Source organism: Equus caballus, chromosome 23, assembly GCF_041296265.1.
Source record: "Equus caballus isolate H_3958 breed thoroughbred chromosome 23, TB-T2T, whole genome shotgun sequence".
Lineage (NCBI taxonomy): Eukaryota > Metazoa > Chordata > Mammalia > Perissodactyla > Equidae > Equus > Equus caballus.
Genome location: NC_091706.1, coordinates 34489011 through 34752313, shown reverse-complemented (window position 1 = coordinate 34752313; position 263303 = coordinate 34489011). Strand labels below are relative to the sequence as shown.

General features: G+C 43.8%; 2 protein-coding genes, 1 long non-coding RNA gene and 1 pseudogene across 29 annotated transcripts; 3 read left to right on the top strand and 1 right to left on the bottom strand.

Moving 5' to 3' along the window:
- Nucleotides 1-35924: 35924 nt before the first annotated feature.
- Nucleotides 35925-44760, bottom strand: LOC100056969 (A-kinase anchor protein 17A pseudogene; annotated as a pseudogene).
- A 1635-nt stretch (nt 44761-46395) lies between these two features.
- FXN (frataxin) lies at nt 46396-69482 on the top strand. Its single transcript, XM_023627252.2, has 5 exons — nt 46396-46730; nt 54086-54183; nt 58156-58276; nt 64594-64691; nt 67822-69482. The coding sequence occupies exons 1-5, from the start codon at nt 46563-46565 to the stop codon at nt 67970-67972; spliced, it is 636 nt and encodes a 211-aa protein (XP_023483020.1). The 5' UTR covers nt 46396-46562; the 3' UTR covers nt 67973-69482.
- A 24835-nt stretch (nt 69483-94317) lies between these two features.
- TJP2 (tight junction protein 2) lies at nt 94318-210079 on the top strand. Of its 27 annotated transcripts, none has more exons than XM_023627248.2 (25): nt 98059-98198; nt 123538-123658; nt 173298-173394; nt 174951-175004; nt 178353-178477; nt 179615-179717; nt 181109-181688; nt 186002-186105; nt 186735-186888; nt 188164-188272; nt 188377-188492; nt 190303-190369; nt 191213-191363; nt 195248-195356; nt 196493-196703; nt 197414-197601; nt 198062-198157; nt 199149-199228; nt 199645-199855; nt 202349-202449; nt 203658-203870; nt 205083-205193; nt 206292-206621; nt 207965-208050; nt 209091-210079. In XM_023627248.2, exons 4-25 carry the CDS (start codon nt 174960-174962, stop codon nt 209254-209256), a joined length of 3456 nt encoding a protein of 1151 aa, XP_023483016.1. In that variant the 5' UTR covers nt 98059-98198; nt 123538-123658; nt 173298-173394; nt 174951-174959; the 3' UTR covers nt 209257-210079. The 27 variants fall into 27 exon arrangements, with proteins under 27 accessions (XP_023483015.1, XP_070104763.1, XP_070104758.1 ...); XM_023627245.2 differs by lacking the exon at nt 173298-173394 and adding an exon at nt 102526-102683; XM_023627247.2 differs by lacking the exons at nt 98059-98198; nt 173298-173394 and adding an exon at nt 94318-94457.
- Nucleotides 210080-211493: 1414 nt separating this feature from the next.
- Nucleotides 211494-225099, top strand: LOC111770157 (uncharacterized). The gene is made up of 4 exons (XR_002803208.2): nt 211494-212047; nt 218188-218327; nt 218889-219035; nt 224849-225099. It is a non-coding gene; the product is annotated as an uncharacterized lncRNA (long non-coding RNA).
- Nucleotides 225100-263303: the final 38204 nt, after the last annotated feature.

Here is a 263303-nt window from a genome sequence, read left to right as displayed (position 1 = left end):
TATTATAGCTTGAAAAAGATATTTCCATTTGGGAAAAAAATAATATAAAACATATGACTAAATAAACTAGTCAGTAGTAAATTCAACATTTCTGTCAAAAAGAAAAAAACCTATAGTGAGCAGATGCCTATCAAGATGCTTACCAGAAAAAAAAATTCTTAAAAGAAGTACCTGTCTAAATGGATAAACAAACTGTAGCATGTCCATACAATGGAACACTACTTGGTTTAAAAAAAACTGATTCACACAAAAATAGGGATGAATCTCACAGATGTTATGCTGGGATAAAGACACAAAACATAGCCCAGCCCTGGTGGCCTAGTGGTTAAGTTTGCTGCAGTCCACTTCAGCAGCCCCGGTTCAGTTCTTGGGCACAGAATTACACTGTTCTGTTAGCAGCTATGCTGTGCTGGTGGCCCACATACTAAAAAATAGAGGAAGATTGGCACAGATGTTAGCTCAGGGCGAATATTCCTCAGAAAAAAAAAAAAAAGCCAAACACAAAAGAGCACATACTGTTTGATTTATATTTATATATTTGAAATTCTGAACAGGTAAATCTAATCCATAGTGACAGAAAGGAGAGTAGTTGTCACCTGGGGCTGAGTAGCTGAGGCTTACTTTTAGGGATGACAGAAATGTTCTTTATCTTGATTGTGGTAGTCATTACCTGGATACATGCATTTCTCAAAACTCATGGAAGTGTATACACTTCATAATAAATATACACTTAAAATGGATATATTTTATTGTGTGTGTAGGGGAGAAGAATAATTTTCCTCTCCCCTTCTGGATTCTTGGTTGAGACTCCCCTGTAATAAAAGACAGATTAACAGGAGAAAAACAAACAGAAGTTTCATAACACGTATACCTCCTGTATGTATACAAGATCCCCAGGAAAACTGAGTAACTCCCAGAAACTCCCAAGCCACCACCTTATACAGCATCTCCAGCTGAAGATGAGAGATGTTGATGGGATGGGGAGCCAGTTATGGGAGGTTACCAGGCAAAGCACAGTAAACATGATATGGCTGTTATGCAGATTTCAGTCCACGCCTTCCCCACTGATAACATTCTAGAGATGCAGTCATCCTGGTACCGAGAGGAAGACACCCTTACAAATGGAGATTTCCCTTGTAAATGTAAACGTCTCTTACAAAAATGTGACTTCTACTCGTTTTCAGAGCTTCTCTTGTGTTTGCTGTTTCTTAAAAATAACCAGCTCAGGATAATCCTTGTGCCAAGAGGTATATTTTGGGGTGGCATAGTCTGCTCCCCTTCATATGTAAACTATAACTCAATAAAATTGATTTTTTTAAACACCTGTTTAAAAAGACTAGGAAGCGTAAACAGAAAGGAGAGAGCATTTGTTGGGCATTTGTTGGGATGTGGACACACTAAGTTTGCAATAATGACTAGTTCTCAAGGAGCAGAGGATCTCTAGGGCTCTGGAAATATGCTTGGACTCCAGCATTTCCCATATAGAAGCCACCTGCAGAGGGATGGCTGGTGCGGCCATGACACTAACTGCGCTCTTTTGAGGGTGAGAATGCCCAGGAGAAGCTGGGGGAGATTTTACAATTTCGAGGCACTGGCGCAGCAAAGGAAGGGGAAAGGGTTGGAGGCAGTGGAGGAGAAACAAATGAACACTGAGTCCCGGACACCAGGGAACGTGGACTCACACGTGAAAGGAGACAGTATTCAAGTAGGCTCACAGAGCATTTTAAACTGAACACTAGACTTCTCATGCTAAATGAACTAGAACGTTCCAGATATGAAATTGTTTAATACTGACTTTCAAGTGGTGGTTGAAACATGGCAGAGGTGCCCTCTGGTGGTACTATCCAAAACCAAATGGGTAAACATAAAATAGTTGAGAAATGGGATGAAAATCAGCTCTAGCTTTGATATATATTAGATGTTAGAGGTAAATATAATTAATTTGTACCACAAGAAAATCCACTACATTTAGCCAGTATTATCTAAAATAAAGAGCTTGACAGACTTCCATTTTCAGTCAAAAGGGAGTAACTGGGATCAGATTTACCTTTCGTGAAAAACACGACAACAAGCCAAAATGGAATTGCTTATGTTAAGCCCCATGTCACCAATTATGGTTTCGGCTCTCCCAGAAATGGAATCTTAAACAGTCAATCAGGAATCGCCTGATTAGCACTAGTTAGGTCATCTGTCTGATAGACCCCTGCCATCACCTAAAGGAAGGTGACCTCATCCCCGTTTTGTCTAGTATAACTTCCCTGTTTCCTCTCCTTTCTGCCTATAAAAGTCTTTCATTTTGTCCAGCTCCTCAGAGCTCCTTTCTATCTGCTAGATTGGATCCTGCCCGATTCATGAATCATTGACTAAAGCCAATAAGATCTTTAAATTTTACTCCATTGAATTTTGTGCTTTAACACTTCTCCATCTGAAACAAATGAAAACTCATACAAAATGTGTTAAAATTATTTCTGAAATAATGGTTTTCAGAAATTAGACATCAGGCAGCACAGGGCAGTGATCTCTGAAAAATGGGAAGCAAATGAGGTGAGCCCCATGATTGCCCTGGAGAACATTTCCAGAACGTTCTCAGGGAGGGGCAACTCAGGCAGAGCTCAGCAGCCTTCCTGAGATACAGAACCAGAATGGGGGGTCAGCGAGGCCAACGTAGCTGGACTCTGCAGGGCGAAATACTAGAAAGGAGGGAACAACATGGGGAGAGAGCTCCAAAGACTGTAGAGGGAGCTCTTCAACCTTCAGCTGAGAATGGTGTTTATGAGGAAACTGCCTGAGGCCAGGAAAGAACCACCTGGAAGGAGCGAGGGAACAATGCCACAGTTCACGAAGAGCTGAGAACAGCGCCTGTTCCCACCAGCCTTGTAATTGGAGACACATCAGATGAAGCACACAGTAGTGGGCAAAACCATTCCTGGACCCAAGGTTGCTCTGGTCCGAATAGCAAAGCTCACAAGCACACCTCAAAAGGATCCAACTCTTCCAAGTCACTTACCTGGGTCCCAAAAAAGGTCAAGAATATTTATAGAAATAAAATATAAGCAGCACCGAACAAGGCAAAGTTCACAAAGTCTGGCATCCAATCAAAATTTCCCAGGCATGCAGAGAAGCTGGAAGATATGACCCATTATAAAGGGGGCGGGGGGGGGGGGGGGAGGGGATGACAATCAATAACAATAGATCTTTTAAAATGATGATAGGACATTAAAACATTAACATAAACATAAAACATAACTGCATTCCACATGCTCAAGAAGGTAGAAGAAAGACTGAGCATGTTAAGTAGCAATATGGACAATCTAAAATCCAGCTTCTAGAGATGAAAAATATACTGAAAGGAAAAAGTACATTCGCTGGGATTAACAGCAGACTAGAGAGGGAAGAATAAAAGATTAGTGTGCTTGAAGTTACAGCAATAGAAACTATAACAGTAATAGAAAATTAATCACAGAGAGAAAAGAGACCGAAAAAATGAACAAAGCAGTGGTCGGCTGTAGAACCACCTAGAAGGGGCACACTGTATGTATAATTGGAGTCTTTGCTCTCCTTTCTATTAAACACCCTATTTCCAAATTATTTTTCTAGTGTGTCCACTTCAACCATTTACTTCTCATCCCTCAAACTTCCACCCAGAAACTATTAAAACTGCTCTTAGAGTCTGCGATAACTCAACTCAGTGAAGACTTTGTATAACTCCATCCTTCTGTTAAATCCAATGGTTTTTATGATTTCTCAGCAACATATAACACTATTTGCTACCTAATCTTTGAATCCTAATCCTTGTTTGCTGCTCTTATTCTTTGAAGTGGATAAATCTCCTGCCTTCCTCAAAATTTGTCACTCATCTGACTCCTCCCTCCTCTGTCCCTGAATTTAAGGTGTCCCTAAGGTTTTGTCATAAAGTCACAAGATTTCAGGGTTGGCAGAGATCTCAGACAATATCCAGTCTGACCTACTCATTGATGAGGACTTGCTTTATGCTCACAGCATTGTTATCATATTGGTGACCAGCTTTTGTGCGAACACCATCCATGATGGGGACGCCTACCTCTATATTCCACCACCAGCAGCTCAAACCTGTAGACTCTTCTTTCTCATATTAAGCGGAAACAGGTCTCTGTAACTTCTGACAAGCGGTCTGGTCTGAGGCTCTTGGCTTTGTTTCCACTCTGGTCTAGACCTATTGACACCTCAAGCATGGACTACATCAAGTTTGACGACCTCCATTGTAATTCTTCTCTCTTTCAATTAACTTGATGTGTAACAATTCTTACCTGATTAATCTTAAAACATAGTTGTGATCCTGTTATGTTCTCTCTTGCTTAAGATCTTATAAGGGTTCCCCTAATTCTTGATTTCCCATCAAGAAATGTATTATTCTTCACTGTATTCTTTTCTTGAATGTCATTCAAAATCTGTGCAAATACAGACTTCAAAATATACAAAAGGGTATAGCCTCTATTCCTCCATGTTTCCTTTAGAGACAAGCACTGTGAAAGCTTTTTGGGAGTTGGTTTGTCTTTTTTCCCTCTTTCCAGAGATGTTCTGGACCTTTTATTAAAAGAACATGTATCCTTTGCTTGCCTCTGATGATAGCTTTCACCCGTCACCTTCACTCTTGAACTACACAGAGGCAATTCAGCAATACCTATCCAGCACATCTGTTCATTGCCTTGCTGTTTTTCACTTAACACATTTTGGAAACAACCCCTCATCAGTTTATAAAAAGCCTCTTTGTTTTTTTCAATGTGTGCACAGCAGACCCCACAGACTCGCCAGCAGAGCAAATATCAGAGTTCTTACCTCTGCCAATTTTCATAGGTAAAAACTGAAATCTGTGGTGTAACTTTCACACTTCTCTCATGTGTGAGGTTGCACATCTTTTCACAGAATAGTAACAACAGACATACGTCTCTACTCCTAGCAAGGCCAACTCCTCCACATGAGCACTTTATCCCCACCTTCCGTCTCAGCCGAGAACATCACCCAGCAGTTCTCTCTTCTGCAACATGAATTTTTATTCTCTCTACTGAATCTGTCTTAGCAGCATGCAAAAATGGTACTTCTCTCTTCTTTAAAAACCTTTTCTTGAGCACCTTCCTCCTGTAGCCACTGCCCTAATTCATTCATTCTCTCTCTCTCTTACAGCAAAGCTCAGGAAACTTTTTCTGGAAAGAGCCAGATAGTAAATTTTTTTTTTTTTTTTAGGACTTCATTTTTCCTTTTTCTCCCCAAAGCCCTTCGGTACATAGTTGCATATTTTTAGTTGTGGGTTCTTCTAGTTGTGGCATGTGGGATGCCACCTCAGCATGGCTTCATGAGCAGTGCCGTGTCCATGCCCAGAATCTGAACCAGCGAAACCCTGGGCCCCCGAAGTGGAGCACGCGAACTTAACCATCTGGCCACGGGGCCGAGTAAATATTTTCAGCCTTGTGGGCTTTATGGTCTCCATCACACTACTTACCTCTGCCCTTGAAGGGCGACATTAGCCACAGACCACACAGGAATGAACGGGCGTGGCTGTCGTTTGCCTTAGTTTCTGACCCTGCTGTACAGAAAGCGGCCCCGCAGCATCCCCTGGCACTGAGCCGGCAGGAAGGAGCTGCCGCTGGGCCTGCGCCCTGCACTCAGCAGGCTTCTGGCTGGGATCTCCAGACAGTGCAGGGGCTCCCAGGGTGCATGAGCCTCCGGGTGAGCACAGCTAAGGGAGTTTCTGGAAGAACCTGATTGTATGTGTCTGCTGTCTCCAGATTCTGTTAAACCCTCTCTAACACAGTGTCTACTCCCGTGGAAGTAAAGTTTCTTTTTTAAAGATTTTATTTTTCCTTTTTCTCCCCAAAGCCCCCCAGTACGTAGTTGTGTATTTTTTTAGTTATGGGTCCTTCTAGTTGTGGCATGTGGGATGCCGCCTCAGGGTGGCCTGATGAGCAGTGCCGTGTCCATGCACAGGATCCGAACTGGCAAAACACTGGGCCGCCGAAGCAGAGCGCAGGAACCTAACCACTCGGCCATGGGGCAGCCCCTTATTTGTCTTTTAAAGCAGTAAAATGAGTGGTTTTTGAATCTGTAAGTCTCATTTTTGTTGTATAACAGTTCTCTCTTCTTTTTAAGAGTAGACATTCTTCTTCAACATTTTTCTTGACTTTGGTTCTTTTTTCCTTTAAACAGTTGTCAGAGTCAGGGCCTTTTTTTTCATTTAGAATATCCTACAACTGTGCATTTAGAAAAGATTGCATTTGTCTCTACCATTCCATCCCTTCAATATATGAATAGTGATTAAGTGCATATCTGTATTGCATTTTGGAAGAAAAAACCCAAAACTTCATCTTTAGGGTCCCTCAAAGTTTAAATGAACACACAGCAGCTCATTTATATATACTAGCTTCTTAGAGAACACAAAATACTTTTCTTTCCCCAGGGAAACTATTTAAGAACCTAATAAACTAGGAAGTAGAAAGTTATTTATTTTTAATGTCATCATATGTTCCTGAGAAAATGTAAACTGTTGGATACACACAATGTAATTTAATGCTAAATAGTGCTTATAGCTCGGGGAAAAGGCATAAATAATAAAGTTTTAGTTAAACAATCTTCATACTATGGGTTTTTCCCTCCTCCTAACTACTAAGAAGTGATCTGTGGCTGCTTGAGACTTTTGTTTTTACTGGCAGAAAGTTGAAATCTTTGGACATTTAGGAAGTTAAGATTGCAGACTGTTTGGGCCCCTGAAACAAGACATTGCATTATTATTTACCTTTGCACCAGATTTGGTGCGGGGATGGGGGAAGAAATATATAGAAGGAAATTTTAACAGATAACTCATTATAAATCATTTTTCCCTAATCTGCATAAATGAAAGAGAGAATTGATTTTAACAAAAATATTTATAAAGTATTTAGAAAAATATCTACAGCTCATGTTGGACAGGGAAAGCATGGGTAAATTCTGGTGGATTGTGTTTTACTTTTTGGTGTATGAATTTATGGCAAACAATGTAGTGTGAGTCTTTTCCGTTTCTTCCTTATAAAAATCCTTAGAAAATGTAATTTAATGCTAGAAATCCTATACGTGAAAGAAGCCGCAATTGTCAGTGGCTCGATGAAGCAAAGTTAAAAACAAGCATGGGAAGTGCAGAAACAGATGTGTGTGTTTGAATAGCCTGCTGCTAATTGTGTCCTCATTAAGCGTGTGAAAGTTCTGTGATACTGTCACCTTACATTTTGTTACAGAGCCATCGCTTTTGAAAATTGTACAGTATGCGGTTTAGGAGTTAACAGTGTCTACATTTTTTGAAGTTTTATATTAAGTGTTTATACATTATAAGAAACTACAATAGTACCATTTTTGATTAGTCTGTTTTCAGGCCTTGAAATCAGTCTTGACTAAGCGATGTTTCCTCCATCCCTGGGTCAGCCGGCATCTTTGCCTTATCACATAAGATCCTAATTTGTTGGCTGATGCTTCCCTTCAGGTTAGAGGCCCGACTAGCAGGTCACGGGTGGCAGCTGCAGGGAGAACCTGGAATGCAGTGATGGGTCTGCAGCCAAGGGCCTTACCTAAGAGCCTCTGCTTTTTATGCCTGTGGCACAGTGACAGGACTATTTGGAGAGCATTCATAGGCAACAGGACTCTCAAAAGTCCACTCTCTGAGAGTGAGGGTCCCCACGCCATTTTGGAGTTAGAAGAGCCAGAGGAGTGTAAGTGGGTCTGAGTCAAGGCTCTGTAACCTTTGTGACTTGTACCCCGTGGCACAACCCCATGGCAGTGACCTGGCACTCTGGCCTGGCTCTGCTGTAAGCAGGAACGCACAGTTGCTCTTTCAACCCTCATCTCCAGTGCTCTCAGCCATGGAGGCATAAAAGCCTGCAGTCAGGGCTGGCATGTGACACGGTTCTGACCAGGGACATGGAAGCAAAATCCGCTTGGAATGTATGAGGACCGTTTCGCTTTCCTGGCGAAAGTGCCAGCCTGTTCCTATTCCCTCTTACCTGGAAAGTAGATGTGAGGCTTATAGAGGAGAACCAACCTGACCATCAGAGACTGAGCTGGGAAATAAACCCACCCTGTAAAGAGATGTGATCGTAAGCAAGGGTTAGAGAAACAAATTATAGAATAAGCCCAAGGAAGATGACATGTAGGGATTATCAGATACAGAATCTGAAATGACTGTTGCATATGTGTAAAGAAATGAAAGAGTGTCAAAAGTGGTAAAATAACAAGGTTCTATAAAAATTGGACAGGGGCCAGCCTGGTGGCACACCAGTTAAGTTCACACACTCCGCTTCAGCCACCTGGGGTTCACTGGTTCAGATCCCGGGTGTGGACATATACACTGCTCATTGGGCCATGCTATGGCAGGCGTCCCACACATAAAATAGAGGAAGATGGGCATAGATGTTAGCTCAGGGCCAATCTTCCTGAACAAAAAAGAGGATTGGAGGCGGGTGTTAGCTCAGGGTTAATCTTCCTCAAAAAAAAAAAATTGGTCAGATTGAAGAATTGTTGAAATAGAGTTTATAACGATGAAAAAGTAATTGAGGGGCCGGCCGGGTGCTTAAGTGCACACGTTCCGCTTCTTGGAGGCCCCGGGTTCACCAGTTTGGATCCCGGGTGTGGACATGGCACTGTTTGGCAGGCCATGCTATGGTAGGTGTCCCACATATAAAGTAGAGGAAGATGGGCATGGATGTTAGCTCAGGGCCAGGCTTCCTCAGCACAAAGAGGAGGACTGGCAGTAGTTAGCTCAGGGCTAATCTTCCTCAAAAAAAAAAAAAAGTAATTGAAACTGAAAACTCAAAGGACCAATTAAGTACGGTTCAGACACAGAACTGGTGAACTCTGAGATCTGACAAAGGCTAGGACTGTGCTGTCGTGTGCCTATTATCTGTCACTCCAGATTCACCTTCCGTACTCTGTGATGTGGCTGTGACTTGACATTTCTTTGACAGTTGACTTCCTTTTGGGTCAGGTCATACATGGAGTCTGAGCCCCAGCTTGTGTCCAGGCAGCTCAGTTCGTCCGTGGACCTCCTCTGTGCTAATTTCCCCTGTTCCTGAGTGTATTTAGAGTACACATACTTGACAACTGACTGAATCCCCACTTTAGTTCCCGAACCGTAACGAGGGCTAAGTAGAAGCCAGAACAGTAAACCAAATCAATGCGACATCTCAGGAAATTGCAGGGAGCCATCGTCAAGAATCCTGAAAGATTCAGGGTATAGGCTCCCCTCCTATGTGTTCAGACCAGACAGAAATTTGATGGATCTTGGAGAGTGACTGTATTATCATAAACTAATCAGGTAGTGACCTTTACTGCAGCTATTGTCCAGGATACAGAAAACATCTCAACAGATTTCCAAGGATTGGTATAAAGAATACATTGATCACAACACCATGGGGAAAAATCAGTACTTTACAAAAATATCCCAATGGAAAGCTACATTGAAATGAACGATAATATGCAACATGCAAAAAATGTATGAGATGCTGCTAATGCTTCCCTCAAAAGATTATAACTTTAAATACATTTATTAGACAAGAAAGATCAGTAATCTAAGCTTTGATCTCAAGCTAGAAAAAGAACAGCCAAAGAAACCAGACAAGAAAGAGTACATACTGCATGATTTTATATAAATTTTAAGAACAGGCAAAACTGTAGCAAAAAGGTCTGAGTGGTTCCTGAGGACAGAGATGACTTAGGAGGATCATGAAGGCTGTTGGGTGCTTCTGTCTTACTGTCCTGTTTCTAGAGCTGGGGGATGGCTGCATTGTGTGCTCACTTTCTGAAAATTCATCAAGCTTTGTACTTATGCACAGACAAATAAGACAAATACTGTTCTGTATAGCTCAGCTGCGAGTGTCATTTACATGGTCATAATTACAGCATTGAATTTTTATAAAATGAAATAGATCTATTGGAAGGATGAGGAGATGGGAAGTGTGCAGGGGCACCAATAGGAAGCATTTGGAAAAGAAATGCTCATCTTCCATTAGTGGGAAGTGAGTAAGTAGATACCCAACCTGAAAACATAAGCAGCAGCAGTGTGAGCATCTCCCTTAGAGACAGGGAGACACACATTACATTGTGGAAAGGGGGAGAGTGCTTCTAAGACGTGGGAGATGAGGTGATGGGGGCAAACAAATCAATATTTATTTTTTTTACTATGCCTTGTTGAATAATTTGATTCCTTAAACTATGTGCAGGTATTTCTTGATGAAAAAAATCAGCCTGGGGCCGGCCCCGTGGCCCAGTGGTTAAGTTTGTGTGCTCCACTGCAGGCGGCCCAGTGTTTCGTCGGTTCGAATCCTGGGCACGGACATGGCACCACTCATCGAGCCACACTGAGGCAGCGTCCCACATGCCACAATAGAAGGACCCACAACTAAGAATATACAACTATGTACCAGGGGGCGTTGGGGAGAAAAAGGAAAAAAATAAAGTCTTAAAAAGCAAAAAGAAAAAAAATCAGCATTTAAAAAGTTAATTATGCAATTAGAGTGTTCAAAAAGTTGGGAAACCTAGACAAACTTATTTTTAAAGAGTATATTATATTTTCTAATTACATCATCACTATGTTTTTGTTCAATTTCCAGACACCTTTTCAAGGAAAGTACCTCTAAATTTATTGAGTCCGACTAGTAATCAGAAAAAAAAAAAAAAGGCACACAGTATGAAGCAGCGCTGTTGTATAGATCTTTCTGCTATGAGGATAACGTTCCATTTCTTCACTCTCTAATAATTACCGTAACTAGCTACGTGTGCCTAGTGACTACTGTATTAGACAATTCAACTACAGAGGATCTAAAAAGCCTGGAAACACAGGGGAAGTGGTATGTCTACTGTACTTTTTTCAGATGAACAATTGGACCCATTGCTTTAATTTTGAGGTACTTTGAAAATGCATTGAGCATATTTCTTGAAAACAGAACTAACATACTAAGTTGATTTTTTCCCAACTTTTTGAAAGCTATTTTTTTTGACACTCTTTCCTCCTACTTAGTATACTATTCTTTTAATAATTGCTCATTGATTTTCAGCCATTATTTCTCACATGAGCATTTAAGTCTAAGAACACCGCCCCCCCCCCCGCGCCCCCCCCAGCCCCCGCCCCCGCCCCAACTACAGGTTGACCCGCTGGCGTGTGGAATCAGCCACTTGTAAAGGGAGTGAGCTGCCCGGCATTTGTGTCTCAGCCTGGCTTTCCTGATGGCATTCCTGTACACAGTCACCTTGTCTTAAAGGTCTCAGCGCATTGCATTAGTAAGTTAGGTTGAAAGGCATTTAACAGAAGGGAGACGGATATACTCGAGCGGCACTCATGAATACGTGAGTTCACGTACCAGCCCCACCGTAGTCTCTTCACAGCAGCCCCCCACAGGCTCCGGTGTCTCGCATTTTTATAATCGCCTTAGCTCTTTGACCCAGAGTGAACGCTTCTAGCAGCCCTAGACTGTATTTTCATTCTCCCAGCCCCTGTGTACAGAAAGTGCTCTGTATGCAATTGTATGTTAATTAGAAATAAATGTATCTCTGATATTGCGGCCTTAATACAGCAACAGAATTAGAGCGAGCTTCACTGGGAGCCCAGTTTGTGGGACAAATAATTTTTTTTTAATTAAGGTTATGATAGTTAACAACCTTGTGAAATTACAGTTGTGCATCATTATTAGGCATGTTGTAGGTACACCACCTCACCCCTAGTGCCATCCCCCCACCCCCCTTTCCCCTGGCAACAACCAATCAGTTTTCTTTGTCCATATGTTAACTACCACCTATGAGTGGAGTCATACAGAGTTTGTCTTTCTCTGTCTGGCTTATTTCACTCAACATAATACTCTCAAGGTCTATCCATGTTGTTGTGAATGGGACAACTTTGTCCTTTTTATGGCTGAGTAGTATTCCATTGTATACATCTACCATGTCTTCTTTATCCAATCATCAGTTGCTGGGCACTTAGGTTGGTTCCATGACTTGGCTATTGTGAATAATGCTGCAATGAAGATAGGGGTGCATGGAGCTTCTGAAATTGCTGATTTCAGGTTCTTAGGATATATACCCAGTAGTGGGATGGCTGGGTCATAAGGTATTTCTATTCTTAACTTTTTGAGGAATCTCCATACTGTTTTCCATAGTGGCTGCACCAGTTTGCATTCCCACCAACAGTGTATGAGGGTTCCCTTTTCTCCACAGCCTCTCCAACATTTGTCACTCTTGGTTTTGGATATTTTTGCCATTCTAACAGGTGTAAGGTGATATCTTAGTGTAGTTTTGATTTGTATTTCCCTGATGATTAGTGATGATGAGCACCTTTTCATGTGTCTATTGGCCATCCGTATATCTTCTTTGGAGAAATGTCTGTTCATGTCCCCTGCCCATTTTGTTATTGGGTTATTTGATTTTTTATTGTTGAGTTGTGTGAGTTCTTTGTATATTATGGAGATTAACCCTTTGTCAGATAAATAACTTGTGAATATTTTTTCCCACTTAGTGGGCTGTTTTTTTGTTTCAATCCTGTTTTCCCTTGCCTTGAAGAAGCTCTTTAGCCTCATGAAGTCCCATTTGTTTATTCTTTCTATTGTTTCCCTCATGTGAGGGGTTATGGTGTCCGAAAAGATTCTTTTGAAGCTGATGTCAAAGAGTGTACTGCCGATATTCTCTTCTAGAAGACTTATTGTTTCAGGCCTAATCTTTAGGTCTTTGATCCATTTTGAGTTTATTTTAGTAAATGGTGAAAAAGAATGGTTGATTTTCATTCTTTTACATGTGGCTGTCCAGTTTTCCCAGCACCATTTGTTGAAGAGACTTTCTTTCCTCCATTGTAGGCCCTCAGCTCCTTTGTCAAAGATTAGCTGTCCATAGATGTGTGGTTTTATTTCTGGGCTTTCAATTCTGTTCCATTGATCTGTGCACCTGCTTTTGTACCAGTACCATGCTGTTTTGATTACTGTGGCTTTGTAGTATGTTTTGAAGTCAGGGATTGTGATGCCTCCAGCTTTGTTCTTCTTTCTCAGGATTGCTTTAGCAATTCGGGGTCTTTTGTTGCCCCATATGAATTTTTGGATTCTTTGTTCAATTTCTGTAAAGAATGACATTGGAATTCTGATTGGGATAGCGTTGAATCTGTAGATTGCTTTAGGTAGTATGGACATTTTAACTATGTTTATTCTTCCAATCCATGTGCATGGAATGTCTTTCCATCTCTTTATGTCATCGTCGATTTCTTTCAAGAAGGTCTTGTAGTTTTCGTTGTATAGATCTTTCACTTCCTTGGTTAAATTTATCCCAAGGTATTTTATTCTTTTTGTTGCGATCGGGAATGAGATTGAGTTCTTGAGATCTTTTTCTGTTAGTTCATTGTTAGCATATAGAAATGCTACTGATTTATGTATGTTGATTTTATACCCTACAACTTTGCTGTAGTTGTTGATTGTTTCTAATAGTTTTTCTATGGATTCTTTGGGGTTTTCTATGTATAAGATCATGTCGTCTGCAAACAGCGAGAGTTTTACTTCTTCGTTGCCTATTTGGATTCCTTTTATTTCTTTTTCTTGCCGAATCACTCTGGCCAAAACCTCTAGTACTATGTTGAATAAGACTAGTGAAAGTGGGCACCCTTGTCTTGTTCCTGTTCTGAGAGGGATGGGTTTCAGTTTTTGTCCGTTGAGTATGATGTTGGCTGTGGGTTTGTCATATACGGCCTTTATTATGTTGAGGTACTTTCCTTCTATACCTATTTTATTGAGGGTTTTTATCATAAATGGATGTTGGATCTTGTCAAATGCTTTCCCTGCATCTATTGAGATGATCATGTGGTTTTTGTTTCTCATTTTGTTAACGTGTGAATCACATTGATTGACTTGCGGATGTTGAACCGTCCCTGTGTCCCTGGTATAAATCCCACTTGATCATGGTGTATAATCTTTTTGATGTATTGCTGTATTCGGTTTGCCAAAATTTTGTTGAGGAGGGACAAATAATTTTTAAACCTGGCTCTGCCTCCCCCGGCTCCAAAATCTGTGCTACGGATGAAACCTCTAGGGCTGAATTTTGTTATCTATTAAGGCCGAGTTAATGTCATTACGATGAGTATTAAATTATCTCTTGTATTTTTCTTATAGAAAATTTGTGACTAGAATTTTTTGTTATTTCTAATCTTTCATGAACTAATACTTTTAAAAACACAGTAAAAATTAATTACAAGAAAAACAGTCACAAACTTGGGTGTCATGACAATGTCAACATGCTGTAGAAGATTCGAAACACTTTCAATGTCCGTAACAGGCATTCATAGGCCAGGAGCAGTCGCAGACCACACTTCGGGTGGCCCTGGTCTAGGTGTCTTTGGCTTTCCCTGTGAGCTAAAAGCAGGGCTGACAAATCTTTTTGTAAATGGCTGGACAGTGAATTCTTTAGGTTTTGCCAAAGTGAAAAGCGACCATAGATGTCATGTAAATGAATGGGCGTGGCTACGTCAAACCTCCCTTTACTGAGGCAGCAGAAGGGTTGGGCTCACAGGCCCACCGTTTGCCACCTCCTGAGTGAGAAGGCTTTTTTCCAACCTTTATTAGGGCACAGAGAGAAAGTAAGCCTCTTTTTCCAATTACTATGTGGGTTTCATGTAATTCATGTGCACATTTAATTTTGAGGTAAAATTGGAGGAGGATAGGTATGGCTGTAAAGTGGTTCTGCCATCTTCAAATCTGAGTGTCCAGGTGGATTGAAAATGTTTACTGTTCTAGCTGGAGCTGTAGATGCGCACAGGACGCCAGCGCTGGAAGGGATCTGAAAGTGTACATCCTCCCCAGATTCATATGTTGAAATCCTAACCCCCACTGTGATGATATTAGGAGGCGGGGCCTTGGGGAGGAGATTAGGTCATGAGAGTGGGCCCCGTGAGTGGGATTAGTGCCCTTATAAAAGAGCCCCAGAAAGCTCTCTTTTCGGCAAATGAGGATACAATGAGAAGTTGGCATTGCAACCCAGAAGCTGACCATGCTGGCACCCTGATCTTGGGCTTCCAGCCTCCAGAACTGTGAGAAATAAACTTCTGTCATCTAAAAGTCACCCAGCCTCTGGCGTTTTGTTAGTAGCCTGAACAGACTAAGACTGGAACCTGGATGTGAGACTTCAGATAGACGACCTCTTCCCTCCCCTCCTCTGCCTTTCCCTCCCCTCCCCGCCCCGTCTCCTCCCTCTCTTCTCCTCTCTTCTCTCTAAACAGGTGTGAGCAGTTGAATTGGGAGTGAAGAAGATAGGAACAAAGGAGTCATCTATAAAATATTTTCTCTTGGGAACTGGATTTGAGATGTCAAATTGCCAGACTCCAGGATACTGGTCTTGATAGAGTGTCTTGAGATTAATGCTCTAAACCAGTTCTAGTTCCCTGGGTTACCCAGGACAGCAGGGAGGGCAGAGCTGCGGAGGGGTGTGCGGGGAAGTAGGGGTGCCAGTCCCTGCACAGTTAGGAGTCTTGAGGGCTCACTATTGCTGTCTATATGGAGCCTCATTTTAGGCGGGGGTTCATTGTAAAGTCAGCAAGCATGGCCAAAAGCAGATACAGAAGTCAAAACTACCCATGAAAACTTCTAACTTGTCTTTAAATTGCTAAAATCTGAGTCTTTCGAGGCTCAAACCTAAGGTTTAATTCTTTTGTGTCTCCTCACTTTGGCCAAGGCCTCCCCGTTCTGGGGCAGTACAGGCCTTGGTTGAGTTTGAACAGGCGAGGATAACTGAGCTAATAAAAGAATCTTACTTTCTTCTCTCAAGTTCTTGTCCAACAAGCCCGTATAGTTGAGTTCTCTTCATTTAATATGAGACTTACACAACTGCACTGGATTGTCTTTGTATTTCCCACAGCAGACCTAAGCCTCATGCGTTACCATTTTGGTTGGTAATCTAACTGGTTGCGAGTAACAGAAATGGATTCTTGCTGATTTAATCAGGAAAGGGATTTACTGGGAGAAGGATGAGTAGCTCAGAGAATGGGTGGGAAAGCTGAGAACTGGGTGAGAAAGGGGACCCCTGAACTAGGGTCAGAACCAGAGCCAAAGTCACCCCACACCCAGTTCATCAAGGACAGGCCCACTACTGCTGAGCCAGGATAGCACAGCTTCCCACCGGACCCCACCAGAACCGGTCTCGGCACCGCTGGCTGGCCCTGTTGCCTGGAGAACTAGTGTTTGCATGATTAGCATCTGATTGGCTGAGCTTGTCATGTGCCCAGGGGTCAGCTGCAAGGGGAGCTGAGAGATGGAGTTCCTGGCTGTTTCAGCTTCTATAGAGACACACTTTCAACCAAGGTTCATGCAGTGGGAAATAAATTTCCTAAAGATAAGGGCGAGGGCAAGGGCGAGGGCCAGGGCAGGGGCCGGCAGTAAAAGAAAAAAAGGACAAATATCTACTACTGTTATTTAACTCTGAAGGAAATGATGACCTGAGTACATGCCATCCATCCAGTCCTTCAGCCATTCCAAAAAGCATTCCTTATGTGGATTAGGTTAGAATGTTCCAGAAAGCCTGACAAAACCTTTTTTCTTTTATCTAAGAAATAAAAAAACCTAATCCATAGTGTTTCCCTTTTTATCCTGATTTGCAGGAAGCTCAGAGCTAATGTTCAATCACAGGCGCTATAATCACCTGGAACCCTGATTCTCAACATGTTCCCCAGAGAGCCGGAGGGCCTTGTGGAAGTGCCCACACGATGGGCAAGCCAGGGGCCTCTGCTCCTTCCCGGCCTGCTGGCTCGAAGGCAGGAATCCTGACTATCTACATCAGGGTTCTCCCGAGGACCACATCTGATTAAAGGGCCCTATGGCTCAGAAATGCTTACACTTCTGCTCCCATTGATGAGCCCACCGGCCTCCTCCTCCCTCAAGGTCCACATTCTCTACTTCCGTGTCAAGAATTTCACTTTGTACACGTGATAGACAGCACCACAAGCACTTTTCTGGAATTGGGTGGGTCTAAATCCTGGAGGAGTCGCTCCCTCTGGGGACTGAGAGGACTCCCTGGGGCGGGTTCTGCTGGGAGCCGTGTAAACAAGCACCCGCGCTGATTAAGTCCCTCCAGCAGGGCCAGGTCCACCCAGGGCCCTTCAGGCCTCTCTGCGCCTTCACGATATTTCCTGCGGCTGCCCAGGGAGTTCTTCCGCTTACAGATCTGCTGGTGTTTCTCATTTATTAAAGGCTGCCCATCCAGCACAGTGTTTCTGACAAATGACGTTTTTCGTTTTGTTTTCAAATCTATCTCCTGAACCCAACAAAGCCTAATACTAATATTCTGAGATTTCCACGATATTTCAAAACCAGGATTTTCCCCTGGCCCTTCGCCTGACCAGCTAGACCAGTTCTCTATTGTTTCCTGTAGATCTGGTTTGACTACTTTTTTTAAGTTTTAGAAGATGGAGAAAGTGTTATCTTGGATTCTCCGCCTTTTTTGAAAGTTTATTTTCTTCATCCCTTTGTAGTTGGTCTTGCAATGGGACGGATAGTATGAAATGTCTATTACTGCCTCGTTGAAGGTACCATGTCCTCTGTAAGAACACAGTTTTGAAAGTCAAACACAGATGACGAGGTGCACACTGACAATTCAGAAGCAGAGTCCATCCCGTGTTTCACTGCAGCGACTCAGGGTGTGAGTGAGGACATTCTCTCCCTTTCATCCACTGACCAGGGGTAAAAGTCAGCGGTTGCAGCAACAGGAGCTTCAAGGTGCTTTTATTGACATCACCTCATTGTTCCTCACAACAGGTCTGAAACGTCTAGCTAGATGTTATTGTTACCTCACTTCAGGTGAAGACGCTGAAAGTCAAAGATAAACTCACACCAACTCAGACTGTGGAAGTAGAAAATGTCAGAGCTGAGCATGGAACCCAGGTCTTCAACCTGTTTCAGGAGGGAAAAAATCTTAGACTCATGTGCAGCTGCCTGGCCCTGGAGGAGTCATGTACATGGGACCCTGGGAGCTATGGATGGTGGAGTAGTGAGCGAGAACTATCCCCAGGCCAGACAGCTAGCAGCTTTTGCAGGACATGGGGGCTCACCCTTTGCCTGGCTCTTGATTCTACTGCTAGAGTGTTTCAAGCGCAAGGATAGAGTTAGTAAAGCTGAGCTCAGACTTTTAGTTGAGGCAGCAAAAAGGCAGAAAGTTTGCAAACACAGAAGCCTTAATCAAACTGAGACGTTGTGGGCAAGAACCAGGTCTCTGAGTCTGGAGGAATACGGATGTGCCAAGGATCCAGGTCACAGACTGGAGCAGGACCGTCAACTAAAGTCAGGGAGAGCCCCTGGCAGGCTGGGCTGCCTGTTGTTATTCCACTGACCTCCATCCTTGTTCCCTGTAGAGTTCCATCATACACGACTCTCCACGGGAAGCTCATGTTCCCCAGTAATCCCCAAACTCGGATGGCTTATTCCAGACTCCAAGCCCTTGCTCATTCTCTTCCCATTCCCTCCACTTACCCAGAGCCCACCCATCGACGAAATGATGTGAATATAGAACTCTTCTTTCCTTTGTGCTTTTGGAAGAGTCTGCCAAGGGTAAAATCTTTGTAATAGGTGATGCTGAATCCCCCATATTCCAATACCAGGTCCCAGAAAATCCAGGTCGTGCTAAGAGAATGTGAAACCTGTCCTGCCCGTCACCCTTCTACCTAGAGAGGAGCAGAGTTGAGGAGGGGAGGAGGGAGAATTCCTTGGAAGATAAGTATCAGCATGCTCTGTATCCTCCCCAAGTGTATCAGTCAGAGAGCTGTGTCCCCTCCGTTGGGAGGTTGACGTAAGAATTGTGTGAGAAACTGTGGCTAGATTGGCCTGAGACCACAGAGCCAGAGGGAGAGAAGGCGGGACTTTCACCCTGGATGAAGGGGGAGGGGGCTAAGGTGTGTGCTGCCCAGGGACCAGATATGCAGAGATGACTGGAGCCGTATCTGACAGAGACTCCACCCCAGACGGCAGCCTGGAGCAGGGAAGGGACCCAGAAGAGGGCAGAGGAAGGACTTCCAGAAGCCCAGGGTCTGAAGGCCCTAAAGGGGGCTTTGGACGCACCACAGATACTGCAGTTGAATTGCCCGAGGAGGGAAAATTCAGAGAACCCACCCACTCTAGGTGCAGCGAGCTCAGGGTCAGCAGGCAGGGCTGGGCTCCTCCCCCAACCCAGGGTGCTTTAAGCCATGGGCTGTGAAATCAAATGAGTGGGATGTGATCGCTTCAAAAATGGTAATAATAATAAATTCAAATATGATGGAAAATATCATGCGATTTGGATAAGTATTGTTTCCTGAAACTTTTGCTTCAGGTTGATAAATAGATGTTGGTGAAAATTTTGTTTTTTTAATGGTGAATCGCAGTCCAGAAACGTTTGAAAGCCCCTGTTTTAATTTGCTCTCCTTGTGCCTTGTTGTTCTGGAGGAACTGGGCAGTGCAATCTGGGAGATTAGGAACAGGCCTCTGGAGCCAGTTTCTATGCAAACTGGGACCAGCGACTACCTCTCTGTGGCCTGGTGTCTTCTCCGTAAGACACGGGTAGCGATGGCGCCCACCTCACAGCGCTGTTATGACGGTTAAGAGGACTAAGCAAGTCGATCAATGCCAAGTGCTTCTAACAGAACCTGAAGAACAGTATGGACTTGATAAATGCTAATCACTGTGATAACAGGGGTTATTTCTTCCCCTGGCCAGAGATGACATTGTGACTTTAAGGACACAGCATATTCTTCCCTAGATTATGTGTAGAGAGCCCAGTTTTGTTCAGCTATAGACAATGATTTCTGTGAGCAAATAGGCATGCCACGAACATTTACAGAGCAGCTATTGTACGTTAGCACTCTGCTCTGCACCAGGGGTACAGAGTGGAATAAGAAAATGTCCCTGACTTTGAGGAGCACACAGTCTCTCAGAGAAATTCCAATTTATTTGACTTTATCTCGGTCACCCCCAGGTGGTGCCCGGTATATTTTAGGTCTCCAGGAGATATGTGTTGAACTCATTTCTGTGGAAGGAATCATGAACTCTCTTTACCTCTACCAGATGCAGTAAATAAGGGAGCATAACGTCCCCTCATTTTTTCCAGTACCTTCCAGATGTGGAGGAAAGGACAGCAGCACAGGGGACTTTTCTGCAAATGCCAAAGGTCTCCCAAAGCCTACATTTGAGGAAAGATGAATTTGCTCTTGTAGACATCCTCTGGTGTCTTTTGTATAGTGTTTATTGAAAAAAGTTTTCGAGAAGGAAATGAGAAAGGAAACAGATGGCGCCAAAAGACGGAGAAGAACCTTACAGATTTCTTCTCTCTTTGCTGCTTCGAGCAGCTGACAAGCCAGCAGGAAAAATGGAGCAGGGGATGAGGTGCAGCCTCCTGGACCATCCGTGTGGTCCCCACCTCCGTTCCAGCACTCCCAGCCCTTCAGCTACGTAAACAGAGCTCTGATGTCACAACCCGAGGGAGGTCAGGCTGGGTGAGGGTGGTCTCCCCCACCCTGCTCCATCCTTCAAAGCACGGCGGAGACCTCCAGGTAGATTACATATGACAGTAACAAACTGACAGGGCAGTTTGTTTATTGTTTTGGTTCTAGGCCACAGAGAGTAGAAACCTGGGGAAAAAAAAGACTGATTTGTAACAATCCCCACCTATTGCCTCGAGAGGAACAGAGAGCTACGGATAGGTGAGGCTCACTGTCAGAATGTGTATGAGCATATCTTGTCTTTTTAAATATGGCAACAGTGAAAGTTGACACTTCAATGTTGTACACTTTACAAGTTTACAATACACAAGGCACAGCCACATCTATTATCTCAAATGCCTTGGCCAGCGGCCCACAGAGCTGACATGAAAATGAAGAGATCCTGGACTGGAAAACCAGCTCTCTTTCAATTAAGCTTTTTATTCTGAAAAGAAATTCTTCCTCTTCCAGATCAAGCATCTTCCTCAGTGTTTTCCTTGTATCTATGTGTTTGTAGATCTTAAAGAGCTCTTCATCCCTTTCCCCCAAAGCTACCACCTTTGGTATGTAAATTCTTTGACCCACTTGGGGGTGGAGGTAGAGAAGTTTAATCATCATAGACCAATCTGTACTGGCCCTATTATATCAATAACAAAATGTCAAAGGGGTAACAAGCAAATCCTGCATGTCATGTAGGTGGAGCATGCTCAGAAGATGGAAACCTTGTGCTCAGATGAGCTCGAGCCTCTAGCAACCAAAAGTTCCCTAACTACAGAACTCAATGTGAAGAGAAAGTGGCGCAGGGAACCTAATAAGAAGTGAGGGGTCCCTTGATTTTTAGCACACGGGACTTATAAGCCTGTTACACTCCCACCCTCCAATCAGATTCCACCAAGCTAGTATTTTGCATAGCTATTTCCAATCCCAACTCCATCCCTGCCTCAGCTCAGGGAGACAGATTTCAGCCTTGCTTCCTGTCTGTTTGCTGGTCGATCTTGCTATGAAGCTTTCTTCTCTCAAAAGCCAATACCAAAGGATTGGCTTTTATGTGACTCAGGTAGTGAGCCCTTGCTTGGTAACAGCAGAGTCTGATGCATTTTGCAAGCCTCATGTTGCTCTGAATGTATTGATGTCACAGTCAGCTTCATGGGCATGCCACATGTCGCGCAGGGCCTGATGCTTAGAAAGGCCCCATGCTCAGTTTCAAAGCTCTGCTGCTGCCATCTTGAGATTCTTAATAATTTTTACACTGAGCCCCACAAATTATGTGGATGCCTCTGATTGGCCCAATTCATTTTCTGAGAAACCACATCCAGATGGTTGGCTTGAGAACATTGTCTGATTATCTCTCAGGTTCCACAGTATAATGGTTGCCTGCCCAGGATAGACGATAGGGAAATAATAACACTGGGGTAGCACCTTACAACTTACAGCAGACTTTCACATGCATGATCTCCTTTAATCCTCACAAGCAAATGTCAGGAGGTGAGCTGACTCAAGGTCATCAGAAATCCACCCACAGGGGGCAAAATTGATTCGGCAGGCAAACAGCAAACAGCTCTTTAAAAGTGAAAATCAACAGAAAAGCAGGACAGAGAAATTATCCAGATGTTATACAGCTGTGCTGCAAAGGAAGTTACAAAGGCAATAAAGGACTCAGCATGGAGTTTGGCTAAAGGTATCACAGCAAATAAGAATTCCAATCCCAGGCAGAGAGAGAGGGAGAGACATTGCTCCTGGAGCATCCTGGAGCATCAGCCACAAAGACCCTTCATGATCCCCCACAGCCCAGGGATGCGTCTCACAAAATCCAGCTGAAAACTCCTTTGTCAAAGACTCTATCTTTGCCCCGTCACTTCTTCGTTAGCAATTCGATTTGGTTTCTGTGTCCCTTTGTTCCAGGAACAGATCAATACTGAAAGCACTGCTCAAGTTACCTCTATGAGCTTGCTGGCCTGAGACCTGTAATCTGGAACTTAGATCCAGTACAAACTTTTGACAGTCCCGCAGCCCCCAGACTGTGGGTTTTCACTTGCCTCCACCCAGTTATCTGACTTTCCGACCTCCTTCCTCTGCCGGCCTCGTTTGCACAGCTCCAGTTCCACCCTGATGTCTGAAGTCCAGGCCACTGCTGCTTGCTGCCTGCTGTTGGCTGGCTGGATCCGAGCGGAGGAGCACGATGAACAGCAATGTGGTCCTCAACACCCAGCCATTTGGAGGCTGAAGGAGGCCGAGGAGGATGCCTTCCTGAGTTTTCACCTCCACACGTCAGACGGGTCCATTTCCCCGACTCTTGTCCTCAGGGCTCTTTCAAATCCTGTATCCCAAGGGTTTTTCTACAGGATTCAAAGTAAAAATGACCTAGAGAAAGACAGGATTGCTGTCCTCCTTCCTTCTCCAATGTTCTCAGCACATCACACCTAAGTTTATCTGTGGCTTCGTAGCCAAACTCCAACATTTGAGTTTTTCAAGGCTTGAGGAGAAAGGAGGGGTTTATTGTAGAGCATGGATTGTCTTAGACAATCAGGTATAAATAGGATTTCTATTGAGAAGCTATTCTGCTGGGGTAGAACTATGGCTGCTCTTTAGAGAGTGAAAAGCTGTGGGGAGATAAACAGATTTTGTTAGAGCTCAGGCGCTTAGCCAGTGTGTTTATTGAATTTCTGGCCCTTTAACCGAAACTTATGACTTCAGCAAAGAATGAATTTTATTTTCTCCTGGTTTTGGAACAAATCACTGTGGCGATTTCTGAAAAAACAATCTCCTGTCTCTCTATCTGCTGAGAAATCAAGCAAGAAAATCCAGTCAATGATCTGGTTACATAAACCAACTCATTCGCGTGCATTTGCTCAGCTGAGAAGAAGGCTCTGTTAGTAAGTGCTCAGTGACACGGTGTGTCTTTGCTTCCAGATTAAGTGTAGAGAACAAGTGAAGTCTACACTTCTCTCCCTCACGTGATCTTACTTCACAAATCCTTTCAAAATAGCAGGTTCATGGGAGAGAGACTAGCAATGAGCTTTCACTGCTACTAAAATGATATGGGAGCAAGCCAGGGGTGGGGGCGGGGGCGGGAATGTTAGCACTTATAGAACCCCTTCTGTATACCAGGCCCATTGCGCATATAATCTCATTCGTTCCTCACGGCAACCTTGGGAGGTCTGGAGTTCCAGTTTCCCACACGTAGCAGAGAACCAGAGAAATTCAGTAACTTGCCCAAGATTCCACGCAAGGAAGAGTCAGAACTGGAATTCCATGCCAGGAATCTTTAACCCTCAAACTCAGGAGATTGATGTTATGCCAAACCATCTTTATATGAATACGGGAATGGCGAATCTAATCAGGGCACCGCCTACCAAGGTTACAAAAAAAAAAAAAAACCAGAGCTTCATACTGAGCAATAGTCTGTGAATGGACGGAATGAAAGTTAATTACTGAAACTGAAGTGAGGGCACAGTTCTCAAGCTGGCGCTGAGCCAATGTCTTTTGACGTTTGTGGAACTTTTCCATCTCTCAGGGTCTCTGGTGCCTTGAGAAACAGGAGCACAGAAGGGGAAGTGACGTAGGCAGAGAAGCTAGGGCCCACCAAACACAATCTGCCTGCTACGCTTGTCTTGCTTCTAGGAGCTTCAAGGGCCCAGGCTGGCCCGAGGACTAATGTCTTTTATCACAGTTAGTGGAAATTGACCTGTGACTTCAAGTTCATATGAAAGGGGCTCGTCATTTTACAGACCACGGGAGAGTCGGGATAGAGACTCGCCGTCCACGCTCACTGAGCTCTGCGGATCCAGTTTCCTCCTAAACTCGGCCCTCAACTCTTCTCCCAAAAGAGTGTGTAGATACATCAGTTTGCTTTCTCTAACAGTCTCTGTGTTCCAACGGCTTTATTGTTTTTTTCTCTGAATGTTTGCACTGCTTGCATTCTCCCTCATTTTGTGGTTATTTGTACATATACCTGGTTTTCCACCTTAATATTAAGTTCTTTGGGGGCAGATCCCATCTTGTTGATCTTTGCTTTCTGTACTTCAGCTTGCATGATCCACGTAGGTTTTTAATTTTAGAAATACACTTGAAGTGGTAGTGTACATAAACATTTATATCTTGCTTATTATATTTAACTTTTATAGCATATTTTGTGTAGTCTTTATAAACTTTTAAAGTAGTTTTAAATGATAAACAAAAATGAACTTTTTTGTGAACACCTTGGTTCTGTTTATAATGTTTCCCAGCAAGGAATTGGTGAATTCAACTAGAACAAACATTGAAAGGCCTCGACATATTTTGCTAACTTGATTTCCAAAAGAGTTTCACTGGCTCTGGCAGGCAGAACCCTAAAATAGCCCTCCAGATCTCCACTCTGATCCCCAGGACTGTGAATGTGGTGAGACTTCATGCCTGTGATTCTGTCACAGTGCAGCCAAACGGAGATTCTCCGCATGGGCCTAATCAAATCACAGGAGCCTTTTAAAAGTGGAGTTTTCTCCAGCTGGTAGCAAGAGGGAGAGTCAGAAGTGTCAGAGCATGAGAAGGATGCAATGCATGGATGTTGATTTTGAAGGCAGGGGGTGAGGGGGCATCCACAAGACCAGAGAGTGGCCTGTAGGAGCTGAGAGTGACCCCTGGCAGACAGCCAGAGAGAAAGCAGGGACCTCAATCCTAGAGACACAGGAAGCTGAATTCTGCCAGCGGGTGAATACCCTGGGAAACAATTCTTCTCCAGAGCCTGCAGGTCCGAGCCGGCCTGGCTGACACCTTGATTTTGGCCTTGTGAGACCCTAAGCAGAGACCCCAGTCAAGCCCACCAGGACTTCTGACCTATAAAACTGTGTGATCGTAATCGGATGTTATTTAAGCTGCTAAACGTGTGGTAGTTTGTTATGAGGTAATAGAAAATGAATACACTGGCTTACTCTATGCCAAGTAATACATGAAATTGTCCATGTCACTACAGGTAGCAGGGGACAGAACTCTAGAATTGTGTGCTATAATTAAAACAGTCTTGCTAAGACACTATTATCGATTAAATTTGTTTCTCTTTGATTGCTGGTGGAAATGAGCAAAAACAATTTTGGTGCCTTCTGATAGCATTGGAGTAGGGGAACTAATGGAAAAAACCCCAGGAAATTCTAGACGAGATTTGATATTGAGAGAAAAAAACAATCACAGAGAAAAAGACTCGATCTAAAAAAGTGTGTTGGAGCTGGCTTGTCCCAGCATATGAAAGCCAGTTGTTAATTTTTCAGGAATCTTGCAAGTCCTTTGTTAGACACAGCTATTAGTAAAAATTAAGTTATGAAACTTTCCTTAAAGAAGTTATATTAAAAACATAGGTAACAAGTACCTAAAACTCATCACTTCCTAATTATTTTACATTTTACTATCAGCAACGCTCTCGAGGTTATTTACATCTAATGCATCTGTATGGTAGAAATACAATGTAATGCTTCACTTCTTTACATTTCTTCCCAACTCCACATTGTGACATCATTTTTGAAGCTTAAAATTGGCCATGATGGGAGTATTTACAGCATGGAAATTGGCATATGTCTTTTCTGAGCCAATGAAATACCACAGATGTTTTTCTGAAACTTGGACCAGAGGTAGGGCCTTTTTCTATTGGACATGGACCCAAGAGAATGTGAAGTCTGGCACCGCCAGCAACCATCCTGCCAGTGTGGGGGAGACCTCCAGTGAGGATGGAGCCAACACAGCAGAAGACAGAGGCGAGAGACAGAGATAAACTAGTACCCGATGCCATGGTGTGAGCCCCTTTTCCAGCAGTACAGACCCCACTCCCAGCCCTAGACTTTTCCATTAAGTGAACCAATAAACTCCTTTTGGATTTAAGCCAGTTTGGGTTGACTTTTCTATCATTTATAACTAAAAGCAGCCTAAAGGATGAAGCAGAATTTGTAACAGGTCCAGAATCACACTCCTAGTCACCATAGAGACTCCACTGATGACAATCGCTTAGTCAGAGAGGGGGTGATCCTCCTGACCTCAGCCTTATTCTGCCCTTGTGTTGGTTATAGTTCTCCATTTTACAAGCACAAGTTTGTGCCATGTAACAGTTGAATAAGCCTTATATTTCCCTCGCAGGCTGGGACCAGTTCTTATCAATGAACACTTTTGTCAGAGTGAGGGGTATTCTTATCAGACTATCTAACGGCTACCCTGCCCTACCTTCCTCTTCCTTGATAATGGAAAACTTTTATTCTGGCTGGCAAAGCCCCAGAAGATGAGTCATGGTTGTTCTAACCCCTCACAGTAATTTCATTACCCTTTACCAGATATTTGCTCTCAAGCCTTTCTTACAATACTGTGTGGCCTTGGAGCCTGGTTCTGGCTTCCACTCTTAGCTCAGAAGGTACACGTATGCAATGATTTTCATTCCTGTAATCACCCAACAGACCTTTCCCTTTGTACCATGTAGTGTGTTGGTCGCTAGGGCCACACAAGTAAACAAAACAGACTTCATCTTTCTTCTCTTTCTTCACCCATGTGAAATTAACAAGGGAAACTTCAAATAAATTGGAGCCAGGGAGGCCTGTAGGGGGAGCTCTCCCTCGATCATACAACGTCAATTACTCCAAACTGGAAGAGACTATGCTTGCATCTACAACAAGGAGGTGTTTTCTTTTTTTTTTTTTTTAGGATTTTATTTTTCCTTTTTTCTCCCCAAAGTCCCCGGTACATAGTTGTGTATTTTTAGTTGTGAGTCCTTCTAGTTGTGGGATGCAGGACGCCACCTCAGCATGACGTGATGAGCAGTGCCATGTCCACGTCCAGGATCCGAACTGGCAAAACCCTGGGCCTCCAAAGGGGAGCGTGGGAACTCAACCACTTGGCCACAGGCCGCCCCAGGGAGGTGTTTTCTACTTTACTACCCAGCAGGAGGAAGGATGATTTCTCTCCCCACCTGGCAACCACCCAACCAATGAGAGACTGTAGCAACCCAACCAATGGGAAGCCCCTACACTTTGGATGTCCAGTTTCCTCCAATGGATTTTTTTGTTTATTACAGCCCCTCCCAACTCCCCCTTTTCCTCTATAAAAGCAAGCCACTTCCTTTGTTTCTCCAGATTTGCCTGTGGTCCACCATAGCCTGCATGTCCTGAATTTGCAATTCTTTTGGTTGTCTCCAAATAAACTCATTTTGAGGGTAAAGCAACTGGCCAATTACTTTATAAGTTGACACCTTCATGACCTTTTTTTTTTTTTGCCTATGTCTGAGAGCAATGCAAGGTAGACATAGGTGGCTTTAAACGTGAAACTCTAAATACATCCTCAAATTTTGATTTTGCTCTCATTTATTCATTATCAGATGTTGTTGATGTGTGTTGATCAGCTAGATCCAAAGTCTGTGCCAAGCATGCATTGATGGAGTTCATTTATTTCTCTTTTGAAACACAATCTATTTACACTTCCTACGTTTCAGTGTTAAATGCGGACTACTATTTATCTCAGTTGATGGCATCTAAACTTGCGCCTTCAGCTGGGGAGTGCACTGAGCAGTGTCCTTTTTCATGAACGCTAAAGTAAACCTCCTTAACTCTGAACAGATGTTGAAAGGTCTGTTCCAACGTCAAACGTAGGTAACAAGAACCTAAAGTCTTCATCTTCAGCTTTTCTAAGTTGCAGTCTTTTATCCTCATTTGATGCCACTTCTGAATCCGTATTTGGAAATTCTTAATTCTTGAGCTTTTTTCTTCTTTATGGTAGAATCTCTCATGAATACATTTTGTTGTTGTTGTTTCTTTTTTTTTTTTTTTTTTGAGGAAGATTAGCCCTGAGCTAACATCTGCTGCCAATCCTCCTCTTTTTGTTGAGGAAGGCTGGCCCTGAGCTAACCTCCGTACCCATCTTCCTCTACTTTATATGTGGGACGCCTACCACAGCATGGCTTTTGCGAAGTGGTGCCATGTCCGTACCCGGGATCCAAACCAGTGAACCCCGGGCCGCCAAAGCAGGTGGTGCACACTTAACTGCTGCACCACCAGTCCGGCCCCCCTTTTTTTTTAAGGTTGGCACCTGAGCTAACAACTGTTGCCAGTCTTCTTTTTTTCTTTTTTTTTTTTTGCTTTTTCTCCCGAAATCCCCCCAGTACCTAGTTGTATATTTTTAGCTGTGGGTCCTTCTTGTTGTGGCATGTGGGACGCCACCTCAACATGGCCTGATGAGTGGTGCCAGGTCTGCACCCAGGATCCAAACCAGCGAAACCCTGGGCCACCTAAGCGGAGTTCTTGAACTTAACCACTCGGCCACGGGGCTGGCCCCTCATGAATACTTTTTCATGGGATGACTTATAGTTACATATAGTCACTGTTCACAATTACCTGAAATTACTTTTCATCGTTGACCCTCAGCTCTCTGGCTCCAGGTGAGATTATACACCTGAACTGCAGGTGCTGCAGGGGCTTCATTGGCGTCACCTCGTGCTTCATCGTTCTGGCAAATTCCATATGGCTAAAATCAACCCCCAAAGGAGGTCCGGGGATTACTGATAGTGGCTAGGTTCCTTCTTTGGCTAGAAGTAGAGTGGTTGGGCAGAAAGACTATGGACTAGAGAGTCCCAGATTCCAATCCCAGCTGGACCACTCACAGATACTCTGACCGACAGCACTTTGAGCATCCTCACTGAGCCTCCGTTTCCTCATTTGTAAAGAGGGATCATGTTACCTACTCCATAGCATCTGTGTTGTAGGGATTAAATGAGATCACATGAAAAGTGCCTCAGACTGTGTCTGGCACACAGAAGGCATCAAATATGGCAGTTGAGTTGTCCTTATTTTTTTTTTTTTTCTCCCCAACTAGATTGCAAGTTCCTTAAGGCCCAAGATCTGATTGGTTCCACTCACTGTTGTTTCCCCAGTATCTAGAACAGTTCCAGGACATGGTAAGTTCTTCATACAAACTTGGTGAATTAATATTATTACTATTTTTATCATAAAAGTCGGGTCAACTCCAGTGACTTCCTCAAGGAATACCGTCATCTCTTTTCTTTTTCAGATCACGTCCAAGCACAAATCTTTTTCCTATGAAACCACCCCCTACATGCTCTCATTTTCAGTTATCTCATACTTAACTGACACCGTCTCCTCCCCCTTCCCACTTACCATTCACACTCAGGACCAAACAGGAATGGACTGCATAATACAACATATGGTCTTTATCATTGTCTAATTGTCTCATATATGTGAGTCCTGTCTTCTTACAATTCAGTTCCACCAATAGTCCTTGAGTGTTCACCAAGTGCTGGGCACTGTGCTAGATTCTGGAAAGGAAATGGTAGCTGCCTCCAGGAGTACCCAGGCTTTTCATGGATATAGAAATATGATCAATCAATTCCAACACGATGTCATGTGAAAAACTACATGCACAGAGCTTCTAGGTAGCAGAGAGGTGACAAAGTGACTAACCTTCTCCAAGAAGATCAGGAAAGACTTCCCAAGAGAGGTTATAAAGGAACATGATTTTAACGGATGATCAGGGCCTGGCCCCATGGCCGAGGGGTTAAGTATGGCATGCTCTGCTTCAGCAGCCTGGGTTCGATTCCTGGGTGCAGACCTACACCACTCATCAGCAACCATGCTGCAGCAGCAACCCACATACAAAATAGAGAAAGGTTGGCACAGATGTTAGCTCAGCGCAAATCTTCCTCAGCAAAACAAGGAAGATTGGCAACAGGTGTTGGCTCAGGGTGAATCTTCCTCGGCAAAAAAAGTATAATAAAATGTGTCAATATTTAGAAAATCTTTTAAAAATAAAAAGGATGGTCAGAAATGTTCCAAATTGTCAATGTGGGGAAGAATATTCCAAGGAGAGTGAACAATGTGTGCATGAGGACATGAGATAAGAGGATGTTATCCTAGAGAACTTAGAAGCAATTCAGTCCTATTAGAGTATAAATGGGAGGCTGGGATGTGAGGAGGGGCCAGGAACTCGTGGTGATGAGATTGGGGACAGATGCAGTGGCCATATTGTGCAAAGTTTTGAATGTCATAATCATTGTGGGTGATGGGGAGTCTGCCATGTGATGATCTGACAGACCTTAGAAATGACCTTTGCTAGCAGGGTAGGGGATAAATTGGGAGAAACATAGACTGAAGTTCCGCAATAATTCAGGAGGAAGTAGGAAAGGTGCAGTGAGAGAGACTGAGGGCCTCACTGAGTCAGTGATGGTGGGGCTGAAAGACAAGTGGATTGATTTTTAGGAGGGAAAAGTCATAATTGATATGACTAGCTTAGTCATTGGAGGTAAAAAGCTAAAAAGGAGAAAAACAGAAAAAACAGCACACTTTTGGCATCTCTTACCTGGTAAAGCCTAACTTGTTGTGAGTGCTGTCAAGTCAATTCCGACTCCTAGTGCTGTATCGGACAATGCTCTGCTGCTATCCAGAGGGTTTTGCAGCCAATCATTTCAGAAGTGGGGGTCCAGGTCCTCAGAAGACTCCCCTGAAACCTGTCCACCATGGGTGACCCTGCTGGTGTTTGAAGGTGGCATTGCTTTCAGCATCATGCAGCCACCACAGTATGACTGACAGAGAGATGGTGTGGTTCCCTGACCAGGAAACAAACTGGGGCTATGGTAGTGAAAGCCCTGAATCTTAACCACTAAACCACCAGGGCTGGCTTTTCCCCTGGTTTACAGGTGAGGAAACAGAGGCACAGGAAGGTTGTGTAAATTACTCAGGGATGCAGAGCTAATAAAAGCTGAAGAACAAGGATTCCAAGCCAGGTGGTCCATCTCCAGAACCAATGCTTTGAGCCACTGTGCTGCCATGTCCCCCATCACAGGGAGCAAATTTACATGACGTTACAAGAGAGAAGCAGCAAACTGATGAAATGAATATGACGTACTGGAAAGGAAGACGGAGGAAAAGCAGTGGGAATTTATCCTCCCCTCTCACGTTAGGTGGTAAAAATGTTGTCTAAATGGATCTGTCATGGGGCCGACCCTGTGGCCACGTCGTTAAGTTCACGTGCTCCACTTCGGCGGCCCAGGGTTTCTCTGGTCCAGATCCTGGGTGCGGACATGGCACTGCTCATCAGGCCATGCTGAGGCAGCATCCCACATGCCACAACTGGAAGGACCCACAACTAAAAATATACAGCTATGTACGGGGGGCTTTGGGGAGAAAAAGGAAAAATAAAATGTTAAAAAATAAATAAATAAAATAAAATAAAATGGATCTGTCGTGATGCAGCAGGATCAGCATAGTGTTTAGGATGATGCGGTAACATCAAAGTAGCGAGAAACTATCTTTGGAGAGGGGAATGGGGGTAAGAAGTGTTGAATTTCAATCTCATTCGAGTTGCTATCGTGTTCATGTATTATTTTCATAAAAAATAAAAGAATATTTCCATTTATTTAGAAGCAGCTTCAACTGTGTAACTGCAGCAAAACATAAAATTTGAAAGCATCTTTACATCTCACACATTTGTTAAACATTTGCTTTATCAGGATCATTATTTTTGGCTTGAAGTCCTTTATTAAAAAAAAAAGTCAAGAAGCATGAATTTTTAAAATGTGCCGCTGGTAATATTGCAGGCTTGGCAGAGAGGGGGTGTGGGTATTAGAATTAAACTGGATTTCAGCCCCGGGTCTGAGAGGCGGCTCGACTTCACAAGGCAGGCGATGCTCTGAAGCCAGGGAGCAGGGGCTTTGATCTCTGGACTGTGATTCACAACTTAGAGTAGGCGACTGGGCGGCAGGGGCCGGGAGGGGTCCAGCGGCCTCTCTGATGATGCTCTTTGTTTTACAGGGCTGCTCTCATCAGTGTGGCACTGGGCTCAGTGCTGTGCATTTTTAGCCTCAGTTATCACATTTTTCCGATGAAAAATGGAAAGTCATAAAAGTGAGCACTTTTATGCTCCTTTTAAAATGAGGATCTTCTATTTGAATTGCCTAATGAAGACAATCGCACTATTGCTTCAGGAACTCATTAAGGACATATATATATATATATATATATATATATATATATATATATATGCTCTATCTCCATCTATCATCTGTGTAGCAATCATCTCTCTATCTAAACATCTATCTATCTCCCTCCCTCCCTACCTGTCTGTATTAGTCTGCTCAGGCTGCCATAACAAAATATCATAGACTGGGAGGCTTAAACAACAGACATTTATTTCTCACAGCTCTGAGACTGGGAAGTTCAAGATGAAGGCAGACAGTTCCTGGTGAGAGCCCTTTTCCTGGCTTGCGTATGGGCACCTTCCTGCTGTGTCCTCACCTGGCAGAGAGAGAGAGAGCTCTGGTGTCTCTTCCTCTCCTTTTAACAGCACTCATCTCATCACAGCAGCTCACCTCATGACCTCTTAAAAATTTAATTACCACCCAAAGACCCCACCTCCAATGCTATCACATTGGGGGTTAGAGCTTCAACACAGGAATTTTGAGGGGATGTAAAAATTTATTCCCTAACACTCAATCTATCTATCATCTATCTGTCTGTCTATCCATCTATCCTTATGTATAGAACAATAAGAACATGGCTTATAAGTCACTTCCCTATATTATTTTATTTTATCCTTCCAAAAGCCTTACAAAGTAAACAGACCTTAGATAGAGCACCAAGTTCACTGAGACACTTGAAGGTTGAGTCAACTGTTTCTGATCAAGCAACCAATAAATGATGGTGCAGGGAATTCAACCCACATCCTCTCTGTCCTCCTCTCCTCTGTCCCTCCCACTTGTGACTCTCTCCCAGCCACCCGAGTTTACTGACTCTCCCTGAGGACACCGGGTGTCCTTCCTCTGGGTCTTTGCAGTGATCAGTCCCATGATCTGGGATGCTTTTCCCTCAGTCATCTGACTAAGTCGCCTCCCTCTAGACTGTTCAAGTCCCATCTTCCCAGTGAGGCTCGTCCTGTCCACTGTTTAACTCAAAAGCCCTGCCTCTCTTCCCACAGTCTCAGTCCTCCATCTCTTGCCTCATTGTCCAGAGCATCTCTTCCTGGCTCACCTACCAGATCATATACATATGCTTGTTGTTTCTTTTCTCACCTCCAACCAGAATGTAGGCTCCACAGGGTCAGGAATTTTGCCTTTATTAAGGCTAGTGGAGACCTAGCAAAATTCTAGGGTCGTCTCTTTGTGTTGTACATTCTATGGGTTGGGACAAATGTATAATGACATATATCCATCTTTATAGTACCATACAGAATATTTTCACTGCCCTAAAAATCCTCCGTGCTAGTCATCTCTCCCCACCCCCCACCCCTGGCAACCATTCATCTTTTTATTGTCTCCATAATTTTGCCTTTTCCAGAATGTCATATAGTTGGAATCATACAGTATGCAACCTTTCTAGATTGGCTCCCTTCACTTAGTAATATGCGCTTAAGTCTCCTCCATGTCTTTTCATGGCTCGATAGCTCGGATCTCTTTAGCGCTGCATAGTATTCCATTGTCCGGGTGTTCTGATGAACTTTTGCAACTGGGAATGCTCAAAACCATGACCCTTAACCCACCTAGGAAATCTCAAACCCAATTAAAGAATTTATAGTTTTTCAAACTGTGCTCACAACATCACTAGTAACTTCTCCAATCCCCACAAATGTCTTAAAAAGCTAGTGTTGTCCTGGGGCTGGCCCTGTGGCCGAGTGGTTAAGTTTGCGTGCTCTGCTGCAGGCGGCCCAGTGTTTCGTTGGTTCGAATCCTGGGCGCGGACATGGCACTGCTCATCAGACCATGCTGAGGCAGCGTCCCACATGCCACAACTAGAAGGACCCACAACGAAGAATATACAACTATGTACCGGGGGGCTTTGGGGAGAAAAAGGAAAAAATAAAATCTTAAAAAAAAAAAATAGCTTTAAAAAAAAAAAAAAAAAAAAGCTAGTGTTGTCCTGTACTCATTGACTGATGTTAAGAGACACTAACTTACCTAATGATGGTTACCTGGTCTTGCTCAGAAACCAAGGGCCCCTCTCCCCCGCTAGCCCACTGCACTGCAGTAGGGGGTTGAGACTAGGGTTTTCATGTAGCAAATTGAAATACAGTATTTCATCTGGCAATCATAGTTGGAATAAAGGCCCCACACATCTAATAAGGGTGGTATCAGAGATACCTTCAACTTTTCAAGAAACCTAATAGAAAGTCAATATTTACCACAATATGGCCAATGACAATGCAGGCTTCCCACCATTCTCCCATGCCACCCTCAATTCAATGTATTCTCTCATCTATTTTACTCTGATTAGAAGTTTTGAGTGGCAATTATAGGTACCCCTGGAATGAATTAAAGAGGACACAAATTAATGATTACTTAAATGCAGTTGGTTTGAAAGGCTAAGTCTTTTAAAGATGAGAGTTAATAGCAGATGGGCAAAGAGTAGGACTCACTGTGCGCTAGAGTTTGCAAGCACTGCCTGGAAGTGGTGGGAGGGGCAAAGGAGGGAGCCTCAGATGGTGTTCCAAGATCCCTCCTCTGCTCCCACCTGAGCAACTCTGCCCTGATCCATTTACATAACAGGATTCAGCCTGAGACTGCACCTGAAGAAAATGGCCTCCCGCAAAGATACCATCTGGAACCATTGTTCTACATTAGCAATGTGCTGCCCAAGACAGTAGCCACCAGCCACAAGTGGCTATTGAGCACCTGAAATGTGGCTGGTCCAACCTGAGTTGTGCTGTAAACACAGGATAAACATCGGATTTCAAAGACTTAGTACAAAAAAAGGATCGATAATATCTCAGTAATTTTTATATTGATTACATGTTCAAATGATAATATTTTGGATATATTAGTTAAATAAATATATTATTAAAATTAATTTGACCTGTTAATTTAATTTTTTTTTTAATTTTTCCTTCTTCTCCCCAAAGGCCCCCAGTACACAGTTGTATACTGTAGTTATAGGTCCTTCTAGTTGTGCCATGTGAGATGCCGCCTCAGCATGGCCTGACAAACAGTGCCAGGTCCACGCCCAGGATGCAAACCAGCGAACCCAGGGCCGCTAAAGCAGAGCATGAAAATTTAACCACTTGGCCACAGGGTGGCCCCTAATTTCATTTTTCTAAATGTGACTACTAAAAAATTTAAGACTATATTACGGCTTGGATTATATTTCTGTTGGATAGTGCTGATACATCATGCCGTGAGGAACATAAGAGAAATTCTTGGACTGGCATGAACAGCACTCGCAAGTTAGTTTAGATCGTCCACTAGTCTGAGCACTTTCCAGCTAAGAGCAATTTCATGTTTACGTTACCAAGAGTCACTCTAAAACATTAAAAAATTGTTATTGTGCACTCTCTGCAAGTTGGTTTTTTTTCAGTGTATATTTTTTCTCAGTATGACGACATTTCTTTGATTTGGGTTGCATCCAGCTGAGGAAAGGCAGAGCCGTGATACAGGCTCCCATTTCCAGAGAAATGCATGGATCGCAGCCCAGAGCAGGAAGAGGCAGCTCTGTGCTGAGTATGAGACCAGCCCGGCCTGCCCAGCGGGGTCCTGGGCTCAGCCCAGCAGCTCCCCAGTCAGCCGGATGGCCCCCAGGTGCCTCTGTGCCAGCAGCAGCTTCCACTCTTCCAGTTTTACTTTTTTCTTGCAGCTTTTTCTGCTCCTCAGTTTGCAGCTTCTCGAGCTTTTTCTGATTCCGACGGAATTCACAGGCCTTCTAGTTTTGTTCCCTCTTGAGAAGCTTCTCTCTTTCTTTCTCTCTCCAATTCTTCTAGCTCTTTCTGTTTCCTTTCCTCTGCGCTCTGCTTCTCCTCTGCCTCTTTCTCCTAGAGGTTTTGTTCTTCTCGTCGCTGTCATTTCTTCATTGAGGCATCACTTAGGTGGTGTGGTTGAATCCAAAGAAACCTTGATGTGGGGGCTGTGGCCTTGCTGTCCTCACCCGTGTACATGAGCTTCACCCTGTGCAAGGCGCTCTGGGCTTGGATGAAGCCCACGTACCCGCGGGACTGGACATACGCCTTGATCTTCAAGTGCCCTGCAAGCTGAAGGTGTGGAAGTTCTGGCTCGCCATCTCCTCTCGGTAGGGGTCCATTGTGGGCATGTCTCTCTTCTGTATCTCCCTAAACTTCTCAAAAGCCTTGACCAGAACCTCCTCGCTGGGCTTCTCTGAACCTGACTCCTTCAGGGTGAGCCATGTGCAGGACAGCCCCTCCAGACGAATCGCATTCGGCTTCTCGGCCTGCAGCATTTAGTTCATATCCTTTGAGTCGCCAAGAATGAGTTGTGGCAGGTGGGAAAGTCAGTTTTGAACTTGATGGCACACACCTTGAGCATGTTGGAGAAGCCACTGAGCTGTGTGGTCTTGCGCTGGAGGGAGGCCAAGAAAGACTTCACCAGGCTCTTTTTTTTAAAAAAGATTTTATTTTTCCTTTATTTCCCCAAAGCCCCCCGGGGTACATAGTTGTGTATTTTTAGTTGTGGGTCCTCCTGGTTTTGCTATTTGGGATGCCGCCTCACCATGGCTTGATGAGCAGTGCCATGTCCGCACCCAGGATTCGAACCGGCGAAACCCTGGGCTGCCGAAGCGGAGTGCGCGAACTTAACCATTCTGCCACAAGGCCAGCCCCATCATTTTTTTTTTTTTTAGATTTTAGGTGTACATCATTATAGTCCAGTTTCTGTGTAGACTTCATCATGTTCACCACCCATAGGCTAATTACCATCTATCAACATACATACACGTGTCGTTTTACACCTTTCACCCTCCTCCCTCTCCCCTTCCCCTCTAGTAACCACCAATCTAATTTCTGGATCTATGTGTTTGTTGTTATTATTGTTGTTTTCTTCCACTTATGAGTGAAATCATGTGGTATTTGACTTTCTCTATCTGACATTTCATTTAGCATAATACCCTCAAGATCCATCCAGGTTGTCACAAATGACAAGATTTCATCCTTTTTTATGGCTGAATAGTATTCCATGGTGTATATATACTACATCTTCTTTAGCCATTCATCCATTGATGGGTACTTAGGTCATTTACACGTCTTGCCTATTGTGAATAATGACAAAATGAACATAGGGGTGCAAATATCTTTTTGCATTCATGTTTTCATGTTCTTTGGATAAATACCCAGCAGTGGAATAGCTGGATCAATATGGTAGTTCTATTCTCAATTTTTTGAGGAATCTCCATACTGTTTTCCATAGTGGCTGCACCAGTTTGCACTCTCACCAGCAGTGTATGAGGGTTCCGTTTCTCCACATCCTCTCCAACATTTGTAATTTCTTGTTTTGTTAATTACAGCCATTCTGACAGGCATCAGGTGATATCTCACTGTAGTTTTGATTTGCATTTCCCTAATAATTAGTGATGTTGAACATCTTTTCATGTGCCTGTTGGCCATCTGTATATCTTCTTTGGAAAAATGTCTGTTCAGATCCTTTATCCATTTTTTAATTGGGTTATAAGTCTGTTTGTTGTTCAGTTGTATGAATCCTTTATGTATTTTGGATATTAACCCCTTATCAAATATATGATTTACAAATTCTCCTCCCAATTGTTAGATTGTCATTTCATTTTGTTGATCCTTTGCTGTGCAGAAGTTTTTAGTTTGATATAACCCCATTTGTTTATGTTTTCTTTTGTTTCCTTTGCCAGGTGAGACATGGTGTTCAGAAAGATGCTGCTAAGACCAGTGTCAAAGAGTGCACTGCCTACGTTTTCTTCTAGAAGTTTTACGGCTTCAGGTCTTACATTCAAGTCTTTAATCCATTTCAGCTGATTTTTGTGCATGGTGTAAGGGAATGGTCTACTTTCATTCTTTTGCATGTGGCTGTCCAGTTTTCCCAACACCATTTATTGAAGAGACTTTCCTTTCTCCACTGTATGTTCTTGGCTGCCTTTTCAAAAATTAGCTCTCCATAAATGTGTAGGTTTATTTATGGGCTCTCAACTCTGCTCCACTGATTGGTGTATCTGTTTTTGTACTAGTACCATGATGTTTTGATTACTACAGTTTTATAGTATATTTTGAAATCAGGGAGTGTGAAAACCTCCAGCCTTGTTCTTTTTTCTCAAGATTCCTTTGGTTATTCAGGGTCTTTCATTGTTCCATATAAATTTTCGGTTCTTTGTTCTATTTCGTGAAAATGTTGTTGGAACTTTGATCGGGATTGCATTGAATCTGTAGATTGCTTTAGGAAGTACCGACATTTTAACTATATTAATTCTTCTAATCCATGAACATGAAATATCTTTCCATTTCTTTGTGTCTTCTTCAGTTTCTTTCAACAATGTTTTATAGTTTTCAGTGCACAGGTCTTTTACCTCTTGGGTTAAATTTTTCCTAGGTATTTTATTCTTTTTGTTAAACTTGTAGATGAGATTGCATTCTTAATTTCTCTTTCGGCTATTTTGTTGTTAGTGTATACAAATGCAACTGATTTTTGTATGTTGATTTTGTATCCTGCAACTTTACTGTATTTGTTAATAATTTCTAACAGTTTTTTGGTGGATTCTTTAGAGTTTTCTACATATAAAATCATGTCATCTGTAAATAGTGACAGTTTTACTTCTTCCTTTCCAATTTGGATCTTTTTTTTCTTCTATTTCTTGCCTGATTGCTCTGGCTATGACTTCCAATACTACGTTAAATAAGAGTGGTGACAGTGGGCATCCTTGCCTGGTTCCCGTTCCTAAAGGGATAGCTTTCAGTTATTCACTGTTGAGTACAATGTCAGCTGTGGGTTTGTCATATATGGCCTTTATTATTTTGAAGTACTTTCCTTCTATACCCATTTTATTCAGAATTGTTATCATAAATGGATGCTGTATCTTGAATGCTTTCTGTGCATCGATTGGAATGATCATGTGTTTTATCCTTCACTTTGTTAACGTGGTGTGCCAGACTCTTGTTCTCCACTTTGCTCTTGAAGCAGATGAGGTCCACGGTGCTCTTGGAAATCTACAGGGTAGAGAACTGGTCATTGTGCACCGTGCCCTTCGGCCTTTCCATCACCTCCCAGTTGGAGATGGACATCCCGGCTGCCTCAGCTGCAGGAAGGCTGGGCTGATGGTCGTCTTTGCAATGGGCTTGAGGTAGAGGCAGCACGGAGGCAGAGCTCCACCGCCTCAGACATGTTGTGGACCATGGTAGCTGCTGCCACAGCGGGGGCACTGGGCCTATGGAACGCTCCACCTGCGTCCCAGGCCGCTGCCACTCTGACCCAAGCTTGCCGCCATCCCTCCCGCCACGGCCCCAGCTGGTGCAGCCTCCCTGCCAGGCATCACCACTGTCAGCAGGAGGCTCCCCTGAAGCAACCCGTGCCTGTGCTGCCCGCCCTGTGACGGTGCTAAGTGCTGGAGATACAAAGGTGAGGAAGACACATTAATCTGTGCCTTCGAGGACCTCAGTCTAGAGAGAGAGACAAAGGATAAGTAAATGGTTACAAATATGCCCTCTGTTCTGCAGGGACCTTGACTGTCTTGTTCACAGTGCATCGACATTGTCTGGCCATCCTGCTGGATAAAGATTTGATGACTAAATAAATAGGTGAATGAATGCAGAATACTAAGGAAACACAGAATGGAGAGGGGTGGGAAGGCTTTCCAGAGGAAATGCTGATTCCAACAGATCAGAAAGAGGTAGCCAGGCAAAAGGGAATAATGCATTTACATTTCAAGTCTCAGTCGTCTGCTGAACATCCAATTAGAGATATTAACAGGAAACTGGATGTACAGGAAGCTCAGGAAAACTTTGGGAAAGAGAAGTAGATTTGGGGGCATCAAGACACAGGTGATCCTGGAAGCCACCTTGAATCTGGAGATGGCTATGTTCATACCTACTTGGGGAGCACTTGGGAAGAAGTTATTTTAAAATATTATCAAGATAGTGCTCAGGAAGGTCAGCTCAGTGGCTAGACAGCAAGGGTGGTTGATGGTCTTCTCCCAGAAGGAGGAAGGAGCTGATTTCTCATCTTGTCATCCTCACTCACTGACATTTTTATGTGGTCAACCTACTGCCCCAAGATGAATGATTTTGGAAGGGAAAGGACGCAAGATTAGTAGCAGGCTCTAACAGATTGGCCTTTGCTTGTTTCATCTAAAAGTCTTAAGTACCAAAAAACAAACCAAAACAAAAAACCCACTCTAAAATACTCACCCCCCCAACCCCCAGGCATTTGGATTAGCAGAATGAGGCTGGGCAAGAATTTAGGGCATGATGCTCTTTAAGAATCTGATTATCCATTGGTAACACGTACACCTCAAAAAATCACATGTAAGTTCAGGTTCTGACATGACCCCTTCACTCCAAACACACTGAAATGGTAGAATAAACATAAACAGAGAGAACCCAAAAAGGAGCTGGGTAGGCTCAAAAATAAGATGAAAGCTCTTCGGACCAGAAAGAGAACATAAATGCAAAATAGTAGTCAGATTCAAGCCACCCACTTCTTTTGTTCTGGGCCTAGATGTAAGCAGTGGTGGCTGTGAGTTCAATTTTCTACCATAATAGGAACTAAAAGTGTTTCATATGAGACCAGGACCAAAATCCAGGCTTAGCGTTTAAAACAGGAGTCAGGGTGGACTCTCTGCCCTCATTGACATCGCCTCTGACCAGGAACTCCCCTGAGCTGTGCATGGGATTGCTCATGGGATCTCTGTTGTCAATATCACCTCCGGGGATGCTGGAACCCAAAGGCTCCCACTCAAAATGAGCGTGGGACCAAAATTCCAAAGTATATGGATAAAATGAGTGCTAAGAAAAACAACAAACACAGTCAAGAATTAGAACATGAATTTACTTCAGATAATATTCATTTTATAGAAAAGTGTGACAAAGTTTTTAAAATTGACCTAAGTGCTCAAAAAATAAGTAAAGACATTAATATCCATAAAAAATAATAAATTATGAAACACAAACAGGAAGATATGAAACAAAAATGGAGATGAAAAAGAAACAATTAAAAATCTTAAAAATAGGTCATTTAAATAAATTAAAATAATATACGGGCTGAACTTTAGATTAAACATTCAGAGAACAAATTAGGGAAATGGAATAGAGTACTGAAGAATTAACCTAGTATAAACCATAGAGAATCAAAGAGATAAAAATATAAAAGAGGAGGTAGGAGAGACATAGAGATTAAGATCAAGATCACAGATCAACGGTGGTTACCAGGGAAAAGGGGGGGTGGGGGGAGGGCACAAAGGGTGAAGTGGTGTACCCACAACATTACTAACAATAATGTACAACTGAAATCTCACAAGGTTGTAATCTATCATAATCTTAATTTAAAAAAAAAATCACAGATCAAGAAACTCTAGGGCCAGCCCCGTGGCTGAGTGGTTAAGTTCATGCGCTGTGCTTCGGTGGCCCCGGGTTTCGCCAGTTCGAATCCCGGGCGTGGACATTATTGAACAAGATGATCTGGGTTGGTGGGGTAAGGGGAGGGAGGTAGCAAGACCAGAGTTGGAGTGAGGTACTGGCTACTTCGGAAAGTCTGCTAAGAGATGCTGAGATGGAAAATAAGGACTGTGAGGATGGAGAAAGAGATTGAGTGGAGAAACGTTTAGGAGAGAGAATCCACAGACCTGGAGTTTTCCTTTGTTGGAGGTAGGTGGGTTGGGCTGGAGGCAAGGGAAAGAGAAGCGATAAGGAGAACTTCAAGGCACCTAAGCTCAGTAATTGATTGGATGGTGTGCCATGAACAGAAAGAGTGACTATCAGAGGAAAACAAAGATTGTGGTGACTCTGGGGTACCTTGATTTAAGGATCTCTGGACAGACAAGCAGGCATCTGGAAAATAAGAACGGGGCTTGGCAGAGTTTGAGGCAGACGTCTTAAGTAGTTGCTGAAGTAATGAAGATAAATTTCGTTAGGCAGATTCCAAGTTCAACAGGCACAGAAGGAAGACAGAATATGTGGAAAACACTTCCTGGAGGAGATGATGCTGTATCTAGGCCTTCAAGGATGGGAGGATCTGAAGCGGCAGCAGTGAGCGGAGGAGAATCCAAGGTTAGAGAGCAGATCAAGAAGCTGAGAGAGAACCGAGGGAGCTGGAGAGAACCGGTTATGAGGTTGGCAAGTGAGAGGAAGCTCCAAAGATGGTGAAAAGGAGAGAAGGGCTAAGCAGTAAGGAAAACTTTCACTTTTCCATTCACACATGCAAAACGATAGAGATGCCCTCACCTTTGCATTTATTGCAAGTTGGATGGCACCTCTGACAGGTCTGTGTGCTTTGCTCTGCGTAGTAGTGCTGCAGGCAGGGGCGATGACACTCTCCCTTGGAGCAGAGCAGAAAGAAGAATGGATCCCAAGACAAGCAGTCTGTGGGCCGCGGGCCCCAGCAGGCTTTGCAGCTCCTGTTGCACCTCTCACACCGTCCAGTGGCATTTCCTGCATAGTATCCGCAACCAAGGCGGAAGCGAAGACTGAATACCAAGCTTGACTCCTAAGTTGAGTGTGGTGGGAAAAACAGAGTCAGGCAGGGCTCATTTACAGGCCAGGTGACTTTAGACTTTTCACTCATTAGATTCATTGCTAATTATACTAATAAATCTAATGATTCTCAGTTTTCTTATTTGTAATTTGAGCATGACAACCCCTCCCCTGCTGTTTGTGAGGATTAAGTTAGATGACATACGTGAAAGGATCTAGTCCTGACCTCACGTAGTAGCACCACGATAATCGCTCACTACCTTTGCCTTCTGTACACCCAAGTGCTTCTCCACTGTTACATGAGCTTTAAGTTGTGTGGAGCCGGGTCAGGGTATAGAGGACATTTTAAATGCACCTCTGACTGGTTCTTCTAATTTCTCAATTTAAAAAAGTCAAAATAGGAGGTGATGTGAGTGATGTTGACGTTTACATAATAGATGTAACCTCTTTTGAAAAGATTTTTGGAGGCTAAATATAACAATAATCACTCTTCATTAAGTTTCTACTATATACCTGATAGTCCCCTAGGGACTTCATACATATTATTTCACCTTATTGAACCTAAAAATGAGACACTAGAGCATGGCGGTTAGGAGCTTTCCCTCTGGAACAAGACTGCATGGGGTCAAAGCCCAGCCACATCACTGATGAGCTGTGTGATCTTGGGCAAGTCACATAGCATCTCTGTGTCTCAAGTCTGTGACATGGGGCTAATGTTACTAGCTAAAATTAAACAAGTTATTACTGAGGAAGTTGTTAGAATGGTGCCTGGTACATTATAAATAACTAATGTATATTAGTGATTATTACAAATTGTATGATTAATCCTAATGACAAACTTTATGATTTAGATATTATTATCATTATCCTAGAATGCAAAAACTGAGGCTTAGAGAATTTAGACAACTTGCTTAAGGTCAAACAGCTAGTGAAGTGGGGTGATAGGATCTGAACTTCTCTCTTAAATACCACTATAACAAAGCAGTGCATTATCTGGAGGTAGACAAAAATGTTTCAAGTAAGACAGAAAAGAGAAAAGGAATCCCTGTCAAAGATGACCTCCCAGCGGTCATCTGACCCACCTCGGCATCTCTGGACATCGCACACTAAAGCCGTCCTAGAAACCCGAAGGCTCACCCTTGCACTCTCTGGTGCAAAACTATCGGCCCCATTACATTTTTAAAAATTTTTTATTTTAGCTCCACTAACCTGTTGAAAACTAAAACCAGGGCTATGTAATACTGAGCCTGCTCCACCTGGCCACCTGTCAGTGGTCTGAGTGAGGACACTCGTGCCCCACTGGCCCAGCTTGCAGCAAGTCAAGCCTCGTCTCGCCTTCGGCAGTCAGGTGAGGAACAACGTCTACTCCAGGTCAGTCAGGAAGACTCGGAGGTGTGTGCGAGACGGGCTGAAAGGAGAACAAAAGCGTCAACGTGAACTGATCGTTGATAAAGATCACGTAAGACTCAAAAGGGAAAGCAAGAGGGAAAAGTGAAAACCGCACTTTCCACAGAGGGAACACACCAGACGGAAGTCAGAAGATCTGCTTTTTAGTCTTGGCTCCACCGTGTATTAGTAGCCACACATGGCAGCTTTGGGCAAGTCGCTTAACCTCTCTGAGCCTCAGTTTCCTCATCTGTAAAATGGAGAGAACGATATCACTCTCACAGGATCATGGTAGAGTCAAATCCTAATGTAATGATACACTGAGAGGGGAAACACTCTGTAAACTCCAAAGCAGCATAAACACTCTTTACTGAGGTTGTTGTCACAGACTGTTATTAAGATGAAAGGCGTCAATAGGAACCATCGGGAAGGAAGCTGATCAATATCGAATAGGCTCTAAAAGTTCTCAAAGCTAATACGCAAAGAAAGACAGTGGCGAGTTTAGCGGATTGGATCACAAGAAGAGTCCAACGCCACTGCTTACTCTGACGACTCTTGTGCATGACACGACTGTGAAATCTCTGAGCCTCATGGCCTTGAAGAGGACCTTGTGCATAAGGACAAACGGTACCTGGGGCCTTAAAGAACCTGCTCTGAAGTTACCCCAAAATAATTATGAGCATTGGGACAGGGTGCAGAGGATCACATCCCTGCCTTTCCAAGGCAAAGAGACTTAACATAGGAAGCTCTTGCTATGCGTGTGGAACGCTGATTCTGCAAAAGGAACTAGTTCAGTTAAATATCTCCACTTATACCTCGTTTATACCCCATTTATTCTCCATCAGAGATTTATGGTAACCACGCCTCTCCTCCCAGTGGGTAACTTCACACCCCATGGAACAAGTGTCTTAATTCCACGTCTGCAATCTATTGAGATCACAGGATTGTGCCCTTTTGTGTGCATGAGAGTATGTAATGACTTGATCTGAGGAAGATGGAGATTCTTTCTATGGGATCCAGGTCTTTTCAGGCACTTACTGGGAGGAGGATGAATGGCTAAGCTGCATAGCCCCATCCCCTCTCCTGTCTGGCATGGTCCTTTCTTCACTGACCTGTATGCCTGGCGTTTTTGAGGGCTGCTAATGTGTGTGGCTCTGTGCTGAGCGTTGTAGCACACACACCCCCTACCCCCGCCAAGTTGTGACAATCAAAAGTCTCTCCAGACACTTTACAGGAGTAAAATGGTTTCTCCATGCCTGGCATATACAGAACAGGTGCTCAACGGCTGCTTAGAACTAACTGAATGCAGGAGAGGGTCTCTCATCCAAAAGATAGCCCTGCCCTGGACTACCTCTCTGATAGCCATTCAGATCCCACCTCCTCTACCCTATTTCAGGGCCCTGTGCAAAGGCCACCTCCTCCATGAAGACTTCCTCGATTGCCCCAGTTGTATACACTCTCCCACTCAACACTGACATATGTTAGTTTGTGTTCCTCTTTAACGCTTGTCATCTGGTGTCCTAAGTATTTATACATGTGTCTTATCTCCACTATTCACAAAGTACCAAAGTGGCTTTGGAAGAATTTTAACACCTTCTATCTTCTCTGCCCACTCTCTCCCCATAAAAATGATACTCTCCAGTAAGCATATTTGACAATTTCTAAAGCATATATAAAATACGAAATTTTCACTCCTTTTTTTTTTTTTTGCAATATACAACCTAACTAAAATTTTCTTTTAAAATGTATTAACAACTTAATATTTATTGTGCACTTAATAGGGTCCAGGGCCTGTCGAAAAAAACTTTACATACATTAACTCATTTTATCCTTACAACAACCCTATGAAGTAGAAACTTTTATAAACCCCATTTTGCAGATGAGGCACAGAGAGGTTAATTAACTTGCCCACTGGTCACCCAGATAGGAAGTGGGCAGAGTTCGGATTTAAACCAGGCAGTCTGTCTCCTGTCTGCAGGCTCCTAACTGCTGTAACCTAGACTGGCGGCCAAGTAGCTTCAAGAACCTGCAGCCCCTCCGGTTCACAGCAAGACTGCAGCTCCCACTCCTGCCCGTGGAGAACTCCGCACCAGCGGGGCACTAGGCTGGTCGAGGACCTCGCTTACTCCTTCAATAGGGCGCGCAAGGGGTCAGCCCCGGGCTTTGCACGAAGCAGGCTCTCTAGTTTTGTTAAACGCAGAGACAGTGCAATGCTGGGAAGTTCTTCCTGAGCTCTAACCCGCGGCCGCTTCCCACAGCCGGCCGACGAGGGGACCCGAGCGCGGCGCCTGCGACCCCCGGCCACCAGGGGTCGCCGCGGCGTCCCCCGAGCGGGAGGGCGGAGCGGCGGCGGATCGCGAGCAGCATGTGGACGCTCAGGCGCCGCGCGGCCGCCGGCCTGCTGTCCCGCTCGGCGCTCCGGGGCCCGGCCCAGGCCCACGCCCGGGCCCAGCGGCCACCCGAGGACGCCCCGCTCCCCGGCCGCCGGGGCCTGCACGTCGGGACCGCCGCGGCCCGCAGGCCCGCCAGCGCCGTGAGTATCGGCGCCCGCGGCGCCAGGCCGCTCGCCCGGGACGCACCGCTGCAGCTCGGGCGGGCCGCGGCGCGGGGACGCGCTCTGCGGGGGCGGGGAGGGGGCGCGCTCTGCGGGGGCGGGGAGGGGCCACGCGCGCGCTGGTGCTGCTCCGGCGGGACCGCGGCACGGGGACGCGCTCTGCGGGGGCTGGGGAGTACGAGTGGGCCGGCTGCAGCTCCAACAGGGACGCCTTCTGCGGGGGGCGGGGACGCGCTCTCTGGCTGCAGCTCTGGAGGGGCCGCGGCACGGGGACGCGCTTTGCGGGGCAGGGGAGGGCACGCGCGCTCCCGCTGCAGCTCTGGCGGGGCTGGGGGAGCGGGTGGACGTGTGGCGGGAGCGCGCTGCCCCCTGCCTAGCGCGCGGCCGTGCCATCCCCTCTGTTTCTCGGCTTCTGCCTTCTCCGGGAAAGAGAGGGATTGTATCCCGCAGCGCATCTGCGGGGAAGGGCACGGGCAAGGGCAGGGAGGGTGGCCAGGTCAGGTCTGAGGGGTCAGGGGTTGTCTCCCAGCTTGTCCTTTCTCTTAGCTAGAACTTACATTTAAGTAATGATATATACATATGTATGTAAGTGTATGTAATATTATATAACGTTATAATATGTAAAGATATATACATATAATAAAATAGTATGTATCAGTATAATAGTATTTTATGTAAGTATATATACATGATATTGAGCCATGTTTTCATGCATAGGCTTTTATGAACGAAAGGCCTTCTTGGAGCGAGGTGGAAATGTCAGGGCTGCCGAGTACAGTAGCTTGAGCAGCAGGGTTTTGGAAAATGACGGGGCCTGGGTGCCAAATTCTGGCTCCGCGACTCAGCAGAGCTGTGTGACCTCGGGGGAGCCCCAGAACCTCTCTGAGGCGTGGCTGCTTTTTCTGTAAAGAGGAGATAAAGGGTAACACCCATTTTGCGAAGCTGGCCTGAGAATTAAATGGGATCAACATATAAGGTCTTCAGCGCTTAAAGTTAATTCCACTTTCTTCCCTTGGAGATGCAAAGAAATGTCTGGCCCAGTTACTCTGTGACTTGAAAGGAGGAAACCCAGAGAATGGAGTTGAGGAAGACCACACAGGAGTATGGCGGTGACTTTTAATCAGGGTCTTGAACATGGAGAGTGCGAAGGGCATTCCAGGAGAGAAGGGCCTGGGCAAAGGCTGGGAAGGCAGATGGGGCTCCGTTCCGAGTGGCTGGTACCCTGGATGTGCTGTGGGTGATGAAGGAGACAGGTGAAATCCAACCCAAATTGTGGTCGGAGCTCCGGAATTTGGACCTGAGGCTTAAACTTCCCAGTGACACGTGTTATTTGGCCCACAACATGCATGAAGAAACTTTGGGATTGGTTGCCAGCGCGCAAAATTGGGACCTAGACAATGGATTTCCCCGCTTCTCAGGGAAAATAGGCAGGTCCAGCCATGCTGGTCCCATGATCCTCCCCTGCAGAACATTTAGTGCTCTGCTCCTGTGCTGCTCCCACCTGGGGCGACCCCCACTTGCACTTCAACCCCTGCCTGTGAGGGCAGCATGGGTTGTCAGCAGTTTTTAATTAGAGGACTGACGAGATATGGTGTGGCCTTTTGGATGGTACCTTGTGGCTATTAAGGGCTGTTGGCTCGGAAGCACACCCAGCTCAGGGCTGGCCCCCCAGGAAGTGTCCACTGGGCACACACTGGGATTAGGGGTCATGGGAGGTTGCGGGTGGTTAGCACCCTAGGTGACCCTAGTGAATTAATCACGTTCATTTTACCTGTCTACTGCACAGTTCCCTTGCACATATCTGGTACTTGTGGAGTTGAGTGGATGACAGTGGCAAGTGGGTCCCCCATCCTGTTTAATTTTTTAAGGCCTTAACTGCCCTCAGGTTGATCCCCAAGGTCCCTTGTACTCCAAAATTCATCAGGACCTGAGTTGATCTGGGAACCTCTTCCTCGTCCTTATTTCTCATCCTCCTCGTTCCGCTTCTCCAGCAGCGTCCCACAGAAATAGAGTGGGGTTTCTAAATTTTCTAGTAGCTAAAAGGAACAGTAAAAGGAAAAAGGAACAGGTGAAATCAATTTCAACAGTACATTTGTGTAACCTTCTACATCCAAAATATTTTCCTTTCATACTGAAAAACCATTAATGCGGTATTTTTACATTCTTTTTTCGTACTCTTTTTGCATTCTTTTTTTGTGCTCATGCTTCCGAATCCAGTGTGTATTTCATACTTCCGGCACACGTCAATTTAGATTTTAGACAATTCACAATTGAAAAGGTAAATTCACACACTCGAGTTGTTCCAAACATACTTAAAATTTTCCAGTGACTTTATTGAGTATCATTTTTAGATTAAAATTAAGGACAGGGCTGGCCCCGTGGCCGAGTGGTTAAGTTCGCGCGCTCCGCTGCAGGCAGCCCAGTGTTTCGTTGGTTCGACTCCTGGGCGCGGACATGGCACTGCCCATCAAACCACGCTGAGGCAGCGTCCCACATGCCACAACTAGAAGGACCCACAACTAGGAATATACAACTATGTACTGGGGGGCTTTAGGGAGAAAAAGGAAAAAAAAATTAAAATTAAAATTAAATAAAATTAAGGACAGTTTAAAATCCAGTTCCTTGATCACACACGTGGCTGGTGGCTACCACATGACTGCTCTGGAGTAGAGCATATTTAGCTTCTGATCATTGTTTCTTGGCTCTAGCTGCTCATCAGAACCCAGAATCCACAGAAACGGCTTATAAAAGCGCAGCTCCCGGGGCCGGCTCGGTGGCGCAGCAGTTAGGTGCACGCGTTCCTGTTTGGCAGCACGGGGTTCAGTGGTCTGGATCCCCGGATCCCAGGTGCAGACATGGCACCGCTTGGCAAGCCATGCTGTGGTAGGCGTCCCACATATAAAGTAGAGGAAGATGGGCACGGGTGTTAGCTCAGGGCCAGTCTTCCTCAGCAAAAAGAGGAAGATTGGCGACAAATGTTAGCTCAGGGCTAATCTCCCTCAAAAAAAGAAAGTGCAGCTCCTCGGCCCTCCACTTCCACCTTCCTCACTCAGAGGCTCGGGGAGGACCTGGTTCTATCAGGCAGCCTCTGACCCCCCGGAGAGCGTGACAGTGGCTGGGGCTCTAACCTTCCCCTTTAATGCTGGAGGGTGCTCCAAGGAGGAGCTAACTTGATGTCACGGCCTCTGATATAACTTCATAGACTTCTTCTGCAGACCTCAGAAGACTTTTAGACGTCCGTTCATTTCCCCAGAGGGACGAGACCTATAACTTTTTGTCCGTGAGCCCAGCAAGCAGGCTATGCCCTAATTCACTTTAAATTCATTTTTATTGTCTTCCACAGACCATATCCATGAGTTTATACACACAAAAGTGTATATGAAACATCTGTATCATTTAAAGATTAATAGCAAATGCTCATGTTCCCACCGCCAGGCTAGGCAATGAACATTGCTTGTTCCTCAGAAGGCCCGAGTGCTCTCCCATGACAGCCGGGTCCTCCCGGAGAGGAGTCTGCCGTGCTGAAGTCTGTCAGTCATCCCTGCTTTTCTTAGGGTTTCGCCTCCTGTATGTGTCTCCCTAAACCCTGGGCTGTTTATATCAAGAACGTTTTGCTGTGTTGATTCTGCTGTGACTGGCGCCTTGTGTTCCGGGTTGTTCTGAGACTCGTGGACACTGATGCACCCGGTTGTCATTTATTTGTTTTCTCTGCTGAATGGCGTCCCGTTGGGTGAGTGTGTCACACTCTATCCTGCCTCCTCCTGGTGACCTCCGGTTGATTCCAGTGTGCTGCTGTTACCTGGGGCTGCTGTGGGCGTTCCTGTGCGTGGAGAGAAGCTCCTTTCGGGCGAATTTCTCAGAATGGCACTGCTGGGTGAGGGGCCAGCAAATACTCAGCTCCTTTGATGCCGAGAGTGGTGGTACCAGTTCATGCTTCCCGGCAACGGATGACAACTGATCGACTCTTCAAGCGTTGTGGTCTGACAGGGCCCAGGGTGACGAGGGGACCTCCGGGGTGAAGGCTGGCCTCCCTGCTGGCCACCCAGGCCCGGCCTCGCCAGCGGGGGGCCTTACTTGGGTCCTGTGGTTCCAAGCCTGACCTGGGACCGTGGCCTGGGGACTAGGACCTGGTTTTTCTTCACATGCCTCCCGTGAGCCGGCCCTTTGCTGAGCTCTCGGATTGACTGAACCCTGGAGACTCAAGCGAGGCACACCTCCCAGGGATGGGTAGTCCGAGGGCTCCAGGTGACCTGGAAGCAGGAGGGTGGCTGCTGGGTGGCTGGGGGGGAGCACCTGTCACACAGCCCTCACCCCGAGAATTCCATCCGCCTCCCCGAGCACGGCGGGGCAGCTCCTTCCTTGGGTGGGAGCCGAGTTTTGCCTCTGACCTCCTGCCTCTCCGTACTTTTGTTGACATGCTTCAAAACAGACATTTGCTGAACCCCCTCCGGCCCTGTGTTTGGGGTGTTCACGTCCTCTTGTTTGATCCTCAGAACCTGTCTGCACGGCAGGTGCCATGATCCCTGCCTTTAGAGAAACGGAGGCTCCGGAAGGTCCAGCAGTGCCCCAGGGCATGTAGATCGGGGAGCAGAGGGGAGCAGAGTGGGAAGACAAGGCCGGGAGTCCTTGCGACAGTTCCTTTATGTTGCAAAAGCTGAATAAAGACTTCTTCTGGCAGGAAATGAGTAACTTGCATTAGATCAAGCCTCCCACCAAGAACAACCATCAAAGATACAAAATGAAAAAACAAAAACAAAAGAGAAAAACAGCCCCATGAATGTCTCAGAGAGACCAAAACAGCGAAGACTGGAGGGGTCAGGATCATGGAAAAAAGGGACACTCCCTGAGCTGAACCCCGCGTTCTCAAACACTCCACGTCTGGAGCCTCCATGTCTGGAACCCATAGGTTTCTTACCTTTGTGGCCAGTACCCCGGGACCAGACAGCTTGGGTTCAAATCCCAGCTCCACCACTTTGTGTATCCATGTGACTTTGGGCAAGTTACCCTTGTGTGCCTCAGTTTCCTCATCTGGAAAATACAGATACAGTCAGTCCTCATTATTCGTGGATCCTGTACTTGTGATTTCACCTACTCACTAAAATTTATTTGTAACCCTAAAATTGATACTCAGGGTGGTTTCGTGGTCATTCTTGGACATGCACAGAGCGGCAAAAACTCGGAGTCACCCCTGCTCTGCTGTTCCCAGCTGAGGTCGAACAAGGCGGGACTCTACCTTTCTGCTCCAGCTCTCAGATTCTCATTTGTAAACAAGGGTCCTTTTCACGGGCTATTTAGTGGCGTGCTATTTCACATTTCTTTGGTGTTTGTTGGTGACTTACTGTTTAAAGTGACCCCCAGCCGTGGAGCTGCAGTGCTGTGCAGCGTGCCGAAGCATGAGAAGGCCGCGATGTGTGTCACGGAGAAAATACATGGGTTAGAGACGCTGCCTTCAGGCGGGGTTTACAGTGCTACTGGCCTTGACTTCAGTGTTAGTGAGGCGACAGGACGTGTTAAACAAGGTGTCTTTAATCAGAAACACACGTAAAACAAGGTTATGCACTGATCAATGGGTGAAAATGTGACCAGAGGCTCACGGAACCTCACGCCCCATTTCCCTCAGGAGCAATTCGTTAATTGAGTGTTTGTGGCAACTTTATAGAACATAACTGTCACGAATAACGACTGTAATAATGGACTTCCCTCACAGGATTGCAATGAGGACTAAAGGAGTCCATTTCTAGAAAGACTGAGAACAATACGCAGCGGACAGTGAACATTCTAGAATGTGCTGTAGTGGTAAACTGCCTCGGCTCTCTCACTTCAGCTTCAGGGCCAAGCTGGCTGTCCAGGCTCTGCACCCCCATTTCGTCCTTCTCTGCTCGCCTCTCAGCCCTGTGCCTTCGGCCTTCTCCTTTCTGAGTTTGCCAGGGGCACTGGTGGCTCAAAAGTAACCAGAGGGACCTTTGGAGAATGTAAATCTTACCACCAACCTCCTAAAGCCCTTTGGTGCTTCCCAGGATGAAGTCCGCTGTGTGCCTTCACAAGGCCGGGTGGCTGCCCACCTCTCTCCATCACTTCCCTTGCCCCCTCCACTCAGGCTGGACCACTTTTCTCCTTTTACAGGCTCCATCCCCTCCCGCACTGGGGTAGGTCCCTCTGCAGGAGCCCCTCTCTCCTTCTCCCCCGGTTATTTCATCCTTCCCTCCAGCTGGCCAGTAGGGCTGGTGGTCACCAGCTCAGACCCCACCTCAGAGCCGGGCACCTGGACACTCAGCAGTTAGGTATTGAAAGAAGTCAACAGGTCACGTTATCTCCTGCAGATCAAGTTAATAAGATGTCAGACAGCTGCCCGCAGTCAGAGCTTCTCCCCTGGACACCAGCAGACCCCTGCCTCTTGCTATTTGTTGTTGCTTGTTTTGGTCAAATCCTAGGAGCGTTGCTCATGCCTCCCCGCCTAGCCTGTGCATCGCATAACCTGAATAGCCTACAACAGCTCTGCCCCTAGCACTTCCTGTGATGACAGCCTCATTCTGTGTCTGTGTCATTAGCCACATGAGGGCACAGGACACTCAAAACACACCTGGTACAACTGAGGAACGGACTTCTTAAATTTTATTTCAATAAATTTCAGTTTAAATAGCTGCACGTGGCTTGTGGCTACCACATTGAACAGCACAGGCTTAGAGAGAGACTGGGGGAACTCACTGTAGTGCATTAAAAGAAGGTGAATGGGGCTGGCCCGGTGGGGTAGTGGTTAGGTTTGTGTACTCCAATTCAGCAGGCCAGGGTTCATGGGTTTGGATCCCAGGTCTACACATCACTCAACAAGCCATGTTGTGGTGGCATCCAACATACAAAATAGAGGAAGACAGACACAGATGTTAGCTCAGGGCCAATGGTCCTCAAGCAAAATGAGGAAGATTGGCAACAGATGTTAGCTCAGGGCCAATCTTCCTCACCAAAAACAAAGAAGGTGAAAAAAATTCCTAAGAAATACTCCTAGGGGCTGGCCCAGTAGCACAGCAGTTAAGTTCGCACGTTCCACTTCTTGGCGGTCCAGGGTTCACTGGTTCAGATCCCGGGTGCGGACATGGCACCACTTGGAAAAAAAAAAAGTCATGCTGTGGTAGGCGTCCCATGTATAAAGTAAAGGAAGATGGGCATGGATGTTAGCTCAGGTCCAGTCTTCCTCAAGAAAAACAAAGAAAAGAAATACTCCTAAAAATTTGAACTTAGTTACTTATGAATGTAGAAATGGCCATATTTAAACCATGCATTAATGGACTCTAAATATACTACAAAATGGTAATGTTTTTCTTAACTTTGGCTTTTAGAGTTCGAGCCTCCACTTCCTCAGCCAGATTCTGAATGTCAAAAAGCAGAGTGTCTGTGTGATGCATTTGAGGACAACGGGGACTTTGGGTGACCCGGGGTAAGATAAAACACCTTCTACATCAGAGATCTCTCCCTTCCTCTCTCTCTCTTTCTCTCCCTCTCTCACAATACACAACATACACACACATAAATATACTTCTCTCTATTTTCTTTTTTTTATTTTTTCCTTTTATCTTTTTTTTACCAAAAATAAAATCCATCCCATACAAAACCTGTTTTTTCCTTTAGCAGCAACACCCATAAGCATCTTTCCATATCACTAACTCTCCACCACGTTATTCTTAATGAAATAGTATTACATTTTATGGATGTACCATAATTTATTTAACCCATCCCCTCTTGTTGGACATTTAGGTTGTTTCCAGAGTTTTGTTATTATTTTCTTTGATATCTTGGTAGTTAGGGTAGGCCAAGTTTCTGTAACAAATAGACCCCAAACTGTAAGGGCTCAAACCAGGAGTGGTTTGTGTCCCCCTGCTCAGGACAGTCTGGGGGGGCCTGGCTCCTTCCACCTTCCTATCTCCTGTCAGTACCTTACTGTCCTCTGCATGGTCGAGGCCGGGTCACCCTGTCCAGGCTCCATTCCATAGAAGGGGACAAGAGCATGGAAGGCCTGGAAGTGGCACTTCTCCCTCACTGGCCTTTCAGTGGGAAGGACTTCGTCACAGGGCCCCAGCTGACTGCAGGGAGGCTGGGAAATGTCGCCTCCTGGGTGCCCTGGAAGGAGGAGGCGAGGGGTGCTGGTGGAGAGCTGCCAGCACTGCTGCCCTCTGCCCCTCTGCCACACACGCACCTTGACCCCCAGCCCAAGGCTGCGACCACAGGCCCACGTGGTCACTCATGCACCTAAAGGACCAAGATTTCCAGGTGACACGCAGTCGTCTGTCTCAGGTCTAGGAATGGCTTCTCTGACCTGCACACACATACGATGATGGACAGGGACGCCCGTGGCCCAGGGCAGCCATGGAGGCCTCCTGGGCAGCACTGGGACGAGCTCTGCCCTGGCAGAGGGCGACAGTCCTCCATGAAAGCCTGGCTGAGGCTCCTCCTTGTCCGCTATTCCCCTTGGCCACAGGAAGTGTGCCCTCCTTGGGGGCGGGCAGCCTTCGCAGCCCCCTCCCTGCTGATGCCAGTTCGGGCTTCCAAAGGCTATCTTAAGGCTCTGGTACGCTCTTGTAAGCCAGACTCGTTTTTCTTGGATAACAGGATTTTCTCAAAAACCTAGAAGGCTTCTGATCTCTCTACCCACAGTCAGTCCCAGTGCCGGTAACCACATCCCCATTTCTTGCCTGGATGGGAGCCTCAGACTGCCTTATCTTTTGCATCCTCGCCCCCATGCCCAAGCTCTCAGCCTAAGGGCAGGTTCTAGAAGTCTTATGAAAAGATAAGATTGGGGACCAGCAACGCCCTCAACCTGGTTTTTGCAGCAGGATTGGACCCTCTTTTTGGCTGAATGAGAGGCCTTTGTCCAAAGCCATAGCTTGTCCCGTTTGGTTTCTCCATCTCTGTACAGCCTTTCATCCCCCAACGCTCCATTTCCTTCCATTCCACTGCAGACGTGCCAGTTCTCTCCTGGCTCACCGTTCTCGTGTCCCATCTGCTGACAGCAGCGAGGAGCCACCCAGACGCAGGGACATTCTGAATGTCCCCAGAACTACCGGCTCGGTCAGCACGCTGTTGGCCGTCCAGTTTTTCACAGGCAGCAGGTTGACAGAGGGCCTTGCGAGCCCCCGGCCTGGGTGTCCGTGTCGTTGGCCCCCCACGCAGTCTCTGAGCCAGTGCTGCGTCTGCACGTGTTAGGTTTGGCTTTGGTGGCACCATGTCCAGCTCCTCTGCACGCAGACTCTGCTGCTGTCCCCTCGGCCCAGCAGGCAGTCCTCTGAGGTTGGGTGGGGCCCGTGCAGGATACCCCAAGTCCAACTCCCTTCTTTAGGGTCTACTTCTGGCCTCTGGGATGCACACCTTTGTCCCGCATGCATAGAAGGACAGCCCACTTCTGCCACGGCCCGGCTGGCTCCTGTCAGGGAGCACCAGCCGAGCTCAACTTTGGACTTTATACCTGAGTCAGGTGTGTCTTTATGTTCCCCACGCTCAAGACACATGTCAGCCTCTCCTCCAACATCCCCTCCGGCAGCTGTGACTGAGGAGAGAGAGGGAGAAATGGCCAGCACACCCAACCAGGCCCACCCCTCTCTTGAAAGAACAGCCTCTCACCCCACCACATTGTGCCCTGGAGGTAGGTGATGGGCGGTTGCGGGGTGGTCGCATGACAAATCCTGCATGAACTGTCCAGCAGCCCCTCATGTCTTACTTCAGGCCTCTGAGAAGCTCTCCAAGGACAGAGGTGTCTGGTATACATCTTGTAACCCACAGATACAGCCTCACAGCGGCACAAAACTTCAGACAAGGATGCTTACATAGCAAGATTTTTATTGTTATAATTCACCTACTGTAAAATTCAGCATTTAAAATGTACCATTCAGTGGTTTTCAGTGTATTCACAAGATTGTGCAACTTTCACCAGTGTCTCATTCCAGAACATTTTCGTCGCTCCAATAAGAAACCCCGTGCCCGCTCCACAGCCCTCCCTTCTCCGAACCCTTGGCAACCACTATCTACTTTCTGTCTCTATGGATTTTAGCAATTTTTAAAAATTGAAAAATAGTGTATATATACAGGAGTGTCTCCAAGTCATACATAGACAGCTTGATAAATTTTCAAAAAGTGAACCTACCATGTAACTCCAGAAATAGAATGCTACCAGCCCCCAAAAGCAAGCCTCCTGCTCATTCTAGTTATTAACCCCTCGCTGCCCCAGAGGAACCACCATCGTTCTGATTTCTAATAGCGTGGGGTCATTTTGCCTGTTTTTTCACTTTATATAAACTGTATCATGGAATATAAGTATGTTTGTGTGGCTTCTTTCAGTCCCCATTATGTTTGTGAGCATCTGGTTATATGGTTATATTTAAGGCAGCTCTATTTTGCTGTGTAGTGTTCCACTGTATGGATAAACCACAATTCATTTAGCTGTTGTGTTACCTGTGGGCACTTGGGCAGTTTCCAGTTTGGGGCTCTCCGGTACTTCTGCTATGAACATTCTAGGATGGTGCGTGTCTTTTGGTGAACCTGGGCCTGCGTTCCTGTTGGGAGCATACGCAATCGTGGAATTCAACTCTAATGGCATATAAATATATTCAACCACAGTAGCTACCACCCGACAGTTTTCCAGACTGATTGCCCCATCTCCTAGCCCATCAGCAAGATCTGGAAGCCCTGGTTGCCTCCCTTTGGGCAAACTCTTGATATTATCCGTCTTGTTCATTTTAACCATTCTGGTAGTATCTCATTGTGATTTTTTAATTTGTGTTTTCTTGAAGATTAAGAAAGTTGTGCACTTTGTCCTATGTTCATGGGTCATTTGGCTATCTTCCTTTTAATGAAATCTGTTGAAGTATTTTACCTAATTTTCTATTGGGTTTTCCTTTTCTTATTGATTTGTAGGAGCTCTTTATATATTCTGGAAATAAGTCCTTTTTCAGATATATGTAATGCAAATATTTTCTCCCACTTTGTGGCTTGCCCAACATAAATTTTCAGAACAGAAGCAATGGAAACAATCTCAGTGTCGAACCAGAGGAGATGGGTTGACTAAATAATGTAAAATAAAATACTGTGAAAATCCATATGTGCTAATATAGAACAATCTCCAAGACATATTAAATGAAAACTGTAAGGTGCTTCATTTGCATATTAAAAAGAACATAAAAATCTGGAAGGATACAGAAGGGGCTCTCCATCGACATTGACTCGGGGGATGGGAGCTGCCCGTTTGGAAAGAAAGGCTCACGTCTCTGTCAACCCTTGGATGCTGTTTAAATTTTACTCTGTACATGTTAGCTATTTTCCATTAATTTTTAACATTTCAATAAATGTGTTAATTTGATTGTTCATCAAGTGCAGCAGTTGGTCATGGGACGTGGTGGCTGTTTTTGTGTTTCCCCTGCAGTTCTCTGGATGAGACCACCTACGAAAGACTGGCAGAGGAGACGCTGGACTCCTTAGCAGAGTTTTTTGAAGACCTTGCAGATAAACCTTACACGTTTGAAGACTATGATGTCTCCTTTGGGGTACTTCTTTGCTTATTTTCCTTTTCTCTTTCCTCCATAAGAATTTTAGCTCACCAAAATAGAGAATTCCTCTCCTGTAGCGTTAAGCATCCAGCTGCATGTGGCTATGGATGGAACCAAAAGACTGAGGTTCATATCCCAACCCTGCTGTACCAGGCTTGTGACCTTGGGCAAGTCACTCAGCCTCTTTGGGCCCTTTTTTTTTTTTTTTTTTTTTTGGTGAGGAAGATTGGCCCTGAGCAAACATCAATCTTCCTCTGGTTTTTTCTTTTTTTAAGGTGGGATGCCACCACGGCATGGCTTGACAACCAGTGCTAGATCCATACCCGGGATTCGAACCAGCGAACCCCTGGCTGCCAAAGCAGAGCGCACGAACTCAACCACTACACTACCAGGCTGGCCCCCATCTATGAGTCTCATGTTTGCTTAAAAATAAAGATTCCAAAGCTTCTCTCAATACCCATGATGGTAAATCAGGGAGGGACCCAGGCCTGAGTTGGTCTATCAGGAGGCCTCTCATTACGCAGGCCTGGGGAACCCTGAAGTAGACTGCTAGCATTTCAGCAGGGTAAGATATCACCCAGGAGGCGTTCAGGCTCCACAGACGTGGCCCCACTCCTGGGAGATTTGGATGTGAAGGTCAGAGTGCATTCCCAGGAAGCGTGTTTTTGAAAAGCTCACTCGGGATTCTAATGTGCACCCTAGGTCCCACCCCTAGAGATTTGATTTCATTGGTCTGAGGTGCGGCCCAGGCAGGGCACTGGGGTTTTAAAAGTTCACTCCCAGGGTGATTCGAATATGCAGCTGGGGCCAGAACCTCTGGGCAGGATGAAACTGGAGCCCCACCCAGATCCTGGAAGCTGAGGGAGTGCTGTTCTTTATTGAATGGCCACCAGGTGGCAGTCGTGAGCAAGAGTCACCTTTGGATTTAGAATTCTGTATTGCCTGGGCCTTGGGGAGCAGCCCGTTTTTGCCAGGGGGAGAAAATCCCCCACAGAGGTTAATCCTCCCGACAGCAATTAATTAATACCATGAAATGTGCATTTCGGATTAAATCATGGCATCATTGAGGGCAACCAGCTGTCAGGCTAACGTGATAGAAATAGTGTTGGATGTTGCCATGGGAGCGCTAGATGGAGAAGGGGCTGCATCAGATGGAGCACGAGCAAAGTCTTGCAGGAGGTGTCAAGCCCGGTTATAAGGACAGTGAGGGACTTGGTGGTAAAAACAAAGGCAATAGGGCAAGAAAGGGTTGACTGCCTTCTGGGTGGATTCAGAGATTTCTGTCCACAGCAGAAATGCGCAGGCAGGGCTGTAGAAGGTCTCATGCAGATGGCCCTGGAGGCAGAGCCACTTGGGAACGTTACACACTGGGCTTGCCAACTTGTCCATTACTGGGATGATTAGAGCTGAGGAAGTCACAGCTCTCTGCCACAGTGGCTGTAACTGCTGTAGGGAGAGTACACCTCAAGCTAAACTCTGCCACATATGAAACATTTATAACCAGGCCACAGAAACAGTCTCACCTCTCATTCTTGTAGGATTAGTGAAGCCCCGGCTTGACTCATGTACTTTGCATGAATGTTTCATTAGAAGCCAGTGTGCCAGGATTCTGGCAGCTGGATTCTGTCTACCTCATTGAATCAGGCAGCAAAAGCTTCGGCTCAGTGGTGGGTCACAGGACCTTGCCCACATCCGACCCCAGAGTGTCTCTCTGAAGAGTGACTCAGCTGCTGGGCTGTCCAGATTCTGTAACCCATTCCTGCAAGGGAAGAGGCACCTGTGTTTTTCTAGCCAATCCATATACCTTGAGTATCATTCTACTCACCAGGAAAAAATTATTTCTAAGAAATCATTTGCTGATTAGGAAATTCTCTAGTACAGATGTAGAAATTAAAAGCATACAGTTGCTGCCTCTGTAGTTTGGATTTCTGATTAAGTAACTTGAAAAGCTATCTATCTGCCCTGGGGTGTGAATTCCTGATTAGAGTCCTTCAGGTGCTAACTAACATATATTTCACATATAAGATAAATCAATTGAAAGTACATTATAGACAGTAGAACACCTGTAACACTATTACTTGAGCTTTGTTGGAGTGCAATCTCTCCCCGCCCTCAGGGTCCAGTTGGATGTCACCCCCTCTGTGAAGCCCTCCTAGATGCTACAGGCAGACGCCACCCTTCCTTCCTTGCCCAGCGCCCTGGAGCACTTACCACTGTTGTACCTGTCTACATGCACATCACTCCCATGGCTAGACTGAGCTCCTTGGCAGCCGGGACACGGTCCCTTCTTGGTATCCCAATGCCTGGAACATTGCCAAGTACATAGAAGGGACTTAGATGTGGATTCACTATGTAAATGAATAGGGCCTGCATACTTTCCCAAAACATGCCTTCACTGATGCCCCTCAGCATCACAGATGTTTACCAGCTTGCTACTGGCCAAATAGACAGATGAAAGCAGTAATCCAGATATGCCCAAGAAGGATTTGTTCTATTTCCTCCCTGTGCAGTGGGAGAGAGGAGCAGCTTCTTGGCTGGTGTGTCCTCCAGTCAATCGGGGTGGGTAGTGTTGGATGTCAGTGTCTGGGTCCAAGCCTCACCCCTCACTGGCACTGGCCATTAGAGGGAAGTGTCCACGAGGACAGAAAGCACCTCCCGTCACTAGGCAACCACAGAGTCTGCTGCACTGAACACAGCAAAATCTGACGGGAGACTGAGAAGCGCCTGCTATCTGAAGGGTCACCTCCAGGCCACATCCCTTTTTTCCCAGGTGGAGCCCTGGCCTCTTAGACGTTTTAATGAGAATTTCGTTGCTGCCATGTTCTTTATTCACTAAGTTGTTGGCATATTACTGCCATAGAGCAGAGGTTTCTTAACCTTTTTTGGGCCAGGACCCCCTGTGAGAATCTGACTGCTCTGGATCCTCTCCGGAGAAAAACTTCCCCACACACCTGTGAGTGCAGCTTCAGCGTCAGGGCGGGGCCTCTTTGTAGACCCCTGAGGACCCCCTCTGGGGCCCAGGGGATGCACACTTGCTCAGAGGCAGCGTTTCACTGGATATGGAGACAAAGGATCTGGCTTAGCATCCTGGATTTGTGTTTTCTTTCCAAGAGTCCTTAAATGAATTGTCCAACTTCTGTGAGCAGCAGGGTCTTCAGCAGTGAAGTGGATGACATTCCGCTACTTCTATGAGTTTATATTAGGATTAAATTTTTTAAAGTGCTTCACATTCATTATTCCTTAAGGGGAAGTCGGTGTCTATTTTTGGAGCGTGAGGAGCCACATAAACGTGAAACCCCGGGACTCAACGTGCCCTCCCATATGGGTCTATTTCTACAAATGAGCTGGTGACAACAGACACTGCTCTCTCCGCTGCCATTTGTGCAGGGCTGATATTGACTGGCGAGGGTTAATAAGCCTCACCAGCTGTGGCAGGGTCTGTTCTGACTGGTGAGTGACCCGTCTCAGCAGCTGCTGGATATTTTGACTCTCTCCCCGCCCTGCCCCTCCCCTCTCCTGCACTTGAGTCTGCCCACGCGCCCAGAACAGTCTCGGCTTGCCCCTTAAGGAACAATACTGATGAACCCAAAGCCGTCTTTGTCTGGTCATACCTGCATTAGGAGATGCTGGTGAACAAGGAAGGCAGCTAATTTCCTTTCTCTTGCCGCTCTCCTGCGGAAACAGCTTCTGGCTCCATTGGGGGAAAAGTCTCATTACGCACGATGAACAGGAGGGGGCGTGGTTGAGTGCTGAGTCTGTCCAGCGTAACCTTTCCCTTAACTTTGGCGCATGTTATCACAGTGCCTACTCATTGTCCGCTTTGTTCATTCTGCCACAAACGTATTTTGTTGCACAAAGAATGGATGTGCTAGGCACTGAAGATGCTAGGGTGAGAAGACGAATCAGCTCTCAAGGCGCTTAAGGTAGTGGAGGGAAGGGGCCGGTGACCAGCGCACAGCCGGCAGCTCAGATGCAGTGAGGAAGGCACAGAGAGGCTGTGGGGACACGCACAGGCCCTGGTCCCAGCCGAGGGGCATCAGGGTAACCTTCCCAGAGGCACCCCAGCCGAGACCTGCCGTGGAAGGAGAGTGCGGGGAGGGCGTGGACCTCAGGGAAGGTGCCTGGTGGGGCAAACATGAGACCTGCGCGCGTCTAGGAGGATTCGCATGGTGGTTTTATTAACAGGCTCTTTGTGAACCAGTGGCCTTTTTCCTGAGTCTCTCAGAGGATTTGGGGGGGTTGGAAAGAGTTATTTTGGCTTTCAGGGATTGTATCCGGCGCCCCCGCTTTAGTGTCCTGTTCTAAAGCGTGATGGTGATCAGGCGCCCGTGGGGAACCGGTGAACACCCATCGGCCCCTCCATCCTTACTGACGAAGGCTGGAAGAGTGTTGTCCCAAGGGAACAGTTGAGCCTGAGACCCCGCCCGCCTGCTGCCTCTGCACAATGGGGCAGGTAAGGGCACGAATAGGTCAAGTCAGAAACAATTACGGCTTGATCTCCTGAGCCTGCTATCTCAGGGAACAATAAGCCCTGCAAGCCTGTATGCGGGCAGGAAGGAATGGGGCGTGACTGCTGTTGGGTGTGGGGTTTCTTTTCAAAAGGATGAAAACAGTGTAGATTAGATAGTGACAATGTTTGCACACTTTGAGAAATACTAAAAACTACTAAACTGTACAGTTTGAAGAAATTTTTATGTAAATGAAATGTAGTCCTACCAAAAGAGTAAAGGTGGGTTTCAGGAAGAAAAATTGTTTAAAAACAAACTTACGTGCACTGTGATCCCGGCCCTTGTAAGAAATGCACTTAAAAGCTGGCAGGCCATACCTGAGCGTAGGGAGCTCGCATCGCTGGTTAATGGGGTTGAGAGATGCTTCGGGTTATGGAAAGAACGGCGTGTTTTAGACCCAAACAGACCTGGGTCTAAGATCAGCTCTGCCGATTACTAAGTGTTCTTATTACTCTGTCCCTCTCTTGTCCTCATCTGTAAAATTGGGGTAATGATTCCCACTTACAATGGTTATGGTCACAGTGGAAACAATTTTACGCAAAATGCCAGACACAGTGCCTGGCACAGAGTAGGCACTGAATAATAGTAGTTAATGTTTTTATTTATAAAATAATCATTCATTTTATTTATACTATTTATTCTTTTATACTATCTGTATTCCCAACGTCTCTCTAATTTCTGTTTCTTTTTTAATGAGAAAAAAGTGTTATTAAAAAAATAACCCAATAGAGTCCTCCCCATCCCAGGCCTATATTATTATTGGTACTTTCTCCACCTTTTCAATAGCTCTTTGTGTTTGCAAACCAGACACAAGTGTTCTAAGAACCCCGCAGGACCCCCCACTAGACAGGGCTCTAGAAGGCATGGGGAAAGGCCGGTGCCTCTGCGGGTTGTACACGGGATGGGGAACAGTGAGAGGCCCCCCTGCTCACCAGCTCCAATAAAGGGGACTGAGCTGTGTGGCTGTTTCTTTCGAATCCTGCGCATTCTAAAGAGACCTCAGACCTGGGGAGTAAAGGGCTGCTTTGTTGAAAGGATGTTTTCAAATTTAAATGAGCATTTATTGGACAAGGATGGACCAATGGTCTTTTGAAGAATTCAAGACTCTTATAGAAAATAAATAGGAAAATAAAGCTGGAGAGGAGTGTCTGGGAAGCTTGTGAGCTGCGAGGGAAGGGTCTGGAAATCCGAGCCCCGGTCGGGAGTATCGGCCACTTCTCACAGAGCTGAGGCTGTTGCTCTTCTAAGACAAGCCAAGCAGGCGGTTTCTTACTTTCTTCTTCCTTGCTTTTTCCTTTTTTCGGGAATGAGCTTGTCCTGTCCGATGTTTGGGCTGACGAGGTTCTCCAGTGGAGTTGGTGTCTGCATTGGCGAACGTCCTCTAGGGTGTTCTGGCTGAGAGTTGAGGAACCGAGGCGGCAGTCAGGCTGTCGATGCGCCCATCTGCCAGCTGTAATGCCTCAGACGGGCCGCTCAACACCCCAGCTTCCGTTTACTCCCCTCGAAAGGGATACTGGTAATTCTGGCCTTGCCGACCTCAGAGAGAGAGGGAAGAAGGCACTGTGAGATACAAGTACTGTTGTGATGAATCTTAGTCTGACTCTGCGAGCAGTGTTCCTTCTGCATGAGCTCCTAATTCTAAACACTAAATTAAAGCCGTTTCTTTATGGCGTGTATCGTGTACTTGTTTAAATGGAGAGTGTTGAGATATAACAAAAAATGAAGCAATTATGACAAAGTGATAACTTTGCCTTGTTTTATTTTCCTCTTTCCTATTTATTTTCCTTTTTCTACCCGACCCACTAGAGTGGTGTTTTAACAATTAAAATGGGTGGAGATCTGGGAACCTACGTGATCAACAAGCAGACCCCAAACAAGCAAATCTGGTTATCTTCACCATCCAGGTACGTTCAGAAGTCAAAATCTCTCATCGTTCAGCTTGTTTGAAACATGACCTTGCGGACCATTTAAGAAGGGTCACCCTCCTGGGTTAGCATCTGTGTAAGCGGACCTTGCCTGATGTCTGACAGCGTGCCTCGTCCTCAGTAGGGAGGTTCGCTCTGGTTATATAACTTCTGTCTGGTGATGTGGCTACTGTAAGCAGATATTGGATACTAACCTGATCTGAAGTGAAAACTTTTCAGAACCCGGCCTAGACAGTTTTTCTCTATTAAATCACTGCCCTGCCTTTAAAAAAGCCACTTCTGGTATTGCAACATCTGAATAAGTTGCCCTTTGTCTTCAAAGCAAGTTAAAGTTTGACCTCTAATTTGTTTGGAGCATCTGAGCTAAAGGTCAGTTGAATTCCATTTGCCCCATTGGCTGTGTGCTCTGTGGAGGCGAAGAGCCAGTGGTTCAGCCCTCCAGGGCATTTAATCCCTCCTGCCTTTTCCATTGATGTGCTTTCCATCAGTGGAATAAAAGGTCGAGTTGGAGACCGCCAGCGCTGCATCTCGAGGCCTGAGAACGTGCCAGGAGAGAGGGTCCCTCATCTCTCTGGCTGCTGGTGAAGTGGTTCTAAGAAACTAAAAGAGAGACGCCCACAAAAAGCTCTCAGACCAACCTGCCCGGTCACTCATTAGCGCTTGCAAAGAGAGCATATTGACTGTGACTTGTGAAAGGCACAGAGAGAACCAGCGTGGAATTCTTTGAAAGCCCAGTGGTATTTGCATTAAAGAAAAACAGTAATTATAACTCTTTCCCTGCCCCAATGTTGACATCATTTTTAGGCAGTTTATGTATAATTATTTGTTCACAATAAATAAAGCATTATGCTCCCTTCACCCCAACCTCATCTAGGACGTACGTTACAATTCAACACAAACAATTCCAGAAATCACTGTCATTTCTAGTCAGGCCCTCATTCACGTATTGTACTGTGTCGCTTTTTAGATCCAGTTAATTTACTTGAAGTTGGGACGTTTTCCCTTCTGTCGCGCAGTTAGCCTATTCTCCTTGCCCTCAAACAGTCGTCCTAACCCTAACCCTGGCCGTGCACGAGGACCGTACATTCCTATCCTCCATCTCCAGAGGAACCAGTACGAGACATTGAGTGGGCCAGCACAAATCCAGCCATCAGCTTTGGGGATCGGTAGTTTTGTCCATACCGGGCAGGACCCCAGAACCAACTGGGATGGCTCCACTAGAAGAATTCTTTTTTTTTTTAAGGTTTTATTTTTCCTTTTTCTCCCCAAAGCCCCCCCCGTACATAGTTGTGTATTTTTAGTTGTGGGTCCATCTAGTTGTGGCATGTGGGACACCACCTCACCGTGGCCTGATGAGCAGTGCCATGTCCGGGCCCAGGATCCAAACCAGCGAAACACTGGGCCACTGAAGCGGAGCACACAAACGTACTTGGCCACAGGGTCGGCCCCAACACTACAAGAATTCTTTGTTGTGTCTGGAGACTGAAAAAGTCCCTGTCGTATTTGGACACACCTACCAGCAACGTGATCCTCCCCCAGGCATGTTTAGAAGCACATACTTCTGGATAATAATAAATCCCTGGAAATTTCAAGGTTTCCTTTTTTTATATGGTAATTCATGATGAGAATCTGGAAGGAAAATCTGCCGAGCAGCCATTTACTGTCATGGAGACTATGTTCCTCAAAAAAAAAATTTACTTTCCACTCAATTTTTCACATTGGCCCAAAATAATCTTTCCTGGGGCTACATTTCTGATCCTTGGGCGTTTTTTAGTGACAGCTTTTCAGGCCCTGTGGAAACAGGGGCCTTTCCTGGCCACCTTGCCCACCCCAAGGAGGTTGTAGGATAGAATTAAGGAGAGGTCTGGGTGGACACCTGGACCCCAGTGCCAGTGCTCAGAGCCCCTGGGACCGTGTGGAGGGGCCTGGAGGTTTCCCAGCCTCTGTCCGGCACCCGGGCAGCAAATCAGAGTACGAGGCTAAAGGAATGTTCTCCAGACGCGGTCCACATATTAGGCCTTTATCTGTTTGGCTGTTTGTGTGTATTGAACAAAGGCCCCAGTCCTTTTGGTTTGTCCCTTTTATCTCCATTATTGGGAAAGTATTCAAACCCCAACATGTGGTTGATGGTACAGAAATGTTTGATGTTTTTATAGCCCCAAGAGATGCTTCCCTTCTAAGCTTTCCTCCTCCCTGGCAAACTCCTCTTAGTCTTGGATTTTGGAAAAGCTCTCCTGAGTGCCCAGGTAGACTCAGGTGCCTCTTCTCACGGGGTCCCAGGTTACTCCGCTCCTACCTCCATCGAGGGGTCCTCACGTGCTATCGTCATCTGCTGGCATGTCTGCTCCCCTCCACTAGGCTGAGAGGAGGTGGCATTAGCAAGCACAAGTTGTGTACGTCTGGAATAACAAGTCGTGGCAAAACCCACTACACCTGGATCCACACCAATCCAGCATCCCCAGCATGAATTGCGTGTACTGTTGCTGTTCACTAGATGAGCTTGAGATGGATGAACTAACCCATCAAATTCAGTTTCATGGATTTAAAATTGAATTAAGAAAAATATTTTTTAAAATAATAGTATAGGTGGTTGCCAAGGGCCAGGGAAGGGAGGGTATGGGGAGTAACTGCTTAATGGGTATGGAGTTTCCTTTTGGGGTGAAAATGTTTTGGAACTAGATAGGGGCAGTGGTTGCACAGTGTTGTAAACGTACTAAAATGATAAATAATAATAATAGAGGTAGGGCACAAATCATGTCAGTGGCACACAAATGGCCATAATTTTAAAAACACTGCTCTGACGTAGCAGGTATCACAGTATACGAGTTAGGAAAAGCAAAAGATCAGAACGTGGTACATAGTGACTCATCAGTAGGGTTCACATGTTTTCAGGTCTTGAGAATCATTCTGTGAATTGTGCCAGAGGATAAATCGTGTAATTATTCTTACATAGAAAGACCCTAAGACAAGAAACCAAATATATGCCTTGTTGGGTATTACTTTCTAGAGCTTCACTTCATTCAGTTTCTTGGTGGCGGCGTTGGTGGAATTGTGATTCTTATAAAGGGCTGTCCTTGTGGACTGACTGTGTGTTTGTCATGTCTTCCAGTGGACCCAAGCGTTACGACTGGACGGGGAAAAACTGGGTGTACTCCCACGACGGCGTGTCTCTCCACGAACTACTGGCCGCGGAGCTGACTAAGGCCTTAAAAACCAAGTTGGACTTGTCTTCCCTGGCCTATTCTGGAAAAGGCACCTGACGCCCAGCCCAAAAGACATTAAAAGCTATAAAGCCAAGACTCCAGCTTCGTTCTGCAGCTGAGTGTCTGGTGTTTTCCATTCCTGCTTTCGAGGACAGTTGCATTGTGTGTAACAGCTCTGTGAAAAGAACGCGTTGCCTCCCACTCTACCCCCAAATTCGGATTTTTAATTTCTATAGTTTTTTTGGATTTATTGTCTGATTTCCTCCCTCACTGACATCCCTTCTCTTTTATGACGTCTGTATGCCTATACCCTTATAAATAACCTTACAACAAAGAAAATAAGGAAAAATTCTAGGAGGCGAAATGAATTGGTTTCACTATTCATTCTTTGAAGGACTTATTACAAATCTCCGTGAAGAGTGGATGGCCGACCTCACCATTCTGTCTCAAATGAGACTCGTTACAGGGTAGCCTATAAGTGCTCCCACGCCTCTTGAAAATGTGAACACTTCTAAGCCCTTCAGTATTGAAGTGTGGATGGCGACTCAGGAATTCTCAAATCGAAGACTCTTTCTGTGCTTTGTGTCTGCAGGGTGTGGCCTGCACCGGGTGACTCAGGGACGTGTGGTGCCACTTCTTCAGTATATGCACATATATGCACACACACGCACATTTACATGTATGTGTGCTTGTGTGTGTGTGTGTGTATATATATATATTTTTTAAGGGTTGATATAGAATTGGCTGCTGCAACACTGGTCTGAGAATGCAGACAGTCTCACAAAGACAAGAGGGGAGTAAAGCCATCTCCATAAGCTCGTGGGTGTAGTAGAATACGCGGGGTGTTGGAGCTGAGGAGGTGCTTTGTAAATTGGGAAGGGCCACATGAATGCAGAGGTGTTCATGTTGATGATAAGAACCCTGGTCCTATGCTGTGCTCAGCACAAAGTAGTTGTCAGTCTCTGGGCAAGTTTCATGCACTCCCCCGACCTGTTTTCCCGTGTGTGAAATGAGAGGGTTGGCTGGATAGAATGTCCTTGGTTCCCAGTTCAGACATGCGGGGCTTCCATCAGGCAGCGTGACAGGCTGGCTTTAATTCCCTCCGGTAGATGGGGGACAACAATGAACACTTTTTTAAGCTATAGAGGAAATATATGGTTATTGGTATTGCTCTACTTGAATTTCAGTTGAATTCACATTCAAATAACATCCTTTCTTGTGCCCTTACCGTGCTAAGCCTGTGCCGTAGACTGCACATTATGTTACTCATTACTTATGTTCCCCCCAAATTCCTGTGTTGAATCCTAACCCCCAAAGTCATGGTGTTAGGGGGTGTGGCCTTTGCGAGGTGATTAGGTCCTGAGGGCAGAGCCCTCATCGATGGGATTAGTGTTCTTATAAAAGAGGCCCCAGAGAGCTCCCTTGCCCCTTCCTCCACGCGAGGACACAAGGAGCCTGCCGTCTATGAACCAAGAAGCTGCCTTTACCAGACACTGAATCTGGGGGCCTTGATCTCGGACATCCCAGCCTCCAGAACTGCGAGAAATAAATTTCTGCTTTTAAGCCACCCAGCCTGTGGTGTTGTTACAGCAGCCTGAAGGAACCAAGACAGCCCGCTACACAGATGACCTCATTTTAATCTCTCGTGACCTGCCTTTTACACATGAAGAAAGCAGGGCTCAGGAACATTCAAACTCATCCACAGTTCTCCTCTGTCCAAACTTATCCTTCTGTTCTATTACTTTCTCACTAAAGAAAGATTTCTTTGGAGGGGGATTTTGGGGTTTTTTTTTTTTGGAGACGATTAGCCCTGAGCCAGCTACTGCCAATCCTCCTCTTTTTGCTGAAGAAGACTGGCCCTGAGCTAACATCCATGCCCATTTTCCTCCACTTTATATGTGGGACGCCTACCACAGCATGGCTTGCCAAGCGGGGCCATGTCCGCACCCGGAATCCAAACTGGCGAACCCCAGGCCACCGAAGCAGAATGTGCGCACTTAACTGCTGCGCCACCGGGCCAACCCCTAAAGGAAAGATTTATTAGTGATAAGTCTATGAAAATATATAGCAAAGACTTTTGCAGAGGGTGAACCAAAACCACATTCCATTATAGAAAAAGACTCAACAATGGGACAGTATAAACAAATGCTACATGGATATTTAAAACATTTCCTTTCTTCAGAAATAAAATTACTTTTTAGTCTGGTGGAAATTTATTAAGTGTAGTAGGGCAGCAATACCAATGAGAAATAAAGTAGGGTAGGGGTGTGTGTGTGTGTATGTATCTCTTGCTTCTAATGAAAGTTTCATTATACGTCACTCAGCGGGAACTCAGTTAAATGGTGCACTCACCTAGCTGGGACACAACATAAAACTTAAGAGGTATTTAATCAGGCTGCAGGAGCATAAAATGGAAGTTAGAGAGTCTGTGCTCTTACAGCTTTCCTTGTGGGCCAGCCTGTCAGGCCTGTTTACTTTTACTTTACATACAGTTCTAACTGATTTAATTATTTAGTTTCTAAGGCCCTGGGAAATTCTCACTTAAGGCAGCAAAAGGACTGCTGGGGCCGGCCCCATGGCCAAGTGTTAAGTTCGAGCGCTCCACTTTGGTGGCCCAGGGTTGGGCCACCAGTTGGGATCCAGGGTGCAGACATGGCACTGCTCATCAAGCCACGCTGAGGCAGCATCCCACATGCCACAGCTAGAAGGACCCACAGCTAAGAATACACAACTGTGTACCAGGGGGCTTTGGAGAAAAAGGAAAAATAAAATCTTTAAAAAAAAAAAAGAGACTGCAGGCACAAGACCAGCAGCGGGGGGAGTGCACTCTGACACCGCTCTGACACGCAAACAGGAAAAGCTCCACAATGTGGGGCCCGTAGCCCCCCACACCTCAGACCTCAGGACCATGATCACATTGATGGCATCAGCCATGTGAAGGATGCGTTTTCAGAAAGACATTGTAAACAGTCAGTGTAGCATGTTAAAGGAGCCAAGAAAACATGTAAGAGAATTTTAGAAAGCTTTCTACTTAGCTTCCTGAGTGCATAGACCCACAGCCAGAGAAAATAAAACTACGCAGAAGGACTTATTTACCGCTCTCTGAAGATAGAGAGCAGCACTGGGGTGTGTCAAAGAGAATCTGAGTTTTTTAATCAGAATTTTTAAAATTTAATCCAAACTCTGCCACTTACTCACTTGTTGACGCTAACCTCAGTTTTCTTACCTGTAAAATGGAGACATCAGACCTGTGGCACCTGGGCCCACGTGCAAAGCCCTCAATACATGATAAATATTGTGATCACGTGTGCAGCATCATTTCATATTCAAATTCGAGGTTTTCCCCCAAAATATTATTTGTGACATTCTCTACTCAAACTCGAACTTAATCAAAGTGCTCATTTTGGTTACCTTGGTGAAGGATTGTGTTTCCCTAGAAATTTTTTCTTGCCCCTAAAATGCTTATATTTTACTCCATCTTCTGCATAGCTTCTAAAAATAATTTGGCCAACTTTAAGTTTGATAGTTTGTATTAAATAATAGGTTTACAATGTATTTCTCGAGCCACACTTGCCCCCAAGTTCTAATTAACCCCTTTGCCACCTGATGAAGACGCTTGTTCATAAATGTGACGTTTGTGTGGCCTGGCTATGCAAGGTTGCCAAGGAGAGCTGGTTTCACGCCTCCCAGCTACACACTAAGATTAAAGTAATTTTAGGTTTTGTCCTGTTGAAATCTTGGCGTGGATTTATCTTTGGCAAATGAAAACAGCTACATACCAGAAAGGGGAAGGAGGGGCACAGGTATGAAATTTCATATGAATTTACCCTGCTGTTCAAAACTAGGACTTCATGACTGTCTGTCGGGGTTTAGTTACTGTTAGGATAAGAAATGCCTTCAAATCTTTGGTTTGACTTAATTAACCGTCACAGCCTAAGGATCCCAATTAATAGCCCCATTGGAATTTATAAAACTGAGCTCACTTATATCCTGATATCTACTATAGAAACAGTCTTGAGCTCACACAGTCCATCTTCTCTGGATGTATGATTTAAGAGATAGGATGTTTCATGGACCAACCTCAGTAGCCTAGTGGTTAAGTTGGGTGCACTCTGCTTCAGCGGCCTGGGTTCAGTTCACAGGTGTGGATCTACACCACTCATCTGTCAGTGGCCATGCTCTGGTGGAAGCTCACACACAAAAAGAGGAAGACTGGCAGCGGATGTTAGCTCAGGGTGAATCTTCCTCAGCAAAAAAAAAAAAAAGGATATGGACTGTTTCAACACTCAACAAACTGGGTATAGAGGGAACATACCTCAACATAATAAAGGCCATATATGACAAGCCCCCAGCTAACATCATTCTCAATGTGAAACGCTGAGAGCTTTTCCTCTAAGACTGGGAATAAGACAAGGCTGCTCACTCTCCACCTTTACTCAGCATAATATTAGAAATCCCAGTCAGGACAATCAGGCAAGAAAAAGAAAGAAAAGGCATCCAGATCAAAAAGGAAGAAGTAAAATTGTCTCTGTTTGCAGATTACATGGTATTATATATAGAAAACCCTACAGACTCCACCAGAAAACTATTCGAACTAATGAGAGATTTCAGTAAAATTGCAGGATACAAAATCCATATACAAAAATCAATTGAGTTTCTATACATCAACAGGGAACTATCAGAAAGACAAATTAAGAAAACAATCCCATTTACAATAGCATCAAAAACAGTAAAATGCTTCGGAATAAATTTAACCAAGGAGGTGAAAGATCTGTACACTGAAAACTATAAGACACTGATGAAAGAAAGTGAAGAAGATACAAACATGGTGGTCCCCCCTTAACCTCAGGGGACATACGTTCCAAGACCCCCAGTGGAGGCCTGAAACCATGGATAGTACCAAGCGTTATATATACTATGTTTTTTCCTCTACATACATTCCTATGATAAAGTGTGATTTATAGATTAGGCACTGTAAGAGATTAACAACAATTACTAATAATCAAATAGCACAATTCTAACAATATACTGTCATAAAAGTTACTGTAGATCTTAGCAACCTCAGCTCATGAATATTTTTCTTTCCTTATTGAGTTGAGAACTTTCTCCTTTTCACTTAAAGGAAGCCCTTTATGGCTTCTCTTTGGCATATCCGAAGTGCCAGCATCACTACTCTTGCACTTTGGGGCTGTTATTACGTAAAATAAGGGTGACTTGAACACAAGCACTGCAATACTGTGACAGTCCATCTGATAACCAAGACGGCTACTCAGTGACTAAGGGGCAGGTAGCATACATGATCTGGACAAAAGGATGGTTCATATACTGGGCAGGATGGAGCAGGCGGCCTGAGAGTCCATAAGGCTACTCAGAACAGTGTGGAATTTAAAACTTATGAAATGTTTATTTCTGGAATTTTCCATTTAATATTTTCAGACTGCAGGTAGCTGAAACCTCGGAAAGCAAAGCCACGGATAAGGAGGGACTACTATAAATGGAAAGGTATTCCATTCTGGATTGGAAGAATTAATATTGTTAAAACGTCCACACTACCCGAAGCGATCTACAGATTCAGTGCCATCTCTATCAAAATTCCAATAGCTTTGTGTGTGTGTGTGAAGAAGACTGGCCCTGAGCTAACGTCTGTTGCCAATATTCCTCTTTTTTTCCCCCCACCAAAGCCCCAGTACATAGTTGTATATCCTACTTGTAAGTCATTCTAGGTCTTCTATGTGGGATGCCACCAAAGCATGCCTTGATGAGCAGTGTGTGGGTCTGTGCCCAGGATCTAAACTGGTGAACCCTGGGCCGCCAAAGCAGAGCATGTGAACTTAACCACTCAGCCATGGCCTGGCCCCCTAGTAGCATTTTTCACAGAAATAGAACAATCCTAAAATTTGTATGGAGCCACCGAAGCCAAAGTTGTCTTGAGAAAGAACAGCAAAGCTGAAGGCATCACACTTCCTGATTTCAAACTATGCTACAAAGCAATAGTTATCAAAACAGGATGGTATAGTAAGTGAAATAAGCCAGACAGAGAAAGACAAATACTGCATGGTAGCACTTATCTGTGAAATCTAAAAAGAAAGAAAGAAAGAATTTTTTTTTAAAAAAAGTCAGACTCACAGAAACAGTAGAAAAGTGGTTGCCAGGGGCTGGAGGGTGTGGGGAAATAGGGAGAGGTTTCAGTAAAATGCTACAAACTTTCAGTGATAAAAAAAGAAATAGAGGGGCCAGCCCAGGGGCGCAGTGGTTAAGCACCCACATTCCACTTCAGCGGCCTGGGGTTCACCGGTTCAGATCTGGGGTGCAGACATGCCACCGCTTGTCAAGCCATGCTGTGATAGGCATCCCACATATAAAGTAGAGGAAGATGGGCATGGATGTTCGTTCAGGGCCAGTCTTCTTCAGCAAAAAAGAGGAGGATTGGCAGCAGATGTTAGCTCAGGGCTAATCTTCCTCAAAAAAAAAAAAAAAAGAAGAAATAAATAGAATATTTCCATTCTTACAGCGATAATAAACCAGAGCCAGAGAGTTTAAGCTAATAAATCAGAACAGATTTACTGAGCTGTTTCCTGAAGGTTTATTTAAATTGTTGAGAAAAACACGTGCACCCAGCAGCAAACTGGGCTCTCCAAGACTTTCTTCTATTTTAAAGAGACAAGTCAGGCCCCCTGAGGCCCCATCCGAGTATACATTCTAGTGCAAGAGGGGCCTCTACCGTCCACTTACTTTTCTGTGATCTGTGGGAGCATTGGTAATGCCACAGCTTGACCTCAAAGTTTTTAGCTCCCATTTCTGCCTTCTTCAGTGGAAAGGTAACTAAATTATACAGAAAAATAGGACAACGTCATTCTCCAATTACATTCATTTCCTACCCCTGCCCCTCAAATGCCAACTGAGATTTTCCCAAAAAGACAGTTTCTTAAATAAAACCACAAGAGAAAGAAAACTTTAAAATCTCCAAAGTTCAAAAGTAATAGAAGCAGATGAATTTAGAGTCAGGGTTGCTGTACAAGGCTGCCCAGGCTGTGCACTGCACAATTGAGGCGTCATTATTCACAGAGATTAGAGTAACCACCACACGATGTGAATGGTGCCACCTCGAGCTGCTCAAATTGCTCAGAGCATATCCACCTGATTCTGCTGGAATTCATCATGCCAGGCCATCAGCAAGTCTCCTCAAATGTGTCACCGGACACTCCTTAAATCTGTCCCCTCCTACTTACGTCCAAATCAGTTCCTCATCATTTCTCCCCTGTGTTATTGCAGAAGCTTTCTTGTTTCCACCGCCGTGTCTTTCTGTCAGTCTATCATCCATGCTGCCTCCAGAATGAGCTTTTACGAGTGCAAGTATGACCCTTACCTCTGTAAAACTTTAGCAGGACCAAGTCAGACAGGACCAAGTCCAAGTACGGTAGCAGGAAAAGTGAGCTTCTCTGACTAACTCTGTGCTGACTCTGCCGTACGATTACCCTTTTCTCCCCCCTCACACTGGACACTTCCAAATCCACATCTCCCTAAGTGCGATGTGCCCTTTCATGCAGCTCTGAGACTGGGCCAGCACTGAATCCATTGTTGTCTTTGTTTCTCACTTTTCTGCCCGGGGCAATTATTCTACCCATAAAATGTTCTTGGCGCAGCCTTGCTGATGCCTCCTCCACTCGCCCTCTTGGCCTGGACACCCTTGATGGTTCCCTGATCTCACAGCACCCCATGTCTCTCCTTGCCAGCACTAGTGGCCATGGCCACGAACTGGTCTACCGTTTGTCACCTCAGCTGGACTACCTGCTCCGGAGGACAGAACCATGTCTTCCCCATCTACTGTGGGAGCCCCAATATCTAGCACAGTTCCTTGCACACATTAAGAGTTCCACAAATATCAAGGGAATGTGTTGTAATGATGTGTCTACCAGTCTAGTCCAAATAAATTCAAAATAAACCCAGCTCCAAAACTGGTAACAAGAAAATCAATTTTATGGAAGGATGATTTGTGGTGGTGGTAGGGGGCTATCAATGGAGGGTGCAGGGGAGGGAAAAAAATTCTCTTTCTTCTACCCATCTTAGATTGTCCCGTTGGGGCGCTGTGAATTAGACTGGCAAAGGACAGATCAACGAGGGAAGAACAAACAGGAGTTTATTGACATGAGCATCTTGCATAGACACATGGAGCACCTGGTGGTGAGCAACCCAAAGAGGTGGTTGGGCATGGGCTTGTATACCATCTTAGGCTAAACAAAGGAAAACGGGTTTTGTGCTTGTGGGCAGGGAGGCAAGTTATGGGAAGGTGACCAGGAGAAGTGTAGTAAACAAGGGTTGTTTAGTGAAGTTTGTATGCACATTTAAGTTGCTGCCCTCTCCATTGTTGAGAGTTGTCAAGAGTTCTATCTGGTAAGTATCTATCTGCTAAGGAGGAAGGAAAGGTCTCTACAACTGGAAATTTCCTTGATAAATGCAAATTTCCTGTACAAAAGGAGAACACGCCCTGTTTTTATTTTTATTATTTTATTTTATTTTATTTTACTTTGAGGAAGATTGGCCCTGAGCTAACATCTGTGCCCATCTTCCTCTACTTTATATGTGGGACGCCTGCCACAGCATGGCTTGACAAGCAGTGTGTAGGCCAGCACCTGGGATCCGAACCAGCGAATCCCGGGCTGCCGAAGCGGCGTGGGCAAACTTAACCGCTGCACCACCGGGTGGCCCCCATGCCCTGTTTTTAGAGTTTTTCCTGAGTCTGGTGGTTCTCAGTGGCCTTTAGCTCAATATGATCCACATGCCAAAGAGACATATTTTGGAGTGGCATGTTCTGGTACCCTTCACTATTAAGCCGAACATTACAGATTTACAAAACTATAATGTCATTCTTCTCACTAAATGCTGTCTTTTTTGTTTTGAAAATATAGTTATTTATCATAAATTATGTCATTAATATTAACAGGTAATGGGTTCATTATTGTTATTTCTAAATTAATGAACTAATAAATATCTTGAAATTTTTCAGATTTAATTTTAAATATGGTAAAAATGGACAAACAAAAGCTCTTTGCAGCCCTTTATGACTTTTTTTAATAGACTTTATTTTTCAGAGCAGTTTTAGGTTCACAGCAAAATTGAGAGAAGGTACAGAGATTTCCCATATACACCCTGCCCGTACACATGCACAGTGTCCCCCATCACCAACATCCCCAACCAAAGTGGCACGTTTGTTACAGCTGATGAACCTATGCTGACACATCACTCTCACCCAAAGTCCATAGCCTACATTAGAGTTCACTCTTGATTGTAGTAAATAAATGACAAGCAATAGGATATATTAGAGTATATGAGGAAGCCATTTAGGTTAAAACTAGTTTGGCCTGACCTTGTTTTTCCAAAAGTTCATGCTGTGGCCTATTGAGCATGCATTGTATAACTGCTTTAAATGTTTACTATGTCCCAAAGACAAGAACAACACTCTTAAAGATAAGGATGTAACTTCCCCCTCATCAGCATTTCTTTAAGGATAGGCACCTCATTCTCTAAGGATTAGTTGCTGACCTGCTGTGCTCACCTTGTGACCACCTACCTTGTGACCACCAACCTGCTGTGTTCACCGAATTGCTGTGCCGGGAAAGCAATCTTGTGACTATTGTAAAAGGAGTATTCCTGTCATATGTGATGCATGCTCTTTGATGGTATATAACCACTCTGTACGCCCCACACCTTTGGAGGGCTCCCTTCCTTTGTGAAAGGACTCTCCCGGGCTATATGGTCCTCAGGGTTGGCTCATAAGAAACTCAGCCCAATTTTGATTTATAGATTGTTTATGGATTACTTGTGTCAACAGTTGTACATCCAATGTTTTAGACAAATGTATAATGAATGTACCTATTATTACAGTGAAGGAGTTGAAGACATGACAACTCAAAATATGCCACTTTGGCATATTGTCTATTCTGAAGGCACTTGAAAAACAGCAAATGCAGGGAGAGCCTTTTCTGAACTCTCCTTATCTGCCTCCTCTGGAGGCAAAAGAAACTCACTTGTCACAAATCCCCTCCCTGGGAGCTTCATCAACCAAGGAGGATTGACTTTTATCCCAGGCGAGACTAGAAGTCAACCCCAGACAAACTTTGTCACAAACTATCTTATCTCCCATCTAGTCTTCTAAGGGCCCGTTCATCTTTTCTAAAAATTACTTATTCTCCTCTAAGTGGCCTATAACCCTCATCTTCTTCCCCAGTGAAGATGTTATAGAAATTCTCAAATCTCATCATTTTGGGGGGTATTCACTTTTTTCCTGTGATGCCCTTATGCACAAGATATTAAAAATTAATTTAAAAAAATTAACAAATTTGTATACCTTTTCTCCTGTTCATCTGTTTGTTGTCAGTTTACTTCATAGATCCAGCTATGGAACCTAGGAGAGCAGAGGGAAAGTCTTCTCTTCCCTACGACAATATCATACAAAGGAGTTTCAGTGCTCTGAAAATCCTGTGTTCGGCCTCTGTAGCTTTAAGAGTGTAAGGAGTCCTGAGATTTTTTTCTTAAAGTTTGGGATCCACTGTACTATTCTATCCTACTAGGATCAAGGCTGCCCCAGGGAGAAAAGCCCAGGGCGCCCTGCCCTACATGCTTATCTGTATCATCCTCCGGGAAGCATAGCACATCCTACCTGATCTGACCTGATTCGTACCCAAAGTTATAAGACCACCCGATAACCAGACCCCACCTGCACTGATACGATCTTAAGGGTTTTTTTTCATGATCTTTCCTTTGTCTTGTAAAGAAATAACTCATATACCTATGCCTTATAAATTTAGCTCTAACTGTCAACACATTGCAGCTCTTTACTGCCCATGGGTCCATGTCTCCATGCTACTCCATGTTATCCTCTGAATAAAAGAGCACTACTGCCAGACCTTGAGAGTCCAAGAAATCTTTCTTTCAACTCCTTGGCTGGCTGAGCCCACATCAACCCCACAATCCACTCTGGTTTTCTGAATTTCTAGAATTGTTGTGAGCCTCCAATCCTCAAGTTCCCCTCACAGCATCCCCTAGCTGTCATTGAGGACTCTCTCTCCACGTGGGCTTCCTACTTTTTCTTCCCCTTTTAAGGGCCCTTTTGTCCTTTCCTCTAATTTTGTGAGTCACCGGCAGGGTACTGCTCCTTCCAAAGCTGGTAGACCCGTCTGTACGGAGCAGGGGATGGAGGAGGGGAGAGCCAAGAGCCCTCTCATCCATCTGCCCTCAGGGTGCACTATCCTCAAGATTATGGGACATTTCCAAGGACCTGACTCCTTCATCCTAACCAGGTGTGTGCCCAACCCTGGGAGGAGGGAGGAAGAACCAGGAAAATGAACGCTGCCCCCTGCTCTGGGCAGCTATGTACCCTGCTCTACCCCACTATGTACCCTGACACCGCTTCCAGTGAGGGCTGCCTGCTGTATGGACTCCAGGTCTGAAAAGCAAGATCAGCCCTAGGGAGTGAGGTCTTCCAGGAGTTTTAGAAAAGAACTAACAAGGGGAAAGTTAAAAAGATTGCAGGATGCCATAAAAACATCACAATAAATGCCTTTCCAGATGTTCACAGGAGCATAAATGAAGCTCAGCCCCCATCCTTCAAAGCTGACCTTGTCCTCAACTTTGCGGTGAGCTACTGCTATGTGACTCAGGATTTTTCACCAATGGTTAAGAGTTTTGCAGGGACCACCCTATGCTCAAGGTTAAAAGTGCAAGCTGTATAAAGAGAAAAAATCATCAGACTCCCAAGGAAAGTTCGTTCACCATGCAAACACCTGGACAAACTCTAGGGCAAAGGAGAAATCTGCATCTTTGACTAACTCCCCAGGGGGGTTCTCATGTAAACTAAAGTCGGGAAATCGAGGGCCTTAGAGATAATAAGAGGGGTTATTCAGAAAACCAAAGAATACAGTGGATTCCGAAAAGAAGGAGAATCCAGACCTTTCCTTTCTTCCTGCTCAGCAAGGGGCCTGATAAGGGCAATGACTTCCTGGAGCCCGTAGCCGCGTCTGGTGGAAGGAAGTGGACCTGGCAGGGAGGGGAGCGCGGGAGTTGGAACTAGGCAATATTAATATCCCCTGCCTCATCCCTTATCCCCTCCTTTCGTCCCCAGAGACTAGCACTGGGATCAGAGAGAGTGGAGAGGTGGGAGGCCAGGCAGGCGGACACTTCCATTGCCAGCTCTAGGGGTGTGTCAGTGACAAGGAGACCCGAGAGAAAAGGAATCCCGCAGGCAGCTTGAAAAGGAGGGGAGATTCCCAGGGGCTGTGGGAAGGCGAGAGAGTCCCAGTGGAAAGCACTCAGGGCTGCATTTGGCTGCAAACCTATAAATACATTCTTCTCTAAGATCAGATACAAGCGTTTAGAAGACGGGCCATTAAAAAAATAAACAGTATTAACGATGTTAGTAATCATGAGTGTCAGGGTGTTGAAATTTTTCTGGAACCCTTTCCTGAGTTGCTTAATGCCCAGAGAAGGAAAATAACAGTGTTTAGCAGACGTAAATTATAGGATCAGGGCACAAAGCTATTGAAATGATGAGCCAGGGCTTGTAAATTGGTTTTGTTTGGTCTAATTAGATGTTCGTTGTGTGTATGTGTGTACACGTGTGTTTAATTTCATGATTTTCTTTTTGCCTCTAGCTCTTTCTGATTAAAAACAAAATTTTAAAGGTTGGAAGTGACATACACCTTTGATGGATCTGTGTTTATGTTAAAAAATTGGCTTAGTAAGTTTAACTGAGACAAGGAAACTGTTAAAGGCAGTGCTTTTGCCTTTATTTAATGATTTATTCAACTGACTTTTACTGATTGCCTGTTGGATCCAAGCCATGCGCTAGGTTGCAACAGTGAACAAAGGCATTCCCTCCCCTCAAGGAGTCATGGTCTGGAAGAATTGGAAAAGTAAGAGAAGAAAATGCATGGTGAAAAGGGCGTGTACTCTGGGCATACAGAGACCGCCCTGTACTTATCCAAGCCTACCAAGATGCCTTTTTGAACTATAAAAGGCTGTAGTACACTGTACAACTGCTGGGCATCTTGGGTTTGTGTTTTAGGTTTGTTTTCTACTGTACAATATTCCCTGGGGATCATTTTACCTGGTGGTTGTGCTTTTCAAATAGATCCTTTGGCCCTGAGCACTGGGTAGTGGGAGGACCTGGGACAGTGCGGAGCGAACTGGGGCGCAGAGTCAGGAAGGGAGGGAGGTGCTGTTGCTGCATTTTCATGGCTGCGTGCCCGCGTGGGAGGGGGACGCCTTCAGCCTGGTGCTGGACCTAGTGGAGGCTCACTCACCCTCTTGCATTTCACTACAGCTTCTCTAGTGGAAGAGAAAACTGCAGTTCCTGCCAGGGCAAAACCTAGAAGCTATTTTAGTCATGCCGCAACTATGGCGAGCTAAGCGCTGGGTTAGTGTTCAATAATTATCGCGACAAATACAATTTACTGTAAGGCTTAAAATTTAGGTGTGTAAACATCTGTAACTCTGTTATGTAGCTCTTAGAAATAAATGTTAAGACTTTAAAAATTGTCACATCTAGGGCCAGCTTGGTGGCACAGCGGTTAAGTTCGCACATTGTGCTTCCGCAGCCCAGAGTTTGCTGGTTTGGAACCCAGGTGTGGATGTGGCACCACTTGGCAAGCCATGCTGTGGTAGGCGTCCCACATATAAAGTGGAGGAAGATGGGCATGGATGTTAGCTCAGGGCCAGTCTTCCTCAGCAAAAAGAGGAAGATTGGCAGCAGATGTTAGCTCAGGGCTACTCTTCCTTAAAACAAAAAAATTGTCACATCTAGCATAGGATAACCTGTGTTCAACTCTAAGGTTCAATTACATATCTATCGATTATTATATAATTCTATGTAACCATTTGGGAACAATTTTGATTTTGGTAGTGCAATAAATAAATAAAACAAAATTAAACGACTGATTTGGAAGAGAGCATAGAATTCGGGGAGAGCACATCTCCTCACCTTAAATTTTCAAGTGTTTTGTCAATGTGCTTCATAATGCTGGGTTGTTACTCTACTATTTGTCTAGCAAAGGCTTGCCTTTTCTAATTGAAAGGATAACTTATGACAAATAGAAATGGCAAGCAATAGGATATATTGCAGTATATGAGGAAGCCATTTGGTATAAACCTAATTCGGCCTGACCTTGTCTTTCCAAAAGGGCCTGACCGTGGCTGTTGAGCATGCATTGTATATCTGCTTTAGATATTCCCTATGGCAAGAACAAAGGCCCTTGAGATAAAGGTGCAACTTCCCTCCCCCTTCCAACGTTGGCATTTCCTTCAAGATTAAGCATCTTTCCTTAGGCTAGGAACTGATTGCTGTGCTCACCTGTGACCACCCAGCTCTAGAAAACAGACTTGCTTCCTGCTGCACCTGCTGAGGTAGCAGACCCGCCACCTGCTGTGTCCATCAAAGGCTGTGCCGACAGGGCAATCTTGTGACTATTATAAGAGGGACATTTCAATCATATGTGAAACATCCTCTTTGAGGGTATATAACCACCCTGTATACCCCTGCTTCTTTGGAGTGCTCCGTTCCTTTGTGGAAGGACTCTCCTGGGCCATGGTCCTCACATTTTAGCTCAGAATAAACTCTCCCAAATTTTCATTTATAGATTGGTTATGGATTTTGTCGACACTTCCCAGGTCCTTATCCCTGCCAGTATCTGCTGTGCAATCCCCTAAATTTGATGAAGAGCTGTAGGAATGACTTTAGGGAACCTAAGCTGGGTTCCCTGTGCAAATAAAATGTAGTGGTCCTGGGGAGCCAAACCTGGGCAGAGTGGTGTGCCGGGAAATACTTAACAAGCAGTTATCCGAAGGGGCAATGCCCTGATTTGTAGGCTTTGCCAATTCCATGGTATAAACACTTCTCCCAAGGATGATAGGGCAACCAATTTGTTCCAGTTTGCCTGGAACTTTCCCAGTTTTAGCCTTAAAGTCCTGAATTACAGGACACCCCTCATTTCCCAGGAAATAGGGTGGTTGGTCACCCGAATGGCCGGTTTCAAGCTGCCAACATAACATCGGTGACCATGGAGTGCACATGGCGCAAGCCTTGTGGGGAACAGCCTGCAGCACACCACTGCCTGGGTGTTCTTGGCCTGTTAGAGGGGTGCTAACATGGCTAGGTTGTTGTTCATGTCATCTCTCAATTTACCACCTGCCCTGTGTTAGTTTCCTAGAGCTTCCACAACAAAGTGCCACATACTGGCAGGCTTAAAACACAGAAATTTATCATCTCACAGTTCTGGAGGCCAGAAACCCACAATCAAGGTGTGGGCAAGTCCATGGTCTTGACGGTTCTACAGGAGAATCTGTTCCACGGCTTTCTCCCAGCTTCTGGTGTCATTCCTTGGCTTGCAGATGCATAGCTCCAATCTCTACCTCCATTGTCACCAGGGCATTCTTCCCTCTTTGTCTCTGTGCCTTCACATGGCCTTCACATGGTCTTCACATGGTCTTCTTATAAGGACATCAGTCATTGGATTAGGTGCCCACCCTACTACTCCAGTATGACCTCATCTTAATTTAACTAAGTTACTAAGTTGACTTAATTTAGTTACTAACTAAATTAATTTAATTTAAAGAATTAATCGATTTAATTAATTTAACCTCTGCAATGATCCCATTTCCAAATAAGTTCACATTCTGAGGTACTAGGGGTTAGGACTTCAACATATCTTTTTGGGGATGGGGACACAATTCAACCCATAACAACCCCTTCCACCAGTATCACAACAACCCTAATTACTAGGTCCTTTTTTGAAGAAGAAGAAGATTATCCCTGAGCTAACATCTACTGCCAATCCTCCTCTTTTTGCTGAGGAAGACTGGCCCTGAGCTAATATCTGTGCCCATCTTCCTCTACTTTATATGTGGGACCCCTACCACAGCATGGCTTGACAAGCAGTGTGTAGGTCCACACCTGGGATCCGAACCAGCGAACCCCAGGCTGCCAAAGAGGAATGTGCGAACTTAACCACTGCACCACTGAGCTGGCCTCCCTAATCACTAGGTCTTGAGTCAATGTGTTAGAAATATAGGAGTTCTAAAACTTAAATCTGTTTTAAATATTTTGCTACATACGTTTGTAATTGAAGCAGTAAATGAATGAATAAGATTTCACCAGTTATAGAATCATCTTAATTAAAAAACGCTTTGTTAGAACTATTTCTGTGTGATGAGAATTGGGGTAAATTTTCATTTTCTTTACTCGTCCTTTCCTGTATTTCTTGCTTTTTTCCAAATAGTCATATCACTTTTATATTTTGACAACTAATGACAGATCCAGAGTTTCAGAGAAATGAAGAGAATCAGGTTATTCCATTTGCACTAGGAAGATGATCCGTGGGAGCTGAGCCAATGGGACATGATGGGACACGATGGGACACAAAGTGGGCCACAGCCAGAGTAGCTGCAATGAGGACAGGCATGGAAAGGGGAAAATAAGCTCTGAAAGTAAGCAGAGAGATTGTCCACTCCAGCACCTTCCCAAGTGAGTCCACGGGTTCTGCAGGAATAAAAGAATTCTGTGGGCAAGGAAATCTGGGACGAGCAGCTCCCTCTCTCCCGCTTGAAAAGTTGCAGTGCACACATGCTGAAGTCCTGCAGCACAGAAGCCTGTCTAGCCCTGAATCCCAGACACCCGGATTCAGACCCCTGGTTGGGAGCACGATGACATCTATCAGAACTGGGGGTTTGCTCTGCTCTAGTCCAACTCCCTCATCTTATAGACAAGAAAATCGAGGCCCAGAGAGGTTAACTGAGATCAAGCAAGTAGTCAGAGGCAAAACTGGGACCAAGCAGTCAGGCCTCCTGATCATTGATTTCTCCCCATGCCTGCTGTTTCCTGCATTTCTTTCAGGTTTGGTGTGGTTCTGTTGGGAGTTTTGGGGAAGAGAAAGAGGAGTAGGACATCCCTGTAAGATTTAGGGAAGAAGGAAGGAGTGAAGCTGTCATTAAAGCAATAGAAGCCTACTTGTTTGGGACAGTTGTTGGGTTTTGTTTGGTTTTTGTTTTTCGCTGTGATAATTCTCAAGTAACTTAAATTTTTTAAAAAATGTTCTCTTGGTTGCTCCTTCATGAGCCAGAAATCAGCCAAGTTTTGCACACGAGAAATGGCAGCTTGCACAACAAGTCTCCACGTTCTCTCCATCTAGGCTTCCACTGGCCTTGGGAGGACTCGCCCATGGAAGACAGACGTCCGTGGTGAAGTGGACCAGTCAGTGGGGTTTCCTGTGGGCCAACACTGATTTCTCCCTCCACACTGACTAAAAGCCAAACATGGACAAAGCTCTGCCTTCCCCGGTTTCAAGTCCGCTCATCAGAAGCCGTCTTTCCTGTGATGACACACAGTAAACATCTGCCCTGCCGATTCCCTGCCCTGTAGACCTCGGGGCTCAATCAGGTGGACCAGACAGGGCTGTCTCTTCTCTCTGCCCGTGGGCAGTGGCCATGAAGTCACATGTGGCCCCATCCTGTTCTGGCACGGCACAGCCACTAACACCCCCATCTAAAGCTGAGAAACAATAGCCTTGACAGAGGGTCAGATGTGGAGTATAATGTCCTGGAGGCACATGTGACAAGAAGCCAACTCCGACAAACTTGCTTTGAGCACCTGTTGTGTCCACCACCACGCTCCCCTCAAAGCTTACAGTCTGGCTGGAAGGAGAGATAGAAGCACACAAATCTTTGATCCCAAACCCAAAATAGTGCTCTAAGAGAGGCTTGAAATAAAATACCATATGAACGCAAGGAAATTAACACTTGCATTCGATCTAGGAAGAGTGGAGGAGAAGGCCTTGAAGGATGAGTACAATTGTGGCAGGTGGAGAAGAGAGGAGGGTAAAGGCAGTCCATGAAAGGGGTCAGCTGGAAGAGGAAGGGGGCGCATTCTGGATAGGGGAGAGATTTGAGGAGATGTGAGGAAGGAATAAAGTGGACAAAGCGATAAAGTGAGCAGAAAAGTCTGCTGTTGGCGGAGAGTCGGGGGTAGTGGGGGGAGGGCCTCGATTCTCGAGGCCATGAATCTGTAGGCAAGGAGCTGGATTATGCTCCTGTGACCCTGCTCCATGCAGTGATTTGGAGGAAGGAGGGGACATGCTTATAAATTCCATGGCCACCTTAATTATCGTACTGGAACTGTTACAGTCAGAAATTAAGATGTCATGCCATCTATTACATTTGGACCTTCTACCGCCGTTAGTGAAAAAGCCACAGCTAGCTCAGGGAGTTTTTTGTTGTTGTTCATGGTGTTGGTTTGCTCAGGACCTAACATCTTTCTTAAGTCTTACGTGAGACTTTGGCATGCAGTGGAATCAGGAAGTTATTCCTCAGAATTGATCTATGTAACATTCTGTGGTTAGCACTTACTATTTCTTCTTCTCTTTTTTAAAAATAGATTTGTTTTTCTTCTAAACATGGAGGACTGGGGAGTATGGAAATAATATCAGATCTATGGTTCACAAAGATAACCCCAATAACTCTAGGGTCGGTGTTCAGGACGGACTGGATTAGAGGCGGCGAAACTAGAAGTGGGAGTGCTAGTTTTGGACCCAGTTTGCTTGCTCATTTTCATTCATTGCTCCAGAAAATCTTCAGGGTGTTGACAATGTGCCAGGCCCTGTTCTGGGCATCGCAAATATAGGAGTGAAGAGAACAGATGAGGCCCCTGCTCTCCTGGAGCTCCGTTTCATCTGGGGGAATACAGACAATAGACACGTGAATCAACAGTGCTGGGTATTGATAATTGCTAAGAAAAACAAAGCAGGCGAGGGGTCCGCCCGGTGGCACAGTTGTTAAGTGCACACATTCCCCTTCAGCGGCCCAGGGTTTGCCAGTTCGGATCCCGGGTGTGGACCTATGCACTGCTTGGCAAGCCATGCTATGGTAGGCATCCCACATATAAAGTAAAGGAAGATGGGCACGGATGTTAACTCAGGGCCAGTCTTCCTCAGCAAAAAAAGAGGAGGATTGGCAGCAGATGTTAGCTCAGGGCTGATCTTCCTCAAAAAAACAAAAAACAAAAAAAAGAGAGGGATGGAGAGTGCTGGGAGGGGCTCTTCTTTCTTTTTTTTTATTGTGGTAAAATGTGCATAATATAAAATTTACCACGTTAACCACTTTTCATTGTACAGTTCAGTGGCATTACATACATTCACATTGCTGTACAACCATCACCACCATGCATCTCCAGAACTTTTCTGGGTAGAGCTCTTTTTGATGGAATAGCTGAAGGCTTCTCCAACACAGGAGCCTCTAAGCAGAAGCCAGAATAAAGAGTGAGAACAGGCTTTGAGCTCAAGGAAGTATGTCCCAGGCCCTGGAAACAATAAGAATATTTCAATAGCCCAGGTGAGAGTTGATACAATAAGGGCTGGTGTAGCTGAAGCCCCACCCCCCCCAAAGCACAAAGGAGAACAGACTTGGCAGTCACTTTTCTCCAGGAAGTAACTCAGTTAGTGGAGAGGCCACCCCAGATCCACAGAGAGACAGACAATTCAGGGCTAAGCACAAGATCTTTAATCATGGAGAGGATTTTTATATCTGTCCCGGAATCCCGCATCAAAGAGCACGTGGAGTTTGTGGACGCCAGTTTATGAGGCTGAGAAGTCTACTGAGTTTCCTTTTTGAGTTATGACTTTCTTCCATCAGATAGGAGCAAGGAGTCATGAGTTTACTTTGGAATGTCCTTTAGCCTGTTGGTACATGTTTGCCTGCGACAGGAGCAATTAGTCATACATTACTGAGTACATTCCATTTTTCTGCCGACAACAAGGAAGTGCCTATATCGCCTCTCCTTGGTCAGCAGAAATATCTTTAGACCTTAATCCACTCATCCAACCTAATAATTTTGTCATCCATGAAATCTTCATGTGTTCTGAATTCTGTACCTGATTCCTGTTCATGGAAAGATCCAAATCATGATTTCTGACTTACCTGGATATTTGAAAGATTCGCTTGCTGTGGTAATGTTACCGAACCCAGGTTCGTTTTTGCCGGTTGCCAGGAAAGTCCAACACCGAGACAATGTCTGATGAGCAGAGAGAGGGTTTAATCACAAGGCAGCCAAGTGAGGAAGCGAGAGAATGAGTCTCAAATCGGCTTCCCTGAAAATAGGGACTCAGGGATATTTATGGGATGGGGGGCAAGGTGGTCTGAAATGTGGAGAGGGGTGATTGGAGGCGAAGAGAGGTGAGGTAATTGACGATCTGCCCAAGCGTAGTCAGCCTCCATGCCTCTTCATAGGACCCATGTTCACAAAATGGTGGCATTAGGATGATCTGAGGGTGGAGTTTTTAGCCTGTTGATGTCAAAAGGTCACTTATCAGACATCTGTGCAGGGCCCAGTTGATGAGCTGGTGGTCTCAACCAGACTGAAGTGGACAAGGAGTTCTAATTCCTGAAAAACAGCTTAAACACCCATTACCATGGTGACCCAGGATCCAGGGAGATGTTACCTATAGGAACCTAGTGGGAGTCAGATAGCATATTGCCTAAACAGCACAGTCAGCAATGGGCAGGTAAATAGCTAAAGGCTATAATCAGTAATTGCAAAAAGGAAAACAAAACTTTAGTTCCTACTACTTAATCATCAATGGCTAACTGTTTGCTGGTTTCAGTAATAATATACTGAAGTCACAAAACCAAACCCAACCCCACAGGCGTGAAAAGGAAATGAAGGGACACACAAAGAAACTGAACATGTTCTTCTTTCAGTTGCTCTTCTAGTTTGCTTTCTTTGGAAACTTGCAGAGAAACTTGAGTAGATTTGCCCTAGGTTGATAGCTCTGTTCTTATTGATATGAAAAGCAGTAAGAGGAACTACAGTAGTGTTGCCTGTAAGGAGGGGCAGCCCTTGTAAATATAGGCAGAGCCAGTGCAAATTTGTAGTGTAAGAATTTTGGGGTGTGTCTGATGAGTTTGCAAACTTTTCTACCAGGCTGATACAGCATGCAATAATTAGGGGTGGGTATAGTGTATGTTCGGTCAGGGAAAGCAGAGGCTCTACAGCTTATAAGGTGCTACAAGTGCAATTTGACATGCTGAATAACTCATCAATAACTGCTCATCTCCCTGAGGTTTAATTTTACAGGTTCACTATCTTTTACCTGAAACCCTTGGGCCATCTGTGTTGGAATTCAGAGTTCTTCAGAAATCTGGTGTATATCCTATATGGCATTATATAATACTTCCAGCCGAGTCTGGAGTGGCACCCCGTCATTAAACCCATGGATATATCCCCAGTGAAACTCATGATTATTAATAGGACATAGAATAAACAAAGATCATAAATAGACCCACATCATCAGTTCAGGGTATGGGAATACTAAGACCAGATCTCTGTTGTAAAAAGATAACCTGATAACTCTAGGGTCAGTGTTTAGGATGGATCGGATTTGAGGAGAGAAAGTAGAAGTGGGAATACTAGTTTAGATTTTGCTGCCAAATTAGTTTAAGCACCAAACTTTTGGTTTCAGAGACAAAACTCTGAAATTTCAGAATTGCAGCTAAGGGTTTATGGACCTATGTAGCCTTCTTGTGAGTAATTCCAAAAAGCAATTGCTTGAACCAATCTCCTGAGTGGCTACAATGCCATAAATCAAGAATGTTGGCCGGGCTGGCCGGTGGAGCAGCGGTTGAGTTCACACGTTCCAATTCTTGGCCGCCCGGGAATCGCCGGTTCGGATCCCGGGTGCGGACATGGCACTGCTTGGCAAAAGCCATGCAGTAGGCGTCCCACATATAAAGTAGAGGAAGATGGGCATAGCTCAGGGCCAGTCTTCCTCAGCAAAAAGAGGAGGATTGGCAGTCGTTAGCTCAGGGATAATCTTCCTCAAAAAAAAAAAAAAAGAATCTTGGCACAACCAGAAGGACCTACAAGTAGAATATACAACTATGTCCTGGGGGGCTTTGGGGAGGAGAAGAAGGGGAAAAAAAAAAAAAGGGAAAAAGAAGATTGGCAACAGATCTTAGCTCAGGTGCCAATCTTTAAAAAAAAAAGAATCTGGATCTGGGCAGGAACGAATTCCTCAACATCGCATCCTTCCACACACATTGCATACATCTGTAATGGAAGGTCCTTCATTGGGGGGTGTTTAGCGTCTATCAGTGGGACCTGAAAACATACAAGTAAGAACTAATATGCATTTGTGGGGTGTTTTTATCTGGTTCACCAGAAGGCAGAAACCCTATGAATCATAACCAGCGAAGCAGGTGCAGGCCACAGACAACTGATAGCTCCCAAGTGAGTTTGAAGGATCTTATTACCCAGGATCCTAAGGGGGTTGTTGCCCTGTTGCCTTGGGAACCATAGGTAAGGATAATTAACTCAGCTCCTTATTTTAGTGACTCGAGTTCTTGATACAATTTCTCGCAGACATGGCTGCCTAACAGTTGCCAGACCCACACTCGCGACACATTTCTTCTCCCGGAAGGTTAACGTGGCACCCTTGGCCGCTCCACCCAGGACAGGCACTGTGGATCATGCTCTCCCAACAGGCCACGTACTGGACTACTCCTGGTTTCCATCTCCCGGGTTTCAGATCAGCAAGTTTGAGGCAAAGCAACCTGGACAATGTGGTTCGTAGGATGGCTTGGGAGCCACGTAAGTAGCTTTTTGTTTTTTCCTCACTGAGGGTGTTTACTATAAAGGAACATATAGAACTTTCTTGACAGGCCGTTTAGTCCTATCAAGTCAAGAAATTAGTATTTCACTTTTGACTTACTGTTCACATAAGAAATCATACCTCGATGAGATAGTTCAATTTTTTAATTCAACACGTATTATTTATTGAGCACATTTATGGTCACTGAGTCAAATGTAAGCTCAATCTGCAGAATTTAGAGGCTGGGGTATGTGTGTGGGTATATGTGAGTGTGTAATCAGTAATAGACTTAGGACCCAACTTTGGCTAATATAACATAAGCAGAAAAGCATGTAGGAAAGCTTACAGGCAGACTCAGCTGGCACAGGCTTCTGCTGACACTGTGCACTAGATGCCTGAGGTGGAGGAACTGTCCTGGAACTATGAAGATGAAAACCACAGGCAAAGATGGGCTGACCCAGTGGCATCATGGTTAAGTTCCACATGCCCTGCTTCAGCAGCCGGGGGTTTGCGGCTAGATCTGGGGCGCACACCTACACAACTAGTTAAGCCACACTGTGGTGGTGTCCCATATAAAATAGAAGAAGATTGGCACAGATGTTAGTTCAGTTACAATCTTCCCCACCAAAAAAAAAAAAAAAACAAAAACCACCCATAGGCAAAGATGCCAGAACAGAAAGACTGGAAAAGCGGTCCCCTGTTTTAATCTTAGAGCTGCTGTACCAAAACTGGATTGTCTGCCTCCAGATATTTTGTGATGTGAAAAAAAATAAGGCTTATTTCTTTTTTGGCCACTGTGGTTGAGATTCTGTTATCTGTAGCTGATCATGATCCTGATACAAGATCCTTCTAGAGCTTTTTCTCTGCGTATATAGAGATATAATTTCTAAGACTAATAACAGTCTATGAGGCAAGGAATATTATTCTCATTTTTAAAAGGGAAACCAGGTCCAAGTAAGTCCAGTGAGCTTACTTCAGTCACACAAGTAGAAAGTGGTCACCCTGGGACGTACGCCCAGGTCTCTGGGACTCCAAAACCCATGTTTTCTCCTATGTGCCCCTCTCTAGAGTTCTTGCGCTGGCAGAGGAAGAGGTTCCTCCAAGTCTTTAAAAAGTACACATTGTTAGAAAACTTTGGTGGCATAGTGGTTAAGTTCGCCCGCTAGGCTTTGGCAGCCTGAGGTTTGCAGGTTCAAATCCTGGGCGCAGACATACACACGGCTCATCAAGCCGTGCTGTGCCGTCCCACAGACAAAGTAGAGGAGGATTGGCACAGATGTTAGCTTAGCGACACTCTTTCTCACCCCCACCAAAAAAAGACTTTGAACCAACAGTATTAACATGCATTTATTGAAAAAAAATAAAAGATCAGATCCTACCGCTTTTTCTAGTACTTTTCCTTTCTGCATAATTGTTTCAACTCTTGTTCATGTGCGTGCAGAGCTGCAGCTATTCTGTACATACTACTTTTTTCAGCTGATGTTTCTTTTTTTTTTTTTTAAGATCGGCTCCTGAGCTAACATCTGTTGCCATTTTTTTCTCTTTTTTTCTTCTTCTCCCCAAAGCCCCTCAGTACATAGTTGTATATTCTAGTTGTAGGTCCTTCTGACTCTGCTATGTGGGATGCCACGTGGGCATGGCTTCATGAGCGGTGCCATGTCCACACCCAGGATCCCAACCAGCAAAACCCTGGGCCGCTGAAGCGGAGCATGCGAACTTAACCACTCGGCCACAGGGCCGGCCCCTAATAGTGTTTCTTGATGTTTCTATATAGCTCACATTTTAAATTAAAAAAGTACTGAATGCAATCTGTAAGATGATGAAAAGGGGGAAATCATCTGGGCTATCACTACCCCAAAAAAACCAAAAACACAGTTTGCATTTTGGTTTATTTTGTTCCTACCCTTTCACCTACACATTTCATTTTTGCATCTTGGTAATCATAGCATGTGAATTTTGTGCTCTGTCATTTACACTGAATATTCCATGGTAAGTATTATCCACGAGCTCCATGAGGACAAAACCTCCATTTTTTGTTCATTATTGTACCACCTACGCTTAGCAGGATATAGTAAAGCTGACTCAATAAATATTTGTTGACTAGAATATTGCTACATACTCTTCATAGTTAACATATAAATGCCCGTATAATGTTCCTTTTAGTAGCTATGCCTTCATTTACTTAACTTTCCCCTAATTATTGGATATTTCTGTTTTCAATTTTTGCTTCACTTTTTTTCATAACAATGTATTATGAAAAGTTTTCTGCATATAATTTTCTCTGCATTTGTTCTATTTTCTTAAAAATAGGGCCCCCAGGGTAAAATTACAGGGTCAAATGATTTGGGCATTTTTTACAAGTCTTGATGCATTTTATGGAAATGCTTTTAAAACAAGGGAGCACTTTACAATGGCAATAGCAACAGGACAGTTTCTTCATACTCTCAGCTGCCCTGATTTTTGCTGTGTTTTTAAATCGTTGCTATTGATTTAAGTGGAAGAATCCCTTAATCAGTTAGCATGCTTATATAACCTCAGTTTAGTGTCACAGGCATACTAAGCCAAATAAATACTCATTAAAATGTGAGCCCATTATTTCAGTCACGTCCCTAATACCCCGACTATTAACCGATGCATAATAAGCACAGGTGCAATTCAACTGTATCTCAACTCTAATTTCCATGACTGGCCTATGTGAACACCAGTTGTAATTATCACAGAACTATTATCTTATGGTTTAGAGCTTTTCGAGCATCATAATGAGAAAGATGATTTTTACATTAGACACTATAAGTAATCATATCCTTTTTTCTACAAAGTCGTTCAATGAATTTATCTCTAGCCGTGTCTCTACATATTTCTATCTCCACCTTTCTCCCTGGAAATTTATAGGCAATCCCAGCTCCAGGGAAACTATGCTTTTCATGTGTGTTAAAAATTAAAATTCAGGAGCTGGCGCCGTGGCTGAGTGGTTAGGTTCACATGCTGTGCTTCTGCGGCCCAGGGTTTCACCGGTTCGAATCCTGGGTGGGGACATGGCACTGCTCATCAGGCCACGCTGAGGCGGCGTCCCACATACCACAACTAGAAGGATCCACAACTAAAAATACACAACTATGTACCAGGGGGCTTTGGGAAAAAAAGGAAAAATAAAATCTTAAAAAAAAAAATTAAAATTCACCAGAGGCTTAACTAAAACTATGGTGATCTTTGGACTGTTAACAAATGATTGACACAAAATATTATTTCTTTATGAGCTGTTTGTCAAAGTCCAAATAATTAACATTGTTGAATGTGATAAAGCAGGCAGTGTGCCACTTAATGAACTAATATTTTCTTAGAAAAACTTCCAAAGTTTTGGCCATAGAAACAATGAATCTCGAGGTAACCCCTAGCTCCAAACAGAGTTATAAATTGAAGGACTTAAGGTATCACACGGAAGTAGAATGGACTATAAAGTGTGTTCAAGGGGATCAGAATAATTAACCCAGTAATTGCTGAGCAAGGAGAAGGCATCATCTTTGCCTACTCTTCTTGCCTTTCTTTCCACTCCATGACGGGAAGCTACACGGGAGGTGTTTATCTGCCCCATTTCTGCCTCTGCTTGGAGAGAAGGTGGGGCTGCTGCCTGTGCGGCCCCATGGAGGAAGGTCCTGGGATTTCTCCAGGCCCAGGAGCAGCCTGCCCTCAGGCCAGACAGGTGTGACTGGGAATAAGGCCAAGGTGGGGAGCATTGAAAGAGCACTCAGCAGTCACATGACTCAGGCAGTCAGAGCCAGTTTGTTTCTGAGAGCTGCAGCTGGCTCCATTCAATCTTCAGGAAGCACCAGGGCGTCATGACCACAACCTCTCACGAAGTCCCCATCAGGACAGACGTCCTTCATCCCATTAGGCTCACTGCAAGTGTCAGCCAGAAGGTACGCGACAGATCTTCCAACCCACCCCACGCATTTATTTTACTTCTGCTTTTACTTAAATTCAAAATAGTACCCAAAAGTACAGGTCTGTCTTCACCACCGTCTCTACCCCTCTAAATCACAGCCTCTCCCACTCGCCTTTCCAGTTAACCACTGTTGTCAAGATGCTGAGCATCCTTGCGGCCCTTTTTCTATCCGTTTGCATATACATGTGCATGTATGTATTGCATAAAGAGGTTCATACCATACATATGGTTCTGTAACTTGCCTTTTTCCTTAGCAACAGGTCTTGGAGTCGTGTCTTTGCATGTTGGGTTCATATAGACTAGCTTACTGCTTTTAACTGATGGAGAGCACTCCTCAGAGTCAGTCAGGGGAAATACCTTAAAAAGTTGTGATCCCTCATCAAAGCCAAGACAGACATCCAGAATTCAATCCAATTCAATTGCCCTGCAATTTTTCTATCCGAAAAGTTCAAATATACAAAATAGTGGAAAGGCTGGTACAGTGCCACCCGTATACTCGCCACTATTTTCAACAATTGTCACCACTTTCGTTGGCTGTCACTTTAACTCTGCTAGAGTTAGATGGTTCTAAGATAATTATGAAAAGAAATAGGATTCATCAAATCCCAAGGTCTTGGGGCTGGCCCCGTGGCCGAGTGGTTAAGTTTGCGCGTTCTGCTGCAGGCGGCCCAGTGTTTCGTTGGTTCGAATCCTGGGCGAGGACATGGCACTGCTCATCAGCCATGTTGTGGAGGCATCCCACATACAAAGTAGGGGAAGACTGGCACAGATTTTAGCTCAGGGCTAATCTTCCTCAAGCAAAAAAAAAATTAAATTAAAAAAAATAAGGAAACCACCCAGAAAGTCACCAAAATACATTTAGCACATTCTGTGGATGTACCATTGTTTATTCAGCCATTCTTTTGCTGGCATTTCATTTTAATTTTTTGCTATTCCAGACACACAGGAATAAGCATTCTTGAATATATTTCTTTCAATACTTGTGTGACTTTGGGGGGCAAGGGAGATAGATACCTAGAAATGGAGTTGTCAGGTCAAAGGGTGAGGAGACTGAAGTTGAGGCCAGAAAAGTTAGATGCAAAACTCAGGATCACACAGGGCAGCAGGTAGCAAAGTGAAGGCTGGAAACAAGGCTCTTTCTGGGGCTCTGCGGTGCGCCCATCGCCAGGAAAGAAAACAGCTGTCTTATCAAGGGATGTGTCCCACTTTAGACTGTGGCGTCACCCTTTGCCCCTCCTGCCTGGCCAGCCTGCAGGTGAAGTACAGTATCGATTTCAGAACCTCAAGACACAGAACACAAGAGCTCCCTGTCACAAGAGGCAGCAGAATAGGGCTTTGTCTGGAAAGGCATGGTGGTTTCTATGGGACGGCCTTGGTGCCAGTGGCACAGAGGGAACCTCAGCTGAACTCCAGCTCAGAACCCTGAGTTCTCATCCCACTTTTCATAGCACTGCCTCTGTGGCCCATAGAGGCGTCTCTTTTTATTTCTCTGAGCAGATTTTGCAGTGTTTAGTCTTCAGAGTGGACATGGTTTTTAGTTACTGAAAATGCTGTTTTGCTGATTACAGGAAAGCACAGACAAAGGAATACATACAGCATGTACCCAGAATAAAAAGAGTGGGTGGGAAAAACGAAGATAATGTCAGTTACCAGCTTGGCCAGCCAGAGTCCCTTTCTTCCTACCTGAACACATTCAAAGAAAATCCAAAATCCAAGACTTGCTTGAAATGTTCATTTCATTTCAGATACAGAGAGAAATTAAACAGATGTTTTATTGTGTGTGCATACACATATATAGAAAATGAGTACGCCACCCAAACACATGTAGTAGCAACATCGACTCCATGTGTGTACTAGATTAAATCAGTGATGTATGATTAAAACTTTAAAAAATTTTTCCTAATTTAGGGAATATCAAATTTCCCCAAATATCTCATAATTTTTTTTAATGGTTGCTTGGTTTGAATCAGGACCCAAACAAGAATTATACATTGTATTTCATTGATACTACTTAAGTCTTTTAATCTGTAGGTTCCCCCCACCCCATCATTTTGAACACCTTGCTACTTGTTGAGGAAACTGGGTCATCTGTCTTTTTGAGTTTCTCATGTTCTGGATTTTGTTGATGGTACTCAAAGTAGTTGTTTAACACATTCCTTTATTCCAGCAGTTCCTATAAACTGGTAATTGGATCTAGAAGCTGGTTCAGACTCAGGTTTGCTCTTTCTGTGCTGGTGTGTATTTCCATCAGATGGCACATAATGTCTAGTGATCCTTTCTGTGATGTTGGTGGCCATTGATGACCACGGCCTTGATCCATTATTTCATTAGGGTTTTGGAAAATTCAAATGTTGTCATCCCTTATTTATTGACCAGAATAATTTCCTCGTCAACGACTTAAGTTATCCTGAGACGCAGTTTGGACATGTCTTAGCCTGGGTTTCTCAAGAAGCAGAGCCTTGAGACGTGGGCTGCATTGGGGAGCGTCGTCCTAGGGAAGAAGTGAGGCATGGGGGAAGCAGAGAGCCAATTCAGGGGAGCCTCCCCAGGAGTCTCCTGCTTCAAGCCAACACCGCTATCCATCTCCAGAACATTTCATCACCCCAAATTGAAACTCTGTACCCATTAAACAATAACTCCCCATGATCTTTCTAGGCTTTTTAAAAAGACTCAATGGAAGGAGCACCGGCTTGCCAGGTGCAGGCTTGGGCCCTTGCAAGAGGCTGCCCTCCCGGCTGAGCAGGGATTCCGTTGTGACTAAGCAGGCTCTCCGGTTAGCGCTCCCGCCCTCACCTATTGTCCCAGCGGGAAGAACCGGTATTTCCGGATTGGGGCCTCAGACTCTGATGCCGGCTAAGGGCGAAGGAAAAAGGAAGGGGGCAGGGGAACGGAAGCCGATCATAAAAAGTTAACTTTCCACCAAAATCACTAACCTGCTTCGCATCCCCCCCAACAAAAACAAAGACCCCAATACCATCGGATAGACACTCGCAATGGCCCACAACCATCCTCTCGTGGTCTTTTGAAGGTAGCAGAGCCGAGCCCTTCCTCGCCAGCACCCCTGGGGAGGATCGGAAAGCCGACCTGGGCAGGAATAAAGAAAGCAGCACAGAGAATTCCAGTCGCCCTGGGCGGGAAGAAAGCTCAGCAGCGGTTTTGCAGAGAAGGGAAGAGGCAAGGGAGTGGGCGCGCCGGCTCTGGGACGAGGCGGTCTCCGCGCCCCAACCCCTGCCCCACCACTGGGTGGCGTGTGTGACGCTCCCCTCCGTCCTTCCCGACACCCCAAAGTAGCGCTGCAAGAAGCTGCGTCCTTCCCCGAGGTGACACGTCTGGCACCCTCGGGATCTCCAGGACGCAGGTGACAGCCGCGGGCCACCCTCGTCCCCTCCGAATCGCCGCTCTCTGACTCGCCGCCGCCCACCTCCCCCTGCCCCCACCCTGCATATTCTTTTTCTTTCTTCTAAACCTCCAAACAGGAAATAGCTTGAGTCACAATAATACACAGGAGCAGCGGCCGAGGCCACTGGCTCCCGCCCATTCCCGGGGCAGCCTCCTGCACTCCGCCTCGGGCCAGGCGCCGCCAGCGACGCGCGCGGGGAGCGCAGGGGACACGGGCCCAGGAGCTGGCGCGGCGACGGAGCGCGCCCAGGCGCCGCCGAGAGCCGCCTTCGCCCGGCGCCCGACTCCGCTGACTGCGGCCGCCACCCGCCTCCAGGCGAGTACCCTCCCTCCTCCCTGTCCCTCCCCGGGCCCGAGAGCCGGCCGGGCGGCCGGAGGAGAGCCGCCCCAGGCGCAGCAGCCCGGGCTCGGGCGTCGCCGGGCTGCCTTCCTCCTGTCCCAACTTTGGCGAGGGAGGGATTCGCGGGATGTGGCGGGGCGCTTGCGCCGTGGATCTGTCGTGCGGGCGGAGGTGAGGGGCAGCACCAGTAAATGCGAGTGGATGCCCCCCTCCCCTCCCGATCTCTGGATTCGGGGTGTACTTCATTGAGCATTGATTTTTTTCCTCTCTGGGGATGCTTAACTGACTTTTGCCTCCTCGTACCCCCAGGGGACGACAGCGCGTCACGGGGTTTCTGTTGGGGAATCGCCCGGAAGTGGGTTCCAGCAGCTACAGGTGCCTGGGAGCCACCTTCTTTCTCCTACCTGGCCTAGAGCCTTCTACCCCAAGGGATGGGAACTGTTTCACTTTCTGCTGAGCTTCTCTTTAACCAGATTAAAAGGGCCTCTGAGTTTCTGTTGGCGCAGCCAGCGTTTGCAGTATCTAGAGAGGGCAGGAGCTGGTGCCTTGGGTTGAGGGAGGCGCTGGTTAGCTGAAAGCAGGTGAGGCTGCCGGGCGGCCAGCAGATCTCAGCTGCGGGGCTGGAAAACTGTGCACACTTGCGAGCCGCGCTGTACAGCCCCAGAGGTGCTCGCAGGCCTGCGCAGCCGGCAGAGCGGGGATCTGTGCCCCCGGCCCCGCAGGGCTTTCGAGCATCTTATGTGTGTGTGAGGTTTTGTTTTGTTTTTTTTTCTACTTTCTGACCCATTTGTAAGGGAGGGGCCGAGTTCATCAACATGCTGGGTGTTGTCAGTTTTCAAGGGCTGCATTGCAAGATTCTTCTATAGGAAACTCAATCAGAACTGAGTTGGAGACTTTTATGTTGGATAAAGGCCACTGAATTCCAGGCATTCTTCGAGCTTGAGAAGGGTATTTTCAAGCCCGTTTTGAAGTCTGCATGAGGGCTTTCTGCGAAACTGCCTCTCTGTCAACTATCCTTGTCCTTGGCTGCTTCCTAGTCCCGGATGGGGTGAGGGGTGGGGGGTGCTCTCTGGCGGCCCCTTCAGTCAGTCCTTCTGTCCAAATGTCTCAGCGTATTTTTACAAACGGTGGTTGGTAGGTAAGTTGAGTCCTTAACCAGGTTGCTTGAAAGATACGCTCGACCCTCTGCATTTCTTGGTGAGGCCAACGGTGTTCTAGATGCTCAGACCGATAGGGTGACAGCCTGTTTACTTTCCAGTGCTCTGGGGACTTGTTGCTTCAAGGAGGCCCATGGTCCAGGCGCAGGGGCATCACCTGGGGGCCTATTAAAAATACTGGATCTCAGGCCCCACCCAGACCTGCTGAGTCAAAAGTCCCAGGGGACTGTTTGCACATTAACGTTTTTTTTTTTTAAAGATTTTACTTTTTTTCCTTTTTCTCCCCAAAGCCCCCCAGTACATAGTTGTATATTCTTCATTGTGGGTCCTTCTAGTTGTGGCATGTGGTTCGCTGCCTCAGCGTGGCTTGATGAGCAGTGCCATGTCTGCGCCCAGGATTCGAACCAATGAAACACTGGGCCACCTGCAGCGGAGCGTGTGAACTTAACCACTCGGCCACGGGGCCAGGCCCTGCACATTAGCGTTTGAGAAGCACTGGCCTGTGGTGTTTAGGGAAGTTTTCTGCTCAGTGAAAAGAAGTGATTCACAATACATTTCCATCCAGTCCTCCATCTGAACCTTGATTTTTGCCAGGTGGGGACAAATGCACCACAGCCGAATGGGTCCCAGCCCCTCGACCCCAGGGTGACAGGCTCCTTAGCAAGATTTGGACAAGTGGTTGGCATACTAGCCTGTGATTTTTTTGTTTCTGGATGCTTTTATTTTATTGTTGTGTAAAATATACATAACATAAAATTTACCATTTTAACCATTTTGAAATGTACCATGTAGTGGCATTAGGTACATTCACGATGTTGTGCAACTATCACCACTGTCCATTTCAAGGACTTTTTCATTATCCCATTAGACTCTGTACCCATTCAACTATATGCCATTCTCCTCCTCTCCCCAGCCCCTGAGCCTCTGGATGCTGTTAATGATATTTTTTGTAGGGTATAGAAAAGGTGGAATAGGAATGTAAAGTAAAACTAAAATTGTGTTCACAAAACATGAACAAACATTTGGAGATTCCTGGGTTGCTGGCCTGGTGGATATGGCACTCTAGCTACAGGCTCTTAGAGACGACCGTAAACCTGATACCGAACCACGTTCCTTTTGCTCGCCGCGAGATTATACCAATCTCCGAGAGGACAAGCTTGCAAAGAGAAACGGTTAGTCGCAAGGCAGCCAAGTGAGGAGAAGGGAGAACCAATCTCAAATCTGCCTCCTGGAAAAATGGGGATTAGGGATATTTATGGGATAAAGGGGTAGAGTGGCCTGCAGTGTGGGAATAGACGATTGGAGGTAAGGAGAGGTGAGGTAATTGACGATCTGCGCAAGAGGAGTCAAGCTTCCTGGCTCTTCACGGGACGCATGTTCACAAAATGGCGGCCTTACCATGATCTGAGGGTGGAGTTTTTGGCTCCTTGGTGTCTATGAGTCCTCCAGGAAGGCCCAGTTGATGAGTTGGTGGTCTTAACCAGCCTGAACTGGACAAGAAAAAACACACAGGTTATGCAGTGACCTAAGCAGCCCTCAGAGATGTTATCTGTAGGGTGTGGCTTAGTAATGCATTACCTAACTGCTTTTGCAAACAACTAACTGAATTTAGTTAAAGCAAGTTGGCCCCCAGTTTCAAACCCATGAGGATTTCCTTTTTGGTTTGGCTTGAAAGGAATGGAGCTCGCCAGGGCTCAAACTACACTAATTAACTAAACGTGATGCTGGTAAAATCCATCTGTGTACTTCTTTTACCTGGCTTCATTTTAGGTGTCTTGTTTATATTGGGTTTAGGTTTTTTTAACACTGACTCAAACTCAGTTTTGAAAGTAGTTGAAATAAACCCGAAGGAAAAGCGCTGTTGTTTGGTAAATAGAGACGGTCACAGCAAGACTTCAGAATGAAGATTCGAAGTAATTTTCCAAAATACCCCAAACTATTTTGTTTCTGCTTTAATGTTAAATAAGTCCAATGACATTTTTCCTAGTTGTACAAATGTTTGTATACTTTAGAAAAGCCTTGTAATAGTGAGAATTATCTCCTTAAAATTGTCCAGCCTGTGGTTTGAGGACACGCTGTTCAGTGAGATCATAGATATGAACTGGTGATCTAATAAAAATGGTTTCATTTATGATCTAAGAAAGTTATTGTCATAGATCGAGAGTGTGGTTCAGAATACGTAGGTGATCAGAGATATTTGGAATATTTACTAAATAGCTGATTAGTGGGAGATCTTTCAGATTCTTTCCAGATTCTTTTTTTCTCTGAGACCCATGACTTTTCTTGCGTTATGATTCTCATCAGAATGAGGCTGTCAAGTTGTAGGAAGGAACTTCCAGCTTCCTTTGACTGAAAAGTCCCTCTGAAATGATGAATGAAAATAATTCAAATGGGCAAGATTTGGCAGAAAATTCTCCTTATTGAGGAGATTCTTATAGTCACAGGGTTTTAGAATGTTATTTCCTTCTAATTCTAGTAATGCAAAAGGGAAAAAGTTTCCCTCCTCCACTATATTCTCTTTTGAAATGGCAATATAGTTCAGTGTTTTATTTGGTGAACAAATGCTATTTTGTAGTCCACATGTAAGAAAAAACTGTCCAGTGAATGGTTTTACCAGTGATTCAGTGATGCCTGGGGAATCATGTGGGGAATTTAGTAAATATGGAAACTCTCCAGCTACTCCCCGACCTACTGAGTGAGAATCTTTGCATTGGAATCTGTTAACACCTTGGGTGATTCTGGTATATAATTAGGTTTGGGTTTCTCTAGAATAAACACACACATGCAAACTAAGATAATTGAAAAGTTAATCTGAAGGTAGAAGAGAGCACAATGTTATATTAAACATGAAATAAAATTAATAATGAATTTTTCCTTTAAATTAGGTAGTCATAGTTTCAGGTGTGGCAAATGTAATCAACACCTTTTGATGTTGATCATCATTCTTGAGATCTGAGATTTAGAATCCTGAACACCCAGAGGAACCCAGTGGTCTCCAGAGGAGAGATCAAGGTATTAGACTATTTGACTTAGCATCAGCCAACGTTTGTTGAGTGCCTATTGTGAATCCGGTATTTTCAGATATATTCTCATTAAATCTTTATAAAAACGTTGAGAGAGGTATTTCTTTTTTTCTCATTTTACAGACGAAAAAACTGAAGCCAACCTGGGTCTTCCTACTCTAGACCGTGGTAGTTTCCGTGGTCCCTCCATGTAGCATAATAAATCCCTGCCTACGACTCTGTTTCACCTTCAAGAAGCTATGGTTTCATTAATTCTTCATTCAGATCTCTTGGAACATCAGGTACTATGTGCACCAGGTCCTGAGGCAAATAAAAAGATGAGCCAAAACTGTAAAAAATTCCTAAAGAGCAAAGAGTTCTTTTCCGTGGTACCACAAGACCTCTGATGAGTGGTCAGTTAGATTATACTTGCTTGAGTGTAGCATTAGTGTAGCTAGTCCAGCTCCCAGAAAAATCAAGTCTTGGTCATTCTTATGGTTGAGATTGGTCAGCTAGGTCGTCTCTGGGCATTGGCCTCACAGTCTCTATGTTGGTGCCTCAAGATGTTACACATGTAGAAGAAAGGGCACAGAATTTAGGTAGAGAAAAACTGACATTTCCCTTGACCAGCTGCCTGAGCAGGAGGAAACCTCATAAACTCAGAGCCACTGCCTCCTGGACTGTAAAATTAGGGAGTAATTCTCCCCTCTAAGATCGTGGTAAGGACTTGAAGGGAACTTATTTGTAAAAGTGCTTGTAAACTGTCAGATGATGATAAAAAGCTATCTCCTGTCCTCATTTGGGAGAAGTTTACAGTGCAAAGGAGACAGAAAAAGCAACACATTTGAGGTAACTAACACTTTTTAGTTAACTGAGTCTGTTTGTAATTCTTTTCTAGCTTTAGGCCATTTTTTAAAAAACAATTTTATTGAGAAACAAAATTCACGGGCCATACAATTCACCTATTTCAAGTGTACAATTCGTTGGTTTTGAGTATATGAACAGAGTTGTATAACCGTCACTACAATAAATTTTAGGACATTTTTATTGCCCTAAAAAGAATACCCCCCAAGCCCCCATGAACCCCTTAGCTGGCACCTCCCGAGCCCCTCCCTCCCTCACCCTAAGCAACCACTAATCTACTCTCTGTCTATAGATTTGCCTATTTTGGACATTTCATATAAAATGGAATTACTCAATATAGGGTCCTGCATGTCTGGCTTCTTTCACTTAGCATAATGTTTACAAGATTTATCTGCCTTGTAGCATGTATCAATGCTTTATTCTTTTTATTGGCAAATAATATTCCATTGTACGTGTATACCACATTTTGTTTATCCATTCATCTGTTGATGGACATTTGCATTGTTTCTACTTTTTGGCTATTATGAATAATGCTGTTGTAAACATTCATGTACAAATTTTTTATGTGGATATATGTTTTCATTTCTTTTGGGTACATACCTAGAAGTGGAAAACATAACACTATTTTAACATTTTCAGAAACTGCCACACCGTTTTCCAAAGTGGCTGCACCCGTTACAATCCTACCAGCAATGTATGAGTGTTCCAATTTTTCCATATCCTCATCAACACTTATTGTATCTTTTTTTTTTTGAAAAAGGTTAGCACTGAGCTAACATTCATGGCCAATCCTCCTCTTTGTGCTGAGGAAGACTGGCCTTGAGCTAACATCTGTGCCCATCTTCCTCTACTTTATATGTGGGACATCTGCCACAGCGTGGCTTGATAAACGATGCATAGGTCCATGCCCAGGATCCGAAGCAGTGAACTCCAGGCCACCAAAGTGGAGTGCGTGAACTTAACCGCTGTGCCACCAGGCCGGCACCTTGTATGTCCTTTTTATTTTAGACATTCTTCTTGCTGTGAAGTGGTTTTGAATCACTCTGCTCTGATGGCTAATGATGTTGAACATCTTCTCAGGTGCTTATTTATTATGCCATTCTTTCTTGACTTTTTTTAGAAAATTCTTTTCTAAGGGAAAACTAGATAAAGAAAGAGGGAAATCAGTTTTGAACAGATTCTCAGTTTTGGTGGTTTAGAAGAATACTGAAAATGTAAATTGAGCCCATTGGTCTTTTGACATTTATTTCAGTTTGGGCTCATCTTTTTATTTGCTTTAGGTCCCAGTGCATGTAGGACCTGATGTTCCAAAGGACATGAGTGAAGAATTAAGGAATACGTAGCTTCTTGGAGGTGAAGGGGAGTAAGTAGGCAGGGACATATTATTCCATATGCTGATTTAATGCCCTCTAAAACATCATGCACCTCTCAAATGTCAATTCAATAACACACCAAAAAATGCATTGGTGCTAGTGGTAGACATTTTAAACACTTTAACTAAAATATCGTTTAATATTATTTTGGTTAACATCTGTCCATTCTACTTATTGAAATATACAATGATATACTTTAAAAATCGTATTAACAAATTGTTTACATATTTTGTTAGGATACTCTTTATTTTATTTTCAAGTACTCCCAAAAGGAGGTAGACTGGTGGACATTTTTGGGTTAGTATGTTTTTGTTCTTTCCCAAGCTGCCTAGCAGTGTTTTTTCTCTATTGCCATGTGGACAACTATCTTCATGCTCTACAGTCACAAATCAATTGTGAATTTTTAAAATACCTGTTGGCATTTTGGAGGCCTACTCTATTGAACTTGGTTTGTGCTGTTTTGATCTTGCATTACTGGTAATGTAGGTAGCATTAAGAGAAATAGGGACATCAGCTGGATTTAGAAAAAGAAAATGACTTCCATTTGAGAATTGTTTGAGACAGCCGTGGAGTAAGCAAGTGGCAGTGTGTGGTGCAGTGGTTTTCAAAAATGAGCCTGAGTCTGGTGGGGCGGAGGGTGGGGAGGGAGGAAGCTGAGAATCTGCATCTCTAACCGGTACTCAGGGGATGCTGATGCTTCTGGTTTGGGGACCACATTTTCAGAACCAGTGGTTTGGAGGTATTTGGAAGTGTAGGCCTGGAGCAAGACAGAGGGAAGGGACAAGGCTAGAGGTTGCCTTGGGCATCCTGTGCACACAGGAGCTTCGTGGAGCCAGGGGAGTGGGTACAATTGAGGAGCGACATGGACAAGTGCTGGGCCCTGAAACATAGGGATCTGGTGGGGAGCGTTAGCTGAAAGAAGAGAAGCCTCTGAGATGGGGAAAGCATGGGCAGAAGGTAATGAGGTGACCAAGGCCGGTGAGGGCCCCAATTGTTCCACGTAAACAGAGGAGCGAGGACACACCTGGGGTTGGTTGCAGAGGAAGGACTGGGCTGCTGTCCAGATGGTGGGTGTTGTAGCTGTGCAGGTCTTGCCTTTCCACCACTTTCAGGAAGGCCAGCATTACCGGGTAGTGGGATATGCTGCTTGGGGCCACAGGGTCAGGTGTGGACTTTCATGAGATGACAGAGCCCCTTTAGTCCTTCAGGCCACAGTCCTGGAGTCATGACTGACTCCTCTCCTTCTTGCCTGTCAGTGCTAACTGTAATCAACTTAGAACCACGGCGAGCTTTGTGAGCCAGAAGCAAGAGTCCTTAGTGCAAGTGGGGCTGTCAGTTTTCCGCCTTTCATGCGTTTGCCCGCTCAGCTTAATAGCTTTAAGATCTGTGCTACCGTGCGTCGAGTCTCCTTAGCGTAACTCAGTATAAGCCGATTCTGAGAGCGGGTGCTGACAATCCACATTATGAAGGTCAGAAGATTTGCTACAGAAAAGAAACCCAAGAAGGGCAGCAGCCCACTGCTGTTGGGTCCTCTGACGCTGAGCTGTGTGCCACCCTTCCTGCTGGTTTCACAGAGTCGAGACAAATGCCTCCTGATTTTATTTTATATTTTAATTTAAAGGAATCCTCATTATATTTGAGGACATAAAGCATTTCTCTTGGGTTTCGGAAGAAGGCCAAAGCCATCCTAAGGTGTTCTGTGTTATCCTTTGGGGACACTGAGCAGAGCGAGAGGGTTAATATCAGTGGTTGTAAGCTAACTGCCCAGCTCTGCCTGGGGCGGGCCGGGTGGTCAGGAGCTGAGTGGCAGCTACCTACTTTAGACTCACCTATTTGTCCCCAGGCCTACTTAGCTGGTTGCACACTTTTGCATTCCTGCCTAGCCCCTGCAGCTCTGGGTGTGTGATTCTTCTGGTTAATGGACAGGACTGCATAGGAAGTCTTTCACAATCCTGTTTGTGTGGAGAGACCGTGTCTTGAGACCCCCTAAGACCACCCCCAGTCTCAAAGATTCCTGGAGGCCTCCCAGAACTTCACATATAGCCATCCTCACCACTATGAATATTACAGTGAAAGAACACCAAAAAAGTCCCCCAGGGGAGAAAGTATATGGAGCGAAGACCGAGGAAACCAGACGCAAGCTTCCAAGTGTCTTCCCCCAGTGGGGTCACACAGGACATGCTTAATTCCATCAGCAACGAGCTGTGGCAGCCCACGAAATGTTGCCAACATTCCCCTGTTCATTAAAGACTCAGTGCCCAGCGTTTTACCTGGGGACTTGTTACATTGACATCCTCCGCACAGCGTGTACCAAAAAGTTCAGACTCCCAGAGAGAAAACAGGTGTCAGCCACTCTTATTAGTCCTGGGAAGGATGGGAACCTTCCTAAAATCCAAGTTCCCAGATGCCAGGCAAGGGCCTACCTTGTCCATAGTCCTTTCAAAAGATGGTAACTATTCTGTGTACTGATGGGGCTGAGGATGGGAAGTGAGGATGGTGATGCAAGCCCCTGCACTTGGGGAAGGGGTCTGTCCATGCAGCTTCAGAGTCTGGTGCTGCAGGAGCTTCTCTCCCTCTGATCAAAGCAGGGGAAGGCAGAAGTGACCTTGGGTTTTGCACTCAGGCCTTGGTTTCAGGATGATGACTGGGATTCCTTCACTACAGGGATCGAGAAGGGCACATTGGAAAAGAGTTCAAGCCTTGTTCATTCATGCATTCATTCATTCTTAACATGCGCTATTGATGCCTGTACTCTGCCAGGCATTGTGCCAGATGCTAGGGATATTGAGCAGAGCAAAGTCTCTGCCCTCATGAGACCCATATTCTGGAGGAAGACAAATAAGTAAAGAGGCAATTACATTCATCATGACGGGGATAGGACATACCTAGGGCCCTCGGGCACCTACCCAGGCTTAGTGGGTGTCAGAAGGCATGAATTTTGTAATCAGACCATCCTGGTAGGAATCACACCTCCACCACTTCTTACCTGTGTGGCCTCCGGCAAGTTGCTTAGTCACTTGGTGCCTGAATTTCTTCACCTGAAAACAGGAGGATTTTATATGCACCTTTCAAGGTCGTGAAAATTAAACAAGATAATGCATATAGAGTGCTTGTCTCAGTGGTTGGCACAGTGGACATGTTCACTAAATAGTGGTTTATCGACATCTAAGCAAGGGGAAGGTGTGTTAGCTGGAGGGTTTGGCATCTGCCATACCCTTGCTCTGTGCACAGCCTCATGTGAGAAGGCTACCCTGCCTCCCGCCAGCCCTGGGCTCATAGAGGCACTGCAGGCTGCGTTCCTGCCAGCGCGCTCTGCTTTCGGGTCCAAGAACACTCTTTGCTGTATCGCTTTTCTGGCTCTTGGGGATACTTTTCCCTCTGCTTAGGATGCTTCAGATCCTTTTGTCAGCCTAAGAAATATCTACTTATATTATTAAGACCTAACTCAAGGACCTTCTATGTGAAGACTTTGCCAAGCCAAGCCCCTGCGACAGGATTGCCCACTCTCTGCTTTGTCCCCTCCCTCTTCCGTGGCCACTCGCATCCCTGTTACTGCATACTAGGTTGCAGTTACTTGTCATCCCATTGCACTGGGTCATTCTCTTTTTTTTGAGGAAGATTAGCCCTGAGCTAACTGCTGCCATTCCTTCTCTTTTTGCTGAGGAAGACTGGCCCTGAGCTAACATTCATGCTCATCTTCCTCTACCTTCTATGTGGGATGGCTACCACAGCATGGCTTGCCAAGCGGTGCCATGTTCGCAACCGAGATCCGAACCGGCGAACCCCGGGCTGCCGAAGCAGAACATGCGCACTTAACTGCTGCGCCACCGGGCCGGCCCCCGACTGGGTCATTCTTGAGGACAGGGATGGTTTGGTGTTATTTGTATGTCCAGGGTCAATCAGTGTTTGATAGGGAGGGAGCGGCTCAATGGTTGTTCAGGGAATGAATGAATGAATGAGTGTGGGGTTGAACTAGAAAACCCAACAGGAAGTGGATACAATGTCAGCAGAATAGGTCTCTGCCCTCAGATCAGAGCTTGCAGTGTAGGGGGGAGGCAGAAAGAAACAGGAAAACACAAATATGTAATTAGAGACTGAGAGGTGACACAAGGAAAACAGAGTCTGGTCCAGCAGCAGATGCAAGGGGAGCTGGAACCGGCAGGAATGGGAGGTCCGAATGTTGATGCCCTGGGCAGTGTGCTGTTATTTTCTGCAGTGTGGGCGGTGCTGGAGGCTGGAAGGACTGGTCAGGCAGGGAGCCGCACCAGGAGAGCCAGGAGCCCTCCAGATGGAGATAGATATGCAGATCAAAGGTTATAAGCAACTCAACTGCCAAAGGACAGGCCCATGAGAAGATCTAAGTGGACACTGGGAAGCTTGAAGTGGTCCAGTCAGGGGCCGTGGAAAACTGGGGTCGAGGGCCCTAAGGGTGATTGAGGAAGTGGCACCCAGCGAGCTGAAAACCCGTCTGAGCTGGATCCAGGATAGTCAGCTCAGGCTTCCATAACCAAAGGCCATAGACAGGGCGGCTTAAACGACAAACTTTTATTCTCCACAGTTCCGGAGGCGGAAGTCTGAGATCAGGGTGCCAGTGTGATCAAGTTCTTGGTGAGGGCCCTCTTCCTGGCTTGCAGAAGGCTGCCTTCTTTCTGTGTGCTCACATAAGCTTTCTTAGGTACGTGTGTGCAGAGAGAAAGAGTGAGATCTCTCTCTTCCTGTTCTTATAAGGGCACTTTTCCCATCAGCAGGGTCCTGCTCTCCTCACCTAATCTAAGCCTAACTACCTCCCATAGGCACCTCCTCCAAGTACACTGGGGATTAGGGCTTGGGACATAAACATTCAGTCCATAGTCACCTGGGCCAATAAATATTTACTGAGGAAATAATAATTGTCGCTAGCACTTAGATAGCATTTCGTATGGTCTAGGCCCTAAGTGTTTTGCATTTTTCATTAAATTCGACTCTCACCCAACCTTCACAGGTAGGTGCTATTATTATCTCTTGTTTACAGATGAGGAAACTGAGACTCTGGGGAGGTTAAAAGACTTGCCCAGATCACACAGCTAATTAAGTATGAAGCTAGGAGTCAAATGCAGGCAATCTGGTTCTAGAATGCACTGTCTTAACCATTATACCCTGCTGCCTCTTAATTAGCAAGTGAACTCTGATATTCTTGAGTATCTATCATATGCTGGTTCCTGAGCAAGGAGAGACTCTGGAGATACAAGGATGAATATGACATCCGGCTACCTTCTAGGCCATCACAGAATGCTCATGGAGACAGACCAGCAAAAACATAATTTTTTGAAGTCAATTAAAATTTATTGAGACTAACGAGAAACTTTCTTTACCTTTTTCTCTTTTTTTTTTCTTTTGAGGAAGACTAGCCCTGAGCTAACATCCACTGCCAATCCTTCTCTTTTTGCTGAGGAAGATTGGCCCTGAACTTATATCTCTGCCCATCTTCCTCTATTTTTATGTGGAACACCTGCCACAGCATAGCTTGATGAGTGGTGGATAGGTCTGTGCCCGGGATCCGAACTGGTGAACCTCAGGCCTCCGAAGCAGAGTGCGCAAATTTAACCACTATGCCACCAGGCCTGCCCCTACCTCCTCTTTTAACTGTGATACATAGGACTATTGGCAGAGGGAAGTGTTTTGTCATTTCAAATGTGTCTGGCAGTTAAACTGCTTGAAAAAAATATACTGTTTAGGGAATAGTGGGCTGACTCATCAAATTAAAATTTACTATTTATTTTTAGTAGAGTGAATAATATAATGAGAATAATTAAGAGATGGTAATAGGTAACCTAAAATTTATAAGACTCTCAAGATGCAATTGAAAAAGTAGATGTATTGAAAAAGTAGAACCACTTCTGTGAAAGAATTTTTTCACTAAAAAAATATAGATAATTTCGAAATATTTTATAGGAAAGTTTAAAATGAGATGCCTTAAAAGCCTTGTGGTATTTGAGGATCTTGACTATTAGGGTCCTGTGGAAGCTCACTGAGCCCAGGAGGTAACTCACTTCCGGTTCTGGATGGGGGTGTCCAGGGAGAAACTCAGCCCATGAGGGGGAGGATGAGGAGGACAGTGCCCCCTTGGTGAGGAGCCAGTGTGGTGATGGCGGTGTTGGGGCTTACTGGAGAAGGAGAAGGAAGAGGATGTCTCCTTGCCACAACTCCACATTTGGATCCACTGAAACCGGCAGATTGGGCAAGAGGGGGAGGAGAGAGAAGAAAGTCTGCAGCTAGGAGGAGAGTCTGAGGGTTGGGGTGTGAGACCTCCTGTCTCAGAAGAAGCAGCACCCCCTACCCAGGGATCAGGGAGCAAATGCTCTGGCTGGCTCATCAGATGCATGAGGATCTACTTTTAGAAGGCACTAGAACAGAATAGTAAAGAGTCAGACCTGTGCTTGAATATTGGCTCTGCCACTTAGAAGCCACGTGATCTAGAGCAGGTTTCTTAACTCTGAGACTTATTTTCCTCCTTGTAAAAGGGAGTCAGTAATATTGCCTTCTCCCTGAGTTGGGGTGGCTCCAGTTTCATTGCTTTTTTGGTTATTCTTTGTCTCAGGTCTGCAACCTCCCATCTTGAAAGGGGAAGGTTTCGTTCAGCCTCCCACACTCTCAACCAATGATCATGAGCTCTTTTTTCAAGGGACAGAAGCTGGCTCTGAGAAGAAAGGATCTTTCCAGCTTTTTTCCAAGGTCTTTTTGTTTCTTTGGAGACCTCCTCATGTTCACAGCTCATCTTGTCGTTTGCTTCAGACCTTCGCTCCTCTGGCTCTGCCTTGACAGGTAGCATCCCAATAAGCTCCATTTCTTTCTCTTGACAAAGTCCCATCATTTCATTTCCTCTCTCCTGAAGGTTTTGAACGGTACTTTCAATCAAAACTTGCTCAATCTGACATTATTAAGATGACCTGTCGGGTCTGCTTTTCTGTCCTCTTCTTCTGCAGTGTTAGTCTAGATTGATTCTTCTCTCCATCTTGGATGTGAGATTCATGCTTGATTTTGGAACATCGGGCAGTTTCCTCCTGGATCTTCCTGCCTGGTCATCAATGTGGTCTCCATCCTCTGATTCCAACTTATCACCCCGTTCTCTTCTCCAAGAGAAGCTGCCAGTTCTTTGATCTTGAGTGAGCAGCATTCCACCAGACGCGGCTCTGACTCCCCACACAGGCCCTGGAGTGCTGTCCAGTCTTTCTTAGTTGCTCGTAATAGTTTTATGTGGCTTTGTCCTCTTATATTTTAATGGATTCAGCTTCTGCTTCCAGAGACTAGATCATTCTCACAGTATCAGACATTGGCTCATCTTGAGCATGGAGAATTTTTTTTCCTAGCTGTTGTGCTCTAAGGCATTTGCTGGACCAAATTACAGGCTGGACATGTCCAGGCCATCAGTTACGTCTGGGCTTTCATCTTTTTCCATCACAGGGCAAAACTTCAGGAGAGCTTTATATTGTTTTTTCACTTTAGGCAGCATTATAGGTTGAATTGTATCCCCTCCTCCTCCAAATTCAGATGTTGGCATCCCAACCCACAGTTCCTCAGAATGTGACCTTATTTGGAGACAGGGTCTTTACAGAGTAAATCAAGGTAAAATGAGGTCATGAGGGTGGACCCTAATCCAATATGACTGGTGTCCTTATAAGAAGAGGAAATTTGGACACAGACATGTACAGAGAAAAGATGATGTAGAGACACTGGAAGAAGATGGCCATCTCCAACCCTGTCAACACCATGGTTTTGGACTTCCAGCCTCCAGGACTGTGAGATAAAGAAATTACAAGATTTCTGTTGTTTAAGCCACGCAGTCTGTGGTACTTTGTTATGGCAGCCCTAGCAAACTAACACAGGCAGAAAAAGAAATTCTGCCTGAAACTGAGAACCATTAACACAGCGGCTATCACGGCACACTCCTCCACCTCCCACTGATACCCAGGGAGAGCAGGGCTGGGTCTCACATGATCAGGTTCTTCTGCCTTGAACTCCGCGGCGTCTCCTGGGTATACAGCTTTGGGACAGGATGAAGCTCCTCCCTGGGGCCCCACACTGGGGCTCTGCGGCCAGCTTGGCCACAACACTGTGATCACTGAGCAGATGTGCGCCTGGAACCAAACCTGTGTCTGACAACCAGGTGGACCCTGCTGGAGAGGGTTGGGGGCAGACCTCAATCTATGTGGAGCTCAAACGCTCTCAATGCTACCCAGGACTCCTTCTTTCCTTTAATTAATCTTCTCCATGGAAGGGCCTTCCATGGCCCAGAGGACCCACTGTATCCTCTGCACACATTTCAACACAACATAAATTCATCGTGGTTCCAGTTTTAATAGGTTAAGCAGAAAGTATTTGAGAGAAGAAGGAGCACCTAGCCCAGTCTGGGGTTCAACCAAAAGAGCTTTCTGGAAAAAATGAAGCCGCAACTAGTTAGCAAGGAAAAGAAAATAACACACACTTTCTGGCACATAGAATATGCTGGACATTACAGGTGCTAAGAGCTTTACATATAATAACTTAGTTTTTAAAACAACACCATGAGGTCAGTGCTCTTACTAGCCCCACTTTACAGATGAAGAAATGGAGGCAAAGAGACATTAAATGACTTGTCCAAGGTCACACAGCTAGTTAGTGGTGGAGCTGGACTTCAGTCCTAGGCAGTGTGGTGCCCCAGTTCATGCTAGTGAGTGGGAGGGGTGTGTCAGCAGCTGGAACTTCTCTCTCCAGGAGCCGGCAGCAGACTGCTGTATCCCAACCCTTCACCCCTGGCGTGGTCCCTGCCAAGTTCCAGAGACTCTCTCCCTTTCCTACAATTGCAGAGCAGAGGTGACTGATATCCCCCTAAGCCAACGAATGGCCAAGCCCCTCTTGAGCTAAGCCAGCTCCCATCAGTGTTCTAAATTCTGTGCAATGCCTCCTCACTCGTTGGCTCCTGGGCGAGAGACTGGACAGAATCCAAAACTCTAGGTTCTGAGTGGAAACGTAACATGAACACAATTTCTACCAACACTAGTAGGGAGATTTCTCTCACGTAAGGAGTTGAAAGTTTTTTATTTCTTAGGAATGAGGGTACTTGAAGAATCCATGAATTATTATGTAAGCAGGTTATTTGGGAGGGGCAGTCAATAAGGTGATTTTAATTTTGGCTTTTAATTATTCAGTAGCAGAGGTTAAAAATCTGGGAAATATCATAAGGAAGAACCTCCCCAGATAGTGGGTACCATCTGAGGTGGGCCCCAAGATCCTATGTTTACTCTTTTGAACTCACTCCAGCCCCTGGGTCCCTGTACCCTTCAGCCAGCCTGTTTTCCAGTCTCTGTTTTTCCCACAAAACCTCTCAGCCTTGGGGGTTTTGGTTCTTTGACTGTGTGTTGAAGGAAGTTGTAGCTGCAGGGAGAGTCAGAAGTTTATCAGTGTACCTTGTTCTTACCTGCAGAGAAATGAGGATTGAGGAAGGTTTCTTGAATAGGTATTGGGGATGGGAAAAGCAGAACAGATGGCAAAGGTGGCAGGAAGGCAGGGAGGAAAAGCTATCCATTGAATGCATATACATCATCTCATTGATTATTGAAACCACCCCTGTGTTGTGGTCTTATTCCAGTTGTACAGATGATCAAATAGGTTCAGAAGGATCAGGTAACTTGTTCAAGTTCACAAAGTCTTAAACAGCAGAGGTGGGATTTAAATCGAGTCTGATTTAACCACATTTAAGTATTAACCCATTTAACCACAGCTCTCTTTCCCTGTGTCGTGGGTTTATATGATTGGGCACCCACAAGGAATGGGTGAGGGTGGCTTCAGGGTTGTATGTCGGAGAACCAGGAGGAGGATGCAAGAAGCAAGAAAAGGCAAGAGGCAGCACTGCTGGGGGCTGGGCATTGGGTTCTTTCAGATATATATTGGGTTGGGTGGGAGAACAGGTTTGGAATGACAAATTTGGTGACATCCAGTTGAAGGTAATAGTTTCAACTCAGTAGCGAGTGCATTCTGAGAATGACTGTGAAGAGAGAAGGGTAGTTTGTGTTGAGGTGGGTGAATCAAGGAAAGCCACAACGAAGCCTCTTGAACTCTTTGTTAATTCTTTTACATCAGGTAGCCTGTTTTTCTTACAGTGTTCTGGTGGGTCACCTGAGTAGGAGATAGGTAAATAGATATTATATATGAAGATATTAAGGGGGAAAATGAAATGACATGCATTAAGCCATATGGTCTATTTGTAGTAGAGCTAAAAAAAAAAAAAAAAAGAAACGAAAAGAAAAATAGCTGTTCTCTACTCTTCTACTTTTAGTTAAGGCTTTTTCCAGCTCCCTGAAAAGCAGACCACACCCTGTAAAACAGCCTGTTTGAGGAATTAGTTCATTTCCATTTTTATACTTCCAAAGCACAGGAACAGTTAAAGGACCCAGTGAAGAAGGATGTCCACTGTTTTCCTCCAGCAGAAATAAAGTTGAAATAATTAGTTCAAAAGGAATGTCAGTCTGATCTGTGAATTTTTATGTTCAACCTTAATCATTCAAAAAGAGAACTTGAACATCCTGACATAAAAGCGATTTTTGGATCATGTATATTTAAAGACTTTTTTTTAAAATAGATAAGTGATTTTTAATCAGACACTTGTAAAGAATTTCTGGAACTCTAAGGGAGTTAACCAAATAAATGCGTATTTCTAAAGAATTTCTAGAATCATACAGAAAATGCCATATAAGCACATACCTGGATGGGGTATTTTGGCTAGATAGATTTTTATTCTGTGTTACTGTCCTTGTGTACTATTATGAGGGAGTTCACACAAAGATGACAATTTGTTTTAATGAGTAAATAAATTAGAAAACTGAACAATCTTGTTTGAGAAAGAAAAGCAAATTCTTTCTAAATTATTTGCTAAGGCAAAATTCTTTTCCTAATGAAAGATCCTATTTTAATTTTGTATGAGATCATCATAGATAAAGATCACTTTGTAAGAACCGTATGCTAAAGGCATCAAAAATTCTTACAGAAAATGAAACTTTAAAACGGGCCATTTATAAAGTATTATGTCACTTTTACTGTAGTAAAACAGCTTCTAAAGGGGAAAAGTTTAACGATGTTTTTATCATCGCAGGCTTCATTTCTTGTTTGAGAGGGTTGTATAGTAATTTTTATCATGCGTCCTCAGAAACGTACAAATTGTTAGAACAAAGGCTGTTGTGTAAGTATAATTACATCTTCCTGTATCATTAAATGAGAGCTGTATTGAAGCTTTTTTCAGGGGTGGCAGCTGTAGCCAGCCAAGTTCAGCCTGTAAAAGAATTCCTGTGACTAACTGGTACTAATTGTTTGCAGAGCAACCAGTGGGAGGAGTAGTCATGAATACTATGGAAATGAAATATCCCAAGTCCAAATGGTTTATCCCTTGTTTTCACCACTTTCTTGTGGTCAGGTTACGTTATTTGGATAATCAGGCGAAGTGAAGTGGGTGATCTTAGTCTTTTGTTGTTGCTGGAAGATAAGAGCATTCCTGTGTTCAGACCGCTCATCTGAGAAATGGGGAAACTGAGGCTTAGGGAGCAGTTGAGGGGCTATTTAAGTTACCGACCTTCAAACTTTTGGCTCACACACTCCTATCAGATTTTTAAGTGCTCCCTACAATATATATAAGTATATTAATTTATAAGTGATATACCTTAATGTAATTTGCTCTCTTAGTTCTCAAAGTAAATATGAATATTTAAAAACATAAACACTCAAACTAAATTTTTAATGGATGAGGGAAATGAAAGGAAATAGGTGGTTTAGTATTGTCTTCTCCACCCCAAAGATTGTTGGTGTGTGTACCCAACTTTGGAGACCACTGATTTAGGTCGTTTTGCTTTATTCAAAACAGCAAAAAGGAAAAGAAACTTGCTATTGAGGAAAGAGAGAGAATCTGCAGAAGAAGGTTCAAGATTTGGGGGGATGGGGAAGGGTTTGGGACATTTATTCACTGTGGATATCTAGGTTAATTAGAATTAGTACACAATCTTGTCCTTTTCTACTTTACTTCCCTTTTATATATGAGTTTGTTCAGACAAGAAGCAGCACAACTCCTATAGCACATTGAACAGAAAGAAAATAGCTTGAAGAAGTTCCTCAAGGAGGTGTATAAATCAGAACCACTTCAGAGTTCTGGAACTCTGAAGTACAGTGACAGAAACTCAACTAAAACTAAATTTCACAAAAGTTAATTTATTAGCTGTAATAAGAGTGTACTGGGGATCTCCTGGGATGACAGTGGCCTTAGGCATAGCTGGATCCAGAAGCTCAAATGATGTCATCCCATTTCTATTGGTACTGTTTTTCTCAGCTACTGATGGTGAGCCCTCTCCACGGGTGGGGAACATGACTGCCAACAGCCCTAATTTCTGTCAGCCCTGGTTAGCAGCTCCGTTGGAGAGAGGGTATTTCTCTCTGAAAGTCATATTTTCATCCCAGGGAAGACTGTGTACCGTGACCCATTAGGTGGGCCACGGTGATGGACGAACCACCTTTACCCCGTGGAAAGAGGGCAAGAAAGGTCCTCAAAGGTGAGGGGAAACATAAAAAAGGAGGAGGGAGTAGATTTGGATCATCTCCAAACAATATATTTTCATGCTAGCAGAGCTCACCCATGGGGTTCTAGAGGTATTTAAAAAGATATTTAAAAAAAAACAAAACCAAAGCCAGAATTATTCCTCAATTAATTAGTCTTTGCTTTGCTATTGACTCAAGCTAGGAATTTATAGCATTTAGAAATGTATTGCTATAAAATGACAACTGGCACTCCATCATTTGTCAAAGCACAGCCTTTTAGAGAGAGAGATCTATAGAACGAGCAAATCTGCTTCTGATTTTAATTCTTCCAGAGGCATGCTGGCTTTTTGGACCAATTATTACCAGACCTTGAGATAAATCACCTCCTGCGCCATTAGTGCTTGAAGGATTAGTGGCCTCAGATTTATGTGCGGATTAATTGGGTGGTGGACGTTAGATTGCTGTGTTTACAACCACGGTCATCCTGCAAATCATTTTCATTAGTGCTTTATTCAAAATTCTTTAGCTTATATAATACTGACGTTGCAGGGAAATCTGACCGAGCCTTTTCTTTCTTTATTTGTGGTTCGGCCTCAGCTTCGCAGCCACACTTACCCCCACCGTATTGTTTAACAGCTCTGGCTGGGGGTACACAGAGCATCTAAAAACACAGCAGCTTCTAGTAGTGTTGCAAAGATTACTTCAGTTGCTTCAGCTGAACAGTGACTGAAATTTGCATGCCCTTGAAGTGAGAGAGACAAGATGAGGTACAAGAAATACATGGCTATTCTGGAAGCAGCAGTTGGCATCACCCCACTGAATAAAAGAGAACTTCTACCTGAGAGCAGAAGACATGTGAACCTTTGGCAGCACCCCGGGTAAGCAGAGGAGACCAGAAGACGCCTTGTGGGGGTCTGGGGCCTGGATGGAGGAAAGGGTCATGGGTGTTGTAAGGGCGACAGATGTAGAGTTCTTCATGGAGAACTTTTTTCTTCCTGGTGGATATGGCCTTCCCAGACTGATTTTTTTAACAGTCAGTCATGAAATGCATGGTAATAATACTCTAAGAAAAATCCCTGGTCTAACAGCCAAGAAGATGAAGAAAACGAAGTCTACAGATGATTTTTACATCCAGATATTTTAATTTTCTAATTTTGAAATTTTTTTACATGATCTATCAATGTAGCAATCCTTAAAGATGAAGTCAATGTGCCTTATTCTTTTCTACAATGCAAGTGTTTTTCTGACTGAAGTGTATGTGAAGACTGTTTCAGGTAAATACTTTTCTTGAAACAGCAGTTTTTACTTCATATACTTTACTTTCTAGGGCTCAGTGATTCACTGTGTTGAGGAAGTGTTTCGACGTTCTTTTCTGAATGGTTAGAGGTCTCCATCCTGACTTCTCTGTAATCTCTCTCCTGTATCTTTTGCACAATGAGGAGAAGTTTAATTTATGGTGCTGGTGTGGTAAGACAGTATTTTTAGGGACTGCATTTAATTTTTAAACTGAATGAGCCACACCTTGGCGCTCACCCAAGGATCAACTCCAGGTATCTGTGTAGCTAATGATATTTCTTTTTAAAAAGTAGAAAGTTTATTTAAAGTCACCAGTTTATTTTTATTATGGAAACAATATATGTTCATTAGAGAAGATTTAGAAAATACAGAAGAATAAGGGGGAAAAGTCACCCATAGTCCCGTCTCCCTATGAGAACTAACACAATCATTTAGGTCCATAGTTCTCAGTGGGAGGTGGGGGGGATTTGCTCCCCAGGGGATATTTGGCAATGCCTGGGCTCATTTTTGGTTGTTATAACCTGGAGGTTACTACTGGTATCTAGTGGGTAGAGGTAGGGATGCTGCCCAACATCCTACAACAGACAGGACAGCCCCCCACAACAAAGAATTAGCCAGCCCAAAATGTCAAGACTGTCACTCTGGAGACCTTTGATTTAGGTAGATTTTCTTCCCATCTGTAAAAGGTTGTTTTTGTAAGAAATAAATTAGATATTTCTTTGGGGAATTTTTAGGATGCTTTGCAATGGAATCCTTAGGCAGCATTATTACCGTTACTATTACTACTATTATGATTTTACTATTCTCTTGAAAGTAAAAGGAAGTGTGTGTATGTGTGGAGGGGGCAAGGGGCATATGGTGACTCTATGAGAGTCCATGTGGGTTCATGTGTAGCGAGGGCTGCGGGAAACAGTGTAATGACCAAACTGAGATTCTTCAAGTAGCCGCTAGAGATTGGACATACTGTAGCCTGGACCTTTGTCCCAGAATGATGAGGGTTTAGAGCTGGGAGGGCCTTTTGTCAGGGATGGCGAACAGGTCTCATAGGGCACGTCAAAGTCAGTTGATGGGGGTGCTGCTTAGAGTGTCACGTTAGGGAGAACCCCGGGTCAAGTCTGGGCTTAGCAGAAAAGCAATAACGCAGTTGATGAGGGATGTTGGTTCTGGACATGTAATTGGAGACTTGGGGAGCTGCAACACGTGGTCTGTATATTTACTACTCCTTAATTCTAGTTCAGTCTTCGAATTTTATAAGTGTGAAACTCAGCCTCATTTGAGTCATCACGAGCTAGAGCTTGGCCCTCAGACAGCAACTGGATGTTCTTAGTTTCTGACTCAGGATCATTCATTAAGGGATTCACCCTAAACAAGCTCACATGATTTAGATGTGTAAATTGAGAGCCAAATTTTTCATTTCTTTTTGGAGATGACCTTTTCCAGAAATTGGAATAAGTAAGTACCCTAACTAGAACCATCTCTGCTTCTCCTCATTTCCCCAAGTCAATCCAAACAGAAGTCAAGTTATTTATTCCAACACGATCCTTAATGAGGGAAGTGGAATGTTCCTTTCTTTTTTAAGAGAACGTTTCCTGAAGCCTGATGAGGTAGCCCTGCCTGACCGGACAAGAGGACCTTCCTTATATCTGTAATACTTTGAGTTCTTTGAAAACACATGGACAAAACACGGTTTTGTGATGCCCATTTGTTTGTTTGCTGACTCCTGTGTCACCTGACACAGTCTTCCTTTGGACATACTAATATCCCTCACTAAGCTTGTAGTAAACTCTCCTTTCTGGGTCTGCTAGGACGGGGTATCTTCTAAATCTTTCAAAGGCGCCTTGATGTCTTATTTCTCAAACTTTAATATGCATATGAATCACTCTTAAAATGCAGATTCTAATTCTCTAGGTACGGTGGGGCCTGAGAATCTGCACAAGCCTCCAGGTGATGCTGTCAGTTGAGGTGATGCCCCATGGATGGTCCAGATGATGCTGATGGTTCAGTCCCTGAACCACACTTTAAGGAGCAGCATCTGGAGAAGCGCTTTCCATCACAGCATACTTGTTTCTCTTGACCTGGAGCTTTTCTATTTTATTATTTATTTATTTATTTATTTATTTAAGGAATATTAGCCCTGAGCTAACTACTGCCAATCCTCCTCTTTTTTGCTGAGGAAGCCTGGCCCTGAGCCAACATCCATGCCCCTCTTCCTCCACCTTACAAGTGGGACTCCTACCACAGCATGGCGTGCCAAGCGGAGCCCTGTCCACACCCAGGATCTGAAACAGCCAACCCCGGGCCACTGAAGTGGAACGTGTGCACTTAACCACTGCACCACCAGGCCGGCCCCTGACCTGAGATTTCTATGGGGGTTGTTGACTAAACAGTGAGGCTGATATTTCTTCCAAGAATTCTGTCTCTTTCATTCTTTTCAAGAAGTATTCTGATTAGTACTACATCCTTATACTATTGCATAGTTTTCAAGAGCAGCTGCTTTTGTGTTTTAAAACATAATTGGAAGTCAGGTTATGAAGCAGATTTCAAAACCTCAAGGAATTCATTCTCCACCAAGCCCCTCCTCCTGTTCGTACTTTTTCTTGCTGTCTGCAGACGAGGCTGTGCTTGGCCTTCTGCTTTGCAGACTGCACAGTCACTCGATAGGCCAAACCACCAGCTACAAAGCAATTGACTGAATGTTGCAAGTTCACTGAAGCACAGATTGGATGATTTATACATGTGCGTGTTTACCCCACTGTCCAGCACATGATAGGTACTCAGCAAATATTTGCCGGTGCTTACTCGGTTTCGGTATAGCCACAAATGAAGAAAAAAAAGTTTTAAAGGAGTTGGCATCCAAACATAAAATGACTGAGCCACCTACGGATTTTCCTTTTAAAAGTTTGTAAAGTTTTTCAATGCTAACTCATGTTACCTGACGATAATGTTACATATCTGTCAATACTATTGAAAACTAATAATATAATTTAGATCTTTCTGCCAAGCTTTTTCTAAATTTAAAGGTAGCCCTAGTCAATAATAGTATGTTTTAGAAACGGCTGATTGTTATTGATGGTTCCTATACGTGTCAAAAACCTTGGGAATGTTACAAAGAAAGTTAAAACCAAGATGTCTTAGGAATGCAGAAAAGTGAGTAAATTAACAGCAAGCTCTTTCAATAAAAGAAACACGCTCTCTTTGGAGCTGATACCTGTAGGAAAATTTCATATTAAGGCCAAAAGCATAACCAAGCCGACGTTGATTTGCTGGCCATTTATTTCTCTCTGGAAGTAATAATAGAAACCATGTGTAGGCTGGGCTCTCACCCTGTGGTTTGCTTTGTAGGATGTCCAGATGACCTTGCCTGAGCTAGGACTTACATTTCCTGCTGGTCCTTGGAGAAGGGAAATGTGTCCCCTGCCTGTACAAATAAAATTGATGCTATCTTTTAGTTTTCTTTCGTGGTGTAGGGAGTGTTTTGCACAGATGCCACAATATCACTTTGTCTAGCAAACAGAGGAGTATGTCCAGAACTGGTGAGAAGCCACATTCTTCCTCCCACTGCAAGTGTTCTCTGTGACCGCCCCGTGCGAAGCTGCCATGGCCCAGGCCCAGCCCAGAACTGAGCTTGTTTCCTTGTGCTGTTTGAAAAGCACATGCAGGATTATTAAAAATGTCCAGAGGGATATTCCTTGGATTTTCTTGGGATAAGGGGTAAAAAGTATTTGCCATCTGTTTTTTTAAAGATTATATTTTTCCCCTTTCTCCCAAAGCCCCGCCGTACACAGCTGTGCATTCTTTTAGTTGTGGGTCCTTCTAGTTGTGGCATGTGGGACGCTGCCTCATCATGGCTTGAGGAGTGGTGCCATGTCTGGGCCCAGGATCCGAACCGGTGAAACCCTGGGCCGCCGAAGCAGAGCACGCGAACCTAAACACTTGGCCACGGGGCTGGCCCCTGCCATCTTTTGTAATTATGGGCAACCCATGCATACGGAAGTAAAGCCAAGCCAGTATTATAAATGCTGTGAAAAACGAATTCCCTTTTAGTTTAAAACCTTTTCTCTACTGTATACTTTAAAACAGTAAATTTTGGGGCCGGCCCGGTGGCGCAGCGGTTAAGTTCGCACCTTCCGCTTCTCAGCGGCCTGGGGTTCACTGGTTCCGATTCCAGGTCTGGACATGGCACCACTTGGCAAAAGCCATGCTGTGGTAGGCGTCCCACGTATAAAATAGAGGAAGATGGGCAGTAGTTAGCTCAGGGCCGATCTTCCTCAAAAAAAATAAATAAAATGGTAAATTTTATGTTATGTATATTTTACCACAATTAAAAAAAAGTTTTCTCTAAATATTTTCTCACTTGCTGAGCATTTTTTAAACTGAAAAGTGAATTCTTATAAGATGTCTTCTTCAGGCTGACCCTCAGGTGGACTGATGATGCCAAACTTTACATAGTTACTCATTTTCTCCATTTTTTGAAGACTGAAAACATTAGGGGCAACAATTCCTCTCCTAGATATATATATATATCCATGAGAAATGAAAACTATGTCCACATAAACACTTGCACATGGGTTTTCATAATAGCCAAATAGTGGAAACAACCCAAGTGTCCATCAGCTGATGAGTGGATAAGTACAATATGGAGTGTCCATACAATGGAATAGTGATTGGCCATCAAAAGGAATGGAGTTCTGACATATGCTACAACATGGATGAAACTTGGAAACATTAGGCTAAGTGAAAGAAGCCTGTCACAAAAGCTCACGTATTGTGTGAGTTCATTCATATGAAATCTTTCAGGATAGGTAAATCTATAGAGACAAAAATTAGACTGGTGGTTGCCTAGGGCCAGGGTGAGGTGAGGGGAGGCAATTGGAGGAGTCGGGGGTGATGTCTAAGGGGCGTGGGATTTCTTTTTTGAAGCAATGAAAACATAAAATGGACTATGGTGATGGTTGCACAACTCTGTGAATAGGCTCACAGCCATATTGTAAATGGGGAAATCGTGCAGTATGGTGAACTCCAACGCATTTCCCAAGATGTTGCCATGCTGGGAATGACCACGTTGGATTTTTAACAACACTGTCTTTTTCAGGGTGCGGAGTACCACCTTATTATCCTCTCCCTGTGAGTGGGATTGGCACCCCAGCTCTACCTCCTGGCATAAGTACTCCACGAAACGCAGACGTGTGCCGGCTGACAGCCTGCCTTACCAGGTACTTGCGTTTTTGTCGCTCATCAACCTACTTACTGATGGAAATTATTTCCCATGCTAGAGTCAAGGCCACCATTTTTGATGTTGCTGATAGAGAAATTGTTTAATATCAAAGAAAATTTCTTTGTCATGTCCTGTTTACCAAAGAACAGAAACATCTTACCTGCATTTATGGTCTGAATTGATAGGTATAACTTTGGGTGAATGCTAATTGAGGGGCCTTCCTGGCTAAAGCGAGTAAGTCCAACTCCTTTGGTTCAGAATAAATGCCTAGCGAGGTATTTTGGTGTGTGGGGTTGTAGGTCATTCTGGTAGGTCACGTTTCTTCCATTATCTTTGAGGTAGCACAACTGTATAACAGTGGTAAGCACTTTGCTGAAAATATAAAAGACATCAGTCACATTGGCTTCTAAAGATTAATTATGTACATACAAGCTTTTAGTGGAAGAGCTAAGAGTGAGTATTATCTGTTTACTGATTCAATTTTAAGTACGAATTAAATGAGATTTACAAGGTATTAGATTTTATTTTGACAGATGCTGGGACGTATTTGTTCTTAGTTACACTTTAACCCCTGATTATAGGCCGGTCCGTGGCCGGCCGGAATGGGGTTGGAATTTTTTTCATGTGCCTGTTTCATAATTCCTGTCTGTGTAAGCTCGCATCCCCTGCTGGGTGGATTCCCGCTACGCGTCAGAGTTGGAGTTTAGTGGAGTGTGAATAGCACATTCTGGAATAGCAGATAGCTGTTCAAATCCCAGTGCTCCCGCCTTCCAATTGTGTGATCTTGGGCAAGTGTCCTAATGTCTCTGAGCCTCAGACCCTTCATCTGTAAAAAGGGAGCGTGAACATGAAGCTAAATGAGTTAGCGTACAGAAGCACTGGGCACAGGCCAAGGCCTTTCTTGGAGTTTAGTTATCCAAATGGGAGGCTTGAGTGGGGAAGACTCAGTTTCCACTGAACTGACAGGGTTGGAAGTGGCTTTGGTTTTTCAGAGATGTTCTCTATGGAGCTTTAAAGGTTCGAAACCTAGGAAGACAGATGCTTGCTCAGGCTCCAGAAGTGGTTTTTCTGAAACTAGATTTCTAGGTAGGATCTGCTGATTTAGTCAAATGAGTTGGTGGGACAGCATGGAGTATGGAAAGCGGGATCGGAACTGGCATTGTCTGTTGAAGAGAAGGCACTTTCCCACTCAGGCAAGCCCCTCCTGATAAATACCTCCCGGGTTCTGATTCCTGTGCCCCTCGACATCAGTTCGTTTCCCCAAGTCCATGCCTTACTCCAAGCTCTTTCGTGTATAGACACTTAAGCTGGGCTTTCTGAGATGAATTAGCCTCCGGAGAGCTTGGGGGGTGAGGATTTTTCCCAGAGCATCCCACATCACCCTCATTTCAGATCCAGTGAACGTCTATGAAGATCCTTTTATTTGCCAGGGACTGGGCAAGGAGCTTCCGCCCAGGTTGTTTATCCCCAGAAAACCCTGAGAGAAAGGGGTTACAAGACCCCTTCTGCAAATAAGGCAACTGAGAATCAACTATTTTAAAGATTTTTTATTTTTCCTTTTTCTCCCCATAGTCCCCTGGTACACAGTTGTGTATTTTTAGTTGTGGGTCCTTCTAGTTGTGGCATGCGGGATGCCACCTCAGCCTGGCCTGACAAGCGGCGCCGTGTCCGCGCCCAGGATCCGAACCAGCGAAACCTCAGGCCGCTGAAGTGGAGCGCACGAACTTAACCACTCGGCCATGGGGCCAGCCCCCAAGATTCAAGGATTTTAAATAATTTCCCTAAGATTGCACAGCCCCTGACTCCCAAGTTCAGTGAGATTCCTCTCATCACAGCTGGCTTCTAAACGAACTCTATGGAGCTTGAAGTCTTAACTTCTACCTTCGGATAGTAAACAGGCTCTTTTCAAGGGCCAGTTCTGATCGATTGATAGTGGCTGCCTGGAGTTAAGCATTCGTAGGTGCCATCCCAGTTTGTTTGAGCAAGGATGTTGTGATCCATTAGCAACGTCTGGCATGAGTGGAGGAGCGTGGCTGTAGGGCCTGCCCTTGACCTGAGGTTTCGGATCATCCGCTTCTACCAGTTCTGCCTCTGTTACGGTCTTGGAGTCTCTGGAGAGCACTATTTGCGTGACGCTTGTTTCTTGCTACTTTGAGGGGCTTCGATGATCACTTTTCTGATGTGGCAAAATCATCCTTGCCTCTTGCAGGAAGGCTGCTAAGAGTCTGGGCAGAGCCTCACTTCCTAGACGTGGATTCTCATTGCTGGGCAATTCAGAGTCCTTAGAGTTATCACTGACTCACCGCATAGTATGGGCTTAGAAAAGTGAGTTGAATGTGAAAACTTAAAACTTGTACTTCCAAGCTCCACAGAGCCCCTCCACAGTCCCCTCGCCCTTTGGGGCCCCTCAGTCTGTAGGAATACTAGGGGCTCTCACACCAGCAACCACGCCTCCTCATATTGAATTGGGTAGACGCAGAGGAGTCGTTCTCAAACGTTAGCCGCATCAGAATCACCTGGAGGGTTTGGAAAACACAGATTCCCGGGTCCCACCCCCAGAGTGTCTGCTTCAGCCAGTCTGGAGGGAGGCCCAGAAACTTGCATTTCTCACAAGTTCCCAGTCAGGCTGCTTTCCCTTACCACACTTGGAGAACCACTAAGCTGGAAAGCATTTTTGACAGCTGCTTTAGAGTTTGGGCTTGTGTGGCCAGTTTCTCTACCTGTGGTGAAGGGAGTCCTCCCTCAAACATTTGATGAGCGTCTCCCACAGCACTGCCTGAGGGACATTTAGAGGAAGGTAAAGGCTCCTCCCTGGGGGCCTTGGGAATTTGGAATCAGTGATCCCACTGCTGTATGCAAAGCACTGCTCTCACCCCTTACAGTGGGTGTGAGCAGAAGGCCTGAGGCAGTGACTGAGCGAGGGGAGGCCTCCTGGGGGAGGTGATGTTTGAGAGCAACCTGAGGAGGAAAATTTGTTGGCCGGGTGTGCGAAGGGGGAAAGGAAACCCAGGGAGCAGAGACTGTACCTCAAAGGGCCAGGAGATGCTGCACTAGGCTGCAGGAAAGCTTGTGGTGTTTGTGGTGAGAATTCCGTTGTAATTCCGACGTGAAGTGAAGCATCAACCTAGAGTAATAAGGGTGAAAGCCTTCTGTTTCTTTGGGTGCTTATTGTCGTGTAGTTGGTACTGTGCAAAACGCTTTAGCTGCATTGTCTTCATTTAATTCTCATACCCACCCGGTGAGGCGTGGGTCCAAGGATAATCCTGATTTGTATGCGTTTCCCAGGGCTGCAGTGACAAAGTACCACAAACTAGGTGGATTAAATGATAGAAGTTTATTGTCTCAGGGTTCTGGAGGCCACAAGTCTGACATCAAGGTGTCGGCAGGGTTGGCTCCTTCTGAGGGCTGTGAGGGAAGGCTCTGTTCCAGGCCCCCCTCCTTAACTTGTAGATGGCCACCTTCCTTCTATGTGTCTGTTTCCATGTCCAATTTCCCCTTTTTACAGACTCTAGTCATACTGGATTGGCGCCCACCCTAAAGACCTCACTTTAACTTGATTACCTCTGTAAAGACCCTAGCTCCAAATAAGGCCATATTCTTAGGTAATGAGGGTTAGGGCTTCAACATATGGATTCTGAGGGTACACAATACAACTCTGAGGGTACACAAATGACACCATTTTACAGTTGAAGAAACAGTAGCTTAGAGGACAAAGATAAGCTGCCCAAGTCACACGGCCATTAGGTCGAACTATGCAAACTTGTCATTTTTATAGGTCAGAAAGTTAAAGAGAGGCAATGTCGTAGGTTAGACCTAAAAAGTAGCAGAATTCGGGCTTGTTGAAACCCAGGTCTATCTGATTCATAATTGCGCTCTTTCACTCACTGCGTTACTGGCTTCTAGTGTTTTCTTTGTTTCCGCCATGTTTCCTGATGGCTCACTGGGAGAAGCAGTGGTGTGGATATCAGGGTACCAAACTCCTAGCCTGTTAGTTTCTGGATAAGATACTCTTGTATTTCAGTTTTCTGTCGTATCTGTTTAAGGAAACTGTTGGGAAGTTATTAGAATATATAAAACATTTTTTCATGAAAGAATCGGCTATATTTTTGAAGAAGATGTGCTTTTTTTTGCTATCAAAATGTTAAATATCTGTAAATACACAGGTTATCTGAATATAGATGTCCTTTCTTAATTTCCTTCTCAAACCAGTCTAAACATTTGTAAACACTGTGTTAGCCCTTACACTTGTATTATAAGTACATTTACTTGGAATTATTTCAGCATTCAGGGATTCACGTAACTTCATTGTCTAGCCATAAAGATTTCAGACAAATCAGTACCCATGCAATAATTCCATCTTTTCCTCTGTAAATATTTAAAATGAGAGCGCATTGCTCCAAATCCCGATCTACAAAGACTGTCATTTTAGCAATTCAAGCAAATTTTCATCATGAGAAATTGCTATACTATTTAAGTAGAAGAAAAAGAAAAATACAAGGGGTTTATGCTTGTTTTCAAATGTTTTAGTGATAGTCTAACGTGTTTTCCAAACAAAAATTAGAGTGTATGGTTTACTCAAGAAAAACAAGGCAGTGGTGGCTATCTGGCCTATCCCTGGAAATCTGAGGTGTCTGGACATTTTAAGTATAGCACAGAGATGGGTAATACTCAACCTTGGATCTGAAATATAAAGTTAATTATACTCTTTGCATGTTTAAGAGAATTCAGGAGCTAAGAATTAAAAGATGAGTAGGAGCTTGCAAATTCACAGCCCTCTCTCTCTCTCATACTTATTACGGCTTAATTTCTTAAAAGGATTCTCTGTGTTTATTATTCCTTTTCCTCACCACCACTTGCCCTTCTCTCCAACACTTTCTCCTCCACCTATTCTAGCCCATTATGGATCCAGTAACTGGTTGCAGGTTCCCTATGGGCTGGGCGCTGCACATGGATAAGGAAATTTACATGGATAGGGGCTCTCCCTGGCTGGGAGTTGCAGACTAATTTGCAATCAGCAGTTACGGTGCTCTGTGTGCTGCCTGTATTGGTCCCTGGTGCTGTGATTATGTGGGGAATCCTAGAGGCAGCTTACTTTATGATTCCCATTAACCTGATAAAATTGAGATAAAGAATTTGCAACTAGCTTCTGGTGGGAGGGGTGTCATCATTGGAGCCTGATTTTGGTACTTCATCACAATTTCATCAATTGAGTGGGTGGCGACAGCAGTTTTCAGTGCAGCCAAAATTTTGATTCATTTAAAGGTAATCTGGTTGTTTAGCGAGATTGGACGGGATATCTCCCACACAATTATAATTATATTGATATTTATATATATCAATTTTTATATATAATATATTATATATTTGATATATATAATTAATATATAAATATATATACTTATATTTATATAAGTATAATTATATTGAAAAAATATACACAGTTATTCATTATAATTATTAATATTTGATATTTATATTTGAAATAGTTATTGATATTCAAAAAATATATGTATAATTATTTTTAGTTAGGATCTTAAGTCTGGTTACTAGAGTAATTAGTTCTGTCAACACTTTGAAAGAGGCTTCGTGATAATGTTAAAGTTAAATCTGTCTCTTCTAATAGCTTTCGCTCAGCATAAAAAATATGACAAGAAAGGGGGATGCTTTCCGAAGACTTAGAAGAAGAATCAAAATACTTTCGTAACTGGAGGATGGTTCCAGCAGAGGCAGAACTCAATCAGGGAGAGAGAAGATGGGTAAAAAATAAAGTGTCATTGGGAATAATAGCTACAACTGCTCCTGAAAAAATAATAGAAAAACACTTTATTTGTGAATTTAGTGTACAGAATGTAAATCTCAGAGAGCTCTGAATCTCGGAAATAATCTTGATTGATTTGTTAAAAACTTAGGTAATAATTTTGGAGGTGGGAAAAGCTGAAAGCCACATGTATTCCTGAAATTGAATTAAAGATTTCACTCTTGTGCTAACCTCACCCTCTTGGCACAGAGTAGCAAAGAATTTGATGTAGCTTCTATAAACCTAATTTTAGTTATTATAGCTCCCCATGCTGCTTGGTTCTCTCCATTGCTCTAGGAGTGTTGGAAATTAGCTTGGTGCAGTCTTAGCCTCCGAGACGCTGCCAGGCAAGCTCCCCCAGAGATCATGAGACACAAAGCTCAAAGACCAAAATCAGGTGTTCCAGTCACACGATGTATTCGATTTATTCAACTTGAAAACACACAGCAAGAAGCAAGGGAAGGAGATTAGAACACGTTAAAATAATTAGATTAGGATACAAATAGGGTGAGAGGTCCACACTTCTGGGAGCCTGCACTTCCAATGTTTGTCCTGTCTCTCTGCCATGTCAGCAGATGTGTGGTCACAAAGACCAGAGTTGAGGTTGAACCAGGGGTCTCAGCAGATGGAAGCTGTCTGAAGCCAGCACATGCTTGCTCCATGGGAGGGATGCAGGGCAAGTAGCCTGGACAACAGCTGTAGCTTATCAGCCACCTGTGTGTATCTGTATTTCCCGGCAGAGTGTACATGGGGCCAGAACTAGACATAATGGGTGTCACCAGTGGGTGACCAATTTAGGGATGACCTAGCTGTCAATCTGGAAGTAACATGAGCTGGGCTTTATTATATATTATTAATATTTTATTAAATAGGAAATATTTATTACTGGTAATATAAATTGTAAGTTATAAAATATATCTAAATAAATACAATTATAAATTAGATATTTATTAAATTTATTAATATTTTATTAAATATTATTACTATTTAATATGTACTTTGTCTTTCCATCCCATTCTATTTATAACTAACACTCTCATTTGTTTCATTCTTTCCATCTAAATTTAACACACAAACACTCCCTTTATTCTGTTTATCTTTACCACATCTTACAGGTTACTAACTTACTGTCTACACTATACACATCTTATGAATTCTGCCTGAGTCTTACAAGCTACTTGATTTCTCGTTATCTGTGTGAAATATTGCTTAGACGTTTCATCCATCTGGTTTTTTTCCTTGTCCTCTCTACCAGTGTTTTTTTTTTTTTTTTTATGGAGGAAGATTAGCCCTGAGCTAACATCCTCTGCCAATCCTCCTCTTTTTTTTTTTCCCCTGAGGAAGAGTGGCCCTGGACTAACATCTGTGCCCACCTTCCTCTACTTTATATGAGGGATGCCTGCCACAGCATGGCTTGATAAGTGGTGTGCAGGTTCACACCCAAGGATCCGAACCAGCCAAACCCAGGCTGTGGAAGCAGAGCACAAAAACTTAACTATTATACCATCAGCTGGCCGCTATACCAGTTTTTAAAAGAACTGTAAATATGCAAATTATAGTATATTCATACAAATGGATTAGTATGCAACTAGAAAATGATGATAATCTGTGTTAACATGAAAAAATAGTCAAGCAATATTTTTATGTAGACTAACAGCTAGTGGAAGAGCATGTCTAGTGTAGCCCCAGGTGTATAAAGTCGTATACGATAGCTACACGCTTACCTGTGCATAGAGGTACCTGGAAGGGTGCTCATCCAGCTAATAAACAAGTATCGTTTACATAAAAATAATTGAAATCCAAATGCGTGTATATAAACATAACACAAGAATTATAGGACCAGACTCTTTCCTTTGTAAACCAAAGACAACATTTTGCAAATAGAGAATTATTTTCTGACCTTCCAAATGTTTTACATGCCTTCGCAATGGTAATCTTCCTGTCTTGTGTCAGAGAATTCTAACAGCATCCCTTTAGCAGAATTTCCTAAACCTCCCCAATGATGAGACTCACCTGGGAGTAGAGGCTAAAAATCCCAGTTCCTCAGGCCCCTTCTCAGCCCCACTGGATGCGAATCTCCAAACCTCCCAGGAGGGCCTCAGGTGATTCTTGCCATCAGGCAAGTTTAGGACGCCATCCTTATGGAAGCATAAATGTTACGAGCCACGTTTTCGGCTTTTATTGAACGCCTCCTGGAAGTGTCTTTTCCAGGCCCAGCTTCCTTTGTTTTATTTAAGAGGCCTGCCCTGGTGTACAGGGCTGCCCTGGAAAACTGTCTGGGCAGTTTACTAAGGTCCCTTTCAGGTCTGAGAATTCTTGGAAAATCTAGGAGACTTCAACAACTTCAGTCCGTGTTGATCAAGGATACTGAATTCTTAGGCCTAGAGGATTTGGGTGATGGCTTTTTTTTTTTTTTAAAGATTTTTTTAATTTTTTCCCTTTTTCTCCCCAAAGCCCCCCGGTACATAGTTGTATATTCTTTGTTGTGGGTCCTTCTAGTTGTGGCATGTGGGACGCTGCCTCAGCGTGGTCTGATGAGCAGTGCCATGTCCGCGCCCAGGATTCGAACCAACGAAACACTGGGCCGCCTGCAGCGGAGCGCGCGAACTTAACCACTCGGCCACGGGGCCAGCCCCTGGGTGATGGCTTTTTTTAAGTTATTCAGTTGTTGCCAGAGGCCCCTCTGGTTTCCCTGGAGGACTCGTGTATCTCATGCCGACAGTCCCCTGGGCCTCTCAGACCTCAGATTCCCTCCCTTGCCCATGAGATGAGGGCCTTTTTACTTAGTGCAATGTTTTAGCTTATTAAAGTGGGGGGTTATTTTTGCTGGTTAACTAATTTTATGGTGGTCATAATTTTGCATATATACACATCAAATCATGTTGCACACCTTAAAATTACACAATGTTAGATGTCAATTATATCTCAATAAAGGAGCAAAAATATTTTTTCAATGATTTTATTGAGATCACAATGGTTTATAACCCTTTGGATGTACATTATTATTTATCAGTTTCTGAATAGACTTCAATGTGTTCACCACCAATAGTTTAATTTTTGTCTGTCACCATACATATGTGCCCCTTTAACCCTTTTGCCCACCCCCAGCCCCCTTCCCCTTTGGTAACTACTAATCTGTTCTCTTTTTTTTCATTTTTTTTTAAAGATTTTATTTAACTCTTTTTCTTTTTTTTCTGAGGAAGATTAGCCCTGAGCTAACATCTGCTGCCAATCCTCCTCTCTTTGCTAAGGAAGACTGGCCCTGAGCTAACATCCGTGCCCATCTTCCTCTACTTTATATGTGGGACGCCTACCACAGCATGGCTTGACAAGTGGTGCCATGTCTGCACCCTGCATCTGAACCGGCAAACCCCAGGCTGCCGAAGCGGAACATGCGAACTTAGCTGCTGCGCCACCAGGCCGGCCCCTCTTTTTTTTCTTAAGATTGGCACCTGAGCTAACCATCTGTTGCCAATCTTCTTTTTTTCCTTCATCTTCTCTCCAAAGCCCCCCAGTACATAGGTGTATATTGTAGTTGTGAGTGCCTCTGGTTGTGGCATGTGGGATGCTGCCTCAGCATGGTCTGGTGAACGGTGCCATGTCTGCGCCCAGGATCCCAACGGGTGAAACCCCGGGCCACTGAAGCGAAGCATGTGAACTTAACCACTCGCCCATGGGGCCGGCCCTGTATGGTATTTCTATTTTTAATATTTTGAGAAATCTCCATACTTTTTTCCACAGTGGCTGCACCAGTTTGCATTCCCACCAGCAGTGCATGAGGGTTCCCTTTTCGCCACATCCTTTCCAACGTTGGTTTTTTTGTCTTGGTAATAATAACCATTCTGACCAACATAAGGTGATACCTCATTGTAGTTTTGATTTGCATTTCCCTAATAAATAGTGATGTTGAACATCTTTTCATGAGTCTGTTGGCCATCTGCATATCTTCTTTGGAAAAATATCTGTTCCTACCTTCTCCCCATTTTTCGATCGGGTTGTTTGCTTTGTTTTTGCTGAGCTGTAAAGTGGTTTTCTTAAAGCACTCATTTAGGGAGAGGGAGCTCTGACAATCAGACTCCAGAATCACATTTGCATCAAGGACGCTAAGTAACTAACCCACCGACTGGAGTCAGGTGGCATTTATTTGTGGCAGCTTTCCCTCCTTAAATCGAAGTTTCCTCACCTCTAAAGCAGGGCAATAATACCAAATATGCAGGGGCGCTGTGAGGCTTCACATTAAGTGAGTTAAAATAGTGTTTGAAAGATTTTTGGCACATAATATGCATTAAATCAATGACTGTTTAGTTATTGTTTTTTAATGGAGGGTTAAGAAGTGGCATCTTTCCCTGAGAGGAGAGTGTGGATTGTCTAGACCAGACTGTGCTCCAAAAGGTGCTTCCAGGATCTCCAGGCCTCGGGCTGGAGTATGCTCTGCCTCAGCCCCGTGTTGACCAGGCTGAGTACACCTCGACCTTGCCTGCCTGCCTGAATACACCCAGACCAGCCCATAAGTCTCCCAGGGGCCTGCACCCAAGCAGCCTGGCACCATGAGTTCAGCCCAGACCACAGCTGCCTCTTTCCAACCAGAACTCCCCCTCCAGGGCTTCAGACTCATAATCCAGCCAGCCCACAGCTGACTCTGATTTGCACAGCTAATTCTTTTGTCAACTCTGTGGCCAGCTAAACTAGTTATGCCCAGAAACATTGCTGGTCCCTTACATCAGGGGGAGGATACTGGGGTTTGGGATTTGTGCCATCCCCAGGGAGAGGGGGGCAAATAGACAGGCAACATCCACTGAGAACTGAGAACTTTCTCTCCCCGTCAGTCTGAGTACTGATGTTCTCATCACCTTTGCACTTCCTCTGACATCTTTTCATTGTAGTGATAACAACATCCTGCCAACATATTACCAATAGTAATGATAATAATAATAAGGTTAAAAAGAGAGAGGCATGGATAACAGGCGCCTTTGCTTTCTTAGGCTACTCTCCCTTCCTGCCTTTGTTCCTCCATAGGCTTCCCTAACCCTGACCAGACCACTGACTGCCGCCACCTTTCCATACCCCTGCACTGTGCTCTCCGAAACACGCAGCTGGACTCCGGCTCTTTGCTTTAACTTAAACTTGGCCCTCTCCTGAGGTCCTCGCTTCCTGGTAGCCACCTCAACGGATGCTTCCTACTTTAGATAGAAAGTGAGAGCTGAGCAGGAGCTGGCTCTGTGGTCCAAGCAGAGAAGCTTGAACAAAGGCTCTGGGGCAGAAATGAGCTTGGCAGAGTCTCAAGAGGAACTGAGAGAGGCTGGTGTGGCTCCAGGAAGTGAGCTGGGGAGAGTGCAGGATGAGCTGAGCCTGGAGAAGGCAGCAGTGTCAGCTCATGTGGGACTTGGGGGCTGCCTTAGTCAGCTCAGCTGCTACAACGGGATAGCACAGACTGGGGCCTTAAACCACAGGTGCTTATTTCTCCTCATTCTGGAGGCTAACAAGTCCAAGGTCAAGGTGCTGAGAGATCTGGTTCTTGGTGAGGGCCCTCTTCTTGGCTGTGGACAGCTGCCTGCTCCCTGGGTCCTCACGTGGCCTTTCCTAGGAGCATGAGCATGGAGAGAGCTCTGTCTCTCCCTCTTATATGGCCACAGATCCCATTATGAGGGTCCCACCCTCATGACCTAATTAAACTCTAACTCCGGAAGGCCCCACCTCCAAATACGACCACATTGGGGGTTAGGGCTTCAACCTTCTTAGGGCGCAGAGTGGGACACAAACATTCAGCCCATAGCAGAGGCCATGGCAACGAGTTTGGACTGGTGACCTTTTGAGGGTTTAAACGCACAGGAGTGACAAGATCTGATTTGCTTTGTGAAAAGATCACTCTGTCTGCTGGGGAGAACGGATTCGGGGCAGGGGGTGGGCCAGGCTGGATCGGGGAGGGGAGATGGCGAAGAGGCAGGTCCTGGGGAGAAAAGAAACTTTCTGAAATCAAAACATATAATTTTTTCTAAATTAAAAAATGACTCAATGTTTTTCATAATAGGTTTTTCGTTTTTTTTTTTTTGAGGAAGATTAGCCCTGAGCTAACTATTGCCAGTCCTCCTGTTTTTGCTAAGGAAGACTGGCCCTGAGCTAACATCCGTGTCCATCTTCCTCTACTTTATACGTGGGACGCCTGCCACAGCATGGTGTGCCAGGTGGCACCATGTCCGCACCTGGGATCTGAACCAGCGAACCCTGGGCCACCCAGAAGCAGAAAGTGTGCACTTAACTGCTGCGCCACTGGGCTGGCCCCCCATAATAGGTTTTTCTTAAGAAGTGTCTTTGGGAACTCACTATTGAAGATTTTTGAGGGGAAATTAATCTTTCTTTCCTCTTCAGATGATCTTTTGGGGCCTAATATATTGAAGAAATATTTATCTTATGTTCATGAATTTTTTAATGTTTCATTCGAGTTTCTTTTTTTCTGTCAATAGCAAAGAATTTGATTCACTACTTTCAAATTAAAATAGCACTGTAGTAGGGTCTCATTTTTGTTAAAATGATTCTGTCTCTGGAGTAGTCATCATCTAGCCTTCTATCTGTATCTATGTATATGTCTGGAATGTTCACCTAATGTCGAAGATGGTTGTTACGATTTTAGTTGATTTTTAAATTTCTTTGTGCTTTTCTGCACTGCTTTGCATGCTTTATAATGAGCATCTTATTTTTGCAAAACTTGCTGGTCTAAAAAATTAACAAACCTGAAAATAGTTTGTGTTAACTATGGAACAATGTAAGTAGCGTTACCTTAAGTCACCTACTTTACTGAATCGAAGAATGGCTATGTGAAAGTTGGCACTGCGCTTTGAGACACTAAAATGTAGATATCTGGACATATTTGAAAAGCGTCAAATTAGAGGAATAATAGTTTGCCTTTCCACATAATATTAAACTATGGAAACAATTCTGAAGACTGGCGGTCTGCAAATTGCTTATCAGTGAACTAGAGACATAGCATGTTCAAAGGTAAAGCAAGAATCTTTAGTTGCCCAAAAGATGGAAGTGGACCTGAGAGTTTTTCTAGCGGTTTATAATGCATTCATCTTTTAGTCTGTGTGATTCTAAGTGCTAAAGGATAGTTTGAAAATAATTCTCTGGCTCTGCAATCTTTATAAATCTTTGACTATTATACTTAAAGTCAACTTTGCTCCATTGTAGTATCGTATTTATAGAACCATTGCAGCTTTGAATGAGGAGTGTCTCAATCAGAAGTCTATTTCTCTATGGGGCTTGGGGGTCCTGTGGGAATATGTGGTGTTAGAAGCAGTTCCATATACAAGTTAGGCAGTCCTTTAACTTAGAAACAGGATTGGGAAGCTAGGTAGCTAGTCATGCCCCCTCACACCCTCCCCACCACAAGAATACTTTGACAGACTTTCACAGTGAGCAAGAGTAATGTTAAATAACTAAACGTGAAGGCGTGAGGGGCAGAGCAGAACTTTCGAGGCCTCTCTCCTGCATGTTATTTTAGGACCTTGTGGGGGCTGCTTGGGGAAGGAGTCCTTTAAGTGAACACGCGTGGTTATTGATATGGTGTTTGAACCAAGAGGGGTGGGAGAGGCCAGGAGAGAAGAGGCGGCTACTGGGAAGGGGAGGGAATGCCAGGCCTTTCTCCGGAAAAGTGCCCCTCCCTCGGGCCGCTTTAACTGCTGCCTGAGCACCTAAGGCATACCTGAACCTGAACAGTTCTCGTGCCTTGTTATTATTTGTTTATGTGCCTTTGTCTTCATCACACTGTGAGCAAGGCCCCCATTACATACTGCCTTCAACTTCTCTGTACCTGCCCCAGGGTACGTGGTAGGCATTCAAGAAATATTTGTTGAAGGAGTGTCTTTATGATTGCAGTCCGCCATTCAGTGTCAAGTTAACCCGTAAACTTTTCAATGTCAAATTCTGTTGCTCCCATTTAGCAACACTTCATAACCATATTGCAAATATATATGTATATATACACAATTGTGTGTATGTATATGTGTATATATGTGTATACGTATATGTGTGTGTGTATATATATATACATGTCCCCTAATCTTAACATTCTTAAGGAAATCTGATTATAAGTGTTTAGTTTATCATATTTCTTTGAGGTCTTCTGACCAACTTGTTTCAAAGACCTTATACATTGTCATATATACTGAAAAGTGTTGAAAAACTGTCCATTGCACAAACAATAACTACAATTAAAAAAAAATACACACAATCCTATCCTTTCATCAAATCATGTGCCCATATGCTTTCCAATTCTTTCATATATTTTTCATAATTTCTTCATTGTCATCATAATAGGTAAGATTTGTGTACTTTTTCGTTGGTCATATTATTCTCCTTGTTGCTATATAGACTTCCTTATTATAATTTTAAGTGATGCCTTGCTGTGCCCATTCAGTTGATTTAACCGCTGTAATTTAATAGCCCTCCCTCATTGCACATTGACGGTTTCTATCTTGCGTTATTATAAAGAGGCATGCAACAAAGTGCTGCCTCGCCTCCGGGTCACCCACTGTAATCTAACCTCTGTCCCATCTTTCTGTTGCGACAGCTCTGGCCAAGATAAGCAGCGGTGTTCTTCTCGAAGAGCATTTTCCCTTCTCACCGTAATTGGCCTCCACGCTGCGTGTTATTGGCTTCTCTCCCCTTCTTGAAATTCATTCTTCCCTTCACTTTTTGGACGCTCTTCTCCAGAGGGTTTTTTCTTCCTTCTGGCAGTTCCTCTGTTGTCTCTGATGTGGGCTCTCAAGCTTGCCCCCTCTATACTGGCATTCCCAGGGATGGGTCCTATCCCTAATCCTCTCTTGCCTCAGTCTGCTTTGTGTCTGTACCGTCTCATCCTCTCCCATGACTTCAACTTTCTTGAGACATTGATGATTCCCGCATCTCTTCCTCCATCCTCCATCGCTCAGCCCAAATACTCCTCAATGCCTAGCACAGAGTAGACATAGGGACATCTCCATCTGGACTTCACAGAGTCCTTAAACCCAATCAGTCCGTAACTAAATTCACCATCCTCCCCCAAACCCCTCCCAAGATGTGCTCCCACGCCTGTGTTCTCTGTTTTGGTAACCAGCACTGTCAGCTACTTAGTTAAGTAAGCCAGAAACCTAGAGTCACCTTAGACTCACTTCCCTCTTCCTTTCCTCTACCTAATCGAGCAGTCATCCAGCCTGCTGGTTACACTTCCTTAATTTCTTTTGAATTGTCTCTTTTTTTCTGACACTGCCTGACTTCATAGCCACATCATCTCTCACCAGCATGCCTACAAAAATGCATCTTTTGCTGGTCTTGTCATTCTTACGGACACTCCTCCCCCCAACCTCCACCCGCCAAATCTGTCTTCCAAGAGGCCAACGGAGTGATCTAAGGCCAATCTAATCCCACCTCCACTGTGTTCACAGCCGAGCACAGCCCCTGCTTGCCTGGGCAGCCTCACCTCCTGGCACCTCAACAGCAAGCCTACTGTCCCTTTATTCCTTGTTTTGCCACTTGCTATTTATTCTCTTCACCTGGAAAGCTTTTCCACCTCTTTCTGTCTCACAAACTCCTTCCTGCCTGTCCTTTAGAATGCGTAAGCAACCCTATCTCTAGAAAGCCTTCTCTGAACCCCAATCCCCTAGTGTGGGTGAGAAACCCCTCCTGAAAGCCCTAGACTACCCTGAGCCTGCCAGCAGTCTCAGCACTTACACAGTTTCTTATTATTTCCTGATTGTCTACAGCAATAGACTGAGCTCCCTGAGGGGAGAGCCTAAGCCTTTTATCAGAGGGTTCTGGCTTGACAGAAGGTGTTCAGTAATTACTTGTTGGATGGAAGTTCTTTGGAGAAACAAATTCTAGGGGTGGGTCCCAATGTGCAACCCCTCTTGTGAAAAAGATGTACTATAAATTGCTTCTCCAAAGAGTTGTATTGATTTATACTGCCACCAGCAATGCTAGTGTATCACGTTTTTCAACAACTATTTATTGAGTGTTACTATATGTCAGGCATTGTGCTAGAAGGATAGGATTTCTACTATGTAAGTATTTCCTCATTTGGAGCAGTGTAGTCCAACAGAACTTTCTGCGATGATGGAAATATAGCAACGCTGTCCAAAAGGTAGCTATTATCCACATGTAGCTACTGACCGAGCACTAGAAATGGGACTGAATTTTTCTCTTCCTTTAATTTTGATTTAAATTTAAATGTATTAAGTACCTGCATGTAGCAAGTGGTTATCATGTTGGACAGCGGAAACTCTAGAGAGAAAAAGGAGATCACTTAGCATTGCTACATTCTGGGTTCCTTCCTTTTTAAATGCTTACTGGGCGAAGCTCAGTTCACAGATGCTGTCATTGTTATTATTAGGCAACACCACCTAACCTGGGAAACAAAATCAGTGCTTACGTCAGGCGAGTAACACCTTGCACCAGGAATACAACCGAAACACCTAAGTCTGGAGACTTGAGGGAAGTGGGAAATGTTAGGCACAGCCCTTTTTATTCAGAGGCGTGCACTTAGCTACTGCAAAGGAGACCAGAAGCCTAACACTTTCAGAGAGGCATCTGCTGGACTTGTTTTTCCACATAAACTGCCAAACTTGTTTTGATTAGGCAGGAAGTGAAGCAACTTTTCAGGCAGAGAGCCCGGCATCTGTATCTTGTCAGCGGCTCGGACCAGACCTCTTCACCTTTTCCCTTCAACTTGTGAGCCTAGGCCGTTTTGCTTTTCCAGTTAAGGGAAGAGCAGGGTGCACCGCACTTGTCTCTTACAACGCGGTTTCCTTACATTTCACACCCAACGTTATATTTTCAATCAGTGTACTTGTTTTGATTCTCCAAATAATTTACATGCTCTAAAATAAGGAAGCTTTTCTTTATCTGGCACAGAGAAATGTGGGGTACAGTGCCGTGTACGTGTTGGCTGGCCGGGCAGGCTTCCAGGCAGGGCAGAAAACTTTGAGGTTTCCCCTTTGCAGACAAGAGGCTCTGCAAATCTCTCCAAAAAGTGCTGGTACAAAAAGTGTTCGCATCCTCCCATTGGATGCGCACGCGACCTCACGGGAAGAAGCCGCGGACCCGCAGGCTCGCGTCCGCACTTGCAACTCGTGGCGCTGTCCCGGGCGCGCGCTCGGAGCCGGACCTGCTGGCCCCAGCGCGCGTCGCGGAGCGAACCATTGGGCCGGCCGGGGGGGGGGCGGGCTCAGGCGTGGAGGCCGCGGGATGCTGGGGCCTCGGGGTCCCTCTGCAGCCGCCGCGCCCCCGCCGCCCCTGGCCGGAAGTCGCGCGGGACCCGGGGGCGGCGGGGGCGCGGCGCTGGCGGGCCCTCCTCCCGGGCGGCGCGGGGGTGGTAGCGGCCCATTTGAGAGTTTCCCGGGCCGCGGCCCGCGGAGAGGCGCTGTGGCCGGCGGGGGGCGGGCCCACGCCGGCGCCGCGGGAGGAGGGACAAAGGGGTGGGTCCCCGCGGGCCGGCGCTCCCGCAGACCTGGCGGCAGGTCCGAGGACTGACCAGCCTCGCGGAGGAGGAGGAAGGAAGAGGAGCAGGGCGCCGGACCCGCGCGCCCACACCGGACCCGCGCCCGAGATGCCGGTGGGAGGAGATCGCGGGTTTCCACCCCGGCGGGAGCTGTCAGGTTGGCTCCGAGTAAGTTCCCTCTTGAGTCCGCTCCTTTGGGAGCAGGGTCGCGAGGAGTGAGGGTGGGAGCGCATGGTGGCCTTCCCTGAGGTGCTCTGGGTAGCTGGGATTCTACCCGGAGGTGGGGCTGAGGGCAGGGGGTAGGTTTCACCGGAGGGGGATGGTGGCTCGTGGCCTCCAGGGCTCCTGGATCCTTTTCTCTGCTCCCTAGAGTCACTTGGGTTTCAGGTTAAGCCGCGAGTAGGGAGAACTGTCTTGAACCCTGTTCGGAATCTCTGCTACGCTGGAGGCATCTCGTTGTGCCTCTGTGTCGCCTGCTGTATGCCTTTGTGTTTTCTTTCTCTGCTTAATGCAGAGTTACGGACGTGTGTGCTTGAGACAGACTGACAACTTGAGACAACTTGAGACAGACTGACACCAGATTCTCGTTTTCCCTTTGAATCAGCTGCCTCTGCAATAGTATAAGTAAAAGTTATTTTCAGTAGGGAATGGAGACGGGGTTGGGGAAGAAGTTAGGAAAAAGCAGTGATGAATGCTTTCTCCTCTGGTGTTATCTTACCTGTCGCGGGTGCCTTTTACGTTTTCATTTGTCAAGTTTCCGCTTTTACACAGCGGTGTAAGTTACAAATATTCAGGGTTTGGACTAAAGGGTTTTAGCATTCTTGAAATGTGGACGGCTTGGGAGTGAATACTCCGGGGCTTAGTAATGGAATACAGCCTCCCACCTCTATTTTAGCGTCAGTTCTTAGGCGGCGCTGCTTTCCTGGCAGCTGTTTGGCCTGAGTGATGGTTGTGGTTTCGCAGGAGCTCCCAGCGGAGACTCAGCCAGTCATAGAAACTGCCCTGCGATTGCAGCCCCTCTGTCCGCTTGGGGAATCCTAGCAGAGAAGGAGAGAGGCCCTTTTCTTCAGATCTTAAGGTGTGGTGACAGTTACTTTGGGAGAACAGGTCCATCTTTGTCAGGGTCGTTCCTGGGAGAGACACCAGTGAATAATGTCTACACGCTCCGCTCACCTGGGAGGAGAGGTTTAAAGTGAGGAGTTAGTAGGAGTAATTGCGTTTGTAGTGAAGTGCCATTTAATGTCCTGTCCAAGAGAATGAAATTTGATTATTCAATAAGTTTTCGTGAACAGTTTCACTTCCGTGTGGGAAATACAAATGGTTAGAGCGTGCCTCTGCCGCACAGTCTTATTGGGGAAGCCTGCAAATAATTAAGACCGATGAGTTCCAATTAGACATATGGACAGGATGCTGTAGCTTCCCCTCTCTGGGGAGGTGAGAGAAGAAGATGCTTTACTAAGGCAACAGAGGCTTTTTAGGTGTTTCTTGAGCGTTTTCAGACCGGTTGCCAGAGATTGATGAAGGGATGTTTTTTTCCCCCTGAAATGCTGTTGGCACCCTTTTCAGGACCCTGCAGCTAATAGCTTAACCAGCAGCCACTTGTGCCGGTCACTGTGCGGAGACACGAGATGAGGGAGACTCATTTCTGCCTTTAGGAGTCTGTTAGGTCTGAACATTTTAGACTGTGTTTTGGAGACTCTGCAGACTCTCTGCAGGGATTCTTGGGGCTGAGGGAGGGAGTGTGCAATACAGAAACACAGCAAAGGGTGGGGTTGTCCTGGAAGCACTCCCTTCAGGGGCTCTTGCTGGGAAGAAAGTGTAAGCCGGTATGGAAGATGGGGCTCATAGCGCGTCCACCTCAGGGGGTTGAGCGAGGACTGAAAGAAGTGACGTGCGATGCTTGGCATGTAGTGGGTGCTAAGTAAACAGTAACTAATAACATGAAGCAAAACTGGTGCTGAAAACTAAGCGCTGGGTCCTGGGGTTGGTAAGGGACGTGGGATCTAGAAGTACAGGCAGGAGGTGCCAGGTAGATGTCAAGGCAGGAGCTAAGGGAAAGAGAAAGAGTTGCTCACACTCTCTGGAAAGACTTCGAATGCCAGTAAGAGAAGCTTAAAACAGAAAGTTATAGAAATCTCTAATGTATTAATCACTTGACTTTTCCTACAAAGACGTGAGCCTGTTTCCCAGTAAACACTCCCCTCCACCCCCTGCACAGGGAATATGACTATTTTTGAGGCCCTCATATGCTAAGACCAATTAATTTTTACGTCACCCCCTGGGGAATTCCATTTGCAAGGACTTCTGCCTACTTTTGTTTAACTTTTGATCTGGTTTCTTGTACACTGATAAAAGGTCGCAGCCAACCATTTATTTTCTGCAGAAGAGCCTGAGAATGCAGGGAGCCCATAAAATTCTTACAGGGACTTTTGAGTTAAGCAAGGTTTTCTTTCCTGAAGAAGGTTTTCTTTTGAGCAGGCAGATAAGTTCTTGAAACTAGGCGGGGCCCCTTCAGTCCTGTGTACTGTAGTTTTAAAAAGTCACCGGGAGTGGCATGAGGTGTGGGAGTGGTGGGGGTGGGGTGAAGAATTAGGAAGGCTTAGTAATCACTGCTGAAACTGTCAACAGACTTCTACCAAGAATATGAGCCATCAGGGAATTCCTTGCTTAATCCCTAAAATAAATCCCACAAAGGAGTGTGATCACAGATTCATTTATCCAGGTCGAGAGCTGACTCCCTATAAAATGCCTCATTGATTAGACTGCAGGAATAATTAGGAGGCCAGCAGTTGCTGGCCAGAATGGACCAGCCAGCCTTGGTGTTGAGGGGCATTTTCCATGGAAAGTTGGGTGAGCGGGCAGACTGATTATCTTAGATATTTCACTGAGTTAGTTTCTTGATCCTAAACCCAAGGGTCAGGGTCAGAAACAGACTCAGAGGTCAGATTTCCACCTAAATCAATGTTTATGTGAACTTTTTTAAGGTTAAAAAAGAAATCTTCCCTAAAACTCTTTAGGGCCTACTTCACCCCCACAGGAATTTTTGTGATGACCTTTGTTAGTAGAAGCCCATATAGCTAGCAAATTTTTGAGGGCCTGAAGTGGTGTTCCCATTCAAATGTCAATGGAGAAAAGTTACGGGTCCCAACATGGGTATTGGCAATAACTAGTTCCGGTTTTGAAGGTCCCCTAGGAAAGCCGTCGATGAAGCTTGCGGGCCACCCACATCATCGAGTGACAGGCAGAATTCTGAGTCACAAAGTGCCTGCTCCCGCTTTCTCAACTTGATTAGGAAACGCTCTTCTTAGAACGTGGCGACTGCCTGGCAGAGCCGAGGAAAGCCTGCACGGGCCTTCCCATGAAGGTGACGGTTTCATTTTGGTATTTAAAGGACTAGTGCTGCCACCATCCAGCCGGCCATGGCCCCCAAAGCTTCATCAGCCTCAGTAATCTCTGAGCTCAGAAGAGAGACTAAGGGCTGTCCTGTTGAAAAGATACCTAATAAGTTAGCTAAACATTTTCTCTGCCTTTTTTGCTGTCCCCAAGGAGTGCTGTACAGGTAGATAACAGGTGGCACACGGAGGGCTATATACTATTTTTCGATTACTGTGCATGAATGTTGTTCCTTAGGAATGAAAAACATAAAGGCAGCCACCAAACTTCATTTATTTCATGGATGGATGGCTTAGAATGAGGCAAAAATAAGTATCAAGTAAAACAGTGAGTTTAAGAAAAATAGTAAATTATTGGGATGAGCAGTATGAAAATAAGGCAGAAATTGTGAATGTAGCTCTTGAAATCTGAGATTTAGGAAATACTACTTAAATGATGAGTGTGACATTTATTATGGAAAGCTAGCCATGCCTTGACCACACCTTCAGGAAAGTCGGACACAGAATGGCCCAGAAAAGGCAAGAACGTCGGATTTGATGGACTTTGTGCCTTAACATGTGCATCTTGCTCTTGTCCACCCCGCTTTCTTATCTCTTATTGCAAACAGTGTTTGTGAAGCTATTTCATGTGTGGCCCAATTCTCATTCCTTTCTCTGCTTCTCACAAGCCATTCTGCAATTTTTTTTTTTTTTGAGGAAGATTAGCCCTGAGCTAATATCTGCTGCCAATCCTCCTCCTTTTCCTGAGGAAGACTGGCCCTGAGCTAACATCCATGCCCATCTTCCTCTACCTTATATGTGGGACACCTACCACAGCATGGTGTGCCAAGCGGTGCCATGTCCACACCCGGGATCGGAACCGGCGAACCCTGGGCCACTGAAGCAGAACGTGTGCACTTAACCACTGCGCCACCAGGCGGGTCCCCATTCTGCAATTTTTAAGGTCTGTTGGTATGATATTTGTGATGTGATAGAGTGAAGAGGGAGGGAATATTTCGGCACTACTGAGGGACATCGCTTGTCATCGAGTACATTTCGCTCATGGTCCATTGGTGCTCCAGAATGGAGAGAGCCAAGTGGCCTTACACGTGAATGCATTTAGCTTTTTAAAAAGTGTTTCAAAAGGGGGCCAATTAGAAAATTTTTTTTTTTCATGTAGCTTATACTGGGCTGTAAATAGGCTTTAACCAGGATTCTCATAGGAACTGGAAGTCTTGAGGTAGAAAAAAAAGTAACCCTCTCTTGACCTAGAAAAATGAGCAATTGACGTTCACGTTGATGGTAGGTAAATAAAAGCAGAATAGAAAACACTTTCAGAGAGCAAAATCACTAATTGTGTGTCTGTGCACACCGTTTATGAGAAATCCTAAGCCTTCAATTAGTAACTTGTACTTTAGTCACTTTAAATCAGTACAGATATTTGTTTAGTGCCTCTGCCAGATGGTTAAAGTTAAATCAGGTCTTTAACCTTAAAACATAATGCAGGGGTCTGACCCTGCGGCCGAGTGGGTAAAGTTCCCCGAGGTCTGCTTTGGTGGCCCGAGTTCGCCGATTCGGATCCCAGTGCACACCTACTCCTCTCATCAGCCATGCTGTGGAGGCGTCCCACTTACAAAGTGGAGGAAGATTGGCACAAAGGTTAGCTCAGGGTGAATCTTCCTCACCAAAAAAAAGAAAAGAAAAAACCCCATAATGCAGCTTTCCTTAGTCACTTATACACTATTGTACATTGCAGACCATAGCAATATACATTTTTGTAATAATGTTTAATTTTCAGACTAATATTTAGCCTAGTTAGAATACTCATGGGTTATAGTTTCTATTTATATTTCTCTTCTCCCGACACGGTATGTGTGTAGGGGGAGGTTTAGGGGCTGGCGGAATGATAGTGGAGGTGAATGCATACTTTTGATAGATCCTTCGTGGATATAATATTTGTCTGTGTTTTAAGAAACTGGACTCACCAGGAAACTTCAAATTATAATGTTAATTATGGCAGAGATCTCATGTCACATCCTTGAATACAAATGTTTACTAAATTTTACCTATATGCATATGTAAACACGAACTTAAGAATTCAGAATTAATATGGTAATTATTATTTCTATTGTAGGCTTTAATCAGCCATATGAAATATATGCATTATATTCACAAGAAAAATGGGATCATCTTTCGAAACTTTAATTATAGTTTGCCTCATCTGATAGGCACCCTGCATAAACATGGGGCTAAATATATTGTTATATATTTATAGTTAGTGACAAGTCAGAGGTGTTTGGAGGGAATATATATAATACATTGTGGGAGAGAATTATTGGGATAGTTAATCTTGCTGGTAGGTAACCGTTAATAGGCTGTACTTGATACATAATGATTAAAATCCAATTATATCTTTGCCGTTGTATTAGAGAAAGCTTTGATAGAGAAGAGAGAACACTGCAGATCCTCTAGATTTTGTCACTTGAGTTGAAGGTGAACCGGGGAAATAATGCTTTCTAGTCATCAGTGGGAATTTACTGAAGTCTCCTAGAACCTTTGTTTTTCCCAGGAGGAAATAATCTTCCGAATGTAGCTGCTTGTTTCTGTTGGTTGAGAGGCATTTATCATCAGAGTTTTAAAGGAAGTGTTTCCAGTTCTAGGTTGTGGGGTTTCTTTTATGCCCTATGTAGCAGCGCGCATCTGAGACCCCCCCCCCCCCGGGTGGGTGGAACTCTCGGATGGGGAGGGAGTGTAATGTATGCTGTGAGAGGTGACTGGCCCATTCTCAATCCGTGGAAGACTGTTCCCAAGTATATCTGGCAAAGCAGAATGACATTATTTGAGGAAACTAATTTAGCAAAACTAACCATTTCTCTTTTTGAAAAGAATGAAGGAACTTCCTGGTGAGCTCATTTTTAGAAGCCGAGTTCCTCCCTTACCCTTCTACACTCAGGCTGAATCAATTGCCCTCTTGGCTGTGATTGGTCACTGTGCTCATGCCAGTATTTATTGGAGCCCTTATCACGTCTGCCACATGCCAGTCACTTCCCCTCAGTCACTTCCCATCAGCCGTGAGCCCCTCCCTGGTCTGAGTCATCTTGGTCACCCCAAAACTGACAGGGCACCAAACATGTCCACTAAGTATTTACCATATAGAGCCAACTTGATTTGGGGAAGGCCTGTTGCATAAACTAGTAAGAATTGAAGACCCATTGAGAATTTGGAAGACTGGATTCCTGACATTTATATAGTGAGTGGATGATAGCTTTGTAAGAAAAAAATTGTAGAATTACGTACAGACTATTTCTGTAGCAGCGTATAAGCTGTACTGCTAATCACCTGGGTGACTTTAGCTAAAGCATGGAATTCTGGTTCTCAGTTTCTTTGTAGGAAAGTGAGTAGTTACACTGATGGTCTCTGAAGTCTTCTGCAGTGCTTAAGATTCTAAGTGTTGGGGTATAAAGACTAGAGAACATTCTGAATAATTTCCGTTCATTCTTTTCTTGAATTGCTTCCATGCTCTTTAAACAGCTTTTGTGTTTTTTCTTTCTGTTTTTTTCTTTTAAAAAGAGATCCAGTGGATTCTCTCTGAGAGGCATTTTTCTAAGACAAACTGAGAGCCCAAGAGTGGCTACAGTTGTTTAGTTCATGAAGTGATGGAAAGATCTGTTACTCAGTGCAGCTTAAATAATGTACCAGCACAATGTGTGCTGGATTCTCTTCCTTACTCTGCAGCCCAAGCCAGCAACCGAAACCCTTTGCAGAGCTCCGTGGGAATCACTTTCTCTTTCCTCTTCCTCTCCACCCTTCCCAGTAAAAGCTGCATACTGGGAGCCTCCAACACCCCCTTCTTTTCCCATGGACTTCTCTCCCGGGGACTGCCTTGCCTGTAGCAGCAGCATGGAAGGTAAGGCAGGCCTGTGGTTGGGAGCCCTTTCTGGTTTGTTCTTCGTAAATGCGCTGAAGATGAGCCTCCAGTTACTCTTGCAAGACCTCTTGCTCACTGACTAATGTGAAATCACTCACTGTCATCCGAATTCAGCGTCCCTTCAGGCACATCTGAGGTTTTCCGCGGAACTGCAGGCTGAGTACTTTGCCTCCCTTGGGATGGTCTGTTTAGTGTCTGGGTGAGTTTTAAGAGGGGAGAGAGATTTGTGGCATCCTAGACACCCATTGAAATTTTCCAGAAATGGAACTGGAGACATTTGTGCTTTTCCCTCTGGTGTTACTGTTAGTCTAAAAACAGGCAAGTGGTGGCACGTTGAAATGAAGAGGCACTGAGTTCATTTTGAGATCTGTGGCCTTCTTTCTAGCAGACCCTAAATTCGAATTTTAATCAAAGGTCAGGGAAAAATATTGGGTCTACTTACGCTGCTTAAGCATACAGTTTTTAGATGTCTTTACTGAAGAGTCAGGAAGAGGCAGGAAAGGTAGACTCAATTTACCAAAGAACTGAGGTTAAAAAATTTGCCTGAAACTGAGAAAATTTTTTCCCATAGAAACAGTGTCTGTCCTCCTAAACCTGCTTACTCATAACGATGCTTTTTCTAGGTTATTATTTTTGTGGTGTTTTTACGGAAATACAAAGTATAATTTACATACAATAAAATGCACAGATCTCAAGTGGAGAGCTTGGTAAAGTTTTTTTATTTTGCTAAAACACATATAACAGAAGAGCCACCATTTTAACCATTTTAAAGTGTAGAGTTCAGTGGCATTTCACACATTCACAATGTTGTGCAACCACCACCACTGTCTAGTTCCAGAGCTAATGGACTTTTACAGGAATGCATTCACCTGTGTGATTACCACCTAGGTCAAAAAACAGAACTTTCCATCATTCTAGAAGGTTCTCTCTTGCCACTTCTTCCGACTGTTACCACCCCACCCACAAGGCCGCCTTTCTTCTGACTTCTCTCACCAGGGAATAGTTTTGCTTGACCTTGAGATGATCCATATAAATGAAATAAACATTTTGTGTCTGGCTTCTTTCACTCAACGTTACCTCTGTGAGATTCATCTGTGTCATTATGTGATTCAGTAGTTCTTTCTTTCTTCTTTTTTGGGGAGGAAGATTGGCCCTGAGCTAACATCTGTTGCCAGTCTTCCTCTTTTTTTCTTGAGGAAGATTGTCCTCGAGGTAATGTCTATGCCAGTCTTCCTCTACTTTATGTGGGATGCCACCACAGCGTGACTTGATGAGTGGTGCTAGGTCTGCACCTGGGATCCAAACCTGCGAACCTGGAGCTGCCAAAGCTGAGTGTGCGAACTCGACCACTATGCCCTCAGGCCTGCCCCCAGTAGTTCTTTTTTGTTGCTGAATAGTATTCCATTTATATGAATTTACCGCAGTTTGTTTATCCATTGCATTGATGGATATTTGGCTTCTTGTCAGTTTTGTTTTTGTTTTGTTATTATGAATAAAGCTGCTGTGAAAATCATCTGCACTTTGTTTTATGAACTTATGAACCCATTTTTCTTGTGGAATTTCCTAGAAGTAGAATTGTTGGATTAGGGATATGTTTAACTCTCATTCTGTAACTGTGAAGTCAGATACACCTGGATTCGAATTATTCTGTCCTGCCCCTTCCGTGCTTGACCTTAGCCAATTTACTTTTCCATGTTCACTTTCTTTAGCCGTAAATGGGCATTATATACCCTATCAGTCGGGGTTCAGTGAAGAAAACAGAAGAGCGTCTAGCATTTCAAGGAGAAGGGGATTTAGCGGAGAGAATGAGGTGCCCACAGAGCAGTGGAAAGGCTGGAGAAGTGAAAACCAAAGGCCCACCCCTCCCTTTGAGATTTGCCCCCCAGAAAGCTGGACAGCCGCTGCTCCCGGAGCCAGGACCTACAGAAAGCCCTTCCCTGCACCGCCCCGCACCCCTCCAACCTCTGTCTCCTCAGGGTGGCTGATCTGGTAGGGAACCTGGAGATAGCTGCAAAGCTTAGTCTGGGAAACCCACTTTTTTGCCCAAGGCTGCTGCTATAGGAAAAAGGAAGACAAATGGCATCTGTTTTCCTTCTTTCTTCCAGATCTTAAACACGTGTACCCCATTGGCGCCCTGTTGGCAAGGGAGTCTGGGCTTCCTGGACTCTGGGAGTGAGGGAAGCTGAGTGCCAGCCAACAAGAAATGGCATAGACGCCTCCTGCGGTTGCAGTGGCAACCTAAATGGCCATGGTTATAATTTATCGTCATTGTTGTGATTACTAGGAACACAGTGCTGCTGCAGTCCTCAGACTGATTTCTGTATCACGTGTTCAGAATCGGTCCTGGGACGTGATTGTCCCCTGCTGGACTGTGGATGCTGCCGTGGGACCTGCCTGTCGCGTAGGCATCGTCTCTCTGAAGGGCCTCCATTTCTTCGTCTCCTCCTGTGATTCTAGCTACTTTTCTGTATGCGTGAGCTTGAGAAATGATCATTTTCAAGCCTACAGTTCCAGGTGCCTGAATTCTAAGAGCTGCTGCTTTGATGGATAGCTTTATGAAACTTCCTGAGTGTTTTCTTCTTAAAGTCATTCTAATTTGTTAGTCTTTAATGAAGTAAAAGGTGATTCGTAAATCTGGTTTACGGTGGGCTAAAGAGGACGCTCCTTTTTATCTCCCTCCCTCTTTAACTTCCTTTATCTTTTGACAAATGAAATGGAAAGAGATTAGATTTATATCCTATCTTGTGCCTCACATCTCATGCTGATAGCACGTTCTAGTCCACCAAAACATTTGGCAGTAGTGTCTGTCCTGTTTCTAGCTTATTTTATGAAATATGAGCTGTAATGTATTGCTCTTGAGACGTTTAAAAATCTTGAATCAATTTTGGTAAACTCCTCCCTATAATGATGTTACATGTGGGAAGAACTGTGTATTTCTCACTTTAGACTATCTGTGCATCTTCTCTCATTCAAATAATGTTCCCTATGACCCTGCCCGATTTGACTTCCGAGGGACCTTACTGTTGCTGCTTTGGGGTGGTTCCTAGAAACAGGCCGGCTGAGTGATTTATTGATTAAGGTATTTTAGGCTTAGATCCATAGTGCTGCTTCTCAAAGCTCCTTGCAGACACATTTGAAGCGATAAGGAAAGCAAATATTCCAAGTGCCAAGATAAGCATGACCTGGTAACTTCATTTCAGCCACTGGTTTAGCAGTAAGAGTGAGCTGGCTCTTTGCAGAGCTTGCTTGGAAATACATTGACAGAATCCCCTGTTTTATCTCTTTTTCCCCAGACTTAGCCAGGCGGCCAGGGCTAAGAATGGATGTCCAAACAATTTACAGTGGCTAACACAATGGACAAAGGGTTTCACTGTTCGGAGAGTAGAAAATAGAGCCGATGGGGAGCTTCTTAAGGGCATTGACCTAGTTCACTCCTTTGACAAAAATTATTCGTTTTAAATATTTATGTATTTCTGATCCAGGTGTCTGTAAATATTTCAGCTAGTAGTGTTACAGCCTGAGGAAGGGACGTGTGCTGCTGCTTTGTGTGTATTTTTATAAGGTACAGCCGCTATTTTTATTTGACAATATCCTTTAAAATTAAAAAGAAAGAGTTTTGCCGTGAACTGATATTCCACGAGAGTTAGAGATTAAGAAAGGCAGCTGAAATCGGATCGTCACCCCCCAAGTCCTGAAACCACCTCACATTTGGGAATTGCTTAGTCATCCACGTTTTAAAGATAAAATTCCCCGTGGATCTTTCCTTTACAAGATGTGGGGAAACAGAACTGGGTTAAAAATAAAATTAGTTCAGGCACTGCTAAATTTCCAAGTATCGTGTTTGTGATTTACTTTGTCCAGGAAACATAAATTGGCAGTGTTTCTGCTGTTTGTTACCGCAGAATATTTGCTGTTGGAATGCGCTGCCTCAAAGAATAGCTCTGCCTATTAATAGAACGGGAGCGCAGGGGAGCGCACGTGTCACCCTGGGGGGAAAGCTCCTCTGGCTTAGTAGTAAGCTCCAAGTAACAATTGCATTGTTGTTCTGAGTTGTCTTTGAGTGTGATTGGATGATTAAATATAAATGCTGACCTGATTGGATTACATCCCAGCGATGAACCTTCCTGAGAAAACAGCAGCACTGTATCACTCCCGACGTTTCCCAGACTACTTCTTTTGGCTTTCTATTTGGGATAATGATTTAGGCAGTGCAGTGTCATAGAAACTGGGGTGCTGTCGTGTCTGTCTGTCTTGTCTTCCGTTGGTGTCGTCTTGGATGTACTGGCTCTATTTGTGTAGTCCGCTACATGGAGAGGCCATTATCTTCATGGGAAGCGGCGTAAGCTTTTTGATGGGGATGAGCTGAATCAGAACGAATGCCTGGAAGCAGTGAACTGCAGAAATGTCCTCATCTGATATAACCTCCAGTGCATGTGTTTATCCTTTCAGAAGAGCCGCGTGTTTTCAGGGAGGCCTGGATTCTCCCTAGTGTTGGGAGGGGGGTCGGCTTTAATGTTGGGGGTGGGTGGCAGTTCTCAAGGGCAGCTCTGGTTCTTGCATTCCTAGGCCAGGCGGGGAGTAGTTGCTCAGTAAATGAGGGAAGGTGAAAGGAAGACAATGGAAAAGAGAAATTCCAAAGGACTGCAGTGTGCTCAGCAGGGGTGTGTATTCTCTTCCCTTTCTTACCAGATTCCCCCTTGCCCCCCTCAAAAAAGCACTTTGCGGATGGTTTAGAGACAGTTTGAGCCCGCATCTTTGCAAATTTGGACCAACCCATTTAAAATATGCATCAGTGGCGCTTGTGAAACAGCTCTGAGGCCGTGTCCTGGGTTTCTACAAATACGGGCGTGTTGGGGGCAGGCTCACTCAGCCTCGTTCCCAAGTGTTCAGTAGGTCTCCTGATGTTTGTGTGAAATGCCTGATCACGAGGGAGCCCAGACACAAAGTAAGAGGCGGTCGTTTTTGCTCTGTGGTAAGACTTCTCTTTTCTCCACAGAACCCAGCGAAGAAAGCCCCGTGGTTGACGAGGCGTTAGACCCTTGGTACAGATCTCACCGAGTGCTCCCAACCAGGTGGAGTGAGGTGTTAAAACCCGATTTTATAGGCAGGGAAATTGAGACTCAGAGACGTTAAGTAACTTGCCCAGTGTCACCTAGCTTGTGTGACAGGGAGGGAATTTGAGCCAAGGTCCATTTGACTAATTCAAAACCTCTAGGTTCTTTCAAGTCCACCAGCCTCTGCTTTTCAGAGTCAGATGGCCAGAGAAATAGGGAGAGAAGCTAAAGGCCCTCTGTTGATTTTTAGGAGTTTAAACATTATCATTGGAAGTATACAGAAATTTTCCACTCCGGGGAATCATGAGCAACAATAATATATCAATGTTTTTAAGAGATGTTTTTATTCTTCAGTGACCTATATGTGTCCTTTACTGTGTGAGGCCCCGAAGATTCTAAGATGAGTAAGACACAGCCTTATGGGGAAGTAGATTACATAGACAACCAACTAAAATCTCAATTTTATTATAGAAATATTAAGAGACCATGTCTTGTCAAATGAGAGTCTGCTGTCTTCAAGTCTACAGCCTCTGGTTAAAAATGATGTGTTATCCCCCCCACCCCCACCCTCTACTCCCCAAAACTGGTTGTTAGTGTCAAGAAAAACTTGTGGTTACAAAGCACTCTATTAATAGAGTACTTTTGTCTCTTCTTCACTGCCTCACCGTGTGGCTTTCTTCCCCCAGGACCCGGAATCTCTTCCATAAGGCTGACACCATTTGAAATGTCAATGCTTGGTTCTGAGCTCAGCTGTGACAGTGCTGGGTCTATAATTCTGACCATATTCTAAGTTGAACTTCACGGTGGGCAATGGAGACTTCCAGTGTTTACACCCCTCTTTAAAAAATTTCTTCTAAAGCCTTGGGTTGTGGGTGCTACATCCTTGTCATCTTTTTGTGAGCATCCCAACTTGAGACCAGGAACCAAGGTTTCCACTCCTCTGCGTCCAACACGTTTCTTCACACAGTGTCTTGTGTGAAGACCGACACATGTAGTTAATTATCTGCTTTGAGTATTATCGGAAGCAAGATTTTGTTCCCAGGCCAGCTTGCCCTGTACTATGTGATTGGAAATTGTGAACAAGGTCAGATTTTAGTTTAGGTAAAATATAACCAGAGAACTTGCGTTGCTACCAAAACCAAGCGGAGTTCACTTCGAATTGACCTAACTTTTGGATTATGTACCCAATAAGAACATACCCCTGTCAATTAAAAAAAAGAAGAGAAAAGAAGGAGACAAGCAAACAAAACAGGATTATCCCCAAACAGTGCCTGGATGCTAAGACAGCCCTAAGGCTTGTTGAGGATAGAAGTGAAAAATGAGATGAAGGAAAGCAAGAGTCAAGGAGCCTGTGCACGTCCCTCGGTCCTGGGGCGAGCACCCCGCAGGTAAAGACTATGTCTTGGTAAACAGACACCTGCTTGTCAGGCAGGGTCGGCAAACTACTACCAACAGCCTGTTTGTTTTTCTCCCTACCAGCTAAGACTTGTTCTTACCTTTTTAAATGGTTACATTTTAAATGATTCTATAAGTATCTATAGAATATCCTCACCCACAAGGTCTAAAATACGTCCTCCATGGCCATATGAGACCATGCTCGCTCCCCCTGGTTTAGAACACCTAGAGGCAGTGTGCTTGGTTTCTGGCCTGTTCTGCCTTCTGGGAATAGATATGTCAGGATGTTGACTTGTGAAAGATTCTGGCTTCATGAGGATGCTCTTGTCCAAGATCCCTTGGCTGTAGGAAAGCAAAAGAGAGAAGGGGTTGGTCCTGAGCCCCAAAGGGCTGGTTTGCCTCTGGCTTTGGTCGAGGAAGGTGACTGATAACAGGGCCAGTTGTGGAGTTAGGAGTATAGACTTCCTCCAGGGTGAGCAGTAACATGGGTACAAGAAGATGTGGGAAAGTATGCTTCAAAGCGCACGTTTTGTTTTTAGGGTGTAGAAAGGCCATAAAACTGACATGTCTCTCTATGATAAAACGTTTCTGTCTGGATTGTAGATACTCTTATTTCCTTGCATTTCCAGTTTGGGGATGGGTACTGTTTGCTGTGTTTATAAGTTGTTGACCGTTTCAGTTCCAAACAATGCATTCTGTCCTGTCAGGGAAAACTTCAGAGCTCGAATAAAACCGCCTTCATGGGTTCAAAGCCTTGAGGAGATGTAGCGAGGAAGAGGAATTAATGAGGAAGAGGAATTAATGACGTTCCTCTGGCTCTGGGGGTTTGGAAAGGCTTTGGCTAATCGACATATCAGTGACTGATGCCCCAGCTCAAAACGCATACTATCTCAGGCCTTTCTGCATCCCCAAAACAAGCCTCCTTTGAGGGTAGGGCCTGGGTTCTATGTGATGGACCTTTGTTTTCAAAGCCTGATGCAGAGTGGATACTTAACTGTTGAATGACTGAATGCAATCTATTTTTAAAATCTTTCCTTAAACTTAGACCACATTACCCTCTTTTAGAGTGGGGCTTTTCTTTTTTTTTTTTTTTTTTTGAGGAAGATGAGCCCTGAGCTAATGTCTGCTGCCAATCCTCCTCTTTTTGCTGAGGAAGACTGGCCCTGAGCTAACATCCGTGCCCACTTTCCTGTATTTTGTATGTGGGATCGGCTTGATGAGCAGTGCGTAGGTCTGCGCCCGGGATCCGAACTGGTGAACCCTGGGCCACCGAAGCTGAGTGCACGATCTTAACTGCTACCCCACTGGGCCGGCCCCTAGAGTGAGGCTTATTTAATATGAGAAACATCCTTCCTTTGTGTGGTACTTTACAGTTTGTAAAAACTTCCACATAAAATTCTCGCTTCATCTCCCAAGAACCCTGTGCGCTGGGTATTATCACCCGAGATGTTCAGAGAACTTAGAGTTTATACAGCTAGTTAGTGATAAATCAGGGACTTGAGCCACTGACAAACTGGGAAGGTTGGAGAGAGAGTGTTGTGTTCTTGTCTGGCTCCCACCCTCAACCCCCGAGGGGAAACCCAAGCCCGAGTCATCGGCAAATGCAGGGGAGGTCCTTACCTGAATTTTCTTCGGTGGACAGGTTTGGGGGCTTGTTGCTCTCCTTCAGATGAACACTCTTGACGGTGCCCAGTGGCTTCCCTGGGTCCTTTGACGTTTCCTAGTGTGTGCGTCCGTTTCTCAGAAAGCCTAGGACACATTTCTGAGGCGTGTCCTGATACCAGTTCCTTACCCGCTCCTCAGTAGCAGACTGCAGAGGTGTCTTTGGAACCTGCCTTAGAAACGATACTTTACTTTGGTCTTTCCTCACAGGCGAAGGGGATCTTGACGGGTGCCTAAACCCTTGGCCTCAGCTGCCCTGAGGAAACCATTACTGCAGGCGGACTTCAGGGCCCGGCCTCCCTTTCTTCCTTCTTCCCGCCTCCTGTATGCAACAACTTGCTGGGGCTGCCGACCTAGGCTTGCATTTCTCCCCTGCTTCTCAGTAAAGTGAGGAATTTAGACTCAGATAAAAATACACGCCCACTTGTGCCATCGACCTGCCTCAGACTTCTTCTTATTTTCCTCATAGGTGGGGACCAAGATCCTTCCTGAGACCAGGGTCCCCCATCTGCCTCCTCTCTGTGCCCCAGCTGTGGGGGTCTCCTGCCTGTCCTTCCTCAGGGGGCCGCATACCCTGCTTCCGCAGGGTCACTAAGAGGGAGAGCCTTCCCTCGTCTGCCTGGAGAGGCCAGTCCTCCTCTAGACCTTGCTGTGCTTTCCCTCGTGGCGCACGTCACAGTTTTCATTCTGCAGTTGCTGACTGACCCTTGATTTAGGGCCGACCGCGTTAGCCGTGAGCTCCAGGAGGGCAGGACCGTGTTTAGTAGCCTCACCATTTAATCTCTAGTGCTCAGTACAGAGCCTGGCACGAAAGAGGTGCTTAATAAATGTTTATTGAAGGAAGCAACGATGGAGCCCACCTTCTGCGTGAAACTTCAACTCCTGTAGCTCTTTCTCCTTGAAATTCTATTCCTCCATACCAGTTAGGGAGCGATGAACAGTAGAAAGTGCTGTCTTCTCCTTTCCGGATGGCTTAAATTCCTTCGGCGATCCCGTGGCACCCAGAGCAGGGTCGGAAACTGTGGGTGTTGATTGATTGTAATAACACTTTTGTGTTTTTTTAATGTTAATGAGCAACAACTAAAGGTGCAATTTTCCACTTTTGGTTTCCCCCCTGCTATTTGCACATTTACCTGGCCTCTTACAAAAGCCATAATGGCAGGCTTTTATTGTCATTATTAAAGTCCATTTCTAATTTCCTCTAAATTACGTTTTGAAATTTTAAATTTAAAGGGAAACTGGTGTCTCTCCCTTTTTATTTCTGCGTCATTGCGCCACCTAGTGGATTATAGGTGTGTTACTATGCCGTGGCCTTTGCTGGTTTCCTGATAATCAGCATAGTCCACAAAAGGAACATGATGGGTACCTTTTTATGCTTTAAGATCACACACAGTTTCTGCCAAAAATTTACGTTACTAGGCAAAAATGGATTTTTTTTGAGAGAAGCTCAACGTTATTTAATTCAGAATTAAAAAAAAAATGTTGACCCATATCTGAAATTTCCCATTTCACCAATAAAGGAAAACAATGTGTGTGTGGAGGGGAGAGTGTCCTACACATTTTTTTATGGACTGTCAGTTTAACTCAGTTTATTTAATAATGGCACACAAGATACTAGATCAAAGAATGAAGTCTTTTTTTAAGTTTGGAAATAAGCTGGTTTCGAACATCTGAACTTTTTCTTTCTTTCAATTTTGTCAGGAGAAAAAAAATTAGGAGAAGCCTAACTCTTTTGGTATAACTTGCTTCAATTTCATCTACTTCTCTGTTTTATTATTAAGTCGAAGTCATTAGTAAGGCTCCTTGATTTGCATTTTTCTTATTTTTAACGGCCTGGCTCGGGTTCCCACATTTCATACGTTTCATCGGTGTGGGAGGTAGATGCAGGAGACCTCACCTTTCCCCTTCTTGTCTCTGGTCTTTGCCGCCCCCTCCCCTTAATGGAGTGTGTTCTAGTAGGACCGAGCCACTGTGCAGACCGAGGAGTTCTTTGTTTTTCTCCGTTGATTCCCTGAGACGCAGTGGACACTTGTGCTAAATGCACCATACAAGTACACCTTCTATTATCAAGTTGATATTTTAAATACGTATAAATATATAACAACAAATGCTTATGCAGTACAAGCCCTAAATTGTAAGTTTTTTAATCGCATCCATACATTAATGGTTTAATTTAAAGTTTTTGTGTCTCTTACTGAGAGCTGGTTAAATTAGTGTTTTCAAAGTGTCATTTGCTAAGCGTTATTGACGTGTCTACAAAAGGCGTTCAGTCTTTTCTTTTTCCCCCACAATCTTTTTTTCTTGCAGGGAAGTTTTTAAAAGATTACCAAAAGGATGCTTAAAAGTATGAAAACAAGTACTGTTTTTGTAAATAAATAGTATTTTGTAAATAAATGGTATTTTTTTCTCCTCAAAATGGCGTTTGAAAAATATGGCATTTGACTCATGTTGCTGCAGCACTGTAGATGGCTAGAACTTCTTTTCAAAGAAGAGTCAGTACACATGAAGAGGCTTAGAGATGTTGATGCTCTTTAATTCAGAAATACTACAGAATATGGGGGGAGTGCTTCAGATACAACTACATTTGCCATAGTATTAGTTACGGTAGCCAGAAATTGCAAACAGCTTAAATGACTGCTATGAATATAGTTAATAAATTGTCTACTAAATGTGGCTATTTACAAATTTAATTTAATTAAAATTATGTAAATATTCAGTTCCTTTGTTGCAGTAGCCACATTTCAAGTGCTCAGTAGCCGCATGTGGCTAAGGGGCTACCATACTGGACAGCGCAGCCACAGGACATTGTCATCGTGGCGCAAAGTTCTGTTGGAGAGCTCTGCTGGTCCAGCGCCTCTCCGTGTCAATGTGCCTACCAGTCACGTGCGGGCTCTTGTTAAAATGCATGTTCTCATCCACAGGTCCAGAGGAGGGCTTGAAATTCTGCGTTTCTGACAGGCTCCCAGGTGGTGACAATACGGTACCTAAAGATGAGATTCTTCAAGGTCCTGCGTTTCTTCCCTGGTTATGATAGGAAAGGCGTGGCTTTGAGACTTAGGACTCTGTGTGTAGGCTCACTGGCTTTCTGGGGATTAGCCAGGAAGATCGATATGTGGCGGAAGCATCGTGTCACTCTTTCCCGTGTGAGCCATCCTCTGATGGTGCCCTGGGTCTTCGAGGCATCGTTTACCTTGTGTGTTCCATCACGGCCAACCCTGCTGGCAGGATTTAGCTGAGCACTCTAATAATTGGTTTTCTAACCTGCCTTTTGATAAAGCAGTTTATAATTTTATTTATCTTGGTACCTATCGTGGGGTGGTAGTTTGTTGGTATGTTTGTTTTTATAAAGTGAAGCTGTGTCTGATTGTTATGGGCTTAGTCAGATTTAAAATCATAGGGTAGACAGGGTTGTGTCTGTTTTGCCAAATTAGCACCTTTCTGTTCAGCTTATTAATGGCTTCTTTGTAATTGCAAATAAGAATGGTCTGTTTAAATGATAATTATACTTTATAGCTTAGTGTACCAGAACTATGAACATTGAAGTCTTAAATGTAATTATCTGCTGATGTGTTTTTTTTTGCCTCATATTTTATTAAAATTGGAATCATGCAGATCTGGATTCAGAACATGACCAGCCACCTACTAGCTGGGGGGCTGTGTGCAACTTCCTTAATATCTCAGGTCATATATGTATATATTTTTTTAAGACTAATTTTTTCAGAGCAGTTTAAGGTTCACAGCAAAATTGAGGGGAAGGTGCAGAGATTTTCCATATATTCCTTGTGCCCACAGGTGCACAGCCTCCTCCATTATCAACATCACCTCCCAGAGCAGCACATTTGTTGCAGTTGATAAATCTACACTGACACATCATCATCACCCAAAGTTCGTAGTTCACCTTAGGGTTCACTCTGTGTTGTACATTCCAGGGGTTTGGACAAATGGATAATGACATATCTCCATCTTTATAGTATCATACAGAATATTTTCACTGCCCAAAAAATCCTCTGTGCTCTGCCTCTTGGTCCCTTCCTCCCTCTTCCCCTGGCAACCACTGATCTTTTTCTTGTCTCCCCAGTTTTGTCTTTTCCAGAATGTCGTATAGTTAGAATCATACGCTATGTAGCCTTTTCAGATTGGCTTCATTTACTTAGTGGTATTGCATTTAACTTTCCTCCCTGTCTTTTCCTGGTCTGATGGCTCATTTCTTTCTAGTGCTAAATAACATTCCATGATCTGTATGCACTACAGTTTATCCATTCACCTACTGAAGGACGTTTTCGTTATGTCCAAATTTTGGCATTTATGAATAAAGCTGCCATACGCATTTGTGTGCAGATTTTTGTGTGGACCCAAGTTTCCACCTACTTTGGGTAGATTCCAAAGAACGCGATTGCTGGATTGTGTGCTAAGAGTACGTTTAGTTTTTTTGAGAACCCACCACACTGTCTTCCAAATCAGCTGTACCATTTTGCACTCTCACCAGCAAGGGAAAGTTCTCCACATCCTTGCCCACATTTAGTGGTGTCCTTGTCGCAGATTTTGGCTGATCTAATAGGTCTGTAGTGGTGTCTCATTGTTATTTTAATTTGCATTTAGCTGATGAGATGTGATGTGGAGCATCTTTTCGTATGCTTATTTCCCATCTATATGCCTTTTTTGGTGAGGTGTCTGTTAGGGTCTTTGGCCTGGTTTTTTTATTCAGTAGTTTTCTTATTGTTGATTTTTAAGAGTTCTTTCTGTATTTTGAATAACAGTCCTTTATCAAAAGATGTGTCTTTTGCAAATACTCTCTCCCAGTCTGTGGTTTGTCTTCTCATTCTCTTGACTTTGTCTTTCATACAGCCGAAGTTTGTCATTTTAGTCAAGTCTGGTTTATTAGTTCTTTGTTTCGTGGATCATCAGGCCTTAGGTTTTCGTATGTAAAAAAGGGAGGAATTGGATAGGGTTTTTGGGAGGAATAATGGTCACAGCACTTAGCCTGGTGTCTGGCATGTTGTGATGTTCAGTCAGTGATGGTGTATTTCAGGCCCCCTGGTTTGCACATGTGTTCATGAAGGCGCAGCCATTAGGGAGCTTAAACCTAACTGGCTACTGAAAGAGCCAGAAATAAAATCTGACCCAATTCCCTTCCTCCACCCTCTTCTTACCAGTCCTTGCAGAAGAGTCACTGAGTCAGGTCAACTGAACCCAGGCCAACTACTTGAAAATGACCATCATGCTTATTAAGATGCTCTGAGTTGTCTGAGTGATTGCATCCATTGCTAGTCTGGGGCCCAAGTACCGACAGCTGTGGAATTTTTTTGGTTTGAAGGCCAGGGACCAGTCCCAGGTAGCTTTTGAAAGCCGCGATGGGTGCACTGTGGGAGAGGCAGTGTTCTTCAATGCAAAGGATATAGACTTTGTAGCCACACTGACCTGGGTTAGAGTCTGTCCTCTGCCACCTTTTACTTGTATGACCTCGAGCAAGTTACTCTACTTTTCTGACTTCAGTCGTCTTTTCTGTCAAATGAGTCTAACAATTTTGGTATATTGATAATAGCTGAAAATGCCGGAGCATTTCCTCTGTGTCAGGCACTACCCTGAGTTCTGTATGTGTGTTGTCTGATTAAATTCTCACAACTCTGGAGAGGTGGGTCTTGTTACTGCCCCAGCTTTATGGATGGGGGAAACTGAGGCAAGGAGCAGTTAAGTAACTTGCCTAAGGTAAGTGACGGAGCAAGGATTGTAATCCCTGCTTTCTCACTACAGACGCGTTCTTTTTTTTTTCTCAAACAGCTTTGCTGAGATATAATTCACATACCATACAATAAAAGTGTACAATTCTGTGGTTTTTAGTTTATGCAGAGTTGTATGTACAGCCATCACCCTATCTATTTTAGAATGTCATCATCACCCTGAAAGGAAACCCCAAACCCATCAGCAGTCCCTCCCCGTTTACCCCTAAACTCCCCTATCCCCAGGCAACCACTCATCTGCTTTGGGTCTCTGTGGATTTGGCTCATCCGGACATTTTACAAAAATTAAATCATACAATATTTGTCCTTTTACATCTGGCTTCTTTTAGTTAAAATGTTTTCAAGATTCATCCATGTCGTAGCATGTATTAGTACTTCATTCCTCTTTATGGCTGAATAATAAATAGTCCACTGTATGGACATACCACATTTTGTTTACCCAATTATCAACTGATGGACATTTGGGTTGTTTCCACTGTTTTGCTCTTGTAGATAATGCTGCTGTGAACATTTGTGTACAAGTTTTTGTTTGGGCGTATATTTTTCATTCTCTTGGGTTCCATGATGCATTTTTAATTACTATACTTACTCTGCTCTTCTGGGAGAAGGAAAACAGGCAGTTCTTACTTGGGAGAGGTCACTTTACTTTGCTGCTAATTAATTTACCAGCATTGCCTCATTCATTTCTCTCAGCAATTATAATGGGCTGGGGATTGTGAGTCCCATTTTACAGATGAGGCAACTGAGCCTCACCAAGTGAACTGCTCTAAGTCACAGAGCTCGGAGCATGTGTAGGGAGCTGAGCTTGGACCCAGGTGTGTGTGATGGGCTACAGAGCTCTTACCTTCATGTTGTATGGCCTCCATTCTCAGGGTATTTATGGCCACCTCACCTCCCACTTGAAGGTTTACTGGCCTGGATTTCAGAGAATGCTTTCGCGGGACTTTCCCTTCTTTCACCCTGTGAAATAGATGATCATATCCTTGTTTGTACCAAGTGGCACTGGAATTGCTTGGGTGCCCAAGGTCATGGGTAAGTTGGAGAGTCAGAGTCTTGGCTGGAAGTGTCTTCTTGGAGTCTGGGCTCATTGCTCCTTATATTTCAGCACAACTGCTTTCAAAACAACAGAGCGTGCCTCCAGGCTTACTGTCATCCTCCGCCAGTTCCTCATTGCTTACTTAAATGTTCACTGAAAATTTTCCCTTAGGTAAATAAAAGGCGATGTGGTTAAAAACTCAGTAACTCTGGTACCCTTCAGCGGTAGGTCTGGAATCTAATCATATGAATTCCGATGACCTATCAGAAACCCATCTTTAAACTTCTATATTTAGGTTTTTTTCTTACCTCTGGTCAGACGCTGGCTGTGTTTGTTGTGAGGTGTGTGCTGTGAGCACACTGTGCCCACGGGTCTAATTGTTGCCTGTCAGCACTCGCCTCCCTGAGTTGTGAAGGGAGGGTCAGGAGCTGGGGATAGCATTGTGATTGTATTGGAAAGTGAAATACTGTGGAGTAAACTATGAAAGACTTTTATTGGTAAACCAGAAATTACATAAGGGGTTGTTTAATTCTCTGCTGACTAGTTTACTGCTACCAGGAAGGATTTACCTTTGAAGAGACCACAGGCAAGGCCTCAAAGCCAAGGAACTTAGTTTATAAATTTAAAAATTACTCATTTTAGGAAGAGGGAGAGTGGAGCTCATTTTCTGTCTTCTCTGGGAAAAAGCAGTTCCTGTTTATTTATTTGATGGGTGTCTCAGAATTATGTCCAGTGAGCAGAATTTTGACTAAATCCTTCACAACCATTAAAATAAGACCGATTTCATGGGGGGAGAGGAGGAGACCACAGAAGCCCCATTCTCGGCTCAAACCATAGCCTGCCCATCCTAAGGTTGGCTGGCTATTTATACTCTCTCTTTCCAAGGATTTGAGATGCCTTCTAGAATGACATAGTGGACACACCATAAAAATATCAGAGGAATTCTGATGCAGAAAACCATTGACCCATTATAGTGGGGTGATGTTCTCCTAAGGTTTGTCAGCTTAAAAGCAAATTCACCTGTTATTTTACCCCCAAAATGAGTTTATTCAGGAATAGCCTAAAGAATTTCAGTTGGGGATGTGCGTGCTATAGCGAACCACAGGCAAATCTGGAAAACAAGGGAGGGGAGCTGCTTTTGTAGAGGAAACGGGGGAGTGGGAGGGGCTGTCCTAAAGGAAAGTCCATTGGGAGAAAGTAACAGCTCGGGGTGGAAATGGCTTCTCATTGGCTGAGCTGTGGTGTTTCTCATTGGCTGAGCTGTTGCCAGGTGGAGAGAGAAATCTTCCTTCAGTCGTAAAGTAGTTTTACTTCCTGTGGAAGATGAAGATGCAGGCGTCCCTCTCTTCCTGTTTGGTGTGATTGACGATGAATGACAGGGCATGAGAGCTCTCCCTGCAGATCTTGCCCACTCCAATTTAGTTAAGGTTTCTTTTATTAATGTCCACAGGTTTCACATCTGCAGTTTGGAGCCTCTTGGAAACTTTGATGATTTCTATTTGGACTCCTGTAGTCTTTCTTACTTTCTTCCTCCCGCCTTTCCTTTCTCCTTCCTTTCCTTCCTTTCAGCTACCCACATAACACTTACTAAGGGCTTAGTGTGTGCAAAGCACACATCACATTCTGCTTGTGAAAAAGGGGTTCAGTCTGGAGCCGGGCACCATCTTCACCTCTCTGTCTGGTGGTGATTAGCTGGGTAAACTCTCTGGCCTCAGCTTTCCTATCTGTGGAATGGGGGGCAGTCAAGGCCTGCTCACAGAGTTGTGGGCCTTCAGTGAAAAACTGTATACATAGCCCTGGTGCGGAGCTCTGCTGAATGTTAATGACTTCCTTCCTTTCCAGTTCTCATTTTGTCTCCTATTTCCAGGGAGGGTATGGGTTTTAAGACCCCCAAGCTGCAGATTAAGTTGTTTCCGCACTTGTTTCCATGCTGAGATTGTAGAATCCTGTGTGTGTTGTTAAGCACTTTACTGCCCAGCCGCACTGAGGACTTTCAGTGACTTGAACACACCTTGCAGGTTATCCCTCCTGCTCTGCTATGCTGGTCCATCTTCCTACAATGTTCCCCGACCTGGCAAGTCAGCCAGCCTTCAGCACCGAGCTCCTGTAGAACTCTGAGTGGCAGAGAGGGCCTTCCTGTAGTCGGGCACACCTCCCCGCACCCCAGACCTCCCATCCCCAGTGAATAACTCCCACTTACGCCATCACTTTCACGCAGTATGTACTTGCCATTACCTTGTGGCTCATCTTGTTCCAGCCCCACACTGCCTTTTTTCTTTCATGAAATAAGAAGCTTGGTTCTCACCTCAGGGCCTTTGCATTTGCTCTTCCCTCTCCTTGGAGAGCTGTTCAGATTTTCCTGGGATTAGTTCTTTCCAGTGTCACAGCCCATGGCACTTATTGCTACCTGCGATTATAATATCTCTTTACTTGTTTATTGTTTGTTTCCTCTATTAAAATCCTCCCCGTGAGGGAAGGACTTTGGCTTGTACCCCTGCAGCATCTAAAACGGTGTCTGGCAAGTCGTAGGTATCGGGGAATATGTGTTGAATGCATGAACCTTGTACATTTGTCTGCTGTTGTAGTTGCACTGAGTACGGATAATTGTTTATGTGGCCCACTTCCCACTGGCCTGTGACTGCTTAGGGTCATGACTTAGGGTCATTCGTCTTCAATTTACAGGGCTAGGTGTCTAGTTGCTGCTCGGTAAGTATTTTCTGAATATGTGACTGTGGAGGTTAGGAATCTTTGAGGAGGTAAATCGCTAAACTCTTGAGATCTTCTCATGGAGGTAGCTGTCCACCACAAAACGTCCCTTTGACGTCCTGGCAGAACAGCTGCTGGTTGGCACGGGCTGCGGTGGTTCTGCTGGCCATGCCCTCTGGCCCCTCCCCGTTTCTTTTTCAGGGTCTTTGCCCTGTGCTGTTCCTCGGGTCCTGCACAACCCCCTCCACATTCTTCAGGCTTCATCTCTGTCTCCCTTGCTTGTGGAAACAGCCCCCGCTCCCCACTCACCCAACTGGATCAGGTGCTGGGTCTTGCCAAACTTCCTGAGGGCAGTGCTGTATCTGTTTTGACTTTCATTTGATCCTCAGCGCCTAGCGCATTGCACTTGGTAAACATTTGTTGAGTGAATGAGTAAAGAACTAGTAATAGCACACTCATGTTCATAGCAGCGTTATTCACAGTATCCAAGAGGTGAAAGCAGCCCAGGTGTCCATCGAGGATGAACGGGTAAACAAAATGTTGTATATGCCTATGGGGGAATATTATTCAGCCTTAAAAAGGAAGGAAATTCTGACACACGTTACCAGGATGAAACTTGAGGACATTATGCTAAGTGAAATAGCCAGTCCCAAATAGACACATGTGATTCCACTTTGGTGAGGTATCTAGAGCGCTCAGATGCATAGAAAGTACAACAGTGGTTACCAGGGGCTGGGGGAGGCAGAGATGGGGAGTTGTTTGATGCGTGCAGATTTTCAGGGTGTACATTTTGCAGGACAAGAGTCTTGAAGATTGGTTGTGCAACAATGTGAATGTACTTAACACTACTGAACTATACACTTAGAAATGATTAAGTTGGTACGTTTAATGTTATTTGGTTTTTAGCACAGTTACGAAGAAGAATTAGGGCAGAAACTGATTCTGGAAATCACTGTACAAGAATCTGGAATCCTTAAATTATAGGACACCTGTGACTTCTGGGCAGTATGCATAAATTTAGGGGCAAGAAGTATTTATTTCCTCACCAGGGAGACCCAGATATTTTCTTAAGGACTGTCAGAGTCAAGGAATGGGCTGGCTTGAGCCCCTCCACACCTCCCAGAATTCCTGTACTTCTTGCCCCTGGGGCCCCATGAGCCAAGGAGCCGGGCCCTAGCCCCGCTGGTGTGCAGGGACCCTGCCCAAGTCTGCACGGCCCGGACTACTTAGCTCCAAGGTTCCTCCTTCAGTCGGCTCTTTTGTCCTTTCTCCTCTCCTGGGTGTAAGGTCTGAAACAAACTTTCATTCACCTCCCATCTTGTTTTGCTGTTCCAGCACTTACGAAGAACTGATTCTTGTAGAGTTCAAGGGAAGGACATGACCATTTCGACTGCCTGTTCAGCACAGGCACTTGGTAGTGGTGGCCTCATTTCATGCTGACATTGGCTGCTGAGGTGGAGGTGGTATTCTCCCTGTGTTATAAAGGAGGAAGCAGATTATCCAAGGCCCCACAGCTAAGTGACACAACAGAGGTTGCACCCCAGATCGTCTCCCTTTCAAACTCACGTTCTTGCTTCTGCTTCAAGTTGCTCCCTACGTGGTCTCCATCTTGTGGCCCAAACTTATCGCACATCTCAACCTCAAACAGATCTGATGGTGTGGTCCTCACTTGCAAATGGCTTGGTCTAGTCCATTGGTGTGACCTACACTATGGTAGTGAGAATGATCACAGGCTCCCCGGACTGGCTTCTGAAATCCCAAACCCAGTCTGAAGCCCCGGGCATCCCATACAATCTTTTCTAGATATTCAGAAACCTAGAAATGTGCTTTTCAAACCCCTCTCCCCCAAGTGGTAAAGACAAAGAAAGAAACAGATAGCAGGGCTCTGTTTTGTTCTTTTATCTGCTAAATTTACAGAAAGTTTAGAGAGAAGAGAAAATTCTGCTGAGTGAGGACTCTGTCCCTGAGTTGGCCTTTTGCTGCCCAAGTCTTATCTTTTCCAAGAATGTGAAACATCTTATCTTTGTGCCTTTTCGTTTCTATGTAACAGTAGCAATTCAGTTCGCCTAAAATATTACCAGTGCATTTCCAACCAGCTTTTTGTTTGTGTGTGTATATGGAAGGGTCTGTGTATATAAATACTTCTCCAAATATTCCTTTCCATAGTATTGTTCTAGAATGTCCTGCTTTCTTAATTTCTACTAGATACTGAATCATTTTATATGTCTAAAAGGAATATTGACTCAAATTCTCTAGTTCCCTCGCCCAGGAGAGAGGGAGGAACAGAAAGCTGTGAAAGTGGTGTTCAAATGCAGACTGCTTTCCTTTTTCCCTCACAAGCGGTGCTTTTCAAAGCGTTTGGCGTCCCTGCTGTGTGGATGTGTCACTGCGAGATGACAACAGGATTTGCTGGGAATGTGGGCCACTATTGTATCCGCCTTACGTAACCACGTGGAGTGATGGCAATGGGTGAGCAGCCTGGGATGTAGGCAGTAGCCTGGCTGAGTACCCTCCAGAGACCATGAAGACTGCTCAGGTCCTGCAGAGGATGTGGATCCAGGCTGTTAAAAAGTTGAGGAGATGGAAAGGCCGTGTGAGTCCCTCTGCAAACTCCCCCCCTTTTCTTTCCCAAGCTTTCTTTGTGGGAAGTTGGCGGGGGGTGGGGGGGTTGGGGGGGAAGCAGAAGCCTTCTCACAGTGACTCCTTTCTCTTCCGTTCTTGTGCTGTTGGCAGCTTTCAGTATCAAACCGTCAGATGCAGATTCTAGTCAGTGTGGGTTTTTGAAATACTCATCTTATTTTTAGCAGACTTGCATGAAACTGATAGCCTCTTATGGGATTTATGAATCAAAGGCTGCTGTATTCCATGTGTTGGCAATCTGCACCCACAGTTTTGCTTGCTGCGTGTAGCTTTAATATACTGCCTTGTATAAGTCGTTTGTGTTTGGGATTTCTTGTTTTGGGGTAAAACTTTTTGCTTCCTTGTACTGTAGGAAACCTATATTCCTTTTCTTATATGTAGGTTTCTAAATTATAGGAAAAAATTTTTTCTCATGTTCCTTTTTTCTCTTTTAGTTTGAACACGTGTAATACTGTCACACACAGGAGCGTTCACTTTTATGACTTGGGATTTTTTCCAAGCATGTCCCTTCTGGGCAGATTCCAATTCATCTTTAGTTTTAGCTGTGGCCTCCATCCCTGGGAAGCAGCAGTTTGTGGACAAAAAGCCTAAAAGTTGCCTTTTGGGGGAGTCAGGACAGTGAAGACTTTTGGTATCTGCCTTCTGCTTGGTTTTTATCATACTTCTGTATTCTTATGTAAACTATAGGATTTAACCAGTTCGGCCAGGATTTTTCAAGGGAAAGAAACTTATAACAGCTAGAGGATATTTTTTAAAAGATCAGATAACTATTTGTCTTCGTCCCTTTCTCGTCATTCTTCATGTAAACACCTTATCGTTAACGCAAAGTTTTTTGTGTATGACAGAAAAACAGGCTCACTTTGAACTTCCTGTGTGGTCCAGGAATGACCCGTTATAGTATCGAGGGGGTTGTTGTCAACACTACTTCCATGAAAAGTGAAAGTGATGAGGAAGAGGGGGTGCAGGGCGGCTGCAGATCCTGCTGGTGCACGGAGTGTTGACTCTTGGGTGAGAAGGGGACCAGAGGGCTTCTGTGCGCTGCTGCTCCCCCAGAGCTGGCCTCCTTCCTTCTCCACCTCACCTGCCTATCAGGCACCTTTCCAATTTCAGCCGCCAGCCCTGCCTTGCCCTCCCTCCAGCTGAAATCATCGCACTTTCTTCCGCTCTTTCGCTTTGCAGACTCTGTACTGCGTTAAAAGGTGTTTGGTATAAGATCCTTGGCCGGGAATTGGGTACCCACTGATGTTCATTTATTCCACCCGCCCCCCCCCCCCCCATTTTTTAGCTTACGAAATGTTTGGTACATGTAACAGAATTCTGTATCTGAATCGTAAAGCATAATTATAAAATCCATATCCCTGAGTCCATCACACACCCCGGAGACCCTCACCAAGACGGACGCGAGTTCCTTCCCCACTCCTCTGCTTCATCCCCAGGCCGCTTCATCCTGAACCTTGTGTTTTTCGTTCCCTTGCTTTTTCTTTATAGTTTTACTACACACACACACACACACACACACACACACATACAATACATACAAATATCTCTAAACAAAAAAATGGTTTTTTAAAGTTTTTTTTGGTTTTGGGGGGTTTTTTGCTGAGGAAGATTCACCCTGAGCTAACACCTGTGCCAGTCATCCTCTGTTTTGTATGTGGGTTGCCACCACTGCATGGCTGCTGCCGAGTGGTGTGGGTCCGTGCCCAGGAACCGAACCTGAGTCACCAAAGCAGGGTGTGCTGAACTTAACCACCAGGTCTTGGGGCCGGCCCCAACGAAAAATTAGGTTTGTTGGCTTTTTTTCCTATTGTAGTCAAAAACGCATAATGTAAAATTTACCATCTCAGCCATTCTTCAGTGCCCAGTGCAGCAGTATACATTCACATTGCTGTGAAACCTTGGTTTGCTTTTTGAATCATATAAAAATGATATCACACTCTGCAAATTCTTCTAGGATGTTTTTCACCCAACATTTTGTTTTGAGTTGCGTCTGTGTTGTGGTATGTGTGGCTCTTGTTTGTTTTCATTGCAGTATTGCATTTTAATAGTATAATTCTATGTGTATCCTTGTGCACATATATTTGTGCATTTCTCCTGGGCCTCTGCCCTGAAGAGGACTCATCGCATAGTGGAATATGTGTACCTTTAACTCTGTTATATGTATGTTCTTCCTATGGCCCTGCATATAAAGCTCCCCAAATGCTTAGCAGCTACCCACAGCCATTCACCCAGAGAGAGTCTGAATATTGACAGCAGCTCTCTGATCTGTGCATAGCCCAGCACAGGTTGGGTGGGGCCAGAGCCCAGCAGCCCAGTTTGAAAGGCATGAGGTCAGCTCTCAGCTAAGCTGCTACAGGCTGGCAGCCTGTCCCAGGGGATGTACACAAGCTGATGTTCTGAGGCATGTGTGTGATTATGTGGGGTGCTCTGTGTTCTGAAAAAAGAACAGATAGAAGAGGCAGGGAAGATACTCAGTGATTGGCTTTTGGGGCACACCGTGATTGGTTTCTCCACGTGGGCTTTGGCTGTTTTATTTTTTAACTTTTTAAATTTTTTTTTTTTTTTTTTGAGGAAGATCAGCCCTGAGCTAACATCTGCTGCCAATCCCCCTCTTTTTGCTGAGGAAGGCTGGCCCTGAGCTAACATCCCTGCCCATCTTCCTCTACTTTATATGTGGGACACCTACCACAGCATGGCGTGCCAAGCGGTGCCATGTCCGCACCCGGGATGCAAACCGGCGAACCCTGGGCCGCCGAGAAGTGGAACGTGTGCACTTAACTGCTGCGCCACCTGGCCGGCCCCTTCTTTGGCTGTTTTATACAGCAGTGTACCCCAAGTGCCACATAGTGGTTGCTCAATAAATATTTTTGAATGAATGAAGGAAGGGTCTCAGTAAGGAAGGGTTTCCTCTGAGACTTGCAAAAAGTCACAGCACTGTGGGCTCAGCACGCAGGTGTCGTGTATTTTTAATGCTCAAAGGAGCTATTAAAATTTGTTTTCAGTCCAGTTTCCTCACCTTTAAAATGAAGATTTTATATTTATCACTTAGTTTAACAGAACACATATTCTTTTAATATTATGTTTAAGTCGGTAATGGTTTATGTCATAACCCATTAGCCCTGTGTAAGGTGAAGCCCCTTATGGTCTGATCAGTTTCATGTCAAGTTGGTCAGCAGCTGGCGAGCTCTGATTGATTAGGAATTTGGTTCAGTCCTATTGGCAGTAGGGGATTAATCCTGTCTCTGACAAATCTAATTTAAATTACCCCAGCAGGCAGCACTGGCATACTTAAAGACAGCAAAATCTCATTATGGAAGAACAGTCCGTTTCAAAGCCAGATTCTTTCTACTTGGACAACATTTTTAAAATGGAATTTTGTAGTAATTCATTTATTTGGCCAAATGATAAAATTTAAATCCAAAGCTTTCAAAAGGGAGTTTGCTGTTTTCTATTTTTAAAATAAAAATGTATTCCAAAATGTGCTCATAGAAAAATCTCTGCCGTACCACAGCTCCTGGGGAAATTTAACATTTTTTGGCGTTTATTCTTCCAGTCTTTTCCCTATATACCTATATAAATATATATAGTTATGAAAATAGGAATGAAAACAGTGATGGTTTGTATCTTGATTTTTTTTCTTCCCCAAATAGACATGTAAGTATAGATCTATAGATGTGCAACCAATCTCCAATTGTTGGGCATTTCATGATTATCTATTTAAAAAATTAAAAGTGGTTGTAAATAAATTTATACGTATGTCTTTGTGCAGTTGTGCAAATATTTCTGTGGAATAAATTTCTAGAACTGGAATTGCTTGACCAAGGAATATGCAGATTTTAGATTTTGATACATATTGGTCATTTGCCCCCTGGAAGGTTTGTATTCATTTATATTTCCATGGCTTCCACCAACAACGGACAGACCAGAAAATATAAAACTAACTCTCTTTCTCTCTCTGTTTAATTGGAAAAACAGTCATCATGATGAAGAAACTTTTTTTTTAGGTTATAAAGGTTTATAACATTGTGAAATTTCAGGTGTACATTTTTTTTAAAGATTTTATTTTTCCTTTTTCTCTCCAAAGCCCCCTGGTACATAGCTGTATATTTTTAGTTGTGGATCCTTCTAGTTTTGGCATGTGGCATGCCGCCTCAGCATGGCCTGATGAGCGGTGCCATGTCCACACCCAGGATTCGAACCAGTGAAACCCTGGGCTGCTAAGCCAAAGTGGAGCACGCGAACGTAACCACTCCGCAATGGGGCCGGCCGCTCTGGTGTATATTACTTATCAGTTTCTGTATAGACTGCATCTGGCTCACCACCAATAGTGTAATTTTTTTTTTTTTGGCGAGGAAGACTAGCCCTGAGCTAGCATCCATTGCCAATCTTCCTCTTTTTGCCTATGGAAGATTGTTGCTGAGCTAACATCTGTGCGAGTCTTCCTTCATTTGGTATGTGGGGTGCTGCCACAGCATGGCTTGATGAGCAGTGTGTAGGTCTGTGCCCAGGATCTGAACCTCCAAACCCTGGGCTGCTAAAGCAGAGCGTACGAATTTAACCGCTATGCCACCAGGCTGACCCTCTGTTTGCCTTCTTGGTTAAATTTATCCTTTGGAAATTCTATTATTGCTAGTGTATGGTAAAATCTGCCCCAATTTTTGTTTTTGTTTTTACTTAAACGTGTTTTCTGCCCGCTGAATCAACAGATGTTGTTTTAAAGCTATTATTCTACTGACTTCACTTCTGTAACTGCTGTTAAGAAGTTGGCTGCCGTTTTAACTGTTCTTTTGTAGGTAATCTCTTCTAATTGCTTTCAAGATCTTTGTATCTTTTTTTGCAGTGAGATTACCATGTATTTTAACGTGTTTCTTTAATTTACCCTGCTTGTGATGTACTGAAAAACCTGAAACATCTGCAGTTCTGGAAGAGCCTTTGAGGTATCGCATCTCTCCTCCCTCTCTTACCACCTCCTTCAGGAAATCAAAGACTCCTTGTAAGACTTCCTTACTCTTCACTTCTCTTTCCCACATTTTTCACTCTTTGTGCTGCATTCTGAGCATTTTCTTCACATCTGTCTTCCTATTCATTAATTATTTTCTCAACTGTGCGCAGTATGTGATTTAATCAATGGTTTACCTAATTTCAAATACATTTCTTCATTTCTAAAAATTTTATTTGCTTTTTTTTCGAGTTTGCTTGGTTATTTTTGATGTTCTCTTGTTCTTTCATTATGCATTGTTTCTCCTTTTAATTTCTTATAATAAACATGATACATATTGTACATACTTTTTTTTTGATCTGTGACTATTTCCCATGTTTCGTCTTTGATTCTCCTGTTTTTTTGTTTAACTCTCGCTTGTGGTGATTTGTTTTGTGTGTGTGTTTAAATTGTGAACTCCTGTCTCTCAGATGCTTACCTGGGTGATTCTTCGAAGCCTGTTTTTAGTCTATTCTGGAGAGAATTTGCATTTGCCTCTGTGTACCTGAGTGGCGCCCCCAACACAGAACTGTTTTGGGTGTGAGTGTTTTTGAGGGGTGTGGGCATATCCATAACATGAATTTCACTCCTGAACCTGTGTGGCACAGGTCTGTTGATAGGAATTCTCTAGGGAGGTATTTTTAGTTATTTCTGTTCTACCCAGAGCCAAGGCTGAGACAGGCGAGCGTCCTCCTGTCTCCATCTGCCTGGTGGTGTTTTTGCCCCTAATTCATCCTCTCGGATCCGATCTCCAGCCTGTTGGATCCTCCAGTTTCTCTCTCTTCCCAGGCTCCTGTGTAAATGCCTGCTTCAGCGCTCACTTCTCTCTCTGGCTTTGAGCTTTCTTGGCGTTTCCAGGCTTTAAGGATTTCTCCTCAAAGGCAGTTTGACTTTAATGCATTACTATTATTTTAAAAACGATATCCACTGTTTTCAGGTTTTTCTAGGCATCTGTTTTGGAATATTGTCAGAAACTGAAGCCCCAGTGGTCTTTTTATGAAGGCATTTTCGTCTTGCACACCCAGCAATATACTGGTGGAGAAGGGGAAACCCACAGATTACCCAGTTGGGGGCGCTGTTTGTGAGAAGACCCTGGATTCTTTTAGACATAAAATGCAGAAAACTTGCCTGGGAGATTGCCTTTGCTGGGGGATGGGGAGAGTGTTATAAAAAAAGAATGAAAAAATTTCTGTTTGAAACTATCTTGATTTCTATTGGAAGGATTTTGGAGTGCTGATAATAAATGGGCTCAACACTTAATGTTCCATTCTTTTTAGGGTGTATCTCTCACTGTGCATTTCGCCGATTTTCTGGTCCTGTCAGGACTGCCATTTCATCAAAGGAGAGTGTATCTGAAAATAGATAGCATAATGTTCCTAAAAAACAGCAATTCTTGTTGATGTGTTGAAAGCGTGAGCTGGACTTTACTGTGAGATATTTTGAATTATAATTTTTGCTTCTGGCATTGAAACGTTTGTGGTTTTAATCAGGTTCGTTTTGCTTCTTTTAAAACAGGCCCCAGGCATGGAAGAACTGATATGGGAGCAGTACACCGTGACCCTGCAGAAGGTGAGTGCTGCGCGTCTCCTACAAGCTGCAGTTGTGTTCCTCAGTTTCTAGATCACGGATCTTAGTTATTTTTGCCCAAACACTTTTTCCCCCCTTTGAAGCAGATAATGCTTCGTAGGTGATAGCTGGCAATAATTACCAAATTAACAAAGACCTGCATGCTACTATCTTTTTTGGTTAAGGTCACATAATATGGAAAATTATAGAGATTAGTAGTGCATTCACCTATCTCCAGAAAGAATAGGTTATGGAAAAAGAGAAAGGAGGGGAAGAATGGAAAGAACCCATACTGTTTAAGGACGTTTAGGTGGCTCCTACAAGTTTGGTCATTTTAGTTATAACATATATGTAGCTTGTAAGTCCTTCAGTCAGTTTTAAGTCCAAACTAAATTTTTTTTTATTAATTTTTTTTAAAGATTAGCACCTCAGCTAAGATCTGTTGCCAATCTTCCTCTTTTTTAAAAAATTTTTACTGAGTTTATGATAATTTACAACCTTGTGAAATTTCAGTTGTACATTGTTGTTTGTCAGTCATGTTGTAGGTGCACCACTTCACCCTTTGTGCCCACTCCCCACCCCACCTTTCCCCTGGTAGCCACTAATCTGTTCTCTTTGTCTACATGTTTAACTTCCACATGTGAGTGGAATCATACAGAGTTGTCTTTCTCTATCTGGCTTATGTCACTTAACATAAGTCCCTCAAGGTCCATCCATGTTGTTGTGAATGGGATGATTTTATCCTTTTTTATGTCTGAGTAGTATTCCATTGTATGTATATATATATATATATATATATATATATATACACCATATCTTCTTTATCCAGTCATCAGTTGATGGGCACTTAGGTTGCTTCCACGTCTTGGCTGTTGTAAATATTGTAAATAATGCTGCAATGAACATAGGGGTGCATGGGACTTTTGGAATTGCTGACTTCAAGTTCTTTGGATAGATACCCAGTAGTGGGATGGCTGGGTCATAGGATATTTCTATTTTTAATTTTTTGAGAAATCTCCATACTGTTTTCCATAGTGGCTGCACCAGTTTGCATTCCCACCAGCAGTGTATGAGGCTTCATTTTTCTCCACAACCTCTCCAACATTTGTTACTTTTTGTTTTGGTTATTTTTGCCATTCTAACGGGTGTAAGGTGATATCTTAGTGTAATTTTGATTTGCATTTCTCTGATGATCAGTGATGATGAACATCTTTTCACATGCCTATTGGCCATCTGTGTATCTTCTTTGGAGAAATGTCTGTTCATGTCCTCTCCCCATTTTTTGATCGGGTTGTTTGATTTTTTTGTTGTTGAGTTGTGTGAGTTCCTTATATATTATGGAGATTAACCCTTTGTCCTCTTTTTTGTTTTTCTTCTCCCCAAGGCTCCCCAGTACATAGTTGTATATTCTAGTTGTAGGTCCTAGTTTTGGCATGTGGGACGCCGCCTCAGCATGGCTTGATGAGTGGTGCCATGTCCGAGCCCAAGATCTGAACCAGTGAAACCCTGGGCAGCCGAAGAGGAGTGTGCAAACTTGAGTGGTTAAGTGTGCACACTTAACCACTCAGCCACGGGGCCAGCCCCAAACCAAATTTTGAAACATTGGTTTAGCAGTCAGGAGTGATGGGTTGTATTCCTTGTCCCCCTCCTGATTATATTAAGAGGTGTTGAGTTAATCTGATTTTAGTCACCTCCTCACCCCCCACGGGATTGAAAGTAGAAGTAATGCCAGATGGAAATATATTTTACTTTATTTTTAAAGTCATTTCACAGGTATTGCCTCTCTTGATTAAATGAGGTAACACAAAGAGCTTCCAGTACATGGAGTCTAACACATAATCGTTGCTTAATAGATCTTAGCTCCATTCCTTTTTGTTTTGACAACAAAGTTCAAGGTAAGCATGATAGGTATTAGCCCTACTCGAGACGAGCAAGTGGGAAGTCGGGACATGATTTGTGTGTGGCTGAGCTAGACTCGAACTGCACTCGGGGTCCTGAAGTCTGTTCCATCAAGGTGCCTTGGTCAGCGTCGCTGTGATTTTCCTGGGCCCCACAGGGGTCTTAGTCCTCCTCTGATTCCCTTCAGTCTCTGTCACTTCCTAGAGGGATTATAAGTTCCCCAAAGGGAGATTTTTCTTTCTACCCTTGGAACTGTGAACTTCAAACCCTGTCTTCAGTGAAAATTTGGTTCCTAGATAAATGTGTCTTAAGTTAAGCCGGATGGAAAAAAATAGATCAGTGCTCAGGTGCCAAAACCTCCTGAGCAGCAGTCACGGTTTCTTCAGTCCAGGGCTTCCAACCCCTTTAGGTCTCATTTTTCAACTCTAGCCGTCTTCTACTTGCTCCATCTTCTGCTTGCTGTCTCGTGCCCTTCCACCAGCATTTCACATACTCTTTGAGTTGTGGACCCCAAATCGGCAAAGGCGAGAGACATTTTAGGCCTGGTATGAAGGATGAAGCTGCCTCTGCGTAAAAGCAGGTAGCAGGTGATGGTGCTGCCAAATTCAAAGCCATGTGATTAGCAGATAACAGCTCAGCCTGTTGTCGTCGTTCGTCATCAGTTGGCATCGTGGGCCCCACGTGGGAACTTTTCTTTGGGGGGAAGGTTTTTTCTTTTATTCCCTGAGTAGATTTTTACAGAATCAAACCCTGATTTAGGGTTATAGTCACACATACCTGTTATCATCTGGGTGAAAACTGGGAGCTTAGCTCTTTTAAACACTGAAATGAATTAGGATTATGTGTTATCTGAGTTCCCTGTTACACATTTCTAGACCAATCATGGATGTAATTAATCTGTGTTTCCATCGTATATGCATGTAGAAAAGAGTTTAAGACTTTGCTCTCTCATAGGATCTCAAAACTGAGTTTATCTTCAGATTTTATTTTATCTTGAAAATCTGTTTACTTCTTTTTCACCCTACATTAAAATGAAACCACCGGCTCACCTAACTTAGAAGTTCAAGGTATACTTTAAAAACACGGTTTTAGCACGGACTCAGCTCAGGCCAGGACCGGAGAGCAGGGACGGTTGGTGATTAGAACAGCACAGCCCTATTTGGACAGATGTTCTTTCCCATCCCCAGCCAGCTTCTCATGGTAACTGCAGTCTGTGCTATCAATCTTTTCCAGCTTTCCCAAGGCTGTTTCTTTAGATAAGAAATTTCCCTTTATAAACCTGTCAGCTCACCATGATGATGCTTTATTTTGTTCTCATTTGTTTTCTGTAAACCCTCTGTTCCTGAGCTGTCTCTGGTTGTTGGTTTGACCTTTATTTTATCAGGTGCTTATAATAAATCCTGAAAGCCACTTATGGAAGGATTTTTTTTTTCTCTTAACTCTGATGAACAGGATTCCAAAAGAGGATTTGGAATTGCAGTGTCTGGAGGCAGAGACAACCCCCACTTTGAAAATGGAGAAACGTCCATCGTCATTTCTGACGTGCTGGCGGGTGGGCCCGCCGATGGGCTCCTTCAGTGAGTGTCCTTTCTCCGACCCCTAGCCCCTGGCAACCGCTCTGGCGGGCCCTAGACAGGGTGCTTTGGGTGGTGTGCACTTTTAAAATATTAAAAAAAGAGAACTTTTATATATATATAGAAAAGTCTTCAAATGGGAATTGAGACTATAACATACTATGTTTTAGCAATGCTAGACCTTTGGCAACAGCCAAATTTTGGAGGAAGGAGAGCAGTCATTTCCGTGGTAAGATAGTTATGATTATCACAATTATCATTCCTGGGTTTAGGGATCATTTCTGAACATGGAATATAAAAGTAGCATGGCCCCCCCATGCCTACCCATCAGTGTTTATGTATTTTTAAATTTATATTCATTAATTTAATGGGGATACTCTGACTTAATGATTATCTGATTTGTAAGAGGGATGTGGAAATTGAGAAAATTTACTACATGAGAGTACAAGTTTTCCAACTGCCAGCCTTCTGGTCTGAAGAGATAATGCCATTTGAAAAGATGCATGCCCGAGTCCCCTCAGGATAATTTCTCAGGGCACCATCTCAAGTTGGCCAGATAGCCCCAACATTTAGGTTCTCTCAGCATTTCAGGTCTCGATGGTCCTATCAAAGTAAGTAGTCTTTACTACAGGAACCCAAGTAGAATTTTTTTTAAAGATTTTGGGGGATAAGATAAAGTAAGAGTTAGGGTTCTGTGACCTGAAAATTTCTTGAAGAATCTGAGGCAAGCTCTTGACTTCTTCCCCTCCTAAACACAAGTGGATATAAACCTATTTTGGGGGATATTTTTAGAGTTCCTGAAGTCCAGCTGGCACCTTGAGTGTGGAGGGCCTGATGCAGAAGTTCCATTTGTGTGCAGTCCTCGAGAATGTCACGTGCCTCCTGGAAGCACCCCGTGGTTTGGGTCCTTCCCCCAGGTGGTTCCCAGTAGACCCTGTCAGAAGTGGGCTGAGCGGCCCCTGGGTTCCTCCCTCAGAGGAGCTCAGACCCAGTCAACTGATTAAGCCTCGGGAGTCATCAGACACTGAGCCCTTTAATAAGTATTTCGGGTCAGATTGCTGCTTCTGTTTGTTCTTAAATAAACGATTTACTGTGAAGAGATGGGAGTCTTTCGCATCCCGTTTTTATTTTTGTTTGCAGAGAAAATGACAGGGTGGTCATGGTCAACGGCACCCCCATGGAGGATGTGCTCCATTCGTTTGCGGTGCAGCAGTTGAGAAAAAGTGGGAAGATCGCTGCCATCGTAAGTTCCGGGTTCGGCTGCAGCGCGCCTCAATAGCGTTTTGTTTTTATGCCCAGAGGAAAATTACCACTTGCTTTTAAGCACTTGACAGAATTACGCAATCTAGAGGCCGCTACTTCTTGTATCCTCAGTACTTTGAAGGGTGATGTGAAGATGTATGTAAGGGATCTCTCCCTGCCTTTTCCTCGACCTTCTCCTAACTTCTTAAGACCAGTGATTCTTTTATCTGAGTGAGTTTGCCTTAAGACGGATTAGAGAATCAACTAGATTGTGAACAATAGTAAAATAGTATTAATTTAGAAAAAAATTTTCAGCTCAAAAGCTCATTTGTAAAAAGGCACAAACAAGATCTGTTACATCTTAATAGACTGGAGTTCCTTAGGAGACAGAGGCTGTCTATCGCATTCATTCATTATTCACTCACTCACTCATTCAGCAAACATTGGTTGAGGGTCAGCTATGAGCCAGATGCCGTCCGGCCCTGGAGCGGGTCTGTGCTGACTGGGGCAGGTGGACACACGAAGTGAGCGTTGGAAGACAGGGTATTTAAGGGTGCTGCTAGGGGGCTGCACCGGGGATATGGTGTTTAATTTTTTTTTCAACCTTATATTATGAAAATTTTCAAACAAAAAGAAAAAAGTTCACAGACTAGTAAAATAAACACATTTTTTACAGTGTTAATATTCTGCCATCTTTATTTGATCTTTCTTTGTCTGTATGTGTACAAACACTGTACGTATGTTTAGTGAACCATTTGGAGGGAAATTACAGACATGCCAGTTGAGTCTTACTCACTTCAGCATGCGTCTCCTAACTAAGGACACCCTTCTCCATAACTGTAATTTTCCTAAGAAAATTAGTAATAACTCTGTGGTATCATCTAATATCCAGTCCATATCCCAAGATGTCTTTGACTTTTTTCTTCCCCATCCAAGATCCAATCAAAGTTCACTCGTTGCATTTGGTCCTTATCTCTTCAGTCTTTTTTCAATCTAGAAGGGTCCCTCTTTCCCCTGCCTCGCCCTCTGCCTCCTTTTTTAATGACGTTGACTTTTGGAAGACTCCAGGCAGTCATAGACTAGAATAGAATGTCTCACTTGCTGGGTTTTCATTTTTATAACTTAGTGATTTAAAGTCCATTGGTGATTTTCACACTCTGAGTAGAAGCAGATTTTGGAGGCACTGTGCTCAGAGGTTTATACTCATTGTTGTCGTATTTTAGTCACAACCATGTGAGGTGTTTATGGTCCGTTTTCCAGATGAGGAACCGGAGGCGAAGTGAGTAGGCGGGGACATAGGGTTTTACTCGAAAGAGAACCAGGACTCTTGACCACTGCATTCTGTTTCATTGTGATTGTCCTGTGTCCCTGCTGTGTTCGTTTTGTTGACAGGTGGTCAAGAGGCCCCGGAGGGTCCAGCTGGCCCCGCCGCAGGGCAGCCGTCCGCTGGATGAGGATGACCGGGCTTTTGAAGTGATGGACGACTTTGATGGCAGAAGTGCCCACAGCGGATACAGTGAGAGGAGCCGGCCCAGCAGCCGCGGTGGGCGCAGCCGCAGCTTGGAGGACAGCCCGGAGAGGGGGCACCCCCACGAACGGGCCCGGAGCCGGGAGCGGGACCGGAGCCGCGGCCGGAGCCTGGAGCGCGGCTTGGACCACGACGACTATGGGCGAGCGCGAGAGCGCAGCCGCGGCCGGAGCCTGGAGCGGGGCCTGGACCATGATGACTACGAGCGAGCGCGAGAGCGCAGCCGCGGATGGGGCATTGATGAGGCCTACAAGCGGGCCTACAGCCCCGAGGTGGAGTACAGCCGCAGGGCCCAGCCCGATGCCCGCTACGAGGGGTCCCGGAGCCGCAGCCGCGAGCACCTGCGCTCCCGCAGCCCCAGCCCCGACCCCAGGGGGCGACCAGACCGGCTGGATGCGGACAGGCCCATCGGTGTCCTGCTGATGAAAAGCAAAGCAAATGAAGGTAGTCATGCTTGATGAAGAAAAGCACTGTTGTTATAATACTAACAGCTAACTCCTGCATGTCGCTGACTGTGTGCTGAGCACTGACCCGAGTGCTTTGCACTGTTAGCTCATTTCATCCTCACAACCACCTGGCGATGGAATTCCTCTTAGAGCTTCGCTTTATAGACAAGGAAAGCGAGGCACAGAGAAGTCCATTGACTTGCACGTAGTTGTGTGTCAGCGGCAGAGCCAGTCTGCAGAAATTTGACCTTAAGCTACTAGTCCAGTGGTTCTCAAAGCAGCTAAGTTATCACCTGGACCCTTGTTAGAAATGCAGATTCTCAGGCCCCAGCCCCACTGGTCAGACCCTGGGGTGGGCCCCCGGAGTCTGTGTTAACAAGCTCTCCTGGTGAGCCTGGTGCAGCTTAAATTGATCAAGGACAATACCGATTTTGACTTTTTGCTCTTTGCCAGGGCCTATGCTGAATGTTATCTTATTGAGTCCTCACCAGGGCCCTCTGTGGGAGGTGGGAGACTTCATTCTTGTCTCTCAGGTGGGAATACAGATGCAGAGAGGTTTTTGGTACAGCCGTGCAAGAGGGGGCATCTGGCCATCCTGTGTTACTTCTGGCAGTGTTTGCACATACTTAGTCACATCTGGAATTCACTAAAGCCCTGTGCAGCAGCTAGAGATCTAGTTGCACCTACAGTTTAGTGAGGATTCTGATACTCAGGGGAAGTGAGTTGCCTGTGTTTTGAAGCCAGTAAGTAAGTGTTGGAGCTAGAACTCAGGCTCTATCTCCTGGAAATAGATGATAGGAAATAAGTAGATGAATGAGCAGGGCTTTAGAGCCCCGTGTTGAGATGTTCCTTCCGTCCATTCTTGGCTTCCAACTTTTCAAGTTCCTTGTAACTTACCTTTTATCTCGTCATGTTTCCTAATTGTTCTACTTCTTAGAGGAAAAAAGATGAAGGGCATACCTGAGACTGCAAAGTGAAAAGCTTCGTGCTTTTTAGGTTTAGATTTTGCATTGTAAATGGCCTATCAGATGAGGGGCTTTGCTTTCTTTAGTTCTGGAGGAGCATAAAGAGTTGAGTTACAGAACTAGGTTCCTGTTGAAATACCCGAAGAATAATGTAAGGACATGAGTAATGGGATACCTGCAGTCCAGTTCCAGAAAGTGCAGGCCAGTGTTGAGATTGCACTGTCTCTGAGGAATGTGCATCTCAGGAGGTTTAAGGATTCTGTAGAATCTGTATAACCGTTTATCATGACATATTAATTCGTTAACCCCCAAGAGTTGCAGAGTAAAAACCCTCTGCTCCCAGATTAAAAGGCGGACTGTAGAGAAGTTTTGAGAAAGAAGATTTGAGAGATCCGATGCCCATTCTATAGGACTTGCCTCCCAGGTTGTTGAGTTACCCAAGACAGTGCTTTCCAAACTTTTCTTCTTCCTCCCCTTCTTCCTTTTCCTCCCTCTCCTCCTGCCGCAGAACGAACCACATCTTGCAAACAATCATGGATGCACTTACATATCAAAAACTTGAAAAATGTTGTGGAACGGTACTTACTCTGTGTAATGCAGTCTCAGAGGTTCTGTTACATTTAATTTAAAAATGCTGGCCGTAACTCACTAAATGGATTTCCAGACTAATGGGCTGTGACCTGTAATTTAAAAAGACATTGTCTGGTTCTAAGAGACTGTCCAAGTTATGCCTGGTCTAAGTAATACTGTCCTGGAAAAAAGGGGCTTACGTCCCTTTGCTGAGACAGCATGTTATTCTTCCCGGGCTATTTTTCTTCCTCAAACTTGGAATTTGTTTAAAAAAAAAAAAAGGTCACGCCAGCCTTGATGGCCTAGTAGTTGAAGTTCAGTGCTCTCACCACTTCGGGGGCCCGGGTTCGTTTCCCCGTCTTGGAACCCCACCACCTGTCAGTCAGTTGTCATGCTGTGGCGGCATCCCACGTACAAGAACTAGAAGGACTTCCAACTAGGATATACAACCATGCACTGGGGCTTTGGGGAGGGGAAAGGAAAGAAGAGGAAGATCGGCAACAGATGTTAGCTCAGGGCGAATCTTTCCCTGCAAAAAGAGAGTGCCACTTTTTAAAAGAGTTTCTGTCACCTTTTGCTGAGATTACACAGTAACTTAGCTGTCTCTGGCTAGAGTTGCATAAGAATTAATCTTTAAAGAAATATGGCAGTAGGTAAGACCTCCATTTGATAAGAAAAATATGATCCATTCGTATGACCAGCTATTGCGTTTCATGGGCACCAAATAGCCTTGCTGGTAAATCTTATAGAAGCTGGTCAGCTGATTTTTTCCCCCTTCATTTAAGAGATACCCATGCACACCACAGTAAATCTATTTGCAGCCTTACCAGTAAGAGTGCAGTTTTTGGGGCTGGCCCCGTGGCCGAGTGGTTAGGTTCACGTGCTCCGCTGCAGGCGGCCCAGTGTTTCGTTGGTTCAAATCCTGGTGCGAACATGGCGCTGCTCGTCAAGCTATGCTGAGGCGGCATCCCGCATGCCACAACTAGAAGGACCCACAACGAAGAATATACAACTGTGTACCAAAGGGCTTTGGGGAGAAAAAGGAAAAAATAAAATCTTTAAAAAAAAAAAAAGAAATACCTTAGACTCCCCTCTTTAAACCCTGCCCCCCAATATTAAAAAAAAAAAAAAAAGAGTGCAGTTTTTAACAGGAGAGAGGAATTGTTGACATATGAGAAAGAAGTCATCACTCAAACGTGTTTGAGCCTTCGGTCCTGGGCTGTGAGGCTGTTTAACCAGTAGGGAATTGTCGTCCGTGAGAGAAGATGCTGTCTTACCCATCTTTCTTGTCAGCTTCCTAAAGGGGAGGGGTGGACCTCAGCACTTTTAATCATTGTGGTAAGATCTGATGTTAACTTACTGTGTCATTTAAATCATCTTTAAATCCACTTTATAACTTTTCTTTTCTTTTCTTTCTTTCTTTTGGTGAGTAAGATTGGCCCTGGGTTGACATCTGTTGCCAATCTTCCTCTTTTTTTTTTCTTGTCCCCACAGCCCCAGTACATGGTTGTGTATCCTAGTTGCAAGTCATTCTAATTCTTCTATGTGGGATGTCTCCACAGCATGGCTTGATGGATGTTGTGTAGGCCCAGGATCTGAACCGGTGAACCCCAGGTCACCAAAGTGGGTTGTGCGAACTTAACCACTTGGCCATGGGGCTGGGCCTCCATAACTTTTCTAAACGGTAGAAAGTTACTTTGTTTTGTAGTTATAAGAGTTTCAGTGCAGAATAACAATATAATAAAATTTGAATGTGCCTCTTTTAAAATCTGCTAGGTTGTGTTATCTTCCTAAAATAACCAAAATTCATCCTTAAAATACATGATTTTACTAGTTTTAATAAGTAAAATCAGGATAGTTTAAATAGTATTTAAAATACCTTAAAATATACATACTTGGTAAATACAGTGTTTTTTCTTCTGAGAGCATTTGAAAGTCCCTAAGCCCCAGAAGCTATGCTGGTTTTGGTTAAAAACTTTATTTATTACTTTGCCTGGCTTTTTTACCCTTTTTCTTCACACACTGACTTTTCTTGAGTTCCAAATGCCACACAATCTGAATTGTTGCAGACGGAGAGTATACTGTTTGCAGTGCCTGCCTGTAGGCGGCTACATTGTCAGCAGAACATGTCTATTAAGATGGACTGAGTTCTTTTTTTTCTTCCCAACATTTTATTTTGAAAAACGTTAATTCTATAACAAATACTCATATAGCTTTCACCTAGTTTTACCATTTGTTAACATTTTGCCACATTTGTTTTCTTTCTCCTTCCGTTTTCTCCTTTCCCTCTCTCTCCCCTCCCCCCATGGATTTTTGGAACCACTTTAAAGTAAGTTGCAGGCAACGTAATTCTTTACCCCTAAATATTTCAGCAGATATTTCCCAAGGATAAGAACATTCTCCGACAGAACCATAATGCCATTGCTACACTTAAGATAAATAACATTAATACCCCTTTTAATAGATTTTAGTACAGTTCATTTTAAAGTTGCTTTAACATAAGGTAACCCACCCGCCGCCTCTGCCCCACATTGGATCAAGAATCTAGTGAAGCTTCATGCATTGTGTTCTTTTTGTCTTTTCATCTCAAATAGTCCCTCTGCCTCGTTTGTTTTTTTATGACACTTTTTTGACAAATCCAAACCGGTTGTCTTACAGAACATCCCATGTGCAAAATTAATTTTTTCATAAATATTTTTAAGTAGTCCTAAAATACCAGACTAAGTTTTCTGAACAAGTTGATGAAACGTGTGTGTATTTATGTGTTTTCTCCTAGAGTATGGTCTCCGGCTTGGGAGTCAGATCTTCATAAAGGAAATGACCAGAACGGGTCTGGCAAGTAAAGATGGGAACCTGCACGAAGGGGACATAATTCTCAAGGTGGGTCACGAGGGTAGGGGACAGTGGGGCTCATGCTTGGCTTCATAGTCTGCAGTTCCACATTCAAGAGCCAACACAGTGAAATGTTGTTGGGACCGGAGTCAGCAGTGAGGCAAAGCTGGGGAGAGCAGCAGAGTGACATAATCTTATTAGAAAAACCAGACCTGGAGATTTGTAATAGTTTAATGTCAGTCCAAAAAACCCCTCAATGAATACTTTCTTCTTCCCTGTTTATTTGAAGGTTAAACTCTTATTCTCTAAACTGGGGAAAGATGAGAGCAAGAGTTGGTGGTATAGGAGTACTGAATATTTAATAGTTTTTGTAAACCTGTCTGGTCAGGAAACACGTTCCAGCAGTAAACCAAACCATTGTCTTGAGCTTGGAAGTTAAATAAATTAGCAGAGTAACTTAAGGACACTACAGCTCTCTCACACCTGTATTTGGATCCAGGCCGGCAAGGTTATATTTAATTTAAAGGATGATTTCTTTTTATTCAGTCAGTCATCCGGAAGTCCATGTCTGTTTTGAATATCTGAGCAAAGCCTTTTTTGAAGGGGAAAACACAAATTTTCTATTTCGCTGTGAATAGTCGTATTGCATGTAACATTACTGTTCTTCATAAACACAGATAAATGGAACTGTAACTGAGAACATGTCTTTAACGGATGCTCGAAAACTGATAGAAAAGTCAAGAGGAAAACTCCAGCTGGTGGTGTTGAGAGACAGCAAGCAGACACTCATCAACATCCCGTCCTTGAATGACAGCGACTCAGAAATAGAAGGTAAAGGAGGCCATGAGCTTAGCTGGCCGCAAGGAAGGCTGTGCTTTCGCAGTCTCATCTCTAGTTAGCATAGCCATCCAGCTACAAGTTATATTTCCGACAAAAACCTCTCTTTTAAACTTGAATTCCAAAAGATAAGTGTTTGTTGTTATTTTCTTATTAAAGTGTCTGCTGAAATTAGGTTTCCAGTATGGAATTCTGGTGCCCTTGTGAACTGCCGGTGCACTCTGATTTAGGCCACTGAAAACAAAACTTCTCAGTGAAAGATGTATGTACGAGCATTTCGAAGAACTATCCACATACATTTGTAAATTGCTCATTCTTGCACTTTCTCGTGTGGTTTTTTTAAAGGGGCTTTTAATATTTCCAACAAAGAGAAGACAATGTGGAGGATAGCTAAGACAGGTGGACGCTAGAATGAAGAGTTAGAATGGCTGCATATTGTGGTATTCATTGATTAGCAACCAGTGTCACCTCTTTAATGAAGCTATGTTCATTTCTCCAACATTAATTATATATCGGATAACATTTTAACCATGTAAAAATTACCAATAAAAATAAGTAATCATGATATTTCTTGCTTAACCATCTAATACTGCCTTTGTTCAGGAAAGTTTAGAAAATATTAAGTTGGCAAGTTTGAAAACAGACTCTGTTGATTTTTAAAAGAATTACTTTATAAAACCTTAAAACTTAGTTCAATTTCCATTATATCAAAAGTCTAACCAATTGGTGACTGCCATGAGTACAGTGCGGGAAAACAAGTGGAGTGTGAGAAATGTTCCCGGCGTGCTGGGAGCTTAGGGTTTATGTCCTTGCTGTTCAAAGTGTGGTTCTCAGGCCCCCCAGCAGCAGCATCCCGGAGCCTGATAAAATTGCAGCATCTTAGGCCCCACTGCAGGACAGCCTTATTCTAACCAGATCCCAGGTGATTTTTATGCACATTAAAGTTTGAGAAGCACTGGCCTGTGTGGTAAAAATGAGTATAAAGATATATGATCCAATAATTGAACTTTGACTCTTCAGTAGCAGCTTTGATGGAAAGTATAATGAAAGAGGCACACAAAATTCTGAATTTGGCTTCCTCTTTATTAATTAATGCCTTTCCCTTCAAACTCTCAGATTGTTTTTTCAAGTGAAGACTATTAGACTAATAGCACACTTACTGCCTGCCTCTCTTCCATTTCCCATGCTTCCTTACCCAGAGAAGAGTATAATTTCTGGTACAGGTCTTAAATATTCTATTGAACAGTCTTTGCTTATTTTTGAAACTAGATATCTCAGAAATAGAGTCAAACCGATCGTTTTCGCCAGAGGAGAGACAGCAGCAGTATTCCGATTATGATTATCATTCCTCAAACGAAAAGCTGAAGGAAAGGCCAAGGTGAGATGATGTGTATTTCCCCTTGCACCTGCCACTGTGAGCGCACACACACAGTGTTTGCAGATCTCTTATGTTGCGAGGCATTAACATGGTATGTGCTTAAGTTCAAGAGAGGACATGCAGAACAGATGGTCCAGGATGGGCGCCACTCCCACTCCCTTTAAATCCTCCGGGGATGTTGAGACCAGCAAGGAGCCCAGACACCAAGAGGAACCCCCAGGTGAGGCTCATTTTCCACAATTGTGTTCAGAAGTATGTGCTTAGAAATTCCAGGGGGTGGCTAGAAGGAGAGAGAGAAATTATTTTAAAAAATCATTCTCATATGGAAGAGGCATTCCAGTCTCTTTCTCTTTTAATCTTGAAAAAGTATGAAGAATAGCTCTCTCTGTATGCCAGTAGATTGGTCACATTTTGTTATATTTGATTAGTCTTGATCCTTTTATCTCTCATCCCTGATTCCAACCTGAACTGTTTCTGCTCACAACACTTCTGGCACCAGTTGTGTGGGTTTTTTCCTCTACTCAACTGTCAATTCTTGAATTCTCCAGTTGCCAACTGGATGTCCTACAATTCGGTTCAGTTCTGACACTGACAAGCTGGAGTTAGCACAGACCCCCACAGGTTAAGGACTTGGTCCCCCAGGATGCCTCCAGGTCAGACGTCAATCGAAATTCCCAGGTTACCACCTGTACTTCTGACCGAACGGCTCTAAACTAGGGGTTCCCACAACGCCCTCCTCAAGTTTGATAAATTTGCTAGAATGGCTGACAAAACTCAGGAAAGCGCTTTACTTTGTTGCCTGTTTTTGTTTTTTTGGTGTTTTTTTTTTTTTTTGAGGAAGATTAGCCCTGAGCTAACTACTGCCAGTCCTCCTCTTTTTGCTGAGGAAGCCTGGCCCTGAGCTAACATCCGTGCCCATCTTCCTCTACTTTATATGTGGGACACCTACCACAGCATGGCGTGCCAAGCGGTGCCATGTCTGCACCCAGGACCTGAACCGGCGAACCCCAGGGCCGCTGAGAAGTGGAACATGCGCACTTAACCACTGTGCAACAGGGCCGGCCCCATGTTGCCATTTTTTTTTAAATAAAGGATCCAACTCAGGAACAGCCAAATGGCAGAGATGCCTAGGGCAAGGTGTGGGGCGAGGGACACAGAGCTTCCACGCCCTCTCCAGGCACGCCACCCTCCCGTATCTCAGTGTGTTCACCAACCCTCAAGCGCTCCACACACTACCATTTATGGGTTTTTATGGAGGCTTTGTCCTGTGCGTGATAGATTATTTACTCCATCTCCAACCCCTCTCCCCTCCCAGAGGATGGGGCGGTGGGCTGAAAGTTCGAAGCTTCTGATCATGGCTTGCTCTTTCCCCGTCCTGAAGCTGAGAGTCATCTCTTTACAACCAAAGACACTCCTTTCATCCAGGAAATTCCAAGGGATGAAGGGTTCTGTGTTAGGAACTGGGGTCAAAGAGCACATATTAGAGCAAAAGATGCTCCTGGCACCCCTGTCACTCTGGAAGTTACAGGGATTTTAGGAGCTCTGTATCGGAAACTGGGGACAGAGACCAAATATATATTTCTAAGTACATGTCACTTTTTGTCATATTTGATTAGTTGAGTTTCTTTTGTCTCCTGTCTCTGATCTCAACCCCATCGCCTAACCCCACCTCCACCACCCTACAGTTATCATCATGATTTTACACACATAAATATTTATCCATGGAAAATATAGCATCATACATGGTTTATAAGTTATGAAAAATGCTCTCTTCTTGTACATGGAATTAGGCACCTTGCATTTTGGAGGTTCATTTTTCTTCTCACTTACTTTGGGAAACCATTGGTTCCTGTTAATGCCTCAAAATTAAACTTTATTTCAAAGACTTATTTCATTTGTTTGATTTGATGACATGTATGTAGCGTAAGGTACACACTGGAAATTTCTGTGGATTTTGTGATCCTTCTGTTTTGATACGAACAAACTCCCATTAGTTCAGGTTGACAACGATAGATGTTTTTAATCCACAGCTCCTCAACCAAAACCAGCCCCAAGAACTTTTTCCCGTCCTAGTCCTGAAGATGAAGCAATATACGGGTATGTATTTTAGTCTCTCTCTCTTTTCTTTCCTCTTCCACACAGCTCTGTCTTCATAACTGAAATTGAGAAGAATGGTGTTTTTAAACTACAGATGGTGATTCTGCATATAATCAGCCACCTTTAACCAACCCCTACTGCCAGTGTTTATGAGGAACAGAAATCATTTATAGGAAAAGTAAAATGTCGAGTGGGTGAACTCTGTGATGTTAACTTTATCTGCTGTCTGCTTATCTGGCTGCTTCTCCAGAATGTGATTCAGAATATTTGAGTTTTCCAGATCAGCAGCTCCCAGATAGGTGGAATATTGCTGAACTGCGGTGTCTCAGTCGGGGCTGCATGACAGAAGGATCCCAGCATGTGGAGGGCAGGGAGACATGGCACAGTGACATGCACTTGATAATGACAGGCCCTCGGTCATCGGTGGTCAGGAGCAGCAGCTCCCTGGAGTAGGATCTGCTTCCCTAGACCCAGGCTGTGTCTCCATTTGACAAGAGCTCTATGGTGGCGGCAGGATTTCCTTTGGAAGAATCCTGAGCCAGGAGGCAGATGGCCGCAATTTAGCCCCAACTCTGCTCTTTGTTGCTTTCTCGTCTTGAATGAGCTTACGTAAGCATTCTGTATTTCTGCTGCTTCTTCACTGGTAAGGTAGGCCTGCTGATGATCGTCTCACAGTCCCAAGGAAGATAAGATTGTAGACTAGATGAGAAAAATGAGAGAGACCTTTTTAAACTATGAATCACTCTACAGATAGAAGAAATCCGATCTCAACTGCTGATGTTGGTTCCCCTTTACAAAAAACCCACCTCCCTTCTTTCCTTTCTGAACCTGAACCCATTGCAGCCCCAATACCAAAATGGTGAGGTTCAAGAAGGGAGACAGTGTGGGCCTCCGGCTGGCCGGTGGCAACGACGTTGGGATATTTGTGGCCGGCATTCAAGAGGGTACCTCGGCGGAGCAAGAAGGCCTTCAAGAAGGAGACCAGATTCTGAAGGTAATGAAAACCCAGCACGTTTTCTAGAAGTTACTGGGAAAGAGTGGGGTTTTCTGGAGAGGCAAGTGGTCCAGCTTGTGAAAATTGACTGGCTGTGGTTTTGTTGATGCTGAGCGTTAAAGTCTCTGTTTTCCTTGAATGGGTCCTGTCTCCTCAATCCCGGGACCCAAAACTCCTCCCTCTGTCTCTGGGATTTTATAGTATCGCAAGACCCTTGCAAAGACTTTTATTAGTTTGACAAAAAACAATTGTGACTCTAAGTAAAGGCCTAGGAGGAAGGTCTTTCAAAAGGTCTTGCTAATGTTTGGTTTTAGTTGACTCCCCTGCCTGGTTGTCACTCTTAAGGCCGTGTGCTGTAACTGAACAAAGGTGGGTGTTGTCATCAGATCGTCCCGTTTGAATCCATTCCCAGCATCTCATTAGTTCTGTGCCCCTGACTCAACCTCTGAAACTCGGGTTTCTGTATCTGTTCATTGAGGATAAGGGTCCTTCCTTGTGGGGACCCTGGGGAGATTAGAATAGATAAGACTCACAAGGCACCTGGCAGAGTTTCTGGCACAGAGTAGGAAGGTCAGTGTCCGTTCTTTTTCATCATTGGGAAACAGTAAGTCGCTGCCACTCAATATGTTATTTACATCTAGAATTGTCCAGGAAGGGGAATTCCCGGTTAATCAAATATTGATACTTTTAAAGTAACTATAGGTTTGTATCCACCTGTTGGTTTTAAAGAGTTAAAAAACGATAACCAACTCAGCTTTGACTGAGTTTTATTTTTGACTGTATATTTATTTATTTATTTTTGACTGTATATTTATTTTATAAAATAAATATAATGTGTTTTCCATTGACTTTAAAATAAACTTCAGGAATGTCAAGCACCTTTGTGGCTAAAAAGAAGAATATGAGGGAACTGTTTTCACCAGAATTTCTGCTTCTGAAAACTTGCAGTTCTTATATCTGAGGTTTTTATCATCAACTTTAGTGGAAAATCCATGTGTAATCAACTAGGGGTCTGGAAAGACCATCTAGGTGCAAAGGAGAAGAGAGAAAAAGTTGCAGAATTCCTGAGGGACCAAGCAGCAGAGCACCAAACAGGCGCTCCTCGTCCTTCCTGGCTCCTGACCCCCTGCGGTAGCCCAGCTTTCTTTTCTGGAGCAGATGAAGGGCAAACCTTGATCAAGAGCTTTGCTGAAGCTTTCCAGTGACATTCTAGACCGTCTTTGGCTCCGGTCAGCATCCTAGAAGACTAAACGTACCTGGGTGAACTTCGTGGTACCACACGATCCTAGGAAACACCACTTGCCAAGTGTTAGGGATGAGAGTCCCGTCCGGGTGCCAGCTCATACCAGTTTACTCCTAGGCTGATGCCAAAGAAGAAAAAGCCTGTTTCCTAACTAGTGTGGGGCCATAGGATGTCAGCTAGCAATTTGGAATCCTTTGCTCCTGGAGGTTCAAGGATAAAATATTTTTGTACCACAGGGAAAAAAAGATTTTCTGGATTTCCATGAAAAAAATAGTGAATTCACCTAGGGGCTTGACGGATCTCTGTGTAAGTCGTTAAAGATGGGAGAGTCACTTCCACAGACAAGAGTCACGGTACGCACATTTATACTTAGGAGTTTTGTTTTTTGTTGTCACGCTGGTGACAAGGAAGACACTGTGGGAACCGGCTTCTTTTGCAATAATCCCACATGGAGGTCAGGCAATAGATGGTTCTCCTTCTCCGGCGTCAGTTATCTTCTGTTGACTCCAGAAGGAGCCCTCAGTTCTACAAATGGGTGAAAACGATTGAGTTTGCCTACCAGGGCGGAGAAGCTGCTACACGATTGTAAGCTGTAGCTGACACAGAATCATCTTCAGGCTCACAGTAGAAGTAGCTAGATCCTGCAGACTGCTAAATAGATAACGAAAGAGGATATTTATTGGAGAGGACTGTACAACTTAACCTTCAAGTATCAAAGTGCTACCCTGGCCTTTTTCACTTTAATTTGTTTCACTGCCCCTTTTCATGGCCAAATTGAGTATACATGGAGAACTAGGTGCATAGACTAGACACATTTTTCTCTTGTGGATTTTTTTTTGTGGGGGGAAGATTAGTCCTGAGCTAACATCTGCTGCCAACCTTCTTTTTGCTGAGGAAGATTGGCCCTGAGCCCATCTTCCTCTATTTTATATGTTGGACACCTGCCACAGTATGGCTTGATAAGCAGTACATAGGTCTGTGCCTGGGATCTGAACCAGCAAACCCCAGGCCACTGAGGCAGAGTGCGCGAACTTAACCGCTACACCACCAGGCAGGCCCCTGTTGCAGATTTTTTTAAGTGCACAACTCTTCCTTTTGTCAAGGCGACAGGCTGACATGTGAATGAAAGCATGTGTGCTCTGCTGTGGCAGAATATGTGCCTTATCAATAACAGAAATGTATGTGCTTTTGTGCTTGGCTTGACTATCTCTTTATTGTTTATGGTATTGGTTGTCATTTCTCTTTCGGAAACTTCTGTGAAATGGAAAAAAGAAAAAAGCTCCTAAGTTTGGTTATTAACTATGTGGATTCTAAAAATGTAGCTTCCATGTGTACTTTAATTTTGACAGTTATAGCTTTGGGCTTGATGGAGGGTCAGTCTCAGGTGGCCATAGAGATGGAGAGAGGGACCCCCAAGGTCTTCCCTCAGCCCTAGGGCCCTGTCTTATTTAAATAAACAAATAGAAGCATGAACAGCATATGAAAGCATATATGTGTCCATATAAAGACACAGGTGTAGTATACCAATGGCACAAGAAAGGATTCGATTCCAAAGGCAGTGATCCCTAGTGGGGAATGGAGAGATGGGGGTGACAGTTATCGTGAACAGAAGTATGTTTCAAAGGAAAAGTTAATGTGATTGCTTTAGCAAATCGCTTTATTTTAAAAGCACCAAGTAAGTTTTAGTCTAATGCCTATTTTCACTTAGTCATAAACTCTAACCTTAATTAAATTAGGCTCAGTTAATCATCTTTTTCCAGTAATAAAGCATTATTCTTCGATTAAAAGGATTCTGCAGTCCTCAATGATTGAAGAAAATCTTCTTTTCACTTCTGTAATTCATTATTAAAATATCAGGTACTTTAAAATAATTTTTGCATTTTACTAATTCTGTTTTAAAGGTACAGAACTGAGATTTCAAAATGTCTTTTTCTTTGTGTCACATTTCAGTTTTACTTGCTTTCTAACTCATCTTCCAAAAGCTATTTACAGTGTCCGCTACTTAATCAATGAGGAATAAATGTTGTGGGCTCCTTGCCGGAAATAAGTGTGTGCTAGAAGCTTAAATATATAAGCCTGTATATTAGGCTAATGGTCTTCAATTTCATAAACATATTAAACACCTAAATTTAGTTGATACAAGCTAGAGGAGAAAGGCAGACTTGGTCAGAATTCTTATTGTCACGCTTTTATTTGAATCAGTTTAAAAACAGTGTTAATATCTTAAGCTGGACCAGCATGCTTGTTTGCCATAGACCCCACCACTACCTATTGCATTATAGCTCTCTGTTCCATGATTGCATGTTATCCCCTTGGCTACCTCTATGGGAGACTCAAAGAAGAGAGGGAAACAGACACAGCCACAAGAAACTCTAATGGGATCCCGTGACACATCCTTGATGGACTGGCATATCCCTAAGGGGTGGTTGGTGGTGCAAGGAGCAGGAGCGGGCGGTTGATGCTCGCACAGCCCAGGCCCGCAGCAGGCTGCTGCGAGGGTTCGAGTGGGCACACTGAGGACTTCCTTACATCTGAGCTCTGCTCTGGGCGGGTCCTGATGAAAACAGACAGACAAAAAGTGCAGGTGGCACCTTTTTATAAACTCCTTTTTTTTTTTTTTCCTGTTTGCCCTTCCTGTCAGGTGAACACGCAGGACTTCAGAGGGCTGGTTCGGGAGGATGCTGTTCTCTACCTGTTAGAAATCCCCAAAGGTGAAGTGGTGACCATTTTAGCTCAGAGCCGAGCCGATGGTGAGCACGTTTGGTCATTAGTTTAATTGGGAGGGGAGGGGAGGAGATGAGAGAGGTATCTTGGCTCCAGAATAGGCTAATCTGGATATTAAAAAATTGATTGGTTCTTGACCCTTGATCTCTGGGTCACAGGTGTGTGGAGAAAATTCGGGTACTATTTTCTATAGAAATGTTTTCTATGCATCCACTGAAATAATTTCACTAGTCGTGTCAGTTTGGAATAACGCTTCTCTGAGCAGTGATCTGTCCTGAAGCACTGCCTGGGGTTCTCCATGCGACAGATGCAAGGGCCACACCTGCCATTGGCCCCTACGCTAACCCTTACCATCTGACACGTGGCTTCCCCTTTCCAGGCCTCATTCCCATCCGTAAAAAGGGAGCTGATTGTATCTTCCCTGTCTGCTTCCGAGGGTTGATTGGCAGCTGTATTAGTTAAGATTCTCCAGAGAAACAGAACCAACAGGATGTACACGGGAAGGGTGGGGAGAAAGAGAACGAGAGATTGAGTTTTATTATAAGGAATTGGCTCACGGTTATGGAGGCTGGCAAGTCCCAAGATTTGCCACGTGAGTCAGCAAGCTGGAGACCTAGGAGAGAGAAGGGTTTAGTTCCAGTCCAAGTCCAAAGGCCTCAGACCCAGGAGAGCCAGTGCTGGGGGTGCCGTCTGAGGGCCAGCGGGCTCAAGACGTGGGAAGAGTCAGCGTTTCCATTTGAGTCTGAAGGCAGGAAAAAAGCTAATGTCCCAGTTCAAAGGCAGGAGGAGTTAGCTTTCTCTCACTTGGGGAAGAGTTCACCTTTTTGTTCTGTTCAGGCCTTCAGGTGTTTGGATGAGGCCCACCCACATGAGGGAGAGCCATCTGCTTTACTCACTCTGCTGAGTTAAATGTTAACTTAAACAAAAGCACCCTTGCAGACACACCCAGGATAATGTTTGGTCAAATATCTGGGCAACTCATGCACTTAGGTATTTGTCCTTCTTCCTTCTTGATCTGTGGTTCCCTGGGGCCTGTCCACTGGGTTCACTGAACGAAGAGAGGGGAAAGAGGGTGATCAGAGATGGCCGAAGCTCGTACCTCTTCAAGAAAAGACCTCTGACCAGGCTGAATGCGACATACAATGGTGCTTTTGTCTTTCAGTGTATAGAGACATACTGGCTTGTGGCAGAGGGGACTCGTTTTTTATAAGAAGCCACTTTGAATGCGAGAAGGAGACTCCGCAGAGCCTGGCCTTCACCCGGGGCGAGGTCTTCCGAGTGGTCGATACGCTGTACGATGGCAAGCTGGGCCACTGGCTGGCCGTGCGGATCGGAAATGAGTTGGAGAAAGGCTTAATCCCCAACAAAAGCAGGTATCTGGGACCACACACTCCCACATGCCCCTCTTAAACCTTCCCCCCACAGATAAACCGCAATACTTCCCCTCCGCCCCCCGTCGGAAAGAAAGCCCCATGTGACTTCGTTATTTGTCCTCATGTCCTCTCCCACCATCTACGTGTTGTTCATGAGGAAGGACCGGGAACCGGGGAATAGCCACCAGCTGGTTTGCTGTATTAGCATCACGTGGTTGGTTGGTGCACTTGGCTGGCGTTGAACAACATCCTGAGGAGCATCTGCTGCCTTGCACAGCATATGAGCAGGTGCCACCGGCCGTAGCACACCAGCACAGCTCTTAGAAACAGGCCGCCCTTGTCGAGTGCCCGGTCCTCATTATCGACCCCAGTGAACGCTGGGAGGCTGACAGTGGGGAGAATAGGAAAGGTAATTGTACTTGAGCCGGTGTTTCAGGTGTGTGTACCATATACCAGCCTCCCAGAACGAGCCATGTGTAGCATGTTTATTACTGAGCGACTTCGAGTGGATTTTACGTGCACGCATCTTTTCTTTCCCTCCACTGGGCAGAGAAGGTCCCCATGTTTCCCACCCTGTGAAACTTTTTCATCATCAAGCCTCATTGTCTTTAATCCAGCTTCATGTCAGTGTTACTGGATTTGGTTAATGACACGCACATTTGCACATCTTCTGGCTTTAGGGGTTTACTTCCTGTGGTTTCTTCTCTCAGAGCTGAACAAATGGCCAGCGTTCAGAATGCCCAAAGAGACAATGCTGGGGACAGGGCGGATTTCTGGAGAATGCGCGGCCAGAGATCTGGCGCGAAGAAAAACCTAAGGAAGAGTCGGGAAGACCTGACGGCTGCTGTGTCTGTTAGTACCAAGTTCCCGGCGTATGAGAGGGTTTTGCTGCGAGAAGGTGAGGAGGCCAAGTGGGGCCAGGAAATGATCCGGCCGGGGTCTGAGCCTGTTTCTCTTCATTTTCAGACTGTAATGGTCAAGTTCAAGCTTATCTATATCACTTAGGCCAAAGCCAGGTTATAGATTAGAAATCATATTTAAACAAGAGTTACAAGAAAGTGAGCTGTGCAGACTCCTATTGGAGACCCATTTCCTCAACCTCATTTATTCTTTTTAATACCACCATCCAAACGTCTATTACCCGAAGCGAAGTTTATGTTTAATGATGGCGAGGGGAGTAAGGGCATGTTCTTCAGGAAAGAGCTGGGCTGAACTGGGCGTGGGGAATGCAGTTTCTTTCATTCAGTCATCTTATCGATAGCCTGTGAAATACTTGTGTTCTTGTCTTAACAGCTGGGACGTTGTATATACCCATTTACGTAATACGTGTTTTCATGGCTTTTCTCATTTCGTTTCAGCTGGTTTCAAGAGACCCGTGGTCTTGTTTGGCCCCATAGCAGATATCGCGCTGGAAAAGCTGGCGAATGAGTTACCTGACCTGTTCCAAACTGCTAGTAAGTCTGTCAGGGATATTTTTTTCCTCCCCCAATTTTTATTTTAAAAAATATCTAACATTTAGCAGGAAAATTGAAAAAATAATGAACACCCACATACCCTTCACCTGGAGTCACCATCACTGGGTGTTACCATTTTGCCGTTGTACACCCCTCCCCGCCCCGTAGACACACATAGTTATACACTTTTTTAAATTTCTGGTGAACTGTTTGAAAATTTAAGGTGCACGTGTTGTAACACTATTTACCCTGTGAATCTCCTAAGAACAAAGATATTCTCCTCCTGCACAACCACACTGCCATTATCACAGCCAAGAAATTTGACACTGGTGCAATAGTATTATTTACTATATAGTCTGTTTTTCAAATTTCCTCAATTGTCCCAAGTATGTCCTTCATAGCTTTTCTTTTAATTCAGAATGCAGTCAAGGGTCATGCAGTATCTTTGATTTTTTTGTGGTTTTTTTTGAGTGAGGAAGATTGGCCCTGAGTTAATTTCCATTGCCAATTTTCCTCTTTTTACTTGAGGAGGATTGTCCCAGAGCTAACACAGCTTCCTCTATTTTTTTGTACATGGGATGCTGCCACAGCATGGCTTGGTGAGTGGTGTATAGGTTCACGTCCAGGATCCAAACCTGCAAACCCCAGGCCACTGAAGCAGACCACATGAACTTAACCACTACACCACCGGGCCACCCCTGCAGTACATTTGATTTTTATGTCTCTCTAGTCCCCTCCTTTTTTCTAAATTATTTTGTGGCATTGAAATTTTGAAAAGTCCAAGCCAGTTGTCTCATGGGTTGTTCCCTGTTGTACTGGCCTGTTTCCTTCTGATTGGGCTTCAGTTGAACAGTGGTGTGGGTCCTTTCCATTGCCTCTCCATAGGAGGCACATAATGTCCAGTGTCCCATCGCTCCTAATGGTAGGCTGGAGAATTTGGTTGTCACTAATTTCTAAAAAATTTTTTAGCCAATTTTTTTTGCTTTTACAGAAACTGAACCAAAAGATGCAGGATCCGAGAAATCCAGCGGGGTGGTGCGGTTAAATACCGTGAGGCAAATTATTGAACAGGTGAGCAAATTCATCTGAAGCCCATGTTATCAGAAAGAATTGGGTCGTGATTTGCCACAGTCTATTTTAGAACAGAATCTGCATTTTCATAATCATTAAATGTTAATGATAAAAGATGACTATAAATGCAAACCGTGTCATTGTGTGGAAACCAGTCGATGTTCTATGGCCGTGATGTGTTGGGTTTTTTTTTCAGAGTTCCCAGCATTATACCAAATAACCTGTTAATTCATTTTCTCAGAAGTTCTAACAGATTGGTAATATTAAAGTGGACATAATATAGAGGCAAACATTCTCTGCTTTTTTGATTGAAACTGACAAGTTTTATCTGATGCAGCCTTTATTATTAAGGCAAACTCATCGATGCTATACGACTTTATATGCTCGTTTACGTGACTTTTCCCCATTTCTAACAGGATAAGCACGCACTGCTGGACGTGACTCCTAGAGCTGTGGACCTGTTGAATTATACTCAGTGGTTCCCGATTGTCATCTTTTTCAACCCAGACTCTAGACAGGGGGTCAAAACCATGAGACAGAGGTTGAATCCAACGTCCAACAAAAGTTCCCGAAAGTTATATGATCAAGCCAACAAGCTTAAGAAAACTTGTGCACATCTTTTCACAGGTAAGTGAAATGTAAAATGTAGCCTCTTTGCTCAAAAGTGAGAAATAGAGAATTGAAGAATGAAAGAAATAAGAGAACCATCTGCATAGAGAATAGTAATCTGAAATCCTATTGATGATTTCTTGAAAAGTAGCTAATCCTAAAAAATGAGTACATGAGACTCATGGCTTTTGTATATTTAGTTTTGAATGTTTGAAAATGATCATAAAGATCCATGACATGTAATAATTGGTCATTTTGATGAGGTTCAAATTTTTGTGGGGGCCTGCAAGGCCAGCGCATGACCTAGCACCCACATGTCTATGGATTGTGTCATTGTTCTCTACTTACCATCCATGCATACTAACTTACAAAGTGGTGGGAACTTGGTTTAATTATTAAAAAACCTAATGAGTGAAAGCTAACATGTTGTAAACTAAAGGTACTTGATTCCCAGTAAAGGAAAGGCAGCATCGTAGTTGTGTACCCACCTGTCAAAAAGAGGTCACGTGGGGCCGGCCCAGTGGTGTAGTGGTTAAGTTTGAGTGCTTCGCTTTGGCGGCCTGGGGTTTGCCAGTTCGGATCCTGGGCTCAGACCTACACAACACTCATTAAGCCATGCTGAGGTGGCGTCCCACGTAGAAGAGGGAAAAGGAGCTACAACTAGGATATATAACTATGTACTGGGGCCATGAGGAGAAAAAAAAAGAGGGAGATTGGCAACAGATGCTAGCTCAGGGCTAATCTTCCTCAACAAAAAAAAAAAGCATACCTTAAAAAAGATCTACTCCTTAAAAAAAAAGAAGATCAAGTGCATGAGTTAGATGTTGCCAACATAGTTGGATGTTACCTTTATATGGGGCTTAGGAAATTAGCTACTGTGAAGCTCCCCGCCCCCCTGCCCCACATGTTTGACTCAATGGGAATTCAATAAGAGGTTTTATGACTTTATTTTTTCAGGGGGCATGAACATATTTTCAACATTTCATAAATAGCCCTTTTAACGTTAGGTTTTCCTCATGATAAATACAGACTGTACTCATCTCAGACAAGTCCAACATAAAGCTCAAGGCAGCTCAAAAGGCAGCTTAATGTTCTGTGTACATTTAGTACAAATCACTCATTTTGTGTGTGGGGTGCACAGTCCCACTTCTGTAGTTCCCGAGAGCACAGTAATCTCTGCAAAGTACCATGATAAGGATACAACTCCAAGGAGTCGAGGGTAACTTCCTTTGAGTTGTCCCATGTCTCAGTTCATTCTAGTGTTATAAATAATTAATAACTGAGGAAACTGTAAGACCATTCAGGATTTTCCAAGGTCACTGTTAGAACTTTCTAAATGAAAGAAGGCTATGTGTTACTAGGGAGAAAAGTTGAAGCATAATTGCTTAGAAAATTTGCTTCCTGGTTCTTCTTGGCCATCTATGGAGAGGAGTAAGCAGACTTAGGATCGATGGAGCAGGGTGCCGGGCGACTTCTAACCAACAAGCTCCAGTTTCTTTCAAGTGGTACACGTAATGTGATACACCAAATAAAAAGCCATGCCAATATGGTTTTTAAAAATCCTAATTTACCTGCAGTTTGACAATTTTAGGCCCAATTTTGCTTGTCCGGCTTATCCTCATTAAGTCCATAAATACATATTGCTGAAGAATGATTGCGTATCTTCACTTGGTTGGCATTTTATGTTGGTGCTGTAAATTCATGTTTTTAGAAGGCCATGGGCTCTTAAAGCAGACTTCCAAGTTTGCATCCAGGCTTCTCCACTGGCTTGGTATGAGGCCTTGGGCTACTTTCACTTCTGTGCCTCAGTTTCTCATCTGTAAAATGGGAATGATAGCAATACCCACCTTGCAAGGTTTGTTTAAGCATGGAATGAACTAATCCATGTAAGGTATTTGGAAAAGTGCTTTGTCAATCCATAGTAAGGGCTATTATGTAAGATATAGTTTGTTCTGAACAGAAAACATATATTCCACAAATACAGACCTGTACAGTTCAGTTAATCTGTGTCTGTATTCTGAAATGTTTAAGCCTATCAAAACGATATACATTTAAATGTTACCTTTAGTATTTTATTGGAGATAATAGTCCATCGGTTGTATATTTTTCTTACTATATACATGTCTATGTAGTGATCTTTAGAATATGATTTTTTATATTTATTTTAGATGTGTTGTTTGCTCCTGAAAACACATTCTTTAAAAACATTTTTTAAAGGTAACCTTTCTGATAAATAGACATTCTGAAAAGGAGCTAATCCATTTTTAGCTTTATAACATTTGTCTGTATTGTAAACTCCGACAGCTAGATGGGAAAGAGTTTTAATTACATTCAGCTAAAAGGGTTTAGAGTTCAAATATGTGCACACTTTCTCTTGAGTTTGCCAAAGCTCCCCCTTCCCAAAGTTTTAATTCAAATATGACAGAAATTCTTGTAAATTACGTCAAATAGCATTTGTACTAAACATTGCTCTGGAAATTGACATAGACCTTTGTGTTTACGTTTCTGTAGCTACAATCAACCTAAATTCAGCCAACGATGGCTGGTTTGGCAGCTTGAAGGACACAATTCAGCAGCAGCAGGGAGAAGCCGTGTGGGTCTCCGAAGGAAAGGTATGTGGCATGATACTCTGCTCCGAGGTGAGAGTCGTGTCCTGAGTGTTTTCTCAAGAGGGTAGTGAATGTAGGGAACCCGTGCCCATTTCAAGTGATGCCCACATGTGCGTTCATCAAGTTTGAGATTTTATAAATTCTCTGGAAAAGTAATACCACGAAGCGCCTTTTAACAGAAGAGCAGAATGTGACGTATGCAACCCTACATTCACTTCCCTTTCACTGTTAACGTAGTAACTAGTGTTGTATTCCAAGCACACTAATCAGAGCTTACAAGATCCTGTGCTGAGCTCCACCGCTTACTAAAGACGCGGGAACTCAGAGTGGAGGGGAGAGGTGAGGTTGAGGGGCGTGGAGAACATGGTAAAAATTAATAGGAGGAGGAAAAGCTAATGGAGTTGGAATCATCTGCTTAGAAAGAAGGTTGGCAGAGCACGTGTCCTGGATTTGAGTAGGTGATCAGAGGGCTTAGAAGCTCGTGGAGGCTCCCCCAGCTGGCCAGCTTCTCGTCGGTGGAGGTGGTTTCCGCACAGCTCTGCTGCAGGGAGGAAGCAGAGAGGTCATAGAAGTCCTCTGGTTCTGGGCGCCTTCGGTGCTAGTGCAGGCCAGCTGAACTGAGGCAGTTTGTGCGACGTTAGAGGTACGATTTTGTTGCGGAAGGGACTCAGTTACCAGTTAGGTTGTTGAGTCGTAGTCTTGCCCTTTGGGAACTGTGTGTTAGCGAAGGTGTCTAGCATCTCCTGAGCGCTTGCAGCCTGCTGAGGCTCTGTGCTGGCCCCCATGCTGAGAGCAAGTTGAGTAAGGCGGAGCTGCTGCCCTCAGGATTGAGGAGCTGTGGATGAGTGGAGAGGTGTGCAGCACGGGGCAGCGTGCATTTATTACTAGGAGACAAGCACCAGCAGAAGAAGCTGGAAAGGAACCAGATTCTGGAGGAAAAGCCCAACAATCTGAGGAAGTGTGGCTCAGTAGCGGTGTGTGGATGGATGGTAGCAAGTATAGGCAGGGTGGAGGGTTCCTTATTTGAATCCCTGCACAAAAATTACCATAGTAATTTAAAGTGAAGTGATTTCAGCAAAATAAAGGTGATTTCCCTTTCTAGAACATCTCAACGTTTCAGTCACTTGGCTCTGCCCTTGGGAATTTTCTTGAGTCCCCATTCCCAGGAGCCATGTCAGACCCCACTGACCCTCCGAAACAAATTCCTCTAGATGGAAGGGATGGATGATGACCCCGAAGACCGCATGTCCTACTTAACCGCCATGGGCGCGGACTATCTGAGTTGCGACAGCCGCCTCATCAGTGACTTTGAAGACACCGACGGCGAAGGAGGTGCCTACACTGACAATGAGCTGGATGAGCCAGCTGAGGAGCCACTGGTGTCTTCCATCACCCGCTCCTCGGAGCCGGTGCAGCACGAGGAGGTGAGGCGAGGCAGGCCACAGGCTGCAAGGCCACGGGCAGGAAAAGGCGGTTCTGGTGTTGCACTTGAATTCTTCCAGACAGCTGTTCACTCAGGGCGCCGTGGAAGGTATTCCTAAGGGCTAGAACAGATGACTTCTAGGGCATCTCTCATTCCCAGTCAAAGCCTGTCTGATTGTGGCTGTGCTCCATGGGAAAGCGGGGCAGGGACTAAGCGGTGGGAGAGGTTGAGTGGTCACTGCTCATCACACTGATGCCCTCGGGCAGGATGGAGAACCTGACCGGCCTTACGTGCTGGCTGTCCAAATTACACATGGAACAGTATTTTTAAACACAATATTGTTGTATTTACTTGTAACCTTTGATTAGGTCTCTCTCTGTACTCTTAGGTATCCTCGCTTTTTCTTCTCCAGCCTACCTTTAACCTTTCTAATCTTGCCAAAGCTCCTGAGTGTTTCCCCATCAGTTTCCTTGTCTCGTGTTTCAATTTTTAAATTGAGTTCATGATCAAATAGACATCTGATCACATGTACTATGCCTCCACTGGCCAGTGAACAGACAGCTTCTGTGATCCTGGAAATCACCTGGACAGGCACTCAGTTAGGACCCGAGCAGTTGTTGGTTGCAGCTCTGAGAACACTGGGATGATGATCCTTGTAGACGAGATTATCCGTGTATTTGGATAATTATTCCTGTGGATTTCCCTTTAGCAAGTTAGCTCCTTCCAGTGAATGATTGTATTCTTTCTGAAATAGAAGCAGCAAAAAATAAGTTGAAAGGAGCATAAAACCCACCATGACAAAAAAATTAATACATACTGCTGGACAAGTTGTAAAGAATAACTTAACTCCTGAATGTCTACAGGTATAGAGGAGCTAATGCTTACAAATGCTAAGCTGTAAGTGACAAAAGGGATTTTAGACTTTAGGAGGACTTTTTTTGTCCTTTAAAGGAAGAGACTACTGCCATCAAAGCAGTTACTTTCAAAAAAATGTGTCCTAAGCATTTGCCAACGGGAATATGCCTGGGATCTGCCCTTTCAGTAAAGAAGCGCTGAGTGAATCTCAACTTAATGCAAGGTACCAACTGTTATACAGGTTACGAACCTCAACTTCTGAACTTAGGCAAGTTCACAGAACTCCAGCAAAGCAGGCGAGTGCTCTCTCCTCTCTGCTGGGATGTTTTTGTTGCGAATGAACCTTTGTGTCTTGTAGAGCATAAGGAAACCCAGCCCAGAGCCGCGAGCTCACTTGAGGAGGGCGGCTAGCAGAGATCAACTTAGGGACAATAGCCCGCCCCCGGCCTTCAAGCCAGAGCCGCCCAAGGTACGTGGCTGGGAAGCCCAGGATGGGAAGGAAGAGGAAGCGGACGCCCTATGTTCTCTCTTAGAGCCTGTCACTCAAAGTGAACCCCCAAATTAGGGACGGGCGAAAAGATAGGAGGGAAAGGCAATTTTAGAAGAGCATACAATTTTTGAACCATTAGTGTTTATTTTGTTTTATTTATTTATTTATGTAGAAAGAATAAAAGTTTGGCAATTACTGCATGCCCAGAATCACCAGTCTCAGAATCTGTTTCTCTCTTTCTGTCCAATTAAAGTTTTCTGGCCACAATTTGATTTAAATGTACCAGAAAATATTTCCTGGTGATTTGCTCAAGAAAACAATCACTACCATTGTTTACAGTGCCTCTCATTACGAGGCCTGCTTAATTTACTTTTTAAATAAATGTTCAGAACAGAATCAATATAAGGACACATGGGCATATATCATATGATTCCTTACTCCCTCTGAATCAAAGCTGTGACCACAGGCTTTTCCTTATAACCCAATCCAATTTCTCTTTTTAACTCAATACTTTAGATGAGAAGAAAGTAGTAATTGATTGTGTGAGCTGTCAGAAGTAATTGGTGACCTCATAAAAGGTATCAGTGAAAATTTACAGCAGGTCTAGGATCGAAGGATGAAGGAAAAGTGACTATTAGCAGGATAGGCTGCCTTCCCCGCTCTGCACCCCAGACTCATGCATGGCTGGACATGGGCGTCACCTCAGGCCAAGGTGTGCACCTCAGTGAGGTGTGAACTCAGGAGCTCAGGTCCGACCCTAAAGCCTGACTTGTTCGGAGGTCCTTTCCAACATTGTGATCTTCTCTAGTACAGATGAAGTCTAACCGACCTTGAGTACTGGCAGGCCTCCCAGCACTTCCCCACACCCTCCCGGGTTCCTAGAGCTCTTAATACCCTTCTGTAGGAAGTGAGGTGGGACTCAGGATGCCCGACCAGTGGCTCTTGGATTACTTGTCAGAATGGTATTCGTTGACCGCCTTTGGAAACTGATCAGGAAATGGAGTGTATTAAATCACTAATATAGATTTGAAAATAAACCGAAAGCCCAAAGTAAAAATGCGTCATTGCTGTCTGCAGGCCAAAACCCAAAACAGGGAAGAATTCTTTGACTTCTCCAGATCCTACGAATACAACTCAAACCCCTCAGCCGTGACTGGTAATGAAGTTCCCGGGGCATCTCCCAAGGGTGGTCCTCCTCCGGTTGCTGCGAAACCTGCCCTCGGCCGGTCTATCCTGAAGCCCACCACTCCTGTCCCTCCGCCCGAGAGTGAGGAGGTGGGAGAGGCCGGGGAGGGGCAAGACAGCGCGCCCAAGTCCGTCCTGGGCAAAGTGAAAATATTTGAGAAGATGGATCACAAGGCAAGGTTACAGAGAATGCAAGAGCTCCAGGAAGCACAGAACGCAAGGGTAATTGTTTTGAAACCACTAGATTATGTTAGTGTGTCAACAATAAGAATTTTAAAGTTTCGTTTCAGTATAGTGATTCGCAGTCCTTTATCCAATGCCACAGACATGAAAGGGATGTTCACATGCACAGGACCAAAGGCACATCTGTGTGTCTGTCATGTCCAGGTCGTCAACTCTCAGTACATCTCAGTGCCAATGAGATAGGTGAATAAGATTCTGCTCTTCATACTTAGAACTTTATATCAGGTTCTGGAATGGGGAAGTGTGATAAGAGAATCAGTGCCTCTCAGAAGTTATTTTTCATTAAAACATTTGTTGGGGCTGGCCCCGTGGCCGAGTGCTTATTAAGTTCACGGGCTCAACTTTGGGGGCCCAGGGTTCGCTGGTTCAGTTCCTGGGCGCAGACATGGCACTGCTCATCAAGCCATGCTGAGGCAGCAACCCACAGAGAAGAACCATAATAATTTACAACTAGGATACACAGCTATGTACTGGGGCTTTGGGGAGCAAAACACAAAACAAAGCATTTTTATATTTGTTTGGGACTTTGAGTTTATTTTGCTCCCAAGTTTGCCACAGAAATCAAGCAAACCTTGGGTGCTAAAGTTGAAAGGCCCATAGATTGTGCTTTTTGATACTGTTTGAATTTTTGTACCATGTGCACATATAACCTTTCAAAAGTCAAAGAAGAATTTAAAAGGTCCATGGAGCATATTCTGCCCAATAGATATGAGTGTTTTCTTTATTCAGGTCTGTCACATTTTTGTGTGTGTGTGTGTGTGTGTGTGGTAAAATATAGGTAACATAAACTTTACTATTTTAACCCTTTTTTAAGTGTTCAGTGGCATTAAGTACATTCACATTCTTGTGCAACCAGCTCCACCATCCACCTCCAGAACTTGGTCATCCTCCCCCACTGAAACTCGGTATCTCTTAAACAGTTGTCCCCATTACTCATCTCCCAGCCCCTGGCAACCCCCATTCCACTTTCTGTCTCTATGAATTTGACTGCTTAGGAACTGCATATAAATGGAATCGTGCAGTTTGTCCTTTTGTGACTGGCTTTTTTCACTTAGCATAACATCCTCAGGGTTCATCCATGTTGTAGCATGTGGCAGAATTTCATTGCTTTTAAAGATTTTTTTTCTATTTGACATGTACCACTAGGCATCGCACACAACCATGGAAACTAGAGAGCTGTGTCTACGATTCCTCTTCTTCTTGAAGTGGACTGGAAAAGAAATAGGATGTGGGGAAAGAGTGGGACCAGCAGAAGGCCAGCGAGCCGACTGTCCAATGATGCATTCTTTCCCTCTTGTTCTTTTTTCCCTTCATCACCACAGATTGAAATTGCTCAGAAGCATCCTGATATCTATGCAGTTCCCATCAAGACACACAAACCAGACCCTGGCCCGCCCCAGTACACAAGGTAAGGGCTGCTCAGCAGAAAGCAGTCTGAAAAGGGGCCTGCCTAGGAATTGGACTCCTAAGAAAGAATTTTCTTCACCTACATTTCAGAGCCACAAGAAGATTTTTTTTCCTGGTCAACTGTTTACCTTACTTATTTAGTCAATTTTAGTTGTAAAGATTATAGAGTCAAAAATTCACAGTAATGTTGCTTGTGTGCTAAAAACTCGGAGGAAGCATCATCAGTGTTTCAAGTCAGTCCCCTTTGACACCTTGGAGCGCAGTTCTTTTAAATTGTAGTAGGGTAGCACATGAGCTGAATTCCTGGGATCTGGACCTGTTTGTCGCTGATGTCTGTCTCTTAGCCAAGCTCCTTAATCCCTTTGCGTCACCTCGCAAGGTCAGGCCACTTGGGTTGAACTGTGGCCTGAGGGGAAGGTGACAATCAGTTGACTGGTATAAGCAAGATGCTTTATATTTAAAGTGCTCCCTAAGCACCAGGAATTATCACAGCATCTTCCTGTTGAGGTTTACACTGGATCGTTTCCTGCTTCTGAGAATAGAAAAAAATAAATCGCATTTTCTTGCAGCCACTCTGACTGGAAGCTAGAGTCTAGTTTTACAGCATTAGAAAACTCGAGGCAAATTTCTTCTTTACCAGACAGTTGCACAGCCGACCAGGTCTCCCCTGGCAACAAAGGGGGTTTGGTATAATTGACAGAAACTGGCCGAGAGCTCACTGTACTGGGTGAGGCTGTACTGGGGGCCTTAGGGATGAGGAGGGCCCCCCAACCCCCCCAGTCCAGCTGGGGAATTCCTAGGTCAGGGAGCATGGCTGGCTTCCTCACTCACTTCCTCCCTCCTTAACCTACTACCCTCATCCCTGTGTGAACCTGGAGCAGGGCCGAGTGCCCCTGGTTTGTCAGCATGGAGGGTGGCTCAGTAAGCCATCTGTCTTGGGCAGTTGCCTGCTGTGCGCATCACCACACCCCCATGGGCAGCTGGAGCAGTTGGAGGCCCTTGGTGAGCTTTGGGATGCATTTAACCCTCTCACTTTGTTAGTTCCAGAACCCCTGAGCCACAGAAAGTTCCTTCCAGACTCTATCAGGATCCCAGAGGAAGTTATGAAAGTGACGCCGAGGAGGAAGAATACCGCCAGCAGCTGTCAGAACAGTCAAAGCGCGGGTACTACAGCCAGCCTTCCCGATACCGGGACACGGAATTATAGATGCCCGGGAGCGAACTCCTGTGCCCCGCTGCCGCCGCCTCAGAGAACATTCCCGCTGAGCCATGGGATCGTGCTTTCCGGTTAAAATGCACTGTGGAGATGCAGAGGGACCTGAGCCCCCATTCCTTCACGGGGAGCCCAGGGGACAGCCAGCCCACGTCAAGAACTGAAGGCTCTGTTTGGGGGACTGGGTCTGGGGAGTTGATGGCTTTTTACTCAGAATTAAGAGAAACACTACAGTCTGATACTGTTACCTGCTTCAGTGGACCAAAATCTGTATTAATTCTGTTTGCCTATTTTTAACATGTATATTAAGACGTGATAACTATTTTTCCTTATTAATAGCTGCCTTCAAGGACTGTTTCAGTGTGAGACAGAAGGTAAAAAATGGAATAAGAATACTGTCAGACTCAAATTCAAAGAAGTATTTTATTACAACTCTAAGTGCCTTTTGATGAGAAGTGTATTAAATTTTCTTCTTTGAAGCTTTATGCAAAGCCATAATGAACTAAAACATTTTGACTAAATTTTTATACCAGTTTAATAGCTATGGTTTTCTGTGCACTGTGTCATCTTTTCAAAGCATTGCTTTTGTAATATTTTCCACAAATTCTGACTATATACATAATAGCTAAACTTGGTAGTTTGGCTACCAGTGCTAAATATTAGCTTGAAGACCAAGAAGTTGGTATAGAAATTTTTTGTTTAAAACCCTGTGCCCCACAAAAGCAGAGACTCAAGAAAAACACATTTTATTTCCAGAAGTGTGTGTATTGACTTCAGTTTTATAATTTAATAAAGAGGAGGACATTGCAATCAATAATTTGCCCTGTGGTGGATTTCTACACTACTTGCTATTTTTAAAGGCAACTTTTATTTCAATTACTGATCATAAAAGTGAGAATGGGCTCATTGCTGAATATTGGAAAATGGAGACATATATGAAAAAGAAATTAAAAATTACCCATAATCCCACACCTCAGATAATTTTGGTACACTTCCTCCAATATGTATTTATGGAGGTTTGTGTGTTATGCTTGGGGATATACTGTGTCTGCACTTCTGTTTTTTACTTTTTCTAATTAACATTCTATCATGAGTATTTCTCTCAGGTAGTTAAAACTCGTGCACACATCATTGCTAACAACTGCAGAATAATTTATCCCATGACTGCTTGATAAGCAGACAGTTCTGTTACTGTTGGTTATTTGGGTTTCCAGTTTTTTGTCTATTTTACATGAAATGTACCTCTTCGTATATAATCCATTTTTGTATATCAATGATCTGTATTTCAATCCTTTTCTGCAGGTAGATTCTCAGAGGTGAAATTACTGCGTACAAGCATAGGAACATTTTTTTTCCCCCCGAGGAAGATTAGCCCTGAGCTAACTACTGCCAGTCCTCCTCTTTTTGCTGAGGAAGCCTGGCCCTGAGCTAACATCGTGCCCATCTTCCTCTACTTTATATGTGGGATGCCTACCACAGCATGGCGTGCCAAGCGGTACCATGTCCACACCCGGGATCCGAACTGGTGAACCCCGGGCCGCTGAGAAGCGGAATGTGTGAACTTAACCGCTGTGCCACCAGGCTGGCCCCTAGGAACATTTTTAAGGCTCTTGATGTTCATTGCCAAATTGCTTCCTAGGAAAGTTGCACCATTTATACTCCCACCGTCACTCTTTAAGGGCTAAAATGTGTTTAGAATTTAAACAAGACAGCCTAGGCGTTTAGGCTTGTATAAATCAAAAGTACACTGAATTTAGGAAAGGAGGAGGAAAAGAGTCTTGGTTCCATGAAGGGTCTTTATAATATGAGTTGACCAAAGGTGTTAAGCTTATGTTTTAGTCGAGTTAAAAGTTCATCTCACTCATAACTGAGTTATATTAGAAATAGGTCCTTGGTTGTGTCTCTGTCACTCGGTGCTGTCACTCATAAACCATTTAGTGTTGTAGTACCTTGAATTTCTGAGCAGTCCTCAAGGCACTGACTCAAATCTGTATATTCTGTAAATAAAGGCCACCTTTCGTGAATAGAAGAAAAAATACGATGTTTAAGTGTATGATGATTTAGTTTCCTTGTGTCCTTTAAACACAGGAATGAGCACTTCGCCAAGCCAGGGAGGGGAGGCGGGGAGGAGCTCAGCAGGAGCTGGCCGGCATCAGCTCCAGCACCCTGATGTCCCAAGTGGTGCAGGCAGGCAGGGCCTCCATTCCGCGTGGTGCTCGCCCCACCCCTTTGTTATTCCTATTCTGCTTTGTTCTGGGGAGGATTTAAGGCTGCCTACAATATTCAGGGAGTATCATTAAGAAAAAGTAGGTGCTAGGCAAATAGGGAAAGCGGGACAAAGCAGTCAGAATAAGAAAGATAATGTCGTGAGTGAGGGTAGTGTTGTCTACGCATGCTGTCCGGGCTGCTCCACAGTGCAGCGGCTGGGGTGGGGCACGAGGTGTGACTGCTGTGTGATTTGATTCTGTATGTCCCTAAGGGAGGATGTCGTTCCGGAGTTCTCTCCCCTCCTCCATTCTCTCTCTTCTCCTGTGGGGTCTCTCGTTGCATCCGGCAGTCAGGACCGCTTCCTTGCCAGGATGGTTTTGGAGGTCCATTCCTTACTGTGCCCCTTCGTGTGGGGCGGTAGACAATTCAAGGGCCCTTCAGTCAAAGTTCTGGAGACAGCACCCAAGCTGCAGTGTGGACGCCTGGCTCTGCAGTCTGGCCTCATCCGGAGATCAATTCCAGACCATCTCGAGCCAATGCCTCCCCAATGGCAGTGTGACATGCCTGATGCCCCAAGGTAAACGTGTTGTCCGTCTTCCTGGAAAATCTATTTTACTAAAAGATTGGGGGAGGGGCGTTTTGCATTGCAACGTAGGGTGGATCACGCAGCAGAATGCAAACATCACACGAGTTTGTAGCATAAAAACGTGGGACTGACTGGAAGTTGTGCGGCTTCCGGCGTCCGCGTAGCCGGCCCGCCTCCTAAGCAGCCTCGTTACCCGCTGCCGCAGGGAGAGCGGCCACCTCCCCGCCTTCCCTAAGCGTCTGTCAACCACGGTTTTTTTCGGTGAATGAACAGCAGCAATGGGGGGGGGGGGGGGGGGGCGGGTCTTAACTGGGGCAGCAGACGCCGAGACCAGGCTTTGACTGTTGGTAGTTAGGTTGGGAAGGACAGGGAAACTGCGCAGTGGGAGACCAGAGCCTAATCCCACCACGGGATGCTGGTGGACCGCGTAAACACGGGCCGCCGCGTGTCCCCCCACCGGGAGGTGGAAGAGCCGGGCTAGTCACCAACCGCTTCAGACTCAGGGCTGCTCTGTGCAGGCGTGCGGGTTGGTCGGGGGAGAGGGTGTCCTCGTCCCCCGCCACCTCAAGCAAAGAGATGCAGACATTGGCCCTTGAAAGGCCGGAGCGCCCAGGGAGCGAGGCCCGAGGGCGGAGGAGCGCTGACCGCGCGGGTGGATCAGGGTGGTGCCTGGCCTGTGACTCTGCCGAGGCCTCCAGGGTGACAGGTGTTTTCTGTACAGTGTCTTAGGGTGGGCTGGGAGAGACACGGAACTAGAGAATTATTCCTAGGGAGTGGAGAGGGCGAAGCCTCCACACCTGTAGTCTTGAGGGTTCTCCAGGGAAACAGAACCAAGGGGATGTGTGTACGGAGAGGGATTTACCTTAAGGAATTGCCTCTCACACCATATGAAGGCTTGTAAATCCAAAATCCAAAATCTGCGGGGTAGACGGCAGGCTGGAGACTCGGGGAAGATGGCAGTCTGACGGCCAAGGGGGTGGGCTGGCAGAATTCCTGCTCGCTTGGGGAGGTCTTTGTTCTCTATTCAGGCCTTTCACTGGTTGGATGAGGCCCACCCCCGTTATGAAGGGCCATCTGCTTTACTCAGAATCCACTGGTTTAAACGTTAATCTCATCCCCCAAACACCCTCACAGAAACATCCAGGATAACTTTGACCAAATAATCTGGGCTCTGTGTGTCTCCCGCCCCCAAGGTGACACATAAAATTAACCATCACAATACCCCGTCCTTTTTACTTTGTAGGCCACCTGTGCAACTGTACTTCTTGTCCAGTTTAAAGCATGAATGAATGAATGAACAAGTGAACTCGAAGAAGGGAGAATTACATATTTACATATATGTATAGATTTTATATGATAGATATAGTTCGCCTATGCATACTTATAAATATATTGTTTTAAATAAAGAAGAGTAAATTTAATTTTAATGAGTAGAAAAGTCTTCAAAATTAAGCAAAAACAAAAATGAGTAAAAGAGATACAAATAATAGAGAAATCCCAATAAAAATAAAATATTTGACATTTAAAAATATTACTGAGTGAAATAAATAAGATTTAAAATAAAAGGCTGACAATTAAAATATATATGTGTGTACACATATAGAGAGATAAAACTTATTGCCATCCTGCCTTTTATTTTAAACCTCATCTATATATACATAGATATAAATTTGGCACAATCTACATTCCCAGCCTAGTGACTGCAATGGCAATATTAGTATTTTGGCATTTATTTTGTGCAATAAAAAGTGAGATGTAGGAAGCAACCTAGGTGCCCATCAGGGACGAATGGATAAAGAAGATGTGGTATATATTCTCAATGGAATACATACTCAGCCATAAGAAACGATGAAACCCGGCCATTTGTGACAACATGGATGGACCCTGAGGGTATTATGCTGAGTGAAATAAGTCAGAGGGAGAAAGTCAAATACCATATGATCTCACTCATAAGTGGAAGATAAAAACAATGACAAACACACACATAAAGACAGAGATTGGATTGGTGGTCCCCATAGGGGAAGGGGGGAGGGAGGAGGGCAAAAGGGTGAACAAGCACGTGTGTGGTGATGGCTTGTAATTAGTCTTTGGCCGGTGAACATGATGTAATCTACACAGAATTCCAAATATATTGCAATGTACACCTGAAATTTATTTAATATCACCAACCAATGTTACCACACGCACACACACAAAAGTGAGATGTGGTTTCATTGCTACTGACTGCACTGTCCTCAGATGCTGTTCCACCTCGGGGCCAGAGTCCAGGTCCCTCTGCCTTTCTGAGTTTGAGTCTGTCCAGGAAGGACGATTGGGAAGAAGATCCTGAATGATATAAATCATCCCTGGAGAGATAGGTTGAGCTTACGAGAGTAGATCTGTCTCTGAGGATAAGAGGAGAGAAGAGTAGAGAGAATGAAGGCCTGGAAAAAAGGAGGAGGAGCGGCTGACGCTGGGCAGAAACTCCCCAAACCCCCTCTGTCCCTCGTCCTTCCCTAATCCCACACCAAATGCTGTTTCTTTTCTCTTCGCCCCCCTGCCATTCTAAAACTCCTCCATTAGGGACTACAGGAAGTATAGAAGACCCAAAGGATGTGTGGGAAACATCCATGATGAATACGCATAAACCACATTAGAAGCCCAGGAAATAGGAACCACAGCAAGATACTTGGGAAGGGTTTGAAACTGGGGAGGGACGGGTTCTGAATCTTTCCAAACAAATGCACCTTTGAGTCAAAACGTAAATGACTCAAATTTCAGGTATTTTAAAATATCAAAATGTTTTACACCAATAAATACACTGGCATTTTATTACTTAAAAATAGAATGGTAGGCCAAAATTTAAAGGCACTATTCCAGTCCCTACCCAAATCAAATGTTAGTGCCTCCCTGAGCTGGTTCCCTTGTTACCCCCGTCCTGAGATTTTGAACTCAGATTCTGGAATCAAAGCAATTTTATGTTCAAACCCCAGTTTTGTGAGTTCTTAGCTTAGAACCTTGGGCAGGTTACTCAACCGTTTTAAGTCTCAGTTTTTTTTCATTTATAAAATAGGGATAGAAAGCTATAACACTATGTCATAGTTTTTTTTTGTGGCACTTTAATCGGATGGTATGCATAAAATATTTGTAATAGTAGCTGGTACAAAATAAATACTCAATAAAAGTAGCTAGTATTATTATCACTATCAATGGTTTCACCATACCGATTTAGAAACCTGAGTGGTGTCTTTGATTTTCTTACTCTTCTTCCAAGTGATGACCTACTTTATTCTACTTAAGAACTATTTTTAATTTGTCCCTCTGTCCCTTTTCCCACAGCCACTATCCTAGTTCGGATGGTTGTAAACTCTAATCCTCCATCCAGCTGGCAGGCAGAATCATCTTTCTAGCATAGATCTGAGACTGTTTCCCTTCTGCTGAAAAAACTGGGATGACTTCCCCTTGCCGAGAACAAAGTTTAATTCTTTTTTCTTAAGTGAGATATAATTGACGTATAATATTGTGTAAGTTTAAGATATACAACGTGTTGATTTGATACATTTATATATTGCAATATGATCACCCCCTTGGTGTTAGCTAACACTTCTATCATGTTACATAATTATCATTTCTTTTTTGCGGCGAGAAAAATTAAGATCTAGTCTCTTAGCAACAAACTTTAATTCTTTATCACGGCATTCAAGGTTTTCTACTATTTGCCCCTGTGGTAGATTGCATCATTGGCTCCAATTCTTCACCCCTCTTTGTGTCTGTGTCCTTTGCCATGTGACTTTACAGTGCCTTCCACTAAAGAGGCAGAATCTATTTCCCCTTGGCTTTGGATTGACCACGCGTCTTGCTCTCTTGCACTTCTGCCATCCCAGGAGAGGAAACTCCTCAGGCGACCTGGTGTTCCGGGAGCAGGGTGAGAGATGGAGCAGAAACACTCCAGCTGAGTCCCGCCTGCATCAGCCAACCTGCGGATGTATGAGAAATAATGAACAGTGTTGTTTTAAGCCACTGAGTTCTGGGGTAGTTTGTTAAGCAACAATAGACCCCCAAATCCTTTTTCGGGTAACTTTCTCCTACAAAACCCATGTATGTTCCAATTTCATAGGAGAACTTGTCCCCAATACATTTCTTGAATTCTCTCTGTTTCTCTCTGCTGGAAATACCCTTCCCTTTTTTCACCATCTTTCAAAACCCTAGTCATCCTTCTAGGTCGAGCTAATATGTCACATTCTCTGTCAAGCCTTCTCTGATGCTGCAATCAGATTTAACACTGATTCCTTCCATAACCTTCCACAGCCCTCCATCTGTATCCTCTGGTATTTTAGTTATCCATGTACAGATCTGCTCCCCACCAAGTTCCCTTAAAGGGAGTGTGTGTGTGTGTGTGTGTGTGTGTGTGTGTGACCGTTATTCATATTTGTCTCCTCTTCAGTGCCCTGCATACATTCTAGAAGTGTTTGTTGGAAAAATGGAATGAAGGAATGAAGGGAGAAATAAATTGAAATGCAGTGCCTGTCTTTTATCACAAAGGCAGGTCAATGAGGGACCACCTCATGGCCGAGTGGTTGAGTTCGTGTGCTCCACTTCGGTGGCCCAGGGTTTTTGCCGGTTTGGATCCTGGGCACCGACATGGCACTGCTCATGAGGCCACGCTGAGGTGGCATCCCATAGCAGAGCCAGAAGGACCTACAACTAGAATATACAACTATGCTCGGGGGTGCTTTGGGGAGAAGAAGAAGAAGAAAAAAAAAGATTGGCAACAGATGTTAGCTTAGGTGCCAATCTTAAAAAAAAAAGCAGGTCGATGACATAATGATTTTCTGACAACGTGCCCGGTTTAAACTTCAATGCTGATGCCACTGATCTAAACTGGAGAACATTAGTAAAACAAATTGAGAAAAACTGCTAAGAATTCAGTTTGGTTAATATTAAAGTATAATTTTGAAAAGGATAAAATTGTGATTCTCATGCAAATATAAAATGAACACATGTCAAAGATTTTATTCAGCCCATTACTTAATGAGGAAACCAGTAAGATGTTAATACCGGTTTACACAGCTTTTGAGGAACTAGGTATATTTAAGCAATTAAGGAATATTAGAATAAGCATTCTGAGTTAAGTACAAAGTTGGTTAACATTCTACAGAATAGTAAATGATGACCTTTGTAGATATCTTATTCACCAGACAGTAATTATTTGCATCTCTACCAGACAAAAATCTATACTTTAAGATGTAATTTTATGAAGTCTGGGAACTTTGATCAATGGTTTTAGCATGAATGAGTCATCATGTGAATTATTAAGCTTAATAGGCACACAAACTATTTTAGATCAGTAAAAAGATTAATTCTCTAAATTTGCATTATAACGGAATTTTGGCAAGCTAAGTCAATTAAAAATATGTGTTGAGTGTCTGTGTGCAGACAAGCACAGGCACCGTGTGCGTGCCAAATATCACTTATTCTCTGCCTTCCAGAAGTTCGCATTGTAAATTCTTTCATTTTATGAGAATTTCCTGAATTGATAGTCTGATTTGTTCTTTGCCACGGCCCTGCCTAGGAAGAATGGCAGGTGTGGCTATGCCAGTTTTGTAAGTAATCTGTAACTTAGTCAGGTAACTTGCTCAGAATTCTTCAACTAATGAATCACACATATAGTTTGGATTCAAACAAAGTTTTATGCTTCTGAGTCCAGTCTCCCTGTCTTTCCATTGAGAAGCCCCTTCTGTAGGATCTCTCGAAATGGTTTGCCCATCATGTTGCATGGTTTTCTATTTACAATTTTTTAAAAAAAGCACTTTAGAGCTGGGTCTGCAAATTGCCAGAACCCATGGGACTGTTAGAGTTTCCCAAACATGTTTTGTTTGGCCTGCATAAGGCAATGAAATTTTTTTTTAATTTATAAATCAGCAGATTTTACATACAAGTCTCATTTGGGGCCTTTTTTTCTTTAAAAAAATAGTAGATTTGACAGTCCCGGGCCCATATCTTTGTATGACAACCAGTGGCTGGAGCTGGGTGGCTGCTGCCCCATACAGACAGTCCCCCGCCACCCTCACTAACATGGCCTTCATATTGCCTGAGGGCATTGAGTTTGCAACCCTTGCTCACTTCTTCCTTGCATCCCCTCTCCCCGCCAGACCCAGCCATGTGCAGCATCCACGCAGCTGCAAGAGAAGTCAGTGATCTGAGGGCGCAGAAGGAAGGCCGCGGCTCCCAGAGGTTTGCAACGTCCTCTACAAGATGGGCCAGAAATTTCACCTGGTTCTAGAGGAAATTGGTGAGAATGTCTTTTCAGTCCTGTTCTCTGTGACCAGAGCAGCTTAAATGGGTTGGAATAAGAAACAAGAGATTTTGGCAAGGGTGGCAGATAAACTTTTGTGGCTTAGAACATTACCTCCCATAGCTCTGCTGAATAAGGACCAAATGGAATTTCTGAGAGATGGCTGTCCACCTTTGCTAGCAAGATGATGGCACAGGTCAGAATTGTGGAGCCAGTCTGGGGAAGTGCATTCTGAAAAATTCTGGAAAGAATAAATAGAGTGTTGTCTAGTACATTACAGGAGATTAGATCATAGCTTTAGGCCCAGCTGCTGGACTTGTTCTGTGCCTGTGTTCCTCTTCAGGCCTAAATTAATTAACATTTCATAAACTAATCAATATTATCCAACAATAGACGTGCATGTGACAGAGGGGAAAGGAAACCAGGGCTCCAGTGTTCTGCATTTGGACCCACTGGGCTGAAAGGGGGTCAGATGGAAGGATGGTAATGTTATCCTGTGTGACGGGAAGGGGGAGTGGTACCTTCTCCCTATTTGTCACTTTCTTTTTTGCTGCACAGATGATTGAGCTGAGAGAGGAAAAGGGCTCCTGTGAGAGAGAGCCTGAGAGGCTGGAGTAGAGCTAGCCACCTCCATCCTCGGCTCAGAGCAAGGGCTGGCGTCTCAGCCGATCTGGCTGCAGTTACTCAGTGGTCCTGTGACCTGGGGTAAGTTACCTGAGCCTCAGGCTCCTCATCTGCAAAATGGGGACAGCAGTAGTTCCTTCTGCAAAGTGTGCTTGTGAGATTGAGGGAGGAATCTGTGTCAGTGACCGGCCCAGAGCAGGGACTACAAAAATATTAGGCCAACCCCACCACCAATATATGTTGGCTTCCTTTCTTCTTTGACAAAGCTTAGGGTAGAAGTCCTCTGAAGGCAGTGAATTAACGAAGCTCAGTGATTGAGAATGTTGGCCCTCGAGCAGATGACCTGTGTTCAAATCCTTCCCTGAAAACTACTGTCTGTGTGACTTGGGCTAATTATCGAACTTCTTTGTTCTAGCCTCAGCTTCCTCATGTGTGAACTAAGTATAAAAATTACCCCTATCTCAAAGGGTTGACTATGAGGGTAACATACCATAGGACAGTTAAGCACTTAGCAAAAGGCTTGGCACGAAATAAGTGCTCAACAAACATAAGCTTTTTTAAAAAAATTAAATGCAAAAGCTTATCTCCTTTAAAAAATCAAGGTAAAATTCACATGATCTAAAATTAACCATGAACCATTTTAAAGTGTACAATTCAGTGGCATAAATTTAGTACATTCACAAAGTTGGGCAAGTATCACCTCTATCTAGTTCCAAGATGTTTTCATCACCCCAAAAGGAAACCCTGTCCCTATTAAGTATACCCCTTTCAGGGTATACTGCCCATTCGCCCCTCCCCCCAGCCCCTGGCAACCACTAGTCTGCTTTCTGTCTCTGTAGATTTGCCTATTCTGGATGTTTCATATAAATGGAATCATACAATATGTGTCCTTTTGTGTCTGGCTTCTTTCACTTGACATAATATTTTTGAGGCTCCAAAGCCATTATTTTAATTATTACTACTCTCTGAACTGCTCTGGCTAACATTCTAGAATTATTAGATTCCTTTTGGGGAGTGAAGATAAGATAATAAAAGCAAAACAAAACAAATTAATGGTTAAAGTGCTTTTCTAGGACAAATAGAACTTCCTTCTCTGCATGTTTGGGCGTCAGATATTTGGGGGCAAATGAGAGACAAAGCTGTTCCCGGGTCACTGCAGCCTCATAGTGGCACAAGTGACAGGCCAGATGTGCCTGTCTTGGCGGTGGGAAGCCTTAGAGGGACAGGTTGGAGCTGGGTCATACCTGACCCACAGTTGTTTGTGAGGCTGGAGAGCACATACCAACGTCTCCGAACTAGAATGCTAAGGGCCAGCCTGAAGAACTGTGTCCAGATTCCTCCAAGTCATTGGGCCTCAGGCAGGCGCTGAGCGTTGGCTTAAGAGGCAAAGAGGGTCAACAAAGAATGCATCAGCCCTGGAGAAGGGGAGAGAAATTCCAGGGAGGGCGACCCAAAGCCCTTGCCTAGGGGGACAGTCCTTTCAAGAGCCTCTTCAACAACCAGACAAACCAGTCATGGGTCCTTCCTGTGACAAGTGCTTATTGAGTGTCTGGCTACTGGAACCACAAAAATGAACAAAATGAAGTAGGTTCCTAGGGGGTCTCTGTATCACAAGGAGCACGTGGGTAAATCTATATAAAGGGCTTAGACCAGGGTCTGGCACATAGCCCTCAATAGGAGATAGCTGTTGTTATTATTACTGTTGTTATCATAGTGTCTTGTTTGTTTAACTATTTTTTGGCTATTAATTGTAGGAGTAGTAGCAACGGTAGTAGTAAGATAGGCAGATAGATGGATAGATAGACAGATACAGTCCTCTGGGGATTCTGCCAGTTGTTGTGTGAGTCAATTCCAGTTATGCATTCCCAACGTAGGGAAATAGCTAAATAACTACAGGTGAGGTAAGGGACATCCCAGGGGTAACATGAAACAGACCTGAACTCCATTGATCATCTGACCTCCGTAAGTCCTCTCTGGCTGCTGGGCAACAGTGGCATTTTGAGTCTCCAGAAAGTAGTGTTAATTCAAAGCCAATGACCAGTTATTTCCAATCCACAGTCACCTGGGCTTAGGTCCCTTGGAGGAAGGCTGGGAGGTGTGAATTTCTGGTGGTATAGCAAGTTCTTTCCTCAGTGTGCCCGGCCTCCCCTTAATTAAGGGGGCTCTGGGTGTGTGAACTGGCCCACGACTGGAAATTGACTGAGTGGCCATGTCTCTCCATTATGAGGATTCAAGTCAGACTTCTCGTCACCAAACCTAGAGCTTTTGTGGCTTATACAAATCAGATAAGACTTTGGAAGGCTAGCCATCTGTACACTTCTAGGGGCACCATGATCAACTAGCCCATGCCAAAGATCTCTGAGGTCAGACTGCTGATGACTGATCCACTCTGTCGTTCATTCCTGTAGCCACGCCCTCCATGTCTTTGACTACCGAGTGCAGCCACTTGGCTTCAACCACTCCCAGATCCCATCATTTCCCTCTCTGAGAAGCCCACCAACATAGAAGGGACCAGAAATTGCAGCTGGACTTTCTAACTTCAAATGAGTCTTTGAAGGGTCAGATCTAGATGTCTGGATATTGATATAATATAAATGTGTGGTTAATACACTCAATCAATTCTTTTAAAAAACCTTCCTTCAAATCAATGAGCAAAGCTGAAAGACCAATAGAAAAATGGGCAAAGGATAAAATTTCTTTAAAAAGCAATACATATAGCTAATGAATACATGAATAGTAATGAATATGTGAAAAAATATTCAAATCCTCCAATAATGACATGAAAATAAGACAACAAAAGAGACTATTTTTCAAGGGAAGGATGTGGAGAATTCTTAAGTTTGGTATTTGGAGTATAAATTGGTACAAATTTTCTGCAGGACAACATGGCAATATACACCCAAATCCAAAATATGTTTATCTTTGACCCACAGTTCCACTTCAAAAATTTATCCTAAGGAAATAATAAATGTATGAAGATGTCACAGAGCCATTTTTATGAGCAAAAACTTTGAAGCAATCTAAATACTCAACAATAGGAACTTGTTTTCAGTAAATTATGATATATATGTGAAATATTATGCAGATATTCAGTCAGTAAGCATTTATTGAGCACCTACTCGCCAAGAGTACTCTTGTAAAGTCCAGGGGTACAGATTATCTCTTTTTTTATGGAGCTTACGTTTTAGGGGTTGGTGACATAGAGTAAACAGATAAATTTTTAAAACTTGAGTCATGTAAGTGCTATGATGAAAATTAAAATGGTGGTGTGATAAAGAGTGACTAGAAGTGGGGCTGCTTTAGACTAAGTCAGTCAGGAAAAGCCTGACCGAGGAGATGACATTTAAGGAGAGGTGTAAATGCCAAAAAGGACATTAGAAATCATTATTATGTAGGCCAATGTTTCTTGACCTGAAAAGATATTACAGATCCTATTTTTTCATTAAACTACATACATGGGAGCTGGGTGGGGTTGGTATATGCCAGAAAGAAGTCTGAAGGAACTGATATTGATTAGAACGCTTTCCCAGCTGCTAGTCACTGAAAAGCCGACTCAAGACTGATTTAGTAATAAAGCAAGTTATTGATTCCTGTAACTGAAAAGCCATGGTTTCCGGGGGCTCAATAACATCCCAGAGGGGCTGGTTTCTTTTTGTCTCTCTCTTCTGCATTCTACGGAGTTGCTTCATCTCTCATGATTCCAAGACGGCTGCCAACAGTTCCTAGGGCTACTTGTTTCCTCCTTCATGTCTGGAAGGAAGTAGAGAGCATCTTTGTCTCAACATCCCAGAAAAAGACAGGAACTTCAGTCTGATTGGACTGGCTTGGGTCACATGACCATTCCTGAACCAAATTCCCTGGCCAAGACGATGGGCTATAATGGTTAGCATAAGTCATTGAACATCTAACAGTGGAGGTGAGAGTGAGGTGATCCCTAAACCACAGGGCTGAGAACTCGGGGGAGAGAATATGTCCCAAAGGAAGTTTCGGGGAGCCTTTCCCAGAGGAAGAGGGGAAAGTTCTGGGTAGCAAATACCAGTTGTTGCGTACAGAAAAACGCTGGAGAGTAAATAGTGCTTATATCTCTAAGCTTTGGATAAGGAATTACTGGTGATTTTTACTTTGTTTTTATACTTTACCATATGTTTGAATTTTTTTACAGTGAGAATATATTGATTTTATAACTGTAAGACTTACAAAGCTGTTTCTATTTTTTAAATCTGGCAAAATGAATAAAAGGTGATAAATGGATAAAGACATTTTTTTCGGCTTGTGTGCAACAGCTCTCCTCTTTGAATTTGCTTCTCCTCCCCTAAAGCATTATTCTTGCAACTAAACCAGCTCTTCTGGCCTTTTCCTTAAGTAAAAAGGAAGGCCGTGTACAGGCGGGCTCTCAAATCCTGAGTTTTCACAGAATCTCCCTCCTACCCGCCCAGTTTCACTTAACAAGTTAGCAGCGCCTGCCGGCTCACTCTTCCCCACTTCCAATGTGCTATTCTGGGCCACGGTAATTATTCAGCCAGTTGAGAGTTCTCCTCAGTGACAACTGAGATAGCTCAAACTAAGAATAGGACTCTGACTGATAAAGGAAAGCGACAGTGATGGGGCCGTGAGGAACTTGGGCCCCTGCAAGGGCTTGGGACCTAAAACTCAGTTTTGTTCTTTGCTCCTAGGGCTGCCACTGGTCTGTGGTTTTGCTCTTCTATATGTTTCTGTGAAATCTTGTCAGCTGCATAATCACACAAATAATACGGGCTGGAGAGGCTTATCAAGGGTCCCAAAGAATGTTGCTTCTCAGCCGGGCTTCCAGCTGGGAGCCCTGGGTCTAAGCTTGCCAGACAATTCTCTATTGTACATTTGAGGACTTTTTCTTCAGAGGCTTTTGAGTTGAGGCCAGAGGATATTTTTGCATTTTCTAAGATCTTCAGTGAGAAACAGAGGAAACGCTCTGCCCTCTTGGGGCAGTAGATGCTCTTGTAAAGTGGTGAGGGAGTTTGGAGTTAGAGGGGGTGCTCCACCCCTGCCTAGCTCTGTCATCTAAGCCTTAGCTTTGTCATCTCTAAAATGGGAGTTATTGAAACTCACTCATGGTGGTGCTGTAATGATTAAATGCGTGTTTGGAAAGTACATAGCATGGTAACTGCCCAGCAAACGTTTGTCAGTATTATCCTACGGTGGAGAAATTCCATATGCCTCTCAGGTAGTCGCATGGAATCAAGCTCCACCACATAGAGTGACAACCTCCAAAATGCGCCTTTGTGTGGTTTTTCCGCCTTTCAGGTCTCATTCTCCTCCTCCCTCACTCCGGCTCCCTGGGGTCACCTCCCACACAGACCACCTGCACTTAGGTCCTTGTCTTGGGCTACACTTTTCGTAAGATTAGGCATCATTTGGTCGTATCAAAGATTATGATGACAACAGCGTTGATCATGATTTTGGTGATTTGTAATTATTTGGGGGAAGATCGCTGATGGTGCCACTACTGCTGGGTATTCAGCTCGCTAAATTCCACAAATTCTGTTTTTAGCCGCCTGAAGAGTATGGAGTGGGTGTGTGTGAAATGGAGAAAGGCCTTTAAGGAAGCCGGAAAGCTGGAGGCGATAAGGCCCAGGGGCATGTACTGATTGAAATCCCCATTCCCCATACCTTTTCTTCTTTCTTAAAATAAGGAGGGGACTATAAAATGCCAATGCCAAAAATAGAGTTCTGGCAGACACACTGGAAGTGGGCAAAAGTGAGGCCATCTTATTTTGCTAAATGTCCCCAGCCCCTCCTCGCTTCTCTGCGTGTACTTTAGTAGATTCACATGCTCTCCTGATTTATGGCCTCTGCTTATGTATGTAGTCCCCGATACCTTGATAAATTAATACTCTGTTCTATGACTTTCTCTCCAGGAACAAGCTGACCACAGACGAGAAACACGCCTACAAGGTATCCATCACAGCTGACAGAAGAATGGAACAGTGTGATGCCTGGAGCCTGGCATGCCTGGAGACCAACATCCCTGGACCTCTCCTCACTGCCCATTTTCCCTATATAACTGCCTCAAGATTCTGTAAACCTGGAAGATGGGTCTTTGAGACATTAGTCACCCATCTTCCGATTAGCCAGCTAATCTAATTAAACTTTCTTTCTCGATCTCCAACTCGTTGTGATTAATTGGCTCAGATCACAGCAAGCAGAGCGAGCCCATTGCTTGGTATCAGCACCATCAGGGTTAGAAATGGTTGGTGTTGGATAAATTACATTTTACTCAACTATACAGTCAATTCCCAGTTATTCTTATGCTTCTGCAAGTCTCTTCCCATTTTCCATTTCTTGCTTCCCTCCTGTTGGCTGTGGCACAGACCCATCCCTGTGGTTAACCCTCCAGTCTTGGTGACACAGTAAGTATGAGCAGGAGTCTGCCGCTGCCAATGTAAGGAAGGGACGTTGGAAGATTTTACAGTTTATTCTTGGTTTGCTGTTCTAGTTACTATGGCTGTCTAACAAATGACCCCCAAATTGAGTGGGGGAAATATCCATTTGTAATGTTCATAGAGTCCCTGGGTCAGGACTTTGCAGCAGGGAGAGCTCATCTCTGCTCCATGGTGTCTGGGGCTTCAGCTGGAGGACCCAAAGGCCAGGGGTGGGAATCGTCTTAAGGCTCATTCACAGACGTGTGCAGCAGTGAATGCTGGCTGTTGGCTGGAGGCGCAGTTCTCCTCCACTTCGACTTTCCCATGTGGTTTCTCTGTGAGTTGGTTTGGACTTCCTCACAGCATAGCTGCTGAGCTCTAAAGCAAGGGTTCCTAGAGAGGGAGCCAGGAGGAAACCAAGTCTCCTTTTGTGACCTGGTCTTGCAAGTCATGCATCATTATTTCCACCACATTCTCTTCATCGAAGCAGTCATAAGTCCCAGTGAGGTTCGAGGGGAGACTAAATGGAATCTGCCTTGTGATGGAGAGAGGCAAGGTTCTGGAAGAATGTGGGACTGGAAATTTTGCTGTGACCATTTTTGGAAAATGTAAGTTGCCACATTTGCATCCAGGTTGCTAAGGGAGTATACCAAGGTGCTTCCAAGACTCTGGATGATTCTACTTTGAAACAGAGAAAGGGTGATGGTGTCGGGAGGGAGTGATGGCTGGCCCCGTTGCAATAAACAAGAGTAGATGCTTGGTCTCGTTTCCCTGCGAGATCCCTGAGAGAGAGTCCAAGAAAAAAGAAGGCCAAAGGAACAAGCCTAAGTAAAAAATGGTCACCTGGTGTGTTGAAACGCCCTGCCCCATGACAGAGAACTTAAGTTTAAATGGTTGCATCTTCTGACAAACTTGAAGGACCAAGTCTGCGTCATTCTAAGATGTGCTCACAGTGCCTCACACATAGAGCTCCAGCAATGTGTGTGGACAAGAGGACCATGGAGAGGACTGGGTGTTGGCGAAGATCTGAGAATAAAGATTGTATCCCTAGCTTGACCGGTAGGATTACATTCCGAGCGTCCTAAGCGAGGGCTTGCGCTGCCAACATGTTGACATTCCACAGGTAGCATGAGGATTGCAGGCCTCTGGGGAGCTCTATGAAGAGGACCCCTGAGGTTTGTATGTGTTTTTTGGCCCAATTCTTCATTTATCCCATTTCCTCAGGAAGGGGCCTGAAGGTTGCCGATGACTCCATTAGAAATTCCGTTCCTGCTGAGAGGGAACATGGTTAATTGCGTAGATTCACAGACTCTGAGTGAACTTATCGAGTGATTATTAAGTACCAGATGTTGCCTGTGGGTAAGACCGTCTTACTGACTCCAGAGCCTGAACAGTGCTCTAGAGTCTGATGGGGAACTGCTAACAAAGGAAGGAAGAACCAGAGTCAAGCAGGGTTGGGCAGAGGTGGGCTGAGGAAGAGGGAGGGGAGGAGACTGAGGCTAAAGCTTCTACTCTCTTCCTTTTACTGCGACTTCTGGGCTACCCTTTAGTGAAGAGTTCACACAGAAGTGCCTTTCTGGGTTCTTGACCCTGACTTGCAGGTAACTTTCTGCTGATGCCTTTGAAGGCCTAAAAGTAGATGACAGTGACTGGCCAGGGAGGGGTCCTGCTCTTCTGGAGACTCCTCTTTCCCTTTAACAACATCTCTTCCTCCTTGATCCTGCTGAAGCCATGAGGGGCTGGAGGGAGGAAATTGCATACCTGAGGAAGAGAGTCTCAAATCGCTCAGGGCCCTTGGCACGGTTTGGAGCATTCCCCAAGCTTCTTCCAGCCGTTCTCCTTGGTCAGGCCTCTTGCCTCAGTCCTTGGATCAGACACCTTTTTGCTCACACCTGCTCTTTCATGCCCAGACCCAGGTTGAATATGCTTCCCACAGACCATGCACGCATCTGCAGGCAATGATAGAATCATTGACATGGGGGTTTTGGAAGGGAAATATGAGGAAGTAGTGGGGAATCCTTAGGCTTAGAACATTCCAGGGAGTGGGGCTCAGACCACCAGTGATATGCTCATGGAAACTTCCTCCATAAAACATTTGTTAAGTAGCAAGATCTTTTCATTGTCTTATGTCAGCTGAAGAGCAACTTCTCCAGTGTCCTAGATTATTTCTCTGTGTGTCTCTCTCTGTCTCCCCTCGGCTCTCCTTTCTTAACCCAAAGGAAAGGATCTCCAGCAACCCCGGAGTCCCACTTTCTCTTTCAATATAACTAGTCCTTCTTAGGAGTTCAACCACTTCCAAAAGCACTGTTCTCTCTTGCTTTAGGTATTATCTTAAATATCGCCTCCTCCAGGAAGCCTTCCAAGGCTGGGTTAGGTGGCCCCCCATGAGCTCCCACAGCAACTTTGCTTCCCCTCTAACAAATCATTTATTACATTGTTAAAAATGCTGATTATTGCCCTTTGAACAGTCTTTCTCCTCCACAAGGCTCTAAGCTCTCTGAGAAAGGAACTGTTTCTTTTTCTTCCATTTTAGCTTCAGCACTGGGCACATGGAAGGATTCAATAAAATGTGTCATAACAGGAAAAGATACATTAATTCATTTTCTTCCCTTTAGACTTTCCAGGGACAAAAGAGAATGAGGAGAAAAGCTGGAGAACTTGCATAAGGAAATGACACCCTGATGTACTTTGTTTCTAACAATTGCATCAGTATTGGGACTATGATGTTGTAGGGAGATATAGTTAAATTGAGGCAGAGTTCAAGATTTGAGACACCAAGGTCTGAGAACAGAGGGTGGCTCATCCTTAAATGGTAAACAGCCATTCTGAGTGTCGTGTCAGGGAACAACCAGTTGCACAGTAAGGACAGGAACTAAGAGGACTGGTCTTAAATTGAGGGAAAAAGGCTTAGATTTTTAGCTTAAATGTTGAGTGCTGAGGTTCCTAGATATGCATTCTTAGAGAAAATGTTTTGTAGTTTGTCTTTTTTTCAAAAGAAGAGAATTTTGATTGTTGTCAAAATAATGCATGCAGATAATTTTAAAGTCAAACATTTTTGTTAAAAAGCTATAACAGGGGCCGGCCCGGTGGGATTAAGTGCACACATTCCGCTTAGGTGGCCCAGGGTTCGCCGGTTCAGATCCAGGGCATGGACATGGCCCTGCTTGGCAAAAGCCATGCTGTGGTAGGTGTCCTACATATAAAGCGGAGGAAGATGGACATGGATGTGAGCTCAGGCCCAGTCTTCCTCAGCAAAAAGAGGAGGATTGGCAGCAGATGTTAGCTCAGGGCTGATCTTCCTCAAAAAATAAAAAAAGAGAAAGAAAGTAAAAAGCTATAACAAAATGCAGCAGCTCTAGCCCCATCTGTCCCCATTCCCCAATTCCGCTCTCTGAAGCAATCACTTTCAAACCCATTTAGCTATTTTTTTCTGATCTTTTTACTCCTCCTCCCCTTTCCTACGTAGTGTGCTTCTGTTGCTATTTCTTAATTTGTCTATTTTTGACACTGTCTGGTGACATTGTTCTTGAAGATGTGCCTCTCTTAACCACATCTCTACACGCATTCCCTCCCACCATCTTCTCAGTAGAGTTATTTTATCAGTGAAGATAAGGTTCAGTTGCATATAACAGAAAACTCAAAATGACAGTGATTTACAAAGAATTTTCTTCTCTTTTGAGTAAAAGAATCTGGGAAGTAGGCCTTCCAGCTGGTATGGTGGATCTAGCATCCTTCCAGTCAAGTATGGCAGCTTCGACATCCTTCCTAGGATCTTCCACCTTCCATCTTCCGTCTTCCATCTTCCAGGCCATTCTTGGAGGTCCAGCGTTTATGCCTGAATTCTCCAGGGACAAAGAAGAAGGAGGAAGGGGCCATCTCCATAGATTTGCCTATTCTGGATATTTCAAATAAATAGAATAATACAATATGTGGTCCTCTGTCACTGGCTTTTTTTACTTAGCATAACATTTGTAAGGATCATTCATGTCGTAGCATGTATCAGTACTTCATTCCTTTGTATTACTGAATAATATTCCATTGGATGGATACACCAAATTTTATTTATATATTCATCAGTTGATGGAGATTTGGGTTGTTTCCACTTCTTGGCTATTATGAATAATGTTGCTATTAACATTTGTATACAAGTTTTTGAGTGGACATACGTTTTGATTTCCCTTGGGTATATACCTGGGAGTGGAATTGCTGGGTTATATAACTCTATGTTAAACCTTTTGAGGAACGGCTAGACTGTTTCCGAAGGCAGCTGCACTATTTGACAATCTCATCAGCAGTGTATGAGGGTTCCAATTTCTCCGTATCCTTGCCAACACTTATTATGATCTATCTTTTTTATTCTAGCCATCCTAGTGGATGGGAAGTGCTATCTCATGGTTTTGATTGGCCTTTGCCTAATGATTAATGATGTTGAGCATCTTTTTATAGGTTTATTGGCCATTTTTATATCTTCTTTGGAGAAATGTCTATTCAGATTGTTTGCTCATTTTTTAAATTGGGTTATTTGTCTTTTTATTGTTGAGTTGTAAAAGTTCTTTATATATTTTATATACAAGTTCCTTACCAAATACATGATTTGCAAATATTTTCTCCCATTCAGTGGTTGTCTTTTCAGTTTCTTGTTGGTATCCTTTGAAGCATAAAAGTTTTAAATTTTGATAACGTCCAGCTGATCTATTTTCTTTTGTTGCTTGTGTTTTGGTGTCCTCTATCGATTTTTCAGGTATTTTTGAGAGTTTTGTGTGTGTGTGTGTGTGGTTACTCTAGGAATTATATTACACATCTTTAACTTAGAACAATCTACTTCCGGTTGATACTGACTTAATTCTGCTAAAATATAGCAACTTTGCTTGAATATAGCTCCAACTCTCCCCTTTGTGCTATCACTGTCATATATATTACATCCTTATATGTTATAAACCCAAAAGTACAGCTATTTTTTGTTGGATGAAAAGGTAAATTTAAATTCAGGTCAAAATAACACGAAGGATGGGCGGTGCGGGAAGAGCTACTCCCTGCAATCGTGGTGAGGTCTTTTTCGAGTCCTGGAGCAGCATAGAAAGACTGTAACTTTCAACATTCACAGGAAAAAAAATGGGTGGCATTGACAGTAATATTAAAATCACAGAAATGCAAACATAGCAAACAAACCAGCAGAGGGAGAAAGAAAGGGAAAATGTAGAAAACTTTTATCAACACATCAGTCAGGAATAGATGGAAAAATAGGCAAAGGAAAGGATGCCAAAGAGAAAATATGTAATGTTATGGTAGAAATACGTCAAAATGAACCAGCAAGTATAATAAAATTAAATGTATTAAATTTACCTATCAAAGAAAGAGATAATCAGATTGAATCTTCAAAGCATAACTATACTTACAACAGACAACATCTAAAACAACTCCACATAGGAAAGTTGAAAATAAAGGCATGGAAGAATATCACAAGCAGATAACCAACCAAAAGAAAGCTCCTTATGGCAGAGAAACTTAAAAAACAAAACATTAATAAGGACTCTACTTAACAACTGAACTACACAATACGAAACTGACAGAATCACAGGAAGATACAAACAAATCCACACACACAGGGAAAGATTTTAACATACCCATAATAGAAGTGTATTTTTTAAAAAACAAACAATAAAAGTAATTGAAAAGATTTAACAATCAGATGAACAAGTGAACTTGACTTGGCTGTTCTTTTGAGATGACAGGAGATATTTACAAAAGACTGCCCACCACCACTTTCAAAGGAAGTCACAGCACGTTTCTAAGAACTGATATTTCAGCTCAGACAACACTTTACTAATCATGATGAAATTAAATTGGGAAGATACTTTAAGATCACGCATGTTTTATAAACTTTAAAAATGATTTCTCAAATAACTTACGAGTTTAAGAGGAAATCACTGGGAATTGCATAATTTTTAAAACTAAGTGACTACGAAAGTAGTATTTATAAACTTATTGCCTTGAAAGCAACATATACAGTCAAATTTATTATTTTTAAAAAACAAAACAAAGCTTGAAGATAAATGAGTTAAGTATCCAATCCAAGAAGCCAGAAAAAGAACGAGAGTAACCTAAAGTAACCAAATGAAAGGAAATAATAAAGAAAGAATTACATACTAATAAAATAGAAAACAAGAATCAACAGAGAAAATCAGCCATAACAAAAAGCGGTACTTTGACAAAACATGCGAAACAAAGTGCCAGCCTGACTGATCAAGAAAGAATAGAAAAGACACAAATATAAACTATTAGGATCAAAATAGTGAAAATAATTACTTACACAATTGAGATTTTAAAAACAAAAAGAAAATGCTATTAACAACTTCATGCCAATAAATTGATGTGACAGACTACCAGCTGCCCGAATTCGTTCTTCTCTTCTTCCTCAATAATGGAACCTCTGATTTTTAATTGGATGCATGGCCTCCTGGAATAAAAAAGACACTTACTAGCATTCCTTGCAATTAGGAAGGAATGGCTTCCCAGGAGAGGCTCATTGGCTATGTTCTGATCAACAAAATAGAATACATATCGTGTGGCAACTTTTGGGAAATGCTAGAAAGTCAGCTTTCACTTGCTTTTGCTCCCTCTTCATTCCTTCCCCTAAGCAGCTGGCTGGAATATGGTCATGATGTCTGGATCTGAGGTGGATATATTATACCAGGAGGCAGGAGTCATGTGCAGAAAATAGCAGAACAGCAAGATAAAACAAGCCTACATCCCTGGAAATTTTGTGATGATATCTACCAATTCCGTACAAGCTGCCTGTGGAATTCCTTTATATCCCCGAGAAACAAACTTGTAGCTTGTCGAGTCCATGGTATTTTGCATTTTCTCTCAGCCATCAGGAGCATTGATGATGTAGTACTTAAACTATTGATTATAGGATTTTTTTGGTCAAGCTTCTGACACCTATTTTGAGAAGTTTCTTAATATGTGATGGGCAATTCTTTTACATGAATTTCAGTTACAAAATATAACACAATGTCATCTAATCCTTTCTTACATCTCATAAAGCACAACTCTGCAAGGAAATACCTATCTAATCAAGGTCATTTCTCCAACAATGAAAATTTCTTTCACTAATATCAATTTTCTACTCAACTGATGTGTTTCAGCATCTTTCTAGATACATGATAACTTCTTATTTCCATGTTGAAGTATAGCGTAATCTTTTTGAAGATCGCTTAACTCAACACATGCACACAACAGGGCAGACTGCTCGACGAAAGTGATGATAATGTGAACAGCCATGACCAAGGTTGGCTTTGTAAAGGCAAGAATGACTATGTCCTGACTGCTGGCTGGTGAAAAGTCATTACACAATGTCATAGACTGTTATATCTATGCAGCCTAGTTTCAAAGATAATAAAATGTGTCTTAGAATCAAAGACATGTAATAATTATTTTTTTTAATTTTGTGAGTTTATAATAGTTTACATCATTGTGAAATTTCAGTTGTACATTATTTCTTGTCCATCACCATATACGTGCTCCCCTTCACCCCCTGTGCCCACCCCCTCACCCCCTTTCCCTCATAACCACTGAACTGTTTTCTTTGTCCATGTGCTTGTTTATATTCCACATACGAGTGAAATCATCCAATGTTTGTCTTTCTCAGTCTGGTTATTTCGCTAAGCATAATTCCCTCCAGGTCCATCCATGTTGTTGCAAATGGGATGAAGTTGTCTTTTTTTCTGGCTGAGTGGTATTCCATATAATAAATTTGGTATCCAATAGGGAAAATCCTTCCATCTTGCTGGTTACTGCTTTAAGCCACTAAATTTTGGGGATGATTTCTCATACAGCAAATGCTTAGTGAAACAATCATTTATAAAAATACCATAACCAGGAAATGCATCTGTTTCTAAAATCATACAAATCCCTCATTAAATAAAAAGTTAGGGGCCAGCCCCCTGGCCAAGTGGTTAAGTTCATGTGCTCCACTTTGGTGGCTGGAATTTTCACCAGTTCGGATCCTGGGTGTGGACATGGCACCGCTCATCAAGCCATGTTGAGGTGGCGTCCCCTGTGGCACAATCAGAGGGACTTAAGCCAGAATATACAACTATGTACTGGGCGGCTTTGGGGAGAAGGAAAAGGAAAAGAAGGGAAAAAAAGATTGGCAACATGTTAGCTCAGGTGACAATCTTTAAGAAAAATAAAAAATAATAAAATAAAAAGTTACACATCTGTACAGCATCAATTCTTGGCCATGTATTTATCTGTGCTTATGATAAAAGGAGAAATTAGCTCTTAGCCATTGCCTTTATTGAAATGTCAACTTGTTCTTTCTGTAAATAACCAAGTATGTTGGGAAAGCTGAAAGTCACCCAGGTTTAGGCCAGGGGGAAAGACAAGTGAGCTCAGATAAACCGCGAATCACATTGTGGCCGAGAACTCAGACCGATATTTATGAGCAGTTATATAGCAAAGGTTCTGTCATTTCAAAATACATGCTTTTAGTGATGAGTAATAAACCTTTTCAGGATCGAAAGGGTTCTTCCTGCTGTCAGCTTCGTTCCAGTCGCCGTTCTCTCCTCCAGTGGAATAAACTGTCAGAATATTGTTTGCACAACCTAATAAAGGAGTACTGTTTTGCTATTGATAGTCATTGAAGTTGGATGATGGGCACATGGGGTCCATTGTTCAATTTTCTCTACTTTGTAGTATGCTTGAAAATTTTTAAAATAAAACTTTTCTTTAAAAAGCTGCCACTTTAAACAAAGTTCGGAACAATGATTAATATTCAATGAGTATTCTCCATATCGGTGTTTAATAATTAGACACTCATAATGTACATTACTCCCTAAGAAATATCTAGGCCACTTCTGCCAGAAGCAGACGCTGAAATATTTGTGGATGTAATGATATGGTGTCTGGGGTTTGCTCTGAAGCACTCCGGTGGGCAAGGGAGTAGAGAGTGTGAATGTGGCAAGATTGACCATGGGTTGGTGTTGGTTGAAACTGAGTGATGGGTACCTGGGCCTCTCTACTTTTGTGGATGTCAGAAATTTTTCATAATAAAAAAATTTTAAAAAATATATGTCTATCATCCAGCAATTCCACTTCTAGGAATATACTCCTAAAGAATTGAAAGCAGAGGCTTGAACAGATATTTGTATACTCTTGTTCACAGCAGCATTTTTCACAACAGTCCAAAAGAGGAGGCCACTCTGAGACCAGCCCGGTGGGCTAATCTTTGTCAAAAAAAAAAAAAAAAAGAAGCAGCAACTCAAATGTCCAATGATGGATGAATGGATAAACAAAACGTATTGTATACATATAATGGAATATTATTTAGCCTTAAAAAGGATGGAAATTCTGACACTTGCTACATGGATGAACCTTGAAGACGTCATGCTGAGTGAAATAAGTAAGGACAAATTGTATGATTCTACTTTCGTAAAGTACCGACAGCAGTCAAATTCATACAGATGGAAAGTAGAATGGTCGTTGCCAGGGACTGTGGGGGGAAGAGGAATAGAGAGTTATTGTTTAATGGGTACAGAGTTTCAGTCTGGGAAGATGAAAAAAGTTCTGGAGATGGATGGTGGTGATGGTTGCACAAATACGTGAATGTACTTGGTGCCACTGAACTGCACACTTAAAAATGGTTAAATGGTAAATGTTACATATATTTTACCACAATAAAAAGACATTTTTAAAAGATATGTCTAGGGGCCGGCCCTGTGTCCGAGTGGTTAAGTTTGCTTACTCCACTGCGGTGGCCCAGGGATTTGCTGGTTTGAATCCAGGGCGTGGACATGGCACTGCCATCAAGCTATGCTGTGGTGGCATCCCACATGCCACAACTAGAAGGACCCACAACTAAGAATATATAACTATGTACCAGAGGGCTTTGGGGAGAAAAAGGAAAAAAAAAATAAATCTTTAAAAAAATATGTCTAGTTTTAAAAAAATGATACTAGAGAAAGAGAAGTAGAGAGAGAAACACTGAAAGTCTATGTGAACGTGATAAACATTGTAGATCTCTAAACTGTGGTAATCCTTTCTGTCCTCACACATATGCGTCATTTCCTTAAATAGATTCTCTGGTTTACTCTTGCGCTGCGACCTTCTTCCCCACAGAGTCCCTGTGCTTCAGAGTTGGGAGCTGATGTCCCTCACAGAGCCCGTCACAGACGGAACTGTGCGGTGGGGCACGTCTCTGCTGTGCCCCTCAGCCATCCCTTCACTGTCCTTCCAGGAGTTCCCTGTCCCAAAGGCTGCCCTCTTGAGGGTGGTCCATGCTTTTCCTATCTTTCTTTTCTCCTAACCAGACCTGACCACTGGGCAACTCTCCTCATTTTCCTGAGGGGAAACCTGAGGCTCAGAAGAGAAAGATGGATCATTCACTGTATCCACAGAAAGGATGCAGCGGGAAGGGACAGACCAGTGCGACCTGCCCCTTCTCTCTGCACTTCACACACATTACTTCAACCTCTGGGTTCTTCCACCGGGCTGTGCTGACTTTCACTTCTACCCAGGTTTGTCAGGGCTCCCTAGAACAATCTAGAAGTCTGTTTTGTCTTGGAAAACACTCCCAGAATGCTCTTGCAGAACTCAGCAAAAGCTCTTTTGTGGCACGTCATATGGAAGAAGTCCAATAGTGGGAATAAAGCCATCAAAAGTTAAAAATATCAAGGCCGTTGAAAAGCACATTCTACACCTCAGTACAGAAATATTGGTTTGTAAACACAGGCATTCAAAGACAGACAAGGCAAGATTACAAGAAATGGGGTGAAAGTATTTTTAAACAAGCTATTTCTGTCAATTACCCATCTGATTTCTTTGTTCCCATGTTTATACCTTATCTCTCCCCCACAGAGTGTTGACAGTGGCTTGCAGAGAGGTGGGGAGTAAAATAGGATTGATGCCATCGTGGTGAAGAAAGCCCGGTGTAGGAAAAATAAATGGTTCCAGGGGTGACTTGGGTATACACAACCCGTGCCGTAGGGTCGTCCGCTCTTTGCCAGCGTTGCCTCACAGGTTGGACTCTGACCTTGTCGGCAGCCAAAATGAAGTGGGCAATGCCGTCAACACCAAGAATCACACAATCGTTAAAATGAAAAGAAATCAGCGAATCAACGGAAGCAGAACTTTTCCTACAGCTCCCTTTCTCACAACTCCCTGGAGACCCCGCGCGACGTAAGAGACAACACCCTCATAATCACCCCTATAAGTGAAACAACAGGCAGTTTCAAGGGGCCTTTGTGAATGTGTCCTTCCGCGTGAGAAAGGAGTAACACAGAAGCAACTGTCGTTAAGGGAGCTCCAGAAGTGGCCAGAAGAGTGCAGTCCAGATGTGTGACGACCAGGTGACCAGGTGTAGCAGAAAGACTGTTTTAGACTATCAAGGGGACTGCAAATAGTGTAACACTCCATGACTATCCTTTTCCATGGCAATACCCTTGACAAAAGCTGGACCACAGAGACCCATCTGACTGCCTCAGGGACTTGTCTGTGAAACTCGTACCTGTTCCTTGTTCCAACCCTTCCCCTGGGTATCGAAAGCCTTAACTTCAGCTTGTGTGACCCCGTTCTCTTTGTGGCACACTGTACTGGCCCAGGCCCACCCACCCTCTATGGGATGAACCCTCCTGAACCCAAAGTCTTGTCCCTGTGGTTATCCTGGGACTGGCAGCTCTTGCAATACTCTGATCTTACTGTCGACTAGAGATGCAGACACTGTCCAGAGACTGCTCAGCCTCTGTGGCTCTTGACTCAACAAAAAGGTTTGAGCCAAGGTCAAATCTACTTCCTCTACTAGGCTCTAAATTGCATTGTTATCTTCCCCACAGTGGAAGTGATAAGAGAAGGGCATTCTGGACTACGGCAGATGTGTTTACGGGAGTGAAAACTATAGCAATTTTTTCACCTACCACCCTCATTGGTCTAAGCAAAAATGTTTTCATGCAAAATCCAGAACAGAAACAATTGTTTGTTTTCAATTTTGGTTTAATCAGTGTTCTATAGATTGGCAGTCATTAACAAAAGCTCAACGTGGGGCCAGACTTGGGCATTTTCTTCTGCCCTGTACATTTGCTATTTTTATGGGCCTGATCCTGTGTGTCCCATGTGGGCCCTCTGTGGTGGGGAGAGAACGACCAGACACTGTCTGTCACCAGAAGGCTCTTGAAGCAAAAAGCTCTCAGGGTGCCAGGCACAATATAAGTGGAATATCTACTAGAAAGGATCCCAATACCGGATCTTAAGTAGCCCGGCCCAGAGAGGGCTCATTAACAGGCATTAACTTGTCTTTGGAACTTGCAAGAGTTGAAAGGAGGATCTCAAAAGGGGAGCTTTGCCTCCCCAACAACAGACAGTGAGGCTAATCAAAGAACACACAACCAGCTACAGGCACATGTGGTGGGCTCACAGAGAGGCCCTCAGAAGGAGTGTGGGAACTGCAGTTAGTCCCTTCTTGGCCCCCTTCCCAAAGCACTTGAACACGGGGACCCACCCTTCCCCCTTGGGGAGGGAGGAATGGGGTGATGAGGAGCGAGTTGGGCAGATGGGTCTGTACGCGACTTTTTTCTGCTCTGCATGGATCCATCACTTAGACGTTTTCATCGTGGTAATTTCACAAAACCACAGATTTTAAAGAAAAACCATTTATTTGAACACACGAAAGTTCTGGTACATTTGCTTAAAAAATCTGTTTGTAGTCACAATCTTCAATATATTTAAACTGGTATAACTCTGATTAACTTGCTTAATAAAAAAAGTTTACTTTTATGTGTGACTTTATCATTTTTCCATCTTTATGGAGGTATAATTGACACATTATAAATGTACATCTTTAGGTATACAACTTGATGTTTGAAATATGCATACATTGTGAAATAATCACCACAATCAAGCTAATTAATACATTCATCACCTCACATACTTACCATTTTCTTTTTTATACTTTTCTTTCTTTTTTTTTTTTTTGGTGGTAAGAACTCTTAAGGCTTATCCTCTTAACAAATTGCGAGTATACAATACAGTATGGTTAACTATAGTCACAGTGCTTTACATTAGATCTCCAGAACTTAATCATCTTGCATAACTGAAACTTTGTACCCGTAGGCCAACATTTCTCCATTTCCCCCTCTCATCAGTCCCTGGAAACCACCATTCTACTTTCTGCGTCTATGAGTTTGACTATTTTAGATTCCACATATAAGAGATCATGCAGTGTTTGTCTTTCTTTATCTGGCTTATTTCACTTAGCCTCCAGGTTCCTCCAGGGTTAATGTTCTCCAGGTTCATCCATGTTGTCACAAATAGCAAGATTTCCTTCTTTTTCTAAGGCTGAATAATATTTCACTTATATATGTATAATGCCCATACCGTGTATCACAATGCCTGTTATGTGTATATATACGTACATACATATAGATAGATAGATATCTATAATGTATATAGATAATGTATCTTTAATGTGTGTCCATTCATCCATCAACGGACACTTAGGTTGTTTCCATATCTTGGCTATTTGAATAGTATTGCAACAAACATGGGAGTGCATTGTTATCTTTGTATTGCCATCAGTTTCTCCCTTTAGATCTGTCACTATTTGCTTTACACGTTTAGGTGCTCTAGTGTCGGATGTGTATATATTTATAATTGTTATATCTTTCTGTTGAGTTGATCTTTTTATTATTATGTAATAACCTTCTTTTTCTCTAGAGACGGGTTTGATTAAAAGTCTATTTTGTCTGATATAAGTATAGCCACCTCTGCTTTTATTTTGGCTACCATTTGCATGGAATATATTTTTCCATCTCTTGACTTTCAGCCTATGTGTGTCCTGAAATGTAAAGTGAGTCTCTTTTAGACAGCCTATCACCAGATCTTCTTTTTTAATCCATTTATCCATTCTATGCCTTTTGATTAGAGAGTGTACTCCGTTTACATTTAAAGTAATTATTAATAGATGAGGACTTACTATTGTCACTTTGTTAGCTGTTTCCTATCTGTTTTGCAGTTGTTTTCTCCCTCTCTTCCTTTTTGCTGTCTTCTTTTGGTTATTGATGATGTTTTTTTAGCAGTGATTTGCTTTGATTCTTTTCTTTTTATCTTTTGTGTATCTGTTATGGGTTTTTTCTTTGTGGTCATCTGGAGGCTTGCATAAAATCTTGTAGTTACAAACATCTATCTTAAGTTGATAACAACCTAACTTCAATCACATACAAAGACTGTTAAATCATTGCTTTTCTGGGGGAATGAGGGCTAGACCTCCTACTCTGCCATCTTGTTGATGTCACCTCTTTGATAAGCAACTTTAATTTCCTAAGAAATCTTTACACTTTCTGTTCAATCCATTCACTCTCCTGCTGAAAACACCTTCTGGTATTCCATATTGTGGTTATTTTGTCATTGGACAGGACCAAATATCAAGGACATTTTGGCATGGAGCAAACGTCTTATGGACCTTTTGGACAGGACCAAACGTCCTGCAAGGATGCAGTAATAAGAAATAACACAAAGAGATCCCATATGCCCTTCACCCAGGTTCTCCCAATGGTAACATCTTGCATAACTATAGTACAATATGACAACCAGGAAATTGACACTGATACAGTTGATCCACCAGTTTTATATGCACTCTTGTGTGTGTGTCTGTCTGTGTGTACTTTATACTATCTGGTTTTATTCTGGTGACCATCACCACAGTCAAGATACAAAACAGTTCCATTGCGACAAGGATCCCTCTTGTTGCCCTTTTATAACCACAACTACTCCCTTCCCCATCCCTAAACCTCGGCAACCACTTATCTCCCCTCCATTTGTCTTATTTCATTATTTTAAGAATGCTACATAAGTAGAATTAGACAGTACATCCTTTTGAGATAGGTATGTTTCACTCAGCATAATTCTCTGGAGAGTCATCTAAGTTGTGTGTATCAGTAGTTCATTCTTTTTATTGCTGAATAATATGCTGTGATATTGATGTACCATTTTGATCAATTTGAAGAAAATTTGGATTGTTTCCAGTTTGGGGGTACAAATTAAGCTGCTACAAACATTCACGTACAGGTTTCTGTGTGAACGTATGTGTTCATTTTTGGGGGAGAAATGCCTTAAAGCACGATTGCTGGGTTGCATGTTCAGTTTTTCCAGAAACTATTGAACTATTTTCCAGATAGGCTGTACCATTTTGCATTTCCACCAGTAATGTGTAAGTGATCTGGTTAACTACATTCTCACTAGGATTTGTGGTTTCACTATTTTTTGTTAGTCTATTTGTGTAGAGATATCTCATTGTGGGTTTAATTTGATTAGTGATGCTGAACTTCTTTTCGTGTGTTTGCTGGTCATGTATAAATCCTCTTCAGTGAAAGGTCATTTCATGTTTTTTGCTCACTTTCTAATTGGACTGTCTGTCTTTTTCTTGTTAAGTTTTGAGGGTTCTTTATATATTCTATATACTAGTCCTCCATCAGATGTATAATTTGCAATTTCTTTTCTCAGTCTGTAGCTCGTCTTCTCATCCTCTTAACAGATCTTTTGCAGTACAAAAGTTTTTAATTTTAATGAGATCCAATTTTCAAGTTTTCCTTTTATAGATTGTGTAATTGGCATCAAAAGTAATAATTCTTTGCCTATCCCTAGATCCCAAAGATTTTCTGCTGTTTTTCCTAAAAGATTCATAATTTTAATATTACACTTAAGTCTGTGATTTATTGTGAATTAATTTTTATATAAGGTGTGAGGTTTTGGTCAATGCTAAATTTTTTGCCCATGAATATCCAGTTGCTCCAGCACTATTTGTTGAAGGGGCCCTTACTTTTATTTATTTTTCCTTCATAAATGGGAGAGACAGACAGACATACAGACAGAGATTTTAATGATATAATTGTGCCTAAGCTGTGGCAGGTGTAGGAACTCTGGGATAAAAATGATGATTGAGAAAGAGGGAAGGAGGAATTAGCTGAGTCAAGTACTGTTAAAAACTAAGGAAAATAGGGAGACATTTGACCTGTGCATTTTTCATTTTTAAGGGAGAGAAAGACTGTGATAGGAAAGAGAATGGAAGAAATCAATTCACCTCTTTGCTACCATCTTTGAGGTGAAGTAGCAACATGGGGCTGTCGTGTATTTCTACGGAGTGAGGAGGGTGAGGAGTTAAACAGGGTGGCCTCCAGGGGAGTGTTTGAGGAGGTCGTACACAGCTGATACGAACTTGGGAAGACACTATTTCCCTCCAGGTAGCCTCACAGACTACAGTGGTGGCAACACTCCCTGCAGGGCACCCTAACTTCTCTAGGGCATGACCAAACTTGGTATCTCCCGGGAGAAGAATGCCAGGGCAGCCTCTAACACCCTGCTCACTGCATTTGCTCCCTTCAGCTTCCTTGTGATGTTGGAATGTGACTACTTAAGGACTCAAGAGGCCTTTCACAAGTGACAGGAAGGCTTTGCATTCCAACTCTTGGTTCTCTGCCATGTGACTGTCTCCAAAACCTTCTATGTTATTTTTGGAATGGAAAAACCAAACACCGCGTGGCTTCTTTGGAAAAGCAAGAGGATTGCTCTTCAGCTTGTTTGCACAAAGTAGACGCTCTGGATGAATCTCTCCAACATGCGTTTAAAATTCAAGAAGAATGAGGCTCTGAGGAAAGAACTATCTTGACACAGTTAATTCTGTGTGCGCACTCTGTTCGTGATTGTGGTGGAATTTGGAGCAGAATATAATCAAACATTTTGGCACTTACATGGAAGAAGCAAATAATAGAATGGGTGATATAACCCACTTTGAGATTTTTTGTTTTCTTCTATTAGTTTTATGGTTTCAGGTCTTATGTTTAAATCTTTAATCCATTTTGAGTTAATGTTTCTATATGGTGTAAGATAAGGGTCCAGTTTCGTTCTTTTTCATGTGGATATTCAGTTTTCCATTTTCATTTGTCTTGAGATACTTTTTCATTTCTCTTTTGATTTCTTCTTTGATCCATCGATCCTGATCCATTGGTCAGGAGTGTGTTGTTTAAATTCCACATATTTGTGAATTTTCCTCCTATTATTGATTTTTAGTTTTGTGTCATTGTGGTTGGAAAAGATACTTGATATGATCTCAGTCTTCTTAAATTTGTTAAGACATTTTGTGGCCCAACATATGATCTGTCCTGGAGAATGTCCCATGGGCTGTACCACTAGCCATGTGTAAGAGTTTTAATTTCTCCATATTCTTTCCAACACTTGTTATTCGCTGTTTTTTTTATTCTAACCATCCTGATCGGTGTGAAGTGGTATCTCATTGTGATTTTTCCCCCAATGACTAATGATGTTGAGCATCTTTTCACGCACTTATTGGCCATTTATATATATCCTCTTTGGAGAAAGGTCTATTCTGATTCTTTGCTCAATTTTAAATTGAGTTAGTAGTCTTTCTGTTATTGAGCTGTAAGAATTCTCTAGCATACAAGTCCTTCATCAGACCTATTATTTGCAAAAGTTCCCCCCGTTCTGAGGATTGTCTTTTCATTTTCTTCATGGTATCCTTTGAAGCACAAAAGTTTTTAATTTTGATGAAGTCTAGTTCATTTATTTTTTCTTCTGTTGCTTGTGCTTTTTTTTTCAATTATTTTATTGCGGTCATAATGGTTTGTAAGATTGTGTAATTTCAAGTGCACATTACTATTTATCAGTTCCTATACAGACTGCTTTGTGCTCACCATCAATAGTCTAATTTTTATCCGTCACCATATGTTATGTGCCCCTTTAATCCTTTCACCCACCTCCCAACCCCCTTTGCCTCTGGAAACCACTAATCTGTTCTCTTTGTCAATGTGTTTATTTATCTTCCATATATGAGTGAAATCATGCAGTGTTTGTCTTTCTCTGTCTGACTTATTTTGCTTAACATCATACCCTCAAGGTCCATCCATGTTGTAGCAAATGGGATGATTTTGTCTTTTCTTATGGCTGAGTAGTATTCCATTGTATATATATATACCACATCTTCTTTATCCATTCATAAGTTTAAGGGCACTTGGGTTGCTTCCACATCTTGGCTACTGTGAATAATACTGCAATGAAGATAGGGGTGCATAAATCTCTTTGTATTGTTGATTTCATGTTCTTTGTATAAATACCCCGTAGTGGGATAGCTGGATCATTTGGTTTTTCTATTTTTAATTTTTGAGAAATCTCCACACTGTTTTCCATAATGGCTGAACCAGTTTGCGTTCCCACTAGCAGTGTATGAGGGTTTCCTTTTCTCCACAACCTTTCCAACATTCATTATCTTTTTCTTGTTAATTATAGCCATTCTGACAGATGTAAGGTGATATCTCATTGTAGTTTTGATTTGCATTTCCCTAATTATTAGTGATGTTGAATATCTTTTCATGTGCCTGTTGGCCATCTGTGTATCTTCTTTGGAAAAACGTTCATATCCCCTGCTAATTTTTTGATCAGGTTGTTTGTTTTTTTGTCATTCAGTTGTATAAGTTCTTTATATATTTTGAAAATTAACCCCTTGTCGGATATATGATTTGCAAATATTTTCTCCCAGTTGGTGTGTTGTTGTTTCATTTTGTTCATGGTTTCCTTTGCCTTGCAGAAGCTCTTTTGTCTGTCATAGTCCCATTTGTTTTTATTTTTCCTTTTGTTTCCTTTGCCTGAGTAGACATGGTATTTGAAAAAATGCCACTAAGACTGACGTCAAAAAGTGTCCTGCCTATATTTTCTTCTATCAGTTTTATGGTTTCAGATCTTATATTCAAGTCTTTAATCCATTTTGAGTTAATTTTTGTGTATGGTGTAAGATAATGGTCTACTTTCATTCTTTTGCATGTGGCTGTCCAGTTTTCCCAACAGCATTTATTGAAGAGACTTTCCTTTCTCCATTGTATGTTCTTGGCTCCTTCGTCGAAGATTAACTTTCCATAGACGTGTGGGTTTATTTCTGGGCTTTCAATTCTGTTCCATTGATCTGTGTGTCTGTTTTTGAGCCAGTACCGTGCTGTTTTGATTACTATAGCTTTGTAGTATATTTTGAAGTCAGGGATTGTGATGCCTCCAGCTTTGTTCTTTTTTCTCAGGATTTCTTTGGCTGTTCAGGGTCTTTTGTTGTTCCATATAAATTTTAGGAATCTTTGTTCTATTTCCGTGAAGAACGTCATTGAGATTCTGATTGGGATTGCATTGAATCTATAGATTGCTTTAGGTAAAATATGGACATTTAAACTATGTTCATTCTTCCAATCCACAAGCATGGAATATCTTTCCATTTCTTTATGTTTTCTTCAATTTCTTTCAATAACGTCCTATAGTTTTCAGTGTATAAGTCTTTCACTTCTTTAGTTCAATTTATTCCTAGATATTTTATTCTTTGTTATGATTGTAAATGGGGTTGTATTCTTGACTTCTCTTTCTGCTGATTTGCTATTAGTGTATAGACATGCAACTGATTTTTGTAAGTTGATTTTGTACCCTGCCACTTTGCTGTAGTTGTTTATTATTTCTAATAGTTTTCTGATGGATTCTTTAGGGTTTTCTATATATAGAATCATGTCATCCACAAACAGAGAGAGTTTCACTTCTTCCTTTCCAATTTCGATTTCTTTGTTTATTTTTCTTGCCTAGTTGCTCTGGTCAAAACCTCTAGGACTATGTTGAACAAAAGTGGCAAGAGTGGGCACCCTTGTTTTGTTCCTGTTCTCAGAGGGATGGCTTTCAGTTTTTCACCATTAAGTATGATTTTGGCTGTGGGTTTGTCATATATTGCCTTTATTATCTTGAGGTATTTTCCTTCTATACCCATTTTATTGAGAGTTTTTAACATAAATGGGTGTTGGATCTTGCCAAATGCTTTCGCTGCATCTATTGAGATGATCACACGATTTTTATTCCTCATTTTGTTAATGTGATGTATCACATTGATTGATCTGTGGATGTTGAACCATCCCTGCATCCCTGGTATAAATCCCACGTGATCACGGTGTATGATCCTCTTAATGTATTGCTGTATTTGGTGCCAATATTTTGTTGATTTTTGCATCTAAGCTCATCAACAATATTGGCCTATAATTTTCCTTCTTTGGGTTGTCCTTGTCTGGTTTTGGTATCAAGGTAATGCTGGCGTCACAGAATGTGTTAGAAAGTGTTCCATCTTCTTCAATTTTTTGGAATAGTTTGAGGATAGGTATTAAATTTTCTTTGAATGTTTGGTGGAATTCTCTAGAGAAGCCATTTGGTCCTATCCTGGACTTTTGTTTTTTGGGAGGTTTTTGATGACTGTGTCAGTCTCTTTACTTGTGATTGGTGTATTCAGATTCTCTGTATCTTCTTGATTCCTTTCGAGAGATTGTCTAAGAATTTATCCATTTCTTTTAGGTTGTCAAATTTGTTGGCATATAGTTTTTCATAGTATTCTCTTAGAATCATATGTATTTCTTTGGTATCCATTGTAAGTTCTCCTCTTTCATTTCTAATTTTATTTATTTGAGCCTTCTCTCTTTTTTTCTTGGTGAGTCTAGCTAAGGGTTTGTCAATTTTGTTTATCTTCTCAAAGAACTAGCTCTTAGTTTCATTGATCCTTTCTACCTCTGTCTTTTAGTCTCTATTTCATTTATTTCTGCTCTAATTTTTATTATTTCCTTCCTTCTGCTGACTTTGGACTTTGTTCTTCTTTTTCTAGTTTTGTTAGGTGTAGTTTAAGATTGCTTATTTGAGATTTTTCTTGTTTGTTGAGGTGGACCTGTATTGCTATGAATTTCCCTCTTATAATCACTTTTGCAGCATCCCATAAGAGTTGCTATGTTATATTTTTGTTTTCATTTGTCTCCAGATATTTTTTAATTTCTCCTTTGATCTCTTCATTGACCCAACTGTTGTTCAGTAGCATGTTGTTTAGTCTCCGCATATTTGTGACATTCCCACCTTTTTTCTTGTTGTTGATTTCTAGTTTCATAGCACTGTGGTTGGAAAAGATGCTTCATATGATTTCATCTTCTTAAATTTTTTAAGGCTTGCCTTGTTTCCTAATGTATGACCTATCTTTCAGAATGTTCCATGTGCACTTGAAAAGAATGTGTGTTCTGCTGTTTTTGAACGAAATGCTTTCTATATAGCTATTAAGTCCATCTAATTAAGTATTTCATTTAAATCCTCTATTTCCTTTTTTGATTTCCTGTCTGGATGATCTATCCATTGATGTAAATGGGGTCTCCTACTATTATTGTGTTGCTGTTAATTTCTCCCTTTAGGTCTGTTAATAGTTGCTTTATATACTTTGGTGCTCCTGTGTTAGTGCATATCATAAATATGATGTCTTCTTGGTCGAAAGTTCCTTTTATCATTATGTACTACCTCTCTCTGTTTCTCATTTCTTTTTTTTTCTTGAAGTCAACTTTGTCTGATATAAGTATGACAACACTTGCTTTCTTCTGTTTGCCATTTGCTTGGAGTATCATCTTCTATCCCTTCTCTCTGAGCCTGTGTTTGTATTTAGAGCTGAGATGTGCCTCTTGGAGGCAGCATATTCTTAGGTCTTGTTTTTGAATCCATCCAGCTACTCTGTGTCTTTTGATTGGAGAATTCAATCCATTTACATTTAGAGTGATTATTGACATATGAGGGCTTAATACTGACATTTTATCTCAAGTTTTCTGGTTGTTCTGTGTTTTCATTGTTTCTCTTCCCTTGTATTTCTGACTGCCTTTTCAGTTTCGTGATTTTCTGTGGTGATTTTCTCAGTTTTCTCTTATTTGTGAATTGTGGCTCTGGTCTAACTTTTTGTTTAGTTGTTACCATGAGTTTTGTATAAGAGATCTCATAGATGACATAATCCATTTCCCGATACCCTCTTATCTCCATTACCCTAAGCAGGTTCCATTCCTTTCCTCTTCTCCTTCTGAGTTATTGTTGTCACAAATTATTCTCTTCTGTGTTGTGAGTTTGTGACTAAATTGAAGTGTTTATCATTATCTTTGATACTTTCCTTCCCTTTATCTTTTATGTATAATTGTTTGCTAACCTGTTCTGATAGAGAGCTGCAGTTTTCTGATTTTGTCTATTTATCTCCTTGCTCAAAACTTTGTAGACCTTTGCCTTTTTGTTTTAGGTAGGGGGGCTTCCTCTATCATTTCTTGTAAGGGAGGTCTAGTGGCGATGAACTCCCTCAGCTTTTGTTCATCTGGAAAAGCTTTTGTTTCTCCACATATCTGAAGGATAGTTTCACTGGATAGAGTTTTTGTTTGTTTGTTTGTTTGTTTTTGGTGAGGAAGATTGACCCTCAGTTAACATCTTTTGCTAATCTTCCTCTTTTTGCCTGAGGGAAATTGTCCCTGAGCTAACATCTGTGCCAATCTTCCTCTATTTTGTATGTGGGATGCTACTACAACATGGCTTGATGAGTGGTGTACAGGTCTGTGCATGGGATCTGAACCCGCAAACCCTGGGTCATCAAAGCCAAGAAAGTGAACTTCACCACTATGCCCCTGGGCTGGCCCCTGGATAGAGTATCCTTGGTTGAAAGTTTAGGTCGTCAGTATTTTGAATATATCATTCCATTCTCTCCTAACCTGTAAGGTTTATTCTGAGAAATTCACTGAAACCCCAATAGGGGTTCCTTTCTAGATTATTCTCTTCTGCTTTGCTGCCCTTAATATTTTTTCTTTGTTGTTGACTTTTGCCAGTTTTACTATTATATGCCTTGGAGAAGGTCTTTTTGCATTAATGTAATTATGAGTTCGATTGGCTTCATGTATTTGTAAGTCTACTTCCTTTCCCAGGTTTGGGAAGTTCTCAGCTCTAATTCCTTTGAACAAGCTCTCTGCTCTTTTCTCCCACTCTTCTCACTCTGGAATACCTGTATTTCTCATGGAGTTTTTCCCAACTGAGTCAGATATTTCTCGAAGAATTCCTTCATTTAAAAAAAATTTTATTTCTTTCTCCTTTTCCACCCAGAATGTTTCTATATTTCTATTCTCCAAATCACTAATTCTTTCCTCCATAAAGTCAGCTCTATTTTTTAAGGATTCTGGATTATTTTGTATCTCATTAATTGTGTTCTTCATATCCAGAATTTCTGCTTGGTTGTTTTTTTCTCTATAGTTTTAATCTCTTTGGTGAAGTAGTCCTTCTGTTCATTAACTTTATTCCTGAGCTCACTGAACTGTCTTTGAGTTTTCTTATAGCTCATTGAGTTGCTTTATGACAGCTATTTTGAATTCTCTGTCATTTAGATTGTAAATTTCTGTGACTTCAGAGTTGGTTTCTGGAGACTTGTTGTTTTCTTTCTGCTCTGAATCGTCATTGAAGTTTTTCATGGTGTTTGATGAACTAATCCTTTGTGGGTGCCTTTGTGGTAGCATCCAGTCTCAGATTCCACCTGGTACCATTGAGGGGAAGCAGGAGCTGTGTTTCTGATCCTACCTCATCTACCGGAAGTTGTGCAGGTGTGGTGGGCACTCCTGCAGGCTGGGATAGCATTTGCACACATGTGCAGGACTGCTGCCACCTCCTCTTACAGTCACGCAGAGGCACGTTCCCTTTGATGAAGCCATGGCAGCATTGTGGGTGCTGCCACACACCAGGAAAGTGTTCACATGTAGGCATAGGGCTGCTGCTGCCTATTCTTACAGTTGCAGTGAGGCACGTTCCCACTAGCAGAGCCACAGCAGCATGATCCTGTGGGCTGCAATAGGGTTTGTCTACAGGCTGGGCTGTCCCTACCTCCTCTTGGAGAAGCACTGGCTGCTGTGAGAGAGCCCATGACCTTGTTTGCTGCTGCCGGAGAAGAGTAGGGGAGCACTCACTGGTCTCCACTGCTTCTCAGGCACCCAGACCATCCACTTTCAGATGGATAGCCGCATGGGTCTCTCAGGCATCAAGCTGTGCTGTGTGAGTATCTTCTGTTGGTCAATGAATGTCTGCTTAGTTGTAATTCAGAGGGGGAGAGACAAAGGGAACAGCTCACTCTGCCACGTTGTGAACATCACTCCCTTGTTGCTTGTGCTTTTAGTGTCACACCAAAGAAACTATTTCCTAACTCAAGGTCACAAAGATTTACTCCTATGTTTTCTTCTAAGGATTTTATAGTTTTAGCTCTTACATTTATGTTTATGAGTTAATTTCTGTGTATTGTGTAAATTTAATATTCCATAAATGGCAAGCAGCTTAAGTACAAGTTTTCTTTCTTCTTTTTTATTAAGATTATGATAGTTAACAACCTTGTGAAATTATAGTTGTACATTATTATTAGTCATGTTGTAGGTACACCACTTCACCCTTAGTGCCCTCCCCCTACCCCCCCTTTCCTCTGGTAACCACCGATCAGTTCTCTTTGTCTATATGTTAACTACCACCTATGAGTGGAGTCATACAGAGTTCGTCTTTCTCTGTCTGGCTTATTTCACTCAACATAATACCCTCAAGGTCTATCCATGTTGTTGTGAATGGGACGACTTTGCCCTTTTTTATGGCTGAGTAGTATTCCATTGTATATATATATATATATACCATGTCTTCTTTATCCAATCATCAGTTGCTGGGCACTTAGGTTGGTTCCATGACTTCACTATTGTGAGTGATGCTGCGAGGAACATAGGGGTGCATGGGACTTTTGGAATTGCTGATTTCAGGTTCTTAGGATAGACACCCAGTAGTGGGATGTCTGGGTCATAAGGTATTTCTATTTTTAACTTTTTGAGAAATCTCTATACTGTTTTCCATACTGGCTGCACTAGTTTGCATTCCCACCAACAGTGTATGAGGGTTCCTTTTTCTCCACAGCCTCTCCAACATCTGTCACTCTTGGTTTTGGACATTTTTGCCATTCTAACAGGTGTAAGGTGATATCTTAGTGTAGTTTTGATTTGCATTTCCCTGATGATTAGTGATGATGAGCATCTTTTCATGCATCTATTGGCCATCCGTATATCTTCTTTGGAGAAATGTCTGTTCATGTCTCCTGCCCATTTTTTGATTGGGTTGTTTGATTTTTTGTTGTTGAGCTGTGTGAGTTCTTTATATATTATGGAGATTAACCCTTTGTCAGATAAATAACTTGTAAATATTTTTTCCCAGTTAGTGGGCTGTTTTTTTGTTTCAATCCTGTTTTCCCTTGCCTTGAAGAACCTCTTTAGTCTGATGAAGTCCCATTTGTTTATTCTTTCTATTGTTACAAGCTTTCTTATTGAAGAATTTCCCAAGGCTATTCAATATTAACGACTTGCTATGACACAACTCCACCTCTTTGAGCTGGGGTTTTCCCACTATACAGCTCTTACGAGAATTTGTCAAATTCTTACCTGAATTTACCCAGTAATATTGAAATATTTACATTGCCAGAGGCAGAAATCCAAATCAAAGTAGTCCAAAGAAGAGATTTTGTTGGAAAGATGTTGAGGTGTCTCATGTAATTGAAGGAAGAGTTGAATAGCCTGACTGCAGGAAGTCAAGTGCAGCTGGACCTGAGAAACTGAAGCCAGGACTTGACTGCTACCAGACACGTTCTCTCTCTCTCCTCTTTGCTTCTGCCCTTGCTCTCACCCTCACTCTTGCTCTTTCTCTGGGTCTTGCCTCTATTTCTCTCTGCTCATCAGCTTCATAGTCCAAGACATGACTGCAGGCAGCTTGCAAGACCCTGGACTCTCACCCAAGCTTTCACCACCAGAGAGACTCTTTCCCAGCTCTGGTTTGAAAAATTCTAGGCAAGTTCTCTGATTGGCTTATTGGGGTCATGCTCCCCTCTGGACTGTTAGTGCAAGCTTTTGGTAACACTGAGAGTGGGTTTTATTTGCAGAAAAGACTTCAGAAGTTTACTTTTGGTTCAAACAAGTTGTTTTCAATTTATTATGGCTCTAGTTCTTACAGACCTTTTAATTCTATTTATAAATCTAGCAGGTGTTAACAATCACCTCTTCAGGAATGTTTAAATGTTGTTTGGTCTGTTTAAAAACTCAGTTAATTAAACTGTTTCAATAGTTCAAACATTATTTATCAATTTAATATATTTGATTTTCTTCTTAAGAATTTTAATTGCTTGAACAAATAAACAAATCTTCCTGAAGACTTAAATAACTCTTGTAAATGGAATAAATCAATCTTATAAATAAGGAAAAGCTAAACTTCTCTTAGGTCTTCCAATACTGTGCATGAACTTGGTAGGATTTCAACACAGTATCGTAAGTCTAACTTAGTTATTCAAAATAACTTAGTTATTTTAAACTGGAGTTACAAGGCTATCACTTTTTTTTTTTTTGAGGAAGATTAGCCCTGAGCTAACATCTACTGCCAATCCTCCTCTTTTTGCTGAGGAAGGCCGGCCCTGAACTAACATACATGCCCATCTTCCTCCACTTTGTATGTGGGACACCTGCAACAGCATGGCTTGACAAGTAGTGTGTAGGTCCACACCTGGGATCTGAACCGGCAAACCCTGGGCCACCGAAGCAGAACATGTGAACTTAACTGGTGCACCACTGGGCCAGCCCCAAGGCTGTCATTCTTAATAGAACAAATTCTCTTCAATATTATAAACATATAGGATATCAAAAATGTATAGAGTCTTTCTAAACACCAAAGTATTAATACCATGGTTTTGATCCCCTTAACATTTTTAATGCTTAATTTTAAATCTTCCCAGATCTGGTACTCACTAGGGAATATTAGTAGAATTCCAGAGAGCTCAGAATATTTAATTCTAAATTTTCCCAGGGTTAAAAGACACTCACTCACTAAGGAAACCTCATCTATTCTAAGATGCGCTTTTTTTCCTTCACATTTTAATATCTCTGACATTGGGATGTGTCTTAGAATTACTGGCACCTTAATCGGCAGCAATTAATCTTTCGTGATACATAAAACAATAGTGTCTTAAATCAGGTGAGATATGGTGCTATCTCAGTTAACTGGAATTACTTAAAAATAGAAATTAAGGCTGGATGTGAGGCCCGGAGCTGCAGACATCCAGTGAATTTCTTCTCAGAGACACCACAGTCATGTTGAGGTTATCTTTTTTGGTTTCTATGACATGACTTCAAAACTTAAAAAAGAAGCGTCGTTCATACAGACCACCAGCTGGATGCAGTTTATCCAAATACTCGAGTCTCCGCCTGCTCATGAAATCTACGAGTCCTATTCTAGTCGTCCCTTGGTTGAATTTGCACTCGTCTGATTTTAGTGTCTGAAAATGTCTTTTTTCCATCCAACTTTGAAACTGATGGGAGCCTATGCTAGTTAAACGTTTTTTTTTTTTAATTTAACTTAAAAGAGATTTGAATTTGATGGATGCTTTTATTCTTTCCAGATTAACTAATTAATGTTCCAGATTTAAGTTTATCCTACTTTGTCCAGGTATAAGTCATATATTTGAAATTATAATTATTCCCTTTTCAAATATTTGTCATTGCTTAGCTGGAAAGCTTAGAACAACATTTCAAGTGGAAAACAAACATATTCTTAACTTATTCTTAATTTAAGGAAACTGTATACTGTTGATGATGATTTGAGGTAGATGTAACGTTAAGAAATTATGCCACCTATTTTATTAAGAGATTTTAAAAATCAAGAATGGGTGTTTTTAACAGCTTTATTGAGATCTGATCCACATACAATACAATTCACACATTTAAAGTGTACCATTCAATGACTTTTAGTATATTCATAGATATGTGCAAGCATCACCCCAGTCAATTTTAGGGCATTTTCATCACCTCAAAAAGAAACCTTGGGGCTGGCCCCAGTGGCACAGCAGTTAAGTGCACACGTTCCACTTTGGTGGCCCAGGGTTCACTGGTTTGGATCCTGGGTGTGGACATGGCACCACTTGGCAAACCATCCTGTGGTAGGTGTCCCACATATAAAGTAGAGGAAGATAGGCACGGATGTTAGCTCAGGGCCAGCCTTCCTCAGCAAAAAAAGAGGAGGATTGGCGGCAGATGATAATTCAGGGCTAATCTTTCTCAAAAAAAAAAAAAAAAGAAAGAAAGCTTATACCCTTTGGCTATTCTCCCCATTCCCCCAACCCTAACCAACCTAGTCTACTTTCTGTCTCTATAAATTTGCGTTTTCTGAAAATTTCATATAAATGGAATCATATAATATATGGTCTTTGCGACTAGCTTCTTTCACTTAGAGAAACAGATGCTGAATTCGATCAGCCATCTTTTTAGGAAATATGAAGGATATCTTACTTTTTGATTTGGGCATCTCGTATGGATTTGTCTGACTTGCCGTCACAGTGATGAGGTCATTCTGTTGTCATGGACCAACCAATTGTGGTCCTGAGGGAAGGTGCTGGGAAGGCCTCCCAAGGCAGGTGCCTGCGCCAGACCCAATCTCCAGACATGGGGTGGAGTCAGGCAAGAACATGGCAGCCCTGACTGGGGCCACATGGTTGGGCTAGTGGAAGGGGTAGACCCTGGCAATGGAGACAGACAGAATTGAAGACATCTTCTTTAATTCGGTCATCTGAGGGCCCTCTCCCGTGTGCTTTCCTGAATCACGAGTAATGTGCACACAAAATATTGCTGTGGTGTGCTGGAAAGAAAATGAATTAGAAGTCACAAGGCCTAGGTTTTGGCTTTGGCTTTGCAGTTTGACTTTAAGGAAGTCGCTCTGTATCTCAGAACCTGAAGTGCTTCATCTTTAAATGAGTGAAAATTAACTGCCTGGCGTGGTTGTTGGAGTGTTACGTGAGATGATATGACTGAAAGATTTAAGCAAACAGGAGAGTCCAGTATCTGTCTTCTCACTCTCCCTGGTTCTTGATATCCTGCCTGGTTGCTCCATAGCCCACTGCTTTCTGGAGCTGTTTCCGATTTAACTCTGGTAAGTGCACTTGGCATGTCTCAGTGTCTACCTCTCTGCTTCACGTTACCAGGGGGATCTCTGTTTACAAGGTCTAAGTTTAGTGGCCTCCAGGGTCCTCAGAGGGTTTCCCCACACTGCATCCATCCACCACTTCCAAGCACACTGAAAACCATGCACCACCGCCCCCTACTCCCCGCCCCGCCCTCACCTCACCTTAGGCCTCCACTCACCCCCGCAATCCCAGCAAAGATGGTTTGGTTGTTGGTTACGACAGTCTCCTCAGAGGTCCGCCATAACCACGTTCATCCTTAGTCACATTCTAAGCTGCAAAGCCTCTGAGCTGAAGAGCGGCACAGCTCCTGCTCCCTGGGGCTGAGTTCTCAGGCTGACAGATAACAGCCACCGCGAGCAGGACACCTGATATTTGGGGGGCAGGTAGCCTGACACCAGGGTTTCGGGACCCTGGCTTATCTTTCAGCTTCATTTACACACACACACATACATACACACACACACACACACACGTCTTTCTTTGTACTTTCCCATTGAGATGATTCATAATCAGAATATTGCTATTCAAAGGAGACCAAGGCACCTCACGGAGAGAGCAATTCTAAATGCTGGCATTTAGAATTATATGTTAGAATTGCAAAGAACCGTGCACATAATCTCCTCTAAACCCCTCCCTATCCACCCCCACTCCCCATTTATGGAGAAGACTGACATCCATTGAGGTGACGTGACTTGTCTAAGATCACACAGCAAGTGAGAGAAAAAGCAAAGATCATTCACTCATTCCATAAAAGCTTATTGATTCCTATTTATCAGGCACTGTTCTAGGAGATGAGAAAATAGGCTTATTCAACACAAAATCCATGCCCTCGTGGAGCTTACATTTGTCATATTGCCATGGAGACAATAACGAACAATGTAATGTCAGGTGGCGATAACTACCAGGAAGAAAGCCAGAATATGGAGATAGGGAGTGAAGGAGGGGAGGAAGTGCCACATTTGATAAGGAGGTCAGGAATTGTTTCTCTAAGAAGTAAAATAAGAAGTGAAATAAAGGGACAAGACATATATGGAGGAAGAGCATTCCAGATAGAGGGAACAGCAAGTGCAAAGGCCCTGGGGCACTAAGGAGGCCAATATGATCAAGATGCCTAGATTCACCATCCAGAACTCCTTCATCAAACTACACTACCTCTAAGTCATCAAGGACGCCCCTAGATTCTTATGCCATATACAGTGTCCAGGTTTAAGGATGACTATAAGAACCAAGAAGTCACCCATGCTGCCCATGTTGGAAGAGAACTTGTGTCCCCACTGTGTATAACATTGATGGAGAACCTCGGTGTAGCATAATAGAAACAGCTCTGACCTGGGGATCAGGAGACCTGAGGGATGTTCTTTGTTCTTCTACCGAATGTATGATCTTGGTCAAGTCCTCTTGGAAGATCAGATTGTTGTTTTTTTGAATTTAAGGAAAATTTAATTTTTAGTTTTAAAATGAACGAGTTCCCAATTGTTCTTGTATCCTGACTTTTTTTTTTGTGGTGGTCATTATAACAATACAGAGATGTACACAAATCTTAAGCACACAATTTGATGAATTTTTGTATATGTATACATCTGAGACTACCGCTCAGATCAAGACATAAAACATTCCAACGTCTCTGAAGGTTCTGTTATAACGTGTCTCCCTCCACATCCCTGGGCCAACACATTGCCCTCACCCTCTGCCAAAGATAACCATCTGGCCTGTACCAGCATAGATGAGGGTTGTCTGTTCTTAAACTATACAGAAGGAATCATACACGATGTACCTTTTGTGCCTGTCTTCTTTCACTCAACATTGTGTTTTTGAGATTCACCCATGTTTTTGAGAGTAGCAGTAACTAGTTTTTTTCATTGCAGTGTAGTGTTCCATTATATAACACATTTTATTTCTCCATTCTCCTGTTGATGGCCATTTGGGTTATTTCCAGTTTGGGGCCTTTTATGAAAAAGCTTCTATGAACATTCTTGTGCATGTCTTTTGTTAGACATAAGCACTCATTTCTCTTGGGTTTATACTCAGGAGTTGACCTGTCAGAGCTTTTTTAAAGTTCAAATAATTCTCAGACAATTATATGACAGTAGCTATACTTTGGTATCTAGTAATCTTAGATATTAAAGTCAGGAAAGCTGTTAAATAATTCCTTATTTTATTAATTATGAGCATACCTGTGTGCATTTGGAAAAATATCCATATGAGACGTAATTTATTCAGGCTTCAGATACGACATTGTGTCCAAATGGTTCTTGAGCTACAGGCGGGGAATCAAGCCTTAGAGAATGACTAAAGTGTCCTTGAGATGTAATCCTCTATGACCCCGAAAGGCAGTGTTCCTAAAGGCATACATTTAGTTTGATTTTTAACAGAGCTTTCTCCTCTTGAGCTATAAGCTGGTGTTTAGAAATGGGACTCATGCAGAAACTGTGTGTCTGTCTGGCTCATAACATTATTCTAGTATTGAGTAATGAATGTATGTGATATCAAATATCTTCTTTTTCTTTCATCAGGGGCATACCCGTCTCCAAATTAAAGTCCAGAATGCCATGAAAAGGCCCAGTGAATACAGCATGCTAATTTACTCTGGAGGGTCAGCAGGTAGTAGGGGCTCCTGAGACATCCTGTGATTAGGGTGATGGCTCTTCATAAGGGTGGTGTGAAGGTTTTGCTGCAAGAAGGACTGATGGCAAACCAGGATGACAGCCAGATGGGATGTGCCACTGTTTGGTATGGCAGTATGGAAGATATCTGTTTTTTGCTTGTCCAGCACATTCCATTCTCCTCTCTCCATTTCTAGAACAGACCCTACTTCCTAAACACAGAGTAGGAATGTGACGCAGGATGGCCAGTTGTGGCACTCAATTCCCCTGGCCTCAGTGATTGGTCAAAGAATGGGCAGATAAGCCAAGCTGCACCAATCATGATCCTTCTAAGGACTCTTCTCATTACATTGATGGGAGGATTCTCCTTCTCTTGGATGCCAACTGTAAAGATGAGATGCTGGAGTTCCTGTAGCCACGTCTGCCATCATGGAGACAAGCCTGGCAGAATGACAAGAGGTAGAGAGAAGGTTCTGGCAGGTTGCATCCCTGTTTCTTGTCTCCAATGGGCAAAATATACCCCCTTTCCCTTCAAACTGGTATGCATTTGGCTGTTAAGCTTTGGTGGAAAGAATCTGAATAAATACACAGCCAACTCCTTGGTAACCAAACCTACTGCTTAGGGGACGGTCTGGGTGGACTTAGTCTTGAGAGCTGGCAAGGAGGGCACACATGGCTGGCTCTTCATTTGGTAGAACAAAGTTTATGCTCTCATCAGCAATTGTTGCCAGGACTAAACAGGAACAGGAGTCCTCCAGCGTTTCAAAAAAGATCATGTGTTGACCATCCCCCAAAAACACGAGCTACCATTTACGGAGTGTCTCCCACCTGGACAGTCTAGACAGGAATCTAGACAAGACATCAAACAACCACAATACGGTGTGGTGAAAACTACGATGGGAAGCAGAGAGTGATATGAAGCACAAAGCAGGCTCACATCGCTTGGTCTCTGGGGCGATTCATGGGGATGCCGAGGATGACTTTCTGGAGCAAAGGAGCTCCAATCCATAACCAGGGACGAATAGGAGGCCCCAGGGAAACGTGTGCCTGTAAGCCGGGGATCAAGCAGGTGGGCACAGAACAGTGTTCTTGGCAGAGGGAGCAGCACGCTTAAAAGCTCAGAAGTAAAACTGAGCCTGGCACAATAGACTGATATATGTCAGGATGCCAATTTGTTAAATCAGAGCAAGGTGCGCAGGCGAGCATGTGAAAGGCTTTTGAATGCATGGAATTCATATCTGCTGCCAAGTGCAGCCTGTTTCCTAGATTGAAGAGCTGGGAGAGTGATTCAGCATCATAACATTTCATGGAGAGCAACTTTATTTTTTCTGCTATTTTTATGGACTGTTGAAAGGCAAATCAGATCTATGAGTGCAAGAGACACAAAGATGAATAATTTTCATTGTTTCTTTCTCCTCCTTTCTGGCCCAATTAAGCCAAGGATCTACATGATAGAGATGTTGTATTAGAAATAATGTACTCAAAGCTGGCTCATAGCAGAATGTTAAAACCAGCAGCTGGTATTACCAGGAGGCGCAGAGAAAGCAAGGAGTCGCCCCACTTCCTATATCCTAACCTCCGCGTTCCTCAGTTCTCATTTCCTGTCCCAGGAATCACCGTCACAGGATGGCTGACAGCAGTTGTGTCCTCTCTTTTCAGGGGTACCCCACCTCTTTCTCCCTGGGTGACTTTGTGGCCTTCAGTGGCTGAGACTTTTGAAATCCAATGAATTTGTACATTTCCCACAGTTAGAGTTTGTCAGTCTTGAAAAACCCAACATAATGGGAATATTTACAACTCAGCCTACCTGGGCTACACCAGTGCAGGCCAGTCCCTCTTGTTGTCTCTCCTCCATCCTCTGACTACTTTGGGGGGCCCGAGGTTGTTTCTCTCATGAATAGTTGCCGGAAAGAAGAACACGCACACACACACAGAAGCAGAAAGGTATATTGGTCTGTGAGCCATAGCTTTCGAGGGCATCTCTAACCTCTGGGGAGCTTTCACTATGTCTGCTTGAGCCTCACCCCACGGCAGACCTCATAAACCAGTGTATCTGCAGCTGGGGGCTTAGAAATCGTATATATTTTGAAAGCTCCCCTGGTGAGTCTGACAAGCGCCCCAGACCAAGAGCCCCTTAGCGGAGGAGGATATGCAATTCTGCTCACACCAGGCAAAGACAGCCTCTCGTTATCGTACAGCTTTTTCCTCAACATCTTCATTTCTGGAGGGTCTAGGCTTCACATTTGCATATCTCAAGGGCCTGATCAAGAGAGCTCCCCAGAACAAAGGAATGGTCTCTGTTCAAAAGTGAATTAGAGCTTTGCCTTCCACAGAAACTTGAACTCACAGGAAGCTCTGCTATTACAAGTTTTCACACACGCACACTCATAGGACACGCTTTATTATATGTGTGTGTATATTTATTATATATATATGTGTAGCTTATCTCCCCTAGAAATTCATAAGCCATGAATAATTTTTAGGGCAGTTGACCTGAATTGTCTTTTGCGGGATTTGCATTATAAGACTTTTTCAGAATTTAATTTCAACAATGAGAAAAGTATGGCGGCAGCCCCTCTATTTAACAAATGTCTGTCTTGGGGCCAGTGGCATAAAGAATCCTTAACAACCGGTCTGCACCATTATTTCAAAAAAATGGAGTGCCTGATTTGCCCAGCTCTGCTCTGGGTTGCTTTCTTCCATTCTCTCTCTCTCTCTTAATTAGAAAAAAAAAAGTTCCATAGTCCTTTCTCTGCAAAGTGAAACGTTATAATTGAAGTTGCCACTCCACTGCCCCGACACAATCCTCATACAACACAGTCCCTCATGGAAAAACATGAGACCGTGGAACCTGAGGCCTTCAAGTTTAGAATGAGTTTTCGGTTTTGTCCTGGGTATTTTGGGTCTGTAAGTTTAAGGATTCCACACCCCAATTCACCTGCTTTTCTTCATTTCTGTTCTCTTGCTGGCCATCTAAGAAACCAGGGTGTTGAGAATGGCTGACCTTCAAAATTGCAGGCCTTGGGGACACCAACTGATCACACGGTCCAGCCTCAGCCAGATGAAGCATCACCAAACTTGCCCTTGACAGACAAGCAGTTGAAGCTAGAGAAGCTTGGAACTGGCTCAAGGTCACAGAGTGGAGGAGGGGCTGCAACTCAGGATGTCTGGCTCCTAATACGGTACCCTTTCCATTAGAATCCAGGGATCTAAATCTTCTCGAGCATAAAAAGGGCCTGAGCAGAGTGCCTGGCTGGGGACCAGCAAAGCGCCCCCACCAGCCTTCCGCAACATGTTCACACCTAAGTTTGCTTTCAAGCCAAATCTTCTGCTTTCCCCTTCCAACAAATTTGCTACTCCTAGTGCCCTCCCATATAAATATTCCCAAATAAAAATTCTGGAGTCGGAATAGCACCATCCACTAATGTTTTTTGGGATGTATTAAAATGTAGGTTCCCAGGCTTATCGTCCAGAGCGTCAGATTCCGCGGTGTGGAGGAAGCCGACGAGCCTGCATTTTGACATGCCCGTGGAATGGTTCTGAGGTCTGTGGACCACACTTTGAGAAGCCGCCCCAGAGCCACCATATTAAATAAGGACTTCTGGAGGCCACTGTGCCTTACTCAGAGAAGTGCTTCTCTTCGTAAAATATAGGAACGGGAGTCAGGTCGTGAGGCTATGTGTTTTGAGGAAAGAGTTTCTTCAGCAGCTCCCACTCCCACGGGGAATAACCTCCTGTAATTAGCTGACAGGTTGGGTCTTCTGAGAAAGGGTGGGAGGAACAGAGGAGTTTGTTTAAGGTGTCCAGTGAAACCTGGGCGAAAGAGCCTGAACTCCTGAGTGGTGAAGGTTTGGATTGTGGGGAGTGGAAAATGAGGTACAAGGAAGGGAAGACTGGGTGGGAATTTCTCCTTGGAATTTGGCTTTGATCTTGAGGAAAGCTGGCAGCTGGGTTCCACTGAACAATACACTGCAAGTATTGTTTCTCTGAACTTTCACCTACATTAATGAAATGTCTGGGTCAAATTTTCCACACGTTCTTCCTCACTTTGTTTATTTTTGATTTTTTTGGTAAGGGCTTATTGAGATATAATTCACAGGAATCTTTATTGAAATACAATTCACCCATTTAAATTAGCGTACAATTCAATGGGTTTCAGTATGGTCACACTTGTGTAATCATCATTACAATCGACTTTAGAACATTTTATCTCCTCAAAAAGTAACCCTCGGGGCAGCCCAGTGACGCAGTGGATAAGTGCACACGCTCCGCTTCCGTGGCCTGGGGTTTGCCGGTTTGGATCCCTGGTGGGGACATGGCACCGAGTGTCAAGCCATGCTGTGGTAGGCGTCCCACACATAAAGTAGAGGAAGGTGGGCACAGATGTTAGCTCAGGGCCAGTCTTCCTCAGCAAAAAGAGGAGGATTGGCAGCAGATGTTAGCTCAGGGCTAATCTTCCTCAAAAAAAAAAAAAGTAACACTTTACCCTTAGTTGTCACCCTCTCTGCATACAATCTCCCCATCCCCCACCCCCAAGTAACCATTAATCTACCTTCTGTCTCTACGGACTTGTCTATTCTGGAGATTTCATATGGATGGGATCATATGATACGTGGTCTTTTGTGACTGGCTCCTTTCACTTAGCATCATGTTTTCGACGTTTGTTCATGTTGTAGCATGTATCAGTACTCCATTCCTTTTATTGCTAAAAATATTCCATTGCACGGGTTGCCACATTTGGTTTACCCGTTCATCCATAATACTGCATTTTGTTTATCCATTCATCCACGCTTGGGTTGCTTCTACTTTCGGCGATTGTGAATAATGCTATTTGTGTGCAAGTTGTTGTGTGGACATATGTTTTCGTTTCTCTTGGGTATATACCTAGGAGTGGAATTACTGGGTCAAATGCTAACTGCAACTTTTTGAGGAAATGTCAGACTGTTTTCCAAAGTCCTCACTCTACTATTTTGTTTAAGCCAACCTGAAATCAATAGCTCTGAATCACCCTCTAAGAGCTTAGTTACATCCAGCTCAGCTTGATGAGGTCTAAGGACTTAGTGCAAGCAAGTGTTTGGGGAATGCAAAGAATCAAGCCTGGGTTACAAAACGCAAAGCTCAAATACTCAAGAGAGTTATTTAGCATAACCTTAAAGGTTGGGGCAATGTGACATGGATTCACGTCTATGATAAGCAGACAAAGAAGCTCACAGTATAAAGGTGGCCTCTAACAAAAAAAGAAAACTACAGCACAACTCTTAACTAGCAGCTTTAGAAAAGGTTTAGTGGCCTGAAAAAAGTAACTAAAGCTATGGTATAAAACTATCTATGCATTTTTATGATCTCTGCTATCATCTGTTTCTATATACAGAAATAGACTTAAGGGCAAAGTACTTAGAAATACTTTAAAGTATTCGAGTATAAAATACAGAAAAGGGCACAAAGTGTAACTCCATGAATTTACTCCAAACGAACCCCACCCACGTAACCAGCCCCCACAGCAAGACACAGATGGTTATCAGCTCCCCTGGAACTCTCCCTTCCAGTCATCAGCCATCCACGGGGAAGGAGGACATCTGACTTCTGGCATCAACATTGCCAGACACAAAGAATACATTTTAATAGTACATTTCAGGGGCCAAGGATTGACCAGTGGAATAGATTCGTTAAGCTGACACAATTTCTCAAGACTCAGACTCTTTATATTGCACAACGCAGCAGAGCCTTGAAAATTAAATACCTTTAAGCTTGTGTCTAAAATATAAGGTATAAACTCGGCACACAAGAAGCTTTTAATTTAACATCACCTGCAATTTAAGAACATGTACTGCAAGACATTTTTAAAGTGCATGAAACAACGGACTGGAAACATTTACTTTAAAAGACAGCTCCTTTTTTCTCCAGGATTTGAAGTTTACTTCCAAGAGGCATTTGTAAAAGAAGTCTTAGGGACTATTCATCACAGGTGCTTTAATAATTCAAACAGTGTATATGTAAACACACATGCACATTGGCAACGCATCACATTGTGGGTTGAAGTAAGTAATGACCAAAATAAACACAGTATAGCCTTTGCAAGCAGAGCATAAAAACGGACACACATTTCCCTTGGTTTATTGGGCAGGAGGATGTTAAATACCCTCAGTTTCCTGATAAAATGAGCTGCCTGATACTGAGACCGACTAACTGCAAAACGACACTACTCTGGTTCTTAACCTGCAAAAAATAAATTAATCATTCTATGTATAAGAACACTTTCACACATAAGAATTCATCGCAGGGAAAGGTATACTATTAGGGAAAATCATTTTGCAAAGCCGAATTTTTTTTTTTAAAAAAGCTCTAATATGTTTTATAAACTAGCAAAAACAGATTAGGATTTTATTAAGATATTTCTTCGGAAGTTTAGCATTTTACGTTCTACCAGGTGATGCCCGGTATAGCTCAGGAGTCAAGGGGAGGCTGACACAGACTGTAACCTTTGCCACACGCTCCGGGCCGTCCCGGC

What these genes read in the sequence shown, in the direction of transcription:
- TJP2 (XM_070248650.1), top strand. Translation starts at nt 117,912, where the DNA reads ATGAGGTACAAGAAATACATGGCTATTCTGGAAGCAGCAGTTGGCATC. An exon ending in AACCTTTGGCAGCACCCCGG is followed by an intron (nt 118,028 to 123,537) that starts GTAAGCAGAGGA and finishes TGTCTTTTTCAG; the next exon opens with GGTGCGGAGTACCACCTTAT. An exon ending in AGGAAGCACAGAACGCAAGG is followed by an intron (nt 206,622 to 207,964) that starts GTAATTGTTTTG and finishes TCATCACCACAG; the next exon opens with ATTGAAATTGCTCAGAAGCA.
- FXN (XM_023627252.2), top strand. Translation starts at nt 46,563, where the DNA reads ATGTGGACGCTCAGGCGCCGCGCGGCCGCCGGCCTGCTGTCCCGCTCG. An exon ending in GGGACTTTGGGTGACCCGGG is followed by an intron (nt 54,184 to 58,155) that starts GTAAGATAAAAC and finishes TTTCCCCTGCAG; the next exon opens with TTCTCTGGATGAGACCACCT. An exon ending in TGGTTATCTTCACCATCCAG is followed by an intron (nt 64,692 to 67,821) that starts GTACGTTCAGAA and finishes CATGTCTTCCAG; the next exon opens with TGGACCCAAGCGTTACGACT.